The following is a 272,151-nucleotide window of genomic DNA, read 5'->3' as shown; positions in this document are numbered from 1 at the left end:
AATTCATCGCTATCTATTTAGTGTAGGTGGTTTTTGATATTATAATCTATACATCCATCTGTACCGCTTATGCTACACAGGGTCAAGGGGGAGCCTGGAGCCTATCCCAGGGGACTTGGGGCACAAGGCGGGGGACACCCTGGACAAGGTGCCAGCTCATCGCAGGGCACAATCACACACTACAGACAATTTAGAGATGCTAATCAGCCTACAACACATGTCTTTTGGACTGGGGGAAGATACTAGAGTACCTGGAGGGAACCCCCAAAGCACGGGGAGGACATGCAAAGTCCACACACAAGGCGGAGGTGGGAGTCAAAGCCCCAACCACAGAGGTGCGAGGCAAACGTGCTAACCACTAAGCAAACATGACTTTCATATTATAATCTATATGTGTGATATATTTGATAGAGCTGGGCAGTTTGACAATATAATATAAATATTGTGACAGATTGTATCACAGTACACTTTTCTGAAATATCGTAATTAATGTAATAGCTTTTTCTATTTAAAAAAGCGATTTGATGTTCTAATTTTGTTCCATTTTGAATCTTTTAAATTATAAAAATAAAAGTCATAAAATACATTAATAAATAGATGATTATGATGATGATGATGATGATAAAAAATAATAATAATAAAATAATAATAATAATAATAATTCAGTATTAGAATGTATTCATTTTTCAATTTTTATCCATTTATTTTTGTAGATATTAAATTAAAGTATTGCCAAACTATTTTAATTTTCTTATACTACAACTTTTTAGCAAACCTATTTTTGTGATACATACTGTGTATCTTAGAAATGTCTTTAAATATCGTGATATAACATTTTTGTCATATCACTCACCCCACTCACTGTGTGTGTGTGTGTGTGTGTGTGTGTGTGTGTGTGTGTGTGTGTGTGTGTGTGTGTGTGTGTGTTTATGTATGGGTCACACACTCCTGCAGCAATATTCTGGCCTCTGTGTGGCTACAGGTGCTTCACATTACCACTCCTAAAACTCCCGGAGAGGAAAAAATTACTGGTACAATTTGTTTGGGGCCAAAAGGAGGAAAAGAGACAGGAGTAGTGGAGTTGTGCTGAATACAGCCAGACTTGACATTTTAATTCATGGCCTCTGATGTCTGTTGAATTCTTCAGCAAGGCATCCCAACCAAGTGCCAGAAAAGAGCATATTGTTTTTGAATTGAAGTTATGTGCAATTTTGAATGGGTGATTGGTTTTTCATGTGTGCCTGTTTGTGTGTGTGCATATATGTATGTGCGTGTGTGTCTCTGTGTCTTCTATGCCCTGTGTGGTGTGTATATTGTGTGCATGTCCATTATCTCTGCCAGGCCTCTCTGCTGGAGCACTGCCACATTCAGAGCAAAGGTCATAAGGCCAGAGGGTCGTAGAGAGGTAAGAGCAGCAAGAGAGGAAGCAGGCTTAATCGGAGTGAGCCTGGTAGTTTCCTGTATGCAGGCAGGGCACAGAGAGCTTTCTGTCCTGAATGTGGGCCTGGCTCTTCACCCGCTTCCCTCTCTAATTCAATCACAGCTCCTCACCAACCCCTGGCTGCTGTGTGTCATGCTAAACTAAGCCTGGCTCTCCGACTCACACCTTCGTTGAAACAACTCCTCAGTACTCACTCTGGGGATGGGCTATGTGCTTATATTTACTGCACATTGCTGTTTAATATCAGTTTCATCATTTTTGAAGAGAGCATCATTTTAAACCTTTAAAAAAATAATAGACAATAATAAACTGGTTAATATTTTTCCTAATGAGAAACAAACTACTAACATGGCCTAGGAAATTCTCTATATTATTACCCTAATGAAAAAGCTAAGCTCTATAAATTTATATGATTATGCATTTATATGGAAATACCCCCAACATGTTTCTGCCTTCAATAAATAGCTAGATAGAAATGATTGGGAGTTTAGTATCTGATTCTTGATTTATTTAACAGTGGGGATGTGGGGATTTGTTTATTTAACAGGGATTTAGTATATAAACTTAACCCAACTCTAACCCTAACCATTTTTTCATCACTCATAATAATTACTTAGTATAACAAAACACAGTTTTTGCAGCTAAAATCTTCTGGGTACCATGTCATCCATTAATTATTGTATAACTAATTATTGTAACTAATTTGTTACAATCTTCATACAGTGAAGTGCAAAAATTTGCATCCCCCCTGATTTCTGGGTGGGGAAAAAAGGAAAATGTACTCTATTATTCACACATAAGTAAGTAAATGAATAAACAAACAAACAAACAAACAAATAAATAAATAGCCTACTCAAACTGCTTTTCAAATATGATTTTAATATTAATGGATTAATTTGCATTTTATATATAAAACATTTTTGACGTCAAATAATATTTGTTGTTTAATTTGTAAACCTTATTTTACTTGTTGTGTATATAACTTTATATATAATATACTTTTGCTATTTCAAAAATACATCCTGAATTATGACCGTTATTTCTCAGCAGTTCAATCACCAAAATGACTGAAGATCTGTGAATCGACTCCCTGCGTTTACCTCAAAGAGCCAATTAAAAGAGCCGATTCGATCATGAGCCGATTCGTTCATGAGTCGATTCGTTCGCGAACGACAATTTCGTTCTCTTTTTTATTTTATTTTTATTATATTTGTAACAAGTATAGCTTAGACTGGTGTATTTCTTTAAAAAAAAAAAAAAAAAAAACACACACACACACACATTAAGCACACAATGAGTCAAAGTATATTAATAAGAAAAAAGTGCAGAACAATTCACGAACCACAAATGACACACGACACATCACTAATCCTTCCCTTGAGAGAATCGATTCTTTTAGGGATTGATTCGGAGTAGGGAAAATAAAACAGCTACGAAAGTTTTATCTCTGTTTCGTTGTTTCTGAAAGAAATATAATGTTTATTATTTATATTTAGACAGAACAAACTATTGGGCTATATATAAATAGATAGCACGTTTTGGATAAAACATATTGTATCGCTGACTAATTAAATTAGCGCACAAGCTTAGTGCAACAAAAACTAAGAAGCTAGAAAGCTAACAAAGACGTGCAGTATTTTAAGCTGTACATGAGCATTTTGTTGCTGGCATTAAATCAGTGGTTGATTTTTTTTTTTGCTCGTTTGTTTTTTACGGAAGCCCTAAGCGGCCATGCATTGTTATTTAAAAAAAAATTTCTGTTTCCACGTGATCTTGACATAACCCAAAGGTGTTTTGTAGGCCAACCCGGAAGTTAGCATCACCCTGTATCCCTCCACAAAAAGTCAGTAGGATTTTTCCTTTGGCTTTTGGATTCTTGCAGAAAATAAGCTCTGTGACCAACAAAAGTTTATAATTCTTACATGTTTCGTTCAATAAGATAACATTTTGAAGCTTATACACTCGCCAGAAGTAAAAAGCTAATGTTAGGCTATAAACGAACTACATGACGGTGTATTAACCACAGACCTTATTTTAGGCATTTAACCAAAAACCACAGACTTTGGGAGGATGGATGTCGAGACCACGAGAAAACAACTTTTGTTATGTCGACATCACGAGAAAACTACATTTTAAAAAACATGTCATATTGTAAGCTTAGAGTGAGCTGTGTAATTAGCCACCAATGAAAACTGCAGTGGAGTGATTAAAGTGTACTGTAGTTTACACGTCAACTTAAAGTTTGTGTTGTCAGCAAAAAATCAGTAAAGTCATGCAAACACACCCATCATCAGTCTAAAACAAGTAACACCAATGTTCCATACACTTCACATTTTGCCACTAACAAAAGAGTAAAATAATAAATTACATTATATGGACAAAAGTTTGTGGAAATCTGACCACTGACATCGGTCTGGGGTTCAGTTGGTGTTTCAGTTCATCCCAAAGGTGTTCAGTGGGGTTGAGGTCAGGGCTCTGTGCAGGTCACTCGAGTTCTTCCACTCCAACCTTGACAAACCATCTCTTCTTGGACCTCGCTTTGTCTTCAGGAGAATTGTCATGCTGGAACATGTTTGGATCTCGTAAATTTAATTCTACAGCATACAGGAGCATCATACACAACTGTGTGCTTCCTACTTTGAGGCAACATTTTGGGGAAAGAACCACATATGGGTGTGATGGGCAGGCGTCAACAAACTTTTTGGTTCCATAAAGAGATGCACTGTTCACAATACTGACACCACATACTGATTAGGTAGGACAGGGTTTGTTTGTTGGTTTTTTTTTTTTCCATTTTCTGTTTACACAGCCCAAACAGTTGTTATAGCTGGTATTTCATTGTGTTTCCATAATATCCGTTGTGAGAGACAAGAATTGCAAAAAAAAAAAATCGTACAGAATATTGTTCTCCTGCATTAATTGCTGCCTAATAGCACGCTTCCTGTTGAGCCCTGTGTCATATTCGCCCTTTGTATCTTCCGTAGTTTGAATTATTTTGCCAGTGCTTTTAAATGTGTAGCATTCATATAAAGTCAAGCAGTAGTGTACATTTCATGAGTACTGATTTTTCAAAATGGCTTTTTCTTTGACAGGTTATTAAAAAGTATATTGTACTTGTCTTTACATTTGAGTTTGGCACAAAGATGGCAGACTGAAAGTGTTTTGTTCATGTTTATATATATATATATATATATATATATATATATATATATATATATATATATATATATATATATATATATAGATATATATATATATATATATATATATATATATATATATATATATATATATATATAGATATATAGATAGATAGATAGATAGATATAGATATAGAATATCTCAGTATGACTATTGGGTACTTTAAACAGCACAGGCAGTACCAGCATGAATGTCGATATCCCCCCAAAGGCTAATATTGTGTCTGTCAGTGGCTTTTATGCGGCCACCACAGCTGCTTTTTGGCTTTACTACCATACAGCCTCTGCAAATGATTACTGCACTGACATAAAAGTCTACCAAATGTGCAAATCAGTGCCCCTATCATTATGCAATTTGCATGGATTAGTGTTTTACTCACATCACATAAAAGCCTAGTAGACTGATGTTCAGCTTCAGCTTGGTGCCTACATGAAACCATGGTGTGCTGTGTGGCAATTTACTGACTGAGTAAGAAAAAGTAGGATGAAACTCACAGCATGGTCAAAGACGGCCTCGTGTACACTCAAGATGTTTAATTATTGTGATGTAAGACACTGGCTGTGTCGTTGCTTTGGCTAAATCTGTTGGCTCGGTGATTAACAGACTAGTTTTCACGTGCACAAATGGGAATGTTCAATGGATGTGAACTTTATTTTACAGTGTATTTAGTTTCTGAATTGCATGTTTATTTGTGCGAGTAATATGTGACTTCTGTAAGGGGTTTACACAGTGGTGCAGCAGGTAACGGTGCCGCCTCACAGTTCCACTATCCCCAGTTTGACCATGAGCTCGCATTACTGTGTGTGGAGAATCACGTGTTCTTCCTGTGACCACGTGGGTTTCTTCTAGTTTCCTCTCACTCTACTCTTTCTTTATAATTGCCACGCACATTCATGTATGCAGATGTGTTTGTGGTGTCCTGCGATTTACTGGTGCCCCATCCAGAGTGTATTTCTAGTGTTCCAGGGATGAGCTATGAATTCAGCACAACATTGACCAGGATAAAGTGGTTAGTGAAAATGAATGAATGATGAGCTTTATAGGTGTAGACAGGGGCATTATGAGAACTCTTTCAAAATGCCTGGGTCCAGGGGATAGATTGGAAATTAATTGGTGGGTACTAACAGGAGTGGTGAAGGTACTTGTTATTATATGTTGAGTTCCCAACAAAAGTAGCATGGTGTTTCAGCAGGTAGCATTGCCACCTCACAGCTCCAGGGTTCAAGCCAGTTCTCTCTGGGTTTCCTCCAGTTTCCTCCAACCTCACAAAAACATGCCAGTAGGTGGTCAGGCTAAGATAAATTGCCCCTTAGCATGCATGAGTATATAAATATGTGCGAGCATGGTGTCATGGCACCCCATCAAAGCATGTGGGTGAAACGGAGCAGTGTGACACTGAACTCAATAATCTGCTCTATGCAAGTGCGCTCTGCTCAATCACTCACGTCCCAAGCAAACACTCCACTCGTACTGCTCACGCTCACCGATAAAACAAAGTTCGCTCAAATCCTGCTCTGACATAAAATTTCTCTGTAATATACTTGTTTCTATTTTCTTGAATAAATGCCTCAATTACATTAGTAGAGATAATCATTTTTGTGTGTGACATTCTGTGCCTTTTATTCATTTCTATTAATTTTTAATTCCTATTTAAATGGTAAATGGCACACTTATATAGCACTTTTATCCAAAGCACTTTACACTGTGTCTCATTCACCCATTCACACACACACCCCAGTGGTAGCAGGAGTTGCCATGCTAGCTTACCATCGGGAGCAATTTGGGGTACAGTGTCTTGCCCAAGGACACTTCGACATGTGGAGTCACCCGGGCCAGGAATCGAACCGCCAACCCTATTAGCAGGCAACCCGCTCTACCAACTGAGCCACAGCCGCCTATTTCTCAGTTTTCGGAATCTTAAGAAAGGTGGAATTATCAGTGCTCCGCTATCTGCTCCACTCTGCTCACATGCTCTGCATCCCATCCAGGGTGTATTCCCGCCATCTTGCACCCAGTGTTCCTGGGATAGACTCTGGATCCACCGTAACCCTGACCAGGATAAAGTGGTTCATGAAAGTGAGTGAGTTCTCAACATTACAAATAAAAAAAGTTATTTTTTTATTCTGTAATATGGATAAATCTATTAAATTGATTCAAATTTGATTCACATTTAATTTATGAAGTAAGCTCAGTGATGAGTCTAGTAGAGCTATGCTGTATAGCTATGCTGCTAATTAAGAGATCGAATGCTTTGTAATGACTTTGTATAATTGTGTAAACACACAACACTCACGTAGCACTTTATTAGTAACACTATACTAATACTAATCGGCAGGGCCTCACTTTTATCTCAAAACAGCCTCAATTCCTCATGGCATGGATTCCACAAGATGTTGGAAACATTCCTTTGAGATGTTGGTCCATGTTAACTTGATTGCATCACGCAGTTCCTGCAGATTTGCAGGTGTACTTTCACACTGTGAATCTACCACATCCCAAAGGTGTTCTATTGGATTCATATCTGGTGACTGGGAAGGCCAGTGAAGAACTCTGATCTCATTGTCATGTTCATGAAACCAGTTTGAGACGACTTTTGCTTTGTGACATATGGTGCATTATCATGCTGGAAGTAGCCATTAGAAGATGGGTAAATTGTGGCCACGAAGGGATGCACATGGTCAGCAACAATATTCAAATAGTCTGTGGCATTCAAGCGATGATTGATTTGTGTTAACAGGCCTAAAGTGTGCCAAGAAAACATTCCCCACACCATTACACCACTTCCACCAGCCTGGACTGTTGACACAAGGCAGGTTAGGTCCATGGATTCATGTTGTTGGTGCCAAATTATGACCCTACCAACTGTGTGCCTCAGCAGTAATTAAGATTCATCAGATCAAGCTTTTTCCAGTCTTCAACTAACGTGATCTTCTACTGTTGTAGCCCATCTGCCTCAAGGTCCGACTTGTTGTGAATACTGCAATGCTTTTCTGCGCATCACAATTATACGGAATGGTTATCTTAGTTACTGTAGCCTGAGTGTTCCATCAGGTCAAACCAGTCTGGCCATTCTCCATTCATCTCTCTCATGAACAAGGTGTTACCATTCACACTGAATGAGTAGGTGTACAGGTGTTCCTAATAAAGTGCTCAGTGAGTGTATATAGTGTATATAAGAATTCACTTATATTTCCATCAAACTGTAGTACAAAATCTCAGCTCCACTTGTTGTTACCATAAACTAAAGGAGTTATAACCTCTGCCTGCATTATTCTGTGCAGTACTTAGACCAGAGCCCTGATGAATAGATTAAGCAGGTGGCAGACTTGTTAGATTACATATGGTTTATTGATTTAATGCATAGGCTTTTTTTGGTTTTTTTTGCTACTTCTCTTTCACATTTAGAGATAGGTGATGCCTCCCTCCCTGGATACCTACATTCTCTGATCACAGGTCTGTGAAGTGGAGTGACAGTGTGGAGCAGTGGCAGTGATCAGGAGTGGAGTTCTTCCTGCAGGGCTATTTGGACAGGAGGAGCCTCCGCTGGCCTTCAGAGCTGGAAAGTATGTGTACTGTGGCCACTGGCCCACCTCCCAGCCTGGGAACGGAAGCCGGGAGTCGCCAGGGAAAACAACTAGACAATCAGGTAGGAGAGAGAGAGGGAGAGGGAAAGAACAGCACAAGAGAGAGAACATACGCAGGGAAAGTTAAGAGCTTTCTCAAGTGTAGTTGTGGTTTTGAAACAATTTTCACTGGCTATTTTGGTTCTTACTGTATAGTAATCAGGAGTGTGTAAGTGTGCATGTGTGTGTAAATGTATGTATTGTTTTCCTGACCTGGTTCACTGTGTGTTGAAAGCTGATCCTGTAACAGAGCGTTTGTACAGCGTGTGTGTGAGGGGTGTTGTTTTGGGGAGCAAGTAGGTATTATTGTCTTTGTGCCTTTGTGAAGTTTTTACATCGATTATAATATAATAATATAAAAGGAAATTGTTTGTGCTTTTTAGTTTTTCAAATAAAAGTAACATTTCTGGTGTATAAAACTATTTATAACTGTGTGTGGGTGTGGGTGTATGTGTGTCTGTGTGTGTGTAAATAGTGACAGTAGCCAGCAAGGGACACAGTGGGTTCAGGCCAGGTGAATAGGAGCAGCCTGTTTCCAACAGAGGGTCCTGCTGTCCTGCACGTACATCATGTTTGAGTGGGGGTCTCTCTCACTATCTCTCACTCTCACTCACGTTTTACTCTCTCAATTTCTTTCTGAGCTGAAGGATGAATGCCTCAGAACTGAATGGAAATGATGAATGATGAATGGTGGAATAAGGTAGTAGTGAATGAAAGGATTGTGGGAATGTAGGGAATGAATGAAAGCCTGGAAATAATAAATGGTTTTAAAGGCAAAATTGGGCTGCATTCAAACTCTGCAAAAAATAACTGAATGGTTTGAACACATGAGTGTCTGAGTGCAAGAAATAATTACGAGCAGTATATTATTAGCTTGGGAACATGGTGTTGCACAGCGCATTAAACATAAAGTATGATTATACTGTACATGTGATCATACATGTAATTTATTAATTCTGGTGCTTGCACTTGTTAGTTCAATTCACCCTATAGTGCACTATTTGGGTGTCGTATATTTGTAGTGTTGTATATGTATTTTCACTGGACGAACGTTTTTTTTTACAAATAATTAACTATATTATTCTCTTTAAAGCAAGGAATAAGTATGACAAGGGAAAGCGATTTCTTTTAGCTTGGCATGGTTGCTGGAGCAGCTAACAATAATATAAATATATTATTGTTATTTAACCACCGATGAAGCCAACATGTACTGTACATGTTCTGTTTTTCTGGTTTCAGTTCGCAAACTAGGCCTACTTTCATTCTAATAACATACTGAATAACATTCACTCCCAAGTAAGTGTACTCCAAATTTAGTCCAGTGTCTCCCTATTGCTGCCCTATACACAGCTGCTACAGTGAAAGAGTGAGTGAGAGAATGATTTCAAACAAACATTGCAATAAGAGATGGCATAAATCAGTTAATAAAAAAATAAGATAATAGAATCTACCTAGTTTTCAAATCTCATTTGTCATTAAAAACACTCCATTTGCAAATATATTAAAATGTGTAATTACAGGAAATACTTTTCATTAAGTGCACTGATTAATTGCTATGGAATAAGTGATGGTGGTGTTTGTTGACGATGAGTAAAGAGGATGTTCTGGCAGATAGAGCGAACGTTGCGGCGGTTTTGGCTAGGCAGTGTAGAAGAGAGAGTGAAAAAGAGGGGTGTAGAGATAAATGTCGCTATTGTATGAATATATGCACTCTCGTGCAACAGAAATGATCAAGCACAGCACATATTAAAAAACACTCCACAGTTCAGAATTGAGAAGGGTTCAAAAAATTGTTTTGCCAAAATAAGCTTGTCATTTATTTGCAGTGTTCAGTATATTACAAGAGCATAGCACGTTTTCATCACATTTGTGTCTTTTTCTTTTTTCTTTTTTTTTTGCTATGCTGTGCTGTAGGATCATTTGTACTTCCAAATGGCCAGTGATCATGGAGCAAGCACAAGATAAAGCATAAGATGATAGCATTATACAGGGTGTCCCAACAGTCTCCGTACATAGGGGAAATTGACACTTTTTAGCAAAATGTCTTCCAAAACTTTTCATACTTAGTTCATATATATATATATGTATATATATATATATATATATATATATATATATATATATATATATATATATAAAGTATATACATATTTATATTTATTTATATATATATATATATATATATATATATATATATATATATATATATATATATATATATATATATATAAAATATGTATATACTTTTTTTGCAGATAACCTTTAAGAATGCCTTTGACAAAAGAAGAACGTATTGAAATCATTCTCATGGTTGGATCAGGAAGCTGTCGCAAGGTTGCGATGGACTTTAACAGGAACCCTGGTAAGCACATCACACACAACACTGTTGCCAAACCTATTAACAAATTCAAAAAGACTAGAAGTGTTGCAGACCGACCTAGAAGTGAACTTTCACGAACATCCACTGACCTTCGTGGTGTACAAGCAGCGTGGTATATGGAGACTTTGGACACCCTGTATTTACTTGGTATTAGAAGCATTGGAAGCATTCTTAGTATTACAGTATCATGCGGTAACCTGATACAGAGCAGTGTAATTATTAGTAAGGACAGGGTTAGAAATATATAATCATGGTGTGATTGGGAACTCAATCTGCTTCTTGAGCTGTTCCAAAAAAAACCAAAAAAACACACACACACCTGTGTAACTCATGACATTTTCATAATGCCATACAATTGGATTTTATTATACATTTTGCATTAATATTTTTGTATTTTGTACACTGGCTTGTAGCAAATGTGTTTCCTATCATCTTGTGTGCATCTGTGGGTGTTGACTCATGTGTTAGCACTCTAGATCATTTTTAGGATGTTTTTATATTAGCTCATTCTTTGTCTCTATGTTGCCAGTAAATTTGGTGAGTCTGGTATTTAATTAGTTTTCTTAGACATTTTATTGATCATATTAATTATATGAAGTTCATTGTCAGTTTAGATGTCTCATTTATGTTTAATAGCTAAAACTGAGTTGTTTCAGTCAGTTTATTTTGGAGTAGGATGACATAAAAAGTCTGCAGTTACATCTCCTAAAACAGGTTGTAAGTAACGTAACAGGACATTTTATATTCTGTCCTGAGATGGCATTGCATTTGCGCTAAGTGTTGAATTTGGCAGGCGGTAACGGAAACGCAATTTTGGACCAGCAAAATACACTTTCGCCTGCATAACAATTGAGGCCACGATACCAATGGTAATTCGAGAAACTGCATTTCGAGTCGAAAAAATGCTCATCTAACCCATTCAGATAGTTGATTATTACAAAACTAAATACATCAGTCCCTTAGCTCCCGTCTGCAGCATCTACAACCCCCCAGTTTAAAGTCCAGGTGTGTTTCATGTCCATCTGTAGCCCATAAATAATCTACAAATCAGCTGTATGCTTTTCAGTGAGAGGCTTACTCATGGGCCTCCATCTGTCTTTCTGAGGAAATTCTATCCTTACAGCTATGTTAAAATTCTTAAGTTCTCTCACCTCTCAAGCAAATGTGTAGCAGGAGAACACGATTGTGGGGCAGGCTACAGGACTGTCCCACGCAGCTGTAGGGAATTCACTGCCACTCAGCTCTAATGAGCAGAGAAAATGTGTCAGCTCCAATAAAGCGAGAGACAGAGAGGGGTGTGTGAGAGAGAGAGAGAGAGAGGGAGAGAGAGAGATTTCATTTCTTGCCGTGTAGCATTTAGACCTTCCTTTTCAACAAGGTGCTTTATTTACACTTGTCTTTCATACCAGTAGAATCAAGAGGCTGTTCTCAAAGCAGTACTAGAGTAACATAGTGTCCTTGCATAATGTGTCCTACAGGAACCATGACCTATAAGACCACAGAGACGGTATTGTGTTTTTTGTACTAAATGAACTATGGTACGCTGAATAAACTAGCATCTGATTTGTGTCTTCAAACAACTGTAAAAATTAAAAACTTTAATGTTTCTCTGGCTCTTAATGTCTGATCCATTCAGAGAGTCTGCATTTTTCATTATCATTTTTTAAAATGACATGCTGGTGGTGGAGATTATTATTACTACCAGTTTTTACTATTGTTATTATTTAGTTATTAATGTCATAAGTCCAGTTGAATGGGTTTAAAATTATGTCAGTCACACAAACATGTTTCTTAAAGGAAGTACTTAATTTCCTCTGTGACTTAAATAAATAACGTCAACTTGAACTGTAATTTTCATAGAACTAGGAAAAGTGATCAAATGATCCAAGTGGTTTGGGTTTCTGTTTGTGGAAATTCAGGAATTAAAATTGTCTAATGGCTCTAATAAATAAATTTGATGGTATGCGTTTGTCTAATGTGCCTAATATTTAAACATTTGGATTATGTTAATACATTAAATCTGTGCTCGTAACAGGTTCCATGGAAATGCTTTTACGCTGGAAGGGACTTTCTTTATCACATTCTTTATTACTAAAGGCATTTGAAATTATATGTGGGTTTTTTTGTGCCAGCTAGTATATGAGGTGCTCATGAGGAGGGTAGGCAAGTGGGGCTAATGAGGCTACTTTGTGCATGTGTGTGTGTGTGTGTGTGTGTGTGTGTGTGTGTGTGTGTGTGTTTCCCTGTGTTTGTGGTACGTGCCTCAGTGACTGTCCATAGTCTCAGAGGGATTGAACTGATTAAAGCAGGGATGAAAGTGGGGGACAGTAGGAAAGAAGGGGAGCAGGCTGAGACAGTTTCTAAGGGACGTTCGAGTGGACGTGACATCCCCAGCTGGGCTGTGACATCACTGCTCTGCTGACAGGAAGTGAGGGAGGTATTAGGGAAAGGGGGCTGTTGTGGTGGTGAACGGAGGGGTGGTGACATCAGAATACTGTCTGGTACACACAGCTGGGTAAACCAGGGAACTCAGACCATACTCTCTGAGAGTGTGTGTGGATGTGATTGTGTTGTTAGAATTCCTTTTGTGTTCGAATTTTAATTACATTAACAAACCTTGAATGCATTCACAAGCCTATACTTATATACTGCTGCAGAAATTTTATTAGAAATGTAAAATAAATGTTTCAGATTAATTTTTATTTTATTTATCACAGTAATGCTTTTTGTTTATGATATTTAGAGTTTTCATTTCCTAGGCTTCTTGGGATTTATTGACAAGTTGAGGATGAAAAGTGTGAAGTTTCCACAGTCAGTGATGATTTGGGGGGCCATGTCATCTGCTGGTGCTGGTCCACTGTGTTTTCTCGAGTCGAGAGTCAATGCAGCATCTACCAGGAGATTTTAGAGCACTTCATACTCCCATCTGCTGACAAAAATTTTGGAGATGCTGATTTCCTTTTCCAGCAGGACTTGGCACCTGCCCACAGTGACACAACTACTAGTAACTGGTTTGCTGAGCATGGTATTACTGTGCTTAATTGGCCAGCCAACTCTCCTGACCTGAACCCCATAGAGAATCTATGAGAGACACCAGACCCAACAATACAGATGAGCTGAAGGCCGCTATCAAAGCAACCTGGGTTTCCATAACACCTCAGCAGTGCCACAGGCTGATTGCCTCCATGCCACGCCACACTGATGCAGTAATTCATGCAAAAGGATTAAAGCCCCAACCAAGTATTGCGTGCATATATTTACATACCTTTCACAAGGTTTACATTTCTGTATTATAAATTCTTTACTCTAATATTTTGAGAAACTGGATTTTTTATTTCCATGAGGTGTAATCATCAAGATTAAAACAAAAAAAGGCTTGAAATATTTCACTTTATATGTAATGAATCTAGAATATATGAACGTTCCACATTTTTTATTAAATTACAGGGGGAAAAATGACCTTTTCCACAAAATTCTAATTGTTTGAGATGCACCTGTAGTATATTATTATATAGCCTAATAGAGCATAATTTGATATAGAGACAAAAAAAAGACCTACAATAAGTAGCTGTTAATTCTCACCTATTTACACGTAATATCACATTGCAAATTTAAAATATGTAACTAATAATATGATAATATGGGGGAATATTGGGAAAAGTAGTAAATAAATGATATGCATTTATTCAGCTCTCTTTTCCAATATCAAGTAACATCTAGGTAAGGGTTTAGGAAATGCATGTTTCAGCAGACTTCTATTAGGCAACTTAAAGTGTAGTATGCGATCAGGGAAATTTGTTCTGACAGCCATATTTGAAATATAGACTCAGCTCTGCTGTCTGTATCCAAACCACTTAGCCTCTGTCTGCCACTGTCTTAGGCTCAAACACATACACACACACACACACACACAGTTTGCACGAAAAGGCATTCTTAATGGAGAATTGCAGTAGTGTAATATTTGCTTTCCTGACTTTATGAGCAAATTTGTTTCCTTGTTTAGGGTATAGCTTACACACACTCTTACGCTCACTCATTTCTCAATATGCTTGCCTCAGACCGTATCAACATTACACACATGTATGCATGTAATCAATTGGTCATGCAGGAAACCCTTCTCTCCCTCAGCAGTACTCTGATACACATATAAATGCATAATGTCATTGCCACAAAGCACAAACACATACACACATTCATATGTGCTGTCATTTTAATATCACCTACAACATTACCACTCTTTCACTGCTGCCTCATACGCATGTGTGAAATGTACTGTGAGAAAGAATGTGTATTCTGCTAGAGTTAACAATGTAAATAAAGACTGCTCAAAAAAAATTCAGACTGAATCAGATCGAATCAGACTAGTAACCTGATGTAACCGTGATGGCCTTGATGTCATCAGACAACATCCTTTTGAGACCTTAATGGAATACTCCAGTACTTGTTGACCTTAATCTCCATCGACTGCATCTAGCATATGTGCAGTTTCTTGATGTTAGCACGTTTGCCTCACACCTCTGGGGTTGGGTGTTCAAATCCCACCTCCGGTCTGTGTGCGCAGAGTTTGCGTATTCTCCCCATGCTTTGGGGGTTTCTTCTGGGTACTCCAGTTTCCTCCTCCAGTCCAAGGACATGTGTTGTAGGCTGATTGGCATTTCCAAAATTGTCCATAGTGTGTTGGACAATTTGTGCGATTGTGCCCCAAGTTCCATGGCGTAGGTGCCCCGCGACCCTCTGTAGGATCAGCGGTATAGAAAATTGATGGATGGATGGTTTACGCAAAACCTTTAATGGAATTCCCAGGATAATTACATCAAGAGATAATTACAATACACTATTATATCATGCAAAATTCAAAATAATGGTTACACTCTATGAGCAAAGGTCTTACGATGAAACACACATGAGACAAGTCTTATGTAGTCCTATGAAAGTCTTATGTAGTTTTAGCCATCCATCCAACTCTAGACCAATACAGTAAACAGTAATTGCAGTTACACTTTCTTGAAGGTTTTGTTGGGGTTTTTTGAAGCCCATCAGGTAACTGACTGAATTATGCATTATGCTGATTTAGAGCTTACTTTTCAAACAAATTTGAGTGAAGAATAAATAAAACTGTTCTACAAGTATAGATTACCCCAGGGGCCTGGGACAAGTGGATTTTCTGCATATGTGATTTGTTGTTTTGTTTTAATCACAGTTGTGCTGTAGATTCAACAACCAGAGAAAGAAAATAAACTGCAACAGAAAATGCTTCTGGTTTGCATGCTTTAAAAATTTAACACCAAATGGGGCCATGGTGGCTCAGTGGTTAAAGGCTCTGGGAGTTCAAGCCCCAGCACTGCCATGCTACCACTGTTGGGCCCTTGGGCAAGGCCCTTAACCCTCAATTGCTGAGATGTATAAATGAGATAAATGTAAGTCGCTCTGGATAAGAGCGTCTGCCAAATGCCATAAAAGGTCAAAGGTAACATGTAAAATGTTTAATTACAGGGGGCATGGTGGCTTAGTGGTTAGCAGGTTTGCCTCACCCGTGAGGTTGGGGTTTGGATTCCCCCTCCACCCTGGGTGCATGGAGTTTGCATGTTTCCCGTGTACTCTGAGGGTTTCCTCCGGGTATTCGTGTTTCCTCCCCCAGTCCAAAGACATGCGTTGTAGGCTGATTGGCACTTCTAAATTGTCCGTATTGTGTGAATGTTTGTGCGACTGTGCCCTGTGATGGGCTGGCACCCTGTCCATGGTGTCCCCTGCCTCGTGCCCCGAGTCCCCTGGTATATTCTACAGGCTCCCCCATGACCCTGTGTAGGATAAAAGTGGTACAGAAAAACTTATGGATAGATGAATGGTTATTTAATTAATTACAAATGATATTATCAGCAACAACCAGTGAACAGTAAAATTGTTATAGAATATTTACCTGAATTTGAACATTTACTGGTATGTCTAGCGTTTGCTTTAATGATAGTTTGCACACTAGCTGGCATAGGCATCACAAGTTTGTATAAAGCATGATGATTCACGTCAAAACAATGGGAGTGTCGTCTGAACGTGTTCTTCAGTACGAGGGATAAAGCTCACGGAATATCTGAGTTACATACGTCAAAATGTTGAATATTTAAGCTATTGAACATTTCCTTTACTTTGTTTTAATTATTTCCTTCAAACTTTCTGTTTATTTCCAGTTACAAATGAAAAAACAACAGAATTTCAAGTTTGTGCTTGATTTTGCTGTGGTTTTTCTCTCTCCAAAATTTGTGATGCAAATTGCTTGCAAGTTTGTTTGTGCATTTCTTTGCAGAAAACTATTGAATTTACGAAATTGCAATTGCACATAGTGGTTTTGCATGGCCTTTCGCAGTGATGTTTGTTGCTAAACGAGACCTTTTAACTGTATTCATGTTCGAAGCATGTGAATGGAATAGGGCTTTGGCTGAACGCATGTTGTGATGATGTCACACGACATCACCCAAACCTGTGGAAAATCTTCAGTAATTTTGAAAAATGGCTAGCTCCTCCGAATATTGTGGCGTTTACTTGATATTGTGTTCATTTCTGCGATCACAAAATCTTGGAAGGACTAACTAATGCCATTAGACTTTTATTATAGGTAAGTTTTGAGTAAATACACGTTTTACAGATGAGATAATATGTAGATTCATTTGAAATACATATGGGCCCATATTACAGAAACATCCTCACTGAAATTCTGTCTTATCTGTTTAGTAACCATGGTGATTACAGTTAGGCTCTCTAAAAGGACAATACAATCCCCATATAACGTATTGTGATTCTGGATGAGTCCAAATGAAAAAATCTGTTTACTGTTATTATTGGACATTCTGATTAAATGTCCCTTAGTACTTCCTACAGTTATTTTTTTATTATTTTCTTGTGCCAAAGCATCAAGCTTTGGGAAAAAGCCTGGCTGTTTTGGTTTTTGTTTTGTTGTCCTGGGACAGTGAATTTGTGATCATTTCATCCTCACAGTGAGACCATCATTTATGAACTCAAGAAAGGAGCTGTGTGTGTGTGTGTGTGTGTGTGTGTGTGTGTGTGTGTGTGTGTGTGTGTGTGTGTGTGTGTGTGTGTGTGTGTGTGTGTGTGTGTGTGTGTGTGCAGATGGATGGCCAGCTATGGTGAGCCCAGGAGTACAGTGAGTTAAGGGGTGGCTAGAGGTTTCCACATGGCCTGTTTGAATGTGAAACACATGTTAATGTGTGGGTGGAAGAGGGAAGAGAATGTGAGAGGGTATCCATGTCTCACTGTGTGAGAACGCCCTACTTCTCCATCTGCGGGACCTGTTGATAATATACTTGTGTGTGTGTGTGTTTCTTGACTTTTTCTTGACGATCGCACCATCTTCTCCCACACCCCTTTATTTCCCCATCTGGCAACTCACAATGATGCAAATCAAATTCAGCACCTCATCTATAGGAGGCTCTGCCACATCTGGCCTCCAAAGTGATGGGTTCGTGTGTTTGGCAGTCGTGCTGTGTATGTGATATATTTCATTTGCGTCTGTCCATGAGTTTGTTGTAAAATAAGAACAACTACAGTGTTTAGCATGGACATGTATAAGTTTAGTAGGGACTTTTTTCCTCTCTCTGTTCTGGTGCATGTCTTCTTCGTATTAGGGTGTGTGTGTGTGTGTGTGTGTGTGTGTGTGTGTGTGTGTGATTCTGCTGTCTGGCAGCGAGGAGCACTGTTGCAGATGGCAGAAGGGTGGGAGAAGTGTGTGGCTGCATTAATATGGCCTGCAGTTCTCGTTAGCTCTAATCAGGGGCTTCCTGTACCGAGAAGAGCCAGGGTTCACCTTCCCGAGAGTGAACACTGCAACTCGCTCTCCCGCTCTCCTCCTTATGTCCCCCCTCATCCCTGATTCGCTCTCTCTCTTTCTTTCTCTCTCTCACTTCCTCCTGAGTGCGCACTGTAACCTTCTCCTCCTCCCAGAGCATTCAGTACTGTCCCTTTCCCCTCAGTTCTGAGTCCTTTCCCTGGCTCTCCCACTGGCTCCAGCTGCCATGAAATGAGTTGGAAAATGTAAACCTGGGAGAGGAATCTTTTCCATATTCATTCAGGCTGCTGAGAGGCTACAGATAGGCAGCATGCAGCGGCCAGAGCAACTAGAGCGCACATACTGTCCTGGTGTGAACTCCAGCAGGGGTCGCGAACCGCAGCCAGAACTGAAAGAGTAAAGGACGTACAGCTCTGGTTGAAACAAAAGGGCCTCTTTGTGGTCCTGCTGGCACTATACAGAGGTAGGATACAAAGTCAGAAAAGTGGACATCCTGTATACGGTCCAGCACAATGAGACGCACCCACATCTTACTGCCAGTCCCACTGCCGAGACGTTTGCTCTGCCACCTTTGTGCAAAACACAGTGCCAGTACAGCAATGTTTCATAACTGCGCAGGGAAATGTGGACCAAAACTGAGCAACTGTTTGAGGAACTAAAACAAAGAGTAGATTGAATTTTGGCAAATTGGGACGCATGTTGTTCCAACCTACTCTTCCCCTTGTCTGTATTTTTCTTTCCCATTCTCTTTCTCGGCTGGCTTTTAGCGAGCCCTTGGGTTAGATTGATTAATGCATTTAAGATGTGGAAATAGGATATTGGAATTGTTGCCTTTACCACTCTCTCCTGCTTCCCCTGTTTCTCCTGCTCTCCCTCTCTCACACACTCTCTCTCTCCTCTCTCTCACAGTCTTGTGCCTTAATGCACCTTAATAGACACTTTGATAGATAGACTGAGAGAGACTGGAGAGATTCGGTTTAACTTTCTGTGCTCTTTTGGCTGCACACTGTTTTGCGTATGTCAAATACTTTTTTTTTACTCTAGAGTTCGCCCCCTTTTTTACAGTGCCCTGGGCTTTGCAACGGATAGCTTCCCCCACCCTCATGCTCCGAGCGGCCACCCCCACCCCCAGCGCTGAACCCCGGCCAGCCCCAGCTGCCTGGCCAGATGTGGGAGAGAGGGAGAGGCAGCGTCCTACAGGGGCCAAAGGCCTGAAAACAGAGACAGGCTGCAGAGAAAGGGAAGGTGAGAGAATGAGAGAGAATAGGATGAAGTTGGAGAGGAAGGTTGCGATGGACAATTGAAAAAATATCCGAGCCAGCACGCTGCATTTATCTGTAAAGTAGACAAGCAGGGAAATTCAAGTGCTTCTCTGTATACTCCACTTGCTTTCTCACTAGGAGAATATAATTTGTTCTGTAAGTGGCATTAGTATTGTGCGCTGATGGACAAGCGAGCACTGAATGAACCGTACACTTATCACCATACGTACACTTAGCATGCGTCTTGAATAGGTCCTCCCAAGGTTAAAAGATTTATGGGCAGTGTGTGAGCCTTCTTACACCATACTCCAGGGAGTTCCCTGATTAGAGATGGTGGAGTGAGCAAACACACGCTCATACACGCTCTTGTACGCTCTCACACACTCTTGCACGCTCTCATGCATGTGGTTCTAATTATACACACGGGGAGTCAAGGGCCCAGTGTCATCTAAAACATGGAGGCAGATTTACACTTGTCCTCTGGTGTTCTGCGCTCAGGTTGGTCCTAGCCAGATAATTGTTACACATTACCCAGGCCTATTTATCATGTCAGAGCAAAATCTCAGCTGCGGAGGTTAATAAGTGTGTAGGTCGTGTCCAAATGGGTGGCAACGTGAAGTTCATTTAACGTATGGGATTTTATTATAATGAGAAAACAGGTGGACTGAAAAAGTTTAAGCCAAACCTTTTGGAAAAAGAGGTGCTTGTGGAAGTATCATGTCTCTGAAAGTCCATGCTGTTTTCCCAAAGCGAGGCTCCATTTTGCAGCCTGAAGCTCTTTTATAGTGACACTTAGCTGCGTTTGGCTGTTAAAATTTAAGTGTGGCATTTGGACGTGAGTTCAGTTAGTAAAGTGTGCTCCAAGTGTGTGAACTCTACACCTCCTCGAGTTTAAGACCAGTGTTAATATGTGAAGCCTGTAAACGCAGGAGTGAAATCAGAGGCTGCGGTGTAGTAGCTGACTCTCAACAAGGCCCTTACTCTACACTTTTTTTGCATTTCATATAGTAGGGAGAGACAGAACAGAAAATGTGGTGAGAGAATGAGCAAGAGGAGGAGAAAGACTGACAGTTACAGAGAGAACATGCTCTTTGCAGTAGACAGTGTTCCCCAGCTTATTGTAAGATGTGCTGTTTTCCTTCAGACGGACCTGGTCCCCTTACCCAAGTTCTCAGATAAAGTGCACATGTATCGATGTCCACCAGATTCCGCTTTAGAGCTGGAACCAGTTTTGAATTATTAAAACGCGCAGCAAAGGTACGTTCCCGGCACGTGCACATACACACACACGTTAGCTAAAAAGAAAGGACAAAAGCATCGAAGGTGTGGTTATGCTTTTCCTCAAGTACAGGGCAAAAACAAATTCAGTTGTCATGAGACAAAATATTAAGAGTAAATTCAGAGCAAATACACAAATGCTCTGCTCACAGCTCTCCTTATCCTACCTTGTCTACTGAAGGTATATCAGTATTACTAATACAAAAAGCTCATTTCACTAGGCTAATAATAAATTATGACAAATAGGCTAATGTAGGAAGGGTTATTGGTTAGTCAAATGGTTTTACATATTTTAAGTTTAAAAAAAAAATACACATTTTACGGATCAGCCATTCATGTATCTTGTCAGGCTTGTCAGAAGAATTAGCTGTTTTGAAACTCAAAATCCAAACAAATGGACCCATCCTGTTGTGTTCCCTTCAAAAAAAAAAAGAAAGAAAGAAATAAAAAGAAAAGTACTTAAATGCAATTTTTAAAATGCCTTTTTTTGATGAGTGATTTCCCAACAGGAATCTATCTACTCATCAAGTACAAGTGCAAGAAGGGGAGCTTTTGAGTTGCCAGACAAGTAAGATAAGATAAAAGATAAGATTACTCTTTATTCATCCCAGAAGGCAAATTTAAGATATGGGGCTGAGTAAATCCTCCTCCTTGTCCTGATTTGGTGAAAGTTTATGGTCCACATCATTTGTTTGTTTTCTCCTGATTACAGCATGTTGGGTGCCACAGATAGGGTTACTTCTTAGTTCTCAGCATTTATTCACTGATATACACTCACTGAGCACTTTATTAGGAACACCTGTACACCTACTCATTCATACCATTATCTAATCAGCCAATCGTGTGGCAGCAGTGCAATGCATAAAATCATGCAGATATGAGTAAAGTTCACATCAACCATCAGAATGTGATCTCAGTTGACCGTGGCATGATTGTTGGTGCCAGAAGGGCTGGTTTGACTATTTCTATAATTGCTGATTTCTTGGCATTTTCACACGCAACAGTCTTTAAGTTTACTCAGAATGGTGCAATAAAGAAAACCAGTTCTGCAGACGGAAACACCTTGTTGATGAGAAAGGTCAAGACTGGTTCAAGCTGACAGAAAGGCTACAGTAACTCAGATAACCACTCTGTGGTGAGAACAAAGGCATCTCAGAATGGTGTGGGGAATGTTTTCTTGGCACACTTTGGGCCAGTTAATACCAGTCAATCATCGCTTGAATGCCACAGACTATTTGAGCATTGTTGCTGACCATGTGCAACCCTTCTTAGCCACAATTTACCCATCTTCTAATGGCTAATCCCAGCATGATAATGTATCATGTCACAAAGCAAAAGTCATCGCAAACCTATTTCATGAACATGACAGTGAGTTCAGAGTTCTTCAGTGGCCTTCCCAGTCACCGGATCTGAATCCAGTAGAACACCTTTGGGATGTGGTAGAACAGGAGATTCACAGCATGAAAGTGCACCTGAAAACTCTGCAGTAACTGTGTGGTGCAATCATGTCAACATGCACCAACATCTCAAAGGAATGTTTCCAACATCTTGTAGAATTAATGCCATGAAGAATTGAAGCTGTTTTGAGAACTAAGGAGGCCCTGCCCAGTATTAGTACAGTGTTCCTAATAAAGTGGTCTGTGGGTGTATTATGAACATCTAGTGGAATGTGAGCAGAACTACACCAAGTACACTGACTTGAATCACTTTTGAATTGAAAAATCCCACCATTTAACTGTCAGTGCAGTAATATGACGTCTCTATTAGTAATATTTTATTATAATTTTATGTTCTTTTAATTTTGTAATGACATTGATTTGTAATTTGATCATTTGTTATACTGATTTCACTGAGCACCAAATAGGCTTGTGTGATAAAACGATTTTATTATCCCTGATTACGGGACCTGTCAACCTTTACACATTTTGTGTAGGGGCCCCGCAAGCTAACAGTGGAGTACACAAGTACAGGTTAATACTCAAAAATATCCCTTAAAAGCAGTCTTTTTCTGTACAATATAAATGGGAGCCAATCAGCATGTGAATCTGGAAAGATTTGCGCAGGTGTTTTGAACTCTCCAGTATTAACTCACAATGCCTGGAAGCCACGCCCCCTTCTCCCAGGCTCACATGCTCTCAACTGAAATAGCGCAGGCGCCCTCGCATTCTGTCGAGGTAAATGGCTTAACTACTATCGACTTTAACCTCTAACTTTAGGTAGGCCTACAATGCAGTGTCAAATCTAACACTCTCCAAATAATGGTAATGGTGATGTTCATTACAAAGTGATTAAAAACATAGTTGTTTTTTTTTTTTTACCAACACAGCTGCAGATGTAAGCAGTGAAAATTTCAACGATGTGGACATTAGAGAATCGATTTGTAAAAGGACTGTTTAAAAAATGTTCTGTTATGTTTTTGGGTTTGTTTGTTTGTTGCTCTTTACTGCGCATTACTGCAGAATCACTTAAATTCACAGCTGATAATATTATTATACCCTCTTTATCTCTGAAATGCTAGAAATGTTCATTTTATCAGCTATTGGTTCTGACTGATTAAATTGTTTATTGCGAGTTTTAAAATTATGAGCAGGAAAAAAATCTATATTGCACAAGCCTAGTACCTAATGCTAAGCAATACTTGATAGCAGTATCAGTATCCTATTAATATCCAACCCTAGTAACATGACATCCAGCTTCTATTTAGGGTGTTGCAGGCGTGATGACCCCATAGAGCCTGACATCACAACTCAGCTATGTGTCGATGTACAACCTGCATCACACAAAAGGTGCAACGCCTAGACACGTACCACATGCTGTGCCGCCGGGAAACACAGCAACACAGCACCATGGGTCTGATGGACAAACCAGACATGCAACAACAGCACACGACTACAGAGGAAAATTAGACTAGGCAGTTCAGAGCAGCAGAATGGCCGGTTTCACCTTTATTGTTGTGGCTGACTGTGGCCTGGCTTCCTGACACCTTCCGCTCAGGCTTAGACACAGATGGCCACGGCTGGAACAAGTGCGCCCGCTGAGAATGCATCCAAACACTGTAGAAGGAAGGTTGGAGTGTGTATATGTGTGTGTGTGTGTGTGTGTGTGTGTAGCAGGTTCAGGCAGACTAGGATGGGACAGCAGGTTTGGGTGACCCTTGACCTGCTATGAGCTGCGCAATGTGTGTGTGTGTGTGTGTGTGTGTGTGTGTGTGTGTGTGTGTGTGTGTGTTTGAGTGTGTGTGATGAGCATGTGCATACCAGCACCTGTAGCAGTCAAGTGGCTAGACAGGGCTTTCTGCAGAAGAGTTGGCTTTGATGGAGTCAAGAAAGGATGCTTCTGGAGACATTGTGTTTGTTTGTGCGTGTATGTGTGTGTGTGATGAACTGTGGGGGTGTTGCTGTCTGACAGGAAGTGTGGGTCAGCTGTATACGTGTGTGTGGCCGGGCCTGGGCCAGAAGGTCAGGGCTGGGCAGCCCGCAGGAAATGGCCAAGACATTCCGGCCTTGCGCAGGCGGACTTAACCCCTTCACTGCGAGCATAAACATGCAGTACACATACACACATGCAGACTGTGTCCGGAACTGGAAACCTGACGAAAGACCATGCATACACAGCTCATTGCTAAAAATAGATCATGACTTGATAGGGATCTGTTTATTTGGTTTTTGGATGCTTAATTATTCCAATTATTATTCTAGTCCACATGTTCAATTTACCATTACAGCACTGATAACCACAGAGCACATAAAATTGTTTGGCGTTCAGTTCTAAATATAACCCCACCGCCTGCCCTTGACCTTGACCGCCTTCCCCGAAGACACACATACCAACCCCACAAACAGATTTACCTCCCACACTGGAAACAATGGTGAGCAGCACCCTTGTTGTGTAACACACACCCCTCCAACCCACCCACAAATGGTTTGTCCTGCCTGCTACAGCTGAAAGGCCGACTCTCTGGAGTGCACTAAGTAGAGGGGAGTGCGGCTCCTCTGTGGCCACAGGGACACTCTGGGGAGCACAGAGACAGGAAGTGACTCTTGGAGATGAAGAATTCTCCAGCAGTGGGAGACATTTCGGAGAAGTGTGATGCCATAACGGAGCTCTGAAGGCTCATGCTGGGATCGACAGGCAGGAAGTGGAGGTCTGTGGCAGGGCACGTTTACATTCCTGCGCTCCAGTGCTCTTGCATTAATGGCCTTTTATAAATAGGTGAGGGATGAGTCACAAGCTGGCCGCTAGCCCCGAGACCCTGCACCTTAGGAGTGGCCCTGCGGGGCAGGCAGCCCTTTCGGCTTCCTGGTGCCATATGCAGGCAGGGCTTCGGTCCACAGTCACTCCCAGATAGCAAGCAGAACGCGCGCAGGGGTCTTCCTGTTTTGGGATGCTGCCCTAACCTTGAGCAGTTTCATTTTCCTGCATCAACCTGCAAAACAGACAGCAGTTATCTTTCTGCTCTCTATTTGCATCCTGAAGCATTATGTTTTCCCGTACCCATGTCATGCTTTCAGCTCCAGCTCTTTTCTCTTGTCTTGCAGAATTAGGTGGGGTTAGTAAAAACTCCAAACACTTTACAGTATGTGGTGAGGTTCTCACCACATTCTACCAGGTTCTGTAAATGCAGTTAAAATCAAATGCAGACATCCCTGCTTGCTTGTCAATCATGCTGCCCGTTCATATCACTCCCACTCCCTGCACTCTGATTTCGGCTTTTTCGGAGTAGGAATATGTTTTTGGGGCGTGAGTTAAGACAATGTTCAGGTAGCTTAAGCTGACCTCCACCAAAATCGACTATTGACTGTACCATTGACTATTCCTTTAATGAAGATACATATATCTAACTGGGAGTTGCAGTTGAACACTGGAGTGTCATGATCTGTGTGTTTGACTGAGTGTATTTATATCTTGGTGGGGACTGTATGTCCTCACAAGGATGGGAATATCTGACAGATTGGACACATTGGTCCCCACAAGGAAACCTTTTTTTTTTTTTCTTTTTTTTTTTTCCTTTTTTTTTTTTTTTTTTTTTTTTTTACAAAAGATTATTATTATTTAGAAATCTAAGTGCCTATTGGTTACTGAGGTTAAGGTGTTAGGGTTCATTTTAGGTTTAGGCATAGCATTAACTAGCTGCATTAATAGTTAGACAAATGAGTGTGTGCGTGTGTGTGTCTTGTGTAAGATGAGTATGTCCATCGTGGTAATGGCACTGTTCCAGGTCAAGAGCAGAGCCAGTGAGGGGTCTGTGTGTTTCACATCCCTCTTCAGCCAAACACAAACACACATGTCCGGCCAATCTAATCCACACTGTCTCTCAGCTTGCTTGTGCCAGACGCGCACACACACACGCACGCACGCACCCACACACACACTTCATTCCTTCTCCTCTCCAGCTCTTTCTGCATTCTTCTAGTGATCTTCCCCCATTCTCTGCTTATGCTTCCTTATCCTCATCCTCATCCTCCTCTCTCCTCCAGAGTAGTGGCAGTTCGCACCTCACTGGCCTCACTCGCATCATCTTTTTCCACTTCCTGTGTCTTGATCCCCATGCCCCTTACGCCCACTTCTCTTTCCTCCCCCTATTTCTCACAGCTTCTCTCACTGTCTATGTCCCTCTCTCTCTCTCTCTCTCTCTCTCTCTCTCTCTCTCTCTCTCTCTCTCTCTCTCTCTCTCTCTTCGGGACGTGACTCTAAGCACAGACATTGGGGCGTCTGCCAGCATATTGGGGCAGAATGTCTAAACAGTGTCCATACACATACACACACTTGCATGTATGGGTACACACCCCCAGAAGCTTGTCAGTGATATTGACGCCAGTTACTAGAACTGCAAGTAAATATCCTCGTTACTCATAGTATTCTTACACATCATATGATTACCAGATATACTTCTGTTAAAGTTAACGGTACAGTTTCCTAACAACATACTCTCACTGCATTTATTTAACACTTAGGGAGGGAAATAAAGAGATCACACTTTCAGCCATCCTCAACGAGCCATACATCTCACTTCAGTTCTCCTCCCTAGCATGTCTCTCTCACACTTTAAATATTTCATTTTTACACTTTTTTCCCAGCCTCCTTGCCTTTCTCTTCTATCAAAGTGACATATGACAAATATGTCACTTTTTTCACATCACACAGGAGAGAGGAAGACAGTGCAAAGTCCTGTCCCGTGACTGAATTCTGCTATGCTCAACTAAAATGTTTTAGTTGTGTGGTAATTTTTCCAGAGTTGGATAAATCAACCATGGGATATGTGATCCTGGGAACAAAAGGAAGGCTGAAAGTGGGTCAAAGTGCCTTGTTAGAAGTGGCAAGAAAGAAAGAGAAAGAGTGAGGTGCAAGCTGTGGCCTGCGCATGAAGCAAAGGAGGTTGGTGCGGTGCAGGAGAGGGCACAGGCAAGCCACACATTAGAGAGAACGAGAGAGAGATGTTCTTATCTGAGCAGCAGTCTGAGCTCGCACACACACACACACACTGTGCTATCAGTGGCAAGTTTGAATCTATAGTGGAACTCATAGAGGACTATAGCTATCACAATGTTTACTCCTCAGCTAAACACTGGCCAGTTAGGCTTACTAATGGGAGCACTAATCTCCTTCACCATGACATACACTTATTCTTCCTTACAAACATTTACACACACACATATGCAGGTTCTCGTCCACTCTCATCCTTCATCTCATATGCATATACACATGCACCACATAATCACTGTACAGCTTTTGAAAATTCTCACACAAACACATAGAATATGTCTGGCAATATGCTGTGCATATATTAATTGCTCTTACTTTTCATAGTGACACCAATCTTTAACGTAAATCCTTATTAGCAGCAGTGGCTCACGATCATGTATTTTGGTGGGAAAGGACAACATTAATAACAACATAGCCTTGAACAAAATTCAGTTGAGAGGTTATCACACTAGGCCGCTGTCTAGTGTATTTGTAGTGCAACTCCTTAATATATGTAGCTGAGAGTCACATGGTCATCCAGCACAGAGTCCAGCAGATCATTTTCAGAGGTTTTAGATGTACAAATGTGTTTTGTTCAGCTGTGTTCAAGGTAATATTGTTAATTAGGGTTGACAGATTCCAGCAGAATTTCTAGTCCGAGTACATCTCAAAAACCACACAAAAGACCTGAAACTAGCCCAAAAAATTTTGCCATTGGAAAAGGGAGATATTTTTCTTCTTTTTCTCAGCCTTTGCATGGAAAACAAGTACTTCACACATATTTCTGATGTACAGGTATTTATCCACTCCATAAATCCCCTTTCCCTATCCTCATCGTTGCAATATATCTTACAATAGAAATGGTTCTGTACATCACAGACACACACTGTCTGCACTTACACTTTGCCTTTGTTTGCAGAAATGTATTATTGTTCATTGTGAAGATTTGCTATTATATTTGTGACCATTGAATATTTTTACACTATCCCACCCTGGCAACCATATTAACTGCCCTGACCCCCAAGCATTAGGCAGTGTGATTCCTTCCCCAGATGGGCCGTTTTAGTTCTCGCTGCAGTTCTTAGTTTTGAGCATTAATTGCGAAAATAACTCTGTGAAAGCTAAGTGTGGAAGTTAGCACACTGCTTCGTGATCTAGAAAGGCAAGTAAATCAGTGGTAACATCTTCTATCTGTAAAATAGTGACTTTTTTTTTTTTAAACGTTGGTCACTCAGAGGTAATCAAATGAACATTTGTTGAATCTCTTATTTAAATTGCAGGGCTCTGCTTCACCTACCTCTGTGGATGATTACATTATGTTTCACCCCTCTTGCCTCACCCCCCAGTTGTAATCAATTAAAGCATGAACTGTTTTCCTTAGAAATGAATCACATTATAAAACAAAACTGTGCTATGAGTTCTGTTTTTAAAGCTGCTGTAAGCATTCATTCCCACATTAGTCCTTCATTCTTCAATTTATGCAAAGTTTTCTTAAAACATTGCTTGCAACCACTTTAAGGTTGTGCTGGATTTGAAGATGTGCGGCCCAAGGAAGTAACTGCCATCTTCACACATGCATAGTCAGTTTCGCCACATATACATATTCAGAGGGTTGGTGGAGATAGTGATACTGATAAGTCTTGTGCTGCTATGCATCTTTCAAAGAATTAATAGAGCGCGCGTAATGGTCTCACACAGACCGGGGCAGTGGCTGCTTCACTGACCACGAGGGAGCAAAGTCTGGAAAGATCTCTGTACACCCAGCCAAACCTGTACAGACCAGGCCTGCTTGAATCTCAAATCCACAGCAACAGAGTAAGAGTCAGCATCAAAGAGCCAGCATAGCCTCAAACCGATAGAGTCACACCTTACACACACACACTCACACACAGTATCAAGTTCTGTAGAGTATGTGTGTGCGAAAGAGAGCGTATGGATACAATTCTCTCACCCTGCCAGGTCTTTGCTTAGCTGAGTCTGGGCTTGCTCCCACTGCTCTCTGCTGTTTCTCCTCCCTTGTCTTCCCTGCATATCACTATTCCCTCTCTGCAGCTCGTCCAGCATCCCACATCACTAATTCATCACCTTTGTGTGCATGTGTGTGTGTGTGTTAGAGAGAGAGAGACTCATTTGTATTCACTGTATGGTGAAGGGCTATACAATCACAGCTTACATGGTAAAGAAAATTATTTTCTCAATGGAGATATCAGGGGCGCACGTTGGCTTAGTGGTTAGCACGTTCACCTCACACCTCCAGGGTCCGGGGTGCGTGGGTTTCTTCCCATGGGGGTTTACCCGGTTTCCTCCGGGTACTCTGGTTTCCTCCCCCAGTCCAAAGACATGCATGGTAGGGTGATTGGCTTGTCTGTAGTGTATAAATGGGTGTGTGAATGTGTATGTGAGTGTGCCCTGTAATGGATTGGCACCCTGTCCAGGGTGTACCCCGCCCGATGCTCCCTCGGATAGGCTCCAGGTTCCCCGTGACCCTGAAATGGAGTAAGCGAGAAGATGGATGGATGGATGGATGGATGGATGCAGATATCAGGACTATGTTTCACAACTATTCAACAATGGAAACATTGGAGCAAAATAGTTTTGTTGTACTGATTATACATCATACAAAAACAAAAAAATACATTGCTTTAAACTTCTAGAATCTAAATTAGACTCACCATAACTGAATAAATCCTTTAAATGTTCATTAAATATGCTACAAAATTATGTGTGTGTGTGCATGCCACTATAGCATGCGACCGAACAGACATTTATATTTGTTTATAAATAGGATGTCTACATGCATTGTAAATGATATACACTATATTCATTATTGATCACAATGAAAATGTTCCATTTTGCACCCTAGTACCTTTAATTTAAAAAGAACTTCCAGTAAGACAACAGTATATGATTGCGAAGGTGTGTATGTGTGAGTTTGTGCCTTCGTTCTTGTTTTAACACCTCTGGTGTAAACAGTGGGTGGTTCTACGCAAGTAGATACCCACAGCCATGTGGCAGGAAATGGAATGGTTAGATTTCTACTCTTGCCCTCCTCACGCCCACAACAACACCACACTTTTTCTGACTTATATTTTTGCTGCTGTGAAAATGAATTAGAGACGGGTTTACTTTTAGTTCAAAACAGTTTGAAATGACTGTTATTTCTTTTGTTGCCACTGACGAACTGCCATTGGGTTCAGTGGCATCTGCATTTTATTTATGTATTTATTTAATCTTTATTTTTAACCAAGAAGTTCCTTGAGATTAAATCTCTTTTTTAAGAGAGACCTGGGCAAAAAGGCACACCATTACAGAGTGATTGAATGTAGCTAAAAAATAAATAAATAAATAAATAAAATTTAAAAAAAATTCCACATGCATAATAATACGGCTGCAAAAGAGAAGTGTTAATCTGCTTATGTATGCCAAATGGTGGGAGTGAATATAAATGTAGGTTAGAGCCATAGGCAGGCTTTGCTTACAGCAGTTTGTGTAAGGAAATAGTGACACATCAGCACACGCAAGTAGCTTCTTTCAGTTTCCCTCATCCAAATAACTTTTGTTATCCTCAGAGTAATAGCTGATTGCCTGATCTCCATCCACTGTTGCTCATAGCCTCTCTCTCTCTCTCTCTCTCTCTCTCTCTCTCTCTCTCTCTCTCTTTTTCTTTTTGCTGCATGACTTTGGCTACACTGCTCTGTGCCAGATGTCCTGGCAAGACTGAACTGGCAGTGGAGAAGACTTCAGGAGTACGACATATTCATCTAAAGTAATGCACAAAAACAAGGGGATCAACTTCATCTAGCTCAAGAACAGTACCTTCATGCAGACAGAGAAGGAAAAATATGGAAAAGGGCAAAGGTGAATCAGACATTTGCAAGCACTGAAAGTGCAGAATGTTAATTTATCCAATTATTTATGGTCACTGAAATTGGGACACCTGTTGTAAAAGGGTATGATACATCTACTGTAAATACGAATACCTTTGACTGTAATAGTCTACTTCAATCTCATAGTCGCTTCAATTAAAATTCTGTGGGCTGGACACTCTAATCATGTTCCTTTAAAAGAAATCTGTGGCTACACTCAGCACTATGAGGTTCAGATTAAATAAAAGGACACATTCAATTGAGAGTATGAAACCTAAAGCTAAACCCATAGTGCTGTAGTTGAGATTTTTCACATATCCTCGCTCTGAATGTCACTGAGCTGTAGCCATGCAGTGTGTGCTGTGTTGGCAGAGTGTGTGTACCCTTTCGCTCTGCTTGGATGGAGTCATAGCCCCTTGCTGTGATTGTTATGGCCCCGTCAGCACAATATGCACTGTTGCCCTTCTCCACTACACCATTCCCCTCGCATGTCAGCGACGACTCACCTCTTTAGAATCCAGTTGCGCACGCACTGTCAAATCCATAAAAGCTTACTTATAGATATATTTTTTAAAATGCTGTAATATTTGTGTGTGTGTGTGTGTGTGTGTGTGTGTGTGTGTGTGTGTCTGTCTGTGAGTGTTTCATGCCCACATGATTCGCTTGGTAAAGTTCAAATGTAACATGCTTGTTGACAACTCAAAGTGGCATGAGAGCATCATGGGCATCCACTATCAGTCCGCACCCTTTGACATTAGCAAGCCTGAAGTGGGTAGTGGTACCGCTTGCTGCCCGACACCAGACACCTCTGACCCCTGGCATTTCATGTAGAATGACCCACTGGCACAATTCCTTTGGATAGGAAGAGCCAGGCTGGGCATTGAGCACTTGCCTGACACCGAGCCTCTCTTGTTCATAATGAAAAGCAATCATGTTAAACTTCTTACCACCTTTGTAACTTTTCATTTAGTCATTTTAATCATTGCTAATTCAGAGTCTTTTAGTCATATATGTTTTGCAAAGAAAACACAGGTTATATAGTCTACCTAAAATACAGGGTGTCCCCAAAGTTTCCAAACATATGGGACTATGATTTCCAGCACCTCATCGGTTGTGTCTTCGTCAGTGGATGTTCGTGGACGGCCACTTCTCTGTTGGTCTGCAACACTTCCAGTCTTTATGATTTTGTTAATAACTTTGGCAATAGTGTTGTGGGTGATGTGCTTGCCATGTTTCTTGTTAAAGTCCATCACAACCTTGTGACATCTTCCTGATCCAGCCATGAGAATGATTTCAATACGTTGTTTTCTTGTCAAAGGCATTCTTAAAGGCTATGCAAAAAAAGGTCAAATATATAAATATATATGAAATATGAACTAAGTATAAAAAATTTTGGAAGACAAAAGTGAGTGGTTAGCCAGCTAAAATGTGATCTTCTAAGTTAACATTTGTAAGGAAAGAAATTGTTGGTACTACATTAAGTATTATTTTATTGAGGTATAGAAAGACAAATGGACAAATGGCATTATGGATCATTTCCAAGTAGCCAGGATCCATACAGGCAGCCCTGAGACCAGATAATTTACTGTATTTAAGAGTTCCTACTTAAAAAGTTCATGATTTAAAAGTTCATGATAATGATAAATGTTATATATTAAATGTGATATCTATTAATATAATGATAAATGAAAAATAAATTTAGATATATCTACACACTGTAGACAGTGTGTCTAATCAGAGATACAGACCAGGCAAACTAAAACATTTGTTCATGATGTAAAGAACACAACACAGTAAATGTTTAATTTTTTTTTATAATTAGTCTATAAAATAAATTTGGGTTGGACGTGAACCAGCTCTAATAATATAGGCAAGGTTTCATTCTCACTTGCAATTACACTGAGCGCAATTGAATCATTTACTGTTCTGTGAACAGAAGGTGAGCGTATGCAGTGAAAAATGTATTTTTGGTCTGGGTTACTAAGTACTATATCAGGTATCTGAATCAGGTACTATAATAAGATATAATAAATATGAAATGAATAAACTGAACGCTAATCATTTTTAGGTAAAGTTCAGAACATTTTCCAATTGAAAAATGTGCAGCATCCTTAAAACCTGTTCTAATCTGCACGAATTGGCTTAAATTCTCAAAGCTCTGTATCTTTGGCTGTAGCTCTGAAACAGACACAATCTTCAGGCTTTAAGTGCTGTCGTTTTGTAACATTAATTCTGGTGAAGCTCCTGGAATTTCTCCCCCAAGTCTGCCCCTGCTTGTTTTTATAAACTTTTTATGACTTCATTATAGCTCTTGACATTGGACTGAGTCTTTTTCTCTCTCTCTCTCTCTTTTTTTTTTTTTTTTTTTTTTTTAACTTAGCGCAATACTCTACACGTGGCAGAGTCCTGGATATGATTATGTTTCTGATGGTTTCATGAAATATACTTTTGCCATTCATCTTGGTGTGTGCAGGACTGTATTTAGCTCTTTGTGGGGACCAAATGTCCATATGATGACAGGAAGATATGACAATTTTGACAATGTGGGGATGTGGGATGGTCTCCATGAAGAAGATTGCTTTAGTAGCTTATATTTTTAAAATGATAAGATGGCGGTTCGATTTTAAAAACTGTAAGAGAAAAAAAAAAGGTTATTTTGTGCTAGGCTAGGTTTAGGTGCATCAATTTTTTTTTAAAATAGTTTTTTCTCCTTCTGTCTTAGAATAGTTTTTGAGTTACTCTTGCATAGGCCTTGTCAGGAGAATAATCAATTGTGTTAGTGCTTCATGTTGAACTTTTTGTCATTTATGAGTTTCATTAAAAATTAAGTCTCTCCATTACGAATCTCCTACACTACTGTTCTGAACTCTGACCTAGAGAAGGTTCCAGTAGTAACCTACACACACACACACACACACACACACACACACACACACACACACACACACACACACACACACACACACACACACACACACACACACACACACACACACACACACACACACACACACATCCTGCCTCACTAGGAATTTTATCTGTCTGCATTTTGTGATGTAATAATATATACCTAATTTAGAAAACTAACATTGTTATACATATAATGTAGACAAAGCTTTGCATTTGTGAAACCATTATGCAACTCATTTTATTGCCAAAATGATTTAGAGTACAGATGCAAAAAAAAAAAAAGAAAAGAAAAAAAAAAAATTCACAATGGCTTTTAAAACAAATAAAAGCCTAATCAAAAATAACATAATATCCCACAATTGAATTTTGTATTTTTACACAAAAAAAAACTATAAAACATTTGACATGCAATAAATACATTCATTTCACTAAAAGCAATTTGTAAAAAATGAAAACAATATTGACAATGTAATGCAAAAATAAAAAAAAAATACTGTTCGGTTTTAATTGTATTGCTTTTTTTCTTGGTTGTGAAGTCACATCAATCTAGCAAGAAAGCACTTGAAAGTTGTGTTACATTTGTGTTATATTTGAAATAAGTTCAGAACAAGAAGTGATGTTGACCCTTGAAATCAAAGCAGACATGCTGGTGTGTTAGTTGGCTGGAAAGCAATGGGAACATCCACAGTAAGGCTTTTTCCCCCATTTCTCTCTATTACAGTAACTGAGTCAGGTCATTGTTACATGTCTGCTTTCTACACTGGCTTGCTTTTCTTCCTCTCATGCCACTTCTTTCCCTTCTTTTGGTTATATAACTATGGCTTTTTGAACCATTATTGAATGTGTGTGTGTGTGTGTGTGTGTGTGTGTGTGTGTGTGTGTGTGTGTGTGTGTGTGTGCGTATGCGAGTGTATGTGTGGCCACATATATGAACTTGTAAATAGGTGTGTGTGCAGAGTGTCCAGATGTCTCAGCAATGTTCTGGCTGGTCTGATTTCTGCTTCACCCCATCAGTAACACAGCCTGCGTTTTAGTAATGGTTTTTTAAACTCAAAGTGACACTCCAAAAGGAGCTGGGTAACCTAATTAAATCTGACCTAATCTGGAACACAGAGCAGTGACAGGCTGTCTGCCATCCAGCTGTGTGTGTGTGTGTGTGTGTGTGTGTGTGTGTGTGTGTGTGTGTGTGTGTGTGTGTGTGTGTGTGTGTGTGTGTGTGTGTGTGTGTGTGTGTGTTTGGGGTGGGGGGGTGGGGTCATGCATGACTATCAACAATGCGATAAAATCAGGCACTCTGCTCTGCCATTCTCCTCGTGTTAAACTTTTCCTTTGTTTACATGTTTGAATTGAATTGCCCAGTTGGCTGAATTGAAGCTGCATTCAAATCCAATCAATGTAAGGGCACTGTACACAGCTCTGTGTAACCAGTCCATATTTATGTAGCTTTTTTATGGACTCTATCTAATCTACTAATCAGGACTCTCCTCTATCCATTTCAGAGCTGCAGAATGTTCAGCAGAGTGAGCGCACCAAACCAAACACACTAAAGGAGCCATTGACGGACTCGCTGTAAGCCTGTAGAGAACCAGTTCATGTTGTGGGAAGATGGAGCAATAATTTGAGGCCAGGTAACATGATACCGACTCTCAGAGAACAAACTTTGAAATGGAAATGCAAACCCAATTCACTATGCAGTCATTCAATGTTACTCCGTAAACATGAACCTACACCACCTGAAAGAACTATGCCCTTTAAAAAAAAATACTGACAGCCAAATTAAAGAGTCCAAACCTGTCCCACAGTATGGCAAGTTACCCAAGGTGAAACAGAAAAGCGCATTAATCTTGTCTCCATATAAACTCCAGAACTCTGACATGTTCTCTCGTTTTATCTCCAGGATCGGTTCCTACATCTACGCACTAGAGAGAATAGTGCACAACTTACTGCGTTCTGCTTGTTAGCATTGAATGTATGTTCCCTCACGTGTCCTTTTATATCATCCTGGAGTTTTCTTCAGTCACAAAGCTCCCTCTTTTATCTCCAGTTATGACACATTTTTATAGTAACTAAGTCTGAGATGATAGCATCGTCAGCTGTTTATTTAGCTGATCTAGCCCCACAGAGTATCTTAACACATGCCTTCATGTTTATCATGGAACTTGATAAGGGCGTGAAGAAAAAGAAACTAGTTTTTCACATAAACATTTAGACAACTGTCTTCTATAGCAAGAAGAGCAGCTGGACGCCACTTGATCAGAAGGTGCGGCCGTGGGCTTGTGGTCAGAACTCTGGGTCAGCCGGTGGGAGGGAGTGCGTATGGATCCAAGGTGCTTCCAGAGAAGTAGAAGAAAGCACTGAGCTTGTCTGGGAGAAGCTGGGATGGCGTGGGTAGAAAGAGAGGGAGTGGTGCGAGCAGCCACGGAGCAGGAACAATTATGAGCCGATGATTTCTCCAGAAATGTGCCCTTTTTATGAGTCAATGTGAAACAGCTGAGTGCAATCAAATTTGTCAAGGATCACTCACTTTTTTAGCACATTGCTGAAAGGCAAGGCAAATGGACAAGTGCATTATGGGTCATTTCCCAATCAGTCAAAGCTCCAGACAGACAGAAAAGAGACAGCACACTGCCAGAGGATTGAGTTTGAAAAGTTCTCATTCAGTCAAGAGTCAGCATCCATAACCATAGATGGATAACAACACAGACTGTAACTACTGTTACACAGAAGTGTGGGGGTTTGCTGCATATTATGAATAAGACATTTCTAAGAACCTCTGTGTGTATGGGCTAGATAAGATTATCTCAACATCATGCATGTGGCCATCTTTTGAATCTGATATTTTAGACCACGGGTTTGAGCTAGAATTAAGCCTTTAGTGGGACCACAATGGCCATGTTTTAAACACCCGCAGTAACACAGTAATACGCTTTTGATTTGGATGTTTATACTACTCTTCTGCAGAGTAGATTCTGTCCATATAAACTTTAAGGCTGGCTTCAGTAAGCTTTGGTTTCTGCTCTGACTGAGGGAGCTTCCTCAGACTGAGAGGAATATTTCCTTTGGACCAGTTTATGAAGTATGGTTAGTAGAGTGTATTGTTCCACATATTTCTCTTCATCTCCCAAGCTTTGCTTTTCTTCACTTGGCCCACTCTTTGGATGAGAAGAGTGACCAGAGAGTTAACAGCTCTTTGTAAACTGTCAAACACTGCCTCTGTCCAGAGTAAAAAAGGCATGAAGAAGCAAAAGGAAACGTAAAGCAGGCCAGACATCGCATTCCTTTTCTGAATGGAAAGGAGTCATAGATTACTCTTTTATAATCAGGACAAGACTTGGAATCCCCAACCTCTGCTAACCTCTCTTTTCCTCTCTCTCACTCTCTCCTGCTCTGTACTAGCATTATCTGGCTTTGAGAAGAACCACACTATGCATCCTGCTCACTGCTACTACCAAGATGAAAGTGCACTTCTGCTCAAGTTCGCGACATTGACTGAAGCACACACATGCTTTCCAATCACTCAATGAGCTCACCTAGACTAAGACACAAGTAATCATGTCACCTTTTCAATGTGTGCATGTGCACAGATTCCCAACTGTGTTAGAAGTTACTGTAATACATCTAGAACAGTACAGAAAATAAATAGTAGAAAATAGTATCTGGAATGGGTGTGGATAAAAAAAAATATTGCTACTTTTCTTTCTTGTTTTGCCTGTAGGAAATAGCAAGAAAGATAGTCCCAGAGGTGCTTAATGAATGGCAGAGAAGGGGAGTGTGAGATTTATATCCCCAGGACTAAAATCCACATTTTCTATGTGTATTAATATGTCTGCGGTCACAGATTTCACTGTTATAGTAGTAGTAATATTGTAGTAATATTGTTCGTAGGCTTGAGACAGTAGATTTGTAACTTGTTTACACTGTGTGTATGTGTGTGTGTGCGTGTGCGCGTGTGTGTGTGCGTGTACGTGTGTCTAGATCCCTGCTATCCACTTAAAATGTATTGGGAAATCACAGCATTTCTCTGAGGCCCAAACACGCTGGTTTCTTGTGTGGTTTGATAGTCAGAATATACAAAGTCTAAGTGGGAACCCAGTCCTATTTTATTGCCAAGGTTTCAGCTGATGCTCCTTCAGTCACACCCTGAACATGGGTCAGTCAACTTTAGAAACTATGCTTCTTCTTTAACAAGTCAACCCAAGTGTTTATCATTGCAGCGGATTATTGATAAACACACAGCATTTTATATACAGCACAGCATTTAACACTAAGGATTGATATTGCTCTGGGGAAGAGGGTGTGTTCAGAGTTGTGCTACACACACAGGAATATTTACAGGTGCTCATGCAGAAATAGACGATAGTTGAGTAAACTACTCAGAAACATTGTTAATAATTATATAATCTTTTTAGAAATCGACAACATGAACACATTTTCATATTCATGAAATAACCACAGGTTTGAATAGGACAACTCTGCCATGAGAGTGTGTGTGTGTGTGTGTGTGTGTGTGTGTGTGTGTGTGTGTGTGTGTGTGTGTGTGTGTGTGTGTGTGTGTGTGTGTGTGTGTGTGTGTGTGTGTGTGTGTGTGTGCCAGCGCACTTGTATGTGCATGCTTAGCTATTTCCTAACTTTGTGTCCCCATACTGAGATGGGTCAGGTCCTGAGGTAAGCACCAGTTTCACTTCTCTTTGGTTTAAGAGTCAATCGTCAAATGTGACCCACAGAAACATCAACATGATGACATGCTACAGACAAGTCTCTAGAAGGCAGTGTACTGAAGTTTCCTACAACAATCGTAACATGTTCAGTATTCTCAAAAAGGCTGGGAGGGTTATTAGTCTTATCACAGTGCATTTATGGCTTAAGTAAGTCTTCACATTTACCTATTGAGGTTGTAAATGTCAATAGTGGTCAACAAACTCCCCTCTTTTACAAAATAAAAAATAAAGGAAAATTCCCAGTATCATTGGTATATAAGGATAAGGTACAGGTGCATAAATAATATTGATATGTGACATAATAAGACGTAATATGTCTTTCAAGACTTTGCGAAATTGGGTGCGCTGTTTGTTTGTTAGGTGGCAGGTGGTGGTCGGGAGTGCGGTTGGGGTGATCCACGAAGTGTGTACATCACAAGACTGCTTAGCAGCCATGAAATCTGGGATCATGCTGACAGACAGCACGAACAGTCTGAGAGAATTGGGGATTTCACAGGGCTTATCCTGAGTGGAGCAGCTGCTGTGAGCGTGCTGAGATTTATCCATGCTATCAGTGTCAGGGAGAGTGCCCTATGTCTAATCTTCGTGGCTGTCACATTAACAGCTTCACATATTAACCTGAAAGCAACAACACCATGAGTGGGCCTATGCAGCTCTCTGTGACATATACTCTGATTATGGAAGTTTACTTTAAATGCTATTAGATTCATTATTTATCAAATAATGTGGGTTACTTGGATAGAGTTTATATACACTGGATCTGGAAAAGAAATGCTTTTGTTTCGATCGCTATTTGTTTGGTTTTGAGTGTTGTTGAGGCTTGACAGCTTTCTAATGGGTTCACTGTGTTCTCCTGAAGAATGTTTGGGCTGCATTGCTGAATTGTAAATATTACCCGATTTTAAAGGCAACACCCATGCTTAGTCTATCTCACCAGATGGACATGTATTCACCACCATGGATTACTGGCATGATTGGAATATGCACAATAATATGTCAGTGGTGCACTCAAATGGATTTTCTCATTGCTCTTTAAACAACCAGTATGAAGGCACTTGAAAGGGGGTGGGGTATAATATGCAAAAATAGTTCAAACTATATATGACACTCTGGATATTTTCTCTACAAAATGGGACTTACTATATCAATGCATAGATAAGCTTAAGTCACTTTACCAAAGTGCTGGAACAATTACTGGCTTCAAGTAGTTGCTCCCATTTGTATGGGAATGCTGGGCCACTCAGCAAAGCAGGAAACTGATTTATAGGAGATATCCGGTATTCCAAAAAAAAAAAAAAAAAAGTCCTCCAATTATGATAAAGTTCCAAAGATGCGGCTTTCTCTTTTGCCCAGAATCCCTTTTCCATCTTGGTCAGAAGCCCTGAAAATTGTTCATATGTGCTTTGTTACTTATTCTATATACACTAGTCACACTTATTACACATGTTAAGGGTATGATTGCAACACTCTTTTGAAACCTATTTTCTTTGGGTTTTACTTACATACAAAAACAAATAAAATAAATAAAAATGTCTTTTTTTGGTTTTAAATTGACTGGTTGGCTCGGAGGTTGAATAAAAAGGATCTTATTTGTGTGTATGTGTATATATATATATATATATATATATATATATATATATATATATATATATATATATATATATACTGCACTGTTATGTGAGTGTGTCCACGGGTGGAGCAAATTATAAATAACAGTTCTCCTTTTTTTTTTTAAATGGCTATACTGCAAAATGTGTAGAGAAAGGCACTTTTAACAGTCAATGCATCCTGTGTGCATTTTTCTGGGTGAAGGTCTCTTTCCTCCTGTGTCTGAGGTGCAGGTTCATTGAAATTGAGGTGAGAGTTAAAATACTGTGGGCAGCATACAAGCATTTAGTTATGTGTCATAGCTGGGCAATTGACCTCTGCTGATGGAAGACAGAGTTGGTGGTCTCCTCTCTAGCTGGGGGAGTAACGGTCAATGGTGCGTGCCTCTGCAGAGAGCTGTTGAGAGGCAGGTGGCAGTGGCAGGACATCCATCTTATCATGGGTGAGGCCTAGGTGCTCTGCAGTTAGTTTGGACAGTGGATAAAGGCTCTCCATGGCCTTGGCATCTGCCAGCAACTGCTGAGAGGCCTGTGCGAGAAGCTCCGAGGCCTTCTCTTGTTTCAGGCCTAGATGTTCAGCTGCATACTTGCTTAGGGGAAAGATGCCCTCAGAGAAGTCCATCTTCAGCTTGCCATCAGATATGAATCCCCCACCGTTCCCTCCACTGCTGTGCATCTTCATGTGACTAATGAGGTTCCGCTGCTGGGCAAATTTGCCACCACACACCTGGCACTCATACGGCTTTTCACCAGAGTGAATGCGCATATGCTCAGTGAGCCTGTACTGCCTAGTGAAGCGCATGCCACAGGCGTCGCAGGCAAAAGGCTTCAAGCCCAGGTGGCTACGCATGTGGCGGGTCATGGTGCCACGCTGGGTGAATTTCTTCCCACAGATGCTGCAGGGGTAAGGGCGGGTCAGCCAGTGGGTCTTCTCGTGCTGCCTTAGCGTGGCCGGATCTTTGTAGGTTTTGTCACAGGAGGCACAGCGATATGGCCGAATCATTTCCCCAATGCCCCCTGGATGTAGGTTCTGCCCTGATTTACTGTCTAGGTAGGTGCTGTGGAGGCTGCCGGTGCTGTTCAGGTTTGTGGGTCCATTGGTGCTGGCGGGTTTGTCAGTGCCATTGCTGTTTGGGTTTTCTAGCTCTCCCACATGGTTGAGATCCTCTTCAGCATGGGTTTCCACATGGGCATTGAGCTGCTCAGAGCTGGGGAACCCTTTGCCACATGGGATGCACACATATAAGTTATCTCCAAAGCTCTCTGGCTCATAAGGCATATGATACCTCCCGCGGGGACCAGGGGGAGATGGCCTGCCTTCGCTGCTGCCTGTTTCCTCACTGCCTGTCCCATTCTCATCCTCTCCATCACAGGTTCCTGGCCTGTCATAGCCTCCCTCACTCAGGTTCAATTTCTCCTCACTGTTTTTGTGGTGATTCATATGTTGGTGGTGTGTGTCTTTATCCTGCTCACCCATGCCCCCACTATCATCCTCTTCATCATCCTCATCTTCATCCTCCACGCTGTAGGTCATGGGCTCATTCTTCACCCAGCGGTAAATGTTGGAACCATCCCTGCTGCGGTCCCCTGGTTCTTCTGAGGGCTCAGGGCTTGGGGGGCAGGGGTAACCCTCTTGGCCCTGGGAACCTGAACGCTGAAAACGAGGGAGTTGGGGCAGTGGGTTAAGGAGGGGAAAAGACCGTGGAGTAAGAGAGCCAGTGTGGTGTACAGACTCCATTTTCCCTGAGCCATTGGTAGGGTTAAGCAGCGGGCTTGTGCGGTGATTCAGTTCCCCCTCTGGCTCCTCATTAGGGTGACTCAGATGAGGATGGGTAGAATGATGCTGGGAGCTGGGGCTCTTTTTGGACAGGTCTAGGCCGTATATGGGTGAGCAGTTCCTGTCAGCAGAAGGCAAACGTAAACCTGGCTGTGGAGGCAGGGTTACTTGAGTATGAGGGTAGGGCTGCTGGCCCTGTGTAGGTACTGGAGCATAAAGCTCTCCAACATGGGGGGCCAAGGAGTGGGGTGGTAGATCCTCCAATGATTGGCCTCGTGGTGTGCTCATCACCCCCCCAGGGAAGCAGGGCTGTATTACTGGAGTGGACACTCGCAGCCGTCCCCCCAGCACTCCACTGGGGCTCATTTTATTGTAAGGCAGAAACCCAGACGTGGGTCGTAAGTGGTATTTCCCATTCCTTTTTAGCTTTTTTTTGCACAGGGCCACCAAGTCCAACAGCTGCAAATAACTAGCAGCTGCTAGCACTGCACCTATGTTGGGCTCTGTTGGAGAGGTGGGGTCACCTTCACTTAAGCGTCCTGTGTATATATAGTCAAGGATGACTCGGAAAACACCTGGACTCACCATCTCATGGTCCAGGTTGATGAGGTTGTCGTGGACAACAAGGGATTTAAGGTAGAGGCTGCTGGCAGCCAGAATGTTCTTATGAGCACGAAATAGAGCATTTTGCACCACTATGATGACATCACACAAGAAGCCTTTGGTACGTTGCGTGTTCAGTTGCAAGAGGAGGTGCCTAGCATGACTTGGGACTTCCATGGCATCCAGCATTGTCTTCCGTCCACCACCTGAAACAGTAAGAAAAGAAGTTCAGACCTTATCCAATAACCTCTCTATGAACCCTAGTACACTGTTGGGTTTTTAAAATGCTGCCAAAGCTCAAAGTACAGCTGGAAGGCAGCATAGTAAACTGACACTTCAGTTCAGGATGTCATTCTTATGCCAAATTGTCTTGTTTAATAAGTATTGATTGAAAAGACAACTGAAGACCTTGAGAAGAGTACCTGAGAGAAGGTCTACGTATATTATTGGTTTGCAGAGAAAAAATACACTGCATTTACAGCCCAAAAGAGGTCCCTGCGGTTCACCGCACAAAACTAATGTCAAAATATTTCCGATCCATGGTCCATAAAAAGTCCAAATAGATATTTACAATTCAGCTCCTAATAAACAAGAATATACACAATGGTAAGCACATAAGTATGTGTTCAAAACCCACAGCAAAAAGCAAAAAAAAAAAAAAAAAAAAAAAAAAAAAAGCATAGGTGGAAAATAGCAGTATAAATGTGTTTTCCTATTGCTGTCTTCTTGATAAAGAATTCCAGAGGTGGTGTGTGAAGTTTTAAACAAAGTCTTACTGAAGGTTTTGCAAGTGTGATGAACAGCAGGTATAAACCAGTGGGACAAAAATGTGTCCAATAAATGATAGGACAGTCGTCTCCCTTTCAGCTCGGTCAAATAAGGAACTACGGACACGCTTACTGTAAATCTTATCAGAATTACAGGGCACAGGGCTGGGGTGCAAACTAATATTTTTCAACATTATATTTTTAAATGATCATTATTACCAGGGACGTTTAACAAAAATAACATCTCTGCTCTGTATTAGATCCTGTATTACAAATTCCTATTACATAACCTATACACATTTTACAGGATGTGTTGTTTAAACACTGCTACAGGGTAAGTGTACTTTATATACAAGATAAAACAGATTTCTGGGGTCCCTTAGGGCTTGACTTCAGTGATGGGAAACCAGCAGCTAAATAAATAAGGTCAGCCATAGTCATCCCGACTTTAGCTCATCCTCTCTTTGTTTATGTCCTTGCACGTTCGCTTCTTTTAAGAGGAATAAGGAAGTCTGTATTTATAAGCTTAACTTTTATTTTTCCCTTAATGTTTTAGTGCATGTTTACCGTTCTGATAGATGATACTGTAAACGTTTCATTAATGTGCAGAAGAAAACATAACGTAGTCAGTACTATGTTAGGGAGCATGCACGACCCGGGGCATCAGTATGGTTTTAAAACACATTCTGTTTCGGGTTGTTTTTTTGTTTTTTGTTTGTTTGTTGTTGTTGTTTTTTATCACTCTACAAAATCAGGGTGATCCGTGTAAACGTGTCAAAATGGCATGAGGGTAAATATACAAGTGATCAGATGCACGGATCTCTCCCTCACACTTCCCTACAGACGGAGTTGCAGTCCGGGCGATGTGCTTCACTGCGCGCGCAGCTGATCAAGTGCGCCTGCACACAAACGCAGTGACACGCTCCTAAAACTGTTCTCACAGCTATCCGTGTACTGACGGCAAAATACTCAGTAACTTTGTGAGTAGACTATAAGTTAACAATCTGGCACAAAACAAACAACTTGCAAAAATAAAAAATATATAGATCATCTGTAACACTCAGCACGACAAAATAAAAATAAAAACTAATAATAATAATTATTATTATTATTATTATTATTATTATTATCATGTTGTTGTTATTATTATTATTATAAAAGGCCGTAGATAGCAACATAACAAATCATGAATCTTTAGGTCTATAGTACACCTGTAGCACCTGTGCTCCGTTTGCTGCCTGCTTTAAGCATTAGGTTACAGTTCATTTTAAGCATTTCTGTTTTTGACATGAAGGAATAGTATTTGCAATAGGCTAATAATAATAATAATAATAATAATAATAATAATAATAATAATAATAATCTCAACATCCGCTACAAATATTTACGTCTTAGAAAACATGTTTAAACGTATATAACTACATCCTTTATGAGCCTACACCTTTACTTATTACCGAAACTGTCATGCAGATTAATGTAATGCGATGGTCATCGACACTAGTGACCTTACACTGAGATGATATTCTTCCTAGATCCCTCCTTGTGAAAGTCCCCCACAGTTTGGGGTTTGCCCCAGTAATTTTCCTTAGCAATTCCTTAGCAAGCTTGGCTGATCATTTCGTCATTTTCAGGTGTAATATAAATCGAAAGGAGAAAGGGTCATAGCTAAGAATGACAGTGTTTGGAGGGAAACCCCCCAAAAAACAAAAATTCATGACTTATTGTCATGCTTTTTTTTTCTTCTCTGGGTGTGTGTGTTGGTTTTGTCACTGCTTGCAGAAATAATACAATATACCAAAACAACAGCATCTAAAAGAGCTGCGTTAAATGTGCCTGTTTCTAAATATGACCAATAACATCACATTTTTATGTCGATTGAGGCATGAAACATCCCCTGTTTTCTGTCAGGCGCTCACAGCGTCGCGCGAAAAGGGAAGTGGTAGCACAAGTAAATCATGTTTAAAAAGCTTTGTTTGAACTCCACCGTAAACACTTATATCCTCCTGTACATGTCCCTTGTGCTTCTTACAAACCGTGATTAGACAAATGTGTCTCCTCTGAAGACTTTTGCAGCCTAAAATAAACCCCCAATAACTGAATGTCAAATACCTTACATACCAGTTACATTACAAGTCCCAAAAATGAATGATAATTATCAAAATACACGGACCTAATCTTAATCCCAATAATCCCTTTTCAGATCAGCAGTGTTTGCTTTACTGAAGCCCGTTCAATAAAACACTTTACCTATAAAAGTAAACAGGTGCAAACACAGAAGTTAGATGTAAGGAAAAGTCTTACTAAGAATAAACCTAAAGACGCTGTATATTTAAAAAAAAATTAAAGTGCCTTCAGGATGTGGTAAGGTAACGCTTATTCACAATGGCAATCGCCGTATTCCCATTATATAGTCTGGGTGTGATGGACTAATTTGCTATATTTGGTATGATCCATGCTCTTGCTTTAAGGCGGCCCGTGGGTCCTATTTTGGACGGTTTGGTATTCATTAGGCCCTGTGTTTTGTCTGTGTTGTCACTTGGCTGGTTTTGGGTTGAGGCAGGGGTCTAAAAGTGAGGGAATTAAAGTCTGCCTGTACCTACATCCCTCTGACCCCCCCCCCCCCCAATTTTCTTTATCTCTCTCTGTTTCTCTCTCTCTCTCTCTCTCTCTCTCTCTCTCTCTCTCTGTTCATCTGTCTCTCTCTGTTTCTCTCTCTCTCTCTCTCTCTGTTTCTCTGTCTCTCTGTTTCTCTCTCTCTCTGTTTCTCTCTCTCTCTCTCTCTGTTTCTCTCTCTCTCTCTGTTTCTCTCTCTTTCTCTCTCTGTTTCTCTGTCTCTCTCTCGCCCTGTCTCTCTCTGTGTTTCTCTCTCTGTCTCTTTCCACCCTCAGTCTGTCTATCAGCTCTTGACCACAACTCCATCCTCCCATTGAGATTTATTTTGTCCTCAGTCTAGTGCATTATATGTTCAACAAGTCATGTCTTATCCATATTTTCTGTTAGGTTATTGAGCACTTATATATATATAAGTGTTTACAGGTCGTTTAATAGTAGTTATATACGTCGTAATTGTACAGTTAAGCCTCGAAAACTTATAGGCTATAACAGCTGATTAAAAGGCTCTGTTGGGAATAGAATAGAAAACCATTATTAAAGAATATGTGCAGTAAAAAAAAATGTGCTTGGATTTGTTTTCTTAGCTACGTATATAACCCCAGAAAAAAATCATAGTGTTAACAAATAATAGCCTATTAATAACACGTTTGTCATGAAACAAATATTCGTATACGAGTACCGAGATGTTACCTAATAATCCGTTTAATATAGCTACTGAAATAATCTAATCTGATGTCAAATAAATTATGACCAAAAAAAACTTTCAGTTATCATTTATTCTAAACGGTTAGGATGATCAAATGTTTTACTTAAATCAGCCCAGCTTTTGAATCAGGATTTCTAGCCCTGGTGAGTCCTGTTAACGAGCACGATGAGTGATTTAAAGGCGCATGTTTAGTCATTGCTTAAACTATATTTTTTATACAGGCTTATTGTCGTGCACACATTTGAGCCGCTCGGAGAAGAAAGTGCAGAACTTCGGCAGCAGCGCTCTCACTGTCTCTCTGTCCCTCAGCACACACACACACACGCGCGCGCGCACGCACACACACGGACTCGAAGTTCATTCACAAATCCATTTAACACTGCAACAGCCGTTTTTAACACACACCAGCTCAACTTTCAGTCACATTTTTAAACGTTTTCCTTCAGGCAAAGAAAGGCACTTACTTCAATCTAACAGTCTAACTGAAAGAAACACACTCTGTTATCCGCTTAAAAAATATTGCTCTGCTCTTTCTCCACAGCTCCTACAGGCATCTTGTCATTTTGCGCCACTGTGAGCATTTACAGTTTGGTCATCTACTTTTTGAAGAATTGCTTAAAACTATTTCAATCCCCCACCCCCACCCCCTTTTTTGCATGTATATAAACGATAACAGACAATAAATCAATTAGTTGAGGAATATGATCTTTGAATAACTAATAACTCTTTTTAATTCTAGTCTTTATTTTAAAAAATAAAATAAACTAAAAAACATTTTCGGGACCCCCCCCCCAAACTTCACTTCACCACTTCTACAGGCACTAAGTTAAAGTGGCACTAGTTTCAGTGATATTCATCATCTTATTCATGCTCACGATGCCCTTACATTTCACACCCTGACAGCAGTTTAAATAACTGAAATGATCTTCACGTGCTTTTGCTTTGCTTTGTGAAAACAAACAACAGTCACACATCAGCATCCATGCCTTGACCAATCGTACAATCTCATTAAACTCTCAAACACCAGGCACTCTTAGGAAAACTCTACTGTCTGTCTTGTCACTTGGCAAATGTGCTGAAATGAACCAAATTAGACCAATAAATACATGTTGTGTTTGCCCAACAGCCTTATAGTCTAATGACACTCTCGGAGCTGAAGCCTGTAACGCAATAATTTAAGGACAAATGTATTAGACCACGAGGAATTATTCTGTTCACGTGCAAAAGCGCTACAAGACAACTTGTAAAATAAAACAAATTGTTTAGTTTTTATTATTTGTAATGCCACTAATGCAGATACACACTATTTAAGTTTATATCGTAGCACATACATACACACACACACACACACACACACACACAACGAAAAACAAGAATTAATCTAAGAGTAATAGCCTATGTCCGTATATCGAAGCAGCGGGGATTTTTCATTAAAAAAAAAAAACCTTTGTAAAATACATTTATAAGCGTTTTAATAAGTGAGCGAATACATACGGAGGAAATATATACATATACATATATACATATATATATACATATATATATATATATATATATATAAGGAGTTACCTGGATACCCGAGATCTTCTACCATCCGCTCTGAGTCTCCGGTAATGATCATCTCAGCTCTCTAATGCACGCATTTCTGACGTCTCAACTCTGAACTGCCAGCCTCCAAAAACCATGCCAGTTTTCCGCACACGACTGCCAACTCTTTTTTTTTTTTTTTAAAGATTATTAATTGCTATGAATCTTGTTCGCCCTCCTCTCTCTCTCTCTCTCTCTCTCTCTCTCACTCTCTCTCTCACTCTCCACCTCTTTCCCTCCTCCTATAAAATATGTGCCCTCGCTACAGCATGGCTTTTTTATTGTAGTAATTTCCTTTAATTTGTGTGTGTGTGTGAGAGAGAGAGAGAGTGTGTGTGAGTGTATGTAAAAAGGCGAACGGAGCTGATGATGCAGTGTGCTTTAGCTCTGTGTGTGTGATGTCAGTCTACAATAAAACTCAAAAGGTAAAAGCAAGGGCAGGAACTAACAGTGACCCCAACTTGAACTTCACAACACTCCGCTGCCTCGCCTTAAAGAGACAGGCGTTTTATTGTATAGTTCTATAGAAAAACACACAGGCAGGTGATAATCCCACACAACAACAAGGTATCTTCTTCGTCATGTGTACGCTGAGGTGGGGAAAAGGTTCGTGATTCTTTGTGCTTTAAGAGCGAGTCTTATGCTGCCTGATGTTAGTTTCAAATCAATCCACGCTTTAACAAGTCAGAATGAACTAATTCACGATAATGCATGGGGTTTTAATCTGAATACAACAGGAGAAATATATTCTAACAGTGGGGGAGGACTTTGTAGAATGATATTGAATGGGACATCAAATTTACAGAGGTCTAAAATAAGCTTGCAATAAAGTTTTTTGTTTTGTTTTTTTTTTGTTTATTTGTTTGTTTGTTTTTGTTTTTTTCATTTGTTAAAAGTTTAGCAGAGATATAATTCATTACGTATACACAACCTGGGTGCATTTGTGTTCTTTGTGTTTAAAAAAAAATTGCTTCACTGTTCTTAAAAAAAGTGAAGCAATTTATTCAGTGGTTTGTTTATCGTTATAAGGGATTATAAGTCGTTATAGGTTAGATATCCAAACTCAGGGTGTTCCTCATTTGATGAATGGTATAGCTTATATTGTGTACATGTTTTCAGATGGACACAGTGACTATTGTCTGTTTGAGTGCGTACATGTAAAGTGAACATACACAGGTTAAGAACTAGGCTATAAAACCAGTGAACATGCAAACTACTTACTTTTTTTCCTATCATCTATCTTATATCTACTTGACTTTTTATTGTTTATAGTGAATTATATTGCATTTAGTTAAAAGATCCAATTAATCACACGTGAGGTATATAGATTTGTTGCTGTGTAAAATGAATAAGAGATTCAGTGAAGAATCATTTTTGTCTGGTCAGCCTGTAGTGCTTTAGCAAACTTCCCTCCAGCATGGGTAAAAAAAAAGTAGGCCCACCTTTGGCCTGAAACAGTGTCAGCCATGGTGTGAACCTCATTCTTCTGAATTTAACTCCTATGACTAACTTCACACAGGAAATTCTCAGCGCAATAGGCGTTTTATTAGTCCTAATTTAGATTTTTACATTCGATGCTGTCAGTGGTATCCAGCACATTGTTAGATGGGCTAGATTGTGCTATTTTATTTTACTTTTTATTTAATTTTTTAATGTGTGATTTTTTGCGTCAAAAGTTTTAAACGCACTATACATAAAAGTATAATAATAATAATAATAATAATAATAATAATAATAATAATAAAGTAATGTCATCAATGTTCAGACGCAGCGGCTGCGTGTCCTGCGTCTCCATGGTAACGGCGCACTGGTCTCGCGCTCACTCAGCTCACCTAAACATGGCCGCCGCAGGTAGGCTACTCTTTGGCTCCGTTCCAATAACCGCTCACCATTGCACTGTAATGTCTGTCCAAAAACAGCAAATTATTTTGACATACCATTTAGTGTGCGGATTAGCACGCGGCCACAGTCGCACCCCAGAGCACACTCTCTCCGTCTTTTTTTTTAAACCCACCTCGGAGTCATGTCTGATGGACCGCTCGGCTGAGTTCTCTCTCTCTCTCTCTCTCTCTGTCTCTCTCTGTCTCTCTCTCTCTGCAGGATTTCCTCATCCACAGATATCCAAAAAAAAGTCCTCTGCTGATCGCTACCTTGAGTTGTGGTGGTCTAGCTCTTCTTCGCTTCTTCTTCTTCTTCTTCTTCTTCTCCCTCTCTGTGTGTCTCGCTCTCTTTTGACTCCGCACGTGCCGCGGTTTGTATCGGACGTTCCGGTTGGAGTTGCTCTAGGTGCTGAGTGTAGCGACCTGCTGACCGCGCGCGCAGCGACACCTACTGGTTAACGCATGCGCTGTGAGCACCGGAGAGCGCCAGCGGCCAGCAAACTCTGAACCTTCAATATCTTTCACAACGTTCGCAAAATGTATACATGCAGTACGTATATCTGGTCTTTTAACACCTAACACCTGTGATATAGATGCACTTTGTATTGGTACAGCTACTCTTTACAGTCCATCTGCTGCTCTATAGCTACTTACAGTCTATCAGATCTCTTTTTACATAACCTGTCAATGGAAGTTTTTTGTATTAGGGATAAATTGTGTACAGTTTCATTCTTTTCCATCTCAGTCTGTTATATTAATAGTTGTGGGCAAATTTGTGATTTTTTTTTTAAACCAGAAATAATATGAAGATATTTATGGGAAAACCCCTGAATGCTATTAAAGCCACCTTGTAATTTTTAAAGGGAATACATTCACAGCAACTTCATAATGCACGATTCAAGAGAGGACAACAGGTTTTTTTTTTCTTCTTAATATTTTTCAGTCAATGCCAGTATATATTATGACTTTACAGTTTTAGTTTGCTGGCTACAGGTTTGTTGTTTTGAGGAGAGTTAAAGTGGCAGTTTGCAAACAGGGACCCTTTCCTGTAGACTAATAATAATAATAATAATAATAATAATAATAATAATAATAATAATAATAATATCACATCTTATATCAATTTAATGAAGATAATCCAACATTAGGAAGATATATACCATCATATTTATTTATTTCAGGCTTGAGAGCTATCAGTTGCTGAAAATTCCACAGGTGTGTTATAATTTAGACTTTCTTTCTGATTTAAAAATTGCAGTCAGATTCAAGCTAAATTACTTATACACTCTTAGAAACATTCAGGTTCTTGTTCCTCTGAGGAAACAATAAAAAGTTTCATGGAGAAACGTACAAGTGTTTCCCTTTCAGAAAGGTTTCCAGGTAGAACCTAAGTATCCAGCATTATCAGATGAAACTGTATAGAACCATTGAAAAAAAATTGATTAGGTAATTAGGTTTATGTGAACTGTAAGAACCTCAGCAGTGGCTGATCATGACCCTTACCACAGGAACGTCATTTAAAAAATGCAGACTCCTGCCAATACTTCACCTATACCTCTGAGAGATCTCAGACCCCATTTTGAGAACTATGATAACATGCTGTAGTGGTAATTAAAAAGGTAACTATTTAATTATTAATTATTGAATCATTTGAACTAAGCATAGCCAAACACTTTTAAAAAAAAAAAAAAAAAAAAAAAAAAAAAAAGGTACAAAAATATTCAGATGTTTCATGGTTGTATATCTCATTTCTGTGACATTGTTATTTTTAAATGGGTTAGACATGTCATTAAAACCAGTTGCAGAGGTTGTGACTGTGCGCTGTGCAGAACTGAGCCTTCTTCCTTCCTGAGTAATCAGAATGACTAGTGATACATCACTGATCCCTGATCAATTCTAGCATTGTTATTAATTATACAAATAACTTCACACACTTCAAACTGGCTTCAACAAATTCACTCGTGTTGTCGTTCAATACAGTTGTCATATTGCCATGTTCATTATTCTTCAGTTTTAGCGGCATACAGGTTGTGGTTCAGTGCAGCGATAATAGTGATGATTGAGAGAGACACTCACCTGAGAGTAGTCTGTTTGTCACTGCCCCTGAGCTTTGAATCACTTTAACAGATGACTGATGTCCGTTCCAGCGCCTTTCCTTTCAAATTACCCAAGATCAAGATGCTGCTCTTTCACTAGAGTGGTCAAAGTCACAGGAGTCCAGCTTAAAAGAAGAGGAGCTATTGTCTCTCACTTCCAGTTTCCCTTGATGAACTGCTGATAACCTCAGTGAAACAGATAGGCAACGCTAGACAAAGGACAGATGTGAGCCCTCCAGCACCTGGCTGTTTTTCAGTTCACTTTTAACGCCAAAGTGTGGAATATAATTCATAAGCCATAAGTATTGGTGGCAGAAACAGTGGTTAAAGATAGCAAACAATAGCTTGGGAGAAAGCTGCAAGGTGCAATATGATGTTTTACTGCTTGACCTTCTGGACTTGGATTCCTAAAATAATTGTGGGTCATGATGGAGGTCTAAATATGCAGCGATCTTTGAGCATATTTTATTTTTTGCGTTTCAGGTTGCGATAGCTGACGTTAAACTGTAATTGGAAGAAAGGAGAAAGAAATTCTACTGTTTGCAGTAACTGATGTTAGCCACAACGAATTGAAGAAAAACGAATAGAAACATCTATTCATTAATATTCAATAACTGTTTTATTCTGCAGGGTCATGATGAATCCGGAGTCTATCCTGGGAACACTGGGCATGAGGTGGGAATACATCAAGGATACGCTACCAGTCCAGTACAGGTCACACAACATGAACACACAATAACGTAAAATAACAGCAAAATGCTGCAGCAAATGCTCAGATACACTGTTCTTTATCATATCCTCTTTATCGAGGCCTCTGCCAAACTTTAAATCCAACTCGTCCAAACACTATTTAAAGAAATCTCCGTTAAGACCAGTGTTGAACGATGAACTGTCAGCACTTATACACCTCCAGATCGATTATGTAAGCAGTGATTTCATTTGAATTAACAGAGAATACACAAAGCAGCTTCCTTATAACCTGCTGGAAAACCCCAGGTGGACACAGAGTGACATTTAACAATGATGAAGATATTACTTCAGCAAGTTGCCAATATATTTTTATATATATTTAAATAAATAATCAAGGAATTGAGAAAACAGATCACTTGAGAGGAAACGTAACGCAAAAATGCCAATTGGTATAAAAATAGTAGCCAAAAAGGATTTGCAAAGGGCATTTTTTCTCAATTCCTTGTATTTTGTTTGCGATAGCTAATTATTTTTGCACCTTGCTGAAGTTAAATCTATGCAATATTCACTTTTTTGTGACTATTAAAGTCCACGATTTGACTCCATAGCCACACAGCTTCTCACAGCTTCAGGGTTTGATCCTGAGCTCAGGTTTCTCTCTGAATTGAGTTTTGCATGTTCTCTGCGTTTCCTCCGGGTTCTACAGTTTTTTTCTCACTTCTCAGAAACATGCTAGTCTAAGTTGCGCTAGGTGTGTGTGTGTGTGTGTGTGTGAGTGTGTGTGTGTGTGTGTGCGTGCATGGTATCCAGGGTGTATTCCTGCCTCACACACAGTGGTTCTGGGATAGGCTGTAGATCCACCATTATCCATTATCCTTGATCAGGATGAAGCAGTTACTGAAGATGAAAGAACAAATGAAGAATTAAATGGTGCAGGGAATCTGCCAGACACAACAACAAGAACAACTATTTGTATGTTTTCTGTTAGTTTTCCCTGAGGTCCACAGGGTCCACAGTATTTCATTTCAATGCACACTGGGAATGACTAATAACATTCCAATTAAGTTATTCTTACTCCATAAGGACCTGGCAGATGGCCTGAAGTCGATGCAGAGGAGTTTGGGAACTGGGGTGAAGAGGGTAAGATTTAACCAGAGCATCCCCTTTATGGCAGAATGATGAGCACTCTCTCTATTTGTGGTCTGCTCACATGCACGAACATTGACCCATTGCTTCCAGACTCACTCCGTTTGAATCAGTATCACACCAAGAATTTTGCAGTAGGACTGACATTTACATCCACCCTGTCCTAATTCACTCTAATGAGATGTACTGAGACAGCTTTAATGCACGGGCATGCACCAGGAGGATGATTTGCATCCTCTTATTCTTTTCTGAGAGAACCCTGGCCGACATGCGGCTCCATCCTGCGCTGGAAGTGTGTGCCGCTTAGTGGAGATGAAAGCTAAATTGAAGGACTTTCGTGATTGATAGTGATGATATGAGTGCGGGCTTTAATTGGGCACGTTGGGATTGGCGAAAAGGCACGTGCACCACTCTCTGGCCAACTGCTTCTCTGTGGAACCCAATGGCCCAGTGGTGCGACTCGTTCAAAATACCTTCACAGGCATGTGTCTATTGTTACCAGATGTCACTCTGAAACGTGGCCTTTTTTTGTTTCAGAGTGTTTAAGAGTGTGTTGTGTACCACGTCTCCATGCCTCCTGTGTGTGTCCTATGTTCTCGGCTGGTTCCCTTCTTTCCCAATGCCAGGTGCTGCAGCAGCAGAGCTAGTGGTTATGGGCTCTGTCTGTGTGTGCATGGCGGACTCGCCAGATGATAATCTGCAGGGCACATGGCTGTACACTGAGCAATCTCCACCGCCTTCCCTCTCCTCATTAGCCCTACACAGACCAGCCATACGCTCCACTTAAAATACACACACACACGCACACCGCAAAAGGGAAGAGTGGCCTTTGTTTTCTGTGTCCTACATACAACCCTTGTTGAACCTCCTCCTTTTCTCTCCTCTCCACCATGTAAATCTCTTTTCTGGCTTAATTCTCGCTGAAAACCATATGGTGTGTGACATCATGAGGCCAGGAAGTAGAGAGCGAGAAAGACAGACCAAATGAGAGCAAGGGAAAGAGAACGATTGCACCACCAGGTCTCTGTTCAGTGATGTCAGCAGAGAGGCATGCTCAGAGGCCTGTTGGGGGGTGAGGGGAGCAGGTTGGAAGTGTTTTCACTTTTCTAGATTTCACCCCCACCTGTATAATCAGAGTACAGCAGGAAAAGTAGCAGGGGTGCTTGTGGACTCAGTGAGAACCGCTTTGCATTCTGGGGTTGTCCCTCTACTGGCATGAGGAATGTTTGTGCTCACTCATCATACACACGTATTCTCGCTTTCACGCCATATCCTGTTGGCTCTCTTGGCAGTGAAGTTAAGTTTGGCATATGGATTGCATGGATTTTTTTTTTTTTGCCACATTATGGAAAAGTAAACATTAACATCACTGAAAACAGAACTTTCTGAGAGTTTTGAATGCTACCGATGAAAGCCTACATGTACATCATGAATGCATATAGGATAGATTCGACCCTATTTGAGCTCTTGATGAGTGCAATGCGTGCAGTATAGTAATGCATGGAGACCTGGAAGAGAAGCAGACTTGACATCTGGGATATACGTTAAAGGCTCACAATGCGAAAAACCGTTTGCACCGAGTTGCCTTAATGAGACAAAAGTGCACATTCTACATCTGTTTGTATTGAACCATGAGATTTTCCATGTTTATACGCTATGATAGACAGAATCTAGGATTTCTCCTCCTACTCCTCAGTGGACTTCACGTCTGTTTCCGCTGCCCTCTCTTTCTCCCCCACTCCCCACTCTGTCTTGCTCCATCTCAGCTCCATCCAACTGCTCTGCTCTGTTTATCTCTATCTCTCTCATCCTCTTAGTCTCTCTCACTGACGAGTCGCAATCTGCGCACCAGGCCTTTTTGTCTGACAGCCTCCCTCCCCTCCTGCATTCGCTCGCTGGGTGAACTCTTCAGCTTTGTTGGGAGGTCCTGGTCTCCATACCACCACCACCACTATCCCCCTTCCTGCCAGCTCTCTATCAGCACGTACACACACACACATACACACACACACACACACACACTACCCCTCTCCTCTCCTCTGATTAATGGCAGAGCTGGGGAGTATGCCAGGCCAGTTCCTTGCTTAGTGAAGTGAAGGGAGAGGAAGGGAAGGCAAGGCGAGGCAGGGTTGCTGCAGCTGTGGTTTTGGAGTCTGTCTCTCGGCCCCTGCTCTGCCCCCTTTCTCTCTCCATCTCCTCTCTGGCTCCTCCAGGGACACACGCTTTGGCCAGGCCCCAGGAACCAAGAACCAGGGAGTCAGGACTAGGGGGACAAAAAAAGGGGAAACAAGAAAGCAAGGCTGTGATGTATAGCGGGGGCGACTGCACGGACGAACTGAGGGTGAATTTAAGGAAAACGGCAGGATGTTCGAGTTTTTTTGGCAGGAATTAAAGATACCTCCAAAAAGTTCCGGGGACAGCAGGAATGCCAGGAAAGTCTGAAAGAATCCTAGGTTACACTTACATTGACATGATATGTGATGAGCTGATGATAGCAGATGGCACATTCTTCATCAGTTATTTATAGAGTATATCCTAATCCCTTAAATTTGGAGGAAATAACTTATGAGGTCAGAGGAAACCCTCGAGGAGTATTGTGTCCTTATTCGGGATATAAATGTAAGTACACTCAAATCTGCTTTAGATACAGTATATGGAGGTGTTATACCATGTGGATTTCAGTGTTCGGTGCAGTTTTGATGTACTCTCTCTCTTTTAATGTTTTATGAGCTGTAGGGCTGCGGTGTGCTGACCTCGCTCTCACCCCAGTGCCACCCAGCCAGTGCGGGACTCAGGCGCGATTGGCCCCTGCCAAAACTCCACAGCGGCACATCTGCTATCCATAAACGCCAGCCACTCACTTCATCTCCTTCGCCCACCCCCTACCTCCTCCACTTCTCCTGTTGGTTTATTTCTGCTTTGCCATCTGAGCAGGCCATGTACTGTTCTCCTGCCATCTTGGGTTTTTTTTCTTCCTCTTTTTTCGACTCTGCCCAAGCAAGCAGTGGTTGTTCTCTTATTCCTGTCCTTCGCAACCCCATGCTCCATCTCTCCCTCTTTATCTTGTTCCAACGGAAAAATTTCTCACCCATTATATCCTAAACTGGAAGCCAGCTGAGTGTGGTGGCTGTGAATTAGGAGCCGCAGGACGATCCAGCTCCAAGCCACCAGCCTTAACCCTTTCTGCTCTTCCCACGGCACAGTACTATCACTGTCTGCATGAGATATCCTAATTATATCGCTCCAGTTTGGCTTTGTTGTGAGACATGCATTACTTTCACTCAACACGCAGTAAACCGAACATTTCCTTCTGCAAAAGGCAGGGATGTTTTTGGGTGATCTGTGTGGTTCTAGAGGAAAGCTCCCTATCCACATTCCATTCATGTGTTGCTTAAAGTTAAGGACAATCTCCAGTGTGGGAGGATTAGATTTCCTCTCTAGATCATAAGCATTTGGCCAGGCGCACCACACCCATTAGCTTTAAAAAAAAAAAAAAAAAAGATGTGTTTAACACGTCCTCACTGAATACCCTGTGTGCACTACGGCCTAAAAAATGAACAAAGAAAATAAATTGAGTGCCTCGACTTAACCGTCCAGAGCTTCAAGTGCACCCCTAGGTAATAAAGAAGTATTACCCTTCTGCAATTGTTTTATCATTATTTTGACGTTTTTTCCACTGTAATCAAATTCACAGTGTGCAAAAAAAAATATCGCATACTGAACTTTTGCTCCTTTATATCCTGGATCACTCTGTCCTTTCCAAGCCCAAGTATTCACCTTTTCTTTTCCCAGACATATTGGCATGAATCTATGGTGGGGTCCCAGCAGAACCCTGGGATGAATCATGTAGCTGTAAGCATGCAAGAACACTGTCTTATGATAAATTTTACAAACCATAAATCATTGTTTCTTAGAAAAAAAAAAGGGGGGGGGGGGTCTGAGCAAGGGAGAGAAAGTGTGTGCAGAAAAACATTTGGGAATCCTGAGAGAAAACAAAAGCAGGGTAACATTTAGTTGTGTGTGTGTGTGTGTGTGAATGGTGGTGAAAATGAGGCTTCAGGTCAGAGGGACCACTGGGGAGTGGGAGTGGTGGAGGAGGCAGAGGAATAGAGGATTGTGGAAACACAGCCAGTGCCTTCGGACTGAAGCCATGTTCTTACACCAGAAAGTCCAATAGAAGTCTGCTGAGCTTTGTGTATACATACACACCACTGTCTCCTCTAATTTATCTAAGCGTCAGTGGTCAAGTGAGGATAAGGACCATTAATTTTGGTTCGAATTGAAGATGAGGTCATGATGGCATCATTTAAAACTTGTCCATGGATGTTATGGTCAACTCAGAAGACATTATTAGTTGAGATTTCAGCAGGAATTCTGCTCAAGATCCAGAGTATTCCTTGTTAAACTGGCAATAAATGCTCTGCAAATTAAAACTGTTGGACACAATGGCACATCAGGTAACGTTGCTGCCTCAGTTCCAGGTGCTCTGGTTCAATCCTGAAATTGGGTTATTGTCTGTGTGGAGTTTCATATGTTCTCCGCATGTGTTTCCTCTCGGTTCTACAGATTATATAAAATGGTGTAGTGATTTCAGAATACTATTAGACCTCAGGAAGAAATAAGTTCTCAAACGTCAATCCATCAAACACTCTGACAGCCAAGCGCCTTCATTTTAATACACACATGCCATCTAGTGGCCATAGCAAGCAATGCTTAAATACAGATTTGTCATAAAGACAAATGTAATATATTTCATTCATTTGTTTATGCTGTTAGAACTGTATACAGTGTGATAGAAGCCAATCGTGGGAAAGTCATGTCCACTGCTTCTGCCAGTCCATAATCATCTTTCCTCTCTCTACTCCATGTCAACATCATGGAGATCCTCCGGCTCCTCTTTCTTCACCCAGGGCACAGGATGAGGCACATAGGGGTCATATGTCCAGCGAGGATACACTCTCTTATACAGGTTCATCAACACTGTGTCCTGAGAACGCAGCTGACTGTCAAACACACATTTCATGTGACCATGTGTACCTGCGTAAAAAGAGGAACAGAGAAAAATACACTTTAGTTTCAATCTCTAACCACAAACATCAAGCCGTTTTCGTGCGAGATGTAACTCCACGTGACTCAATTGATGGCTGACTGAAACTCAAGTTTAGTACAACGATGAAGAATTGTGCTTTTCTCTTTTCTTCTCACCCAAAGCCTCCTTGATGTGTCCTCTCCGTCCCCACTTCGTACGCAACTCCACTGGCTTAAACCACAAAATATCATCTGCAAGGAAAGTCACAAATGAGATAAAGTTTAGTTTTGGTAACACAAAACTGCCCCCTACTGCTTATGAACTGTTCCTGAGCTGCTTGTATAATTTCACATAAGCAGTGATCCTCCTCCTCACCCCTGTTGAAGAACATGTAGCGGACAACGGCAGAACGGCGGTTAATCTTGAAGGGGTGTCCACTCAGCACAATCCTCTTCAGCACTACACGCTGAGGGTCACAGCTCAGAAGGCTGCCTGTGGCCACCAGATCCTGCATTCCTGAAGCAAGAAGAATCACAGTGAACAATCAGCTCATTACAAACACACTTAACAGTAAAGCATGACCAGGAGGTGTGTCTTACCATTGGCCCTCTGTTTGAAGAGCAGGACTCCGGCAGTCGGGAAGGTGATTGGAGCGTAAATGGACACAACCGTAGGAGAATCAGCACGTAGAAAACGCTCCATCTTATGCTTGTCCCCTAAAAATAATTAAATATCCCTCAACTTACAGTGGACTATTGGTAAATCCTCATTTGTAATGTTGCAAGTTCCCCAGTACATGTAACTTTGAACCATTATAAATAATCCATTATAAATAGAAGAATAACTTAAAATAATATGTTTTGTTAATGACCAGGAAACTACTAAATGGTGGAACATTTCTATACATTTATCATTATTAATATGCTCAGATGTATGAATGTGCAATCTGCCCCTAAAGCCTCCTGCCATCACACACAACTATCTGGTTAGTTACTTGCTCATGAGCTAGCTTGCATTTGTCACAGATTTTATTTGACTCTCAAAGATCCTGGGGAATTTATTTAAATTGTCAAAATATACCCCAATCAATAACATAAGCTAAGCTGGCACGCACATTGTGTGGCTAAAAGTTGTGGATACCACATCATCGTCTAATAATTTGCATAATAGACACGACTGGTTCAAACTAAGCTGAGCTTGTTTTGTCACATCACAAACTGAGCTGAATCCTGTATCATTTTTTAAAGAAATCTGAGAATGCAAAATAGAAATAAAACTGACCCAAATATCAATCTACAGTGCTTTGAAAACATATTTGCCCCTATCCTGATTTCTTCCATTTTTGTGTCTCTCTCATATTAAATATTTTTAGATCTTCAAATGAAATACAACATAAAACAAAAGGCAACCTGAGTAAACACATAATACAGTTTTTATTTATTTATTTATTTATTTTATTGAAGCACAAAAAAAAAAAAAAAAGGGTGAAAAACTAATTTCCCCTTAACCTTCTGGTTGTGCCACCTTTAGCAGCAATTACTGCAACTAAACGCTTCCAATAACTGGAGATCAATCTTTCACTTAATTCTAGGACTAGGACTTACTCCTATACTTTGGATCATAGTCTTGCTGCATAATCCAGTTGCGCTTCAGGTTCAACTTGTGGACGTAAGACCAGACATTCTCCTTCAGGATTTTCTGGTAGAGCATAGAATTAATTTGCATTTAGGTTTCCTTCAATTATTGCAAGTTACCCAGGCCCGGAAGCAGCAAAGCATCCCCACACCATCACACTTCCACCACCATGCTTGACCGTAGGTATAATCATCTTTTTGTGGGACCCCTGTCTTCCAAACAGTTTCACTTTCGACTCAGCAATCCACAGAACATTCCCCCAAAAGGTTTGAGGATCATCAAGGTGAGTTTTGGCAAAATTCAGATGAACTTTAATGTTCTTCTATGTTAGCAGTGGTTTTTGCCTCATCACTCTTCCATGGCATTTTTGCTGAGTGTCTTTCTGATAGTGGAGTCATGAACAGTGACCATTATTGATGCAAGAGAGGCCTTTAGGTCCTCTAACATTGTCCTTGGCTCTTTCGTGACTTCCTGGATGAGTCATTGCGGTGCTCTTGGAGGAATTTTGGAAGGTCAGTCACTTCTGGGAAGGTTCACTACTGTGCTGAGTTTTTCCATTTGGATATAATGGCTCTCACTGTGGTTCTTTGGAGTCCTGGAGCCTTTGAAATAGCTTTGTAATCCTTCCCAGACTGATGTATTTCAATCAACTTCTTCCTCATCATTTCTGGATTTTCATTCAATTTTGCATAATGTGTTACTAGGTAAGACCTTTTCATGCTGTTTAAAAAGTTCTATTTAAGAGTTGATTTGATTGAACAAGGTTTGCAGTAAGCAGGCCTGGTTGCGTTTAGTTCAGCTGAACCCTGTTATGAATGCAGTTTCATAGATTTGGGGGATTAGTAACTACGGGGCAAATACATTTTCACGCAGGCCCAGTTGGTACTGGATAACTTTTTTGCTTCAATAAATAACATTATCATTTAAAAACTGTATTTTGTGTTTACTCAGGTTGCCCGATATACACAAAAACAGAAGAAATCAGGCAAATACTTTTTCCCAGGACTGTTTTTAATTAGAATCAACTGTCCAAGAGGTGTGTGCAGGACTGTTTTGTCTTTTTAATTCCATTTGCACCCACTCCCAAAGGAATTCTGAACAATCCTGCCTGCTTCCGCAGTTATTTTTGTCCCTGACAGTGATAAAGTATTTCTTGAAAATGAATGAATGAACACAGTAAATTAGACAGTCGAGCAACCTGTCCAAAACACACGTTTACCAACGGGTATGGGTATCACATATAGAAGTTAATAAGGGCCATACCAGTGGTGTGCTGAGAGAAGATGGGAGAAGCTCGGAAGCGTCTGAAGCCACACTGGAACACCAGCTCCTCTTTAGATGCAATGGGCTCGATGAAACCCGGATGCCGTCGTACCAGCACATGCATCACTGACATCTACACAGAGACCAAAAAACGGGTGCTTCTTATTATTTGATTAGTATATTTTTTATTAAAATAAAGCAAACGCACATTATAGTCAACATCCTGTTATTCTGATCAACTGATCAGATCAAGGGAAACTCAGTCAAGGTGGATAGAATGCCTCTAGTTTTAACCAGTACGATCACATTTTGGAAAAGCAATCAAACTGACCAAGTTGACCAATGACGTTCTATTCTATTCAGGCTGTACAACTGACAGATGGATGAATGAATGAATAAATGGATGTTTTCGATACCTTCTGTTCATGTGGGAGCAGGGAGACCAGCACCAGGGGTTTGCCTGCCTGAAAGCTCTCCATCACTGAGACAGGCACGTCCTCAATGTGCAGCGTCACGTACCAGCCAATCTGCATGATCACGTGACATCACACATTATCAACATCTGAGCAGAACAAGAACATACACCTTGTTTTTTGCATTAATGAGACGTATAACACACTCTCGCTCTCTCTCTCTCTCTCTCGCTCGCTCACCATGGCCCCTTCCTCCTCAGTGGCTGCCTCGGCCAGGACGCGGCGACGCGTGCGCTCAAAGTTCTGGAACTGGAAGATGCGTGAGTAGTTGAGAGGCAGGTTCTCCATGGGGTCCCATGGAGAGGAGCGGAAACTCTTCAGACCTCTGTACCTCTGAAATCTGAGACACATCCCCAACCAAACAAAGCTGTGAGTCTGACCTTCACACTTTACAAAAGGATCTGTGTAGGTGTTAAATTTCAAAGTGTGTCAGACCCCCAGCGTGGAAAGAAAGATTATTCATATGCATGATGCAGAGGCTGTAGCAACTGGATGTGGAGAAGCCACTGATTTATCAAAACCGGATACTAACAAATTTCTTTGTAAACAGTTCACAAGAGTATTTACATAAGCAACGTGATCATGAAAATCCAGATAGTTATAAAATCTTCTGGATCGTGCGAGATCTCCTGAGTTTGTGTAAATGTACGTACAAGGAGCCTTAATCTGAAGCCTCAACTAGGTTTCAGATCATATGATTGACATGAGTTACTCCGATTTTATTTCGATTGACATGTTTATAAAGCTTATTTATTTCAAGTGCGGACATAAATTTAGTGAAAAAGTTCATCTGTGCCTACAGTTTGAGATTCTGCAGTGCTGGAGCTGTATTTAAGGCTCTTTCACCGTTTAGTCGTGTTTTTGCTGCTTTTGGCTTTCTATGAGGTGTTCTGTAGTTTTTGTGGGCGTCACTAACTAAGAAAATACATGAGTACAAAGAAAATGTTGTATAAATAATAAACTATCGTAAATCTGTCTTGGCATTTTTAGTATGGTTTGACCTACGAAAACATTTACACGCAACTTCGCTGAAAGATTAATAAATGTGGTCCTTCGTGTTTAAACACAGAGCAGTTGAAACATTTTGTCCTTCACCTTGTCCTAGCAGAAACATCTAACGGTGTGTCCACTTCATCAGGGAACATTTCATGTGAGCGAGCTTCACGATAGCGCTTCAGCCCGATTTCCTCCTCGGCCTCATCCATGGCTTCGTCGTACTTCTGCTCGGCTCCAACACGGCCTGCAGAGCTTATTTCCTCCTCTTCCTCATCCTCATCATCCTTTCCAGCATCATGACAAGCCTCACCGTCCTTAATTAAGGAAGAGTAAGCACGTAGGAGTGGACGATGACCAAAATATCCTAACACAATATTTGCCTTCACAATACGCTACAGACATGGGAATAGATTTATTTAGGATGTGGGTGGAATTGGATTCCACACACAACACATTAGCACTATATGACTAATGATTTTATCATATAAAAATATTATAAAAGGAACTGAGAAAAAGCTAACTAGATCATAATATTTCAGAAAGGTGTATCGTGGACAGATTTATCAAGATGATAATATCCTCTTGCTATAGAACTATAAGCAACCGAAAATTTTTGAAAACCCAAAATCAGCAGCTAAGAGAAAGATTCAGATTTTGTTGCCAATTGTAATTCTCCTTTGAAAATCTTTTTCGGTTATATACACGGTTTAAACTGGGTCCAGAAATTTATTTTCTTCTTTGATATCCATCACTAAACATAGACAGCCTTTGTCAGGCGCGAGCATGTGGCCACTGAGATGAGAAAGGGGCAAGACATACTGCTGGGGTGAATCCACACCCTGGAGGGGTCAAGCTGCAGAACAATCACAGGTGCGCTAATAAAAATAATCACCCTGAATCATCTGTGGTACCACTTCCCTCCTTGTTAACATCTTGCATTGTGAAGCCCTCTTTGGTGCTCAACCAGACATCAAACACATGCTAATTGGGATTAAAGGAAAATAAAGCTTCCAAACATGGGGAGCTTCCCCCCTGCTCCTTTCAAGCCTAGCTGGTATAAATAAATGGCCGCCTGCTCCGTAAACCCCAACAGGAAGCCCTGTCCAAAGTGGAGGAAGTCAGAAGGCTTCTCTCGGGACAGGCCTGCCGCTCCAAACACTATTGTTGCTCTGCGCAGCCTGGCACTAAGACTGAGAGGCAGACACTGAGAAAACAAACAATGCCTCTCCACCATGCAGTGCACAAAGAACCAGTCACGTATGCACTGTTCCGCCAGCGGTGTGCCTGCCCTCCTGCCCGCGCTTAGCCAATCAGCCGTGCCTTCTGCCTTTACGTACACACGTGCTGTGCACTGTCAGCCTGCGCAGTATGTATGAAGTAGCTTTGTTCTCATTTCTCACTGCCTTCCTTTGCTATCAGCTTAGACAACACCATGGTAACGCAAAAAATACCGACATATACCAACGGCTTTCTAGGCAGTAAGAGTCACATATAAAAATTTGTATAGCTCTGTTCATGAGCTTTGGAGCCGAAATTCCCAAGCTCGCTTTAATGAAAAAGTTATACGATATTTACAATATTACCTGGAAAAACAATTCCAGGAAGCAGGAAACCTGGAAGAAGGGTTAGGCCTGCTCAACCTTGTGTGTCTAGTGTAGGTGCCTGGGTACCTGAGACTCATTTTCAGCATCCTCTCCATCTTCCATCATCTCATCAGCATCATCATCACAGCTGTCCAGATCATCCTCTTCATCGTTTTCATTCTCTTCATCGTCATCATCCACAATCCACGTGGCCTGATAGTCCGAAGTGCCCTTTGGCACCTTCATGACCCTTCGGCTCTTCCTGGCTTCTGAACATCCAGGATCACACAGAATCTCAGTTCGCACACTATATTACTCAGTCCTGACTGCGCAATTAACCATAATGTTAATGTTAATCCTACAATGGATACACAATCTCTCTTGATTTTATAGCTATACAAGTGGAAAATTTATTAAAACACCCAATCTCAACAGTTAGCAATATCAGTAATATTCATTAATAGTCTGGCAAAACTGGCATCCAAACAGGCTTTTAAAAGGTTCCAAAGGCACTTCAGATGTAGAAGAACGCACTGTATCGTTTTATGTTTCTTTAGTAAATTCAATGCTTTCCCATGTTACTCAGTCATGTAACTTAATTCGCCTTATTCACTTAATTCACGTCAGTTGATATGAACATTATCTCTGTTAAATAAATATGGCATTTTTATGTTCATTAATCTTTTTATGTACTATTGCCTTTTAAGTAAAAAACTTAAACTGGTCATTTAAAATTTCCCAAAAGCATCACAGTGCAAAGATCATTGTCAAAGTGAGTATCACACTCTATACCAGATTAGACTTTATCATGATTTTAGGAAACTGGGCCCTGAAGGCACGTATTACATATGATTCATGTTTCCACTCTAATATACTGGTAGACAGCTGAAATAACCATAACTTTGTTGGTGTCCAAATATTTATGGCCCTGACTGTGTGCAAGAAAATGCTCGATACTGCGAAGAATTGCTAATAACCACTATAATGAAAATAAGACACCGACTATCCTTATGCGGTTGTTTGAAATAAGGTTCCTACAATGTACAGGTGAGCATTGTTGTGGGACAACTTCATCACACCTGGCATAACTTGGGCTTTATTCGTTCATTCATTCAACCGACTTATCTTATGTTTAAACTACTTATTTTGGGACACACAACCAACTAAGGGATTGGCCAAGAGTGTCAGCAGAAATGGCAAAAATGCACATCTCTAAATTAACGTCAGTTCACGTGTTATTTTGTGTAAAGGATAGATTTCGGCATTTGTTATACCTTCAGCCTCCTGAAGCTCAGACTCAGTAGGCCAAGTCTGTTCTCCATCCATGGGATCAACCTCAGCTTCTGGCTGCACGCTTTCTCTCTGAGAAGGGTCAGACTTCATTAACACACGCACCTCTTCTCCAGCTCCAATCACTCCATCTCCTACACCCCTGTCCTGTGTGGCGCACATCAGACACACAAGTGCAATCAGCATGGCTAACTATGATTACTAACAAAAGAGCAAAACCAGTATCATTCAACATACCCTCCATTTGTGATTTAAATATTTTTAGTTTGCATACCCGAACCCATTTTGAATAACAAAATATAGCATGAAATAACTGAATGTGCCATTATTTAAGAAGGCAGAAGTCTCCTGCAAAAGACATATCGACAAATCTTATCAGTTTGAGCAGTTCCAGTCATTTGCTCAGATTTTTTACAATGCATATTTTATTCTGATTCTGGGTGTGTCAAAAAAATTACTGCTGAAGATGGACTGCCTCAGTCCAAATTGCACTCACCATCTCCACATCTTGTCCCTTGGTTGGTTTTAAAGGCCGTTGTGTACCTGTGACAATGGGCAGAGGGTCTGTGGGTGCATCGATCTGACTGAGCTGAAAGTCCCCATGGCCTGCAATATGTACCAGCCTGTTCACCTGCAGGGGCCTGCCTCGGACGTACCCCGACACCCGCAGAGTGCCCAGTCCTGTAGGCCCTCCTGTGCCTTCTTGCCTACTGCTGGGGTTGTAAGAAGCGCTTTGAACTAGCATGTGTGAGCGTCTTGAGCGGAAGGCCAGTCGCCTCTGTTTCTGTGCCCCCAGGTGGCGGAGCAGCTGCACTGCATCCTGCTCTGTGTCCAGGGGGAAGAGACGTGCCTCTGGGAAACGAGCCTCGGCCACGCGTGACAGTGCACGTCGAGATTCAGTCCGCTTCTTCACCGCCATGTCAGCAATGCCCTGACACACCAAAGCTGAGCAGCACAGACAGAGGTAATAGAATGGAGAAAGCAAACAGTCATGAATGTGAGAATAAAAGGTGTTCAGAGGTACAGAAGGTATACATTAAAACTGTTCAATGTCTGAGGAAGCCTTTGATTTCCTCTCCAGCTTCATCTCTTACCATGACTTGGTAATCCTTGTGCAAAGAGACAGGAAAGACAGTAATCTCCATAACTGTCCCAACCCTCCATGGACTCAAGCACAAACAACAAACTGTCTGCCACCATGGCCACGTCTAGGAGCGAGTGTAGGTCAGCTGGAAACAAAAAGGACAGGGATCAATCAAGGACAGGGATAAAATTGGGATCAATTTCAATGTTTGTTTCAGTGAATAACCAGAGGGCTATTCACAAAAGATCTTAAAGTATCTCCTAAATAAGGATTAGCATGTTAATCCTAATATAATCATAATATCCTACTCTGTCTAAGAGTAATTCATAAACTGTGAAAACCAGAGCGCTCCAGATCATTTCTTACACTCTGGACTTCAATTCATATTTAAATGAAAAAGGACATACTTTTACTGCAGTCACACAAGCATGTAAGTGCTATTCAATGAGCCAGTCAGTGGCGATCAATTTGCATCAATATTCGTGTCCATCAAATAGGACATGATTGGGGAAACGGTTCTCAGACCTTTTTTGCCCACAGCCAACTTCCCAGAGTATGGTTATTACACCATATTACTCTCACAGTTTTAGAAATTTGACCTTAAAGGGGAAAAAGCATTTCAACTAAGTGGTTCAGATTGCATCTCAAATGATAATTACCATAATCTGCTTCTTGTTTGCATGTATTGGGCTTATAACCACACCACTGATATGCACACCCATACAGCTGAGGACAAAAGTTTACATTCCCCTAGGCTAAAGACAGTTACACTTCATTTTTCACAAGCCCCATGTTACCATACATTTCCTGTGTTAAATCAGTTAGGGTATTTGTTATTTATTGGTTTATTTCCACAATAGGTAAATCCAAATTAATCACATTAATCTTAAATCAATTAAGAGATTTATTTCAGCTTTTATTTACTAGATCAGATTTTTTTTTTTGTGGGGCAAAAGCTTACATACATTTTGTTAGTATTTGGCCTTTTAATTGCTTAATTTAAATCAAATGCTTGGGGCACCCTTCCATAAGCTACACACAATACTTTGCCAGGATTTTTGCCCATACCTCGTGATAGAAGTGGTGTAACTCAGTCAGGTTTGTGGGCCGCCTTGCTCAGACATGCTTTTCCATTTCAGTCCTCAACTTTTCTATGGGATTCAGGTCAGGGCTTTGTTGTCTTTAAGCCATTTTTTTTTTACCACTTTGGAGGTATGCTTAGGATTATTGTCCTGCTGGAATACACAATTGTTTTAACTTTGAGTGATATCTTGAGTTTTGCTTCAGTATTTCTAGATAACCTTCCTTCCTTCCTTGTGATGCTATGTATTTTTATAAAGTGCACCAGTCCATTTTATAGCAAAACACCTCCACAACAAGATGCTGCCACCAACATGCGTCACAGTTGGGATGGTGTTCTTTAGATAAAAAAAATATTAATAATAAATCACAGTTTTTCCTCCAATAGATATTAGTGATCCAAAAGACTGGTGATCACCCGCAGTCTTCAGTCTGTTTTTTTTTATGCTGGTCTTGGAGTAGGGGCTTCTTCTTTGTATGACAGCCTTTCAGGCCATAGCAATGTAAGACTCTTTAATTGTGGATGTACATAGTGTGGCACCTGATGCTTCCTTCCTTCACCAACTCCATAACTTTGCTGATGTCTTGGGGTTCAGATGAACCTTTTGGACAACTGTTTGTTCATCTCCGAGTTAATCTGCCTGTGTGGTCACAAGATTTTTATTGCATACAGTTGTTTGTACAGATGCTTGTGGTGCACAGGTGAAAATTGCTCCTAAGGAGGAACCAGACTTGTTGAGGTCCCAATTTTCTGAGTTTTTTGGATATTGCCCTGGTATAAAGGGCAAAAAGGCCACTCAGAATCTTCTCCAAGTTATTACATACATTTCTGGAATCTTCCAGACCAGAGCAATATTGAGATACATATGTAGAACTACATACATTTTTCTATTGATAGATATTTTCTTATATTTTCTATACAGCCAATGTTTTAAAAGCTACTTTTTGGCAGCCGATTTACATCACTAAGATCATAGCTACTAGTGGTGTGTTGTAACAAAAACAAGCATGGAGGAGAGGGACACAGAGCGAAACTCCCCACAACGCTTCAACACAGAACAGGCATCGATCCAAGTAAAAGATGAGGAACTTGTAACTGAAAAGGGAGGCATGTCTGTTGTTTGGACGTGATTTGAGTGTAAGAAATCAGACACTCTCCAGAAAAAGATCATTTGTAAGGTATGCCACAGACCAATCCTGAATGCATGCAATTATTTTCTACAGATAACTTTTTCATCAGTTTTACAGAAAATGTAACATATATTGTGATCTATATTGTTTCAAGACATGAAATTATCCAGATCACGATATCTTGGCGTATGTAAACTTGGACCCACTGGAATTCTGATGAATGATTTAAAGCTGCAATAAATCTGTCTCTCGTCGATTTTTATAATTACCTCTGATGGGAACAAAGTAATTGACTTGCCAAAAGAAATGTATGGCAACGTGAAATGTGTGAGTCTGTGACAAACAGATTAAATATATTTCGTCTAGGATTTAGTCTAAGGGCATCAGATATTGCCTACAAATCCGATTCTCAACCAGGGTGCAGGTGTGTCAAACAATCTCTGAGCATCTTTCCCAGAATCAAAATGGCATTTTCAGACCAATGTCTGTGGCCAGCTAAGCAGTAGTAGAGTAGGATCAACTCTGCAATAAATGATGAATTAAAGAGAACATTACAGTAAATGATTTGCATCCTAATGTGTAGCAATTCTTACTGCAAAACCTTTCCAATTGACAGCACAGTAAATACATTACAATAATGACTGCTCCAAATAAAGCTGTGTAACCTGTGTCAGCCCTGTAGAAATTGAATCTCTGTTTAAAGCGTGGAAGGACAAGGCCAAAGCTGTCCCGTTCCACTGTGATTCCCTGGTGTTCATGCAGCACTCCTCCAATCCCATCTGCTCTCAAAAGCTGGGTGACTGCAGCAGCATCGACCTGTGCATGCAGTCCAATCACAGCCACCAAATGAGGCGGCCCATCTCTGCTGCCCAGCCGGCGCTTTTCTGACAGCACCTGACACACCAAAAACACAACAAAGCTCATTTGCTAATTCTCCTCTACATCAATTTTAGATGTTGTGGACCTTACGTTAATTCCTTACCGAGTCCTTCTTGTTGCGACGGAGCTGATTGGCTTTGTGACGCTTGTCCATCTTGCTCAGTTCTCGCTGTTGTTTTTTGGTAAGAGCAACCACAGCAACTCTGCCTAAAGGACACAATGAACTTTAGATCGGTCTATGGTTAAGATCTGTCCAGTGTTAATGTCATAGTTTAGAAAGTCACTTTTCCAATCAGCCCATTTCACATCCTGTATTATAGGGATTAAGATGGCAAGAATAGGACAATGTCTTTAAAAAATAACATAAAAGATCATGTAAAGAGATGGAATAAATGCGATTTCAGATCATATCTTCATATCACCAAGCCCTAATATCCATACCTGTTAGCCAAAAAGATTACCTGAGCTGTGCATATACCGCATGAAGGTTTTTCATTAAAGAACTTAACAGTACATTATTGTCTGGCTTACCACTGTCACTCTTGATATATGATCTAGTGCCATTCTTGGCTCGGAAAAGTGAGTGCACTTTAAACACGTGTTTAGGCTTGACAGTCCCGGCTCAAATAATGGCGGAAAGAAATATAAAAAGGAAGATAAACACGATTTAAAAAATTACCCTTGTTCTCCCGCCCGATCTCTCCCTTCGTTCGATGCTTTCCATGCTTGTGTTCCTTATTTTTCTGTTTGTAAACGCCAGACCGATGAGCTTGCTGCTGCTCTTTACCGGCAGCCATTTTCCCTCACGCCGCGCATGTAAACTTTAAATGACGTCATATTCCTGCGCCGACTAATTTGCGAGAATTGGAGAAGCCTGCCATCTGCTGATCAGTATCATCATTGTTGCGGTTTAAGGGTTTAGTAGGCAGAAAAATTGTCCGCAATGATTTTCAGTATATTATATTATAGATAAATAAACTCTCCAGCTATAGGAAAATGTTTTTTTTAACAACTCAGTATCACTTTATCTTCATAAAATGCGCCTTTTATACCAGCCGAAAAAAGAAGGTTGTACTTGTGTATCTGACCTTATCTGGCAAAGTCAGGGAATTGAACATTGCACATTTCAAGAGGATTGCAACAGCAATCCTTTCTGGCTTTTAGCTGACATAATCTCATCTGTGGTGGGTCTTGCAGTGACAGGTTTCCTTCTTAATTTGGGGTTTTGCTCAGGAAATGCCAGCAGGCAGAGATATGCCACAGAGGAACTGTACAGGATACAGGCATTATGTTTTCAGCAGCCTAAATGTCGTCACTTTCTTTCTCAAACCTTAAAATGTCTTGAGTACTTCTCATATCTATCTCACAAGAGAATCCAATGTCCTGCTCTTGGATTTGGCAGGAATACTGAGAGTTTTAGTGTGTTGTTTATAATGTGTATGGTTAAAATGAGTTCACCAAACATTCACAGCACAATACTATTTCAGCACAATACTATTTCAGCAACTCTATTTAAAATATTATATAAATGTTTTCCATATTGCCAATATTCAAAGGCAACATATACCATAAACTGGCTTGTAGTAGTAGGTGATGTTGCTGTCCTGAATGGTTTTATATGTTGTTGGTGGCTCTATAACGAAAACAAGGTTTGTAGTATGGATCTTCAAATTCATTTTGGTAAGTGTGGCTTTCTTGCATTAAAGTATTACTTCTATGTCAAATGTAGACTTGGATTTTTAACAACACCATAGCTCTACCACTGTGCATCTGTAGCAGGTGAGTTGATCTTATTCTTATACATTGCTCTTTCCAATGGAGACATTTGTCATGAACTTACTAGTAATAGGTAAATGAGTTGACATGTTTTGCTAAATGCCTTTAGTCTGTCACATTACACCGCAGTGGCTCTACAATGAAAACAAAAGGATGGAGTATGGCTCTTTAAATGCCATTCAGAAAACACAGGCTGAAGAGCTTCAAAGCCCTGCTGTTCGCCTGGATACAGAGAGCAGAAATCCTGCATTCCCATTGGCTGGGAGAGCCGGCTGCTCGGGGACCAATCCGCAGCTTCCGCTCGGTGCTCTGTTTACCTATTGGCTGTTTAGCAAACCGAGGACAGCACGATGATGCTGTTTACTTCTAACCTCTTGGTGATGTATACCTCATAATGCAAAGCCACATTGTCCTATGGCTTACCCCTGAAAGGTTTGTTAAAAAATTTCCTCACTCGTTTAATGTCTAGATGTAGCTGACTGTACTGATAAACATTTTTAGATATTTACATTGATCTTTTATAATAGTACAATTTGGAGTACACTGCCAGTCAGATCGAACTACTAAAAACACATTCTCCATGTTTTTAATTTAACCTTTTAATTTGAATTGGTTGGGTTTGTTTGTTGTTGTTTTTTTTAACTTGAATTGTTTAGACTGCTAAATCGTATTACACCCATCAACATTAGTTCTTTCAGCCTGCCCATTCTGAAGTATTTTAATGGTCTTTTCATATAATATTTGCATGTGTATATTGAGCTGAGTATTGGATCCGGCTGTTTCTTTTATGAACCGTTTGTATTTAGATATTTAAGAAAACATTTACACATATGCAAATCTCACGTTCTCAAGAAAGACATTAGAATTCTGGGCGTGACTGATGTTGTCATTTTATTATTGTCATTGAAAAGACTGCTGTAATGAATAAGAAAACATGAATGAAGAACTTGTTCTCAGTTGAGTTCTTCCTGGCTGCTGGTTTCTTGGTGTTTCACACAGAAAACTACAGATGGGTTAAGTTATTGTTTTGTATTATGTATTGAGCACAGTCAGCATTAGTGAATGATGAACAGGTTTATTTTAGTCATGCAGGCTGTGTGCGTTGTCCCAGGGCTGAGTGGGTGTTTCCCGCAGCGTTAGGGCGGTACCAGCCGGCCTTCCAGGAACAAGCAGCAGGCGCAGAGGGAAGAAAAGCACCACAACATGCTCTCACTGTGAACGCGTCTCTATGCGCGCTGTAGCGATTTCCAAATCGCTCTCTGCCTTTAGGTTTTCGGCCTGTTAGGGTGTGGTCGTCTTTTCAGTGATCTTTCCTGCATGTTGGCGCGTTTTTTATGCCCGTCAAACTTGTCAGAGGCCACTTGGAGCTGTCGGACGCCATCTTTAGGACTGCTCAGGGAAGAGGCGAGTGGCTGGGCCACCGTTAGCCCGGGCTGGAATTTCGCTCTCCTGGATTATCTGCTTCATGCGCGTCCATAAATCAGCAACGGCAGCGCGGTTTGGAGATCAATCCAGTGTTTATTCAGTAAAGCTCTAGAAAACTGACAGTGAGTCGAGAAAACTGCTGTCGTGCTCGAGTAATACTTTGTGGACTATTTCTTGAGTTGAAACTTAAACGAGGTTACGCTAGCTGACTTTAACCCCCCAGCCTGGCTGTCGGAACGGTAAGTCGCGATGTGCTAGTCAGTTAGCCTGCTAGCTAACTTCGCTGACGCTAGCTAAAGGGTTAGCTAATGTTATTGACACAAAATAGCTGCTCTGTACGTTAATATTAGCTACCCCTTTATGAATGGGAGCGGACTGACTTTTAATAGTATTTCCGTATAACACTAAGCACAGCTATAGCTTAGACATCTTTGATATTTAACCTTAGTTAGTTTTTTACTTAGCGTATCCCCCCCCCTAATACCAGCCTTGAAGCTTTCCGTTTTTAAGCTCACAAGCTAAGCTAGTGGCAGTCTCTTTGTAAATTTAAAACAAAAAAAAAAAACATTAACGTGAGCTTACAAGTATTGTGTAGAAAGCTTTCATTTCGTATAGTTTTGTGTATTAGTATGTCGTGTATGTTTTTGTGTTGTTTGTGGAGGTGAGGCGTCCATTCTGCAGCCTGTGCTATGTAATAAGATAACCTACTGTACATATCAGTGTAAATCTTACATTATGGTTTCGCAGACGTTTTGGACTCTCTCAGGACAGATTTATTTCACGAACATCATTTAGATGTTCTCTAGGCGCCATGTAAGTTTCTATTCCTGATTTTTTTTTTCTCCAATGACTACACACAAGGTTCAAGTTGACATTCCTTACAGACTGCTTGTTTTTGAGTCATTGAGGTTTGGATGTCTGGTCAAATTAAGAACTTAATAGGAAATATAACGATTTCCACAACTGTAACTAAATAAAAATAAATCAATAAATAAATCACAAATCCCCTGGCTGTGTGTCACACACCCTTGGGGTTCTCCAGACCCCATATTGAGAAGCTCTGCAGTACAGTGGGTTATCCCTTGCTCTAACGCTTTTATATGAACCTGAGATGGGTTTGTTGATTTAGTTTGTGATTTTAAGAGTTGGTGTGTTTGAGCTGAAACACCAATACCGTCAGCAAGTAACCCTGAACCAGCTTATTCCTGTCTGTAACAATGGCTCTTTCTGCTTTTCTTGATGCAAACTGACCAGAGTACCAAGGTGTGGTTTTCCACCTCGAGCTGCCTGTAAAAGAAGGCATTCACACTGTGTGATCTCACACAGTCCTCTTCTTATAATCATCTACACTTCTCAGCCGGTCAGTGTTTCCGTGCAGCAGCACGCACGTGCGCATGTGCTTGCTTACGCTCCCTTTCAAACCTCTGATTAAACCGTGGCCTTGCTGTTGGATTAAAATAACGTGGTGTGAATTTGGTGGGATGAACTCGATGCACCTCGTGCCTCTGTAGATGTTTTCATCCTTAGAAGAAACAGACAGCGCCGTATCTCCCCCCCCCCCAACAGGAAGTCTGATCCCATTTCATTGGAATCTAGATGTTAGATTAGAGCCCGTTTTTGTGTAAATAAGTATTGCTTGTGGTGGAGTTTTGTGACTTCTGTTTCATTTATGGTGTGTGTATATATACACATACACTTAAAGTCACAAACTCCACCGCTGTGTGTGTCTGGCAAGCGAGTTGACGTGATTCCTATCACACTGATTGTAAAGGAGCAAGAATGCAGTAATTATAATTTAATAAGCATGTGCTTTAGTGGCCTGCTGGATTTGTTTATGGGTTTGTTTCGCAGACGTATGCAAATCCAGGGTGTGTCAAACTGACTGAATGGTGCATCTGTTAATGGGAGACACTGTCCCCTTTCTCTCTCTTTTTCCTGATCTTGTTGCTGCCACTTAAAGCCAAGCCTCTGTCTTTCTTCCCAGCATCACTTGGAGCTCCATGCGGTCTCTCCACTCCAACATACAGATTGTATTTGCCTTCTGATTTGCGCTGATGTCTTTAAGTGCTTAGAGAACGTTTTGTCTCCGACTTCAGCTCATCAATTTTGACTTGTTACTGTCATATTAGGCGAGTGTGTACTCTAGAACAACACTCTACCAGAACTGATAGTTTCCTAGGGTGGTAAGATTGATCTTTCAGATCTCACCAGTGATTGTTCATTACAGATTCTTTTTTTTTTTTTAATCATATGAATAGAATCATTGTATGATATTTTGTCTGGCACTGTTTTATTCACATTAGCTTCACTTCCACTAAACCTGATGTGGAAGTGGTAGCTCAGCGGTTAAGACTATTATTAGAAAGGTTATTGGATTTCTGCTCGGTGGGTTGTGAGTTTAAATCCCAGCCCTGCTGAGCTGCCACTGTTGGGCCCTTGAGTAAGGCCCTTAACCCTCAACTGCTCAGTTGGATAAAAATGAGATAATTGTAAGTCGCTCTGGATAAGGGCGTCTGCCAAATGCTGTAATGTACCAGAACTGAAAGCTGTATTTTTATTTATTTATTTATTTATTTATTTATTTTATTTTATTTTATTTTATTTTATTTTTTTATTTTTATTTTTTTTTTACAACTGTACAAATCCACTTGGTGCTGTTTATTCTAGAGGAGCAAATTTACTACATATAAAGGTATACTGAACGCAATATAATTTTTAATGGAGTTGGACAGCTTGTTTTGCTGCATGTGAGGTAGGGATGGGCGATATGGATATAAATATAGTACTGTGCACCACAGTTTTTGGCTACAGTTGACCGCTGCATGCAGTTTTGAGAGCCTCAGAAACACGATCGTTGATCTAAAACTGATTTTCTGTAAGCAAACCAGTTCCAGATTGTAGAGGTAGCTCCTCGTTTAGCAATAAACTCCTCCTCAGCTTCACGCCCGCCTTCCGCCGTACTTGTTGTCGCTCTGCACGTGAGCTGCGAACGGGTCTCAGACCATCGCACACAAATACATCATCAACTACTGTAGGCTTTATCATTATTATCGTGGGAAGACTAATTCTTATTGTGGGGAGAATTTCTACCGGTATATCACACACAGTGAAATATCGCCCAGCCTCCTAATATGAGGTGAATGTAGAGAGGCTGAATTGTTTATAGTGGATATTTAAGGAATTGTGTACAACCTTGTTTAACCCCACGTCATAATAGTTTTTTTTTTTCCTTCTATTTGTAATTCTTATTTTCTTTTCACTTTTATTAATTTTTTTTTTAAAAACTTAAGGTATAAACTGGGGCATGATTCCTTTCAAGGCCTCTAAATTAAAAGATGTCAAAATGTCCCTCATTTATTCACTAAGGTTGAATATATATAATTGGACTATTTGCAAATGAAATGATCAGCACAGGTGGAGCAGCTTGCTGTCCTGTGACTCACAAGGTTCCTGTCAGGCCATTCGTAAGTACACCATAATCGTCTCTGGGCATGACCTCTACAACTCGAACAGCATTGTGGACAGACGTGCCTTACATTCAGGTCGCACCATTTTGAAAAGGGTGGTGAAAGCAGCTTTCTATTGTGAGTGTGTTTTCCTTCAGCGCTGGAGTTAACAGGGTAGTTTAAATACCTCGGATGATTGGGAAGTTACACAATCTTTAAGTGCTGATTAGGTGTCCAGCTTTTGATGAGGGAGTTACTGAAGCGTGAGACACAAACGCATGCACGAGGAATTCCTGCCCTCCTTCTTTATTGTCCTGTCTTGCTGCATTCCTTGTGAGTGTGTTGGGTGACGTGCTGTGGCTTTATTCAGTGTCTTGCCTCTACAGTCTGCTTTGACCAATCCCTTTTGTCATCAGTAGAATGTAGTGTAATGAGAAGCCATGCAACATATCGGCACGGTGAGAATGCACAGTCTGTCATTGCTGTGTGTTTGTAAATGTCAAGTGTTCTGTTTGCCGTTGGTACACGAGATTGTGTATCGTCTCCTTGTGTGTTGAAGAATCATGTTGACTATATTAATAGCTTAATTAATGAAGTGTTTGGTGGAAAATGATTAGCCGTGCACATATAGATGTTAGTCTGTTTTTCTGTTGTGTTGGGTTATTGTGGGCAGCGTATAAGGTCAGTGAGCCACGTGAGGCTGTTCAGTGCAATTTGTACTGTGGTGTGTGTGTGTGTGTGTGTGTTGGCATTAAGAGAGTGGAGCTCAGTGCCAGGGTGCGAGGCAGCTGGTGAGTTGGTGGGAGGCAGGAGCGCAGGCCGGTCTTGTGACCAACGCATCAGATCATTTCTCAGCATTGTCTGTGCAGCTGATCATCTGAGCAGCGTTCAGTAGGTTGGGGGTGATACCGAGCCAAGCAAAAGCAACAAACAAGGCACTATTTTAGAACAGTTAATTCCCATACAGGTTGACCTCATTCATAGACCAGTTTGTGCTTGAGCCCATTATGGCAGTGCAGTCAAATGAAAGTAATTGATGAGTTTAATGGCATCGATCTTGGAGCCGTACTCCATATGACCCATCTGCATAGTCACGTCTCGTCTTACTTTCACAGAAAGAGTCGATTTGACTAACATGGAGGATGAACAACCACAGACCTTTTCCCATTGTTTGATGGTAAAAATGATTCTTTTTTTAATCACCACTAATATAAAAAAATTCCACTCTAAAGCTCTGTTCAGACCGGCGACGATTTTCGCAGCACGAAAAACGGTCCGTTTAACATCCCAGTGGCTGTCAATGGAGGTGTTCACACCCAGGCGTAAAACACATGGCTTCAAAGCGGCAAAAAAATTTTAACGTCAAGGAGTTGGATCTTTTTTTGCCACGCAGCGTCAAAAACTGTCTGACCAATGAGATTTGCGCTTTTGTTCACATGCCTGGAGATTTACAGAACTTGACCAGTTATGGCTGACTGTACGAAATCAGATGTTCACGATATCTACTGAAATATCAACACTTCATCTACCCAGATAGCAACTTCGAGGAATAGGCTACCACTAAATGATCCTCGCCACTTTTCAAAACGAATCTGTATGCACCCATCTGCATTTGTTGTTATTGTCTGTTAAAAGCAGCACAACTCCATTAGCATACTGTGATTGGGAATGTATACAAGCGCTTACCAGAAATACACGAGGGGGGAATTTAAAGGTCAAGGAAAAGGTGGCTACACAGAGCTGTTTCAGTGGAACAGAGCAAGTGGGGACCGTTGAAGTTGACCAGCTGTTATTAGCACACAGTTCACTTGTTGTCATAAGGCACAGCCACCGAGTGGCATATTTGTGAATTCTAATTCTCTGTGACTGCAGGCTACACCATCATTAAATTGTCCAAAATTGTGATTTTTACATATTGGTCACGTTTAAAAAGTAGGGTTAGTTGATTATGAATGCATTTCTGTAGATTTTTGCACTTTATTCACACATGCGGTGTGAATAAAATCCGGCAGTTTGAGGTCACATTTTAATGGATATCTGTTAAAACATGTAGATTGAAATGTTGCTTAAAATAGAAGGGAATGTGTTTTGGTGAAATGGAAATGTTTGCCTTGTGATCAATCATGGGACAAAATTGTCTACAACAGAGGTTCTTAACCTTTTGCAACTAACCCCCCCAAGCCTTCCCTATCATGTGGCACCCCCCATATTGGGGGAGACCAGGGGTAATGATTATCTATTCTATATCAAATCTATCTATCTATCTAATCTATTTCTGATATTTATTTTTTTGCATTTGTGTTTTTGTGCTTTAATTACTTTTCATAACTTATAAAAAAAAAACCTTTTATAAAACTATATAACTTATATAATAAGATATTATTGGGACAAGTAAACACTTGATCCTCTGTGAAACAGTGCCTATTAATAAAGTTCATGCATTCCATCAAGACACACAAAATTAACATTTTGTAGTAATGTTCACAATTTAAATTAATAAACAGGTCAGTCACATGGAAAAAAAGTAAGTATACCCCTTCATTTATCACACCTTCAAATCCATAAAATTAGAATCAGGTGTTGAAGATCGGGTGCCAGTGATTAGAACCTGCTTAGGGAGTGCAGGTGGAACCTCTTATTTATACCCCTCTCATATCTAGTGCCTGGTGTTCCCTTTGTTATTGAGGTGTATGGTGTCATCATGTCAAAATCTAAAGAGTTATATAAGGCCTTCCAAAAAAAAGTTTGCCTATGGATGAATTGGAGTCTGGCAACGGATTTTAAAAGATCTCCAAATGATTTGAAATGCATCATTCCACTGTAAGGAAAATCATCTACAAGTGGCACAGAACGACTGCCAACTTGTCCAGGACTGGCCGTCCCAGCAAATTCAGCCCAAGAGCAGACCGTCTGATGCAAAAAGAAGTCTCCAAGAACCTGAAAATTTCATCACAGGATCTGCTGGTAAGTCTTGCAACTGTTGGTGTCAAAGTGCAGGCTTCTACAATCAGAAAAAGATTGCACAAATTTGATCTGTATGGGAGGTGTGCCAGGAAGAAGTTTGATTCATCTACAAGACTACAGTTCATTCATCTACAAGACTACAGACTACTGCAAGACTACAGTTTGCCAATGAGCATATACCAGGGCTTTTGGAATAATGCGCTCTGGACAGATGAATCAAAGATAGAGTTGTTTGGCCACAGTAACAGCACAGATGTTTGGCGCAGACCAAAGACAACTTTTCAGGAGAAACACCTCATACCTACTGTGAAGCACAGTGGTGTGAATGTTATAGTTTGGGGTTGCTTTGCTGCCTCAGGGACTGGATAACTTGCATTCATTCAAGGGTGTACTTATTTTTTCCATGGAAGAATCGCATCTATTGGTATTTCTGTTGAATAAATGATTGAAAAAATCTTATTTTCCTTGTTTTTTTTCCCCCTCAAATATATCAACTTTATTAATAGGCACTGTTTCAAAGAGTATCAAATGTTTGCTTGTCCAAATATGTAAAAAAAAAAAAAAAAATGCCAACAACTTCCATGGGGTGTACCTATTTTTTTCGCATGACTGTATCTATTGTATGATATTCAAAACACGAAAACTATTTTGTCATGTGACCCTTTCAGCTCCAAACAAACAAGATGGCGGACGATGTTCTGCAGTTGTTGTACCTGCTATCCTGTTTGATAGCGTTGTTAAAGATTACGCGTATGTCGTGTTGTACAACCTTCAGATTGCATTTTTAAATGATGCAGGCCAAAGCTTACACATGCACAGTATAGGGATGAGTGTTTCAGTGAGGATGAGCAATTTTTGGAAAACATTTGAAAACACCAGTATAGATTGACAGCGTTTTAAAACGAGAATGCAGTTTTCAGATCTATCTGGATTAATGTGGACGTAGCCTAAAACGAACTGTACTTTACTGTACGTGTTTAAAAGAATCTTTGCACTTTCTTAGTCCTCTTGAGACATCAGATTCCCTGTTTTGTAAGAATGGTTTAACTTTTTTGAAAGGGTTTATTAAAGAAAAAGTGATGAGGTTATTATATTTATAGTGAATTGTTAGCTTGTAACAATATTTTAAACATTTTTCTACCTATATCAGATCCAGCATTTTCGGTTGAATATCAGGATCAGTGCCATCTCTAGTATTAGAACATCATCATGAAGACCTGACCAAATGCTTGGTATGCCGGGAATGCTTTACTCAGAGAATAGGCTGATCGATCTTATCTCTCTCGTTTTCTGTCTCTCTGTTTGTGCGTATCAGACGGTCTCTCAGCACGCACAGAACTAACACATGCTGTGTCAGAGCCTGGCACAGAGCAGAGTTTGGTGGCTCTTTGCCCACTGGCTCGTGGATGCAGTTGCCATGGAAACTGGGGTGTGTGTTCAGTAAGGCTAGAGCAGAGGGTTCTCTCTCATAACTGCGCTGTCCAGCATTACGTGGTAGGACCTTAGGGGACAAGTGTGAGTTGCCTTATTAGTTTCCACTGAGAATTAAAAACCTTTTTAAGGGATCAGTTTAGTGTTGCACATCATACATTTATCATTCTATGAACATTGGCCTTTGCAACACTAGTAATATGCAGTATGTAAATGAGGTGTTTAATACTTTTTTTTTTTTTTCTCCCCATATCTTTGTGAGCGCCATGAGCATTCATATTAACCTCGAATACTCCAGATGAATGTTTCTGTCGGTGCTTTTATCAACCACAATTTTTCACAAATAATTTTAGTCACAGTAAGGCAGGCCAACCTGGGGAAAAAAAGATACTAATCATGATTAGGGATGTCACGGTACCAAAAATCTAGTAGTCGGTACCGATACCACCAAAAGTACAAGATACTTGATACCAAAGTCGATACCACGGTGTAGTTTAAAAATAAAATTAAATTAAAAGCTCTCCTGGAGGACATCCTCCTCTGGCTGATACTGGCAAAAAAAGAGGGGGGGGGGGGGATTTTAGTTATCAAACACTGATAGTGATTGGTGGTGCACTCCTAAACGCACACAAACCTTATACTCTGAATGCAAGGCAGGCCAAAAAGATTTATTAAAAGCATGAACATTTGATTAATTATTATAGGACACGGGCTGAATGGCGATGCATGGTGGCCCATTAGGAGGTAGTTCATAACACTGCAATGTGTATGCAATGCGTTAGTGTCGTTAACAAATAACTGGCTATCGCAAACATTACATGGAGCATAACATTAGCAGGTTTCACGGCAACAATGCCAGTTGCCTCAAACAAACATAATATAGGACCGTCTTTCAGGTGCTTCGCCAAATTCCAGGTGTTTCCTCGCTTTGTTTGAAATGAACGATAGCATTGGTTACACACCAGCTTCACAGCATCAATTATATGTTTGTTGTCATCCGCCTCGAATGTGAAGTATTTCCATTTTCCATACCACATTTCCTCTCAACGAGTTGCGGCGGAGCCAAACTTCTGTAGTTTTTCCTGTGTGTGTGGTGGTGGGGTGGTTGTTCTTCACCATTTGTGGACCAACCAAAACACTTGCGTGTATTTGCTGCCCCTTTCAGGTCTTTAAGAATTGCAACCTCGGCACCTCCATTAGAACCGGTACCAACGCTGCTCCAGAAAAACAATTACCGTCACATTTTAAGCATCTTGGAACCGAAGTATCGGTTCTCGTGACATCCCTAAATGTAGAGTTACATAATTTACTGCCTATCGAAGGGTAATGTTAGAAATTTGACAAGGCTTTCTTAGGGGGCTTTCACACTGGCAGTTTCAACTGAACCGGAGCATGGTTCGCATGAAAAATCAGTAAGGTGAAAGCTGTTGTGTGCACCAGGAAGCGCAATATATAGTGAGTCACATTGTGTTCTCTGTGCGTGTTTGTTATGACGTAAGATGAACACAAATGTACCGGTGTTCAAAAGGATCAAGTGAGTGTGAACCCAATGCTGCAGAGGGCGCCGGGAACAATCGCCCTTGGATTCGGACTGCAGCAAACGTGCCCAATGTGAAAATCACCCTCAGCATCCGTAAGTTCTTTGATGAGCTGAAATATGTAAACCTTTCCCAGAGTGCGCTTGTGTGTGCGTGTGCGCACGCGCGTTATCCCTCCCACCTTGAGAACATGACCAGCCACAAACGGCTGTAACGTTGTCAGGATTCGGTCGACCGCTTTTCTATTGCACCACTCTTGAGCCTGCAATTGATATTTTTTTTTATATAAATAAATGTTTCCACAATACATTTTGCACCACTGCATATACTTAAGCAGGTGTTCATACATATAGGGTGTGTCCGGAACCGCATACTTGCCTACTGTATAGTAGCTGAAATACTTGTATTTTCTCTCTCTCTCTCTCTCTCTCTCTATATATATATATATACGCAGCCGTGGTGTTAAAAAAAAAATATATATAATTCAGGTGATTTTCTGTGGAATGACTGTTCATCTGTTTCGAGCGGTGAAGCGAGTGCTGGTGTATTGGTGCTGTGAGACAGCAGGAGAGTGGTCTGGGTTGATGACGCATGCTTTTGATAATGAAATGGTAATTGCAGTTCTTTTTAGTGATTATAAAGGTGGTTTGCTGAAATGATTCATGCACTCCAGTAGTCGTAGTGCGCTCCACAGAGGCCTGACTGAGAGTGAGAGCTGATGAGTGCTCAGGTCTGGTGAGAATGACCGCACTCTGAGTGTCTGCTGCACATTTCTCTCTCTCTCTGTCAGCAGAAGAACACATTGTTCTGCAGTCAGCTCAGCATTTAGTCATTTGTCGCCAATTTTGTTGCACAGTGTACCACTTGTACTGCTGAGGTTGACCACACTGCTCTGTGGTTTGAAAAAGCTGGTATCATTTCTCTGATGAAAGGATCAACAAAAATCAACACCAAGTGGGTTTTTAAAGTCCCCATGAGTTCGAAATTGAAAGTTTTGTGGCTTTCACTGTGAATGTTAGCCTTAAGGTTATCTAAGCTAGTGTAACATTGGCATTTAGAATATATGTGCATTCCATGTTAAATTTTTGTCAAGTACAGCTTAGCCAGGACTGTGAGGTAAGCTGATCGCTATTGACTATTTAAAAAGGAGTCACTTGATCTGTCTGGCCGTGACTTCCTGTTTCAATGGAAATTACGTCCAAACGTCAAATAATGCTGTGCGTTTCAAGGCACTTAACGGGGACTGTAATTGTCCTTCCTCTATATATACACTGGAACAAAATGGCATTTCTCCAGGACCATGGCTCAACACATAACAGTACAGTAGTGCAGTGCACAAGATTACATAAAGTGCAAATACACAACAACACGAGACTTGTGAAGCCCAAAGTATACTTCACTTTTTACTCGTACGCTAGGAACAGCACCACCAGATTTGTCTAAATGCGCCTACTTTGTACACACATTTAATTCTTTTGCACTATTTAGTTGTTCCACAAGGTGGCACCAGTGACCCAGGGCCGTTGATTCTCAAGGTAATCAAAGAAAAAACGGAGGAAACAAGTGCAAGTTCGAACAGGAATGGATGTCTATGTGGATAAGAGATTGTGCAAGGATTTCTTTTTCTTCTAGGAACAAGTGAAGCAACATGTCTTTCTCCTCATTGTTCTTCATGTTGTGATTCTTCTTCTTTGTCATCTTTCACACCAGAAGACCACCTTTACTGGTCTGTACTGACTCTTGTAGGTCAGGAGGGGCAGTGCAAGTCATGCGCGTGTGTCGACTGCCTGTGTATGCATACATGTCAAATGAAGTATACTTTTGAAGGGCTATGACAACAGAACAGCATTGTGAGAGAATTGCAACAATACGCTTTAAACTACCGAGTCTTGTGGCAGCAATATTGTTCAATTTAAGCCTTATGTTCCGTTGGGCTCAAAATAATCAACTTTTACTAAAAGTGGAATCATTAATATTAATGCCCCCCCAATTAAATGAACGCTAAAAATCATATTTTATGCTCAGGTTAGGTTAATAATTGTTTAAAAATAGCTAGTCTTTGCTATCTCTGTCTGTCTTCAGTCTTACTTTACTCCTGCTTTTGAACACACGCATTCCAAGTATGATAAGGGCTGGTGTGTGTCTATAAATACTGTCCATGTTGAAGAATGTAGATAGGTTGGCTATTTTAAAATAGTTTGAAATGTGTTTGGACATCCATTGCTAGTTCTGGAAACAGAATGAGGCATAAACAGATACCAGAGCTGTTTATTTTCTTAGAGGAGAATGCCATAATGGTCAGGAGTCTACAGTGTGTTTGATTTTGACTAGAATTTTGCCTTTTTTTTTCTTTTCTTTTTTCCTCTTCTTTTTTTTTTTTTCTTTTTTTTTTTTTTTTTCTTTTTTTTTTTTTTGCCAGACCAGGTTTTGGCCCATGTCGCCTACAACTCTAACTAAACAATAATTTTCTATGTGTTCAGACTTAAATATCATTTATTTGTGAAACAAAACTCTATATTTATTAAAGTCTTTTCACACAGCAGATGGTTCTTTCTGTCTTTCTGCTTCATGGATGAAAGATGAGAACATCTGTGCACAGCGTTTCATTCAGCAGGTTAAAAGAACTCATGCTATCTGCGGTCATGTTCATAATGGCAGTGGCATAAAGATCTTTTTTTGTTTGTTTGTTTGTTTGTTTTTTAAAAAGGTTCCCTGTTAGCTCATCACACACATCATGCATTTATTTTTGCTCATATAGCAACCAAATTTGTTAGCCAAAGGTGGTAAATAGTAGAAATGTTGGCCAAAGCTGATGCAATAACCATCCACCATTTTTGTTGCAGAATTCTAGTTACATTTATTCATTTAGCAGACGCTTTTATCCAAAGCGACTTGCAAATGAAGAAATGCAAGCAAAGCGATCTATCAAGCGGAGAACAATACAAGTAGTTCTACTATACAAGATCTTTAAATTGAGTTCTAGAGAAGCAAAGTGCGCAGGGTCAAGGTGTAAGAGCCAGAGTAGGTGTTTTTTATTGTTTTGTTTTTTTAAGGATAATGTGGGGTTGGCATTTTAGGGTTCAGGTGTCCACGGAAGAGGTGGGTCTTTTAGCTGTTTTTTGAATATGGTGACAGATTCTGCAATCAGGATTGAGGTTGGAAGTTCATTCCACCACTGAGGAACAGTTAGTGTGAAGGTTCTGGAAAGGGACCAGATTTTAGAGTTGGACAGATTTTGCATTATTGAATGCGCCAGAACTGTTTGTAACATTTAATGAACAAATTTTGTGCTTGTAGATTTTCATATGAGCTCCTGTTCTCCTCAAATCTTGCTCCTCTGCCAAAAGCCAATGTACCCTAATGGTTTAGGAAAAAACATAAAGATATAAAAATAATATCTCTCAAATTAGTCTAATGTTTCTATGTTTTGTGTGTGTGTTTAGGTATCTGTATGAGGCCATTGTCCTGCAGATGAGCCATATCCGGGGGCTGTTGCGTCGCAGACCCAGATAATTCCTGGTGGCTGCGGCCCAGGCCCCGCCCCTACCCATTATGCCCAACGCTGTTCGAGCGGGGAGCCTGAAGGACCCCGAGATCTCTGAGCTCTTCTTCAAGGAGGATCCTGAAAAACTCTTCACTGATCTCCGAGAGATCGGCCATGGCAGCTTTGGCGCAGTTTACTTTGTAAGCGTTAACCCTATAAGCCAAAAAGGAACATCGTCTACGTGTTTTCAGCTGTGTTTTAATCGACACGGTCATTTTAAAAACGCCAAGAAAAGTGTGCTTTCTCAATACAATTTGTGCTTTGCTCACAGGCACGAGATGTGCGCACCTCAGAGGTGGTGGCTATCAAGAAAATGTCCTACAGTGGAAAGCAAACGAACGAGGTTGGTGTTTGAATTTCATTTCGATTTTTATGATTAATCATGATTCTTACTGAGCCCTGAATCTTATTCTGTTGATGTCTGTCTTCCATTTGTAAATTGACAGTCCTGCTCTCTACTGTTCATTAGCCAGCATGCCAGCATTTTTTATTTTTTTCCCCCCCCGCATGATTTTCCCTCCACCAAATAATGTCTTTTTAACCACCTGGCTTGTTTTAAGTAAGGGAAAGTTGGATGTAGAGTAGGTTGAGATTTCCTGCTTAAATTTCAATCAAAATAAAAACTCCCTGAACTGTTTGTCCTGTATAAGATCTTATGTCACTTCTAGTAGTATTTTTCCTCTGCCATTCATAGGCCATGTTTACACTAGTGCGTTTTACTTTTAAAATGGCGTTTTAAAATGAAAACGATCCTCGCCCACACTGGCGTTTCCGCTGTGTTTCAGAAACGATCTCCATCTACACTACATGACAGAAAATGCATGTCACATGACCATCCATGCACACTGGGCATGCGTATACAATTGTAATCAGGACGTTGGTTGCTAGTCACCGGCAGGCACAACAAACCAGCGTTCCATGTAGGGTTTATGCCACTTGAAATGAGATTTGTTGTCGATTGCTCTAATCATAGCTCACCTCTTGCACATGTAGGCAGCTGCAGTATTATAAAATACGGAATTAACTGCACAGTGGCTGCTAAAATTGACAACAAAGCCAGCAAAGCTTGCGGTTCAGTCTCCGTGTTGTGTATACATTTAAGGTAGCGTAATGGTCATATGGTAGTTCTTGACGAATCAGGGAAGGATAAACAATGATACAGAAGACCCAATTTGGGGCAAGTGTGGGCGGAGCCACACCTTTGTTTTCAAAAGTCTTCGTTTTAGTCTGTTTACACTGAAACGCGAGCCCGGAGTTTTCAAACTAAAACGGTGTCTTCTGCGTTTCCAAAAGTCTCCTCTGGAGTAGCGTAGACGACAGGCGTAACCATTGTAAAAGTTATGTGTTTTAAAACAAAAACGCACTAGTGTGAACAGGGCCATGGTCTAGGCATAATTAGATAAATAGGTATAAAAACATAAATAACATAATAAAGATGGGTCTCAGCAACTTTGTCATCCGCTGCTACCTTTACAGCTGTTGCTGCTATCAAATTCATGATACAAAGTGCTATAAAGCCAAAGATATCTCCAATATGTATTCATGGGGAAAGATAATGATTAATAATGTTGGCTTACACTGAACACTATGTGGTTACAATAAACTAACCCGAAGGTTACTGCAGCCGAGCTCATTAGCTTGGATAATCAACACTATTTCAACAATATTTTCCAGTCAGTCATGAGAACTACTGAATTCAATATTCACAAAAAAACAAGTATAGTCTACACAATAGTCTGTATTTCTATAAACACTAAGGTTAGTTTTCCTGAGATGCAGACGGAAGTGATGGCATCAGCCAGCGTGTTGTGAACGGCCTCACGCTTTAGTCTTTTGCACTGAACACGAGTTAGGACAGTGCCATGTCTGAACCAATTTGTTTGCTCCTGCCATGTGGAGAAAACGTGTTATCCATTCGTTCACATCTTTTTTTTTTCTTTTTTTTTTTTTTTTAATTTGTACTCTTTCTCTTAGAAATGGCAAGACATAATCAAGGAGGTGAAATTTCTCCAGAATATAAAGCACCCCAACAGCATTGAGTATAAAGGCTGCTACCTGAGAGAGCACACAGCATGGGTCAGTGTTACACCTGTCTCGTACACCCGGGAGAATTCAAGACTGCTAATTCACATGTACTTTTATATGCTTGATGCATTTACTATGCAATACATAATAATTTTCTGATCTGATCACTTGGAGTAAATCTGTGACCTGTAGATGTGAAATGTTGGCTGTTTGATTATATTAATGTTTTATGTCTCCTGTGTGTCTAGCTGGTAATGGAGTATTGTCTGGGATCTGCTTCAGATATCCTAGAGGGTAAGCTGTGATATGCTTGTGTAATGTTCTCTCACTGCAGAGATATGGAGAATGAAAACACAGCTCCTAATTAACACGCAGATGAACTGACTGTGTTTATTAGGCTGATGTGTTCAAATGTGTCAACAGCTTCCATCTTCTTGGAGCCCTTCACAAGGTCTGATTTTATTTTATTTTATTTTTTTTATATTTTGCAGTACACAAAAAGCCCTTACAAGAAGTGGAGATAGCAGCAATTACCCATGGTGCTCTACAGGGGCTGGCATACCTTCACTCCCACAACATGATACACAGGTGAGTGTGAACCCCTTAAGCAGGTATTATTTTTCTCTCCTGCATACTGATGTGAACGTTCTGCGTATGGCTGACGAACAATATTCTTAGGCCTTTAAATTTCTTTAAATGTTCTCTTGTAACAGTCTCTGTATGTGTTGGGTTGGGGTTCCCCCATCAAGTTGTAAGCTTGTGTAAGACTAGTTTTTGAGCCTACTGAAGATCCAGTTTTGTCCTAGATTTGTGTGAAGTTGTGTCCCAAATGCAATATTGTCAGACAGTTTGTCTGCCTGTATCAGCAGAACATAAATATAAACAGTATACATCATCCAGTCTGTTCTCAGGCTTTTTAAAGTGTTTTATGAACTGAAATGTGTCCATCTTGTACAATATAACAGAGACATCAAAGCTGGGAATATTCTGCTGACTAAACCTGGCCAAGTTAAACTGGCTGACTTTGGCTCTGCTTCGATTGCTTCTCCTGCTAACTCCTTTGTGGGAACTCCATATTGGTGAGTGCTGTTAGCTCTGTGTTCCTTCCCATGCATCTTCTGCCAAACCCACAGCTCTGTATTCATTTCAGTGCAACACTGTCTGGTCCCAAACAGGTGGGCTGTTTTGATGAATTAATGTGACAGTTGACTAATTTGTGAATTTGGTAACTATGAACCATGTTCTTGTGAGCCAATAGAAAATGCATTAAGATGGGTCTGTGGTCTCTTCATCCAGTAAAAATAATTGAGGAGCCACTAAATATTAAGTAGGAGTCTCACTGTTTTTATTTATTTACCCCCCCGCCACTCTGACTGTTATTTGGCATACATCTGTGGGCAATGGTAGCGCCGTGGTTAATATGTTGGACTAGTGATCAGAAGGTCCTGAGTTTAAATCCCACTGACCTTAATCCTCAACTTCTCAAATGAGATGAGTCCAAGTTGATCTGGATAAGGACATCTGCCAAATGCCATAAATGTAAATCTATGGGGGGTGGGATTTAAAAAATAAATTAGCTTGCTAGGACATTGAGCTGATATATGGTCATGGTCCAGACTGGACATATGCATATGTTAATTTTTTAATAATTGTATAAAGTAATTTTATATACTCAGCTAGTGGCTTATAACTCCAAACATTTCTTAATTGCTCTTAAATATCAGTTCAACCCATACATGTAATTGGCTTGCGTTAGGTGGTAAAATAGTGTTGTTTTTCTCCCTCTACCTCCTAGTATTTTCTTAGCATTCTTTGCACCTTTGGGTTATGTATAATTCAAGCCTCTCATGTTTAAATAAGTTAAAAGTCCAGCTTCTGATGAGAGGTTTTCTACAGAGTTTTGGTGTGACTAAAGCTCTAGACAGACTGGATTAGTTTTACATGGGAAGGTGAGATAATGCATTTATTGCCAGTGTGGTGTTGGAATTTTAATCACGTTTTTCATTTTTGATCAAGCGTTACTTGCACTGAACAAAGTATGCCTAGAGCTTTAGGAATGACAACCATGAAGACACTCCCATCACTAACGGGAGTAGATCAGAAAGTGCCTATCCCATACGAAACTATCATAATATCTAGACATCCCCCAGCAGCATTACTTAATGCACATATGTCTGGAAACTGTATCCGGTCCGAATATTACCTAAGCTGATCTTGGACAGTTACGTTGAGTACATGAGGATCCAGGGCAAATAGCATTAAAGCCATTTGTATAAAAAGTCCTTAATGTTATTTTGTGATTTAGTAACAAAATTGAAAATCATGTTTCTGTCTTAGGATGGCCCCAGAGGTGATCTTGGCAATGGATGAGGGTCAGTATGATGGCAAAGTGGATGTCTGGTCCTTGGGTATAACTTGTATTGAATTAGGTAAGTTTGCACCTGTTACAGGAAATGTATTCTGGATTTGTAGTACATTTATAGTCCATATGCTCTTGTTGTTGTTGTGTTTTTTGGGATTTTTTTTTTTCTTTTTTGTATATATTTTAAAGTACAACCCCAATTCCAAAAAAGGTGTGATGCTGTGTAAAATGTAAATAAAAACAGAGTGCAATGATTTGCAAATCTCATAAACCCATGTTATTCACAATAGAACATAGAAAACATATCAAAAGTTTCACCTGAGGAAATGTACCATTTTAAGAAAAAATAAGTTAATTTTGAATCTGATGGCTGCAACACGTCTCAAAGTTGGGACAGGGCAACAAAAGGCTGGAAAAGTGTTTCTTTTTAGTAACAGCTGGAGGTTAATAGGCAACAGGTCAGTAACATGATTGGGTAAAAAATAGTATCAGAAACGCTGCCTTCTTCTCTGGGTCAAAGCTCATTTAAAATGGACTGAGACAAAGTGGAAAACTGTTCTGTGGTCAGATGAATCGAAATTTTAAATCTTTTTGGAAACCATGGACACCGCATCCTCTAATCTAAAAAGGAATAAAGAAGGACCATCGGCTTTTTATCAGCGCTCAGTTCACAAGCTAAAAAACATGCTTCCATCCCATGTTTACTTCTGAGAGACTCTGCCTCTCTAAGATGCTCTTTTTATACCCAGTCATGTTACTGTTTTGCCAATTAACCTCCAGCTGTTTCTATTTAGTAACAAAAACAGCCTTTTGTTGCCCTTGTCCCCAAGTTACCTTATTTTTTTCTGAATATGGTATATTTATTCATTTGATGTTTTCTATGTTCTATTGTGAATAACATGGGTTTGAGATTTGCTAATCTGTTTTTATTTACGTTTTACACAGCGGCCCAACTTTTTTTGAATTTGGGTGGTCTATTGATTGCTCTAGAATTTTTTAATTTTTTTATTTTACATTTAGTCAATTTTATTTCTTTGCAGCGGAGAGAAAACCTCCACTTTTCAACATGAATGCAATGAGTGCCTTATACCATATAGCGCAGAATGAGAGCCCAGTACTGCAGTCAAGTGAATGGTGAGTGTACGGCATATTGATTTTCTCTGGTTCAAACGAAGTGTCTGTGCACCTCTCCATGCATTATTTAATTAGGCCTTCAGCACTGTTAATGTGACGTGAGTTGTGTAAAAATCAGCCTCTCCACTCTGTCCTCAGGACTGAATTCTTTAGAAACTTTGTGGACTCCTGCCTCCAGAAACTGCCTCATGACAGGCCCACTTCTGAGGAGCTTTTGCAGGTACATCAACAAATGTTAAACTACACAATAACTTTAAGACCATCTGGAGTGTGTTTTGCTGTGACTGATATAATTTATCACTTGTTCAAAACACAGAGAAGGTGATTATAAACATAACACCTGTTATGCTCTGACAGGACTCGCAAGCTTCTTGCTGTTATGGAAACTTTGTCACTAAATGCCAGTGCTCAACTGTGCATATAACCTGCTCAGAGTACTGAGCTTAGGGCACATCATTTAATCACAACACTGGTGTTCTGCAGTTTTCCCTTCGTTCCAGTCATTTATATTGTCGAATATTTGAGAGTAAACATAGACATCTATGAATGTATTAAATTTGCTGTCTTTTATATCATACTTATTCATTAATTCATTCATTTGTTCTCATGGCGGTTCCTCCTGCTCTACCACAGCACGCCTTTGTGTTACGTGAGCGACCCGAGTCTGTGCTGACCGACCTGATCCAGCGCACCAAAGATGCTGTGAGAGAGCTGGACAACCTACAGTACCGCAGGATGAAGAAAATCATCTTCCCTGATCCACAAAATGGACCAGTGGCAGAGGCCCAGGACGAGGAGGAGGTTAGCTCTCTGACTTGGAGTTTATTTATTTTGCACATTTACAGTATCTCACAAAAGTGAGTACACCCCTCACATTTTTGTAAATACTTGAGTGTACAGCTTGTGTAACAGTATAAATTTGCTGTCCCCTCAAAATTACTCAACACACAGCCATTAATGTCTAAACAGCTGGCAACAAATGTGAGTACACCCCTAAGTGAAAACGTCCAGGTGTGAATGGGGAGCAGGTGTGTTAAATTTGGTGTACTCACTCTCACACTCCCTCATACTGGTCACTGGAAGTTCAACATGGCACCTCATGGCAAAGAACTCTCTGAGGATCTGAAAAAAAGAATTGTTGCTCTACATAAAGATGGCCTAGGGTATAAGAAGATTGCCAAGACCCTGACACTGAACTGCAGCACGATGGCCAAGACCAAACAGCGGTTTAACAGGACAGGTTCCACTCAGAACAGGCCTTGCCATGGTCGACCAAAGAAGTTGAGTACACGTGCTCAGCGTCATATCCAGAGGTTGTCTTTGGGAAATAGATGTATGAGTGCTGCCAGCATTGCTGCAGAGGTTGAAGGGGTGGGGGGTCAGCCTGTCAGTGCTCAGACCATACGCCGCACACTGCATCAAACTGGTCTGCATGGCTGTCGTCCCCGAAGGAAGCCTATTCTAAAGATGATGCACAAGAACGCCCACAAACAGTTTGCTGAAGACAAGCAGACTAAGGACAGGGATTACTGGAACCATGTCCTGTGGTCTGATGAGACCAAGATAAACTTATTTGGTTCAGATGGTGTCAAGCGTGTGTGGCGGCAACCAGGTGAGGAGTACAAAGACAAGTGTGTCTTGCCTACAGTCAAGCATGGTGGTGGGAGTGTCATGGTCTGGGGCTGCATGAGTGCTGCCGGCACTGGGGAGCTACAGTTCATTGAAGGAACCATGAATGCCATCCTGTACTGTGACATACTGAAGCAGAGCATGATCCCCTTCCATTCGGAGACCGGGCCGCAGGGCAGTATTCCAGCATGATAACGACCCCAAACACACCTCCAAGACGACCACTGCCTTGCTGAAGAAGGTGAAGGTGATGGACTGGCCAGGCATGTCTCCAGACCTAAACCCTATTCAGCATCTGTGTGGCATCCTCAAACGGAAGGTGGAGGAGCACAAGGTCTCGAACATCCACCAGCTCCGTGATGTCGTCATGGAGGAGGGGAAGAGAACTCCAGTGACAACCTGTGAAGCTCTGGTGAACTCCATGCCCAAGAGGGTTAAGGCAGTGCTGGAAAATAATGGTGGCCACACAAAATATTGACACTTTGGGCCCAATTTGGACATTTTCACTTAGGGGTGTAATCACTTTTGTTGCCAGCGGTTTAGACATTGATGGCTGTGTGTTGAGTTATTTTGAGGGCATAGCAAATGTACACTGTTATACAAGCTGTACACTCACTACTTTACATTGTAGCAAAGTGTCATTTCTTCAGTGTTGCCACATTAAAAGATATAATCAAATATTTACAAAAATGTGAGGGGTGTATTCACTTTTGTGAGATACTGTATAACCATCATTGTTGCTTTTAGGTTTCTGATTCGTCGATAGTCATGATCTCTAAGCCATATTTTGTGCCTAATTGTAATAGTTTGCTGAGAAACCACAGATAGCTGCAGTGAAGGTATTTGTTCACTTCTGTAGGAGCCGGAGCAGATTACAGGACATACAGGCACAGTGAACAGTGTGGGTAGCAGCCAGTCCATACCTAGCATGTCCATCAGCGCCAGCTCTCAGAGCAGCTCTGTCAATAGCTTGCCTGATGCTACTGAGGACAACAAGAGTGAGCTGGACCTGCTGGAGGGGGACCACACAGTCATGTCCAACAGCTCCGTCATACACCTTAAACCGGTCAGTGCACTAACTTGATGATTTGAGTCATTACAAAACTCAGGGCTGTACATTATCTTAAATATGTTACTGTGGAGGGTAAAAAGCTGCAAAGGTCCTACGCACAATTTAAAATATTTTGCATTAAAATGACAAGTGCGGAATATACTCCTAAATGTAGTTCATTGTGTCATTTAACTAAAAAAAATTGAGCTAAATATTTCTAATTGAATTTGTATTTGAATTATACAGATAATTTAAAGTAAAAAAAATGAATGTATGGATTGTTGCTAAATACTTTTTCACCTGCCTCAGCACCGTAGACAAAACATTTTTAATAAATCGCTCAGGGTTAATTGTTGTTCATTTGAGGATTACTATCTGAAGGTACTGACTCAAACATTAATGTTAGTATTACATTATGGACTTTTTATTTGATTACTGAGGCTAATTGTTTGCTTGTTTGACTCATTTTCCAGTTTTTGCGATTTATTCCCGGCTGTTCTTCTCCCTCAAAAAATCATGGTTCAACTGTGTTACAATACACAGTGACTAGTGACTGCAAAATCATAATCGATTTCCAGTTTAGCCTTTTTGACATGCAATGTGATTATAGGCACATGGGGAATGTTTGACATTGCACACACGATGACCATGAGCATTAGTACTTCAAAACTAGAGTATAGAAGCAATTTCTCCTAGAATAAGCAATTGTATTGTCAGACTATAGCAATACTTAAGAGAGGAACTGAGTTTTCTCCATGGTGTCATTTGGTTGTCTTGTTGCAGGAAGAGGAGGACAGTCAACAGGAGACCCCAGAGGTTCCTAGCGAGCCAACTGAAGAGCAGTCTCCTTCTGCACAGACTCCTCGTCGTCACCACCGCAACAGAGAGCATTTTGCCACCATCCGCACAGCCTCACTGGTGTGACAGCGTTTCACTATGCCATTCATTGCTATGAATCATGTTTTAGTCATTAATTCTCCGGCCTAAAATGCATTTAGGCACTAATAATAATAAAAATTTAGTTAACTGCACCAGCTTGATGGTAAGTCCCTGAATATGTGCGTACTCAGTAATGTTTGTGTGTCTTCTCCAGGTGACACGTCAAATCCAGGAGCATGAGCAGAATTCAGAGCTGCGGGAGCAGATATCTGGGTACAAGCGAATGCGGCGGCAGCATCAGAAGCAGCTGTTGGCTCTGGAGAACAAGCTAAGGGCAGACCTAGATGAGCACAGGCTCAAATTAGACAAGGAGCTAGAGAGCCAGAGGAACAGCTTCTCTGCCGAGATGGACAAACTTGTCAAGAAGCACCAGACATCCTTGGAGAAAGATGTACTTGACAGCCCTATCATTCAATTCCAAAGCATTATCTTTTTTGCAGTCGTTTGAATATCATAGTCTGTATTATAGGTCTTTTGTTTACAATTGTTAAAAGAACCCCCCCCCCCACTTTAGGCCAAGAACTTTGCCAATGATGAGAAGAAGTTCCAGCAGCACATCCAGAGCCAGCAGAAGAAAGAGCTCAACAGCTTCCTGGAGTCCCAGAAACGCGAGTACAAGCTGCGCAAGGAGCAACTCAAAGAGGTTTAAAAACTCCTCTTGACTAACCTGGAATACTTTTTTTTTTTTTTTCTTTCTATCGTATAAACAGCTACTAATCTGGGAGGGTGAAGGTTAAGCTAGCCACTGTAGACTATTTGTTGCTTATTCTGTTTAATGTAATGTCAATGCATAAGGATAAACTGTAGATGTATGGAAGTCTGTTTTACTTAATCATAATATCCATCAGGTATTTGTCAACACTACATGAGCTTCCAGTGATGTCATTTTTTAAAAAATGCTTTAAATAATAAGCCTTCATGCCACAGCCATTCATGGTTGGGAGCCAAGGGAACAAACCAGCCATGCTCTCTGTGTGGGAGAGATGGCGTACCCGCTCTCCTGTCAATCACAGTCACACTAGCAGATTGTGTGCGTCTATGACCTCATGCATGTGGAAGAGGGGAGATCTCTCCAACTGTGGTTGGCTGGTTTTGCACATCTCCTGAGGAAGCACATGTTAGCCTTTGCTAGCTTTTTTATGATTGGGGAGAGCTGGCTTGTGGGTGTAAATCTTGGGAAGTCAAATGTGAGCAAACTGGGGAAAAAAATGGAGGTGGGCAGGATAAAAATAAGTAAATCTTCAGTATAATTAGGAGAAATAATAAGCTAAGAGGATGCAATGCTCAATCATTTGTACTGATTTTGTCCAAATGTCCTTAAAACTTTTTTCCTATAAAGTTCTTTAAATTTGGAGCTCTCCCTCTACATATCATGCCCTCCTGGTATCCTTATGTAATTCTGTATTATGTATTTTATATTCTAAAGTAGCTGTAATTCGTGCTAATGCAATTCATGTAGATGTGGGTTTATACAACCAATCACCCAATAATATCTCTTCTACACATCCCTTTTTTCAGGAACTAAGTGAGAATCAATCCACACCAAAGAAAGAAAAACAAGAGTGGCTGTCAAAGCAGAAAGAGAACTTGCAGCACTTCCAGGCTGAAGAGGAGGCAAACCTTCAGCGCAGGCAGCGTCAGTACCTGGAGCTCGAGTGCCGCAGGTTCAAACGGCGTATTCTCGTTGTTCGGCACAATGTGGAGCAGGACCTGGCAAGAGAGGTGAGCAGAGCCAACATCAGCTGAAGTACACCATTTAATAGGTAGTTCCAGCTAGAAGAACATGAAGTGTCCTTATTGGTCATCCCTTGTTCAGATGTTTTCCTCAGCAAAGACATTTGGAAATTGAGACGAGAACTCTGGTTGGCTATCAATTGTCTGATCAACTGTTGAGTGATAAAATTTTCTCGTTAATGCCAGAAGTAAAGCACTGTTGTTCTCCACACTGAGACTGGTGGTTTTCTTGTCTTTGTGTTTGTATTGAAGGAGTTAAACAAGCGACAGACACAAAAGGACCTGGAGCATGCCATGCTACTTCGACACCATGAGTCCATGCAGGAGCTGGAGTTCAGGCACCTGAGCACCATCCAAAAGATGCGGGCTGAGCTCATTCGCTTACAGCACCACACTGAACTCACCAACCAGATTGAGTACAATAAACGCAGAGAGAGAGAGCTTCGACGCAAGCACGTCATGGAGGTCCGGCAGCAGCCCAAGAGTCTGAAGGTAACACACCAACTGTTAGCATAACGTTTAGTGTGAATGTGAAACATGTTTACATTGTAGGTACTGTCCTGAACTACAGATAACATGATTGTCTTTGTCAGTCTGTATATGCATCTTGTATATAGAGTACATATTGGAGACCTAATGAAGCCACTACTCCAGAAGCACATTCATTTTCTTTTATGTTTAAATATGTTGTTGTTGTTGTTGTTGTTTTTAATAGCATTTTATAGCATATTTCATAGCATCTTAATATACAGTATAGTTAGTGTGTGTGTATGTGTGTGTATATATGTGTATATATATATATATAATATATGTATGTGTGTGTATATATGTATATATATATGTATATATATATGTATATATAATATATATATTTTATATATATATATATATATATATATATATATATATATATATATATATATATATATATATATATATACACACACACACATACTACCCGTCAAAAGTTTAGATACACTCATTCTTTATTTTATTTTTTTTTTAAATTTTCCACATTTTAAAATAATAAAGTCATCAAAACTCAGGAATAACACACATGGAACTGTGGGAATTATGTTGTGATTAAAAAATCCTAAATAGATCAAAATAATTTAATAATGCATCTTCAAATTAGACGCCCTTTTTGCCTAGAATTTTCAGAAATTTATTCTTGGCATTTTCTCAACCTGTTTCTTGAGGAATCCCCCAAGATACTTTTTAAACAGTGTTGAGCATAGGTGGGAACTCCTTTGACACTTATTGGCTGCTTTTTGGAAAGTTTCACTCCAAGTCATCAGTTTAAAAAAATATTTACATTACATTTATTCATTTATTCACTTAGCAGACACTTTTATCCAAAGCGACTTACAAATGAGAGAGATTTCTCATTACAAAATATTCTTTTGTAAATAAAGTGTTATTAATTTCTTTCATTAGAAAACTATGTTGGCACAATTATATTTTTGTCTACAACACCGATTTCAAACATTTAATCATACACCTTCAGATCAGAAGATTTTTAAGATCAGGAGAAACATTTCAGTCGAGTGTCTCCAAACTTTTGACCGGTAGTATATTATTTACCTATAAACATATATTAATATAATTCATTTTCTGTTGAAGAGAAGGAGAAAAAAAAACACAGCCTTGTGTACTAAACTGTTTTCAGGCCAAGTGTTATTGAGGCAGTTTTTGTGCAGTTCTTTAAAACCGCTTCAGCAGCATTGTGTGGTACAGTGGGTTTAGCACTGCTGCCCCCAGTGGCTTCACTATGGTATTACATTGTACCAGGGAGAAGAGACCTGTGCTATCTTAGCTTTCTGTTACTGGTTAAGTAAATGACTTGTCAAAAAATTCGTCTTGATGATTTTTCATAGTCCATATTATTGATTACTCAGTCTAATTGCTGCAGTCGTAATCCCAGTCCACTCTCACTGTTTGTCCATCAGCCAAAAGAGGTTCAGATCAAGAAGCAGTTTCAAGAAACATGTAAAATCCAGACACGGCAATACAAAGCCCTGAAGAACCAACTGCTGGAGAGCACACCCAAGTCAGAACACAAAACCATGCTCAAGAGGCTGAAGGAGGAGCAGACACGCAAGCTGGCCATCCTCGCTGAGCAGTACGACCATTCAATCAATGACATGCTCTCTACACAGGCTGTGAGTCATGCGCATACCAGTCATTTAGTGAAATTCTGGGCAAGGAGGTGATTTTCGATGCAAATTTATTTAAATGGACAATTTTTCTGTCTGTCACAGTTACGGCTGGATGAGGCCCAGGAGTCTGAGTGTCAGGCATTGCGGATGCAGCTGCAGCAGGAGCTGGAGCTGCTGAATGCGTATCAAAGTAAGATTAAGATGCAGACTGAGTCACAGCAGGATCGAGAGAGGAAGGAGCTGGAGCAGAGAGTATCTTTGCGCAGGGCTCTGCTGGAGCAGAAGGTTTGGTGCATTCCACTCATAAACAAATCACTCATCAGTTAATAGAGAATGGAGAATACAGGCTGCTTTTGACTTGCAGCTAGTGTTGGGTCCGAGTCCACCTTTGTCCATTCCGAGTCGAGACAAAGTCCTTAACCAATCGAGTCCGAGTCCAAAAAGGGCAGAGTTGAACTTAAGTCCGAGTCCTCAATGGCCGAGTCCAGAACGTAATTAAATTGAAAAAAGATTTGAAATTGCAATTGTAAACTCCACACTGAGCTGTTAAATGTTAACCTTCACAAACCAATGGCAACATAAATTTAATATATACCACTGTTACATCCTGCCATTGCCATTTAATATTTTTATTTATTGTCATCAGCACCTCAACTAGTTTCATATCAAAAAATGGTTTCAAAGAAAATAAGGGATATAGAGGTATATGTAGAACTTTTATTATATTACAAGTGTATGGAAATACAAATTAAGTTGTTTTGTTATTGTATCACACTATATTGTGACCTTCAGTTTGAGTTGACATTTCAGTGATTTGTTGCGTCTCCGCCACAGTTATATAGACTGAGCGAGAGAGTACAGAGTAGAGTTAGATTTAGCAGCAGGTCATAAAAACAAGCTTCATGCTTTATATTACTGTTTTTAATCTGTATGTAAATGACAACAAACTCATTTCTGAACACAGCTCTGTTCTCGTAACTTTTTTATTTTAATTTCTAAAATGGACAAAAATCCCTGTCAGCAGGGTTTGATATTTACTACATTAAGAAGTACATTTCATATTTTACATGAAATACAAGATTGAAATCACCAAATGCTAATGTTTAGGAGTGGGCGATATGATTGCAATCTTATTTCACGATAACAATGTGTTTTCTCAGGTAGGTCTATCAGTACTCAAGTAATAAATACTACAAAAATTGAATAAAGCAATTTAAAAAATAATAAAATAGACTTCACTATACGATATATACAGTGATTCACATTAAATTTACTGAAGTTATACAGTCAAAGGAGTGAGTGAGTGATTTTCTCTTTCTTTTGTTGTTTGATTAACATTATTGACGCAGCAGGGTTATATTTTACCCTTCGGTCACTTTAAGACCTAATGCACAGATCTAATATATCTAATACAGTCTCCAAAAGTATTGGAATAGTAAGGCCAGTTCTTTGGTTTTTGCTGTACAGTACACTGGAGACATTTGGGTTTGAGATCAAATGATGAATGAGACAGAAGATCAAAATTTAGCTTTTTTTCCCCACAATATTCTAAAAAAAAAAAAAAATTATTATTATTTTTTTTTTATTTTTATTTTTTAAGCTGCACCTGTATATACTTCTTGTATGTGTTAGGACATATACTTAGTGCTGTCTGTTTTACATTGTTGATGACCACAATGGTCTCTGTTGTGTGGCCCACAGATCGAGGATGAGATGCAGTCACTGCAGAACGATCGCTCTGAGCGTATTCGCAGCCTGCTGGAACGTCAAGCTCGAGAGATCGAGGCCTTCGACTCGGAAAGCATGCGCCTCGGCTTCAGCAACATGGTGCTGGCCAACATCTCCCCAGAGTCGCTGAGCAACAGCTTTCCTGGGGCACCAGCCAGCTGGGCCCACTCATCCACTACCCAGAATTCCCAGTGGAGCTGTTGTTCAGGCTCTGGTTATCAGTACCACGCAAATCAGGGAGGAGCGCCTGGCCAGCAGGTCTGGGGAGCACCTGTCTCAGGAGCAGCACCTCCACCTTGGAGCCACTCACCAGGGGGCCTCCTGGGGGCCGTGCCAAAGAGCAGCGGGAGTATGGCCATGAGAAACAGCCCCCAGGCCCTCAGGAGGACCACATCAGGGGGGCACAGTGAGCAGAACATGAGCAGGAGCACCAGCATCACATCTCAGATATCCAACGGCTCCCACCTATCCTACACATAGACCCCAGAGTACCAGTGCCAGGCCCCACACACACACATACTCACTCATACAGGTTAAGGGACTGCCAAATTGCAGACAGACACCTAGGATCAGCTAAATGGCACTCAAACTTGCTTGTCCCTACCCGTTTTGTCTCTCTGTCTCCTGATTTTTCTCACATGCAGTGGGTGAGGAACAGATCAACATTGCTCAGGTCAATAGCTATTCTATCTGTGCATGACCGTTAATTGGCCCACATGCAGAGCTAGAATTTTTTTTAAACACTGCAACTTACATGATGCTCTGTTGATTTCTGTGAATCCTTTTAACTGTCTTTGCAATCCCCACTAACTATTTAAAAAGCATGTACATTATGTATGATGGATACAGAGAACATTTTAAACATTTTGGCCATTTGTTGAACTCCATACCATTGAACTGATGGATTTAAATAGTATAGGGACATCGAACAGACAGCTACACAAGTGTAATAATAATCCTAGACAAAATGCCAAAATGAAGCCAACTTAGAGATGCTTAAGTTCCCATCCTGCCACATTGCCAGCCTGCTGTTATGCCCCAGGTGAATCAGGTGAATGTTCCTCTTCAGCTAGAATGTTGAATTGTAGTTCGTCTTGAAGAAAGTTATTTGTATTCGCCACAGTTTGAGTGCAGAGTGTTGTGTAATATGGTGTTGAGAGTAGAGTAAGTAGTCAGTAGTCTTCAGTGTAGGTGTGCAATCATGCACTCTCTCATATTGCCAGACATGTGGATTTTGTGCTTTAAAGCGTTTGTTTTATTGGTTGGGACTTTAAGTTAGGATTTTTTTGGGCTCTTGTACTTTTACTCTCAGTAATAGCAAAATAGTTGGGTATTTTTTTTGTTCTTGGTTTGTTTTTTTTTTAAAGTCCAGATTAAACTGTTAGTTGTATGGAGTCTGAGAAAATGCCAACAGGACGATTTGTCAGCATTGTCGCCATCATGTTTTTTAGAAAGTATTTGGATATCCATAAAATGTTTTGCTCTTCCTCAGGCCAAAGGAACCTTCTCTACAAACCTGCAGAAAGTCTAAAGCATCATTCAAACTGAAGGTTAGATGTTCTCAAGCACCTTGAAAATGTAAAGGAAAAATTACACGTCATGTCCTTTACATTTTACTACTAGATTTATTTGTGAATCTGGTTTGTTTTTAATGCTTTGCCATCTCATCTAGCAGCATATTTAGCCAAAGATATCAGGTATATTTTCTAAATTTGAGCTCAGTGAGTGCCTTTTAATTCAGGATTATATTCAGTGGACAGTACGTACATGCAGGGGTTTGATTATTTTTTCATGTCTACGTTAAATAAATAAATAAACCTATCGTGCTGATTACTGATGCGTGCTGTGGTCTGGGAAAATCCTTTTGTGTAGTGCCATTTTCTAAGTTTTGACATTTTTCTACTGTATATAGTTCTGAAAACTACAGACTTTCCTCTTTTACATTTAAATCGGCCACAAGTAATATTCTATAATTTTGTGTTCCCAAAAGTGAAAATGGAGTTAAACATTGAAAACTTTCCCACTTTTTGTTCAGAAAAAAATTATTTATGGGTTCTTAAAGTTAATGTGTCAAATCACTGAAATTTCAACTTAATGTGTTTAAAATGACGAAGAAGGAAAAAAAAAAAAAAAAAAGACCAAAACTTGGTATTTTGGGGGTTTCTTTTGTTGTTTGTCAGAATTCAGCTACAGTAAGAGATTTTCCCAGACCACCACACACAAGACATACCTTATTTGACTACAGGGGAGTGAATTGGTCAACAGTATGTGAGGGTTTTATGGCTGAATCTGTCTGCCATGCTGGAAACCACTTGGAATGAAATGGATGGAGAGTGTATGCCTACCTGAATATATGATTTTCCATGTTAAATGATTCTCCGCTATATTCTATAGACAGTGGTTTTTGTGGTGCCTTCTTGAAAAGATGCCAAACAGGAGCACTTTATGTGAATTAAAATTTTTATTATTAAGCAAAATGCTTTGACCACAAATTTAAATTTTTACTGTTTGACTAAAAGACAAGCCAGGATCCAATGTCTCACAAACACCAAATACAGGCACAGGACTTCCACGTGCTGGCTTTGAGAGTAAGATTTACTGTAGTAGCCATGTATTACAGATACAGTTTGTTGAAACCTTTCTGAACAAAGGACATGAGGTTTATTGGCGGTCAGTCGTTATTACTGTATCATGATCTCTAAACACAAAGTGGGAGAATGAAAACAGAATGAATGTATTTCTTAGCAGTAGCCTCATCAGGGCAGAGTGGGGGTTTGTTTGAGACTGAAGGACTGCATGTAGGGAAGAGGATTGCACATTGTGTTGATCATTAAGGTCATGACAGCAGGCTTATCAGTGCAAATGGGCAGATCTGTATGGGAGCAGGTGCTCACTCAGGATCAAGTCAAATAGCTAAATAGTTTTATTTCATGTGAATATGACAAACAGTTGCCAGACAAAGCTTTAGATGTGACCAAACACACAGGGAATATAGGTTTATCATTTTCATCCTCGCTCTCGCTTGGTCTTGTGCTCTGTGGAGTAGGTAGTGCTGCCTGGAGCTCTGGGTACATGAGTAGTGTTGCTAATGCCCCTGTTAGCCCTTTCTCTCGGACCTCTTCCTCCTCCTCCTCATGTGCTCATCACACTAAGCCAAGCTCTACCTGGATCAGGTGTTTCAGCTGACGGATGAGTGAATGCACTTTGAAATAAAAAATAGTTTGCTCTCCAAATCAGTTTTGTTTACACTCTGAAAACGGTGACTGATTGGATCCATAGTGATTGAATTGTTATTTTTTTAACATTTTAAATGGATTCTGATGCACGCTTTTTCTTCCTTGTATGTTTTTTTGTTTTGCTGTTGTGCACTTGCGAGTAAAGTAGATTGTTCTCTCTCACTCTCAAGGCAAGACAAATGATATGAGGCACTGGTGTTTTGTTCTTTTGTTTTAGTTTTGTTTAGTATTGGTTTTTAATTCAAATCTTCTGATTTTTATAACCCAAAATCCTTACTTACCAAAAGGCATCATGCTTCAAAGACAAAGTTTATTGATATAGTTTATTTAATTAACAATCAATATACTTAAATCCACATGGGTGTGTGTGGAATGTTCATATTGTATATTAAGATAGATTAAAAACATAGTCTAAAACTAGTCATCTATGTGAAACCTCTTGTCAAGAAAGATACTGAGATATATGAACTGTTTGATTAGGTTGTGCAAGTGGAGAATTACTCTGGAGAGGTCTCCAGGTTGAATTTCAGGGATTTGTGTGTGTTTTTACACTGCACACTTTTTGTTCTCCCAGTTCCATGAAAGAGTTCAGACATCAGCTCACGGCAGTGAGTTGCATCTGTCGTACTCGTCGTGATTCATTGTTTTTCTCCGTTGCGTTTATGATAGACCTACTCAAGTGAAAGCCTCAGAATATAATGCTTCCATTGTATAAGAAAACTGGTGAACGTTATCGCTCATATCTCCTCCTATAAACAAAGGCTACAGTCCTGATAGAACAGTAGCACAATCTTTGTGTAAAAGTTAGGATGTAGACTTAGTTTTGGCCGAATCAGTTTTCTAGTTTTAAATGTTTATCTTTGTGGTTAAATACATTAACACTTTGCTTTTTATTTCTTCTATTTTTTTTTTTTCTCCATAGTTATTGTTTACTTCCATCGTCTGGATAAAGCATTGATTCTTTTTATATTTAATTTTTTCGTTAATTTTAAACTTTTGTCCTACTGACTAAATTTAGGGGATGTGTAATACTGATGTAAGAAATACTGGTATCAATTGTATACATTTATTCGTCTTACATTTTCTAGGTGTTGGAGGTTAAACCTCCATTAAAACACTGTGCCATCTCACAGCAGCCAAGCTCACTCACTACTGCAGTGTCTCCTCTCCAGTGAAATCAGCAGTGGTTATTTTACAGAGTATTGCACTCTATTGCCAACGTGTAAGAAATAAAAATGGATAAAGGAGCTCATACAAGAAGAAATGGTACATTTCTGTAAAGATTAATGTCAGTATTCATTGTTCTCTGGTTGAGCATCACCACTACAATTCATATGTAATCTGTATCAAAATGTATAGATTGTGAAACATGTTACTGAATGTCTAAAAGATTATGGCTTGAGATTATATTAAAGTATTCATAAATCAGAGAGAGAAAAAAACATCTAGGGTTTAATAAACAATTTTGCTTGTACTGTATTGTCTTGATTGAGGAATAATGGAGAGGATTGGCTGTAATAAAATCATTTTAGTACAAAGGTTTGTCTGGCTTTTTATTTGGGTGGACTGGTTATCAGTTGTTTTATAATGTGTGCCTCTTTGTTATAATTAAATTGTTATAATTGTTACTATTTAGTGAAGGCAAATTTAGTATATGAGTAATGCATGTTTTTTCTTTCCCTTATCAATAAGCGCAAGTTAATCTAATGAAAATGCATGAACAGTTTTTTTTTTTTTTTTTTTTTTTTTTTTTTTTTTTTTTTTTTTTTTTTTTTTAATTGTGTACACTGTATATGTATTCAGACAAGTTCTAGGCCATCAGAAGCCACCAGAACAGCGCCAATGTGCCTTGGCCTCAATTTGAAATCTCTGGTGGGATGAACACCATTGTTCCAAAACATGTTGCCTCAATTTGTTTTTGATGGTTATGGAAAACACTGTCGAACACATCGCTCCAAAATCTCCCATAGGTGTTTAATCAGATTGGGATCTGGAATCTAAAATTAAGATAATTCATTTTAAGCATTAATAACAATAAAAAATAAATAAATCTCTACAGCACTTAGAAAACAGCAATTTAGCCTGTTGCAATTCATGAATACTTCACTTTAACATTAAAGTTGATCATTAAAATAATTATTTTCCATTAATGTGTAAATCCATTATACATGTACTTGTTGAACATCCTCATTCCAGGTCTATTCCCCTTTGCTGTTATAAATAACGTCCACTCTTCTGGGAAGGCTTTCCACTAGATTTTGGAGCATGGCTGTGGGGATTTGCCCATTCAACCACCAGAGCCTTAGTGAGATCGGTTACAGATATCAGCTGAGGACGACTGGGGTGCAGTCAGCATTCCTGTTCATCCCAAAGGTGTTCATTGGGGTTGAAGTCCGAGCTCTGTGCAGGACACTCAAGTACTTCCACTACAACCTCAACAAACCATATCGTTTTTGTGGATTTCGCTTTGTGCACAAGGGCATGGTCATGCTGGAACAGGTTTGGGCCCATTGGTGCCAGTGAAAGGAAATTGTAATGCTACAGCATATAAAGACATCCTATACAATTGTGGCACCAGTTTGGTGAAAGGCCCATATATGGGTGTGATGGTCAGCTGTCCACATACTTTTGGCCATATACTGTAGCTTATGGGAAAAAATAAAACTGAATACATTACCTGTACACAATATTTGGGATATTTCACGTCACATTACGTCACACACACATCCTGGAGATTATGAAAAAAAAATTCTAGAAAAGAAAAAATATATATTTTTCTTTATTTCAAATGATGGTGACATTGACAGAGAAGGTCACTTTGAACATACAACCATATTACCAAAATTATAGACAGAGTAATTTGTTAATTTAAAAAATGTTAAGTAAGTCAGGGTGCACAGGGGCTTACTGGTTAGTACGTTCACCACACTCCTCCAGGGTTGGGGGTTCGATTCCCACCGCTGCCCTGTGTGTGCGGAGCTTGCATGCTTTCCCTGTGCTGCGGGGGCTTCTTCGGGGTACTCCAGTTTCCTCCCCATTCCAAAAACATGCATGGTAGGCTGACTTGTTCATAGTCTGTGAATGTGTATGTGATTGTACCCTGTGATGAACTGGTACCCTGTCCAGGGTGTACCCCAATGCTCCCTCAGATAGGCTCCAGGTTCCCCACGACCCTGAAGGATAAGCGGTATAGAAAATGGATGGATGGACAGATAAGTAAGTCTTTAGAATGTCCTTAATGTCCCTGTTGTGCCATTGTGACTCAACTACTGTGTATTTGTTAATTATATGCTTTAAAAAAAATTATATGCTTTAAAATCTCAAAATTTATGAGCTAAATGCAGCCATCATCAGCAAAAAAGTAAAGATTCAATATTGTTGTTGCCAGAGATGGCTTAACACATTTCCAAATGGTTAAAAATGTTTTCGTAAATTCAACGTTTTGAAAAAAGGTTTATATACTTTTCTTTTAAAGAAAAGTAAACTTTTAAGTCTCTTTCGTTATTTTACAAATCCTCTGTTCCTGATTAGTTAAGCCAGTGGGGGAAAGTCTGCCTGTGTCCACAGTGTGTCTCCACTCCCTACAAACTAAAAACATGCCTTATGGGTGTTCTGCTTTCTTTAGCTCATGTCGTTAGTCCACTAACCTGCTGCACTGCGTTGTGGGATTTGTGGACTGCACAGAATATTCAACATTGTGGGTCATAAAATGGGGATGGGGGTTAAACCCCTAACAAATGAGCTACATAGTGAATACAGCGTGGTTTTGAATCTAGCACTGGAGTGAAGGAAGTCTGGTATGAGCCATTTGGGCCACCGTAGTGAAAATGTAGTCGTGGTTAGTCCGGGGGGCGTGGTTTATTTACCAGTGACGTAAAAGCTGTGTGTCGGACATATTGCAGTTCTCCAGATTTATGAGACTCTTCATTAGAGATGGTTACAGGTGATGATCGGACATCAGCGTTGTACTGGTGATGTTTTTAACTTCGTTTTAAGCCGGGTAACTTATTTACCGCAATACGATGGCCTTAGTGTGGACAGAATGCACACTTTTCTAGACTTCACTGCTGAACACTGGCGGCGGTGAAGTGAAAGAAGCGGGACCTGAGAGAGAGCTTCTCCTCTCCGCGTCAGTGTTTTGGGATGACGGAATGGATTTCCACTTGTGTTTACACGGAAACCTGCGCGGTGAACAAAGAGTACAGAGGGAGAACGCAGAGCTTAGTGGACTACAGAGCAGTGGAGCAGGTTTTATAAAAAAGCTGTGTTGTGTTTAAGTGACTGTGGAGACTGCAGTGTGTTATAGTTATGAGGCTCAGAGCTGAGGCGTTGATGTGGGGACTTGTGTGGCTCTCTGTGTTAACAACATGCCACTCAGGACTCACTCAGCACTGCGACAACGGCAAGGTAACGTTAATAAGCGCAAATATCGTCAGTTTAAAGCCTTTAGGTGGCAGTAAGTGGTTGTTTACTCTCTAATGGAGTTCTTGCTTGTTCTCAATTTGTTTATTTCTTATTCTCAAATGTAACCCAAAGGCAAAGCTGGAGACAGACCTCCCTCCTCCCGATGAGTTTCTGTGTCTGAAGCAGAGAGCAGTAACATCAGCCCCGGTAACTCTGATCATAATCACACTGAGGAACACACTCTGAAAATTTTACTCTGTGATAAACTAATCTGAAATACATCACGGTTTCATCGTATCACGATAATTACAACTATGGGATTAGATTTGTGCTGAAAGAATTGAACGTAACTTTTCAAGAAGCGACTATAAATATACAATAAGAAAGGAAAAAAACACTTTGAAAATGAAAACAGTGAACTCCGTGAGAACAATTTAACATGGTCTTCAAATAAACAGCATATTCAATATTACAGTTTTCTATGAATGTGCTGCAAGAGTTATTGTTTATGCTCCACAAGTTTACATTTGCCATTCTGGTACAAATCTCACACGTGGGCAGGGCTTAACAGTGATTTACTCTCATTGGCTAGTTAGATTTACATTGACACTGCCCTGACCAGGAAATAGAGACTTCACTGTTGTGAATTTTGGAGAGAGAGTTCTGGATGTGGTTCTCTGTATAGTTATAGTGTTTGTACTTTGTAGTAGAAATTACTTACTTACTTAGTATATTAGTTCGTAATTAATATTTGAGGTTTCGGTAGTCTCATATGACAATTTTTTCGAGATGAGTCCTGAGGAGTCATCATCACCGTCATCATTGACACTCAATTTGTCGATCCAAATTTCACTAGCCAATGAGAGTAAATCGCTGTTAAGCCCCGCCCACACGTGAGATTTGTGTCAGAATGGCGAAAGTAAGCTTGCAGAGCGGAAATGAAAAGTTTGAAAGCGTAAACAAAAACTCTGGCAGCGCATTCATAAACCATGATTAGCGAAAACGAAGCTTAGAAAACTAATAACCACCAACGCTGTTTATTTGATGACCATGTTTCATTTTTACTACTGTGTTCTCTGTTTTCAGTTGCTGTGTTTTTATTCTTTCTCATTGATTTTGTTTGTTTCTTGAAAAGTTGTGTTAAATACTTTTGGCACAAATCTAATCCCATAAAAAACCCAAGCCAGTGTTGAACATTAAGGGAAACCTTTATGATGAAATTTCTGTCCATAATTTTTTTTCTTTGCCGTGTACAAGACTACATGGTGTCCCAAAAGGCTCTTTATATAGGGGGAAATGAACACTTTCTTGCAAAATGTCTCCAAAAAGCTTTCATACTTAGTTTATTTTAGTTTTTTTTTTTTTTCTTTCAGATATCCTTTAAGAATGCCTTTGACAAGAATAGCGTATTGGTCTACCAGGAAATGATACAGCCCTGCTTAAAAAAACAATAGAAACCACACATAAATTTGAAAGTTTCCAAATACATTTGCATTACAAATACCATTAAATACTATCAGCTAACCATTAACATTACTGTTATTGGCCCTTAACAAATTACCAGTAGAGACCCACAGGGACCATTACACTTTCCATTAAAACCAATACAATTCCCATTATAACCATTAAAACCATTTTAAAAAATTCTGTGAGGGGTTTATAGTGTTTTTTTCAGCAGGGAGCACAAAGATCATTTAAAGGAACCCATCTGAAGTGCAGTTACATACATAACACCAGGTGCGTTAAAAAGAGTTGATCAGGAGTGGGAGAGATGACTGTGTGTGTGTTTACAAAGAATTTGCAATCATGTAAAGGTGTTTTGTAAATAAAGTTACATTTTGCTAAAAAGTGTTAATTTCTGATATGTATGGAGACTTTTGGGACACCCTTTATATTTCGGATTCATGGTATCACAGTATTATGATGAAATATTTGTACATAATTCACTTTGCACATCCTTGCACAAGATTACACAACAAGTAAAAGTAAACATAAATAACAAAATGGTGTTATTGTTTTCTTTGTTTGCTGTTTTTTTAGAAAAATATTTAGAGAATATCTTTTTCCCATAAAATCTCATACATTGGGCATACATTTATAATTCTCTAAGTAAACTTTTGTGTAAATGAAATGATTACACAAATGACCATTTGTGTAAATTATCCATGCTATAAAATGCACAGTTGAATCATACTGCAAAAATGTCCAATCTGATCTGCTACCAAGTCATCACTTCAGACCAGTATCTGATTGGTGCATCACTAATCACACAATATTCATGTACAGGAACAAAGCATCATGTGAACCTAAGTTATGTACCTATCTAGTACATGTAGAGCGAAATCTCAGTACAAGTGTGAACATGTCTGGCCTGATGAACCTTGTCCTGAATTGGGAATTTGACCTAATTTGTTATCTTCCTCCCCCTTGTGTTGCAGCAGCTCCTTGATATTTCCACCAATTATTCTCTACAGGTAAAACATTCACCATGTTTAATTAACTTCCTTACTGTACGAGTGTTTTTACACTTACACACTGAGAGATATTAGTAAATCAAATTGTTAAACATCGTTAAACATGTCAAGTCAAGGGTCCCAGCTTGAAATGGGAAACACACTCACCTAAGTTCCCTGTTGGTAGATATGGACAAATACACAGACCATCATATGCATGTGAGCTAGAAAGGTGCTAGTAATTAGCAAAACTAATGACAAATGCATATTGAGCAAAATTGTAAACTTATCAAAACCCAGACCTACAAGTTATAGTGTACAAGATGTGGCAAAAAGAAAATACAATACTGTATGTGGAACAATAAATATACAGTTTCAATCAAAGTTATTCAACCCCATTGCAAATCAGGTTTATTGTCAAAATGTATAGACTTTCAACGGTTTTCAATGAACAAATCAAACAAAAGCAATTGAAATAGTTCAACACAATAAATTCTTCAAGTGATTTCCCCAAATTCAACTGAAAATGCAACTATAATGACCTTTCCAGTTTCAAAATTATTCAACCCATTCATGCCAAGCATCTTTAGTACTTAGTAGAGCTGTTATGCTGTTTTTGCCTTTTGCTGTTATGAGCTGCTGCAAACGAGATGCATAGCCAGACACCAGCTTCTGGCAGCGTTCCTGAGGAATCTTAGCCCATTCCTCATGAGCAATGGCCTCCAGTTCAGAAATATTCTTGGGTTTGCGTGCTGCAACCGCCTTCTTCAAATCCCACCTGAGATTTTCTATGGGGTTCAAGTCAGGTGACCGTGATGGCCCTGTAGAATCTTCCAGGACTACTTCTGCAACCAAGCCTTGGTTGAATTTTAGGTATGCTTGGGATCATTGTCCTGTTGGAAGGTCCAGTGATGCCCAAGTTTCAGTTTCCTCATAGACAGCATGTTTTCTCCTAGGATTTTCTGATACTCTAGTGAATCCATCTTGCCTTCCACACGCTTCAGGTTTTCAGTGCCAGAGGATGCGAAGCAGCCCCAGAGCATCACCGAGCCACCATATATGATTTATATGAGTTTGGGCCGACTTTTCTTGTGCTTTGGGTCAATAATGGTGTACATCTTGGAGTTCTGGCATGGAAACTTTCCGCGTTTAGTACGCACCATACTGTACTCACTCAAACCTCAGTGCCTGTTGTCACCAAGTCTTGCTGCAGGTCTTTTGCAGGGTTTTTCACAACCTGCCTTCTCAGAAATCTGGTTGCTGCTGTTGATCGCTTCCTTTTTCTGCCACGTCCAGGTATTTCATATATTTTCTGACCCTAGCTACTGCAAGTATTTCATGTGTTCCAGCTCAACTAATGAAGCCCTTGATCAGGTGTGCCTGAGACAGCACCTGTTTTGCATATTTGTGCTGTTGTGAGGGATTCTATTCAGGGGGTTGAATAATTTTGAAACTGGAGATGTCATTATAAGTTGCATTTTCAGTTGAATTTGGGGAAAGCACTTGAAGCATTTGTTGTGTTGAACTATTTAAATTGCTTTCTTTTGATTTGTTCATTGTAAACAGCTGACAGTCTGTAAATTTTGACAATAAACCTGATTTGCAACGGGGGTTGAATAATTTTGATTGCAACTGTAAGTAGATTGCTTTTAATCCTGTCTTCAACTTTGCCAGAAGCGTCAGTGCATGCCAAGGCAAATAGATAATCTACATGATCAACTTTTCATGGCCTTTATCTTTTCAGCCAGCTGAGCATGTCTGCATGGATCTGCCCATAACATACAATCACACAATCCCCAACAGGTAGGTTCAATTCAGTACAGTTTTATTTGTATAACGCGGTTAACAATGGACATTGTCAATTTGCATATTCACTGTGCAAGTTCTATGAACACACACACACACATTGTGCAGCTGTACTCTCGGGTTGTTTGTGGGTTTTTGACTAAAAGGGTTCTGCATGGAGCCCTTTCTAATGGGGAGACACTTTTTTGTATTCTAGGGTTCAACATAGAAAAAGTCACACATTACGAAGTCCTAAAAAAATTTTTTGTCTGTAGAGAGGTCCTGTATGTGGAGTATTTTATTCCGTATATGTTGGTTTGTCTCCAGTGGAGCTCACAGGCCTGTAGGAGCTCAGAGTGGACAGTACCTGTACTGCCCTCCTCAGCGCTGGATAAACAACCTGAAGGTAAACTCAAGTCTCACCTAATCCAGCACATAGCTCTAGCTCTTCACTGGGGAAGAACTCTTTTTAAGCACAGGATCAAGACATTCTCCCAAGTGACACTGTCATTTTAAAAGAAGATTATCCGGATTGAGCATGTGGCATGCACAGGCTGTGAAGTCTGCCACTGATGCTGTGGGGATGTTCATGAGTGTGTCCACCACAGTTAGCTACAGTGGATGTGAGTGTTTTGTTAGTGGATGGATGGGGTTTATGATCATTGGGTTGGTATCAGCAGTGAAAACTGGGTGAGAGGTGTTAAATCTTATGAAAAACAAGTTAAACTCGGTTGCCATTGTATTGGCTGCTCCCTTAACTGGTATGCTGATATCTTCCCCATTCTTCCCCAGACCTGTCTCTCTTTCTCAGTTGTTGTACTCTGCTGTTGGGTTTAATTTTTCCTTCTCTTGTCTTCACTTATCTTCACTTCTTTGTGGACACAAAGGCCCAGTTTTCTTATTGACTATAATCTTAATCTCTTGAGGTATCAGTGGCTTGTTGCTGAGGAAAGACCTCACTTTCTTTGTCTTTGAAATTGTATGTAGACTGGCACACAATTGGTAAGGCTATCAGGGTGTGCTCTATAGTCCTCAAAGAAACGTGCCAGAGCCATCACAGAATCCTTTATCAGACTTTAAAAGGCACACTGGTCGCAGCATAGGTTTGTAAAATATAGTAAGATGGAGGTGCCCAGAATTACACAAGGAGGAAGGGTAGTGAAGCTGTTAACATAGATTAACATAGACAAGGTCTAGTATTTTATTTCCTCATGTTAACATTGGGTTACATATTGCGTGAACTTTGACAGCATGAAGGATGGGAGTGCATGACCAAACCCAAGCCTGTATTTAACAAACCATGGATCAGTAAACAGGAAGAAAAACACCACCGACCTCCAGCCAATCAGGAGAAGAAGGCATTTCAACATGCTTATCAGTCATATTGGCTTCTGTCACCTTCTGAACCTGCCTGATTTATCCTGATGCTCTACTTCTGCTTGAAGATTTTTGCACTTATCTTAACTCTTCTTGCTGTCGATGGTTCCACATGGATACTCTAAAGAACTGCACTTCCCAAGAACCGTTTTGGCCCAGGACTTAACTGTGCCTCAGTGGATAAACTTTCCTTGATACTGTGTCAGTGTTCTCATTAGCATTCAGGTATTTTGGCATGGATTTGTCTTTTAAGGGCTGTGATTTTGAATGGAAAACTGAAAAGGACAAATTTCAATTGCTTGAATTTTGCGTTTCAAAACTGTTAGCTACAGATAACGCCCACAATAATTGCTATACCTTTAAAGGAAAAAAGCTGCCTTATGCAAAAAATCATGATAATGATGTTCCAGTTATATTAGCTCATGTATCTTGTCAGTGTTGTTCGTTTTCCTCCGTATGGAATTATTTTACTGTATTTAGGACTTCAGTGTTATATTCACAGAGTCTTCAGAGACTCTCGGCAATAGGCCAGTAAACATAGATGTGCTTGTATTTTAATACAGATTAAAATAGAAGTGAGCTAGAAATGTTTTTACACTAGTACGTTTTCATTTTAAAATGGCGTTTTTAAAATGAAAACGATCCCCGTCCACATTGGCATATACGCAGTGTTTCAGAAACGATCTCCTAAGTCCAAAGACATGCCGGGACTTGTTCGTAGTGTGTGAATGTGTATGTAATTGTGCCCTGTGATGGACTGGCACCCTATCCAGGGTGTCTTCTGCCTTGTGCCTCGATTTCCCTGGGATAGGCTTCAGGCTCCCCATTCAGCCTTGTGTGGGATAAGTGGTACAGAAAATGGATGGATGCAACACTTGGAGTGAAGCTGTAATAATTTTCTCATCTCCACAGGATGGCGCCACAGTGCTCCTGTTTCACCCCTGTTCTTTTAAAGACGCTCACAGGAGTCTGGCAGCGGTGGCTCACTCCTGCCTGCCTCACTTCATCCTCACAGCTCATCCTCAACTCAGCCAGCGCAGAGTGAGTCAATACTTCACACCACCACCCATCGGATACAGCTTAAAGACTGTTTCAGGAACGAGGACACTTGCTGACTCAGTGTGTTTCACACTAATGAATGTGTCTTGAATGAAGGATAACATCCTATATAGTGTATACATGCAGTTAGAAGCAGTAAGGTTTGACTGTGCCAAGTGTCCACACAACAGAAATTAAATAGCCTGCAAAGACCATAAAATATTCAACAACAATGGTTTGACATAAAAATAAGGTGTATTTTACTGTGAGTAACTATTAAGTGGTAGATCTGTCATCAGTACTCATGATACCTTTGAGTATTTTGACTTACAGTATTTAAGCATAATGTACATGTCATAGTATAACCCACTTTATTGAATGCTGTTGGTTTGAAATGTTGACATGCAGGAAGCAGAATAATTCAAATGCAATAGCAAAGTTTTCTTTAAGATTTAAACCGAATAAGATGAGAGAGAAGCCAAAACAAATGGTAAGGAGTTTTTGTAACAGTGTGTATAATACCCTTTACTCTGATATTATGCAGCATTACACAATTGAGGACTATGCTTAGAAGGCTGTTTACAGTTACTTTCCTGTTTTATTTCCTATAAGCCGTTTGCCTTGGTCTCCTGGGGTCACACGCTAGAGATGTCCCACATCACCACAACAAGAGTGTGTGAGTGGCTGCTCATGTTTTCATCCAACGATAACCAAACAACAGCAAGCCAAAGCCAAAATTACAACCTGTATTTGACAAAATCTGCCCCAGTGGACCGTGCACTGGACACCTCTGTGAAGGTCAGTGATCCTGAGCTGCTCCAAATACGGTTAAGGAAAGGCACAAAGCAAACAGGATATGCGATTATTTCAATGTATTGTTAATTATTTGTGTAATATTTTGCCAGTCTCTGAAAGCATGTTGTGAGGAGGCTCTGTCTGTATACGAGGCTACAACTCGAGCGAGGATGATCCGATCCATTCTGCAGCATGCAAAAAGAGAAATGGAAAAAGATGACGAGAAACACTCTGAAAATCCTACGCCGATCAGCTCTGAGTCGGACACGCTAAATCCTACACTCACACAGCCACTGAACAACAGTGAGGTTAAAGGTTCATTATCTATAGGGCCTCATGGTCATGTTACACCCCCTCTACACACTGCCGTGCACTCAGAGGAGGATGGTGGTGGTGTTGTGGAGACGGACGAAAAGACAACAGCCACACAGATGAAGAGGGTGAAAGAGCCACATGGGAACACCAGGGGTGAGGAAACAGTGGTTAAGTTGCATGATTCACAGACTGATGTGAAGTCTCACAAGATGAGCAGCACCATGGCTGCAGGGAAGCAGCGCGTTAAGACTGATGTAGCTGAACTGAGTGCAGGAGGACGCTGCACAGTTCCAGGTCACTGCAGACCTCCTGATGTGGCCACTGCAGTGTTAGGAGGACCACCGAGGGGACGCAAGATGACCTTCCAGCGCACCGATGAGGCTGTATGGGCAGCAGCAGCTCTGGGTTTTCTCCTGGTGCTACTCACGCTTTCAGTGCTCCATACACGTCTGTACCGTAACTGCCGTACACCATCCAGCCTGTACTGGCGCGAGAGCCAGCAGGACTACGAGAGTGTAGCAGGTATGAGCTTACGAATCAAATTCACCAGCACCTTTAGCATTTACAACATATTTAATGGGTGACTAGCTTTTTAATCAAGGTACTCTTAGTCTTCATATCACATAATTATTGCATAATGTTTTCATAAAGCAATTTGTTGGATTTATATTGGGCATATGTCAAAACATTACAGAAAAGATTAGAGAAGAAACCTCAATTATTTTTTATTATTATTATTATTATAATAAACATGACTGTTTGAGACTAATCTATAATTTTTCAGATAAAGCAGCGGTCAGACCAAACATGAATAAATTCCCCTAACAGGAACGGGAAATCGTTGATGGGGAAAGACTAAAAATCACATGTTTACTTTTGGTAGTGATTAATTTCACTTCATGTGACTTTGACCTGTGAATTCTTAAACCTCCATCCTGTGAGCCAGTAGAAACCACATGGGAGCTTGGACTTTTTCTTTGGTTAAAAAATAATGATCTGTTTTTACTCATTAATGTTGTTTGGAGCGTATCGGAAAACAATCTCATTCCATTGACCTTGGCAGTTTGGTTAATGTGGTAAAATTCTTCTGTTTTCTCTTTACCTGCTAGAATTGTTAGCCATGTTGGCACCTCTGCCAATGTATGAGTCAAATGAATAGAAATTTACAATTACATTTATGGTATTTGGCAGACGCCCTTATCCAGAGCAACTTACATTTATCTCATCTATACAACTGAGCAGTTGAGGGTTAAGGGCCTTGCTCAATGGCCCAACAGTGACAACTTGGTGGTGCTGGGAATTTGAACTCCCGAGCTTCCAATTAGTGGACCAATGTCTTAACCCCTGACCTACCACTGCCGGAAATGGACTGGATATTTTTATAGAAGTTTACTCAAAGCCTCCAGAGTCTCATGAGAAGTTTACTCAAATCTCATCATTTAGCCTTGCTTTTTATTTAAAGATTTAAGGTCATAAAAAGCTTAAGCCCCTTTAAATAAAATGCTGTCAATGAAGGTATTTTCAGTTGATGTTTTAAGCAGTATTTAAGTGATTTAAATGCCTCGCACCTCCATGTTTGGGGATTTGTTTCCCATCTCTGCCTCATGTGAGTGGAATTTCTCTCCGTGCTTCTGTGGTTTCCTCGGGGTACTCCGGTTTCCTCCCCCAGTCCAAGGACATGTGTTGAAGTCTGATTGGCATTTCCACACTGTCTGTAGTGTGTGCACTTGTACCCTATGAATGGTTTGGCACCCCATCCAGGGTGTCCCCCACCTTGATAGGCTCCCAGGCAACCCTGTTTGCAACTAATTATTCTTAGTAATGATATTGCAAATTGATTATGGTAGGTTTGTTTAGCAGTAGTAGTCAGCCGCTGTAGAAAGCTATAACAGGTGGTATTTGTGTTGCAGACATCATTCGCAGGAGGCTGAGGATGGTGGGCAGGAGGAAGAGGAGAGCGAGCCAGAGCAGGCGGCAAGAGTGTCCTTTGCTCTCTGACTCAAGCACTGATAACGACTGACTCACTGTATGGGATTGTGTGAGAGGAGTCTGGTCTCTCTCATTGACTAAAACAGAGTCTGTGTTTTTTTAGCAATACAGTTCCTTGTGGAAAAGTAAATGCAGGATTCAGGAATTCAGGACCTTAAGCAGGGGCTTTTTTACACCAATGAAGTCCTTAAATATATACTCTGACATGTTATTTAAGCCTTTTAATTGTGTTTTTGAAGGTACGGTGCCTTGACAAAGTATTCACTCCCCAGTGATCATTTCTCTTTTTGCTGTATTTCAACATCAAATTTAAGCATATAGAGTGGGACTTTTTTTGCTCCTTTTGAAGTGATCTTATCCTCAAAGGTCTGGTGTGGGTGCAGGTTTTCATTCCAACCAAGCAGGAGCCACACCTGAATCCACCTGTTTAACCAGGTGATTTTGGCTTTCAATAGACTCGGGTGTGGCTTCTGCTTGGTTGGAATGAAAACCTGCATCCATACCGGCCCTTTCCAGATAAGATGGGACACCCCTGCTCTACAGAAATAAAATTAATGTAATTTGATGTCCTCAGAATTACTTGGGGGGGGGGGTGTCTAAAAATTGCTCAATTTATAAATATGCACTCCCTCAGTGTGAGTTGTGCTTTTGTAGCTATTACAGATTGGAGTTGCCTCAGATTTGTCTCTATGAACATTGCGCATTTTGATTTAGCCATTTTCTTCCATTCCGCAATGCAAATTTTCTCTAACTTTGTCACATTAGATGCTGAATGTTGGTGGATTTTAAATATGTGCTTTGACTGCCATATCAGAACATAAACCTTGTCCTGTTGGAATATATATGAACCCTAACTGCAGATGTCATGACAGCAGACCTAATCTGATCTGCCATTTTAGCTGTTGGAGATATTTATTATGCAAAACAACAAGCCGTTTTTAGGCTTTTTATTATTTATTTTTTTAAATAATTTGGAGGATGTCTAAATACTTAATTTAATTGTATTCATATAGAGAGTCACTTCAAAATGAGCAGGAAAAAAAATCTAATTGTAATATATTAATATACTTGTATCTAATGTACTTAAATTTGATGTTGAAATATAGCAAAGATGAGTAATCACTGGGGGCAGGGGGACACTATATATAGTTTGTAAGCAATGCAAAACATATTTGCACACAGTATAATGCAAAAGATGAAGGAGAAAGCAGAAGTATTATTGCTGAGATGCATATCCTATATTCAGTATCTTAAAATATGAAAACTGAACCAGTACAATGTTGTGGTTTGTTGTTTTTTTGTTTGTTTGTTTTTAAAGTGTTTTATGTTTATTGTACATTTAAAGGGTTTCTAGACTGGTAGTAATCAAAGAATTTAAAAAAAAACATTTTAATAGATCAGTCTTCTGTTTACATTCTCCCAGAAATCAGCTCTTCCTTCAACTAGGACTCAACTGCGGAGTTCATTGAAAGTCAGTTTGAGGCATGTGTAGAGTAGATTTAGAGAGGAACACTGGGGATTGGACAGATTTATCAGTGTTTGCAATTAGGAGTCATCTTGAAGGCAGCAGTTTGCTCTAACAATGACTAAATTGACACCCCTAAAGAATATTGCAAATAAATTCAAACAAAATAATTGTTGAAAAATTCCTGTTTGTTTCCACAAACTGTGATGTTGCTTTGGCATTACAAATCTCATTAATCACAATCAGTGCCATAATAAAAAAAAAATTCTTTCAGAACTTTCAGTGGAAAATGTAATAAAGGAGAATGGATGAGCAGCAGAACATTTTAGCCCATTACCTCTCCCAGGAGGTTTAGACTTGGCTGTAGATGGATCCTTAAACAATATGACTCGAAACAGACATTAAAAAAAAAAAATCAACACAGAAATCGGTGTACTGCACAAAATCAGTGTCTTGCAGTGGTCATCTCATTTTCTGTAGCTGAGCCCTACTGAAAAGCTGTGTTTTTCAGCTTTACGCAAACCTACGGAGAATTTAAAGGAACTGCAATGGCTTCCATGGAGTAGGGTCCAAGGTCTTTCTACAAGTGTTCTCCATTTATTAACCATTATGGGATGATGCTTGGTGCGGTTATTTTCTCCAGGAGAAATACCACCAAATAGTTTCTTAATCATATGGGTACAGATAATATTGTCGTGCTGTTTTACTCTGTGCATTAAAGGGTTCCAGATGTTGAAACTGCAGACTTGTGGCTGATTTCTGCTGGTGATGTTGTGTATTATGATAATCTCACACTAGTCTCAGGGTGGTGAAAGCGAAGGACTAGGCATTTTTTCCCTTGAGGACTGATGGACCAATACATCTTGTTGGTACATCATGTCCTAGATTTATGAAATATAATGCTGTTTAATATCAGATTAGGGGTTAGTAAATATGTGCTAATGGTCCTCTGCAATCTGAGCTTGATGCTCAACACCATGATTATTATTAGAGGTGTTAGAGTTCCACCTACCAGCCCTTCGAAACAAACAAGCCTTTGAAACTTAGTGGTAATCTGTACATTCTTATGCAAGTGTGAGTGTATGTGTGTTCTAGTTACTGTTTGTGATTCTCACAGCATTGTGCAACTGAAGCAAAATAATAAATTCAGTGCAACGTGTGGCTCATTCCCCTTAGGCTTCACATTGTGAAATTGTTGTAGTAAATAAGAGACACTGAAATAATATGACAAGCTATTAGGCTTGCACTCCAGCAACCGCTATTATGCAATTTGCCATGTATTACATTCTGAGTGTAGACAGACCGCTGATTCTAAAAGGAAAATGAATGCCTTGGCTCAAATGCAGAATTGATGATATACGGATAAAATATCACTTTACTCAGAGCAACTCTCCATCCACGTCAAAATATTTGACAAAGCTTGATGAATCAGACAAATGGTATGTTCATGGCATATCTATGTAAGCCTGTCATGTCTTTAATACCCTGCCACCCATACGTTTCCATTTCCAATGGCCACTTTCACAAGATTTTATAGAAAACAGCCTACATTCCAATAATTCCCATGGGGTTTGTTTTTTTCTAATTTTCTCATACAAAATATCCGCTTTCTATAGATGTCGCAATGCCAAGGAGTAATAAGAGTTGAAATGTTTGAGTTTTTTTATTTCCCAGATCTGAGAGGGAGACTGAGGCTGGCAGAAACTGGATGTGAAATAAAATGTTAGTACAGCAGTATCCTGTTAGATTTACATCTATGTGGAAAATTATTAGCTCTCTGAATATGTTCTTTCTAGCAGATCAAACTGCTTACTGAAGTTTTCCAACTCCTCTGTTTCATTTAATATGACATGGACAGTCTCTAAACTAAAGTTGTACAGATAACATAAATATCTGGGTAGAATATGTATTGTATTGTAATGATCTGCAGGACATGTAGCAAAAACAAATGGGTAAAGTGATGTAATTATTGTGGTCTTGGTTTAAGAATGGATTAATTAATGATTAATTAATTAATGAACACATTAATGATTCAGCTCTGTAGCTGATAATGATGATTATCATTATTATTATTATTATTATTATTATTATTATTATTATTATTATTATTTCATCTATACATTTCCACAAATGGCTTGTTTTTTTACGTCTTGTGTCCTTACTGAACTCCTCCCAGTGTGTGAGGTTTTTCAGCCTCAGCACTTGATTGAGTCATAGGTACGTGTTAAAAAGCCTTTCCAGCAACCTTGATCATCCAGTCCAGCTCTTCTCCAGCTGGCCACTTTCAACACCTCTGTGATTCAGAGCTGGACGATGGGGATCTTTTTTGGTTTAGTTTGTGCCTTTGCTGTTTTTGCTCCTCCGTGTCTTGGTGCTCCTCTTCTGCAGGTCGAGCGAGGAGATGTAACATTACATCAGGGTGAAAAACTCCAGGATGATGTGGTACTGGCAGCTGTAAGTTTTGTTGTATTATTGTTGTATTTAACACTACTCAAGAATTGTTCATTTGTTCTTTGTTGATGAATGTGTTTTTGTCTCTTTACACTGGTGCAGTCTTTTAATTGCAGCGATGCTTCTTTTATTAATGCTACATATTGGCTAGGTAAATAGATATGTAAAATATAAAGAAGGCCACAAATAGCATAATCAGTGGTGAAGACATGACTGATGGCTTCTGATGAAGAAATATGCATACAATGGATCTAAAAAGTCTGCACACCCCTGTTAAAATTCGCAAGTTTTTGTGGAAAAAAAATTATACCAAGATGAATAATGTCAGAACCTTTTCTACCTTTATTGTGAAACTGCAAAGTATATAAGCAAAGTGAAAAACAATAAGATTTTTTTTTTTATGAGGGAGGGATAAAAACATAAGTGTGCTCACCCCTAAACTAATACTTTGTTGAAGCAACTTTTGATTTTATACACCACTCTGTTTATTGTGGTAAGAATCTGTCAGTGTGGCACGTCTTGACTTTTTCTCACTCTTTCTTGCAAAAATTTTCTAGATCCATCCAGATCACCCCACATCCATGTCACTTCAAGTCACCTCACAGAGTTTTAGTTGGATTCAGGTCTGGACTCTAGCTAGATCATTCAAAAAAACTAGATCGTCTTTTGGTTAAGCCATTCCTTTGTTGATTTAGATGTATGTATTGGGTCACTGTCCTGCTGAAAGGTGAAAATCCTTTTTGTATTCAGCTTGCTAGCAGACACATGAATGTTTTGTGCTAAAATTGACTGGTATTTGTCAATTCATGTTTCCCTCCACCTTGATAAAAGCCCCAGTTCTGGATGAAGAAAAGCAGCCCTAAAGCATGATGCTGCTGCCACCACCATGCTTCACAGTGAGTTTGGTGATATTGAATTAACAAATACCAGTCAATTTTAGCACAAAATAATCATGTGTCTGCTAGCAAGCTGAATACGAAAAGGAATGTCAGCATGACAGTGACCCAAAACATACATCAAAATCCCCCCCCTCTCCTGATCGATACCTTTTGACAGTGAGATCCTGTACATGCTTTGTAAGCTCTTTGCAGACCATGGCTTCAGCAGTCAGATGAAACCAAGAACATGTCAAGAAAATCCTACAGAAACAGCTGGTCTTTATTTTGGGCTAATCAGAACAATTTCATCTATGACAGCTGTATGATAATTACTTTTGAACATGAGATTGAATGTGATTAGTTCATTCTGAACACTAAACTTTTTATTTTTCCCTAAAATGTTTAATATTTTTCATAACAAAAACTTGCTATTTTAACAGAATATATATCTCCACTGTAACTACTGTAATTATCTTTTTATTAAGTATTTATCTACACCATAAATCATTCTGATTGAGATGAAGAGGAAACAGGAAAACTATTCAAACTTCCATTGCAGTCATTTCTTCTTCCTCTCTCTCAGAAATACATCGAACGCTTCTACAGTTTTCAGACAGGTCCCCCTGGTCATAGGAAGAGAAGTCATCCCTCTTTTTCCTCTAAACTGAAGGACATGCAGAGCTTTTTTGGACTTAATCAGACAGGCAGCTTGGACACTGAGACACTAGCTGTAATAAAGATGCCCAGGTGTGGTGTTCCTGATATCGAGGAATATGTTTACAACCGAGGCAACAGATGGAAGAAAAACGTGATCTCTTACAGGTAATAAACTTCAGCGGTATAAGTGTTCAGAACTGGTGATCAGGTGTACAGTTGAGGTCGATAGTTTACATACACCATGACTAAAGACATTCAAACTCCACACATTTCACGTTACCATACATTACATTTCCGGTCTTAAGTCAATTAGGGTATCTGCTTTATTTCCATTAGAGGACATTTACACCATTTAGCAGACTTTATTTTTCTTCAGGCGTTTATGGCCTTACCTAGAGCAATATTTTTCTTATTTATACAACTGAGCAGTTGAGTTTGTGCAGTGGCAGCTTGGCAGTCCTGGGATTTGACCTCACAACCTTCCGATCAGTAGTCCAGCATCTTAACCACTGAACTACCACTGTTTATTTCAAAATAATAGTTGAGAGCCAGATTTGTACTATTTCAGATTTTTAGTGGGTCCGATGTTTACATGCACTTTGTAAGTATTTGGTGGAATTGCCTTTTAATTGCTTAACTTGAATCACGTTTTAAATCTCTTCTCGATGTCGTGAGGTATTGCATTAGTTGCATTAGTACATAATCCTCCTTCCTCATGATGCACCAGTCCCTTCTTCAGCAAAACACCCACGCAACAGGATGCTGCCACCTCCATGCTTCATAGTTGCGATTCTGTTCTCCAAATTAAAACCTCACTCTTTTTGTCCTCCACAAATAGCACTGAATATTACAGCTAAACAGTTACATTTTTATTTCATCTGACCAGAAAACATTCCTCTGAAAGACTAGGTCTTCATTCTGGTGATCACCTGCAAACTTCAGTCTGGTCTTGGAGTAGGGGCTTCTTCCTTGCTCAGCAGCCTTTCAGGCTTGGCGATGTAGGATATTCATAATGGTGAATGTACATATTCCTTCACTATTTCATTTGTTGTTGTCTTGGGGATTAGTTGAACCTTTTCAACCAAGATTCATTTATCCCTGTGAGTTCATTTCTGCCTCTTTCCTGAGCAATGTAGTGTCTAAGTGGTCCCAATATTTTTTTTATATTTTAGTACAGCTGTTTGTGCAGACTGTTGTGCACTTGTGCATGGTAGCTGCTGTTGTTTGGAAATTGCTCCTAAGGAGGATCTGGTCTTTTGGAAGTTGACTGACACTGACCCAATTCTAATATAGCAAAGACAAGCTGAAATAAATCCGTCACTATCTATTTGATTGTTTTTAAATGACCTCTGATGTAAACAAGGTAGATGTCTTAATTTAAAAAACTGAGATTTTATATATTTAGCCCTGGTGTATTTAAACTTTTGGCCTCAACTGTATTTGGCTTTCTCTCAGTTTTAAATTAAGCTTACATTTCTCTCGATATTACAGCATTGGGAGGTACACCACTGACCTACCTACGAAAACAGTAGACTCCTTGATTGGAGCAGCTCTGGACGTGTGGGCTAAAGCCAGCCCTTTACGTTTCTTCAGGTCTTCCTCTCAGCAAGCTGACATTATGGTGGAGTTTGGCTCCAAATGTAAGGGCCCATGGGGTGATTTCAGCCCTTCAATAATGTACATGAAGTTTCCATAGAATGATTTTGGACTGCAAAGAAAAAAAGTTCAGCAGAAATGTTTAGTTCAGTGGAAATGTTTAGTTCAGTGGAAATGTTCAATAAAAATGAAACTGGAGAAAATGATTTTGGACTGGATGGACATGAACGATCTGTCAGCCTTCAGATTTTAATGAGACTGACCACTCCTGTTACATATGTCTAATCATGACTATTCATTTTTTTTGTGTGTGTCTTTATACAAAACAATCCAAGACCATGGCGACAACTACCCCTTTGATGGACCTAAAGGCACACTGGCTCATGCTTTTGACCCTGGAGAGGGCATCGGAGGAGATGTTCACTTTGATGAAGATGAACTTTGGACCGCAGATTCCAGAGGTACTTTTTCAGCTTGCCAGATTAAATATATACCATATCAAAGACTATACTAGTGGCACATTTAACTAAATACATGTCTTCAATTTAGGGAAAAAAAATGATTTGCATGTATAATTTATATCCTAATACACAGTTACGTCTCCCCTCTCCTAATAAAAGCACCAGTGCTGTCAGGTAATATTACACCAAGTGTCAAGATAGTTCATGTCAATGTTTAGTTATTTTAGTGTGCAAATCAGCTTGTTCTTGTTGTCTGTTTGGACATTTCACCTTCTCTTCCAAACAATCCCACAAGTTTTCTATGGGATTAAGGCCTGGTGACTTTGCAGGACAGTCAAAATGAAACCAGTCACACACGGATTTGGTCCCAAGCACCCTACAGTTGTCATCCTTGAACATATGCATGTCAATGTTGTCCTCTGCCTGGACATGAAGCACTAAAGGCAGCCTCAAACTCTGGCCAACATCCAACAATTTGGTTTTATGCTCAATTACATTTACACAGGTGTGCAACCTATTGGCATTGTAAAATACAGTGCTGTATTAATTTATTTTTTAGTCTGAGGAATTTGTCATACCTTGTAGTACGATGAGAAAATGTAAAAGTATTTGTTTTTCTTAGTAGTGTATTTGACAATGACTGTGGTTTCATGTCTCCCACTCCAGGATTTAACCTGTATTTGGTTGCAGCACACGAGTTTGGACACGCCTTGGGTTTGAAACATTCTCAAAACCCACAGTCCCTCATGTATCCCACGTACAGAAACCGTCAACCACAAAACATGCTTTCCAGTGAAGATATTATGAACATCAACGCACTGTATGGTATAAATTCACTTACTTTCTGTACCCATGTTGTCCACAGAGATGTATTGAATTTCCCCTCATATAAAGTCTAACTTGCTTTTCACAATTAAACATAAAATCATAAATGATATTCCACAGGGCCGAGCGTTACAGCACCTTATTACCCAAGGCTGAATTGGAACTATCCCTTCAACTCTTGGTACACTGGCTTTTACTATCCAAGGGCAGTAAAGGACAAATGTGATCCTGGCCTGTCTTTTGACTCTGTTACTAATATAGGGACAGACATGTTCTTTTTCAAAGACCGGTGAGTCATAAAAAAAAAACCTATATACAGATAGATAAACCTATATACCTATATACTTTAATTTGGTGCCAAATTAAAGGAAATCTGGTGGTTCTTTTATGTTATGAGAGACATTTTGTTCTGGCATGTTTGGGCCCACTTGTCCACTTAGACGGAAGTCACTACAAACTAAATTTATCCTGATTTGAATGATGGGAGTGTCCACATCCACTGAATGTGATGAGTATGAAACTGATGTAAATAATATGCTAGGGCCTTCACAGTTGTCAGGTCTCAACCCAGTTAAACAGCTTTGGGAGATTTTGGACTGATGTGTAAAACTCTCTACCACCATCATCAGAACACCAACTGAAGCAATATCTTTTGTAAGAATGATGTTCATCCCTTTAGTACATTTCCAGAACTGTGTAGAACATCTTTGTTATAGATGTGCACCGAAGTTGTTTTGGCAGCTCATGGTGGCCCAATGCTTCACAAAGACACTCTACGTAGTTTTTCCTTTAATTTGTCACCTGCCTGTACATTTTACTTTTAGATTCATTTAGCATCTGTTGCAAATGACTAAGATACAATTATGATTGTGCATGTAGAATTAATCAATGCATATTATTGTACCAGATGAAACTTAAGTCACTCTATTTACTTTTCTTCCCATAATTGTTGTTTTTCTTTATCTATAAAAGGTATTTATGGATCAAGAATGCTACAAATGGCATAAAGGAGGGTCCCATCAACAGTTTCATTTCAAAAATCAATTCAAGAATTGATGCTGCCTACTGGCATCCACAACACTCTACTACCTTCCTTTTTAGTGGTACTGACCATCACTGAAGCTGTTCAGTACAAATTATGTACCAGACACCATCTTAATATTCTCCATTCAATCCATTTCCATACAGGTTCCAGCTTCTGGACAGTGAAGGGCTCTCCGATGAAATGCCAGCGTAAAAAAATCACCAGCTTCGGTTTCCCAGCCTCAGTGGACCACATAGATGCTGCAGTCCACGTTCCCAACACTGGCCACACCTTATTCTTTACTCGGGATCAATACTGGAGGTATGTTATAGATGTACAAGAGTCATACATTATTGTATGTACATCATATTTATTCAGAGTTTTTATTCCCTTAGATACAATGAGAATGATAACACCTTGGAAAAATCTAACCCACACGTCATCTCAGATGTTTTCCCAGGCATTAAGACGCCCATCAGTGCAGCTGTTTATAAGCATGGTGGGTAAACAGACAAGTCTGCGTCCTATTTTATCTCAAATAGTTCAGTGACTTGAATACTAAAATATTAAATGTTGCTTTAATATTCATATTGTTTAATATATGTATATTTTTCCAGGTTTCCTTCATTTCTTTGTTGGAGCTGAGGTGTACAAATATGATGTAATGGAGAGGAGAGTTATTACAATTAAAAAAGCAAGTTCTTGGCTTGGATGTTAACAAAGAGTTAAAAAAAAAATAATTATAGGCTTACACAATGTAATTATATGAACGTAGGCTGTATTCTATGCCTATAATTGTACAGAATGCAGAAAATCAGACTGCATATAATGTGTTAATGTGCATCTACTGGTTTGAAAATCAATTTCTTATTCTTCTATCTTCTTTAAAACTACATGAAAAACAGGTGTCTGTGTGTGTTGGGGGGAGGGGGAGATCTTGACCGTCTTCATAGGAATTAAGGACTATTTGCTATAAGCACTTATTATGCTATGTTTCTTTTCAGCACTTGTGTGAACACTAAATACACTGAAAAAATACCTAGGCTGCTAATTAGGCAGTATGTTATTTGTTAGGTTTCTATACAATTATTATACAATTATACTGGATCAGGGAGCACCTGCTTGAACAGGCTTAGATTTCTGATTAGTGCCGTATTACTGGCCACCATTAATTTAACAATTAAATGAACTGTTTTATTTTACACACTAGCTGGTCAAATAACTCCGTATGAATATTAGTTTCAGAAAGTGATACTGTAGACGTTGTACAGAGAGAATATTTAAAAGAAAAAATAAATAACTTTTTAATACCCACGTAAAACATTCAAATATACAGGCCAAATGTGTAATGATAAATAATGTTGATGTAACTGATTCATGACATGGCAAACTCTTTCAAATGTAATGTATTATTATTGTGGGGATCAAATTAAATAATGATATTCAGGTTTGGTTTTATAAATAACTGGATCCAATGTATTTTTTTTATTTTTTATCATTTTATTTTTTTGGGGGGGGTCTGAGTAATATTAATTATGTTTCATTATGGTTGACCAAAGCCTGCATAGTGTTTAAAATCCTACTAGAAATGTACCAAAAAGATAGATAAACATTATCTCAATTTTAAAAAATAACAATAAAAAAGATTGATGTTAGCATTTGTGTGGCCTCCCATAAAAATCACAGCTCAATTATTTTTTTTGGTATATTATTCCTTTTCATACAGGATTTGGTAACTTTTTTTTTTGGCTTAAAAAAAAAAAAAAAGCAGCTTATGTTGAGTTGGAGGTCAGAGATGGCCGACTTCCAAACTTGAATTTTTGAACTTAAAAATTGGTTCCATACGACTTTCTGTAAATGGTTATTGCATACGAGTTATATTTCATGTACTGTGAGCTCTTCTGCTTTGCCTTTATGCCAAAAGCAAAAATGGTGAAAAACAAATTTCATACTAAACTTTCTCACAAGATGCATTCAAAAGCAATGTAAATTGTTGACCCTGTAAAAGCCCAAAGCGATGATCAGTCTCTAAACCTCAAACTGTTTAGTAAAAGAAACTACACGACACATGAGACTGTGTTATGTAGTGAAGGTAACCATTAACTCACTTAAGTTAAGGAGGCATGTGATTTTGCTGTCCTGAAGTGTCAGACAGGCAGGTTTTGCGTATTTCAGAAACTGCTGATCCCCTTTCCCTCAATCATTTACACATAATGGGGCAAAAAGCAAAAAAAAAAAAGAGTGCGCCCATTGGGAGTTCTGTAGGCAGAAACACCTTCTTGATGAGAGCGGTCAGAGGAGAATGACCAGACTAGTTACAAATGATAGGAATGCTACGGTAACATAAATAAGCACTCTTTACAACGGAGGTGTACTGTATCTGAGAGATTAATAATTCCGCCCTCTCTCTCTTTCTCATGAAAATGTCTCCTGAGCATCAAAGGAACACATTACAATGCTATTTTGGTTATAAGTTTCAATATATCTGGAGTAACATACCATTCCTTGTTAATTTGTTTTTTTAATATGTGAACTGTGTTCCTTTGATACGGTGTTCCTCCACAGATTTGTTCAGTGATTTTTGTGTTGTACTGGGGATGTTTTATCAGTGTGTATTATCAAGATATATGCTTGTATCTTTCATAATGCTAAATGTCATCGTATTAAACTGCAGAATTGTCCCACAGATTTCAAGCGGAACGAGGTCAAAAGCTATTTGCATGTGGTATTTTCAGCTGTGTAGACATGCCATTTCCCTGAAGCTGCTCAAAGTAAACTGCTTCAATGCCTTTACTATAACGTACCTTCCTGATACAGTACAAATCATTCCACTTTATGTATTCGTTTCTTTTTACTACTAGAGCAGCCAAATGTCGTAGATCATCTATTATACTTATAACACTTCTAACACAATAATATATTTACCAGCAACTTTATCAGGAACACTATACTAATACTGGTGACTGGGACCCTAAGACTATCCTCTCAGAGCAGCCTCACTTCTTTCTGGCACAGATTCTGGTCCATGTTGATGTGACTGCATCACATAACCACTGCAAATCCCCCATATTACCATATCCCAAAGGTGCTCTACTGGGTTCAGATCGGGTGACTGGGGAGGCCACTGAAATACACATCTCAAGATTTTTGCATGGACCAGTTTCAGACAACTTGTGATTTGTGACATGGCACATTATCATGGTGGACGTAGCCATAATAAAATTGGTCAATTCTGGCTATAATCTGTCAAGAAAACATCCCCCAGACTGTTATACTACCACCACCCTGATCTCTTAATGCCAGATTTTGGCCATACACATGTCACAAGAGAAATCGAGATTCATTATGGCCAAAATGATAATCTTGATTATTTATCACGATTATTCATTGATTTTACGGACAACATATTTTTATTGCACTTTCACATTTAAATAAACAGACTGCTGCTTTCACCTCCATGTTGTGCTACATTCCTGCTAATGTACAAATCTTTGCATCAAATTACTCTGATCCTTAAAGTGCATCATCTCGTAGAAGAAAATATAAATTAAATTGTGCCCAAAATATAGGATAAGTAAAAGTAAAAATGCCATCAACCAAATGAAAACAATTCAGGCCTATGCAGAAAAAGCAATAACAGTGTTTACAGGAGGAGAGACACAAGGCAATTTCTTTTAGGAGCACTTGTGCACCTAACTACAAAAATTAGTAGGACAGTTGAAGTTGAGGGTTTATTTATTTAGTATTTATTTTCTGAGATGGTAACATTAATGTGCCACAATATAACACACAAGTAGCATGAGAAAACTTGAGCTGGTCAATTATGACAGAAATTAGGAACATAGTGTGAGCTATGACACATTAATTTACCTTCTGATAAACTAAATTTAATATTTTCAGTTCATTTTACACACTGTATGCAAAAAAAACAAACAAAAAAAAAAAAACACTGTTACCCTGTCCACCTTGTAAAGAAATACAATAAACCTCAATGTTCAGTCTTTGAAGTCTGTTCCTTTTAAATATATTTAAAGCTACACTATTCGACATTTCCCGCTGTCATGGTTCTGGGTTGGAGTCAGTTCTTGAACCGCTCTGTGTATATCGTATATATATATCTGAATAATCTCATATAGGATGTGATTGGTTGAGTTCATTTACCTGTCAGATGCAAAGCGCTTTAGTTTAATGGTGTTCATTAGGGATGCACCGATCAGGATTTTTTCGACCAAAACAGATCCAGATACCAATCTTTTTTAATTGAAGCTTTAATCAGGAGGTCATAAACAGTTAAATGTAAACTCTCTGCTCATGGTCACTGTTAACTGAGTTAAAATAATAGCGATAAGATATAAGATAAGATATAACTTTATTAATCCCCCATAGGGGAAATTTAGCAATGAGAAATACTGTTGGTTAATTGATAAACAAACAAGCATAAAATATTTATTTTTAACTATCTTAGACAATAAAGAGTTCTAATTAAAAGTAGATTAACACAAACATGATCCATATTAGGAAAAATCCTTCTAAGCAAACAGTGAACTAAGCTTTGTCAAATTGATATTAAATTTAACCCATAGTAATTAAACATTATTTCATGTCTCATTTTATTTATATTTTATAGTTATTATAATATCTATTTTTTTTATATTAAATGATTTATTTATAACTAAGCACATTTTGTCTTTACATTTTATTAGTTTTCTGTTTGTTTGTTTATCAGTTGTTCCTTTTAGATGGGTTCCCCCCAGTAGTGTTGCCATGTCTGCTGTTAATATTGTTTTGGGGATTTACATCAAAACATGGAAACTGGAGCTGACTTTTCTAGTGATATCTGGCAATTCTGAGTTTAAATGAAGTGAATACGCTATGTATTTGAGTTACTGAAGAGCGTGAAGGAGAGCAGTAGTGTACTCCTTCTGAACAGTTGCTAATCTTGATTATGATTGGTGAGGAATTATTTAATAAAGAAGTTTGAATTAAACCCACCTTGTAGCGTTGGCATTATTATTAATTTACTCCGCCCGACGCCGCTGTGTCTACACAAGCAGGTGAAAGTTCAGGTCATTTTGCGGGATCAATAAAAGATGGCGGTTGTGAGCTTGGGAAGTTGAGAGAAGCAGATGATGTTCAGTGTTACTATTGTCATCATGATGGCTTCTCTGCAGTATTTCCACACTTGTTCGGTTGACTGAGGAGATGAAAAACGGTGTGAAAGTAACTGTTGCGCGGTGTAGATGCATTTTGGACTTCCTGTAGTTTTTATCCCGATTGTATTATACAACTCCGAACAGGTCACCCGCACCGGTGTGAATAAATATTTATTCACAGTCACAGATGCGAGTGTCACACTGTAGAGCCCTGAGTTTATCTGCAAAGTTTTTTTCTGTTCGTCGTGATGATGTTAAATGTCCCCGACAACCTCTGTAGTGCCATTTAACGTCATGTTAATGTCATGCTTTTCCCTCGCAGTGAAACTGGCAGCTCGAGCGCTAAAATTGTAACTCCATTTCCGTGTTTTGGATTAGAAAATGACGTCACCCCTGCGCCGCGCTATGTGATTGGCTGTAAGTGTAGAAAGCGCTTGATTTGATCTGCAGCGGAGTTTTCTATTAGCGGTGGACGGACTTTAAACGTTAATATCGCAGTCGATCATGTTCATTTAATCGTGGGCAGTCAAAATCGTAATCGCGATCGATATCCGATTAATTGTGCAGCCCTACAGACCAGTTCTCCAAACTCCAATGTCCAGAGCCTGTACCCACTCTAACCATCTGCCTCCACTTTCTGTTCTTGGCTGAATGGAGTGTAACCCATCCACATTAAGATTTGACATTTGCATACAGAGATGCTTTTCTGCTCACCCCAGTTGTACAGAGACTTCATTTCATCTTGAAGCAGCTTGGCCATTCTCCTTTGAATCTCCTTTTTCTCATCTACAAGGTGCTTCTACCCACAGAATGTATGCTCAACGGACAGTTTTTTGTTCTTCCACATCATTCTGTGTAAACTCTAGAGACTGTTGTGTCAAAATCCCAGTAGAGCAACAGTTTGTTTAAAAACTCAAACCAGTCCTTCTGGCAACAATACTACTGCCGTAATCGGAGATAACGAGGTCACATTTTTCCACATTCTGCTGTTTGTTAAGAACATTAACTGAAGCTCAGAACCTATCGGCATGTTTTATGCATGGTGCTGCTGCCAGATGATTTAAAAAAATGAGATTTCCCTTATTTAGAAGTTCTATTTAGTTTAGAAATCTTCAAGAGAACTTTAAAAAAAAAAAAAAAAAGAGGTTTGTAGAATTTACATTTAACAAAAGTATCATGTGCATTTGAACTACTGTACAATGTTTCAGAACTGCCAGTATAATGTAGTACTGAATATAAATAATACATCTTAAATGTACTATAGTAATGTAGACTTCAAAATTATGGACAGCAGTGTGTGTGTGTGGCTATACAACAACTAATCTTTTTTATAATAATTTTCCCTGCAACAGTAAGTATTACACACATACAACTATACATATCAATATGAAGCATGAGAAAGAGGAGTATTTCGTTGTTGTGTTCTCGCTTGGTGTTCTCTTTCGCTGCCTCATCAGCATTTATTCTGGAATTTTTGCCCGTTTCCTCATTCATCATAATGCAGGGATGAGAGGAACTTGTCGACATCTAGGTCATGTGGGAAGGAATCGAGAAGCTTCTTCTGCTTCTACAAGATAAAAGGAAATGACAGACATTTTCTGAACAATGTTCCTTCATAACAGATTATTCTGATATCATACACAAAAGGACAGGAAGTGTCTTTTCATCGCTGCACCACGGGTCACGTTCTTCTGCAATGAACAATTAACTCCACTTACCTTAGCTTTCTTCTTACTGCCTGATGAACTTGTGAGGTGCGGTTCTTTCTTCCCTTTAGGGCTCGGTTCAATGTGCTTGCGCTTCTTTCCTTTGGAAGCGCTCGATTTGGCCACCCCAGCCTCCTCCTGGCGCAAGCTGTCTTTTAAAGGTGCTCCTGTCCTGGCTGCACGAGACAGGATCATAAGTGTATGGGCAGCCATGTTGATGCTGTTCTCGCTCCCTGCCTCGCTGGCTGGGCTGCAGGTAGGAAGGTCAGGTGTAGCAGGAGGAGCCAGGTGTTTAGGTGTGGCCTCTACTTCACGCCCATGCCTTTGCCTTGGGGGTGTTCTCAAACCATCCACCACGTCCTCCTGGAGACGACCTGGTACAGGTGTTTTTGGAAGCGGTAGGTCTGAGGAGCCTCTCTTCCTGGGTGGCGTGGAGATGGGACTCTGGCTCTGGATGTCCTGTAGCATCTCCACTGCTTGCTTGGTAAGTGGGCTTGTTTTGCATGTTGGTTTCCCCGAACCGCCCTGAGACACAGGTGTAGGAGATCTCACTGTAGACAATATTGGGGCACCTGCTAGACGCGGCTCTTGCAGACCACCTTCTACTTCGTTCTCCTTGTTTGCAGTGACATTGGGCGAGTCCTGTGTGACGTTGCTCTTAGAGAGCACCTCGGGTGTTTTCACAGGTCTCTGTTCATGTGTTTCCTCTTTGTCTTTTGTGGTGCTGGTAGACTTGGGCCTGAGGCTCTGAGAGGAAGACTTCAAACTGTGCCCAGGGTTAGATAGTACTGCTGAATCACCTCCCGTATTTGATGTGGGCTGTATTCTCTTTTTGGAATCCAATCCAACAGACGGATTTTGCTGTACAGCACTGTTTAAGAGTGTGATGGAATTAACAGTTAGCTCAGTCCCTGTTTCTGTCCGTGTGTTTGTTGTAGCCTCTTTTTGCTGCTGAAGTGTAGAAGTCTTTTCAGATTCCTTTGTTCCTGTACTCTGACTAGGCTCTGATAATCTTATGGTCTCGACCCTTCTCTTGGCATCAGTCTTGCCTAAAATGCAAGGGTGGGTTTGCTTTGTCCTTATGGACTCCTTCACAGCAGGAGAAGCAGCAGCCACATTTGTACTTGTCTGGCTGGTTTTCTCATCAAAGCAAAGTATTCTTCGGGTACTAGGGCTTGCTCCAGTAGAGCTGTTGAGCTGCTGTGAGCCCTGAGAGCTGTCTGAGATTTGGTTGGACCCACTAACAGGTATTACAGTTTTGCCTGGAAAATAGAAATACCTTCTTTAGATTACAAAAATAATGAGAGAAAGAGGTACATAAAGAATTACTATCAGTCTTCTGTTAAGCTTCTTCCTTACTGAAACCTTACCCAATTCCACATTGTCCTTAGGCACTGATTTAGGTTTTGGCACAACCTTTGCTGATTGCTTCATCAAATTCGGACCAGGCAAAGCCAACATCTGGAAAGCAAATTCAATTATACTTTAATTAAACCACCATTTTCCAAAACATTAAACTCAAAGTTCAATTTCCACCAAAAACTGAGGTCTATCAGCATAACATACCTGACTGGGTACCACACTGAATTGTCCTGTACTGTTCTGTCCTAAGACAGACAGTGGAACTGCCATATTCTGTATCATGGGCTGAACTGGTGAGGAAATTATGATGGCTGATGCTAGAAGTATAAGAATGATTTCAATGAACAATAAAGAAAAAAAAGAAAAAAAAGAATATTGATCAAAACACCAAAATCCTGGCAATGCTGAATGTGAAGATCTAATTAAAGACAGCTACGCTTTACAAATTCAAAATGAACTCAATCCGATTACACAAAGTAGCACTTTAGTTTATCACTATCCAACGCAGCAGTCTATAGGTCTCTGACTTACCAGGTGAGAAGGGTCGAGCTACATTTGGTGCAATGGAAACCACAGCCCGAGATCGAGGTGGTGTTGCCACAACATGTGCCGTAGAACATACTGCTCCTTCTCCTGCACCACCAGGAAGTAGCATCATACTCGAATGCTGGTCAACTCCTGAACTTGCATCCGTCACAACAAAATAGCTGCTCGGTCCTCCGAATGTTGGGTTAGTGGGTAACAGCTGGATGAAACCAGTCTCTGGTGCCATGGGCCGTGCCTGTGCAGGTTGCAAATTGTTCTGCACACTTATGCCTGGGTCTCCAGCAGAATCGGTTCCCTGCAAGCTGTTCACTGCCTGTGCGGTCTCCTCTGGGGTGATGGAGGAGCCAGGGGTAGAGGGCAGTACCTTAGTCAGAGATTTGGCTGGGGGGGACAGGAAGATTGTGGGAATACTGTCACCACTGATGCTGGAGACAGCTTGGTTTAGAGCAGAGTCACTGCCCTGCTGCTCCTGCTCATCACTGATAATGATCTTAAGAGCTACTATCTTATTAGGGTCAGACTCAATGGTTTGCGACTGTGAAGGATTGATAACTGTGGAGGAGGAGGTGGCAATAGACCCAGATACAACCGAAACTAATGGCTCAAAGGAAATAGGTCCTGGACTACTGGTCTTGCTCATATTGGAGCTTGACTCCTCCTGCTGCATTACTGTGTTGAGTAAAGGAACCTTATGTGTTCCTGGCTGCGGACTTGATGCTTGCTTAGATGTGGAAGTATCATTTGCTCTGTGGATCAAAAGCTCACTCTGTCCTGAAGCTTCAGGAGCTCTTGCAAGTAGCTGTGTTCTTCCTGCATTCTCAGCTCCAAATTTATTCCCTAATGTGTCTGCTCCCGCTTTGGGAGTGTTTTCTGCTTGCTTCATGGAAACTGGAGCTTGTTTACTGCTTGTTGAAATTTGAGAGAACTCCTGAAACTGTCGTTGTGGCGTCCCTTCAGTACTGCAGTTCAAAGACATTTCAGACGTTGGAGCATCCACCTCCATGCTTGCTCCCTCTTCAGATAGAGAGGAGCTTGATACATTTGGCTCAGATGATGATTTAGACTGTTGTTCAACTTTGTTGTTCAGCTGCCCTTTCAAGTTAGAGCTCGTGCCTCTGGCCTGCTTTTTGCTGACCAGGACTATTCTGCCTTTTTTGTTTTGAGCAGTTCTTTTTGGAGTTGCTGTTTTTTTAGTAACTGCACATGACTGAGAGGGTTCTGGAACTGGCTTTCCTGTGCTGAGAGGAATGGCTGTCTTCCTTTTACTTTTTGCCTCTTTTACATTCCTACTCCTTAGTATTCTTGTAGTGGTTTCTCCACCTGATGTGGAATCTTCCTGTCCGGTCCCTTTGTGTGTGTGTGTGTGTGTGTGTGTGTGTGTGTGTGTGTGTGTGTGTGTGTGTGTGAGACAGAGAGAGAGAGAGAGAGAGAGAGAGAGAGAGAGAGAGAGAGAGAGAGAGAAGGTATTATCTTTTGTCTAGTGCTAACTGATTTTGTGGTCTATATAACAGAGTTTCAGTTGTATGAGTACCACATGAAATACTACATAGTATTCCACAGAAATATTAATTGACAATGTAAAAGCATGGTCAGTCATACTTCTGAAGCTTACATAATGTTTACCTGTATCTGTAACACCGTCCATATGAACAGGCTCATCACTCTCCTGAGCACTGTTACTTCTATCAGCATTCTCACTACCTTCAGCCGTTTTATTTTTTCCTGAAAAGAATTAAATGGTTGATACATTAACGAGCAGTGTGTACAAGACAGGGATGCACAATACATTGATTATTACATTTCAACTGCAATATGTACCCGAGTACTCAAAACAAAAGGTTTTTGTAACCATCCAGACAAACGCAGTGGGTTCATTCCAAAATGACGCATTATAAATATAACGTAAATGTATGTATATAAAAATGTGTTATTATATTTCTATACATATGCTGGCTGCATATTCAAACAAACGGTGAAGAAATTGTTGGCTTTTTTGACGTATTTGCACAAGCAAAATTGATCATTTGATATACTTAAACAACACTACAAGGAAAATTAGCTTTTTCAATCATTTATTCAACAGAAATATCAACAGATGTGCTATTCTTCTGTGGAAAAAGGAAGTACACCCTTGGCCTCAGATGTTAGTATTGTCCCCTTTAGCAGAAATAACTTCTTGTAGGTGTTGTTGCATAACTGTCCACCAGTCTCTGACATCGGCCTGCTGGTATTTACGATCACTCTTCCATGCAATATTCTCAAACATCTTGCAGCTGAAACGATTTTCTTGCATGTACTGCCCATTTCGCATCCCCCACAACATTTCAGTGGAATTCAAATCCAGGCTTTGACTGGGCCATTCCAAACCCTTCATTTCTTCTTTTTGAGCCATTCCTTGGTGGATTTGCTAGTGTGCTTAGGATCATTGTCCTGTTGAAATGTCCACTTTCAGTTCACCTCACCTTTTGGACAGATGGCCTCACATTATCTTCAAGCACTCTTTGATATGATGCAGAATTCATAGTTAAATCAATGAATGTAAGCTGTCCAGTCCTTAAGCAACCCCAAACCGTAACATTTCCACCACTGTGCTTCACAGTAGGTATGAGGTGTTTCTCCTGAAAAGTTGTCTTTGGTCTGCGCCAAACATCTGTGCTGTTACTGTGGCCAAACAACTCTATCTTTGATTCATCTGTCCAGAGCGCATTATATATGATCATGGTATATGATCATTGGCAAACTGTAGTCTTGCAAAGTCTTCTTCCTGGCACACCTCCCATACAGATCAAATTTGTGCAATCTCTTTCTGATTATAGAAGCCTGCACTTTGACACCAACAGTTGCAAGACTTACTAGCAGATCCTGTGATGAAATTTTCAGGTTCTTGGAGACTTCTTTTTGAATCAGAAGGTCCGCAATTGGGCAGAATTTGCTGGGATGACAAGTCCTGGACTAACTGGCACTTGTTTGAGATCTGTGCCACTTGTAGATGATTTTCCTTACAGTGGAATGATGCATTTCAAATTATTTGGAGATTTTTTTCAATCCCTTGCCAGACTCCTAGGCATCCACAACCTTTTTTGTGAAGGTCTTACAAAACTCTTTAGATCTTGACATGATGACACCATACACACAATAACAAAGCGAACACCAGGCACTAGATATGAGAGGGGTATAAATAAGAGGTTCCACCTGCACTCCCTAAGCAGGTTCTAGTCACTGGTACCCAATCTTCAACACCTGATTCTAATTTTATGGATTTGAAGGTGTGATAGATCAGTCACATGGAAAAAGTAAGTACACCCCTACATTTGTTTTTTGTTCATTTAAAATGTGAAAAGACTACAAAATGTCAGCTGACAGAGTATATAACATTTATTAACAGGCACTGTTTCAAAGAGGACCAAATGTTTGCTTGTCCAAAATTGTCAAGAAAACCAACAATTTCCATGGTGTGTGTGTATACATACATACATACATACATACATACATATACACACACACACACACACAATGCCCTCTACTAATATTGGCACCCTTGGTACAAATGAGCAAAGAAGGCTGTGAAAAATTGTCTTTATTGTTTAACCTTTGGATCTCTTGTTAAAAAAATTCACAAAAATACTCTGCTCTCATGTATATCAAACAATTGCAAACCACAGGTTTATTAAAAAAATATTTGCTTTTACCAAGGGTGCCAATATTAGGGGAGCGCTGTAAATGTGTGTGTTTGTGTATGCATATAATAATCATGTCATGCTCATACAGGTTAAGAGCTTTAGTTTAGTTCACATCAAGTATCAGAATGGGGAAAAAGTGTGATCTCTGCAACTTTATCTGTCGTGTGGATGTTGGTACCACATGGTCATATCATGGCAGACTCACCAAATCTGGGCAGTTGAAGATTTAAACAAACAAATAAATAAATCACCTGGTCTTTTTCGTGTGTTCAGCTGTTCAGTTTCAGTTGTGCCCATGATAGTCTCAGATTCAAGGAGTGGAACCTGATGTGGTCTTCTTCTATTGTAGTTCATGCACCCCAATGCAAGTGTTGTGCATTCTGAGATGCTTTTTTGCTCATCACGGTTGTAAAGAGTGCTTCTTTGAGTTACTGTAAACTTCCTGTTAGCTCAGGCCAGTCTGGTGATTTTCCTCTGATCTCTCTCATCAACAAGGTGTTTCAGCCCACAGAACTGTCGCTCATTCAGTGTTTGTTTTGCACCATTCTGTATAAACTCTAGAGGAAATCCCAGGAGATCAGCAATTTCTGAAAATACTCAACCCAGCCCATCTATCACCAACAACCGTGCAACGGTTAAATTCACAGAGATCACACGTTTTCTTCATTCTGATGTTTGTTGTGACCAACTGAAGCTCTTGACCTGTATCTGCATGATTTATTTTATTTTTATTTTTTTTGCATTGCACTGCTGCCACATGATTGGCTGGTTAGATAAATGCATGAATTTGCAGGAGTACCTAATAAAGAGGTATATATGGAATGTCTGCTTAAATCAGCACGATAAATCTTACCATAATCAAAAAGGTCAAAGAGAGCCTGAAAGGCAGGATCTGACTCTGTCTGCTCAAGGATATCCTGGATGGCATCATCAGTCATATGAATTTCTCCCTAAACATAACCCAACAAAAACATTAGCCCCAAATTCTACTTCTACAGTGTTTTCATGAACAAATGAGAGGTTTATTTCTCACTGTTTCAAGACAAAAACAAACTACATTCACATGATATGAATACAAAAACCACACACAAGTGAGTAAATTGCGCTCTCTTATCAAATCCCAATTTGCACTACATTCCCTTCAAAGCCTCTAGTACAGCTCACCTCACCATCCCTCAAGATACAAGAGAAACATGCATCTCGTCACTTCTCTGTGCTGCGATGGAACGAACTTCCCGTGGCTGTCTTCAAATGGAAACTGAAGTCCTACTTCTTCACCAAGTAATTAAATAAGCACTAATTTAAAATTCCTTTTCCTAGCTGTATTATTAGATCCTGATCTATTTATACTAGCATGATGTTATTGCTGGAGACCGTGAAGCACTTCTGTAAGTCAGTCTGGATAAGGGCATCTGCTAAATGCTGTAAAAGTCAGTTTAAATAAGTAAAGGACTGATTTAGTCTTTCACCTGTAAGCCCAGTATTTCATCTATGGACTGTTCTTGCTCCACTGTACTGCACGCTGCCTTAGATGTCTGCGGGCTGTTATCGCTGTCAATATACATTAACATCAGTGACGTGATGTGACAGTAAAATAGCCAGAAAAAGAACATATCAACTATAACCGTGACAATGTTTCATGTCTGTAAAGTTCATTACCTGGCCAGGATTTTGTTGATATTTTCTGCAAGTTTTTCTTGTAAAGATCGGTCATTCAGAATCTTTTCTCGGGCATTCTCAATCACCATTTGCTGCAAAGAAAACAAGTATACCACTAAAAATAAAAAGTCTCAGACTGTGATCTGTACTGTTTTGTCTGCAATACTTCCTAATATTAGAAAGTAAACCGTTAAAGGAATAACGTGCGCAGGGAGGAAATAGTTTTGTCTGGGCTTACAGATAAATTCTCCGTCACAGCCTCCTGGCTCTGCGATTCCACAGTGAGCATGCTGGTCACTGTAACGCCTCTGCTAATCCCAAACTGACCTCCTCTTCGCCTTGGAGAGTCGCTGAAATAACACAGAAGAGTCCTTCATGTCAAGACAGATGCTTTATTTCCTAGCTGACCGAGATAATCGATAGTGGCTTCGATATTTTTAATGGATAAATGAGAGTAAATGACATCCACAGCTATTGTCTTACCATTTCCTGCGAGCTGGAGATAATGGTCCTGGGGTAAATCTATGGTCAGGCACTATTATTTGCAAAGGTGCTTCTGCTGTACAGAAAGAATGAAATATACACACCAGCATTACAGAACCATAACCCTTTCTTTTTCTCTCTTTATTATTATTATTAATTAACTGGTCTAATATTTAGGTCTCACCTGGCTGAGAAAAGGTGATTGTTGAAGGTCTGGTCTGCTGGGAGGTGTAGCACACAGGCGTGGAGTGTCCCAGGATGCCCTGGGGAGCTGGGACAGGTCTGGGGACACAGTTCCCTGGAGTGGACACTGATAGGCACCCGGTGGCAGGAGACTGAGGTGAGGACAGGGCTCTCTGGTGCCGCATATTCTGAATGCTGTTCTGGGTGCGGACTGTTCACAACACAAGAACCATTGAACTAAAAATGTAAATTATTGCCATAAAAATAGCAGTGTAACATTACCGCTTAGCAACAGAACATGTTTCCTGTCCTCGTTGCTATTCACAGCTGCACATTTGAGTGAAACTCCACCTTCAGTTAAAAGAAAAATCCAACCTGCACAACGTGTATATTACACCACAACGTGGTGTTGAAGGTGTTCAGTGGTGTCGACATGTTGGTCTATTTCCCACATTACCCACAATGCTGTTCAACTTCCAGCTTATAATGGAGGCAGTGGGATTTAGCCTCTACCTAAAGAGAGGCTAACATGAGTCTGTCCAGCTCTCTCACCACCTCATCTGTACTATCTGCTTACACAGATAAGGTTCCAATCCTTTAACCTTCATGTTAATACTGCCATCAACACCACTGTGCTTGTCATCTCAGAGATCGCGAACTACCTTTACCAAGTCTAACTTTAGTCCAGAGTCGGCAGTCTTCACTTTGAACACATACTTTTGAAAAAAAGGTGGTCATGCTTTTTGGTTTTTAGGGCCAAAGGCGAAACATGACCTGTTATCTCTCATGTTTGAGATCAACGTCTCCTTGTGCCATGAGAGCAGCAGGCAACCCTAACTACTTACAGATATAACAAAAATGCAGCACCAACCACCAAATCAGCAGAATTACTAAGCACATTACAAATATTTCAATATAAACATAATTGAATGTGTTTCACGTTGGACATTTAGTTCAAAGATTCAACAAACATTTGTGTTTCATATTTGTAAAAAATAGGTTTATTTATAGATGCATGTGCTTATTTGGGGTTCAATGCAAGAGAGAATTTTAAAATGTGAGACTTGTTTTTAGTCTGCCTCAACAAAGTAGCCTATATAAGATGTGTATGTTTGCTATGTTAATAATGCTAGACAGTGTGTCCACTGGGGACACAATATTATGTTGATTGATCAGACGTCTTTAAAAACTAAATAAATAAATAGCCATGCATGATAACAGTATCAAAACATACTTCATACTGAGTGAGAAATTTATCTGGTTTGTATTTACAAACAAATAATATTCTGGGGATAATCGTCAGTATTAGGTGACTTGTACTTGTAGTGCAGTGGTTCTCAAATGGGGGTCCATGAAGCATTGCCACAGGGTCCGCAAATTTATTTACTTTTATTTGCTACAGTGGCGTAAATCATAACCCACATTATCAAAGTTATTATATTTAGGGGTTCAAGCACCAACTCATACCTAAGGTGTTCAGGATTAGAAAGCTCTATGGCTCCAGAAAATGTGTTAAAAATGTTAAATAATGTTCATGAAATACACCTATAGTGAGGGGGTTCATGAAATACACCCATAGTGAGGGGGTTCATGAAATACACCCATACTGAGGGGGTTCATGAAATACACCCATACTGAGGGGGTTCATGAAATACACCCATACTGAGGGGGTTCATGAAATACACCCATACTGAGGGGGTTCATGAAATACACCCATACTGAGGGGGTTCATGAAATACACCCATACTGAGGGGGTTCATGAAATACACCCATACTGAGGGGGTTCATGAAATACACCCATACTGAGGGGGTTCATGAAATACACCCATACTGAGGGGGTTCATGAAATACACCCATACTGAGGGGGTTCATGAAATACACCCATACTGAGGGGGTTCATGAAATACACCCATACTGAGGGGGTTCATGAAATACACCCATACTGAGGGGGTTCATGAAATACACCCATACTGAGGGGGTTCATGAAATACACCCATACTGAGGGGGTTCATGAAATACACCCATACTGAGGGGGTTCATGAAATACACCCATACTGAGGGGGTTCATGAAATACATCCATACTGAGGGGGTTCATGAAATACATCCATACTGAGGGGGTTCATGGAATTTATTTTGCAGTTAAAGGGGTACTGGACTACAAAAACCATTTGAAAACCCCTGCTCTGGTGTACTGTTTTTCACATACAGAAAACAAACCATCTGGCTATAATCAGTTCATTGCGTAGACAGAGGTTCAACTTACGCCGCTGGATTTGTTGAACAGTAGGAGAGTTCTGCATAGATCTGTGAACATAAAGCATAAATGAAACAAGGAAGACTGTTCTGCTGAAGAACTTACCCCAAATTCCAGTTCACAGACGATTTCTCTATGGAAGAGTTTTTTTTGTGATTGTTGCGACCAAAAAGCAGTTTTTCGTTCTCTTTTTTTTTTGCAGAAAACTACTTGAATTGGCATTTGCTGGTTTTTGGAAAACGAGATGTGAATCACAGAGGGCTTTGGCTGAACACACGTCCTAATGACGTCACATCATGCATATTAGCCCAAATCTGCCGAGAATTTGAAAAAAAATTGCAAGCTCCTCCGAATCTTTCAGAGGTTGCTCGATTTTGGGTTCATTTCCGCGATTGCGGACTGAAATGCGCCTGTTAATAATAAACACACAAAAGCCATCAACTCACTTGATTTGGTTGAGAGTGAAGTCCAGCTTTTTCCACAACGAGGTCATTACAACTGGTATTTGATTCTCTTGACATGTTTCTGTAAAAGAAATGCACGTCAGCTAAGGACACAACAAGCGATAAAATCCACGAGACGTCATCTTATGTCTGCTACCTTTCGCTTTTACAGCAACGTATTCGTTGAGAATTGTGTTCAGGTTTTTTCCAAAAAGAGACTGAAAGAACAAGAACGATCATATTAGACGCTCATCCCTTTGATCGTTCTATAGCTGCAAAATATAGGATTATTACTATGAACAAATGAATCAAATGATTTTTCTTTCCATTAAAGCATCAACATATGATAGTTAAGATATAATAAAATGCCTTACAAACACACAGGCAGGAATAACTCCATCGTCAGAGCTGTGTTCAGCATACTCCCTCAGGTTAGGACTCTCCAGGATAAATGCTCGACTTGTAGCACTCAGTCCTTCCTGCTGCAGGTATCCTACACAAAACAACATCTGTGTTCTCACAAGCAAAAGAGCTGAAAATAAACACTCTCTGGCTGTCCAGCAAGGCGGGGAGGAGGGTTGAAAGGTTTCTATCATTTGAGCAGCTCCTGTGTTTGTTTGCTAGTCCTCCTGCTGTAACGTTAACAATGTAGTGTAGACGTATCTGAACTTACCCAGCACAAGTCTCGCTACATCCGACGGCAGCAGCATGTTCAGGCGTTATTTTATCCTCAGAGTGGACTTAAACTTGATATGTATGTTTTGTAAATGCCATTTTACATACAAAACAACATTACACTGATAAGATTACCGCTGTCGGTTTGGGTCAAATATTCCATGAAGCGAAAAGGCGCGGAGAAGCTTGTGTTACCCGGATGTGCTTCTTGACATGACAGAGAGCTGGGAATTGTAGTTTTCCGGTGTTGCCCAAGAGTGTCTGGAAATTTCAGTTAATCACTGGATTAAAGTTGGTTTGATGTTGGACGTTCGATATTCGCGGATATGAGGAAATTAAGGGACCACCTCTAAAGTTACATACGATATTGTTAAACACGTTTCTAACTTCAATAGCATTTGAAGGGAATGATTTACAGTCATATAACCAACTGTAAAGTGTTCGACTAGGTGTCAGGTCTGACGCACACCTTTTAGATTTTTGATATTTATTAAAATAAACTATTAAATCACATTTAAATTAGACATGAATTTCACTACCGAATAGGCCCATACACAAAATATACCATAATTTAAAGCTCAATAACATTTGAAGGGAATGACTACAGTCACACAAGCAACTGTAATGTTCATCTAGGTGTCAGGTATCAAACACTTAACAGTTGGTTGTGTGACTGTAAGTCATTTCCTTCAAATGCTATTGAGCTTTAAATAATGGTATATTTTGTGTATGAGCCCATGCAGTAATAAAATACATGGCAATATTTATATATGATTTAATAGCTTATTTTAATAAATATCAAAAATCTAAAAGGTGTGCATTATAGCTGACATCTAGACACCTAGATGAACACTTTACACTTGGTTATATGACTGTACATCATTCCCTTCAAATGCTATTGAAGTTAGAATTGTGTTTAACAATGTCGTATGTAACTTTAGAGACGGTCCCTTAATTTCCGCATATCCGCGAATATCGAACGTCCAACATCAAACCAACTTTATTCTAGTCTTTTAATCAGTTTGTTTTATTAGGTTTTCGCCCGGAGTGAACTTTTTTTGTGCTAAGCATTAGTAACCGCTCTTGTCTGTTTTCAAAATTATATCTTAACAAAAATTCTTGCATCTGTGTCTGAATCCATTTGACATTTCATGTTCAAACATCCATTATGTTATGTTATGAAAAATGCACGTTTCAGTGCCCGCACAAAATTCATTCACACAGCCCTGTTGCCTGAACACTTTCACCCCTATGAAATGTTTGAAATATTCCATATGTCACATGTTCAACAGGACATTGCATCATATTAATTTTCTGAGGATCATGGGAAGATGAAAATGAGGTTTTCTCGTTAAATTTTCAACGATATTGCGATATTAACTGATGAGGTCACTTCGCCTTATTTGGGTAACCACATTACTCCAATTATAGCTTGAAAGTAAATCATTTGTAAATAACATTTTTTTTTAATAAAATCATTAGAATGCCATTCATGTCCCCATGCCATTAACATGGATGCTAGTTGATCACAGTGTCTTTACTAATTCTACCCTTTTTACTTTCAACCGTGTTAATCACTTATGAGTGAAATGCAGCCATTTATGTTTTTAACAAAAAATAAAAATAAAAAGAGGAAGATTGTTGCCTAAGATGGTTAAACACATTTTTGAATGGTTAAATGCATGGAGTTTTTTTTTTGTTTGTTTGTTTGTTTGTTTGTTTTTTAGATTCAGTGTTGGAGAGTTTTCAGTAAAGTAACATTTTTAAGAGTTAGAAGGGTTAAGCTGAATGGCCCCCGCAATCATGGATTCTCTCTTCTACTTTTGGCTTTAAAAAGGGTTTCACAGTCATACCATACTAAATCTATTTATGAAATGGAAATAATTGTGGATACTTCCAGTATAGAAATGCTGGTATAAGATATTTTATGTTGGCCCTTTTTGTCAGGCTCTGAGACAAAATTATATAAACAAGTTCACAGGACAGCTCCATCACAGGACTGACATTAGAAACATTAGAAACAATCACAGAGAAGAGGCTGGTTGCAAAACTGGAGATCGCATGAAGAGTCCTGCCCATCCTCTCCATGTTGCTCTTTCCAGGAGCACATGTGGCTCTTGGCTTATACCACCACAGCATTCAGGACAGTGCATGCATGGATTGTTGTGAATGTCAATGCTGCTGCTATTGTAGTTTTGCACCTATTTCTGTCTATTTTTGTTATTCTGATGCTGTCCTTCTGTACCATGGATTTTTGCACCTTATTACATGACATGGTATTTTTATACATAACTACTGATGTCTCTTTGCACTGTGTTAACTGTTATTACATGCTGAAGGTAATACCTGAACGTTATGTCCTTTGCTGCTGTAGCACTCAAATATCTCGAGGATCAATCAAATACATCCATCCATCTATTTATCCATCCAGCTATCCAGCTATCTATCTACAGTTGTGCCCAAAAGTTTGCACACCCCATTCAAAATCTGCTAAATCTTAATACTGTTAACCAAATAAGAGGGATCATAAAAATCCCATAAGCTATTTCATGTAACATATGTTTACATATAGTCCACATGCAAGATAATAGCTGAATGTCTAAAATTACCCCATTCAAAAGTTTACACACCCTTGATTCTTAATACCGTTATCTGGATGATCCATGACTGTTTTTTTTTTATTTTGTGATAGTTGTTCATGAGTCCTTTGTTTGTCCTGGGTAGTTAAACTGTCTACTGTTCATTAGAAAAATCCTCCAGGTCCTGCACATTCTTTGCTTTTCTGGCATCTCCTGCATATTTGACCCCTTTCAAACAGTGGCTATATGATGTTCACATCAATCTTTTCACACTGAGGACAACTGAGGGATTCATACACAACTATTACATAAGGTGCAAACATTCACTGATATTCAAGAAGGTAATGCGATACATTAAAAGCCAGGGGGATGTAAACTTTTGAACAGGATGATCTGTGTAAATTGTTAGTATTTTGTCTTCTGGAAGACTATCTTATTTAGCGTCTGAAGGACTGAATAATATATATATATATATATATATATATATATATATATATATATATATATATATATATATATATATATATATATATATAAAGACCTTTATATATATATTAAATATATTTTAAAAAAAAAGACCTTTAAACAAAATAATAACAATTTACACTGATCATCCTGTATCAACAGCTGTATCTATTAGAACATACATGCTTTTGCAATAGTGTCCAACTATTATGTTTTACTAACAGCGGAAGTGCTTTGTCCTGTCCACTTCGTAGCATTTATATTTATAGCACAGTAATATGTTGTAATATTCATGAACATACAAACACACAAGTGACTTTTATTGTAGTGTAGTACCGCCTCCTGCACAGACCGAGATAAACAACCTCACACACACACACAGAGACAGAGTAAGCAAGCAAGCAAGCAGTTGCTTCTTCTTCTGGCGGATTGATCTGCGCTAAAGGAATATTATTTACATTGAAGTTTGTGCCTCGTAACTTGCATTATGACGACTACTGAGGTGAAAAGGTCGGTATTTTAACTGTTTCTCATGCTCCATTGTTATATGAAATATGTGCATTTGTAATTATATAGACAGAAAATGCGCCTGAACTGAAGCACTGCTGGCAAAACAGAGCTAACTGGAGCTAACAGGCTAACTGGAGCTAACAGGCTAACACACACACACACACACGGAGTGAAATGTGTGTGTGATGAGGTCTAGCAGCGTGCTCGGGTCAGGAGACGAAGTCTAGACTACAGACTTGGATTTAATTAGCATAAATAACGTTTTTAATATGAAAAAAAAACGTGAACGATATTAATGCAAGGAATAGAAGTGTATCAAAATAAATGGCTCTGCAGCATAAACTGGAAAACAAAGCCACAACACTGGGCCATGTTCAGGATCAGACAGCCATATGTTATTAGGTGTGATTTACAGCAGTGTTGAAAGGCGTGTGTGTGTGTGTGTGTGTGTGTGTGTGTGTGTGTGTGTGTTTATTTATTTATTTATTTATTTATTTATTGAAACAGTCATCCTACTAACCCATTCAGAAAATTTCCCAAAATGTGTGTGTATATATTGTCATTACATTTTTAATTCGAAAGCTGTTAACAAAGGGCTACTGAGGAACGTATAAACACAGGTGTTGGATATATAAAGCCTTAGCTGTCTTTGTAAGTATATGGTTTGTGTGTTGATAAACAGTGGGTTAGCTGTGTACCCTATTATCTCATATCTGAACAGGAGAGTACATTGTGTCTCTTTCATACGCACCGCCTCTCCTCAGCTTTGTTTATGAACACTCCCCCAAATGCGAACTTTCTTGAACTCTGCACACATGATGAATGTCCAGGAAGGTGCCTTTTACTCTGTATTTTGAGCAAATCAGATCCAGAAAGTAATGGTTTGTGTTTGTTTTGGCACATGGCAGGTTGACTGGATTAAAATGTTTGGGCCATATAATAATATGTCTGCTCCACAGAGAAGTGAAGGGGAGAGTTGCGTGCGAAGGTTTGGGACTTGGGTGTCAGCTGAGAACTTTGTGTTCCAAAAATATGGCGGAAGCTTGTCATAGCTCTGCTTGTGCACGCACACTCACATGCACACTCACATGCACTCATGCAAAACAACCAGCCTTATGAATTGGAGCACAGTTCTTCAACTTTTTCTTACTTGGAACCCAGATGTGATCTCTCCACAGCTATTTAATGGCCATGACCCAGCTATTCAAATACAACTTGCATAAGGTTTATTTTTATTTTTTAAATTGGAGCTATGAGCCTCTTTGCCCATGATCTTTCCACCCACAAGACACCGGTTACTCTGGTTTATAATGTAGATTCAAAACATTTTATGTTGTATTACCAACATTTTCTTTATTAAAATGAAATTTTATTAAAATTACTAGATTCAAACTGGTATTAATTTAGTGTGACCAGTCACTTAGGCTTATAACTAGGAGAATTAAATAATAAATCTAGCAACTACCACTGTAAAAAATAAATCACTGTTCATGGCCTTCTTGCAGGTCCCTGAATACCAATTTAAAAACCTTGGAATTAGAGGAAATGTGAACTTTTGTTTATTTTACAACTCTCTCAAAATATATTTGATAATCGGTTTTACTCACTCCAGCTGCCAAGATTAAAAAATTCAGCCCATCCAACTGTTAGTGTAATAAAATAAAGATGTTCTTTGCAATTTTGGGGCTATAACTTCATGGACTGCTTTTTGCTTTTTTAAAAAAGTTACTTTTTTATTATATATATATATATATATATATATATATATATATATATATATATATATATATATATATATATATATATATATATATATATATATATATATATATATAGTTATTTCGATCAGTGTTTTATATACAGAGATATCCCTTAGTTAAGAGTTAACAGTAAGATTGTAACTCTGAAGCCCTTGTTGTTGTGACTCTAACTCACATGGACACTAATAGCTTCAGAAGTTTATGAAATATCTTTTCTCCTGCACCCTCCCCCAATGGCAGTTTGATTTGGTTTGGTCTTTTGTAGGCCTGGTGCAAAGTGGCTTGACCTACGTGACCTATAGCATTGTGCATCTCCGTGAAGAGTTTTGGACAATACTGAGCTACTCAAGTATATAGAGAATATCACAATCAGCCAAGTCATTTAGCCTCTGCACCATTGTTATTATTGACATATCACAAACTGTTTATTGCTTTGTGAGGTTCCTGACTAAAGACGCCCCTGATGAAGCACTCTCAGTACTGATTATTATGAAATAATAAAGTATTTATTTTTCTAAATTACCTATATTAGTGTTACAAAAAAGTATTAATAGTAATATGTTATAAATAGGGTTACAAATACATGACCCACATTATTACAGTGCCACAATGTAACCTAGCCTGTATAAAATAGTATTATGCAGCTCTAATTTCATATTGGCTTTCATCCTGCATTCATATAAACACCGCATGCCCACTCTACACATGACATGAGACCATGAACTTGTGTCCTAGTCAGGTTAGGTACAGCACGTCATACATTTCACAAGTGTGTTTTGTTCTATAAGAGCAAAAATATTTGAACATCACAAACTCCACAGGGGTTTAGAAAGTTGGCCATGCTGAACTGATGAAGTCAGTCATGTTCCTGCCTGCAGCCACATCTTTTCTTCATTACATTGTACTGTTTTGCCTCATTCATGTGAGGTTTGGTATATGGTCTTAATCTGATTAGTTGTTTCTCCAGGTGGGATAATGGTGTGTGTATTGTGGCAGGCAACGGTGTGTTTGCTTTGGATTTTGGTTTCCTTTAAGGAGTATTAAACTTCCATCGTGGGTTTAAATTTCCACTGTTGGTTATTAAACAAAAGTCCGGGCATGCTGTTTCTGCATATCATGTTTGAGAAAAACTTCTGAAAGAGAAGTAAAACACAGACATGGTTCATGTTTTTGAAATCGTTGCTAATTCTGTTTTTAGCTCCTTTCACAAAATGAGCTGATTAAGTGGAAGTTGGTGGTGTATAGAATAGAAGATTTCGAAATGCACAAAATCGGGTCTCCACATAATCCAAGAACACAGTTTCTAGTAAGCAAACTCCAAAAGTTTATCACAGAGTTATGTTGTGATTATGAATCCAGGATATTATGACTACAGCCTACAAGAATGTTCTTATGTTTCCGGGCTACGCTTAAGACAATTTACTGGTTTAAAAGATGGTAGATAAATGGCTGCTAATTTTGCTCATTTCTGTTATGTGGTGAAATGTTATCATATTTTTTTCTGCTTGTCTTGTCAGACCTCCTACATTTGCTAAGGTTTCACCACAAACAACGGGTAAAAGTCTTCATAAAAGTAGTTCATGCCTCATAAATGCCTTTTTGTCTTTGTTCTTATAGAAATTCAAATACAGAATATTATTTCCATCGATGCCTTCCTTTGGTTTTAACTGTAACTTTCAGTGTTTTTTTTTTTTTAAACTAAGTTATGTAAACCTGCAGGACGCTGAGTTACACGACCAGAGGGTAAATTCTCAGGGCTGTATTCTCTCAGGAAAAAGGGCATGTCTTTTAAATCAACTTCTTGTCACAATACTTGAATTTCTAGGGAAGAGTGATGGTTCCCTTGTAAGTGTGATGAATGTGTAGAGACTTTGAGTAGAGCTGCTTGTCCGGACTTCAATTCCGCAGGACCCAGTCAAAAAGTCGCGTGAGAGGAGGCTGGATTTTACTTTCATGTGGGCCAGAGCAGGAGGTCAGGTATGAAGCTCGTTGGATAAACAGCGTCCATGCTTATTAATAATGGAACCTTTTCAGGTGCGTGTGTGCTGTTGAGCAACACATTTACCACATTAATTCAGTCAGAATTCTTTTGGGTGTGGTGGGAGTGGAATTTAAGAACCTTCTGGCACAACCCTATTTAAGGACATATTTAGGATTCAGCTCATATCTCATGACATAGTGCTGGGGTTAGGGTTGACAGAAGGGGGCCTGGAGGATGGGCTCTGATGCAGACACGGAGCTTTTCTGTGGGGGAAGGGGTAGAGAGAGTTAGACCGAGTTAAATGGGGGTTGTTTTTCCTCAAGGAAAGTTTCTCAAAACAAAACCAGTGAGCAGCAGAACGCTAGCATTATTACTCAGGCAAGTTTGTGCAGAAACGTATGAGGAAAAATGTGAGTGGATTAGTCCTGGGTGTTTTTTTTTTTTTTTTTGGGGGGGGGGGGGGCAGTATTTAACGTCTTACTCGTTTTCTTCTGTTTGAATTTTTGCTAGAGCTGAAAGTGTTTGCCTTAGGGTTGAATGTGAAATTTATTGTGCCTTAAACTTAGCCCTTTTTATTATTAACTTTAACTTCAATATCATGAAAGCTGTTCATAAACCCAGAAGCAGACACTGCATTTAAGTCAGGGTTGTGTTTGTGATTTGGCACACCCGTTCATTTGCCACTTTCCCCAGGAACTAGGGACTTTTGTGTTTATACCGCAGGGACCAGGGTCTAAATTAAGTTCTGGGTAAAATATTTAGCCCTCGCAAAGTCCCTACTCGGGAGGTGGTACTTTTTTTCAAAAGCCAGGAACTTTGGGGAGTGGGACTTGGGCGCTGAAAATGCTGATTGGTTGTGTGCGCACACCTTTTTTTTTTTTTTCCCTTCAACCACCATTTTCATTAAAATCAGCTTACTTTGTGTCAATAATCAGTTTTATTGTAGCATACTTCAAGGCTTCATATCCTCACCAAGGGCTTGTCATGCATACATCACAAGACTAATTTGCCTAATCTTCACTGTACTTTAGACCGCAATGGAAACGCAGACAACAAAGGTCTGGAGGAACCAAATGGTCCCTTGAAAAAAGTTCCCGGGATTAACTGTTCCGGGTAATTTCGGTGGAAAAGTGGCTATTGTCTCAGAGTTTCAGGACCCACTTATTTATTTAATTTTTTTTACATCACTCTCTCCTCAGGCCGAGCTCAGAGCAGAGGAAGGTGCGTCTACGTGATGCAGCTCGCTGTAGGCGGAGTCAGGAGACGGAGGTGTTCTACGAACTTGCCCACTCGTTGCCCCTGTCACGCCGCATCACCTCCCACTTGGACAAAGCTGGGATCATGAGGGTGACCCTCAGCTACCTGCGTATGCGCCACCTTCTCCACTCATGTAAGTTGAGTTGATGATCACTCCAGTCCTGCAAAATACCATGCTGGGCAAGAAATGATGTCATATTCAGTGTTTTATAATAATAGCTTTCAATCCATTTTTTTCTCTCAATTTTGTTCGAAATTGCACTTGTGGTCTTTTTACTAATACATTATTTTGCTATCGGTGACTTTCTGCAGCATGGACTAAGGCAGCGGAGGAGGAAGAGGAGGATCCCACTGATGCGTTCTATCAGCAGGCGCTCGCTGGCTTTATCCTGGTGTTGAATGAAGACGGGGACATGGTCTTCCTCTCTGACAATGTCAACAAGTTCATCGGCATCACTCAGGTTAGTGCAGCCCTTAAAGTGGAAACTCTTCTTTGGAGAATTGGTTGTATTGATACAACTTGCCTGGATGTATTGATGCAACTTTCAGAGTATGTTTCACTGTGGATCTCTCACTTAAATAAATATACCAGCATTTTAACCCAAACTCTGATCTACTGCATCTGAAGTGTATTTGCTTGTCTTCTCCCCTCAGTACAGGGAAACATTCAGATTATTGTTCATGGTAATTGCCCATGTGTTACAGATACAGTAAATACAGATTATGTTGAAAATGCTGGAGTGTTCCTTTAAGTGCTGGTTGATATGGTATAAAACCTTTATAATGTTGATTACATCGAACCTAGATCTAATCTGAGGTAATATGAAATCTAACGCTAAATGGATTGTGTCTGTGGTAGTGTGAATTATTTGCATGATGGTTGTACCATGAATTTATATTGGTTACTTAACAAAAAACATCTTGCATTTCTGATCATTATTTGTGCAATGTTGTCTAGCTGGAGTTGCTTGGCCAAAGTGTGTACGAGTATGTCCATCCATGTGATCAAGAGGAGCTGAGAGACCTTCTTACCACCAAACCTGGTAAAATAATCTTTGGGTACTAAATTAAAGGAGATTGTTGCTCATTTCAATCAAATAATATTGTCTTAAATAGGTTAATTGTATTGTCCTTTTTTCTAATATAGGACTCTTTAAGAAGAAGTGTGACAGTTGTACAGAGTGCAACTTCTTCCTGAGACTGAAAAGCACACTTACAAGCCGTGGCAAGACCGTGAACATCAAGTCTGCCACCTGGAAGGTAGTCCTACCCTGCTACTGCAATAATAACTAAGTGGTGTGTGAGAGCATGTTTGTTCCAGAGCAATTGATGTCTCAGTTGCAACACTGTTATGTGAATTTAAAGGAGAAGAGATGGCATATTAATCTCCCCCTGATATAATCTAAACCATAATGCTGTACATGTCTTTGCTTGTATCTTTTATATGATAGATAGACTGTTTTTATTTAGTTTCATTCATTGTTCTAATCTCGAGTCCTGAGGAACTGTACGGTTTGTGGTTTTCCCTGCTCCCAGTATATCTGATACAGCTCATTAAGGGAGAAACTGATTGAAACACAAGCAGTGCACTGATTTAATTTAACTGCATGTTTAATTGTATTGACATTCATTTTTAAAAAGGAAGTCACCATGAAGTCAATCAGGAAGGAGGTTTAGGTTACATCCACGTTAATCCATACTTTCTTCAACGGACAGACAAAGATGTGAAGTTGTTGCTATAATGACTATAATATTGTGTGATAAATGACTATAATGTTGAATGGGTCATATGTTCCGCATCACACGACTAAAAACGCGTCATTGTTTTTGAATATCGTTTTCGAAAAGCTCCTTTTTCGCTGGACAAAAAACGGTGTCTCCATGCGGACAGAACGACAAAAACGAGGAAAAGGTGCATTTTCAAATTTATCCAGATTAATGTAGACATAGCCTTAGTGTACATGCAAGCCAAAATTGAAATCCAAGAAATGATGCAGCAATTGATTGAAACTAATACAGTTCCTGGAGAATCACTGGGGGGTCTCAAGTGTGAACAGATGACTGTTCTGGCTGGAATTATGCAGGCAGAGATCTGATTTTTCTGTTCCCGTATGCAGGTGGTTCACTGCACAGGCCGCATGAAGACGCTAAATCAGGAAGGGGATGGCTCATCCCCTGTTGGGAGCTACATGACTCTGCTGTGTGAACCCATCCCCCACCCGAGCTGTGTGGAGTTCCCTCTGGACAGCAGCACCTTCCTCACACGCCACAACATGGACCTGCACTTCATCCAGTGTGATGGCCGGTAAACACATAGCACCACTCATGCCTTGCTTAAAGAGTGCAAGCCATTTTTTAAAGTACACACTCCTACTCATATTCATTTGGTAGGTCAGCAGAGTTTGTATGTGTGTGTCTTCATGTATGCACTCTACATATGCTTCGCACTAAGAATAACTGTGGTGAGCCTACGTGCAGAAACCATGTTTAAAACTTCTGCACCTGAGTAGGAATCGTTTACCACTATTAGCATGAAACTGAGAATGTAGATGGTTTTATTTAGTTTACTCGGCTGCTATTTTTTTGAATGCTATGAAATGGGAGAGGTTGAAAAAACCTTTGGTATGCTGAACATGCAAAGTACCCAATGTTTTTGGTACTCTGCACCAACCATGACAAAATGGAAATGTATTGACTTCAATTCCTTATCAATTCAATTCCAGCCTTTGTAACCAGCAGATTTGATCCAGACAGGGTCAAAGTTATAGCAAGGTCAAATGTCTGACATTTTTCTCCGATAGTTTCCTTCCTGTTTGAAATCTATTTTAATGGTAACAAGAAAGACTAGACTTGTTGGTGATGGATTCGTCCTTGTTGACGTTGTTTTCCTCGATTGTAGGAGTACAGTGCTCTGTATGCTTTAGTACCATATACTCATAAGCTTTTCCTGTTAAAATAGTCAATTGCACTTGCTAATCATTTATTAACTGGTATTTACAATCCAGAGTTAGTTAGTTATTCCTTTTGCCATGAAAACATTTTTTGGTGGGACCACATGCTGATATTCAAATCTTAAAATCTCAGTAGATACTGTAGAAGTGTTAATATCTGTGATTGCTTGGTAGTAGGTGGTAGCTTCTGAAAGGAATGAGCTGTTGTTTATTCAGGGTCAGGCGAAATAATAACCACGAGGGGGCGTTGCCGAGCAGAGACTGAACACATTTGTCATCCATTTTACTATGCCAAGGTCAATGAGATCTCTATCAAAGCAATATTTAACTAAGGAAATGTGTGTTCACAGGGTGACTGAACTTGTTGGATACCATCCCAATGATCTGATTGGCCGGTCTGCCTATGATTTTTTCCATGCACTTGATTTTGATCATCTGACAAGGAGCTTGCATGTTTGTAAGTATCAAAATTTTTTGTTTGTATTATTAATTTTATTTATTTTTTTTATTAATTTTTTTTTTAATTTATAATGTTAGAATGATAGATTTGTGTACAGTACAAATGCTGAATTCTGGACATACATTCTGGTAACATTGGTACTGCTTTGCCGCAGTGCTCTCAAAAGGTCAGGTGTGCACTAACCATTACCGCTTCCTGGCTAAGAATGGAGGATTTGTTTGGACTGAGACCCAGGCAACAGTGCTCTACAACAGCAAGACCTCGCAGCCTGAAGCTGTGGTGTGCCTCAACTTCATCCTCAGGTGCTTAAATAATGTCCATGACATTTCTTTTACCCATTGCAAGAACCTTAAACACTAAGTGCTGTCCCTGATTATCTTATAGTGCGGTGGAGGAGGCAGACACTGTGTTCTCCGTTGAGCAGACACGCAGTGAGGTGAATCAGGACGAACCGAACGTGATTGAGGTGGAGGACTCTGAGGATGACATGAGTAGCAGCAGCAGCAGTAGTGAGCTTTTCCACAGATTTAAGAACGATCCTGAGGATCTGCTGCAGCTGGCACCAGCCCCAGGAGATACCATCATACCACTGACAGGTGAAGCATGAACACATCTCATGTTATAGGATCCTATTTAAAAGACTCTTAGTATGCACTTGGCATTTCACACTTATGATATGCTATGATATATGGAAAACTTCTCTGGTTACTTTTTTGACACTAAGCCAAGCTGGACACTGTCTTTTATAGCTCCTGGCATGCACTCTCTTAAATGATTGGTTATTGAAAAGCTCTTGAATTTATATCTTGGCAAAAATTTCTGACACATTTCGTTATAACACAATAACGTTAATACATTTTTTCACTGGGTGTGACCGCAGAAATCAAGTGTGAATTTGCACCTGTTCATGGTTTAATAGCCACATTTGTGTTACACAAAACTTTCACCACCTCATTGCCACAGTATGTTTTTTTTTTTTTTTCTCTATTCTGCAGTGAATACCGAGTTGTTCTTTTGCCCACCATCCAGCCCCACCACAGTGCCCAAATGTCCAAAGGAGCTGTGTACCCCCAAACTCCGCCAGCTCCTCTCACCCATATTCGACAGCAGCTGCCCCTCCTCCCCTGATCTGGTGAGTCGTACACTCTATCTTAAAGCTCTCGAGCTTTCTCTCTATATTGTGGAATATGATTGTCATTTTTGTTGTGGCCCTTAGAGCTCGGCCGATGAGGTTCCCATGGACACTGGTGAGGTGGAGAAGTTCTTTGCCAATAAGCCAGAAGAGACTCAGAAAGAGCCAGTGCAGGTAGATGGTTCACTAACGTCACAGAAATGATCAGTATCTTATTTTCATAAGGAACTTGAACAAGAAACAGAAATGCTTATCCTGATGCTGCTGTCTTTCAGGAGCTGGATGACATGGATCTGGATATGTTGGCACCGTACATCTCCATGGATGAAGACTTCCAGCTGACCTTCCTGCCCCAGTTACCTGAGGCAGAGACACAGGCTGCTGAAGCACCAAGCACAGCTTCTAAGAAAAGGTAGTGTTATAGAATAATAAAGTATGGCTGCACATTCACCTAGATGAGAAGTAAAATTCACATGACTTTGCTAATCCGACAGGCTTACATAGTCTATATGTTGAAATCGAAGTCTGTTTCTTGTGTTCAGTAACAGGGATAAGGGTTGAAATATAAACCCTGGGTGTGTATTGAGAATAGACGTGTGTGTGTGTGTGTGTGTGTGTGTGTGTGTGTGTGTGTGTGTGTGTGTGTGTGTGTGTGTGTAAACTGCAAAATAGAAATGTATTTGTTTCTATTTTGGAGAATCAGAACCGCTGAGTTCATTAGAGAACTTTGGTGTAGATTTTGTGATGCTATACGAAAGTGTGCACTCTCACACAAAGCTCTTTTCTGATACTAAACAGAGGCCTGGAGGAAAAGGATGACATGCCATCTCTAACCTCCAAATGGGAGAAGAGACTGAAGAACTGCCCCATAGAGGAGGAGTTTCTGCTCACACCCTCCTCGCTGGTAAGGAGACAATTGCTAGTGTAAAGGATATTTGGCAGTATAAGCAGGAGTGTAGTGTCTCTAAAATAAAAATCGTTTGAATTGTGTGTTTTGGATTAGATGGACTTGCAGGTTTCAGGTGATTTAGAAGAGCTGGATCCTGAGCGTTGGAAACAGAGTCAGCTACTGACAGACCGAGACCCTGTGCTGGGAGGAACACAAGCACTGTGTGATACAGCAGGTACACACTATAGGGCACTGTTTATTGCATTCAAGTTCATTCACTGCATCCTTAAACACATGAACACATTTTGATATGCTGTACATCTTTATGATTTGAACTCTAACGCGTTAGTTAGTTCAGCATTAATTTACACTCCAGTTAGTCCATTTGTTATTATACTGGGAAAGTAAATAAATAGTGCAGACCTTCAGCTTTAATTTAGTGTAACATAGGTTTATTTAAGATATTTACATCTAAATCGGGTGAACGGAGTAAGAATTACAGGAATTATCCCACCTGCCTCCTTTATTTGTTTATTTATTTGTGTGTGTGTGTGTATATATATATATATATATATATATATATATATATATATATATATATATATATATATATATATATATATATATATATATATATATATATATATATATATATACAACCACAGACTTCACTTCAGCCTTATGTCTGGAATCCATAAACATTGCCAGATGCTGGGTTTCTTCTTTGCTGGTGATGCTCTCCATGCCTTTACTGTAGCTGTCTTCAGTTCCTGCTTGTTCTTGGGGTGGTTTTGCTTTCTATTTTGCATTGAGCAAGTGAACTGCATGCTCTATAGGATTCAGGTCAGGTGATTGACCTGGCCATTGCAGAACATTCCATTAATTTGCCTTAAAGTCTTGCAGAGCTTTTGAAGTATGCTTTAGGTCACTGTCCATATGCAGTGCAAAGCTCCATCCAAGTTTTGAAGCTGAATCTGAACAGAAAATAGCCCTATCCACTTCAGAATTCATCCTGCTGCTTTTGTCAATAAATACAAGGAACCAGTTCCATTGATTGCCATACGAGCCCATGCTATGAAATGAGGTGGTGTTCTTTTGGATCATGCGCAGTCCCTTCCCTTGTCTATATTTTTCTATTCCTATCCGTAAAGACCAAGATGAAGGTTGTTTCATTTGTCCATAGTATGTTGTTCCAGAAAAGTACAGGCTTGTGTGTGTGTGTGTGTGTGTGTGTGTATATAATGTGTGTTTTAGGTAAAATCCTAATGTGGTTTTCCTGTTTTTCAATCTTACCAGTGATTTTCATTGTGGTAAACACTCTGTATTTAGTCTGGTGAAGTGTTTTCTTCATTGTTGACTTTGACACGCATACCCCTACCTCCTGGAGGAAGTTCTTGATCTGCTCAACTGTTGTGTGGGATTTTTCTTTACCAGAGAAAATTTTTTCTGTCCTCTACCACAGTTGATTTTCAGTGTCGTTTTGAGCCTTTTGGTGTTCCTGAGCTCACCAGGGTGTTATTTGTTTTTAAAGGGGTCATGGCATGGTTTTTAATTTTTATTTTATTATCTTCCCTGAGGTGTTAAAATTCCAGCCACAACCAAATGAACCATTTTTGGAGCTTGGTTAAATAAATGCTTTTTTTTTTTTTTCGTATGGAGTGACCTCATATATGTCAAAAGATCAAGGGAAATTTGATTTCTCATGTCATGACCCCTTTAAAATTTGTCTGGATTTTTTTAGCCTAACGATGGTTTGCTTCACTGCAGCGACGGCTCTTTAGAGGTCATAATGAGATTTAAGAGCAATAGATTCTAATTGTAAATGCCAACATTGAAATCAACTCCATGAGATCAACTTTTTCTCTGGTTACCTGTAAGTGAAATCATAAACACACCTGGTCATGGAACTCCTGAGCCTCTTTTGGTCCCACAAGGAGAGGACCACATATTAAAAAGTGCTGTAATTCCTACAACATTCACCTAATTTGGATGTGTATGAAGGGTCTAATTGCAGTGAACCATAGCAGTTCATTTTAGCGATAGTAAAAGTTCACTGTACAAAACGGTTTCAGAGAAACAGGATGTCTTTTGTTTTAAGCAGGATGTTTTGGGTTTTTTTTTGTTGCTCCGAGTGCTTCAGAGATGTATGCCTTTGGCCCCCTAACCTTTTTGTTCCTTTCTTGCTTGTTTCCAACAGCTTTGATGCACGATTCTTTCTCATCACAACCACCTGATTTAATGGCTCGTCTAACAGGGACTATATCACTAGTTTGAGGAGAGAAATGTAACCGGAATCATGAAGCTACAGCGAAGGTGCTTTGTCTTTATTATGAATTCATAATAAAAATGTGTAATGGTCACAACACAGTTCAAGAAATTCTGGTGATCCATCACCTGTGTATTAAAACCACTTATGAAAGAACAGATTCTTTGCTGGTTTCTCTGAAGCTGAGAAGTAGCAGAACGGGTTGCGAGAACCGAGTTCACTTTTAGTTGAGCAGAATTAGTCATGGTGTCGATATCAGCCACACCATGCACCTCAAACTCGAGCAGAGCTACCTGATGCTGTGAAACAACGACCGTGCAGATACCAACACTTACACAAAACAAAACAGAACTCTGTGTCCGATGACAAGTTTGGAAAATGTCGTGCAATTTCAGACATGGGCAAGCAGTTTATTCAGATCTTTTGCCTTTACTTTTTCTGCTGCATGAATGAACACGGTCAAAGAATTTGTTAAGCAAAAGATCAGTTTAGTTTTTCATGTTGCTGTGGCTAAGTAAAACAACCACAATATTGCATTGTGTAACCCCATCTCCGAACTTGCGGTTGCGAATGAAAAGAATTTCATTTGTTTTTCTACCTGAAATGAGCGACTTTTCGGTTCATTTTGAGCCTCACTTTTAAATCGAGGAATATACGTTTGATCAACGCACACAAGTCCTCACTTCTTCTTCTTCTTCTTTTTTTTTTTTGGTAACATCTTTTTATTAAGCATTTTATGTACCTTTGCATATGTAACATGTAATTAAAAATACAGATTGATTTGTTTTGCTTCTCTTTGTATCTTTGTGAATTTATAGTAATCATTGATGCTTGTCTGCTCATCTTGTGTCCAGAAGCTTGTTGTGTGTAAGGTTTAGCAGATTGGGGACAGTAGCCAGAAAGTTTTTAAACTGTCTTTAGCATTTAATCACTGAATGTTTTGGATTTTGATCATGTAGTTTATCGATTATATGAGCTAGCTTAATCTGTAACGATACAGTATTCGATCTCATATGAAAACTTTCTTCATGGATTTGTTCTCAGTAACTTTTTTGTTTTGCTTTGTTTTGTTTTGAGCGGACGGGGGAATATTTTCCGCTATTTTTAAAGATCCAGGTTGAGAAACCTTACAAGCTATGTTGATGGACAATTAGAAATGCCTTGCTTGTACATTTCCTTATTATTTTGCTGTCTGAAATCCCTGTATGTCCTGTTTCATTTTGAAGTTTTTAATCCTCAATTTTAACCATGAATTAACTTTTTCTAAACAGAAATACAATAAAACTGAGTGTATGATGATGTAGCCAAGTAAACCATTCAGTTTATTTTCTTTAAGAACAAGACAGCAGAAACGGACCCAATCGAATGGCATTAAAATATTATAACCCAGTTCTGTGTGAATGACTGTATATCCCCGTTGGTGGATTGGCGTAACATATAGGAAGTCTGGACTGTCCCTTCCTCGCTGACCTTAAATTCCAGTATCTATATTATTACAAACATGCTGTAACATTACTTAAGCCTTTACATAATTATGCAGCTAAATGACATTTTTCTTTGGCCCATTTATTAAATCAGTTAGCTTACGATTTTAACCATGAGTAAAGTGAAAGAGCCCTTCACAACGTGTTACTTTAGATTTGTAATGTAGAAGTAAACTAAGGGCACATTTTGTAGTGAAGTTGACCAACAGTGCTAAGCCCTTACTTTACTTCTACATTATAAGGCTGATGTTTAAATAAGCCATATAATTTTGCTGAAGGCTGTGAAAAAGACAACACCTGAAACAACACCTACTTTCTGAAACTCTCACTCACACTCTCTCTCTCTCTCTCTCTCTCTCTCTCTCACACTTCTGTTCCCTGTGATGGTTTTCTCACCCACTACCTCCATTCCTCCCTGTTCCCTCACCATCCTACACCCATGGCTCTGTTGTGTTTTTTGTTTTTAAAGTGGGCTCAGACTTCCCTTCTCTTTTCCAATTTCATAATGTTTCCTCACACTGCTGTTCTTTGAAGACATGGCCTGTGTTTCAGTGGAGTTGAATTTTAACAATAGTGGCTACTGTATGCTCTTATAAAGAGTAAAGATAGAGAGAGTAAAAAGCTGCTTGTACTTTCTATGCTTCACTGATACAAATGTTCTGTAATAAATGATTTTTTTTTTTTAATTCAGAGGAATGCCATCTTACACTAAGATGGGAAACAGCAATAGATGTACCATATTCATGAAACTAGCAGGAACCATGAATCTGATTTAGTCCCACAATTTTATCAGAAGTCAATCAATAACACCTCAAAGAGAAGCACATGGGTCTTTCTGAAAACTAGTTTTAATCATGTTCCATTCAAAAAGATTTAGCAATTTTATAATCCATTTATATATGTTCTGTGTGCATGTGTATATAATATATACACTCTGTTATATCTAAAAGCTATATATACAAATGTGTAAAAAAAAAAAAAAAAAAAAAGTTATAACAATAGTTCACTGCAAATGTGCACATGCTCTCACACACACCCTCTTCTATTAACCCGCATCAGAGAACAGATGTTTTTATATATAACCTGTAACTGACTTTATTTTACACATTAGTTAATGTGAACAAGCCATAAACTTCAGCCTTAATATACTATGCTACGTTAATAATGTAGCTAACACTTGTATTAAGTGATGTTTAAATAAGCCATATAATTTACTATTAATGAGTCAGATTAAATCCACAATAAGCATTATGAACTAGCACCTTAATTAACATTTGTGGTTGTTAACTGAACATTCAGAACTGAGGTTGAAAAGCAAGTCACAGAGTTCCATAAGTTCTCAACATTTAGGAAAATGCTGTAAACTAATTTGTCAGTTTATGTTGATGTATTTTTTTAAATTCTGGACTAAATCATTTGGCAGTGGGGTGTATTTCATTCAAATTTAAACAAACAATTAGTACATGTGTTAACTTTATTAAATTGTTAACATTACTAATGTTGAAGTTCATAGCTTGTTAATGTTTACTAATGCAGTAAATAATAAGCAAGTAATAAGTAAGTAAGGGAACCTCAGTGCAAAGCATCATATATCTCCTACACTCCACCTGTTAAATAAGAGCACTCAGCAGCAGTCCCAATTAATGGACAAGGCAGACATGAAACAATAAACAGAATGAGGGCTCCAAGATGAGATCCATGGGAAAATACTTCCCTCAGGCCAGAAATGAGTCATTAGTCCCAGCTCAGCACCTAGGCAAGCCCTTTTAGTCTACGTGGAGGAGACACCACCAATCCTCCAGTTCTGCTGGAGTCACCTTCATTCATTCAGGACCAACTAATTGCAGTCATCCAGCAGAAAGTCACAGTCCACTACAATAATGTCTGTTATTACAGTCCATGAGACCACTGTGGTCTATTCCCCTCACTGAGGGCAACGATAAACATGTCTCCAGCACCACTGAAAACATCGACACAATCAATATCACTGTGCACATCTCACACGGTCATTCGTTTGCTAAATATCTACCCCCTCTCATCTGCATGGTTTCATTCAAATAAAATAAGTGCCAAAAACATTGTTTAACTAAAAAACCTTTGAAGCCGACTGAACTACACCGATAGGTATGAAGCATGGCAAGAGAACTAACAATCAGTAAGCTGAAGGTGAGTGAGCTCACACACCCAAAAGTTAGTTGTCCTTTTCAATAGAAAGTGCGATGTGCGAGGCCCGCGCTTCTCCTTCATTTCCTCCAGCTACAGAACGTGGGGGTGTGTCCTCATAAGGTGGCGGCGCCTCTGTGCTCTGATTCGAAGTGTCTGTGCAGTTACTGGAAGCTGACTGGATGAGAGATGATAATGGGCTGTCCTCTGACGAGGCCAGCAGGAGCTGAGTGGGTCCGCGCAAGGGCGGGATGCGCTGACCCCAGCTTCCGTACACCGCCTCTTCATAGGTGGGAAGAGACACAGGCAAGCCATCCACCATCAAGTCCAACTGATCAGACGATCGCCTGCTGAAAGAGCATCAACCATAACTGTGTGAACTAACAGCTAACAGAGTCGTTATTAGGTTGCTGAAAGCTTATTGAAAAACACTTTTTAATTATGAGACTGATTACTGAATGAGATATAGCAGCAGCTTATCTAATCTCATCTTTTTCAGGATCACATCAAACATGGATGGATGGATAGATAGAGAGACAGACTGCTGATGTATGGATGGATAGATGGATGGATAGATAGAGATAGACAGGTGGATGAATGCATGGATAGATAGACTACTGGATGTATGGATGGACGAGTGGATGGAACTATAGATAGATAGACGGGTGGATGGATGGATAGATAGACAGGTTTATGGATGGATGGATAGATAGATAGATAGATGGGTGGATGGATGGAAGGATAGACAGACAGGCAGGTGGATGAATAGATAGGTAGCTAGGCAGGTGGATGAATAGATAGATAAATAAGCAGGCGGATAAATAGATAGACAGACGAGTGGATGGACGGATAGATAGATAGATAAGCAGGTGGATGAATAGATAGATAGATCGATAGACAGATGGATAGATAGACAGATAGATGGGTGGATGGAAGGGTAGATTTATACTGATGTAAAATTAAAAACTGCAATAAATTCTAACAAACATTAAAATTATGCAGCTCCCCCAACTGTGGAGTAATGTGCCCAAAGCATCGTACCTTCGAGATTGGCAAGGGTAGAGCCGGGACTTGATGACCATGCAGGCCGTGGTGGTGAGAAGAAAGATGGAAACGCCCACAGCAGTAGTAGCCACACTCGGGATAGAATTGGTCACTCTGTCTTCATATTTAGCATGTCCAGCTGTGAGAACATACACAGCACATGTACAGCATTTATTTTAAGTGCTCAGCTACCAGAAATGTTCTTACGGATGTAGTATAATTGTAATGGAGACAGGAAATTATGCCAACATTAGGAAATTGTCTCTTTAAGTGGTTTATCAAAATCTTTGAAACTGATGACGCAGGACATTTCTGAGGCTTTAAACGCATCACAGAAAAAGAATATTGGTTAGTATGGTGACTGTGCCTCTTCCTGTTCACACTATTGGTTTCCTGCCTCTGTGTGGCTTAGCTCAAAAGAGGAAGCAAACAGATGCTGCGAGCAAAAATTCAATCTTCTGGTTTTCACTTCCCTTACACTTGGACACAACATAGAGCTTTAGTAGGTCATTCGCTAAATAATTCCTACCTATAAACACAGGTTCCCAGCACTGGTCCTAGAATCCTACACATGTTAGTGTTTTACCTGCTCTAACACACCTGATCCAATTAGTCTGCCTGAGTGAAAGTGGGTGTGTTCGAGCCATTAAAGCACTCAAACGGTCAGGACAAGTCACACTACAGGTCCAGGGTTGGAAACTCCTGCTGTTTCTTTATCCAAAATGTTGGGAAAAATTGTGTGTTTATAGTAATTATTTCTATTAATATATTTACATCCTTATTTACCTATGCACATACACTACAGCCAAATGTTTGTGGACACATGATCATCACACCTATAGCCGCTTCCATATGTACTCTCCCTTTGCTGTTATAAAAGCTTCCACTCTTATGGGAAGGCTTTCCGCTATATTTTGGAGTGTGGTTTTGCCCATTCAACCATCAGAGCATTAGTGAGGTTTGGTACTGGTGTCGAGCGAGGAGGCCTGGGGTGCAGTCGCATTCCAATTCATCCCAAAGGTATTCAGTGGGGTTGAGGTCAGGGCTCTGTACAGACCACTCAGTTCTTCCACAACAAACTTGGCACACCATGTCTTCATGAACCTTGCTTTGTCTACAGGGGCATTGTCATGTTGGATCAGGTTTGGGCCTCTTAGTTCCATCGAAGGAATATGTAATGCTACAGCATACAAAAACAGTTTGGAGAAAACCTACATATGGGTGTGATGGTCAGGTGTCCAGATACATTTGACCATATAAATGTACCAGGCAGCAAATGCACATGATAAGTTCACAATGCAAAAAAATTAAAAATAAATTATATATATAATCCACTACAAAACGTATAAAATAATAGATGCAGCCACTCTGTCTTACCTGTGTTAGGTACGCATGTGGGGATACTGGGCTCCCATCGGCCTTTGCGGCAGTTGGAGTGGTGGACGGCTTTCGGCAGGACATATCCCGACTCACAGAAATAGTAGATACGACTCCTTGACGGGAAGCCCCTACATGGAGAAGGCTTACAGTAAAAGCCACCATGCTCAGGGATAATCGGGTGAGAACAGTTCTGACCTGAAAATTCCAGGACACACAAGACAAATATCTAGATGAACTGATTTAGAGTTGGCATTTCTTTCAATAACAAAACAGATTCACACAAGAAAAGGAAGAGAGCACTGTTCAAAAGGAGTGTCAGTGTTGAATGACAGTTGAACAAACAATCAAGTCTCAATCAGTTGTGGCCTTATCACTCCTCTGTATGTTGGTGGTTTTGGTGTTTTGGTTTGAAAAAACTAAAAGGAAGCATACCTGTGCTGAGTTCTGGCAGGAAAGTCAGTATGAAGACAACATAGCCCATTAGAGCGTGTAAACATGGCCACAGAGGGAGTCGGTGTGTAGACATCAAAAATACTCGTCCTGGTGGAACAGCAGACACATCAAGAAATGAAAAATTTTGATTCTGAATTAAACACAACAGTTATTTTTAAAGTACGTTCAGGATAGAGAGAGACGATTTTGAGAGATGGATTGTCTTTACTGAAACAGGTGGGGCCCGTGCACAGCTGCACACGCATCAGCTAATTAACAAACACCACACCCTTATCCTGACCATAGGAGAAGTGAGCCTAAGCAAGACCTGCAAATGCAAACGAGGTCACTAAAACGCACGGTGTGAAAATGTGCATAGTGCGCAAGACTGGTGTTGAAATGACTAGCTACTGTGCCACAACTTCCTGCACAGTCTTCTGAAAGTAATTTAGAGAGGTGAACAAAAATATAAACACTGCGCACTGGCAAGCCTTTATAAATGCCAAGATAAACCAACAAGGTGGGGTGAGTGGGAAGCTGCCTCCTGTACTCTGTACCTTTTGCACAGTGATAAAGTGCACATCAGACCACAGTGTAAGTGGCTGGTACCTATGGAATGATAAAGAGTATCGGAATGAACAAGCATGGTATGCATCAAAGGGTTTTAAGGGACTGAACAACACCTTGCTGGTTTATCTACAAAATCTGAAACAAAAGTAAGCTAAAGCAGTCTTAAAGGGATTGTAAGTCAAGGAAACCCAACAGCATGGTCAATAGTAGTAGTAGTAGTAATAAATAAATAAATAAATAAAATTAAATAAAATAAAAAAGTATTAATAATAATGGTGACGATGATAATAATAATAATATTAATCATCATATAATAATAAGAGTATTATTATTATAAACATCTGTAATATATAATTATAATAATATGGTGATGGTTATTATTAACAACATTTATAATAATAATAATAATAATAATAATAATAATAATAATAATAATAAACTAGGTTTCATCAAATATTGTTTAGATATTTAAAGGTTCTTAACATCCCTACAGGGAGTTCTGCTCAGAACCCATTTCTGATTAACTTAAAAAAGTAAAGCTGGGGAAAAAAAGAAAAGAAAATAAAACCCACTTTTTTTCCCTTAACAATGATAAAAATTCACAAATCATATAGGAAATCGACAGGTGTCTGTAAAAAGTCATATTCCTGCATGACTACAGAATCTGATTCACCTGTTAGAAGTCAGGTAATAACTGTAAACATGTCATGGCTCACCACACAGTGACAAACCGAGGGTTAGAGGTTTTACATTAAACAGTTAATATATAGGAGTGATTATATTAGTCTGTTGAATAAAAACTCAGTAAAACTGGAAGTGTTAAAGTACAAAAACACTGCTGTGAAAGCAGTTCGTTATTAACAGAGTGAGACAATGAACAAGTTAGTAATAGTTTAAACACGTCTGACAGACACAAATGCTCGAAAAGCACATTTCTAGAGTTTTCTCCGGGGATTTTCTCCTTCTGGAAAAGGCTTTTGATGAGGCCACACACAGCCATCCATCCATACACCCACACACACACACACACACACGACTTCTTTTCAATGACGCTGCGCACAGAGCCGAACCAAAATAGACGGGAGTAGAGTATAACGCTTATATAAATATAGATATATATATATATTATATAACGTTTACCTGGCAACGGCCGATGAAACGTAGATTAATTGGATGTCAGGAGATTCACTCAAAGAGCCTTAGTGCATGTTTCTTCCCCCTGAATGCGCTCTTTTCCCAGAGCCAGAGAGTCTAAATGCACAGGCGCGACTCAACAAGTCTATTTCAGCGGCGCCGCCAGATGACTCATCCCTCAACAGAGTTGCCAAAGTGACGAGAATCCTGATTGGCTGCTACAGCCGCGCTGTCACGAAAAGGAAGGCTCCTGATTGGCTGTTTGAGCTGAAGGCTCGCCTCGGTTCCACCGGAGGCTGTCGGAGAGAGAAGCCTCCCACACACACACACACACACATTCTGGAAATGGGCACCAGTTCCGGGGAGCGTTTAGATTGACTGTTTTAAGCAGTGATTATACCCACACTGGCATTTTACACTCAATACACTTGGTTAAAAACACGACTCTACACTTCCTCCGAGAACTGACGACAAATAACATTAATACTGGGCAAGTGTAAGTACTAATGAGCAAGGATGTGGGTAAAGGTCTCAGGGACACACTGTGCTGAAAGTGTTGTAATAGCACAGACATTTTGTTCTTACTCAATAGTTCTCATGTAACGTTTACACATGTCCGAGCTTATGTACAGGCAGGATGTTGGCTGTAATTTACCACTCCTAGCATCCTGACTGGTGAGCATCATCATTCTGATGAATTATACCATAATCTAACATGATGTGTTTTAACACGAACACTAAAATGCAATATAGTCTCTAATTTGGCCGTAGTGTCTGGGTAGAAAAAAAATAACCTTACATTATCAGAGCACAAGAAAAAGCACAAAAGCAACTCTATAGATATATGTTGTCAATTTGAAATAGTGTTTAAAATCTGGATGACCAAAAAAAAAAAAAATTCTTAATACTGATTTGATGAATGCAACACTACAAAGATGATCTGAACAAGTGATTTGATGAGACATGTTTTTGAATGTGTACTAAAACAGGGGTTCTCAAACTTTTTTGCAGCCAGGTATACCTTTGCCAATGAACAGTTTGCCAATGAACATCTGAGTGATTCAGAGGACAACTGGGTGAAAGTGTTGTGGTCAGATGAGACCAAAATGGAGCTCTCTGGCATCAACTCGCCGTGTTTGGAGGAGGAGGAATGTTGCCTATGACCCCAAGAACACCATCCCCACCGTCAAACGTGGAGATGGAAACATCATGCTTTGGGGGTGTTTTTCTGCTAAGGGGACAGGACAACTTCACCGCATCAAAGGGACGATGGACGGGGCCATGTACCGTCAAATCTTGGGTGAGAACCTCCTTCCCTCAGCCAGGGCATTGAAAATGGGTTGTGGATGGGTATTCCAGCATGACAATGACCCAAAACACACGGCCAAGGCAACAAAGGAGTGGCTCAAGAAGAAGCACATTAAGGTCCTGGAGTGGCCTAGCCAGTCTCCAGACCTTAATCCCATAGAAAATCTGTGGAGGGAGCTGAAGGTTCGAGTTGCCAAACGTCAGCCTCGAAACCTTAATGACTTGGAGAAGATCTGCAAAGAGGAGTGGGACAAAATCCCTCCTGAGATGTGTGCAAACCTGGTGGCCAACTACAAGAAACGTCTGACCTCTGTGATTGCCAACAAGGGTTTTGCCACCAAGTACTAAGTCATGTTTTGCAGAGGGGTCAAATACTTATTTCCCTCATTAAAATGCAAATCAATTTATCACATTTTTGACATGCCTTTTTCTGGATTTTTTTGTTGTTATTCTGTCTCTCACTGTTCAAATAAATCTACCATTAAAAGTATAGACTGATCATTTCTTTGTCAGTGGGCAAACGTACAAAATCAGCAGGGGATCAAATACTTTTTTCCCTCACTGTACAAGGTAGGTTGTAATTTCACCACTCCTTCAACCTGTGGAACTAAAAGACAGGCATCATTCATGTTGATTTGGGTGTTAAAATGCTTTAAGAAGAAAAATATATATGCTAATCATCAATTTCTAGATTTAAAGGAGCTCAGAGACAAACTTTTGTTTGTAGGAAGTGTATTCCAAAAAAAAAGGGGGGGGGGGGGGGGGGTCCTTTTAACAATAAAAATCCACAAATCATGAAGGGAACTGACATCAGGTGTCTATCAAAGGTAACATTTCAGCATGACTACAGTTAACACAATGAGAGGACTGAACTCACTGATACACAAACATGAACAGGCCAGTCAGTAGTTGTCACAGTCCAAACAGGATTCTGAGCGTGTGTTTGAGGAAATTAGTCTAAAATCATGAGCGTCAGCTAAGAAAGACAGCAAAATTTAAATCAATGTTAACATGCTATTGATAATCAAAGTGTATTATCTCGTTCATTCGTTTCGAAATAATAATTAAAACAAATTGTTTAACGTATAACCTACAAGCTGACACATGGTAGAACTACAGATATTGCTTTAAAACACAAACACTCAAACATAGATGATGGTTTTAGAATGTAGTGATACATTATGAATAAGCTCGGCCCATTAGTGGGACTTGTGGTATGAAAAACAAACGTATGACAGTAAAGAAATTCATAATGCACAATGGTATCAGTACCATATCTGTATCAGCATATGACTGATTTAAATAAACACACCAATAATCAGAAAATCTGGTGCTGATATCACACACATCCGGCACAGTTAGTGAAAGTAAACTGTGAACATGAGGCATTTCTACTGTTACTTAATCTTTAAGGGAACAAGGTCTATGTTCAAGCCAGTTTTTATAGCATGAGCAAATAGAGACATGAAATAATGGCTTTAGTGTAAAAATTCATTAGTGTATCTTAGAAAATGTACCTCATTAGTGAACATTAGCAGAATCATAAAATTTTACAAATTGAGAATGAGATGAGAATGCAAATGGGAGATAGACAGAAAGGTACAATGCATTTCCCAAAACAAGTTTATATATAAATGATCTGTACATTTAGCCATGTCTCTCACAGTACAGTATTTCCCATTTAACAGCAAAGTAAGGCTTGTGTTTTGTGCCCTGATATCATCATTATGAAGATTTTTACAGGTATGTTAAACAAAGATCTCGGGTTGAGACTTTTTTTTTTTTAACCCCGAAAGTCCGTCGTCATCACACCCTGTAGAGCAGATCGATAACTGCATGTGCCACTGAGTAGTGTGGAAGATTTAAACGCATTAAGGCTGCTTGTTATTGAAGGAACAATCATTATTATTTCTGAATCTACATCTGCTCTGTTTTTGTGCCCTTAATACTTAGAAGCAATTCCCATTAAAAAACAAAACAAAAACAAACCATGTCTTATGACTTTACAAATGCTATTTGGTCACTGATGAAGCATCCGTACACAGCCCGAAGTAAATCTACTTTCATGGATATTAAAAAGGTAAGGTACGTTACTCAGATTTGTTTGATTGTCTTTTAGTTCCACCTCCAAAAAACTGGAGCACTCTAATGTGAGATGAAAGCTGCTGGTAAGTATTATTAGTTTAAAAAAAAAAAAAAAAAGTTTTCTAGATCTATACATGGGTTGATTTTTTTTTTTTTTCTAAAAGAAGTTGTGACTACAATGAGAGATGTTAAGGTAAGATTTTTAAAATATCTCACAAATTATGTACATTACAATGCTACTTCTTCAGTCTTCCTATTTTCTACAGAAGATCTTTCAAATAATATTTCATCAGATTAAACCTCCGACACTGTGAAATGACATACACAACCTTCAAAATCTTCTTCCAACAGATCAATTTGCTTTCCAAGGTCTATCAAGTCTAAAATTTGAAGGTTGAACAAGTATAACAGAACAATCAAACGCTATGCGTGATGTAGTGTGAAATTTAGAAATATGTCCAGACTGATCGACACCAGTAGTTTCCCCTCAGTTCTCGCTCTTAGTGTCACATCTTTGGTTGCTGTCTAGGTGCAAGCTAATATGCTCCCAACCTCAGGAGCTCAGGATTAGAAAATAAAGGCACGGTTACAGAGCCCTGCACTGAAATAGAACAATTGTGCTCATACAAGCCCATAGCTACATTGCCATGTGTGTGTCTTGTTACTGTTTAGACGCAGCAGGACACAGGGACAGCAGCTGATGAACAGTCAAATTAAAGGAAGCATCAACTGCTGGAGATCACCTCCCTTGTTAATTAGCCCTAACAAACTTAGCCCTAGTAACACGAGACTATGCCAGTCCTAGAGTGCTACAGGATAGTGTTTGATTTAATGCATCCGATTCAATTAATCTTCTAATTGCCAAAGCCTTCAAGAGCAAAACCTGCTCCGCCTTAATTTGACATCCAGGCCCAAGTTATAGGTTCACATAGTCCTGAATGTACAATTCACATCTTAAAGGAATTCTGCACAAGAATGTACACAGCATGTCGAGATGCAAAGCTACATGGTAAGAGATCCCTTTATATATTTGGTTTCATCCTGTTTGAAAGATGGATTTTTTTTGTGTTGGATTAAAAAAATGAACAGGAGTGCAGCTTCAATGCTAGAACAGTGCTTAAAATATCTTCACTGTCACCCGAAATAAAATAAAATTTAAAAAAAAAAAAAAAAAAAGAAGCATAAAATCTATTAAATGACATGTGACTATGTTTTATCAAACACCCCATGGGTCTGAATAAAAAGCACACATCCAGTGTTTACCTAGTCTAGTGTTGTAACAGGAGCCTAGTGTTTTTTCCTTTTGATAAAGTAAAATATAGCTCTTCAGTAGTTATTTTCCTCTTTAAATTGATTAGAAGTCAGAAAGTGGTTATGGTGCAGAAGGTGAAGTTTGAGTTTAGAAATGGAGCACTGCTTCCACTGTAAAACAGCAGCTCCAAAAAGTTCCAGATATTAGAGTTTAAGTTAGAAATTAATTGCTTCACCCCTAAACACAGCCAGTGAGAGATGGATCAAACTGCAAAATCATACAAAACACCTCCTAAGTAAAAGAGGAACACTGACACTGAATTCTCACTTCACCAAAGATGGCATGTTTCCAGTGACCATGCAACTAGTGTAAAATCAACAGTGTTGTCATTGCAGGGCTTCTTTTGGTTTAGTCCTTTCCAAAGGCCTTAGCTCAAGCTAACAGCAGTGTTTATAATATTTGGAGGCAAGTCTGGTCTTTTCAAACACTTGATCTGAAACTTGAAGTGTGCAGAGCTGCACCTTTCTGGAGGCCTCCTGCCTCAAAGCGTCTGTACTTTGTGATACACAGAGGGTCCTGGTGCGATGGATGTCCCTCTTGCGTTCATCTCATGCGGTTTTGCCTCATGAGGGGCACGATACAAGAGGGAGGGCCAGATTTAGAGAGAAACGGATGCTTGAGCAGCTCCTCGGCCGTGGCCCTCTGGGCAGGGTCCCGAACGAGCATCCTGTCCAAGAAGCCCTTGAGAACTGGTGAGACCTGAGAGAGTAAAGGGAGTGAAGTGAGGAAGCGTACCATATAATAAAACAATGTTTTAAACACACTCGCTTCATAAGGAAATGGAAGATTGTTGAAGGACTTACTTTGTGAAGATTCTTCAGTTTGGGTGGCAAGTTGTCTCGAATCATCTTCATTGCTTTGAGTGGCGGTTCGTTGAAATATGGAGGCTCTCCATCGACCATTTCAATTACCATGATACCAAGAGACCAAATGTCCACCTATGACCAAAAAGATCATTTCGAGATTCCTTAATGCACCATCAGCCATTAACATCACCTGGACATGATGCTTAAAGATAACGTACACATTTATAAGTATAAAGTAGCAAGAAAAACAGGATCTCACCTCTGGTCCATATGGCAGTCTTGAGATGAGCTCAGGTGCCATCCAATATGGAGTTCCAACCAACGACTTTCTTCGCTGGACCTCTTTTGAAACTTGGGCACAGAAGCCAAAGTCAGACAGCTTTATCTGAAGATGTTAAAGAAATAAAAAGAAGATGGTGTTTCTATAATCATTTGATGCCCAAATAAAACACACAATGCTAGATAAATAATGTCCACACACTGAATTGTATTGCACAGGGGGATTTCACGCTTGTTCCACATTTGTACTAAAACCTATCCAAGAACACACACGAGGTCATTTCCAGTCAAGCTTGATGCAATGCCATTCAGTGTTGTTAAGTAGGCAACTACAATCTGAGCCAATACCTTTGTTATATTTCATTATTTTGCTCAGATGCAACAAAAAGTAATTTACCTGTAATGTTTACAGTAACATTATATTATTTATTAAAAGACATGCATTAGTGTACAACCCCAATTCCAAAAAAACTGGGAAGCTGTGTAAAATGTAAAAAAAAAGAGAGAATGTAATGATTTGCAAATCTCAAACCCATGTTATTCACAATAGCACATAGAAAACATTCATGTCCAGCGAAGAAAGTCGTTGGTTGGAACATAGTTCCACAAATTGTAGATGCAGTTTTTCACAGATTGGTAAACCTCTGCCCAGAGACTCTGGCTCTCTAAAACACTCTCTTTATAACCAATCATGTTACTTAACTATTGCCAATTAACCTAATTAGTTGCAAAATGTTCCTCCAGCTGTTTCTTTTTAGTAACACTTACTTTTCCAGCCTTTTGCTGCCCCGTCCCAACTTTTTTTTTTTATTTTTTTTTAGACGTGTTACGGCAATCAAATTCAAAATTACCTTATTTTTTTTCCTTAAAATGGTACATTTCCTCAGTTTAAACATTTGATATGTTTTCTATGTTCTATTATGAATAACATATGGGTTTTAGACCTGCAAATCATTGCATTCTGTTTTTTTTTTTTTTTTACATTTTACGCAGTGTTCCAACTCTTTTGGAATTGGGGTTTATTCGCAGATGCACAGGTGCTCAGCTTTTAGAAGAATTATAATGTGGATGGTGCTTTGTGGGCTATTCTTTTGAATACAGTAACATGTGGGTTATTAAGTACATAGAAATCATTATGTATCTAGTCATATTTTCTGAAAACACTTTACATTGCGTGGCTAGCTGAACAGATGAGGATCTGTGGCCCAAGGATGGTTGGCAGACATGACATGAGGAAATGAAACATTAAAAAAAAATGCAAACACACACAGCCTTGCCGAGAAACAACTGATGATTACTGAGAAAAAACTTCCCCTTCTCTTAGAGCAACCACAACATGAAACCGTGCCTGTGTGTGACACACAAGCATTTAGTTTAGGGGCTCCATGAGTGCCTGGCAGTGATACCACCAAAACCAAACACTCAAGCACCGGTTATGATTTTTGCCCCAGGGCAACATGCATATATCTTTAAGGCTCCAACACAGTAAAGCAGAAAGTGTTGCTAAAACAAGTTTAAACCACAATAGAGAAGGCTTTATGCGGAACAAGCAATATGGAACAGGAAAATTGTGGTAATGGTTTTAACAAGTTTACATAACTTGCTAAACCAAGGGTATTCTTTAACCTGCAGATTCCCAAACCTGGTCTTGTCGTACCCTCCGTACTGCGCATTTTAATGTTTCCCCCATCACTCCCATTTCAAATTGACTGATTAAGTGAATAAAGAGTGTCGTAAACAAAGAAAACAGTCAAATGTGCAAAACAGGGACACTCCAGGACCTGGGTTGGGAACGTGTGCTTTAAGCTACAGGTTCCACAGGAATAAAGAACTGAAAATAGTTCTGAAAATGGTGAGAAAAACTCACTCTGCCATCATGAGTAAGTAGAATAGAGTCGCTTTTGATGTCTCTGTGGATGACACCCTGAGTGTGCAACACTGACAGAGCCTTAAGGACAGACAGGCACACAGTGGCAATCTGCTCTTCATTCATCCTGAAACACACACACACACAATACTGTAGTGAAGGTGCAAAAACAAAACCGGTTTCACGGCACAGTTGTCAAAAAACTATGATAAGATGTATGATAAGTCAATGACTAGAGTACAAACCTGCCACCTAGTGGTGAACATACCACATTATAAAGTTGTAATATACACCCATCAGCCATAACATTAAAACCACTGACAGTTGAAGTGAATAACTGATTGAATGGTTATTATGGCACCTGTCAAGAGGTGGGATATATTAGGCAAGTGAACAGTCATTTCTCAAAGTTGATGTGATGGAAGCAGGAAAAATGGGCAAGTGTAAGAGTAAGGATCCAAGTGACTTTGACAAGGGCCAAATTGTGATGGCTAGATGAGTGGGTCAGAGCATTTCCAAAATGGCAGGTCTTGTGGTTAGTGCCTGTGGTCAGTACCTACCAAATGTGGACCAAAGTGGTGCCGGTGACAGGGTCATGGGCACCCAAGGCTCACTGATGCTTGTGGGGAGCGAAAGCTAGCCTGTCTGGTCCCACAGAAGAGCTACTGTAGCACAGATTGCTGAAAAAGTTAATGCTGGCTATGATAGAGAGGTGTCAGAACACACAGTGCATCACAGCTTGCTGCGTAGCTGCAGATCGGTCAGAGTGCCCGTGCTGACCCCTGTCCACTGCCGAAAGCGCCTACAATGAGCATGTGAGCATGAGAACTGATCATGGAGCAATGGAAGAAGTGGCCTGCTCTGATGAAACATGGTTTCTTTTACATCATGTGGACAGCTGTGTGTGTGTGTTGCTTACATGGGGAAGAGAAGGCACCAGGATGCACTATGGGAAGAAGGCAAGCCAGCAGAAGCAGTGTGATGCTCTGGGCTACGTTCTTCTGGGAAACCTTGGGTCCTAGCATTTATATGGATGTTACTTGGACACCTACCTAAACATTGCTGCAGACCAAGTACACCCATTCATGTCAAAGGTATTCTCTAATGGCAGTGGACGCTTTCAGCAGGAATGGTTTGAGGAACATGACAAAGAATTCAAGGGGTTGACTTGGCCTCCAAATTCCCCAGATCTCAATCCAATCGAGCATCTGTGGGATGTGGTGGACAAATAAGTCCAAGCCAAGTAGTCCCTGCCTCGCAAATTACACAACCTAAAGAATCTGCTGCTAACATCTTGGTGCCAGATACCACAGCACACCTTCAGAGGTCTTGTGGTGTCCAGGCCTCGACGGGTCAGAACTGTTTTGGAAGCACAAGGAGAACCTACACAATATTAGGCAGGTGGTTTTAATGTTATGGCTTTCAATGTTATGGCTGAATCCCTCTACATTATTATGTTGAAAAAATGATTAATGCAGGAAATGTTAAAAATGTATGGTGATCTAATCATTGAAATAATCAGTGTGGGTTAAAGTTACTTTGTGAGTAATATGAAACCACCACAAACACTTACCTCGTATGTGTGACTATGTCAGTGAGTGCGCCACCTTCGAGGAACTCCATGACAACCCAGAGCTCATCACCGACTAAGTAACTGTTGTACATGTCCACAACATTCTCATGGTGATAGTCTCGCATGATCACCACCTTAAAGAATAAAAAAGGTCACTAACTGAAGAGTCACTGGATGAAAAAAAAGAAAAAGAAAAAAAAAAAAAAAAAAAAAACAGGACGACTTTCAGCCAACACAACATTTGCAACTGTGTCTACGCTGGAGGCTAAAAACCAGCATAACATACTGACAAAAGGTCAGCTCACAGTAATGAGTTTTTTTAAAATGAGAAAATTAAGAATAGTTACAACAAAATTTACCTCATTAAAGAGCAGCTCGCGCCGCTGTTGTTTGCGCAGATCCATCTTTTTCACAGCCACCAGTTTACCAGAGCTCTTAACTGTTGCAATACACACAATACCAGTGGAGCCCTCGCCAATTTTGATGTAGTGGTCGAGGTAGGTGCGGGGGTCACCAGGGTCCACCACCATCTGAAGAGCAGCACGGAACTGCTCGTGAGAAACACGCTGGGGTTGCTGGGGTGGTCCAGAGGGCACAGGAGGACGGGATGCTGGTGGTAATGGCTGGCTTTGGGAGGGTTCTGGACCCAAAGCAGGGTGAGATGCATGATGCTGCTGTGAGGAGCCCTTACCCCCACTGTTCCCACTTCGGCTTGACCCACTGGATGGGCCATTCGGGGGAGAGTCCTGAGTCCTGCCTGGCTTCAGGTCCTACAATGGAAAAGGAGATAAGAGAGAAGTAACAGAGTAGAATATTTTTCAGAATCTGTTAAAAATCTCCTGTCAGTTTTCTTGTTTTCTGGTCTGTACTCACCTGACTGCTGGGGTTTCTTGCCGAGTCACTTTCAGAGCGGGGGTAAGTGTTAAACGGCCGGCTTTGTTGTGCTGTCTTCATCACCCCCTCTGTGACAGGTAGGTTGGGAGTTCGAACATTTGGTCCAGAGAGAGGTCTCTTGTCCCGTGGGGACTGTGGGCTTTCGTCTTGACTTGTGTAACTGGATTTCGGTCTTTTGTCATTGGCCACTTCCCTCCAGACCACTGGGTTGTGGTGGTCTCGATCTCTGTGAGGTGGTGGGGGAGGTCCAGTGGGTCGTTCTTGCTCTTTACGTCTGCTTGGCTCTTGGCCATGGGGCTGCATCGGTCTCCCGTCTTCTCGTTGGGCTCGAGCTGGTCTCTGGGAATCGGGACGCGTTTTCTCTCTACTCACACACAAATAAGGAATAAGCATCAGCTGTCTGAAATGAAAGGGCACATTGAAAGGAAACAAAGCACAGTATGAGGCAACACTGACCTGTCTCTGCTCTCGCCTGCATGCTCATGGTGCCGGTAAGGCTGCTCCCCATTCTCCTGCATCCCAGAGGAGCCTGAGTCAGAGCGAGGCTGTGTGGGAGGACTGCCCCGCCGCAGAGAGTTTGAACGGATCACTGACATGGTTTCAAACTCATCCAAGAGCCATGTCAGAGAGCCATCAACCCCAATCTTACTGCCTCGCACTATGGCCTGAAAAAATGGTCATTGCATCAAAAGTAAGGGCAAAGGTCAACAAACCATTCACTATATTAGAATCTTACACAATGATCTGCTGCTTTTTTTTTTTCTTCTTTGCATGGACCAAAGAAATAGGCATGGCATCTGTACCACAGGGATTTGTGTGGACTATGTGGACCATACATATCTTAAACACATCTTAGTTGTTAAGACAACAATGCCATAAATATTTATGTTGGTCTGATTTCAAGGGCTTTTTAATAGCCAAGTTCTGCTCTCTAATGCTGATGCAGTAACTGATCATTAAGAATAAACATTTACTGCATGCCTAAACCACACCACAAGTGTTTCTGGCATATCTCTTAAATCATCCATTTCGATGAACAGATATGGTTCAGTTTAAACCCACATTTCAACTGACGTTAACTAAGAAATGTGGAGAAAATCATAATCTACAACAATGTTATGACTATGTGGTTGCTGCAGAGCAAAATATTCATATGGAAATGCTACTCATTCCACCAACGTGGGCAAACCAGAAGCTTACCTTGCGAGGCTCCACAGTGGTGATGACTGTGGCATCGATGAAGGGCTTGGGCCTCTTGGCCGTGTCTTCGATGAGGCTCTGCCATTGGCGAGGAAGCCCCACAAACTTCTGCTCCTGCTCATCAAAGTCAGTGTGCACACGGTGCTCAAAGTTGGAGGGAGCTGAGATCTGAATGCGCTGCTTTTTCTTCTTGGTGAACATGGCTGCAGCAGAGCATCAGAACTAGAAGAGTGCATGACCATCAGTACTCATGATGCTTCTTCTACACAAGGTAAAATACCACCAAAACTACTACTACGAGGTTTGGGACAATAGATGAAAGTATGAGGAATTGCCAATAAATTCCAACCGTTACGATGGCTATCAAGTCGGAAGCTTTTAATGTCTGTCGGAAAATGTGGTGTCTGCAAACATCAACAAAAAATTTGTGGTATGTCGTAATGTGTTTGCTTTTCGAATATTTTGTATCCCATATGAACCATAATTTAGAGCAGAGCGACAAAACATCTTAAATCAGAGCAACAAAACAGATCATGTCTTTGTTCTCAAAACTTGAACGGAGATTTATATTAAGAAAATGACAGTGTGTGGTTTATCAGGACTCAATATACAAAAATTCAAGTATCTTCGCTGCTGTTCACCACTGAGAGCATGCATGTGTAGCTTAAATAATTTTATTACGAGTTTAGTTACAGCTACTAACTTGCGTTTGTTTACAGTCCCAACTTCAGCTTTGCAAGCATTCCTCTTACTTTGTTAACAGGCACTTAATAATATTAATACAAAAATATACATATTATTATTATTATTATTATTATTATTATCATCATTATTATATAATAAACAACAACAATAGTAACAATTATACAGAATCTTTCGATTTAAAAACATGATAAACAATTCAACAATTATTCCAGGAGAAAGCTTTTTTAAAATGCCCATTAATGTTTTCTGAGTAAAAACATTGTCTAATATCATTATAAAATTCTATTAAAATATCTTTTACACTCAAGAAAATCTTTGCCTTTCAATAAATGAGTCTTGAGTGAAAAATTCGACACCTCATATCTATTTTCAAAATAATAATTCCGTAATATTTGTACACAACACGTGTTTCCCCCCATTCATATATATTCATATATATTCATATATTCATATATTCATATATTCATATATATATATATATATATATATATATATATATATATATATATATATATATATATATATATATATATATATATATATATATATATATATATATATATATATACACACACACACACATATATACACACACACATCAACGATAGTTAGGGGGCACGATAGGATGATCACATTTTGCAAACAATCTCACATGCCTAACTACTACTACCACCACCACCAAGTTAAATTCATTTAAAAACCCATGCCTAGCAAATTATCTCCTCCTTAATTTACACATCAGCATTAAAGGTAGTTTGAATCTCAGTTCTAAAGTTACTTCATTTATCAAGTCTATGGCAATAAACATGCTAAAGGCTTGCACAGCCTGAGAGACTCATTCAAACACAAACATGAAAAATGCAGTTTGAAGTTTGGTTTAATGTCAAATACATGAAAGTAGTTTGGAATTTGTTTGTTTAAGATGTTTCTAATAAACTTTCATCAGCTTCTTCATACAGTAGCACAAACCTCTTTCTGCTGTGCATGTTTCACTAAAAGCACACGCTCTCCCAGAAACACTCAGGTCTTATAGGAGTTTCGTGAAGCCCCCTCCTCCTCACCCTGGTGAGTCAGGCCTGGGAAACACACTGTTTATTGGTTTGTGTCCATACTGAAAAGAACTTTTCAAAAGGGCAGCAGCTTTTGAAGTACAAGCAGATTATTTGTGGAGATGGAGGAAGCACATGAGCTCCGCCTTAAGATCTCAGCGTGAACGTATTACTAGGGTCAAGGTCATGCTCTTTTCAAGTAGTGTATTTCAAAATGCCACAGAAGATGAACTAAAAGGATTACATGAAATATTAGTGCAACAGCTTTGGTATAAAGCTGTTATATTACAAAAAACAACAACATTGAATCTGATTATGTGACTGAATGATGTATTAAACACAATACCTATATGAAACGTGTGGAATAAAAATAACATTTACATTGGGCAACATACTGACTGTAGTCATACAATCTTTTGCTGCACAACTTGACAACCCTGCTACTCTGTTCATCAAAAGAAAAGGGACCTCATTATTTGAGTGGTGAGCCTTTCTAAACACAGTAAAGATGTTAACAGAACAGTCGCATGGTTGTGTTGTGTATGATGTTAGGATTTTTAAACCCTGTGTATTTACTGGACACTTGAGTAGACATCGACACTTGAGCCTCCATTGTTGTTCCAACCTTGTATATGTACAGTTCGAGACTACAGAACAGGCTGTACCAATCATCTCACTCCAGATCACAACGACCGACACGCATTATAGGTTATACAGTTACACAACCACTTTATAACTGTTAAAAAAAAAAGCTTTTCAGTAGCTTTCAAATGACACCCCCCCACCCCCACCCCGAGGCAGTCTAGTGTACCTGAGAAAGAGGCTGCAGGAAATCAGACATTTAGCCGACTTTGGAGAGTATATCGTTACCCATCTATTATAGACTTCCAGCTTCTTTTTTTTTTTTTAACCTGCTAACAGAGAAAACCTTGCCCTGTGAAAACAAAGTGATGTCAAAGCAAAATGCCCTTAACAAAAATCCTCTAAAAAGAGTATCATATCCACATCTCAGAATAGAGTAGGGTGCCTTTTGTAACTACAACTGAGCTGTCCAAACATTTTAATACATAAGGGAAATATTAATCTTATCTGTCAGAGTCTCCTTCCTTCAACAGACCCATCATATCAATATCATGAGCGTACCTGTATAAATGAGAAGTTAAATATGTAACGATTTAATTCATGTTTTACAGTAATGTTTCAATTAACGTATATAGCACTGATAATGATGACAAGTGCAAACACAAATGTTTTTCATACATACTGCCATTAAAGGACACTCAGGAATCTAGTAGAGAGAAAGTAATAACTCGGCTGTCAACACCAGTGTCAAATGTGTTATATGGTTTCATCTTGCTGTAAAAGGAATCCAAAAATAAAACTCTAGCATCACTTTTAGACACGTTTAATTTAAGTGCCGTGTTTCCAATGCTTTGATCACATTTATTCGCGAACTGAAGTGGGTCAAGACAAATACAAGTAAAAGACATCAGATTACATATGCTTTTTCAAACTGAAGCACAGCAACACATTGATCATTTTGTTTCGATATTAAAACTCCGTTCTGGTTAATCTTCCTGTTCCTCTTAGTGTGATGGTTGGATAGCATTGCTGTCTATGGCATGCTGGGTATTTCACCCAGGTACACAGACTTATCTGTTTGCATGTGGGGCTGCGGCTAAAGATGCAAATGTTGACTAAACTTGGACATTATCCAGCAATCATTGGGAAGACTACAGGAATGAAAATATTAACACAGACAGAAGCACTGTGCCACTTGACAGATGAAAGTAAAACACTGTGTACCAACTTGACAACTGTTCGTTTCTTCTAATGCGATGTTCCAACTAGTCCGAAAAAGTGAAAAACATCAACACAGTCCAAGAAGTGTTTATTTCTGATCACTATATATTTGTTCACCACTACCTAACAACAGTAAAGTTTTTTTTCCCCCCTTTAATCTCTACAAGTTGAGACAAATATTCAGCCAAATGTATTTGGCAAAAATCAGCTTATGATATACGCAGTGTATATTTAGTGCTGTATCTTTGGGACACAGTGTGGAAAAAGTCCACTTGTGTTAACCACGGGGCGGAGCGAGAGAAGTGTGGAGATCTGTGTGATTTTTGTTCACAATAAATCCAACAGATTTTCATCTCTTTGAAGTTTGGAAATTCCTGTAAACATCTTGTCATGCCACTGCAATACCAGAAGATCCTCTGTGTTTACGCCTAAACAAAACAACAACAGAAGGAATTCTAACTGCATATACTTAACAAGAACAATCAAAGAAACATCTGAACGTTCTGAAAATCCCCAGTGATTTCAAGGTGAAATCTTTGGCTTTCACCAAAAATGATATTTGAACTCATTTACTGTCAGTGTTTATTGGCTGCACCAGGCTAGCATCAGGGATAATGTGTATACCTGGTCATGTGACCTTTATATTTAACACTAATATAATCCAGTCCCTACAGGAATTCAGCGTTTCTTTGTTTTTGTGATTGTTGCGAACAAAAATGCTTGATTTTCCTGTGGCTTTTTTCAAAATTTGCGATGCAACTTGCAGAGTTCTTGTGGGGGTTTTTTTGCAAAACTACTTGATTTGGCAAAATTACATTTGCAGGAAATTGTTTTAATAATGTTAGAGTCTTTATTGGTCACACATACATTACAGCACAGCAAAATTATTTTTCTTTGCATATCCTGGCTTGCTAGGAAGTTGGGGTCAGAGCGCAGGGTCAGCCATGATATGGCTTTGCGCCTTTGGAGCAGAGAGGATTTAGGGCTATGCTCAAGGGCGTAATAGGGGCAGCTTGAACCTCCGACCTTCTGGTGAGTAGCCCAGAACCTTAATCGCTGAGCCAGCACTGCAATGTTGGTAAATGAGCGCTTTTAGCTGTAGCTAACTAAGTGACATGTACATTGACCATTTTTCATCAGTGTTATTGGTAACATTCTTTTACACCTACATATCCAAACAACCCAGTACCCAACATTTGTCTATTAGTTATGGGCTAAACACTTCATTTGGCCTGCAAGATCTGACAAATGATGGCACGAGCTATGCACACACTACTTTACACTGTCTGGACTGAAAGCCTTGAACTTGGGTATATGCACAATCTCCTCACTGAAACCGTACAATATATGACCAGACCAATGGGGAGTGATGTTGCACTGTTCGCGATGGCCACAGTGCTCAATCCCACTCCACCACACCCATGATAAAAATGTTAAATAAATAAATAAATAAATAAATAAATAAAAGTCGCTGCACTGCACCTTGGCCTGCTGCCAGTCAAGCCCAGATGACCTTCATACTTGGGTATGACCACTTCCCAAACAGTGAATGTTTGACCAGTCTAGAAGCTTTCACTTACAGATAAACCTACTGTGTGTGCAAAAACATGCACATCGGTTTTATTTATTATATCACAGAATATGAAATTTGAGCACCTCAAACCTCAAGTATTCCAAATCTCATCGCCATAAACAATCAGGTTATCACAAAAAAATGAAAAAAAAAACCACCACTGGTAAAACACTTGGACATTACTATGCAAGCATCTTAGGCATCTTTGTAAATTTATTACAAATCTTGTTATAGATGTTTCTTTTATGACTTATGCATTATTAAGTCAGAAAAAAAAAAACATTTTAGTTTTCCAAACATTACTTTTCCAACAAAAAAATTTAAGTGGTAAATAAAAATGTTTGCATGTCAGTAAAGAAAGTAATGTATTAAGAAATAGACCAACAAACATAATGAAGACGGTCAGGTTTTACCTGCAGAAATAAAATCTCATGTGAAGCAACAGTTTCCTAATCAAACTGCACAAATGGTACTGGAGGCTACATTTTAAAAAGCAAAGGTTGTTACAACAAAGACTGACTTTGTTTAGTTTAATCACTGCTTACTGCTCTTGATAGGCTTTTGTACTGTATAAGAGATAGTACAGATTGTACATACATACAAACACGTGTGTAATATTAATATATATATATATATATATATATATATATATATATATATATATATATATATATATATATATATATATATATATATATATATATATATATATATATCTGTCTTAGTTACAGAGCAACTAACAATCTAACCTTAACAACCTATAGCACAACTGAAAAACTGATGTCCCATGTTATTTGGCACACTTTAAATGGTTATTCTGAATCTTTAATCTATTTTTATAGAACACTCCATGGCTACACTTGCAGCTACGAAGTGATTCCTCTAAATGCGATCTTCTTCGAGATGAGAGACGTCAGCATGTTCAGGGCTCACTGAAGACAAACCTGATTTGTTTGTCTGTAGCAACTGTTAAGTAAAAAGGGTTGGCCTCTTTTGACCTCTGTTGCTGTGAAATAAAACACATCAACATGCATTCCTTACGTTTCACTGATTGAAGCTATTGCACAACCTTGTAGCTTATTTAAACATACTACAGTGAAGGTGGAAAAAAGGACTATCAGCCTGAAACCTGCATAGCTTTCGAAGGAGTTAATTTAAAGCAGGATGTACACTATTGTACAAAAACGTCTTAAGCCACTTTTCCACTGCACGGTACGACTCGGTTCACTTTACTTTTCCGAGCTTGCTTTTCCACTGCAGTTTAGTGTCGCCTCAACGTGGGTGCCGTCTTCCACTCACCTTCACACAGGAGTAATGATGTATTATTGAAGCCCAGTACAGATACACGGTTGGGCCGTATTCCAAACGCCTTTCCTGTTCACTGAACACAGACACTATTAAGGATGTAAAATAACGGCGCTCTAGACCCTACTTAGCGTTCGATGTGACTAAATTCAGATGCGACAGGAGTGACTTCGATAAACTCTGGATTGGAAATCATAACAAGTGAGATGTAAAAATCTAAGAAACCTGTGTTGTGATTTTATCTGTAATGAGATAAATACATACTTTTCAATTAATATAGTATTACCGTACGCAGAATATGTATTAAACGACATTTATTCAGGCATAATACAGAACCACTCGTTAAGTAGAATTCCTACTCCCTCAGCGTGCGGCTCACGCTTAGTATCGGCTCGGCTCACTCGGAACCTCAACCGAGGTGGTACTAAAAGAGGTACCAGGTACTATCCACAGTGAAAAACCCCGAGTCGAGCCGTACCATGCAGTGGAAAAGCGCCATAGGCACATGCAAAGAAATGCAGTACAGCAAAGATGCCTTCAAAAAATAATGAAATTAAACATTTCTCCATTTTAAAAAAATACTATAAAGAGCAGTAAACTGCTGTGAATGAAAAAGTCAATACTTGGTGTGACGACCCTAAGCTTTAAAAAATAAATAAATAAATAAAACTGTTGTCTCAATGTGTGCAGTTTTCTAAGGAAATGAGCTGCAAGTTTTATTGAGCATCTTGCAGAATCAGTCATGGTTCTTCTGGAGATTCTGACTGTTGCACTTGTTCTTATTTTTGCAGCAAAACTCAGCAGCTTTCATTGTCTCAAAAGTCCCTCTTATGTAATATGCTGCTATCTTTAATGGCAAAAACTTTTTTCTGCAAAATTTCTGGAAAACTAGTTGGGAAATCTAAAATGTTCTTGTACTGAAAAATTGCAGACTTCATAAAATAAAAATCTATAACAAAGTTTGTCCTTAAAAAAAAAAAAAAAAAAAAAAAAAAAAAGGGGGGGGGGGCCAAGACTTTCACACAGTAGTGTACATCTAAGGAGATGGCACATTCTGCATGAGTGTCTGTTTCTGCACTTGTATGCCAGGAATTTGTGGAGCGCCCAGTACAGATTTCATCCATCTAAACCGTCCAACATGCTGTCTCCCAAAGTTAAGGATGTGAGCTGCCTTAAGTAGAAGGAGAAACTAAATTTGAAATAATATGAACACAGAAAAAAAAGCAAAGTCAAACATGGACTGGTTGCATTTGGAAAAGACTCGAGAAAACCTACACTGCTTTTTAAAAGACTTGAGAAATACCAAATATATTTATCAAAGGAGAAAAGGTATGAGCCTAAAAAAACAAACAAACAAACAAACAAAAAAACTATGGGTCACTATAAGTGGATAATAAACTTATATTAACGATCTTCAGAAGCTAGCAATAATACATACAGACATACGCAGTATACAACAAGAGTTTCAACTTGGCGTGTATCCATATATATTCCAAGTTACAATAATCGCCTAATCGTTTACCCCAGTTTACTATATTATCACAACGCATTAAAATACTGCATGCATTAAAAATACTTTAATTCAAGAGCCTTTTAAACCTAAAAACCTCAACTAGGATGATGAGACGTGCTTCATCAAAAGCGAACGTCGTCCTTTGTAGCATGCTGCTGAGTATATGATTTATTCATAATCGCATAACAGCTTCTTAGTTTAGATCTTAAAAAATGTTTTTTAAATAAAACAAAGTGAGATGTTAAAATGTCCACATTATCTACCGATTAATACACAGGGTGTCTGAAAAGTCAGAAACCAGAGGGCAAGACTGCATACATTTAATTTTGAATTTATTATTTACAACATAATGCTCTACATGTTCACCCTCGCCTTCTACACATCTTCTCAGCCTCTGTATGAGGTTGGGGTTTTTTGCTCAACATATTACAATCTCTTCTTGACACCCTTTTCATCATGTAACTGATTATCAGAACAAACCTAGTGTCCACTGACTGCAGTATATATTCAGGGCAAAAACCAATTCAGCTTAAAGAAATTCTTATTAGCATAAAGTAAAGTGTGGAATGTTTTCCTTTCATTATATAAAGTCAGCTATGTTGAGACAGCAGGCTGGGTTTTACCGGACAAATCAATGCCATCATTTTCTGATGTAACAGCACTGACATATAATTATGGTAATATACGAGTGGCCTCAAAACATTCATTAAACCGTGTCAGATTAGAATGACAAACAAGGATAGATGGTAAAGGATCGAAGCTGTTACTAAACTAAATGTTTCTTTTTGGCAGGAGACCAACGTTACTCAAGATAAGAGACAGGGTTCTCCACCTTTCGGCAGACAAGGAGCACATTCAAACCAAACTACCACACAGGTTTATTCTATGAACATGATCTAACTATTTAAATATTAGGCTCAGTAGACAAATGCACACCAGGGTTATTGTTTTTTTTTTTAAACGTTATTATAGCTTTTCAACATCGAACCTTCCAGCCAAAGAACACAAACCAAGTCAAAACTTAAAATGTGGTGAAAATAATATTTTATAAAAGTTCCTAGTTATGCACAAACTTGTGAAGTTGAAGTGACCAATCAACTGGGCAAATAAGTGTAATAAATTCATTATAACGAGCAACTTTAATAGTAATCACAGCACAGTGCTGTTAAAGTCTACAATCTTATGGTTGATTAATTTTCTATAAATTAAACTGGTTATAATTCAAATTACAGGTGCATATTAATGCGCTCGTTTAAATAAGTTAGAGTAACATTTCTATAGTAACAGCTCATTCACAGCGACTTATACCACAAACACTCATATAAGCCACGTCTTTCACAAAGACAAATGTCTAATCATGGACATGGTGAAGTATTCTACAATGAGATTTTTTTAACATCTCTGTGTCAGCAAGTTGTAATAGTCCAAGTTTTCAGATACGGGTCTTCAGTACAAACGACTTTGCATTTTCTTCATAACAAGTGGATGGAAGCAGTCCGTACAGGATTTCACAGAGTTTTTTGTGCGATTGTTACAGCCAAAAATGCTTGCTTTTGCTGCGGCTTCTTAAAAATTTTTTTGGAGTTTTTTCTGCCTTTTTTGAGGAAAACTACTTGAATTGGTGAAATTGCAATTTCACGAAATAGCCTTGCACTGTCTTTTGCAGTAATGTTTTTTACTATATAAGACCTTTTAGCTGTACTCATATTTGACGCATGTGACTCGTAGAGGGCTTTGGCCGAATGTGCGTCGTGATGATGTCACATGACGCGTCTTGGCCCAAATCTGTGGAAAATGTGTGGTAATTTTGAAATAAATTTGCTTGATTTCACGTTAATTTCTGCATAATTGAATGCAAAATCCTGGAAGGACTGGAAAAGTTACTTTTATCCATCCATCAATTTTCTATACCGCTTAACTCCACACACACCACAGGGCAGCAGCGGGAATCGAACCCCCAACCCTGGAGGTGTGAGGTGAACGTGCGAACCAATAAGCCACAGTTCATCCTGTTACTTTTTCCATCTTATTAAACTTAAAAAGAAGAAGAAGAAGAAGAGAAGAAGAAGAAGAAGAAGAAGAAGAAGAGGACTGGTGAGGGAAGGACTGTAATATCATAAGTGAAAACAGGAACTCATGGATGTTCCACAACACTAAATACAACAGCAAAATTTAATTTAAAAAAAAAATAAATAAAGCATGATGTGTTCTTTAATGAATAAAAAAAAAAATCCTTGGCAACTTTTGATGATACAACAGGAATAAAACACTTCAGGACATGCTGTCAAAGGAAAAATAAATCCACTTTGGTGTAGTAACTGCATCACAACACACCATCACGGCTTATTTTCCCGATAACAGCGCACCTTGTTGTGTTTCATTCCTTACTTGATAATGACCACGGCTATAACCTGATTAAAGTAACAGCAAAGTTGTCGACTACAGATGACACTTGGAGAAAGTGTTTCTAAGAAGTCAATAAGACGCTTCCTGGTAAATCAACTCATCACACAATGGTATGAATACAACTGTACAGTAGATCAACCACACAGAAACCACACACATCTCAGTCATCTCAACATGATCGAAACTGACTTCAAATCATTCAACATATTAAGACAAAACGATACTAATTTACATTGAAAGAGAAAATATGTATATATACACACTATCAGCAACGCGGAGGTTCGATCTAGACCACTGAAAACTCCTCTGAGACAAGCCGAAACTCTCAGTCTGAGGGCCATAAACTTAACATAAACAGCACTGTAATTAACTATATATATTAAGTAACTGAGGTAGTTCAGATGACCGTTTTCTAAAGTTACATATCCTGTGATAACAACAAACTTAACCAGGAGAACAAACTTACACTTCTTACTAAATCAGTTAACCACAAATATATCGCAATAAGGAAAACTCTGGCCTTAAAAGCTCACAGAGTTTATAATCCTGGATATCTTTCTTACGATAACACACCCGTATAAAGGGTTCACACGTAATACTATTCATGAAGTAACTTAGCTAACTAACCAATGTTACACTAAGTAGCTTTGCTAATCAATACGAACACAGCTGACTAGCTAGTAAGGATAGTATAATATAAAAATAAATATAACAAAGCTGACTAAAAGTAATAACGTTAACCTACAAAAATCTACATGCTGATGTAGTAACGTAGCATTTTAAATATATATAAATATAATTGAACACTATTCTTCCATCAAATCTGCTTTTAACGCCCCGACATTCAAAATGGATATGCTAGGCTAACTGACTATGCCATGCATGTAATGCATAGCTAATAGTTAGCTCGCTAGCTGGAGCTGCTACTTTAGCTTAACTATTAGCTTTGAGAGTCGCCGAAACTAGTCTAAAGTTTTGTTCGATAAAGTAAGCGCAAATAAGTTCACACCACTCAGACGTTACCTGGAGTATAATGTAGATTCCGTCAAGCATTCAACTTCATAAACGCCCCAGAGCGCGTTGTTCAACTGGGAGACGATTACAAATTTGAGTGAAAAACTGGCTAAATGCGATTATCATAAGTCAAACCCCTCGGCAACAAGACCTCCCCCGCGCCATGTTGGAAACGGAAACAACATCCGGGCACCATTATGACTCCACAGCGCCCCTAGCTGCAGCACTGAAACAATTCACTGTGTCGTGTTTTCCCGCTTCAGTTGTCCTGTAAAATGTGGTCATTTGTGTATAAATATATACGTTTTAGCATTAGCATTTCTGTCATGGAAGTACCAAAGTGTCAACTATTTCACTCTGCAGTGGCCTCAGATTAGTCGTTTGGCGCTATTTTGTTCTTCAGAGGTTTCAGAGGGGGAATACCTCAGGAGGCTCAAGGTGACCTAGGGTTTGAGTTTTGAAAACTATTTGCAACTAGGGACTCCTTTTAAAGAAAAGCAAATTTAATTTATTTTATGATCAAGCATGTAATTTACTGAGTATAATACAACATTCAAGCATTCACTGATCTTCAGTAACCACTTTATCCTGGTTAGGGCCATGGATACGACCATGTGCTGCAAGTCAGGCACACAGGTCCATTTAATGTAGGTACTTTTGTAGAGATTCACTCATCGCCAGTAACAACTTTATCCTACACACATCTACAGACAAGTCCAAGTAATAAATAAAAACCTGGAGCCGATCTCAGGGAACTCAGGGCACAAGGCGGGGGACACCCTGGGCGGACTACAGATGTCCCCAACCCATCGAAGGGCACAATCGCACATTCACACACTAGAGACAACTTGGAAATACAAATCAGCCCACAACACATGCCTTTTGGACTGGGGGAGGAAACCGGAGTACCACGGAGGAAACTGCTGAACCACGTAGAGAACATGCAAACTCCACACACACAGAGCACAGATTTGAAACCTACCCCCAGACATGCAAGGCAAACATGCTAAACACTAAGCCACTGTGCACCCAAGTAATAATTATAAGGTTACCAGCATATAACATAACAGCAATGCTAAAAGGAAAACAAAATGTAAATAACTACTAACAATATAATGAGTAAAGCAAAAAGAGGAAGCTATCTCTGAGAAATAGTTTGGCTAATGACGATGTATTATTGTACATATTATTTTTGTTAATTATATTTGAATTCTTATAGTAACGATACATACATACATATATATATATATATATATATATATATATATATATATATATATATATATATATATATATAGTGTGTGTGTGTGTGTGTGAGAGTTTTGTTGTTTATGACAGATGAGCTGTACATAGGTTGAACTATCGCCAGTGCCCCATGTTGCCACTGTTGCTCCACTCTACTATCACACTGGCAACAAGAGACTCGGGCTTCTGTGGCTGTGAGACTGCAGAGTGGCTTTACTCTGGGGAGAGTTGTAGTAGCTCCAGCACACATCATTCCCGCTCCAGTGACAAATGCACTGAAGACTGGTACTTGTGGGCTTCTTTATTAATAGATTACAAAAATCTTAAACCAATACAATTACAGTAGTATGGTATTTTAGGTTTGGAAGAACACTAACTATTGAACACTTCTAAAGCTTCTGTAAAATATCATCATTAATTAGCACAGTTTTAACCAGACTTCTGAAACCTGTTAGAAAATTTTAGTTCATTCATATGTCATATATTCTGTTGATTTGTTTCATCACAACATAGATACATCAAACCCACAAGCATATTAAACTTAATTACATTCAAGTTTGGACAGTACTACAAATTTCATATGAGTTCTTTACTACTTAACCTTTAACTTCTACACACAGCTACAGACAAATGTATTTTATAAAGTTATACAAGTCTAATGTTTTTGAAAACAGTTCCTCAAATAATGCATAAAATATCTCTTCATTGTCTGGATTTCCATAACAAAAAATGGGAAAAAGGAGCATCAGTGCTGAAAGGAAAACAAAATGTGAACAACTACTAACAATTCAATGGCTAAAGCAAGAAGATCAAGTTATCTCTGAGAGATAGTTTGGCTATTGCTCAAGTCCAACAAAGACACACATATATATATACATATTTTATATATATATATATATATATATATATATATATATATATATATATATATATATATATATATATATATATATATTGTTCCACAAGCTCACTGCCAGGGCAAAAAAAAGTAGTTTTATAAACTAATAAAGGGATCTTCTGTAGCCAGTAGTGATGCATATGGTCCATCTAAGTGAGCTGCAACCATCCAAGGTCCTCTGATCTGTGAATCCAGAAATTGGGACTTATGACTAAAATTTATGAATTCATAAAAATACATTTGCAAATCTGAATAATTTTTTATGTTTTGTTGAGACCTGAATCATACTCTACATTTACTCTATTATTGTACAAAGCAATTGGGACACGTTATATGAGTCTAATAACAAGAAGGTTGATTTGTTTAATCATACTTTGGGATGAAGCTTATATGCAGAATTCACGTGAAAATTAAAAAAAAAAAAGACAGAAAAAAAAGAAAAGGCAAAACAAAATTCTTTTCTAACTCTGAACTGTACAAACATCCCACCCTTAGGTGTACCTACTTGTTGTAGATGGCAGTGCAAATTGACTAAACAGAATATAATACAAATGGGATGCGTACCTTTTATATACTGGTGTACATAAAATTCACATGAAACAGTGTTTAGGTATGTTTAGCTATCAGGGATAAATTTCTGAATTAGGACACTCACTCAGCTTCTAGCTTTGTAATATTTTCCCCAGTTGCCATTATTTCTGCCACCCTTGAGACAGCAGGGTCAAAGTTCAAGCTGGCTGCTGCAATAACTTCATCACCCCTGTATGGTGACATAAATATTGTGAGGATGAGATTACGACATTATTGAGTTTTATTTTAATAAATAAAGATATGCCTCACAAATTACTTTATATAAAATGCAAGAAACTTCCTCTTGTCAACGCTTCCTTTGAAAACAATGTCTGTATAGCCTTCCCCATAACCTAGATAAATGTGAAAACAGAAAAAAGTGTCATTTTGGTAAAACACAATATGGTTTATGTTCTAAATTTAAAACGCTTTTCTAATAGTCACCTGTATATCGGATACTTTTCCCTAGCAACACAGTCCAGAAGTATGGGACCGAGTGGAGTTTAGTCTGCTTCTTCAGCATGTTTAAAGCTGCAACCCGGCCTAAAATAACAATTAAAAATAGAAAAGAAAATATATTAAAATTATTGAAATCATCCTATTTTTAGTTATTATTCATACTTTTATTTGTCTTTCTGCATTACCATGTGCTTGTGCCAATTGCCAGTGTCCAATATTGACCCTTTTATCTGCTTGGATTGAAAGAGGAAAGGATGCCACATCCCCAGCAGCAAAGACATCTGGATTGTTGGTTCTCATAAACTTAAAAAATAAAGAAAGAAATGAAAGAAAGAAACATACATTGGAATTACATTTAATATTGTAAGGATTCTTGGATAATTAAAAGTAAGTCTGTCAAAATACACCAATGATGCTTTGTTAGATTTATTCAAATAATAAACAAAAGCTAAGATGCATAAGTTATATATATATATAAGTAAATATGAAAATGAATTTAAAAAAGGAAAAAATATATATATATTTAAAAAACAACAATTCAACTTTACTACTTTTGGGGTGTTTCTGAGGCCTATTGTCTCACTTGCTTTCTTTTCCTTTTATCAGCTCAAGCAATGCAAATGGCCTATGTCAAGTTTTCTGGTGACCTTTACGGAGTGAAACCCAGACCGATCTTATCACTGGTTCAGCCAATTGACTCGACAATTATTCTACACCTCAGTCCATATAAACTGGCATTATTAAATCAGATCGTTTTGACATGAATGTTTTCCTTTTTGTTTGTCACAACACCCTTTTATGCCAAAATGGATATTTCACTAAAATGTAGATTCTCCAAATATCATAAGCATTCATCACTCAGAAATAATAATCATATATTCATATATTAGACACATGAATAAAAAAGAGAAATTTGAGACTTAAACATATAACATAATTGCAAAAACCAGTGGTGCATATGTTATATTTGATAAGCAAGTACCTCACCTTATCAACAATGATGGCATTTCGTGAATCAACTTCCACCATGCTCCCCTTCAGGAAATCAGAGTTTGGAATGACGCCTAACAAGAAATAAAGAATCAGATATACAGAAATGTGATCTACTGTGTCATAAAAAGAATTCTTCTGTACTTACCAATTCCCACAATTACAACGTCTGCTGGCAACACCTCACCGTTTTGCAGTATAACTTGCTTGACCTGAAAAAACAAATATGTCATGACAAAAAAACAACAACTTTTGAGCACTTCCACAATTATTTTCTGATCTGTGCGTTCTTACCTTTCTGTTTTCCCCTTGTATCTCAGCCACACCATTATTCATGTAGAATCTCACATATTTCTCCTCCAGCATCTTTTAAAAGAAACACTTCAAAGGATGGATGCCTTCACAGAAAAATGTACAGAAAGTAACCAAAGAAATTCTCTGACCTGCATAGTCATTTTGCCAATATCTGGTCCCAGTGAAAACTGGTACGGCACATCGGATTTGCCCACAACAGCTACACTAGCTGCTTTGTCAGACAGAAAAGCTGCTGCTTCCATTCCTGAATTAATAAAGAGGTTCATCTTTGAGTTTGAAAATGGTTCAAATGTTCAAAAAGTCAATTCTATTTCACACATCCATCCTTACCAGCAGTGCTGGGGAGAATCACCCAGTATGGTGGAATATGTGCAATAAAATATAGCTGTCATACAATCAGAGCTACAGGTATCCTGCTCTTCAAAACTGGGGATAGCCTCCCCTCATTGCCTTCTATCTTAGTTAGTGTATTCTTAAACATTATCATAGAAAAATATGGAGCTCTGGCATTCATTATTTTTCAGAGTCTGAAAAATACATTTCATTATTAGTGATCACTCACTGTTATTGTTACAATAGGAGCTGGAACATCTTTTTATGGTCATTAGTTATAGACATGCTGCTCTGTGAAGTCTGTGCTTCCACTACCTGGGCATCATCATATACAATCTCCAGGTTCTACAAGGTTAACAGCGCCCCTCACATCTCTGAACACCTTTCCAGTTAGTCCAAAGTTGAGTCCTGATCATCATGACATTGTTGGCAAACTTTATGCAGGTAATTCTTATTGCTGGTTAGGAGGGGTAAAATAGAAACCTTCTTACTACTTACTGCTAGTTGATGCTAGTATGTAAGTGTAGTTCTATAAACCCTGGATAGCTGCTAGACTTCCTTCAGAATTGCAAATATAGCGTCATACGTCAATTTGTGACTTTGTTGAGGGTCCAGGCATGTGCAAGAAGGTATCCGTGTAATTCACAATGCCGCTGGTGGTTATCCAGGGTTCATAAAATGAGTACATACATTATAGGCAGTTTATCACAATGCAAAATATACCTATGAACGATGTTCCAATGATCACAACCCGGTTGCCTACACTCATCTGATAAATCTCAGCTGCATCTTTGTAGCACTGCAGGAGTTTCACATTCTCCATTTCAGAACCAGGACACTGCATTCTCCGAGCTCTAGAAAATCAGAACCGTTAGCTATCAGTACCTGGAGAAAAATAGTAAGAACAGAAAATGCACAAAGAAATTAAATGAACTAACCTTGCTCCTGTAGCGATCAAGAGCTGATTATAGTGTTGAGTGGTACCATCGTGAAAACTGACAGTATGTTCTTCTGTATCTATGGACACCACCTGTAAGCAAAACAGTTTAACTTGTGTTCTCTCAATCATATTCGGTTTCTGTCAAAATATATGATACATCCATAGAATTTAAATTTTTAACTAATTGCTACAGTGATACAGGAGCCATACAAGAGCTTTATTGTATAAAGTAGTGGTCAGACCAAATGCTAATTTTTTTTGCGAAGGAGAATGGATGCAATACATAAAAAGCACTGCTGCTGCTTGGCACATGTCTGAAAGTTAAGTTGCTGTCTTATCCACCAACATAGGCTTGTGTTTTATGGTAAAATTCTGGGTTTTCCTTTCTGCCTTCCTGATAGAAATGTTGGCAAGAAAAAAATGTAATACTTTTTTTAAACCAACAAGACATGTATAAGCTTTCATACTGTAAATGTTCCTTCCTTATCACAAGAAACAAATTGACTTAATAATAAATGTTAAGATAAAGAGTGAAATGATCATAATGGTATTCGTGTAAAGTTTTGCATCTCGTTTTTACATATAAAATAAACATTTTCTAATATCTTTTATTGTTACTTGTTGCCCAAATTTTAGCAAAGTGTGGGCAAATCTTTGCCCATTGTTCTTGATATATCTGTTATAACTTTCATATCTGCTAGATATGAAAGAAAGAAGTGGCTTATGATTCAGATGGTTGTCTTTTAGCAGAATATGGTTACATTTCGTTACTATCTTTTTCAAATTCTTTTTAGTAAAAATGTTACACTTAACTATATGCACCTTTTTTGGAACATATGTTATATATACACTATACACTATATATACACTATATGGCCAAAAATTTATGGACACCTGACCATCTCACCCATATGTGGTCCTTCCCCAAATTGTTGCCACAAAGTTGGAAGCACACCATTGCATAGGATGCCTTTGTATGCTGTAGCATTAAGATTTCCCTTCACTGGAACTAAGGGGCCCAAACATGTTCCAGCATGACAATTCCACCATTCACAAAGTGACATTCATGAAGACACAGTTTGCCAAGTTTGGAGTGGAAGAACTGGAATGATCTGCCCAGAACCCTGACCTAAACCCCATTAAACACCAACAGGATGAATATAACTGCACCCCAGGCCAACTCGCACAACATCAGTACCTGATCTCACTAAGGCCCGTTCAATTGAATGGGAAATCCCCACAGCCATGCTCCAAAATCTAGTGGAAAGCCTTCCCAGAAGAGTGGAGGTTATTATAATGGCAAAGGGGGACTATATCTACGAGGGTGTAATGGTCAGGTGTCCACAAACTTATGGACATATAGTGTATATCTTGTAGAAAATTTTGCTTACTTCCTTTTCTGTCCATACTTCAATGCCATGCTGTTTTAGGAAGTCACTTGATCGAAGAAGAATTTTTTCACTCTCTATATTCATGGCCTGTAGGATTAACAGAAAATGAGTTTTTATCACAAATGCCAAACAGACAAGTACAGGTAGATTCATAAACTATTCAAGGCATATATTATCTGGTCTTCATTCTCACTTTACTAAGTTTCGTCTTGTCAAGAGGCAGCTGCTCATCTTTGGTGACCATTATAATTCGCCCCTGATAGTCATTCTGTCGAAGGGTTTCTGCACATTGCAAAGAGGCAGGGCCTGTAAAAGCACACAAACACATGGGTCTCTGACCAAATGTCATCAAGATACATGCAAAAATGAAATTATTATTTACAATATACTGTACATATGTCACCATTAAGGCCACTGATCATTAAATTTCAAGTTTGTAGCAATGGAGTAGATATGATTATAGCTTACATTTCTACAACAGCACAAAATGCTGCTTAATTACAGCTGACTGGAGTGTTCACAGTTGGCAGTTTACACAACCTTTCATTGTTTGTATTAGATTAATCTTCAATATTGGCCAAGTATGACCCACTTTAATAAACATACAATACATACAGTATTGTTGACACACAGGCATAGTGGTCAGAGCAACAAGCTAATCCATTCTTAGGGGTTTATGGATGTTTATGCCGTTTGAAACAGTTATTTCTCACATTTCAGCAGCTTTTTATAATGATATGAACCTATTCAAAGACACAAACAAATTAAAAAGTCCAGTTCTCACCTCCTCCAATTAAAAGTATGGTGTGGCAGACTCCAGGCACTCTACAGCTCATTTCTTTAACACGTTTAGTCAGAGTCTGACATGAAAGAACAACTGGTAAGCTATCACTATGCAAACCAACACACACTGTGATTACACTACATTTTATATTTGCTTTGTTGTGTACCACATGATTGAAATAATATGACAGTGAAGTAAGTCAAGTAAGTATTGCACTAACCTTTTTATTTCTTGTAACATGAACTTTACCATTCTCAACTTTCACCTTAGAAAAATGAAGCAAAATACATACATGTTCAATGGAAAGCATGGAGGGGGCATGTATCTTACAAAATCAATGCCTTCAGATATTACCTTGTATGTGGGCAAAGAATCCAGGCCTGGAAACTCTTCAATATCTCCTGTTTTAGTGTTAAAACAAGCCCCATGCCAAGGACACCTCACTTTGTTTCCCATCAAAACACCTGTTCATGTGGTGGACTTGAAGTAAATGAAACTAATACTGCAGATTGAAGCTAAATTGTAGTACATTAGAATAGCAAGGTGAAAAGACAGGACACATTTGATATGGTTGTCTGAAGTGCCAAATAAATATAGACCAAAAGATTTCATCCAAAGGCATTCTTTTAACTATTACCTATTAACTTTACTATAGATCTATTTGATATTGTTCTGATGTTTCCATAGACTGCAAACAACCTAGACACAAAGCTGCCTTGATGAAAGCTGAATTGTGTGCATTAAAGGACATTTCCAGTCGATCAGATTACCTTTAATAAGCGGAGCTCCATAGTGAGTACACAGAGCGCCCACGGCGCTGAACTGGCCTTCATTATGAACCAACAGCATTTTCTGATGGTCCACCTCAACCTCCTTCATTCTGTAATAAGCGAAAGTCACAAAAGAAACAATGGCACAAAGCATTACATACACACTATGAGTATAAGTTACTATTCTAGGTTTCAGTGGTGGAAAATAATGTGTTATGATCATTAAAGGGGTGAAAATATTACTGTCCATCCTGCAGCTCTGACTCCAAACACACCACCTCGGTAACTTCATCACACTCCGTCTGTGCCATATTTGGTGATTCTGAAAATATGATACACACACATATACATATATATATATATATATATATATATATATATATATATATATATATATATATATATATATATATATATATATACACACACACACCACAGTATCTAGTGAGTACACCCCTCACATTTTTGTAAATATTTGATTATATATTTTCATGTGACAACACTGAATAAATGACACTTGGCTATAATGTAAAGTAGTGAGTGTACAGCTTGTGTAACAGTGTAAATTTGCTGTCCCCTCAAAATAACTCAACACACAGCCATTAATGTCTAATACTTACAGTAGAAAACAAAAATTCTGAGCAGCTGTGTTTTTTTTGCTCTTTCTTTTCTTTTCCTATTTCACCAGGTGATTTCTTTCTCCACAGGAACTGGCTTTCTTCAAGTTCGTTGGTTTCCTCACACGTACAGTGACAATCCGACAGATCCCATACGTGTGTCCTGAGCTGCAGATTTACCAACAATTGAAAGGAAAGACAAAAATGATCTGAAACGGTTGCTGAAACAACATAAACCTAACCTCAGACACCTGGTGTTCAAATATTGCAACTGTATGTGTCAGCAAATGATTATTCTGCTCTGATGTGCAAGCTTGTACCGATCGAAAGACAACTCACAGTCACATGCTAGACCTATATAGTTCCTGATATTCAGTGTTTACTGAGAAACTGAGAAGTATCTACTCACATTGCAGTTTAACAATCGCACCCGTGATGAATAGAGAATAGTGTGAATGAGAAAATGACTCACTCAAACTTCTTGTTTCTTTCTGCGGTGCTGTAGAAATCTGCTCTGAATTGCGCACATACCGCCCTAACTTACATGTTCCGGTATAAAATATCAATGCCTAGCCTTTCTATCCTCTCGTTAAGCATAAGCATTAGTATCAGCATCAGTAACTAACCGCGGCTCTAACAGGTAGTGTTGTTTGTGTTGCCAGTCTGTGGTGGAAATCGCTGACACACGCTGACGCACAGAGGAGGACGGTGCAGCAGTGTTCAGGCTGCCTACCGCCCCTCGTTGTACCATTAATACCATTAATAAAGCATAAGACAACTGCAAAAAATGTGACTTGGTAGTGCTAAAGAATTGATTCATCTTCAGCGACATCTTTATAATGGTCATTGACGGGGAATCTGCAGCACAGGCGCGAGCTCCGTGCGTGCTCTGGAGCTCGAGCAATCCAAACAAGTAAGATAAACAACCATAAATATAGCATGTATGTAACACTCCGAGTTTTTGTAAAGGCGACAACTTTTGGAACAAAAACAATATTTACTCGTTTAAGTGTCAACCTGCTCAAAGCAGGAGCTTTGACCTCCGTCTAGACATTAAATACAGTGCTGTGAAGGGGAATAAAAGTATTTGCCGCCCCCCGACTTCTTTGTGTGTGTGTGTGTGTGTGTGTATATCTTATACTAAATTGTTTCATAAATTAAAACAAAGTCTTATGATACACTCTCAATAACGAAAAAGTTGGGATAGTATGGAAAATGCAAGAAAACAAACATAAAGAGTCATTTGAAAATTCAATTGACCCCGTACTATTTTGGAAACAGATCATTAACACGTTATGTGATGTTATACTTTGTGTAATTTATTTTTTGAAAATATACTCTGTTCAAATCTGTTGACTGCAACACACTCCAAAAAAGTTGGGATTGTCGACTGTTTACCACTGTGTAACAACACCTTTTCTTTTAATAACACTTAGTAAGCGTTTGGGCGGTAAAAAGACACCGATTGTTTAAGTGTATCAAGTGTGATTTTCCCCCATTCATCCATCAGGCATTTCTTCAGCTCCACGACTGTATGGAGCCTTCGTTGCCTTATTTTGCGCTTCATAATGCACCACACACATAATGATGTACAGATGTTTAAGTTACCCATGCCATGGGCACTGACACACCCCCATACCATGACAGATGCTGGCTTTTGGACCTGACGCCGATAACAGCTTGGATGGTCTTTTCCTCTTTGGCCGGAGAACATGATGGCTGTTTTGTCCAAAAACTATTTGAAATTTTGAATTGTCTGACCATAAAACACGATTCCACTGTGCAACTGTCCATCTCAGATGGGCCTGAACCCAGAGAAGTCGGCGTTTCTGGACAGTGTTGATGTATGGCTTCTGCTTTGCACAGTAAAGCCTTAACTTGCATCTGTGGATACATCGGCGAATGGTGTTGAGTGACAAAGGTTTACCAAAGTATTCCCGAGCTCATGTCAGGAAATCCATTAGAGACTCATGACAGTTTTTAAGACAGTGACGTCTGAGGGATCGGAGATCATGCGCATTCAGAAGTGGTCTTCGGCCTTGCCCTTTACGCACCGAGATTTGACAGGATTCCTTAAATCTTTTAATTAAAGTGTTGGATTATTCGCTGATGCATCTGTTGGCAAACCTCGACAAATCCTTGCTCTTGAAGGACTAGGCCTTTTTTGGAGGCTCCTTATATACTATCATTAGATGATTGCCTCACCTGTTTCACATTACCCTCTTATTTCAACTTGTCACATTGCTATTAGTCCTCAGTTGACCCGTCCCAACTTTTTTGGAACGTGTTGCATGCATCAATTTCAAAATAAACATTTATCTTCAAAAAACTATGCAGTTGATTAGGTAAAACATCAAATACCTTGTTTTTATACGGTTTTTGTTTAAATACAAGTCAAAGTGCATTTACAAATCACTCCTCTTTGTATTTATTAGCATTTTCCATACTGTCCTAACTTTTTCAGAATTGGGGTTGTAAAACAAAGGCAACCTGAATAAACAGAAAATACAGTTTTTAAATGATAATGTTATTTATTGAAGCAAAAATGTTATCCAATGCCAATTGGCCCTGTGTGAAAATGTATTTGCCCCCATAGTTACTAATTCCACAAATCGATGAAACTGCATTCATAACAGGGTTCAGCTGAACTAAACGGAACAAGGCCTGATTACTGCAAACCCTGTTCAATCAAATCAAGACTTAAATAGAACTTATTTATCAGCATGAAGTTGGTTAAAAGGTCTTACCCATTAACACACTGCCAAAATTGGAAGAAATTTCAGAAATGATGAGGAAGAAGCTGATTGAAATACATCAGTCTGGGAAGGGTTACAAAGCTATTTCAAAGCCTCCAGGACTTCAAAGAACCACAGTGAGAGCCATTATATCCAAATGGAAAAACTCAGCACAGTAGTGAATCTTCCCAGAAATTCCTCCAAGAGCACAGCAACTACTCATCCAGGAAGTCACAAAACAGCCAAGAACAACATCAAAGGAACTCCAGGCCTCTCTTGCATCAATAAAGGTCACTGTTCATGACTCCACTATCAGAAAGACACTGGGCAAAAATGGCATCCATGGAAGAGTGGCGAAGAGAGTCGAAAATGGAACTGTTTGGAAGACAGGGGCAAATTGCAATAATTGAGGGAAACATGAATTCTGCTCTCTACTGGAAAATCTAAAAGGAGAATGTCCGGTCTACAGTCCATAAATAGTAAATGGCGCTTTACACTGTCTCATTCACCCACTCACACACCAATGGTAGCAGAGCTGCCACGCAAGGCGCCAACTTGCCATTGGGAGCAACTTGGGGTTCAGTGTCTTGCCCAAGGACACTTCCGCATGTGGAGTCACGTGGGTCAGGAATTGAACTGCCAACCTTACAATTAGCGGACAACCTGCTCTACCACCTGAGCCACAGCCGCCCATAAGTTGAAACTCAAGTGCAACTGGATTATGCAGCAAGACAAGGAAGTAAGTGAAAGACTGATCTCCAGTTATTGGAAGCACTTGGTTGCAGTTATTGCTGCTAAAGGTGGCACAAACAGATTTTAAGTTTAAGGGGGCAGTAAGTTTTTCACATGGGTGATAGATGTTGCATAACTTTTTTTTATGCTTCAATAAAAATAAAAATAAATAAAAACTGTATTGTGTTTACTCAGGTTGCCTTTGTTCTATGTTGTATTTTGTTTGACAATCTAAAACTATTTAGTATGAGTTGCACACATAAACAAAGTAAGTCAGCACTGTATGTTTCTATTATAATATATGTGAGATGCTTAGTGATTTTGGTATAATTTGTTGCTTAGTGCCATTATTCCTTTGTAAAGTTAGCAGTTGTCTTCTATGCTGACATCACATGCTAGGTACAATGGCGTTCAGTAAGGGAAAACACATAAGGGATAACTGTTAGGTTTTCACCATTAACACTTAGAAACTACTAAAGTAACATTCAGTGTTATATTAATAAGAAATCCAATGTAGAAGTAGTGGAGACAGCAATGAGACTTGGTTTGGTGACTTGGCGATCTCAAACCCATTCTCAGCAAACATGACACGAGGAGGTCATCTCATCACACTCATTCACATCTACGCTGCAGTCCATTCTAAAGAGATGAACTTCGAAGTGGGATCATGGTTGGCCGCATACAAACTAAAGTGATGAATAGTGTTTACTTTATAGGGCTTTTCAAAATTATTCAAAGGGAACAACCAATAGACACTACACTGGTTTCATGCTGAATTTAGGGTTAAATAAAATGGCCGTAGCAGCAGATGGGCTTAAATGTAGGTCAAATCCAAGTTTAGTAATATTAAATTGTAACTAAAATAAATAAAGCAGTGGAAAGTAATGCTAAGGTTTCATGTTTTTGTCACTGCCTGAGGTAAAAGCCCAGAGGAACAAATGAGTTACCATGGGGTTGTTTTTCCTGCATACTTGGATGTTTATGTCACATGTGGTCATATGTTGTTATGGCCCTTTAATCAGTCTGTGAGACCACGCTATTCTTATTACTGAATTCAGGAAGTGTTTAATATGAATGTGTGCTACACGGCTAAACACAGCAAATAGTAGTGTTCAAAAAGCATTCTTCCCCCAATACAACAGGCAGCATCTGCCTGCAAAATCACAGATGTACTGTATATATCCAGATGAGACTAAAATGCCCAGAGAGGCTCCAAAAACAGCAGGTAATTTTGTCATTAGTTTACTTAGTGGAGGAGGCTGAATAACACAGATATAGCCTGTCAGGATGGAAATAAAATCATAGACTTGTGACTGAAAATGGTGAAAAGGGAAGTGGTACCCCAGTGTTTAAGAGGTTGGATTTCTGATCGGAGGGTTGAGTTCAAATCCCAGCACTGCCAAGCTGCCCCTGTTGGGTTCTTGAGCAAGGCCCCTAACCTACAGCTGCTCAGTTGTATAAATGAGATCATTGTAAGTCTCTCTGGATTAGGGCGTCTGCCAAATGCTGTAATGTAATGAAACTACGTCATTACACCATGTAAATCTAATCCTGTCCAAACAGGGTGTGAAGTGAACAGCAGCTCCTAAATGAAACTGTTTGCAGTTTTTGTTGCTTACTCAAAATTACTACAGAGGCCATGATTTTTTTTTTAAAAATCCATGCATACTATGTACCCAATTGTTTAGGTACCAAATTAGTTTACCTTGCCCACAGGAAAATAACTGAGGTAACAAAATCACAGTTTTCTTTATTCATGCTCTCATTTAGGCTAATTTGGGTTGTCCTCTAAGATTTATTAAGATTTAGTAATTTTGGCATTAAGTATTTGGGTATTTTATTTCCAAAAAATTTGTCTGATTTAGTTAGTGTTAATGTTGACCCGTTAATAAAAAGGTTTTCGAGTGATGTAGACAGGTGGTCTTCTTTAAATTTATCTATGATCGGGAAGGTTAATGTTATTAAAATGAGTTGTATTTCAAAATTCAATTACCTGCTACAATCTCTCCCTATAGTTGTCCCTCTTTCTTATTTCAAACAATTTGAGAGTATAGTGAAGACTTTTATTTGGAATGGTAAGCGTCCCAGGTTAAATTTCAATAAGTTACATAGGCCGATTGACAAGGGTGGGCTAGGCCTACCCAAGATTCTGTTTTATTATTATGCGTTTGGTCTCAGACATTTGGCTCATTGGTCACTTCCACCTGAGAAAGCCCCTCCCTGGTTCTGCATTGAACAAGAAGTTCTTGCCCCTATTTTGCCACTGCAAAGCCTTTCCATTAATCTAACCAGAGAAGTTAAATCACACCCTGTTATTTCACAACTGCACTCAGTGTGGACAAGAGTGTCCAGAGTGTTTGATTCTGATATTTATCTCAATGTTTCCTCGAGCCTATGGCTAAACCCCAAACTACGTACGAATAAGTCCCCTTTTTGTTGGTCAGAGTGGATCACGAGGGGGGTTAATACACTCGGTGATCTTTATGAGAGTGGTGAGATGATATCTTTTGAAAAATTGGTTCAACATTTTGGGATCCCCAGGTCTCAGTTTTTTAGGTATCTTCAACTACACCACTTGCTCTGTACTATTTTTGGGAGTAGCATGCACCCCCCTAAAGCAGCAGATACTCTGGGAGAGGTGATTTCTGCTTTTGGAAGAGGACATAAAGCATCAGTGTATTACTCCTTACTGGTTCAGAGTCTAGGGGACGGAGTCTCGACCACTCTCAAGAGATTATGGGAGAAAGATTTAAATTTGGAATTGGGGGAGGGAGAGTGGGCTAGGATTTAAAAAAATATAAAAACTGCATCTAGAGACACAATGGTGCATCTTATACAATTTAAGATTTTACATCGGTTCTATTGGACACCCTTTAAATTGTATAGGCTCGGTCTTAAAGACACACCCACCTGCTGGTGATGCCATTCAGAAGATGGAGACACTACTCATGTTTTTTGGGGGTGTCGTAAGATCCAAGAATTTTGGTTGAAGTTGCAGAGCTTTGTATGTGAGGTGTTGAACACTCAGATCTCGTTCTGCCCTAGACTCTGTATTTCGGGAGATGGGGAGGTCACAAAATTGGAGGATAGGTACAAAAAATATTGGGTTTTGACCAGTGTGATGATTGGTAGACAGGTTATTTTAAGGGGATGGAAATCAGATGGAGTGCCCTCGTTTCCAGAGTGGTGTATGGAGATGGGGAGGGTGGCTGCCTTTGAAGAGGGGTCGAGCAGAAGGATTGGAGTTGGGAATTCCTTCAGGAAGAAATGGAGCAGTTATTTGGCGTTTTTGGGGGACTCTCGAGGAGGGGTTTAGTCTATGATTATACTTGATTATTGTATTTTCCTTTTTTTTTTAAATTGTGTGTATTTTTATTTTTTTAAACATTTTTTTGGATATGTGAGTTTATATTCTATTGACCACAGGGGTGTTCATGGGGGGACCAGGGTGGGGTGGGAGGTTGGTGGGGGAGGGGTTATAGTGAAGATTTATGTTAAAATAGTTTGATTCATTATATATGTTGTTTGTCTCTTTGTGTTACCTTGTGAAACAATAAAAGTGTTAATTACAAAAAAGATTTAGTAATTTTGCCTTCTCTGGTAGAAGAATGCTCCTGCAACATGCAATTGTTCTTCCAGAAAATGGAACATTTTGTAACATGTGTCGCGCTATGCCCTTCTCCACTTCACTGATTACTCTGATGGAGATGAAAGAGAATTCTGTACACTAAATAGGATGCCTAAATCAGTGGCTCTCAAACCATCCCTCAGGGCCCCCATGAGCTTGTCATTTGTGCTTGACGAGTAGAGCTGCTGTAGCTTGACCCTTCTCTCTTTATCTTGGCAGAGAAGCTTGAAGGTGACACAATTTCCAGATGGTTTGCAGTTAGAGTAAATAATCATACTGCATGGGAAAAAAATCTTTAATGTCTATAAGAATATGGTCAAGGGCCATGGCTGCCCTGCTCAACCAATTAACAATTGCCTGAGGTACTAATATTTTGGTGGTGTGCATATGAGCCCTTCTCATTAGCCATTATACTTATAAACCCCCTGTCTGTGTCGCAATGCAGATGCACATACATGCTTCAAGAAGCATAAACCAGCCTTAACTGTGTTTGTTCTGTTATATCGATATACTTCTTTCAGGTGCAGTCCCAAGCTGGCATTCAAAAGTTTCTCCTCGTTTCAAGCTGAATAGTTTTCAGGTCACTTCTGTTTTTTCTTTATGCTAAGAAAATACTGATGTCATTCTTAAATTCTTTATTTCCTTGTAATAGTTTCACTGTATACAAAATTTCATACAGTTTTGTTAATCCCAAAATGTATTTCACCCATTTACAACTATGATTTACAATCATGTGATGCATCCTGGAATATACTTTCTCTTTCTGGTCCATTTTTGTTTTTATCAAAATTTCATGTTCTTTTTATCAAAACTTTATAGCATAAAAAAACACCACTGAGTGATCAAATGGACCCAAATGTAATTTGTTTGCTTGCTCAAACACTAGCACAAATTATGGAATAATTCTTGATAGGACAACCCCATGATGTTACAAAGAAGATGGCGATTGCAAAATATGAAGTTGTAGTAGCAATCACTATCTGCCTTACAGCTTTTGTATTCATTTTCAACAACTGCTTTATCCTGGTCATGAGATAGAAACTCCTTCCTCTCTATGACTTAAGACTGAATTTACATCATGTAGCCTGCATAAATTCAGCTGCTGCAACTGGGAGCTACTCAGCCTTGTAGCCTGAACACCCTCACTTTACCAGTTTGCTTCCATGACACAGCAGAAGGCTGTCAGCCGATCAGGGTGGGTCGTGACGTCATGTTGTTGTTCATCAAAGCAATAATTGTCCTATCAGGGTGGCTCATAGTTACGTATTTACAAGGTTACAAAACGGGTTACATAAAATAGTCTGATTACAATACCGCTAGGGGTCGCTAAAACCCGGAAGAGGATTTGAAAATGGTTTAGAAGCTGCTCGGTTCGGTTTATGGAGTTTTTGAATGGATTGTTTTTGTATTTTTGGCATTTCAGTAGCTAAAATTCTAAAATGGGAGGCACATCTGTCCACCACTTAGGGATGGATGGATCAAGGAATTATCGATACGGTTTCTTTTTAAAAATCGACGCTAATGTAAGAATGTCAATGTGTTAATTTTTGATCAAACCAAATGTGAAAGAATATATGCGAATATCGGAAGTCCAAGGTCATGCCAAATGTATGCAAGTTTAACTTGGTATTGTGTGGAAATGAGAATCAGTGGTGTCGCCCAGTCCTCTGTGCTGATGGGCGGGGATTCTGCTGTTTGCTTACTGGCGAGGGAAAAAGTTACACAAGCACTTCACAGCGTTTTGTAACACTCGGATGTACTACGACTACACATAGTAACTACTCCCATTCATTTCCAACCCGTTACGCTGAATTTGGCACATACAGCAACCAAGTGCTGCTTCTAGACACTAGACGACGTGGGGTTTAACGCTTTAAAACACACAGCGACAGGACCATTTAGCTTTTATGTGTTGGACGTTGAGATGGTGAGAAAGTAAGAAGAAGCGAGTGTGTACTGTGTCTGACTTCGGGTGAGCGTGAAAATACCAGTTCAAACCAGAGGAGAAACACAAACGGACAGGAAAAAATAACATGGAGTTACATTCAGTCCTGCTGACAACTGGCGCGTCTGTGGGCGTCTTCAATCTGGTCAACCGTGGACTTGGTAAACTCTATGTACCAGAGACAGCTCAGAGGAATATATGGAAATGGAGAAACATCTCCACATCTTTCATTCACAGCCTTATCACTGGAATATGGGCTGTGCTTTGGTAAGTGTTCAGCATTCCCCCACACACACACTAGGGATGTCACCATACCAAAAATCTAGTAGTCAGTACCGATACCACCAAAGGTAAACAATACTCGATACCAAAGTTGATACCACGGTGTGGTTTAAAAAATAATAAATAAATAAATATATTTTTTTAATTCCTGGAGGACATCCTCCTCTGGCTGAAAGAGAGAGAATTTTAGTTATCAAACACTGTCTGACAATGACTGATAGAACAGTACTAATAACGAGTGCTAAGGTGCACTCCTGCGCGCGCGCGCGCACACACACATCTTATATTCTGAATGCATTAATTTAAATTCACTGATATGGTGGCAGGAAAAAAGATTTATTAAAAGCATGAACATTTAAATAATTATTAGTGACATTAGGCTACATTTAGCTGACAGGACACGGGCTGAATGCCGATGCATGCTGGCCCATTAGGAGGTAGTTTATTATATAACATTGCAATGCGTTAGCGTCGTTACCAAATAACTGGATATCGCTAGCATTACATGGAGCATAACGTTAGCTGGTTTCACGGCAACAACGCCAGTTGTCGTTAAACAAAGATAACATAGGACCGTCTTTCAGCAGCTTCGCCAAATTCCAGGTGTCTCCTCGCTTTGTCTGAAATGAGTGACAGCGTCGGCTACACACCGGCAACCGATGCTACCTTCCCTCTCAACGAGTCGGGCGTAACTAATCTTCTGTAGTTTTTCCCCGTGTGTCTTCTTTACCGCTTGTGGACCGACTAAAACAATTACGCGTATTTGCTGCCCCTTCAGTTCCGGAAGAATTGCAACCTCGGTACCTACGCCTAAAAACAAGTACCGTCACCTTTTAAGAATGTTGGTACTGACATGGTACCAAAGTATCGGTTCTCGTGACATCCCTACACACACACACACACACACACACACACACACACACACACACACACACACACACAGGTGCTCACCTGTTGCTTTCATAACTCTGTTCACTCATTCCATTAATAACTCAGGTGACCGCTCTTTCTTCCCTAGTTTTTATATGCATCCCCAGATGGCTGAAGATTTGATAGAAACACACACTGTCTTCTCACATGCTTTGGTGTGTGTATCAATTGGTAAGTGAAGCAGACAGCTGTATCACGTGGTTTATATACTGTACACTATATTCCTTACTTAGACCTGGCTTGTTTAGATACTCAGTCAACTTTGGACTGTCCTATATAAAGGATACTTTGTCACAATGCATGTTCCTTTTGAACGTCTGTCAGTACGCAGTTGATCGTAAGTGCTCTCTGTGTAAAATGTGGCACTCTTTAAAGCTATGCCGCCTTGTCCAAGAGAGCAGAGGCACTTTCTCGCCCAAACAGAGCTGGAGTTGAAACATAATGTCATCCCACAGCCTTCCCTCCCAGTGACAATTAGGCCATGTGCAAGTGGCAAACAAACCTGGGTCTCAGCAATACTCAGGACATACACCCTAGACTGGATTTTACAACAACATGGAAGTGTAGTGGCCAGAAACTCCCGCAGATGGTTTATTTTAAATAGCTCTCAAACAAGTTTTTCGTCCATGGCACACAAGCAAAAGAAAACAATGTTGCAGAAGTGCACTACATGACAACCTTGGAAGCAATATTGACTGTGAATGAAATGTTTTCTTTCAGGAAATAAAATTGTGTGTGTGTATGTGTGTGTATAATTTTCCTGTAAGAAAACATTTAATTGAATGTGAATTGAAGTGAATATTGCTTCCAGTAAGTACTTTGAGAGCTATCGAATAAATCACCTGCGGTAGTTATTGGCCACTACTGTATATGTATACACACACACACACAAACACACAATACATATATATGTATATGTGTGTGTAATTTACATTTATTGCATTTGGCAGGTGCCCTTATCCAGAGAGACTTACATTTATCTAATTTTTTATACAACTGAGCAGTTGATGGTTAAGGGCCTTGCTCATGGGCCCAGCAGTGGCAGCTTGGTGGGCTGTGATTTTAACTCACAACCTTCTGATCATTAGTCCAATGTCCACTGAGCTACCACTGTAATGTCTGCATCAGTATAGTGTACAACTAACTGATTGAGGTTTGTTTATTTTCTCCACATTTTGCATGTAAAAGTTCAGAGTTTTTATTGTGACCCTAGTAATGTACTCCTTATACTTCACATCACAAGCTTCTCAGATGCTCATGAAGACTTGTTAGCCAGGTATAATGCTGTGTTGAGTTGGTTGTTGGGCAAATTAACTTAATATTATAAAACTTTATTAATTTTGTTAATTCCATAGTTTGGCCTGAGGTGTAGATTTAGATGCTGTTAAATAATAACCCATTCCAGCCATATGCAGATATTGTGATTTCCATTGGCATGCACAAACTCCCAAATTCCAGAGATATTTTAGAATCCTAACTGTATCCCACTCTTGGCGTTGGCAGAGGTTAGCTACGGCTGGAGAGTCAATGAGCGGCTTTGTGGATTTATGAACGGTCCCAGGCTCAAGCGCCCAGGCCTTTAGTCACATGACTTTAGCTACATGAATGGGCCATTAGTCTAAATGAACATTTTATTGTGTATTTGTCCACTAATGGCATAGATGAGCATCAGGACCACTAATTTTGTTATGCATCAGCGTAATATGCTGGATTGTGGAGTGAGTCATTTTAATTTGAATCAAAACTTTACTCTTCCCAGCAGTGTGATGAGTTGATCCATCAGTCTTGGATACTCTTCCCATTCAATTTCTTTCACATAACCAACAGATCATTGACCCAGAAGGTTATGTTGTTAGTGTTCAAATTCTGCACATGACAAGTGTGTCACAGAAGGGCACATTTGTAGAGATAAGAATGCTTTCATGAATAACATAGATAAAGGTCTAGTTTATGTATTATTTATTTTATATAAAAGTGATTATCAGATCTTTGGTTAATTTGTAAGTAATAAACACGATGGTGCATGCTGTTATAGGAAAATAATCAGTGATGGTATGATATGTAAGGTGGCGTGACTTCTCAGGAACGTGTTTGGGTTAAATTAATTCCAGGGCAAAAGGTCTAAAGCATGGAAATTCAGTGGAATAAGCATTTAAGTTTTCCATCTAAATAAGAATGAAGCCACAGCATGTCAGCATCAGATAATGGCAAGTTGTATTTTCTGCAATGCAACTAGCCATTATAGTGAAATGCTTATCTTATGCTGTATATACATCAGTCGGCTCTTTTCTAATTTTGTGCACTGTTTGTTCTCTGTTCATTCTCCGGCACTCTAATGGGCTGTCTCCATGGATACCTTCATGGTGGGAGATGTATTATAAATAGTGCTCTGTCTCTGACATCTTGGTTACCATCGTCATGGGAGCTGTGCCCTTAATAAGTACTTAAGATATGTTGCAGGTAGTTTTTTTCATTACTAGATTTTATTGATGCATTAATTTGTGTGTTTTTTTCCCTAGGATACTTCATATATGACTTCTTTGACATGGTTTTTAATCAGAAGATCAGCCATTCATGGGAGCTCCTTTTCCATCACATGGTGGTGAGTATAGACACAGAAATGCTGTTGAAAATGTAAGGCAGGAGATGATTTGACTGTTAAAGTGAAACTTCTTGGTGAAAAGGTTATTGTAGAAACCAGACAGTGCGATTCCTCATATTCCTGCCTGTTTATCTTGTTTCCGCCAACTGTTCAACCTGTCTCACAACCTGTTACCAAGCAAATATGTGAACTCAGGCATGGCCCCGTTTATCTTTTGTGGTTTAGAAATACTCTTGAATAAAAATGAGCATGAAGAATATAAAATGCATTTAGTGTATGCATTACAGTTCTTAGCAAAGCTGATTTACATAAATAAAGTAAATCAATTTTGTTATGAGTGACATGTGTACAAACTTAATCACTGTTCAGTCTTTTTTTTTTTTGTAAGATACATCTCAATAGCTGGAGAAAGAATCTATTGGCCTGGTAGGATGTAATGGCTTTACGAGTGATATTATGTCACTGTTTGGTTCGCCTGTGAAAAGAACCTAGCCAGCTTCAGTCTTGGGTCTGTTGTTGTTCACTCTTTTCCTGGGAGCTCATTCACTGAAATGTCTGCAGAGAAAATGCCACCAGATTCTTAATTGCACTGTGAACACTCGTTCACCACCACATGTCTCTTCCTTCTTGTCTTATCCATATCCTCTGCAAAGTTTAGTCAACAATTATGCAGTTTGCAGTTGCACGTGGCATTAATGAGGAATGCTGTCCATTAGTACAGAGTCACATTCCCATTACCATTGGATCATACTTGTTTGACAGACATTCTGACCACACCAATAGTTTAGTCCCGGAAGTTCTATGGAATGTCTTTGTTTTATTGTTTGTTTGTTTTTTTGTTTTTTTTTGCAGAAATGTTCTAGTAGAGCTAGCAAGGGTGTTCATATGGATCAATGAATTATGAATGCTGGCTGTCTGCCTGCAGAAGAGAGACTTTCCCCCCCTAACTCTTGACCTTCCTGTTCCTCCAGAGAAACTGAAAAGGCCCTGATATGTAGAACAGAAATAGAGAGCGTATGTATTGCTTGACAAATATTCATAAACACATGCAGTACAGTGATTCAGTTCTGGGGAGCATTAGTAATCCTTGGTATAAGTGTAGCTTTGTGTTCCATTAGGGCCATTCTGGAAAGCCTTAACTGTGTTAATGGAATAAATGGAAAAATGAGGAATAATTTATTGTTCTTGTAAAAGTGTTTCGCTTCATACATAGGCAGTACCACTTGCCAGATGTGTCTGGAAATATTGTGGTTTCCCAAGGTGGTGGAGTGGAAAGTGAAAGTTTTGCCCTAAAGAGCAAGCATTTCAAAGTAAACAAGTACATGAAAATGAGTTTCAAGAGTTCCACCAATGTAGCTTTGATCTATTTCAGTTTGCTCAGGTGGTCCGAGCACAAATTGATCTCATCCCTCTGTCGTTTAGCAGAATTGAATCTGCTAAGTGAAATTGAAGAGGCATGAGACCTCAATTATTTTCCTAGGCCTGCCATGTGCTGGTGATCAGATATTAAAAGGACAATTCTACCAAAATAAAAATATCAACAAATTTCCTCTTGGCCTAAATGTCAATATACTTGCTGGCCAAAAATTGTTTTTATTTTTAAACTGAAAGTTACTAAGCATTCATGTGTTTGTTCATTCATTCATTAATCTTCAGCAACCGCATTATCTGGGCGGTGGATCTGGAACCTATCCAAGGAACATAGCATGAGCTGGGGACACACCCTGGATGGGACATTAGTCCACTGCAAGGCACCATGCACACACACACATTCACACTTTCATTTATATCTAGGCTCAATTTATCATATATGTATCTAAAAGAGGTGGGAGGAAACCCATGTGGACATGGGGGAAAAACATGCAAAACTCTGCAGAGACAAAAATCTATGTTCAGAACCTAACCGGGGGATTATGGAGCCTTTGAGGCAGCAAAGCTACCAATGTTATTGGATCATTTTGTGCCGGCAATAAATGTAGCAGATACTTTCCTAGCTAAAATCATTTACACTGAGTCTTTTGCACGGTTACATGGTCTGGGAAGTAAAGCTTTCCATTCTGAACTCCAGCTGTAACTGGAGCTGGAGTTCTAAATAAATTTCTGTTGTTAGGAAATTGTTATAATTTTTTTTAACAAATTTTATTAAAGCAGTGTGCTTCAGCATTATATGATAATTAATTAAGATTTACAGAATTATTTTACTGTGCTAACGTCAGTAAGCTTTTTACTTATCAGGTCACTCTTGGGACAGTATCAACCGTCCTAAAGGTGCAGAGTGCAACACGTGTATTAAGACATTTAGGGCCAGCGTCACACTTCTTTAGACTGCTGGAAAGCGGGAACAATGTGAAAACAATGGCAAATGGAAGGTAGCAGAAGAGCAAGGAAGGAAAGAGTGTGTGTAAATGAGCATGCTGATTTTGTGGAAATTCACTTGTAAAGGTCTCCCTTCCCTTTAGCACTTCATGTTCAGACAGAAGCAGCGACATCTGCCATCCACGTGTGGAAAATGGATCTGGGTCCTAGGAAGGAGACCCCAAGTGAAAACTCGTCTTTATTTTACCCCTCCCCCAATTCCTCTATTGCAATCTCTCACACACTCGTATAGACCCTCCCTTAGATGTGGAGAATCGTTTGTTGTTTGTTCATATTCTCTATGTTCCTTCACTGCACACTCCCCAACGCACTCACTAATCCTCTCAGAACAACACTCAGTCTGTGCCAGATCAGCCCAGATAGTCAGAAGTACTTCAGCAATTCACATTCTCTCCAGGAAAACAACAAGGCCAAGATATTTGTGTGTGTTCATGTTTAAGGCTCGAAGATTCAGTACAAGAGGGTTGAGTCTTTATTTTTGTCACATAAATAATTTTTTCATCTAATACGTAAATGTTAGTGTCCTGACCATGCATTTTAAAATTTGTCTTTTTTTAAATGTTATTTATTTATTTTATTTTTTAAACAAATGATTAGCTCATGAGTTCATAAGCAGTGGTTATATTTGCAGTGGCTTTCAATTAAGACAGAAGACAATCCAACTAGTTGTTCTAGGGACCATCTGTGACTCTCTTCCAGAAGAACTTACAACCTTCTAAATGTAAGCACAGAATCTTAGGCCCTGAGCTCCGATTGCTCCACTTCTGGCCCTCATAATCGTCCGTGTTCTTGTTTAGCGGGAAGAGCGATTCTGTTTCTTATCTGTTGCTAAGCAACTGTCTAATAGATAATCTGTTTGGTGACAGAGCAGTTGAAATATGCATCTGTGCATTTCAGCCATCCTGTTTTTAATGTGTAGTATGGATTATACATATGACACCTTGCGTAACTGAAGAAAATTAGATTTTAATAATGATTAGAAGGTGCACACTATGTAGACATCAGTGTGTGCTTTTGAAATTTGAAAACTAGAGGTAACACATGACTGTGTCCTATATATATATATATATATATATATATATATATATATATATATATATATATATATATATATATATATATATATATATATATATATATATATATATATATATATATAATATATATATACACACACACATATACATATACATATACTGTGGCATCACCTTGGACAACCTTTTGTTTAACTGTGGTTAATATTATAAGCTAAATCTGAAAAACAAAATGACGTGCTCTCAGGTCCTGAGGAAAACCATGTCTTATCCTGGTTCTCACTGACAGCATGAGATCAGCTAAGACTCGAACACAGGCAGCTAGTCATGTGTTATATATATTTTAGTGCTTCTACTATTGCTTCTAGTTTCCCAGGCAACCATGGTTGTGTGTGTTTTGTGGCTGTTTTTTGTATCTTGGTGGGGACCAAATGTTTCCACAAGGATGGAATGTGGGACAGTTTTGGGAACATTTAACTCTCTCTACGTGGAGACCTTTTTTTTTTTTCCCTTTAACAAGGCACGCAGCTCTTGCTTTCTTTCTAAGCCAAAGTCTCTTAACGTACCACGTACAACTTTGGTCCATGTGTGGACTTTGTCCACTATGTGTTTATGCACAAAGCTTCATTTTCACAAGGCCAGGAAGAGGCTCTTACACTTGTAAACACACCCATTATTCTGTTAGCTTCCCATTGCATTTGAACTGCCCACTTACCTTTCTAGGCTGGACTGGAAAAACTTGAAACTCAATTCATTCAGACTGGGTATCAGTCCAGTGTTAGTGGCTTTTTAAAGTCCACACTCGCACCCAATACTTTTTTTTTTTTTGTCCTATATTTTCTTAACACCTGTTTTGGTGCCTGAAATATGAAATAATTTACAGTATGTTACAGTAAGTGAGTTTGCGTTCAAGTATTGTGCAAATGAAAGTCTTTATTATTATGGTTAAAACATATTCAACATTTCATGATTAAAGCCACTTCCTGTTTGGTTAAAAGTTGGGTTTAAGGAGTGTACACTTCAGAATGATTAACTAGATGTGGTATTTCTTGTGGTTGTGAGTGACGAGGTACAAGGAATTTCTTTTGTCAAACAGCTTTTAGGAGCTCTCTAATACTCCAACCCATGACCGAAATAGCGTCGCGCTGACATTTAAGTATGAGTAGCATGTATCAAATACACAGAGTTCCCATTATTGTTTTTGTCACTGGTCTGTTTGGCCGCACCTTAATACCTCACTTTGAGTTTATCTCTATTTCTCATCCACTATTTGCTCTGCCTTGTAACAGCTGATGCTTGTATCTCAGATACTGCTGATTTGGCAGTAGATGTGTTTATGTAGCTGGTATGTTTAGTATGAGAAATCTAAATCTGTGTGTGGGCATTACGGCTGATAAATACCTTTTAACCTCAGCACCTAGGAGCAAGTGATTTTCTGTGTGTTTTGCTGTACTGTTTTCTCACTCATCAGTAGAAGTTGTTCCACTTGTCCTCTCAGCGCTCAGCCGTTTTCAGACTGCCCCGAGGCTAGCAGGCACATTGACTGCATCTGCCATGCATTTGACACTTTAGGCAGGTTGCTTCCTGGATAAGCTTCAGTTTGTTTAAAATGTCTCTCTTATTGTTATTTCTTATTTATGAGAGGGTTCTCTGATAGCTTCATCTGTATTTCAGAGCCTGTAGACTTAGTGTGTGTTGCACACTGAGATGGTTGTTGTTGTTGTTGTTGTTGTTGTTGTTGTTTGGTGTGTTGGTAATTGACTCCACAGGGACTTTTCTTCTAGAAATGAAGCTAATAGATACCTGTTTTTAACTAATCCTCAAGCTCTCTCTGTGTAGAAGAGTATTCCTGGGAGACAAGTAAAACACAACACGACACCTCTATCACCTCAACCATACTAATAAAGTGGAAAAGAAATAGAAGTATTTGAAGATGGCACCACTTTATTGAATTTATTGATAATTATCTATAACTGACACAAAATTGAGAGATGAACTATAGTATTGTCCAATACTGATTTCAGAGCACTCCAGTCCTGTATATATTCAGTCTGGATATATTATTTTCCTCGAATTATTATTTGTGCTCCTCTAATGCAAATAGAAACTGTTTTATACATCCTGAATATTGCACTGTAAATAGAAATGGTCAGGTTTATCAGTGTGGGTTTTTATTTATTTATTGGTAATCCCCCTTCTGAAGTTTCTCTGATTTTCTGTTATTATCCCTACACACTTGCCGAAGCCAGTCTTAATGATGGTCTGCTGGGAAAAACTTGCTAAGGCTGATTTGTTGGTGTCTTCAGGCAGAGGATGAGATTGTTGAATAAGCCTACAGCTCCATGGGGCACTCAGTGGACCAGTGTGTGTCTGGCTACGTGCCATGCTAAATCACTTCCTCAACTGCCACTGTTATGTGCTCAAACTTTAAGTTGTTGAGCTTCTATAAGTACAATCTATCTACAGTACAAGGCAAGTATAACTTAACAAAACATTTTGGTACTTAAAGGTGATTAAAGGTAAATGAAACGTGTTTTACACATCATTTGAGATTGTGCTCTGTTTTCTCGAGACTGGTTAAGGTTCTGTTTGTAGTATTATGATTTATAGTCATTTTAGGAAGGCTAGTAAGGGAATCATTGCTGTAAACCCTGCTATAACCCATATGCTAGACCAAACAGAAATAAATTGGCATGTAAACAGTATTTGTACACATATTTTGTTACGTTTTATGCTGTCCACTTCTTTTGTTTTATGTGTATTTATACACCGATCAGCCATAATATTAAAACCAGTGAAGTGAATAACATTGAGTATATCGTTATTATGGCATCTGTCAAAGGGTGGGATATATAAGGCAGGTGGCCTGGTTTTCTTTTACATCACATGGATGGCCAGGTGTGTGTGCATCGCTTACCTGGAAGAGAAGGCACCAGGATGCACTATGGGAAGAAGGCAAGCCAACAGAGGCAGTGTGATGCTCTGAGCTACGTTCTTCTGGGAAACCTTGGGTCCTGGCATTTATATGGCTGTTACTTTGACATGTACCACCTACTTAAACATTGTTGCAGACCAAGTACACTCATTCATGTCAGCGGTATTCTCTAATGGCAGTGGACGCTTTCAGCAGGATAATGCACCCTGTCGCACAGAAAAAATTGTTCAGGAATGGTTTGAGGAACATGACAAAGAGTTCAAGGTGTTGACTTTGCTTCCAAATTCCCCAGATCTCATTCCGAACAAGCATCTGTAAGATGTGCTGGACAAATGGATCTGTTGCTAACGGCTTGGTGCCAGATACCACAGCACACCGTCAGAGGTCTCGTGGAGTCCATGCCTCGATGGGTCAGAGCTGTTTTGGTGGTACAAGGGGGACCTACACAATATTAGGCAGGTGGTTTTAATGTTATGTATATGTGTATTTTTGTATTGAAAAATTGATTGTATTTTACCAAACACCTTCCCCCTCTGCCAAAAAGTGCACCATGCACATATGAGTTCCTCAAAGTCATTTCTGGAGAAGGATTCCCTAATTCTTGCTGTGTTTTAAGATGGTAAAATAATTATTTTTAGTTATCACGATGTAGATCATTAATAAGGTTGATGAGAGTCTTGGTATCCTTGATCCTTTCTTCCTTTTTAACAAATACAATTCATTCTGTTTTACACTGAAGAATTTGTAGCTCATCCAGTTGTTTACTGACACAGAGAGTCTATGGGACTGTAGTTGCTTAGTGTAATGGTACTTGTGGATGTCTGGGTGTCGTCTGCATAACTGTGGAAAGAAACAGTTTTTGTACGGAATGTGGCCTGTTGGAAGCATATAGACATTAAACATGAAGAGCACAAGAATTGAGCTTTGGGGGGGACTCCACATGTCTGTGGTTTATTCAGGCCAATGTAGCGCCTGCCTACTAAGTATGATTTAAGTCAGCTGAGGTTCAGCATAGTCCTACCCACTTTTCCAGTCTAAGAATATTTTATGATCAGCATTGTCTATTGCAGCACTAAGATCTAGTAATATTAATGCTGACTTTTTTCCAGTCAGTATTCAGGCAAATTGATTGATTGAGGGCAGTCTTCATACTGTGATAGATATGATCAGAAATCAGGCTGAAATTTGTCAAATAGGGTGGCCTTAATTTAAGCAACTGCTAAGCTGAAGAGATCTTTTTCATTAATGTTGCTTATGGAAGATTTGACATAGGGCTATAGTTGTTTGGTATGGAAACACCCAGATTCCATTTTTAGTAGGAGATTAAGAACTACAGGGTTTTTTTTACTTTGGAAAAATAAAGAGTAAGGCATATTTCAGATCCATTTAAACAGACATTAAAGACATTTGAGATAATCTAGTGGTAGAATGTCAAGGCAGCATGTGTTAGTTTTAATTCCAGTGTTTTTGGATGGCATCTTTCACATTCTTAGTTTGTGTGTGTATATATATTATACAGTGTCCTGCACTAATATTGGCACCCTTGGCAATTGCAAGCACAACACAGGTTTATCCGGGAAAAAAATCTCTTTGCTAAATATGTGTGCCACAGTTATTGGTACCCCTATATATTCATATGAGAAAAATGTATTTTAAATATATTACCATTGATACTTTACATTTTTTTTAGTACACCTGGGTGACTATGAACAGGAAATTGTTCAACCATTACTTCCTGTTTCACAATGTTATAAATATGAGGTAACACACAGGCCAAATTCATAGGCCTTAGTCATTCAAAACAATGGGTAAGACCAAGGAATATAGCTGTTATGTGCAGAATTACCACAATCATTTCTACACCTTTCTCAGTGCACTCACTAGAATGGAAAATGCATGCTACGGATATAACTGTAGTTTTGTGAACCCTTGATAGCTGCCATGGGTGATGAGATCCTGGTGAAGGTGCACAGTGATGCCCACGATACAGCAGCAGAGATATCGTGGCGTGGCAAGCCTTTAAGTAATACCCATAAAGAGGAAACACTCCTTGTAGAGTGGCTTGTCATGGTAGTGTCCAGCACACCTATCGGCCATTGTGATGACAGCCACTACATAACGGGCTGGTCTTTGGTCACAAGGGATACAGCTGTTCGGTGTAAACTGTACTGTAGGGCGCACACTGGGCACAACAAAGAATACTCTGGAAGTTGATTGGTTTACAAAATTAAGTGACACAACCCTGGGCAGAAAACCCAGCAATGATTTAGGTTGTAGGCCTTAGTCCTCGCTTAGGTCCAAGGGGCCAAGCCCACAAGAACAAGTAGTTTGATTGGTGGAGGAAGTCACAAGGGTGTTCTGTTCACGTGAGTAACAGTGGAATCCAAGGTTTTGCCGGCCAGCCACAGTTAGGACTCTGGTCTAGTTGCTTAATTCTATTGAATGCGCAAAATCCCATTGTACTTCTTCTCACCTGGCTTCTTCACTGTCTCACGCACTCTCCCTCTCTCTGTCTCTCACACTGATTGGCTTCTGGCTCTTCCGTCACTCTGTAGTCCGACTTCTTTTTTTACCTTAAGGTAGTGCATGATGATGTTTGATATACTGAGTTGGCGTACAATGTCATGTTACATCATGGAATATCATGTTATAGAATATTATTTATAAATATTTGTAAATATTATTACTAAAAAAACTACACTCTGAAGATAAAAAAACAACAACCATGGAGTCTGTCCTGTTCTAATATGCAAACAGTTATCACAGTAGTTTACGAGGGTAAGGGAGTGGGCACATGTAGGGTTGGGCCCTGTGCAACTGGGCTTCTTTCTCATGTCTTGAAATTGGAGACTTTTCCAGACTTTGGCCCCTTGATGCCAGATTTATATTTATAATATAGATAAGGCTTATCTGTACTAAATCCATCCTGCTTTTTCCCAGGTTAGGGAGGAAGTGTTCTTCCTCCTGTGTTCATTATTGCCCCATAAAGGGATCATTCTAAAAGCATTCAATCCCAGCACTTATATGTCCTTTGACGTTTTTTTCACTTGAGGCACACTTTACTGACCTCAGTTTATACAAGCTTTGTTAAAGCTTCTTTGCTTTTATCTTTTGGTGACCACGTGTTATTCAGTTGTTCGTGTAAATTCAAGATTAGGATGGCTGCATTTTCACTTCTCAGAATGAGCTGAAGAAACATAACGAAAGATTACGCTTATAAGGTTATTTTGATAGATCGATGCTTTATTTTGTGAGCCATTGGTTCAGGAAGGGTTATGAACAGTACAGAGTGTGGTAGGCGTTGTGTAAAGAGCATCTGACTAAGGGATGATCGATTGTTTAATAGTTCACTCTGGCCATTAATGCACATAGTCAACTGACCTTGTTTTACAATCAGATGCACATGCAGTCCACTGTGAAACTAGCGAGGAAAAGAGTTTGAGCTCTGAAGGACTGAGAGAGAGATTTCAGTAACCATTACACTTTCCAGTATTTATTTTTCCAGTTTTTGAAGCAAATTCATAAAGTGCATTTTGTGCACATGTTTACAGTGTAAACAGCCTTTCATGTTTTATAGTGTGCTAACTTTACAAGCAAGCTGTTTGTACTTGAAATAAAACCAGACATCACATGCTTGGTTGAAAACGCACAGATGCCACTGGCTGCAGAAAAGAGCCCCATGCCCACAGTGAGGAATGTCTCAGTTTGTGCTGTGTTAGCAGCTACTGTTTTGCCTGTCAGTGTGAATGTTATTGCAGTTGTGACATTGTTGAACGCCAGCCATAGCTGTGTCGTGTGTTGATTTGGACAGGACCGTGTGAGGCGATTCCAGCTTTGTGGACTGGGCTGGGAAGCCTTGGCTCTAATTATCTCTTACTAAAACAATTATGTCAGTTTGTGTGTTATAAGATTAGACATGTCTGCTAGTTGCCTGGATAAAGACTGGCTTATTGACTATAAGCAGTCATTATACAGGTCTGTTCATTTGGCCTTGATGACGCATGTGGCAAAGAATGACTAATGTCTAAAGTTGACAAAAAACAAGCCGAGATTGTGTGTATTTTAAGAAAATGCAAGACATTTTTAGTTTCGGTCACAGTTAAACATGCATGTCATTGTTAAGTCAGAGAATTGTCAGACAAATGTAAAGTCTTACTTTCATAATAAAGGACTCAGAACACCACCTAGTGGAGGGTTTTTGTAGATTACTGAAAATATTGCACACTGATACATGGGCCAAGTGCAGAATTATCATGCAGAATGATTGGCCAATCACAATAAAAGTACTAATTAATTGTTGTGGCATATATATATTTTAGCATTCAAGTTTTTAGTGTTATTTTCAGACATTGGTACTGCAAGATGTATGATGCACAGTATAACAGACTCAGTCAGCCAGATGACAAATCCTTAAAATTACTGTTCCTGGTTTGTAAAAAAAAAAAGAAATATCTAATATAATTTGCAGGAAACTGGCTCTATTACTGGATTTAGGAGACACTATGAAAGATATACAGACCATATATACCAGATGTATAGAAGTGTGGGGCCAAGTTCATATTGGTAAATGCACTGTTTATCAAAAGTTAACATAAAAAAAAAAATCTCTAAAGAGAGCTACAGTATATACATCATTTAGTCTTGCTGGGGCATATTTTAAGAATATTATAATATTTTAATATTTATTGTTTTTTTGTAGTAGTAGTTGTAGTAATAAGAAGAACAGGATGACGTTTGCTCTTTAAAAACATCTTTCATCTTTGCGAATATATGATTAATGTATTTAAATGCCAGAGTAAATATGTTGTGTGCCAACATGTGTTACAACAAGGAAATATTTGTTCTTATAATGTTTATAGACACAGTTTTAATACAAGAATTAGTAATGAAATTTACTATTACATTTCATATGTATAAATCCTGAGAGGGTTGTTCAAAGCTTCTTAGCTTTGCTTTCTAAAGATTTTTGCTAGGAACCCTTTCTGATAGGGAAACACTCAGAACCCATTAGGTGTGCTATATATATATATATATATATATATATATATATATATATATATATATATATATATATATATATATATATATATATATATATATATATATATAAAAAGATTTTTCTTTAGAGTTAAGGGAAGAAATCTGTAACTTTTTATGTACATATGATTTGGTTAAAGGATTTGATTTGACCAGTCCCTGTATCAAAAGCAGCTTTATGATACACAGACAATCACAGACAGTTAAATCCTGATTAGGATTAGTGCCATTCGCTGCGATCACAGTAGGACATCTCTCTGCTGATGACAGGTCAATTGTGCCTTTGTGCTCATAACCTCAGCTGATGATGAGAGAACACTGCATGCAAAGGGCTGATTCTTTCCAGCTCTCATCTAGCAGACACTGCTGGAGGAAAAAAAAAATCAATTGCAATTGCACAGAGCAACATGATGTAGAGTTGAGCCTCGTGTTTGGATCTAATTTTAAACTGAATGATGTGTCAGCTTTAAAAAAAAAAAAAAAAAAAGTGATTTATAAGCCTTGTGGCCAACTTTTACATCACATGGGCGTATGACGCTATAACTTCTATTTGGTTAACATGCATTCAAACTTATCTTTTTTTTATGTTTTTCATTTTTAATATAGGACAATTAACGTCAAGAACTTGCAGGGTAACATCTCACAGGAAAAGAATAAGTACAGTTGCATTTTTAACATGTTTAAGTACATACAGCAACAGGCACTGCACATATTAATTCAATTCAATTTCAATTCAATTTTATTTGTATAGCGCTTTTTACAATAGACATTGTCTCAATATAATATCTGTATACCGTGTTGATATTAAGCAGGTTTATTCTTGGCCCTCTAACTATCTCTATCTATCTTTTAAGTTATGTTTTTTCACATTTAACTTTGATTATCTGCTTTCATGTTGTACATTCATACAAAACATACACTATACATACATTAATTCAGTGGTTTTCAAAGTGGAGGCCGCCAGGGGGAGCCCAGGGGGCCTCAACAATTTGGTGTGAAAAATAAATAAGTACATGATTTTCTCTTTCTCACTCTCAGACAACCACACACACACACACACACACACAATCAATTCCTAATCTAATGTAATGTAAAGATGCAAGATGTAATTATTAATAAAAATAAAAAAAAGGGGGCATGTATTCAGAAGTCTGTATTTTTAATGTGTTTTAAAGACATCTTGCAAAAGGGGGGCCTCAGTCAAATATTAATACCATCTGGGGGACCTTGCCCTGGAAAAGTTTTGGAACCCCTGCATTAATTCATACAAATACATACACTAATGGGTCAATCGGCAGCATCCCAGTACCACTCTTTGCACCTAAATGATCACACAGACGCATACGTGCCCTTCCACAGAATTTTACCTCCACAGAAAATGACCTCATCTCTCTGTCATATAGACTCACTCCCATTACCACCCAGTCAGTGCACAGATACTTTATTGATACCTTACAGGGGATTGTTAATTGTTAATTTTCGCATATCCCAGCTTGTTAGGGAGTTGGGGTCAGAGCGCAGGGTCAGCCGTGATACATGATATGCGGCTTGAACACTGACCACCTGATCAGTGACCCAGAGCGCTGAGCCACCATTCATAGTATTATTATTACTGTCACTGTCGCTAATGATGTTGTTATACTTTGGTGTTTTGATGTACTACATTGTGAAATGTCAGCTTGTAATATGCCTTTCAATATATTAAAGCAAACGGATTTTTTTTTTAATCACCCAAGAATTTATCAATAAGATTTCAATTCAGTAAGAAAAAAATTCTGCAATATCGGTATTTTAAAAACCAGTATTTTTATACAATTTACCAATTAATTAATGTGCAGCTCTAACTATAACCATGTTTAATCATGTGTTTTATAGGTGATCACCTGCTTTGGGCTGTCAGTACTGACGAGTCGCTATGTGGGCTTTGCGGTTGTAGCCCTGCTTGTGGAGATCAACTCCATCTTCCTGCACCTGAGGCAGATGATGCGGATGGCCAGTATTGCCAAGAGCACCGTGTACCGTATAAACAGCATGATTAACCTGGGCACATATGTGGTGTTCCGCATAAACACGCTGGCATGGATGACACGCTGGTTGGTGCTGAACCGCGATCACATTCCCCTTTTCAGCTACACGGTGGGCAGTGTAGGATTGGCCATCATGACTCTCATGAACATTGTTCTGTTCTACCGGCTGCTCCGTACCGACTTCCTCAAGTCCAGCCGCGAGAAAGAGGTCAGGAAAGACAAAGACATGTAATAGGAGCAGGAAAGCACTCTTGTCTATGTCTGAATGAAACTAACTTCACCCAGAGCCTCATATTCCACACCTTGCAGATGCCGGCATCTGATGACAGGTCGTTCTGTTTTATATCAGCCTTCTGATGAACTTCTGCCTTTTGAAGTGTAATTAATTACACTGAAAGCTTGTCACAAGCTTGTGATAAAAAAAAAAAAAATCTAGTAAAGTGATCCATCAATGGAATTAATGGTGTCTGTTTGTAGGCTGGCAGGAGTGCCGTATGTTCTGTCCCTAAACAATGCTGTAATTAAAGCTGAATTAAACTATACCATTGCAACTTCAAAGTATAATTACATTAATACACACAGTACTGTGTAAATGTTTTAGGCACCCTATTTCTTTTGTACAAACTTTGTTATACATTTTTGTTTTATGACTTCTACATTATCAAGTCAGTACAAAAACATTTTAGATTTCCAAACATTAGTTTAAGAGAACACTTTTCAGACAAAAGACATAATGAAGGCTGCTGGGTTTTGCAGCAAAAATAAAAACAAGTGCGACCGTCAAAGTCTCCAGAAGAACCGTGGCTGGTTCTGCAAGATGCTCAATAAAACTTATAGCTCATTTCCTTAGAAAACTGCACACATTGAACCTTGGCCCGTCACACCAGATATTGACTTTGTTTCATTTACTACTGTTTACTGCTCTTTGTAGTATTTTTTAAAAATGTAGAAACATTTCATTTCATACTTTTTGAAGGCATCTTTGCTCTACAGCATTTCTTTGCATGTGCCTAAGATTTTTAAACAGTACTGTACACAAACTAACAATACATGTTAGTTTATACATATATGAATATACATATACCTTGCACAGACCTCATGAAGGTTTGTTTAGCCTTGTTAACCCTACCTCTGCTATCTCATAATCATGTAGCAGTTAGATTGTTAGTCTTCTCTTAGCTTCATCTGTGTGTTCAGGACCTGTTAGTTCTTCTAGCAGAGTGACACGGTTTTGCTTGTTTTCCTACATAATACTGACCAGAGGGGAAAAAAACAGCTGACTAATGTTGGTTGTATAAATGCTTTAGATCAGGCTTGTGTGTTTTGACATTCTCACAGTAGTCCTGCAATCATAGTTTGTCTCAGTTGATGCAGGATCTCCTCAATGTTGGACTTAAATCCTCTCGTTCTCTTCCAAACAGCACTAACGTGCTGCAATAAGTCTGATGATGTCAGATAAGTTTCACAGTTAATTAGACTGTTGGCCATCACTGTGACCTCATGGTAGCTGAATCTGAAAGTGCTCAGTGTACTTACAGGAAACTGTTCAAACTGTAATGGCTTTTTGTATGTATGTTTTTGTCATTTATTTTTACTCAAATATCATTTAAATGTCATACTAAAATGGATTTGCTGAAAAATGGTTACCGGAGAAAAGAGTGGATAGTTTTTTTTTTTTTTTTGAAATGTTGTGAAATTCACAGCGGTCTACAGTGAAAAGTCCAGTTCTATTTTTGTTATCCCCATTTTGATGTTTTATAGTGTGGTGTTTAATGGTTCAGAGTAAAGACTCTAATCAGATGTTAATAGGTAATGTGTAGTGTTCATGCTGGCTTTGTCAGGGTTTTGAAAAACTACAGTTTAATAACATTAAAAACAGTAATCGTGCAGATTTGCCTCCTGGCCAAGATCAGCTCCAACTGCAAAACAACTAGTTGGGGTGGAAGCCGTTTAAAGTTAAAAACAAAATTTTGTAGAAATTAATCTCAATAATAATAATAATACTTATGAGTGTATAATTATCATTTATTATAAATTAATGAACTCAATTAAAGGAAGCTTAAGATGCCACATTAAATTTGTGTTGTTACCTTGAGGTTTAGGGTGTAACCATGTTTTGAGATTCGAGCTGTAGATTGTGCTCTTGTGAGAGATCAGATTCTTTTTGCAGGTAACACTTCATGAACATAGTAAGGTAGTAATGTTTTTTTTTTTGTTTGTTTGTTTTTTAATTGAATTCTATGAAGTGCAGTTCTATATTATGCAGTGAAAATGTACTGTGGTTATATTATGAAGGAATTTTAAGTAGTGCATCATCAGAGTTTCCAAAGCCATAGATGGTATCCAAGTGGTTTACTTGTGTAAGTGATTAGAAAACTATAATGCTTTAATTAGCATATCACCATTCAGCACTACTGTCTTACAATTACTATGATTGTGTTTAAATTGTACATAACACAATGTTTTTGTTTGTATAAATGGATGTCTTGTAATTTAATAAATTTGCCATTTATATATTTTGTATGATACTTTTACGTGAAAATAAAGAAGTAACCCTTGTCGTTTCAGCTGGTCATTATGTATTGTGAAAGCACATAAAAATCCACATACAGACACTCAGTACGTTTGTCTTCGTTATGGTACCATATACAGTTTTGTATGTTTCATTTTTAATTTTACGAAAGCTTCAAGTGAAGTTAATTATTTATCATGCTTTACGTGCTAATAAACGACTGCTTGAAGCTGTGGGCTGCGTCCCAAACCGCATTCTTACCTACACGTATTTCGCCTACTCTATAGCAGGTAAGTACGCGGTTTCAGACGCAGCCGTGCTCTCGTTTGCCATGTGTACACGTGTCCTGTCGCAAAATGCGGTAAAAACTCCCACACAATGTTAATAGTGTCATTAAGGTGTGTATATCAGTACGTTTACACGGACAATAATCCGATATTAAGACGATACACTGATTAATAAAATACCATGTAAACAGCGATTATTGATTACCTTAATCCGACTAAAGTCATACTCGAAGTAAGCAAATCAAATTGAGACGTGGAGTATTCCTGTTTTAGTCACATTACCGAAGTGTATTACAGACATGTACACACCTTAATTACACTATTAACGTCGTGTGGGAGTTTTCATTTTGCGACAGGACACGTACACACACAGCAGTGCGCATATATATAGCATGACAAATAATTAACTGCACTTGAAGCGTTCGTAAAATTAAAAATGGAACGCCCAAAACTGTATACGGGACCATAACGAAGACGTACTGTATGTTGATGCGTGAAATTCTGGAGGGGGACGGCGTGCGCGTGACGTAATGACGTGTCGTTAATTGATCTATGTTCTATAACATGTAAAACAAGAACATGAAAGGATTATTCTAAAAGCGACTCATGTAAACACCTCAATCACAATATTGTCTTATTCAGAATAAGGTCATTAATTTGATTACCGCTGTCCATGTGAGAATGCTATACAATACTAAAATGACAAGTTTCCTGATTTGATTGAACAGGTTTTGCAATAATCAGGCCTGGTTGTGTCTCGTCCAGCTCAACCCCAGTATGAATGCAGCTTCATAGATTTATGGAATTAGTAACTATGAGGGCAAATACATTCCCACATAGAGCCACCTGGTATTGGAACACTTTTTTATTTCAATAAATAACATTATCATTTAAAAACTCGACTTTTGTGTTTACTCAGGTTGCCTTTGTTTGATCTTTGTTGCTATCATGTGTCTTAAATCCCCGACCTGCTGTTGATGGATTCATGCAGATGTACACACGGTACTTGGATTTGTTGTGGCCGTGTGCGCGTGCTGCGCGCTCTCCTCGTCCAATCAGATTGAGCGCAGGTTCTGCGCGCGCCGCTCTTCGTCGCCCTGCTGGCGTGCGGAGGAGGAAACGGCACGCGCCCGTCGTGCAGAAGAGAAGGTAGGCCCATGCGCAGGAAATAGCTGGCTATATCTACTGTAAATTACTGTCATTGTCGTTTGCCGTAACCAACGCATAGGCTAAAGTGATGCACATCGTGTGTTTTGATATTCGTTCGCATTACATCGCATTCGTGTAACCTTGGTGGCCTTCAGTGAGGTAGTGATGTCTTAATGCTTCACTGGACATCGATCTGCTTCCTCGGAGGATGTCGTGCAGTATTCATAATGCATTGTGTGAACGGAGCGGATTTCACCTCGGACTTTATATAAACCTGGATCTCCATTTCGTGCACCGGTTACGCTGTTTGTAAAGCTTTCTTTTTCTCGTTTGGGTGTCAGTGCAACCTGCACTAATGGAGAGTCCGGTAGGTGTCACGCAGGCAATTTAAACCTCTAATTATCACGCAACATATTTTTCTTATTAAGCCCTTTTCTTACACATGTTGGAAATACATCGCTCATAAAATAGCATTATAATGTCTAATCTAGTGTTGGTATGCCATGTTGGTAACCATATATTAAGCATGCATCTGTTAATGATGGGAGTGGGGGTGGGGATTAACTGTGCTGGAACATCTCCAGTGAAAATGCGGTGAAATAACAGAGAGTTTTGTGTAGGTTAAGAGGTTGGGTGGGATTTTATGGGGGTCAGATGGAACAGGTTTAACTTCCTGTCATATCACAAAAAAAACTCAGTTTTAATCCCAGATAAATAAATCATCTTCATAACCCCCTTATTGGCAGGTAACATGCTGAACATTCAGGCTAAATCTGGGCTTGAACCTGCTTCTGGAAGGTTATACCAGAATCACTGCAGCTGATCATTTAAACACTATTTGTCTGCATGTTCATTCATTTGTTCAACTTCAGAACCTGCATAATCCTGGTCAGGGTCACGGTGGATCCGGGAATACACCCTGGATGGTACGTCGGTCCATCTCAGGGCACCACGCACGTGTTCACACCTAGGGCCAATTAAGGTTAGGTTAAGTTAGGTTAAGTTCAACTTTATTGCTTTATTGTTATTGAGTACAGAGACAATGAAATGCAGTTAGCGTCCAACCAGTAGTGCAAATAGCAAAAAAGTTAAATGATGTAAATATGGTTATGGTGCAGTAAGTTAAGATAACTGCATACAGGTAAAGGTAACCAGTATGATGCATACCAGTAATGCAAATGACAATTATGTTACATGAAACAAATAAGAATTATGGGCAATAAGTTGAGATAAACAGTATACAGGTAGAGGTAAACAGCATGATGCATGCAGTATGATACAGTGGATTACAGAAAATGCAAATGTGCAAATATCAGTAATGTGCAGTCTGATATAAATAACTGTAGTGATGACAGATTATTGCAGTAAAGTGCAAGAACTTCTAAATAATTGCATATAAACACAATAATGTACAGTACGGTATAGTATGATGTCTATTGCTAATGCTTAGTTATTACGTGGAAGCTGGAAGTTAACGCTTAGAAGCTGGGTTCAGCATTAGTACAGCTGAAGAGAAGGGAAAAAGGTGTTCATGAGTCTTTTTGTGCAACAACGTAGACTTCTGTAGAGTTCTCCTGATGGAGACGTACAAACAGTCCATGGTGGGGATGAGAGGTGTCCTTGATAATACCTCTGACTCTGACGCATGCAACGCTTTTGTTAAATCTCCGTAATGTTGGGGAAATGCATTCCAGTAATGTTTTGGGCAGTTTTCACTACCCGTTGTAGTGCCTTCTGGTCACAGACTGTGCAGATGTACTGTACACTGATGCAATCCACAGTATGGTACAACAACCAGTATGTTTGTGTAAGATAGGGGTAAACTTATTTAGATTAAAGCCGTACAAAAATTGGTAGAAGATGCACAGAAACTCCAAACAGAAAGTAATCCGAACTCAGGATCAAACCAGAAAACGCTACGCCATGTCGCCCCTGTATGTTCATTTAGAAAAGAGCTGGCGAATTGTTTTTCCATAACACTTTTACTTTTTTTTTCTTTTTTCGCCGTGAAGCGGCCGCAGCTGGTGATGGACAGGAGCACACTGGCGAGGCAGGTGGAGAGTGTGGAGAGAAGCATCATATTCCTGCGGCAGGAGCAGCTGACACTGCTGCATGGCTTACACCTGGAGATCCTGTCCCTGCAGAAACGCTGCACAGGTGAGGCTAAAAGATTACATATGCGCATGCACATATACATTCACTGAACATAACATCTGTGCAAAAATGCTGAGCAGGTGCACATAGTTAGGGCTAGTAAATGGGACAGCTACAGGAAGTGCCGAAACACACAAAAACACAGGTGTTTATCACGAGGACAGCTGAATTCACACAAGTGCTGAAACAGTACACTGGCAAATCAATCCATACATACAGCCACTTTTGTCAAGTAGATATTTTTGCTAACCTGTCTTGTTATAAATAAGGCTGTGCAGAGTGGGAATCTAGTGACAGGAACGGCTGACACGGTTTGATACAGTAAATTACTACAGAAATAGACAAATCATGTTTTTCCAGTTTTTCATATTTATATATATATATATATATATATATATATATATATATATATATATATATATATATATATATATATATATATATATATATGAAAGCTCTGAGTATTATTCAATTCCAATCCTTTACTGAACAAAACCAAGGTGACTCTGTAAGATTTTTGTATTTAACTTATCTGAAACATTACAGGTGTGATGGCATAAAATACATCAGTTAATTGTTTCAGAAATATGGCACGTACGATTCGATGCCAAGCCAGTGTGTGCCTATATTTCATACACTTCATTATGTGTTCTGAGAGTAAGCCAGTGTTCATAATGATAATTGATAAGGATAATTGGTCTCGTCAAGACCTTCAATGAAGGATGATATTGTAAGATCTTTATCATACCTCTTACAGTAAAAAAGAACATACAAAGGAAAGCTTATGTCTCTCATAAAGGATATGTGAAAGTGCTACATGTTAAAGATACTCATGTACGCAAACTGTATGCTGCCACGCCCGAAGAATGCACGTTAGCGCAAGTGCACGCGATAGCCGGACTACACCACTCATCTTCCTGCATGAGGAAGGGATGCAGCTCTGTTTCTCCCCCTCTCCATCTCTCTGTGGGATGGTGTAGACTCTTCCGAGAGCACTGCAGGTCAATAGCTTCCTGGCAGCATGGCTTTGTGTAATACAGTATGAGGTCCACCTGATCCTGTCTGTGGATATGCTGAGACAGCTCGAGGAGGAAAAAAAGGGAAGCACTTCTGCTTGTTCATGGCTTTGTCTCCCTCTGATTGCTGAATGAGACGTATGCTATCATGAAATGCCCTGATCAGATTGGGCTTCCGTGTCTCCAGGGTATGAATGATAATATCAGCAGTGGTAAAACTGGGTAAGATTATTCAGTTACACAGAACATCACCAGTTTCAGCCCAAACGTGAATTTCTTGTCACTAATAATTGCCTGTCGCTTATGTTACAGAACTGACCCATGAGCTGAATTTAAAGCCTCCTGGCAAAAGTGAAGCAGGTGAGTGCCCAAACATTCACATAGATACAGAGACATACAGAACAGCCCAAGATTGCTTTAACCTTGATAGCCTTCATCCCTTCGTCCACTATCCAGCATGGCGATACGAGTCCACGGTCAAACAAAACTAGGCTTTTGTGTTATTTCTAGTTATGTTTTATAAACTCTCAATCAGGAAGTGCCAAAACAGCACTACAATCTTCTACAGCAAAGAATTTCTATTCGAGGATACAAAATCAAGAGCCTGAAAAATTGTAAAAAGTGCGAAATGTGAATTTTTATACAGTGTGCTATATTAAAAGGTATGACAGAAAGAAAAACATTGTCTACTCAAGCTAAATAAATAAATAAATAAAAGGAAAAAGAGAAACAGGCTCCCAAGTGGCGCAACAGAAAAGTGCTTACCCTATTGTCTAGAGATTACATGTTCAAATCCTGATAATGGCACCCGAGGCTGGGAACCATGAGAGCAAATTTGGTCATGTGCTTTGAGTGGGAGGGACAGCACACTGTCTTTCCCCTGTTAGTCACAGCAATACTAGTTAATCATGGAAGTATGTGAAGTCATTATTGCGCAAGTGCCACATAGCAATAAGAAATAATGTTATTAGGATTTTTTGACCAATCTTGACAAAATAATTTGAATGTTATCCATCATTTAACATTTAGTCATTAGCAGACAAGCCCAAAGTCAATGAGGAATATTAATAACAAATCTCATCAAGGTAGTATTAAATGGATACATATTTGATATAAATGTATATATATATATATATATATATATATATATATATATATATATATATATATATATATATATATTAAACTAGCAGTAATTTAGCCTACATTTCTCACTCCGTAGTTATCCAAGTAGAATTGAAAATACACTACATGGCCAAAAGTTTGTGGACACCTGACCATCACATCCATATGTGGTTCTTTCGCCAAACTGTTGCCACAAAGTAGGAAGCACACAATTGTGTAGGATGTCATTGTATGCTGTAGAATTACAATTTCCCTTCACTGGAACTGAGAGGCCCGAACCTGTTCCATCATGACACTGCCCCTGTGTACAATGTGAGCTCCAGAAAGAAATTATTTGCCAAGATTGGAGCAGAAGAACTCGATTGGCCTCAACAGAGCCCTGACCTCAACCCCACTGAACACCTTTGGGATGAACTGGAACATCGACGGCACCCCAGGCCTCCTCACCCAACATCGGTGCTCGGCCTCATTAATATTTTGTGGATAAATGCACACAAATCCCCACAGCCGTGCTCCAAAATCTAGTGGTAAGCCTTCCCAGAAGAGTGGAGGTTATTATGATAGTAAAATGGGGACTACATTTGGAGTGGGATGTTCAACAAGTACGGTCAGGTGTCCACATAGTTTTGGCCATATAGTGTAACTTGCAGTAATAGTTTGTCATGGAAGCTAGCAAAAGTAACAAAATGTACAATTTCTTCAGAAATAACAAAGTAATTAAAAGAAAGACAGCTAGAGATAGCAATGTGAGGTAAATAACACAAGTTAACACAATAAGGCACTTAAGAATCATACACCGTTGCTAGCCTTAAGAATCATACACCGTTGCTAGCCTTAAGAATCATACACTGTTGCTAGCCTTAAGAATCATACACCGTTGCTAGCCTTAAGAATCATACACCGTTGCTAGCCTTAAGAATCATACACCGTTGCTAGCCTTAAGAATCATACACCTTTGCTAGCCTTAAGAATCATACACCGTTGCTAGCCTTAAGAATCATACACCGTTGCTAGCCTTAAGAATCATACACCGTTGCTAGCCTTAAGAATCATACATAGCATCATGCAGTTAGCATCAGCCCACATCGTCCTCTCAGATGAAGCAATCCTATGCAGTGCTCCTTTCCACCTTACACTTTGTTATTTTAATCTCCCCTGTCAGAACAAGAGAAAACTCTGAAATAGTATGTACACCTCAGAATGTTCCTCACAACTTTAATAATACATCAGCCAAGTCAAATCTCAAATATTAGAAATTTTGTTTTTTGGTTAATGATTAAATGGTTCCTGACTGAAGACTTTTTAATGATTTTATTTCATTTTTTTTTAAACTTCTTTCCACAATGCAAATTTACATAAGTATATTTCTCTATCTCAATAAATAAAGGGTTAAAAGAAAGTTATACTATTTAAGTGCTGATGCCAGAATTTCTCAATCCTACTTTCTCATCATCAGGCCAACTCTCTCCTGATCTCTCCCCCACAATCGTTCTCCTCCTCTGTGATAAACTGATCCCTCCCTTCCCCTCCCTTCTCTCCCCTTCAGTACAGTCCCAGCAGGAATATCCAGTTACAACTTGTTCCACTCCCCCCCACCCACACACACTCTGAGACTGTATCAGGGAGACAGAGAGGATGAGGGCAGCAGCCGTGTAGTGACAATAACTGAAAAATTGGGCAGAGACATTGAATGGTTCAACATGAATCTGAATTTGGGTAAACAGAATTCTTAATCAAAGTAATACTTAAGAATCCAATCACATGTGCTTCAACATTTGGCTTCTTGCAATACAAATCATTTGAAATCCTAATTTCCTCTAATATGATGTCAGATTTGCCAAGCTGGATCAGTGAAGGTTTTAGAACGGAGAAGGGAGGGAGTCTAAACAATAGGGTGGGTATTAATGAGGATCAGATAACACTGCATTTTCTATATTCACTGCATGAGCTCATCTGGGTCTGACCTGCTGATGGACTGGATGTGATTGGGGATGGAAATGCAGAGGCCGCATGAGAGCAGTAAAAAAAGATGGAATATAAAATATGATTACACCCAGTAATTTATACATTTCCTAAGGCGGTGTGGTGTCATTTAAAATATTTTTCCTCATAGGGGCCACTGCTTGGTTCAATGTTCAACTGAGAACATTAAACAAAATTAGTTCTAATTTCTATCTATGTAATTTTAGCTCTACTGCTCTATTCTCTATCCCTTTTTTAGAGTTCTAATTTCTATCTCATTTTAGCACTGTAATTTCTCTCTATTCATTTTAGGCATTCTTATTTATGTCTGTCTCATTTTAGCTTTATAATATCTATCTATTGATATTTACAGTTCTAATATCTATCTATTGATATTTACAGTTCTAATATCTATCTATTGATATTTACAGTTCTAATATATCTATTGGTTTTTACAGTTCTATTTTCTATATATTGTTGTTTTTATTTTACAATTCTAATATCTATTAATTGATTTTTACAGTTCTATTTTCTATCTATTGATATTTACAGTTCTAATATCTATCTATTGTTTTTTACAGTTCTAATTTCTATCTATCTCATTTTGGCGTTATAATTTGTGTGTATCTCACTTTACCATTCTAATTTCTATCTGTTGATTTTGAGTTTTAATGTCTCTCATTTTATAGTTCTAATTTCTAGCTATCACTTTTCAGAGCTCAAAGTTCTTTTCAAAATCTTTCTCATTTTAGTGTTCTAATTTCTGTATTGCTTGTTAGAGTTCTCATTTTAGCATGGTAATTTCTCTCTATTTATTTTAGGCTAGAAATTAGAACCCTAAAATCAATAGATAGCAATTAAAACTCTTAAAATGAGAAAGATAGAAATGACAACACTTAAAATTAAATAGATAGAAATTAGAAGTCTTAAAGTCAATAGATATGAATTAGAACTCTAAAACTGGATAGCTCTAATTTCTATCTATTGATTTTTTAGCCTATTTTTTTTATATATAGTACTAACACTAGAACTATAATTATCTCTTCATAGATAGTTATCTCTTGTCTGTATTATTTCTAGTTGTCTCTCTTTAGAGTACTACTTTGAGTTGACCTTATTGGTCTTACTGAAATAATTTACTAAAATTATTTGCACAATTTGGAAAATTTTCCTGTCATTCCATATGTAGTTGATCAGCCATGACATGTTTGATGTATGATATTTGCTTATTTAGTTTTGCACTGCAAAAAGGCTAATTTAGCAAGTAAGGGAAGCTTATAGCTAGTTTAACATAAATTCAGGTGGCAGGTTTAAATTATCACATCAGCGTTGTTCCATAATCTGAAATAAATGACTTGTGTGGTTTCTGATACTGCATGACACATTGTTGTCTGTAAACATGAAGTACAAATATGATTTTTGGGTGATAACACAGCTCCAATTTGATTTCTATATTTACTTATTTATAATATTATGGTGGGTGGTGTATGGTTTTCGGTTGGCACATTTGCCTTGCACCTCTGGGGTTGGGGGTTTGATCCCCTCCTCTGCCCTGCATGCGCGGAGTCTGCATGCTCTCCCCATGCATTCCCTGCCTTGTTCCCTGGGATTGCTCCAGGCTCTCTGCAAACCTGTGCAGGATAAGCGGTAGAGAAAATGGATGGATGGATAGTGTAATGGCCTTTATCTATTACATTATGAAATGATTCATGTACAAATGTTATTACTTATGCACGTCAGCTATTTAGACAAATGTGAAGATTTAGACATTCATTTTTGTACAAAACCTAGCTGGTAACCTTCCTTCATTTAGGCTTTAATATTATATTCTTTACTGTCCTCAGAGGAGAGATTTTTCACAGTCTATACAAAAAAATATCCATTCTTAAAAACACAAACATAAATGCGTAAAAGCTTCAGTACAAAGATAATGTAGCTAACTTTAACATAAAAAAGTCAGGGGAAAATTGTGTAACTTTCATTTTTCTTTAATGCCTGATGCTAAATATCCTACATCTCTGGACTGCTAGCTAGAACACACACATTTATTTGCATTAATTTCAGGGATTTTAAATAATGTAATTGCGACCATGCCTAATACATAGTGCTCCAGAGCAGTTGGATAATTCAGACTGTACCTTGTGTTTAGACTGATTCTGATTATGCTTTGATAGATTTTGAGCACCTTAACATTTGAAATGAAAAACTTTGAATGTGTTTAACTGGACATGTTGACCCTGGTTTTGTAAAGGGCTTGAATTTGTGATGAGCTTGTTTTATTGCTAAGAGTTAATGATATTCTGCTGCTGGTTTTCTTTTAAAATAAATAAAGAAGAAAATATATACCTAGTGCTTTTTTAATCTTTATAGAACATTTGAAAATAAAAATATTCAATAGCTGTCATTTATAGAAATGACAGAAGGATAAACACTTCCTGTTAGTCCCCTATGGACCAGGTGCAGAGGTCTCAATGTTCTCAGTGTAATTAGTTTTGACTGTATTTACCCTGTGATTTATGCCTGATATATTATATTATTGTTTATATATTATATTATATTATTATGTGCATAAAACGTCCCAGGGTCTAGGTATTTGATTAGGTTAAAATGAACGTCCTTGCATAATTAGCCATCTGTCTCCCAGCGCTGCACTCTTATCTAATGTTCCACTCCTATCAAATATTTTTGGTGGACAGCTTGCACTTTATCTGACTGACTGCAGGATAACATTCTAAATAAAGGATAACATTTTCCTTTTAGTGAAAAATACACAGAAAGGTAATTTTAATAGACACTTTATAACTCCAGGATAACAGAAGCTTTTTGTATGGTGTGTAATAACCCTGAACAGATGGCACACCCTGATATTGGTCTGGTCACAGCTGATTGGTGGGTTAGGATTTGCTCAATAATTCTCAAATCCTTGGCTATAGTCTCTTTGCCCTTTGCCTTTGTCTGGCTTTTCCTTTTAAACCCCATCAATTATTTAGCTTAGTTGTTAATATGCTTACAGAGCCATTAAAAGATTGTTCATATCCAGAATGCCATTTCATGACATATAAATGATTTCTGTTATTTTAAGCTCACTTGGGAGAGAAGCATGGGCTGTGGAGTTGAGCATATGATAGATACCAAGTAATGGCATGAAAAGCACTGCTTAAATAGCTTTCCTTTTCTGTGTGTGTGTACATTGCTAGAGGTACTTGAGGAAGAGGAACTGCTGGAGGCGCGTTGTCAGGCCGTAGAGAGTAGACTACAGGAGCAGGAGCACTCTCAGGAAGAACTACGTGAGGAGCTGAGCCACAAGGGGGTGCTGGTGGGAGCTCTGAGGGCAAGCCTGAAGGAGAAAGAGCGGCGCTTCCTGGAGGAGCTCAAGCAGCGCAGCCACAGGAGCACTGGGCTGAACGGCGAGCTACAGAAGCAGACCAAGACTGCCGCGTACCTGTCATTTCAGCTGCACGCTGCCAGGCAAAAGCTGCAGCTACAACAGCAACAGCAGCAGCAGCAGCAGCAGCATCGCAGGAGACGGGAAGTGGTTGGGACAGAGACTCTGTCTTCCCTCAGCCCGTCTCAGAACGATAACTTCACTACACCTACGGTCAAACCAAAAAGGCGCAGTGGTATCAGGGCGTGCTCACACCTCCGTGCCGAGCGGGCCAGGGAGTGTGTTCCTCGTGAGAGGGTGATTGGTCCTGAGGAGCCCATGGCCATGCCTGACCCTGCACTCTTCCTCCACCCACGCAGACCGGCAGCGACTCGACCGTTTCAGCATCACACACAAACACTTCGGGGGGCAGAGGGTGGAGAGGAGCCAGACGAAACAGATCAGGGAGACTCAGCCAGCAGGCTGGTTGCCACAGTCCCCGTAAAAACAGCAGCTACTGCTGAAGGCAAAGCGAAGTGACCGTACTGTCCTGCAAAAACTGGCCTGCTTTTTTCTTTACCTCTTATCACTGTCTACAATGGCACTGGTAGACATGTTTTTATTATATTCGCTTTATAATTTTCTTGTTTGTTTTCTTAGCCGTAAATTCAAAGAAAGACAATAACGGCCAGCAGTTTGGCCGCAGTGCACAGCACCGCTGTGTGGTTTTGCCTTGCCTTAGGAAGGACAGCCATAGGGCAGCTCATAGTTGTCCACATGGTGGGGTGCCTCTGTGTCTTGGCTGTTTGTTACTAACGTGCTCTTGCTCTTGAGTGCAGCAGATTGTCAGGTTTTGTTGTATTTAGGCAGGTTTTCTTGTTATACAGTATGATCTTGGTTATTCTACATAATATTTCCACACTTCTTTCAAGCAAGTGCACTGCAGTAAGTGCACATATGAAAACACCTGCTTTTTCATGACCATATTTTGGTCTTCCGACAAAAACAAGAACCAGCTGTTTTATCAGTACAGCTGTGTATAATAGTAGAGATTTGGGAGCTGTTTGCTGTAGATTAAGGCTCAGGGGTTACTTAGTGTAGAGAGTTTGAGGGTCTGTGTGTTTGTAGATAGTATAAGCTTTAGGAGAATCAAGTAAGGAATCGTATTTTAATCGTGTTAGGAATCACTGGTTTGCTTCGAATCTGTTTAAAAACCCTGATGTTAACGCTAGTGTTTTAGGAATATTTCACATTTGGTGACAGGAGGTCTTGGATTGATGACTCAGCAGTTTTGTGCATCTGTTAGTGACAAACAACCTCAGACCCATCTTAAATGACCACAAACAAACCGTTCTCAGACCAAACTTTTGTTTGTAGTCAGTTAATTTACGCATTGTAAAAAAAAACAAAAAAAAAACAACCCAGTGGTCCCAGTCTGCTTCATATTTTGCATTATGGTTTAGAACTTAAAGACTTGCCATACATATGAAGAGACGGGCGACAAATTAATGGAAAAAAAACATCAGGTGTTGTCTCACCTGACTCGTTTGGAGTGTTTATTTTGGAACCTGGTGCGTTTTCTCCCTTGGTTTAGTTTGTTAAGACATATATGAACACGGCAATCGATTCGCTTGTGGTGAGAAAGCAATCCGACCCTACGGACCAACGAACCAACCTGTATAGCAATGCATAATGGGAATGGCTCAAAGACAAGGTAAAATGCCTCATTGAAATTTGGTCTGACGAACATATTCCTGAGCAACTTTCAAAACGCATAAAAACACTGTGGTTTACAAGGTGTTGAGCGAGCGTCTCAAGGACTTTAATCGTTCTGTGGAAATTAATTAGATAATTTATATTAACTACAGCTAAAAGGATAGCCACAGTAAGCTTGCGGAGTTGCTGTCTATCCATCTCGATGGATGAACGTTATGAACAGAGCCCCGGGACATAAACAGGTTTACGCTCACCAATGAGAGGACAGTTTACTCAAATGTGACTTGCATAAACACATTTTGCTATGCTTTGAAATGTTGCCCCGTGAAAGCGACCAAGCCGAGGAGAAAATGCACCACTGTAACAATTTAAGTCCCTGTTTCGGAACAAAGCACATATCTACAGGTCTGAAAACACCGTCAGTAATGCGTTGGGTCACCACGAACCAGAACCAGCTTCAGTCAGTCTTGTCATAGATTCTATACCGTCTCTGGAACTGTACTGGAGGGATGAACCCCATTCTTCCAAAAGATATTCATCCAGTTAGTGTTTTGCTGATTATGGGTGTGGAGAGCACCATCAAACATGTCAAACCAAAATCTCCAGACTGTTCAGTTGGGTTGAGGTCTGGTCATTGTAGGGGCCATCGTGCAGGATTTGCATCATTTTCATGCTCATCAAACCATTCAGCGAGCCCTTGTGCCCTGTGAACGGAGACGAGGTCATCCTGGAAGAGACCACTCTCATCAGGATAGAAATGTTTCATCATAGGATCACGCCGATTACTCAGAAGTACTTTGTATCGATTTGCATTGACTTCCATCTAAGGGGATAACTAGACCCCTACATATGGCAGCAAAATGATACCTACAGCATAACAAAACCACTAGTTTTTCCTTTAATTTGTCACCTGTCTATAGCTACTACAACATACAGATCAGATACAGAACACCCAAACTTGAAAAAAAAACTAACTAGAAAAATGTTTGCCAGTGGATTGTGTGGTGTTGAGTAGAGTCCACAGCACTGGTCAATATTTGGAAGGAGTATGGTCACCCTCGACTGCCAGAAAAATATATAGTATAAAGTTATGTAAGACAAATAATTGCAGAACAAATACAAAATAAATGTGCTGTCCTGCAGTATCTAATCAAAATACACGTTAAAAAGTATATACACTCACCATCCACTTTAACAGGAACACCTGTACACCTGCTAATTTGCGCAGTTATCCAATCAGCCCATCATGTGGCGGCAGCACATAGCATAAAATCATGCAGATACTGGTCAACAGTTTCAGTTAATGATCAGTTCAAACATCAGAATGCAGAAAAAGTGTGATCTCTGTGACTTTAACTGTGGCATGGTTGTTGGTGCCAGACTGGGCTGGTTTGAGTATTTCAGAAACTGCTGATCTCCTGAGATTTTCATTCACAACAATCTCTAGAGTTTATACAGAATTGTGCAAAAAAAAAAAAAAAAAACCCTGTGAGCAGAGGGTCCGCAGGCTGAAACAGCTTGTTGATTAGAGACAATGACCAGACTAGTTTGATCTGATAGGAAGTCTCTAATAACTCAAATAAACACTCTTTACAACCGTGGTGAGCAGAAAAGCATCTCATTTTTTCCCCTGCACCATTCTGTATAAACTCTAGAGACTGTTGTGTGAAAATCCCAGGAGATCAGCAGTTTCTGAAAATACTCAACCCAGCCCTTCTCGTACCAACATCCATGCCATAGTTAATGTCACAGAGATCACACTTTTTCCGCATTCTGATGTTTGATGTAAACATTAACTGAAGCTCTCGACCTGTATCTGCATGATTTTATGCTTTGTGCTGCTGCCACATGAAACAGGTGTTTTTATTAAAGTGGACAGTGAATGTATGTATCATGTATGAAACTGACAAAAATGTGTGACAAGTGCCAATTTGCGGTATATATCGGTTTGAGATCTTAATACTAAAATGAAGTGAAAGAGAATATAACCTCTTTTAAACTCCTCATGCACTGTTAACACAAAAGAGCAAGAGTTATTTGCAGTTTTTCAGTTTCAAGTTAAGAGAGCGGAGTTGGATTATTCATATTTAAAAGCTTTATGTAGAAAAACACTCATATTCACGAATGTCACATTCTAGACCGCTCCTTCTATTAAAAGTAAAGCTTACTTGTAGCAGAATATCGTGTCAGTTACAGAAAAAAGTTCCGAGTTTAGATTTTGAGGGTTTTTTTTTTTTTGCTTATATCTCAACCACTGGATGGCTCTAGTGTATGTCTTATGCTACAGTGTGGTGTGCGATCGAATGGGGTATGACGCACTTATTGTGCACGCCTAGAAATATTTAAGAATGGCTTATGAGACAGCTTTGAAGCTGAGATGTTGACGGTGTTTGAAAGTTAGCCTTCCTGAGACAGGTTAAGCCTAGTCCTAAGGAGAATCCTGCAAATACACACTGCAATGACTGCACATAAAGTGTCTGTCTGTGTTAATCTGTTCTGACAGTGTGGACCTTCAGAGTACAGAAAATGTTCTTGCATTCAGCTGAAGGATCACTAAACCTTAATCCAGTGCTTGTTGTTTTAGGACAGGGGTGTAAAAGATACGGCTCTAACCCGGCCCAACAACTGAATTTAGAATCAGTGTTATCGTGTTGTGCACTAGAAATGAAATATTAAAAAGAGGTAGTCTCTGTTATTTCACTAATGTGCACATATAGCGCAATAAACTCAGGGCCATAACTCATGTGCTAATGATGTAATTCTTCGTTAGCAAGCTAAAAATAAATGTACAATGTCATCATGTCTCTTTCCAAAAGAAATAAATTAGAGGTTTCACAGCAATGGGGGTAAATACTTATGCAATCACAACATTCTTATTTTAAGTTATTTTGCAAACTATACAGACTCCCCCTTCCCATTCCAGTAATGTATGCTTCAAATAAATGCTGATTTAGGGCCTTCGGTTCCGATTTCTTGTGTGCTGTACGTCTGTGTATCAAATGATGTACGAAAGTCTTAGGCAACCTGAATTGTGATATTTTTTGTCTTCATGGTTACTCTCAGTATGAAAGAGCAAATTTTATATTTGCAGATATTTCACTTCCAAACAATTAAATATAACAGAGATTGTTCTTTGTATGTCCATAAAAAAAGTAAAAAAATCCCATTTTAGATAAAAACATCATTGAGGCTGTGTGGGATTTTTACCCAGAGTACAGAGTGAGCGCTGAAGTCTGCAGGACTTGATAAGTTCTCCGAGGCACTTGGAACATCCTGCAGCTGATTTCCTGATACAGCTGCACAACGATGTACATGAGAGTTGATGCAAATTTAAAGTCAAATTGTGTTCACCCCAAACGTTGCGTTGAATATGATTCTTACTGTTTACTGCTCTTTATAGTGTTTAGGAATGTTAATGCTCTCATTATTTTTGAAACCATCTTCACTTTACTTTGTGCTTCATTTATTTACATATCCCGAAAGTACTTTTCAGAGGGGTTATAGATTTCTGGTTATATGTCTGTCACGTAATATTGGTGGAGTACATCTGTAGAAACATTTGCATACTACTCATATTAATGCAGACAGATTGTTTTGACCTTTTTATAACCGCATGCTTTGGGGTTTGTTGCTGCGCTTGATCATTAGTAGGTCACATGACCATAACGTGGGGGACATGGTGGTTTAGAGTTTAGCACGTTTGCATCGCACCTCCAGGGTCGGGGGTTCAAATCCTGCCTCCGCCCTGTGTGGTCGGAGTTTGCATGTTCTCCCCGTGCTTTGGAGTTTTCCTCCAGGTACTCCGGTTTCCTCCCCCAGTCCAAAGACATGCATTGTAGGCTGATTGGCATTTCCAAATTGTCCGTAGTGTGTGCATGTGATTGTGCCCTGCGATGGGCTGGCCCCCCGTCCAGGGTGTCCCCTGCCTCATACCCGAGTTCCCTGGGATAGGCTCCAGGTTCCCCGCAACCCTGTAATCATAATGTGTCTGTAGGCAGTATCTGTGCTAGGAACATAATTACCTATTACCCTTGGAAGTGTCACTTCTCTGGCAAGTCCTTTTAAATGTCATCTATACATTTATTGATTTGTGTTGTAAACTCAGCCAGTGCTTTGTTTTTAGTTAGTTTTTCTGGGACACAGTAGAAAACAGCACTTACTGTAGTGTCTCCATACTAAACAAAAAGTGGAGGATATCTTTTCCAAAATGATGTCAGTGATGTTCTTTACCAGCAGGTCAATTTGGACAGTGTTTATTTTACCTGGGGTTATTTTAAGAGGTCCTTTTTTATAGCATAATCTTTCCAGGCGTGGGAAAATTACTGACATGTTGGCATCCCAGAGATACTCCAGTCATTATTACATGTAAAAATATTCCGAATTGGGCTTAAGGCTTTTGCACACTGCTGTATGTTATCATAATGCTGACCATTAGGATTGTAGTTGTAAGGTTTACTTCAGTGACATTTTGTATAATGCATACCACAATACATTTTGTTTTATACATTTATTGCTTTATCACTGTTATTACTGTGATTAGACTTCCAGGGTTGGTCGTGAAATGCCATTCAGTACATACAGTATATAATCATCTGTTTAACATACACCATTTCACCCATTTAAACAATTTTCCTAATGCTTTATTTTGTATTTAATCGATATTGATAGTTTAGGGGTTTCATTACCTCTAAGAGGTTAACATTTTAGACTGAGAAACTGTCTTCCCTACTCAGAGTGAGAAAACTGTTTGACTGTTACACAATATGTAGAGTTTTTGTTATTATGCAGTGGGGGCTTAGTGCTGAATTTATATCCAAATTTTGTTTGCTTCAAACCTTTTAACTGTTTAGTCTCTATATGAAATGAGACCTTGTGCACCAAAATCTTGCAATAATACACTGTATTCTCTGCCACAATATTAAAAAGGTTGTATCCTTTATTGTCTTGCGAGGCTTCTCTGTGAAATAGTGACGGTTTTTAGGCACCGTGTCATCAGGCTTTTATTCGAGATACATGAGGACTGATAAATAAAGTAATCTAGACTTTTATAGTTAAATTATGTTTAAAGACTCAAATGGGGCAGGCACAACTGAGATTACCAAAAACTCCAATCCATTCTGACCTTCATGTGCATTGTGTAATGGAGGTATAATGCAAGAATTTGGCAAAGTTCCTTAGCAATAATACAAAAGATGTTTTCATCCTTGTAAGCCTACTGGAATGGGCTTCATTGCATGATGAACAATAAAATTCCTTGCTGAAATGAATCAAATCGATTTCTGCCAAACCTGTATTTACAAATAGAATGTGGGGAAAATTTCATTTTTGTCCCAGAGTAATTAAAAGAACTTTTTTCTACCCTGAACTGGCAGCTTCATGCAAGCAAGTGAGGTAATTTTTTTGTGAGATAAACAGTGCATCTTAGAATCACACTGCTTATGATGCATAGTTTTAAATTTCTTGATCTATCCAGTTAAATTAAGGCTGTGCTTAACTAATGAGGTACACATAGCTTATAATGTAATTTATTTAGACTGGTTTAAATATTTCAGAAACAACTGATCTCCTAGGATTTTCACTCACATCAAATGCTTGAGTTTTCACAGAATGGTGTGAAAAACAAAACAAAAAAACACAGCCACGAATGGGCTACAACAGCATAAGACCACATCGACTTGCGCTGTCAGCCAAGAAGAGGAGTCTCAGGCTACAGTGGGCACGGATTTACCGAACCTGAATAGCTGAACATTGGAAAAACTTTGCTTGGCGTTCAAATCCAATCTTCAACTGCCCAGTTTCGATGAGCCTGTGCCCAGTGTCACCTCAGACGGCTGTTCTTGGCTGACAGGAGTAGAATCCAATGTGAATCCAATCTTCTGCTCTTGTAGTAAATCCGCTTTATGATTGGTACGTCGTGCATTCTGAGATGCTTTTCTGTTAAGCATAGTTGTAAAGATTATTTGATTGTTTGAGTTACCATAGCCTTCCTGTCAACTCAAACATGTTTGGCCATTCTCCTCTCACCTCTCTCATCAACAAGGTGGTTCCACCCAAAATACAGCCACTCACTTACCACTCTATAAACTGAAAATCCCAGGAGATCAGCAGTTTCTGAAATACTCAAACCAGCCCATCTGGCACCAACAACCATGCCACGGTCAAAGTCACTGAGATCACATCTTATTCCCATTCTAATGTTTGAATTAGAAATGTTTAGTTCACCTCTCGAGTCTTCCGGTTTGAGTCATTTTTTCATCCTGTAACCGCCCATAGGCTGAATGCAATGAGGCTGTGACGTGATGAACGGACAGCTCGAACCCGGAGACTCGAGAGGTGAACTAATCATTTCTGTTTCCAGTACAGAACCTATGGGGAGGTTGCAGCGCATGCGCAATCAAAAATGAAGTCATTAAAGTGACACATCACTACAGCCAAACTAACGGCAACGAATTTACCTCTGCTTGTTAACGATGCCCACATTAAACTACTAATTCAATTAACTTTCCTGATGTGCATTTTGCCGTTAATGCCGTTGTTTTAATCTGTTGGTCCCTTTAAGATTTTTATGTTTATGATGATGTCGACGGTCACATGATAATACCAACATGAAGTGTGTCAGGGATTGTATTCATACTACACAAACATCCTGATCAGTATGTACTCTCACAGTACGCGATTTCTGACGCAGCCCAAATGTATAATTGTGCAGAATAGCAGTGATTTTATTTGGTACATTTTCTCAACATTAATTCCTCCTGTTCAAATCAAAGAAAACACATGCAAATGTGTTAGACAACACTATGTAAAAAAAAATCTGTTTTATTTATTATGTCATTTATATATAATTCAAATATATGAAAGCTAACAAAAGAATTTTGATAGCTTTGCTAAGCTAGTAGAGCCTACATTTATAGTGAAGGCAGACCAAGTTGATGGTTGTGGATAGGGATGAAACGGTTACCGGTTTAACGATAAAATTCCCAGATGGTTAGTATTACCGTGTCACATTTAATTATCATTAAAACCGTGTGCGATTATCGTGATTTGTAAAACTCGCAGTAAATGCTGTCCCCACACATCCAGCATGACAATTAGGGTTGTGCTCATTAAAACCAACACTGGGGAAACTTTTCCTCTCATGGCTACATGGTGACAACTTTAAAGCACACCTATTATGGTTTTGAAACGTGCCTATTTTTTGTTTTAAAGGTCTCATACAATAGATTTACATGCATCCAAGGTCAAAACACACTTTAATGTGCTCATAATTTAAATTGTAGCATTACCTTTTTTCCCCAGTGTCACAGCCTCGTTAAATTATCTGTTCTAACGGATTCAATCTAAACTCCTCCTTTCAGGGAGCATACTCTGCTCTGATTGGTCACATGTGCCAGTCTGTTGTGATTGGTCTACCGCTGTCAGTGTGTTTCAAAAGGAAACACCAACTACCATAACGAGTTTCAGCTCCATCTGTTCGCGAGCAGCGGCTGAAGATCTGAGGCGGGACTTTTTGTTTCAAACCTACGTAGGTGAGTACAGGAAGTAAAGTCTGGAATCACTTACGACTCGTTTCAGCTGTCCACAATCAGTTCCTTCTTTTGGGAGTCAATAACTCAGTTTGTCCTGCGCTTTGATTTTTGAAACTTTGCAGACTTTTTACATTCACAAACAGCTCTGTAATGCTCTACATGAAAGGTAATATTTGAAAAACCATAACAGGTGCACTTTAATGTGAATGTTATTATACAATTAATTATTTTTATTGTTTGTTGATTTTCAAATATGAAACCTGTTTAAATTATTTTGTGTATCAGTCATTTTTGTACATTTTCAGAAAATTTGAAAAATGCCGTGATAATACTGACAACCGTGATAGTTTTGTCACGATAATCGTGATATGAAATGTTCATACCGCTACATCTCTAGTAGTGGAGCACTGGTGTGTGTAGTGTAGTATATTGTCCCGCTGCGCTTTCCGTAGCCGCGCTGTGAAAGAGGTCGGACAAACACAAAGGCACAGAGGTCAAGGGGAGGAGAAAGCACGTGGGGAGGCTTGTGTCCGGAGATCTGTCCTTCTTCCTTCTGATGTGAACTTGTTTTTTGTGCTGTTGATGTGTCTGCATGTAGCTAGCTCACCTCGCTGACCGGACAACGCCATTCAACTCTACACATTTGACGTCCTATAATTTTTTTTTAAAATAAATACAAGCAACGGATTTCTGTTGCTCGGTCTGAAAGCCTCTTGTTAGTGGAAATTACATCATGGTGAGCAAAACGGATGAGATTCCTGCAGCATCATCATCAGTGTCGACCTGCGCTTCAGTGGAGCTCGCTCAAGAAGGGGACACACCGAACCAGAAGAACCTGAAGGAGGGCTGTCCATGCGGTATGTAAGCCCCAGAGCCTGTTTCTCCTTCTGGTGGAGGGAGAAAAGCTGGCTAGATTCAGCTGTTGTCAGACATGTAGCTAAGTAATCAGGTTGCAGAAAATCTTGAGAAATCTGCTGCTCGTGTTATCATGTTGGAATCGAGACAGATCAGACATGTGAATCCCTCAAAGCACAAGTTACATGTGTGCTCTCTTCAGTCACCTTAGCAAGGCTAGCTGGCTAACTAACAGTCAGTGATTGAAAGGACGTGTAACGTGGATTGACAGGAATGATTTCAGACAGTGTGTGTTTGTGAAAATAAATGTCAGTCTCATCATGTTACAATGACAGATGTCCTTTCTCAGTGTTAAGCTCAGTGTGTCTGTGCGAGGTGAAGAGCCGGTTTGTGGCAGATCACTGGTCACTGCGGATTCAGGAAGCTAGCAGCTCTCCAATCGCATCATTACTAGCGTTAGACTTCTCTCGGTTAAGCCTAATGTCTTCATCTGCTTCGTTTATACTCGAAATACACTCGCATCTCCGAATAAACCTGTGCGAAGCTAATAACAGCAGGAGCTAGTGATATTTCAGTGGAGCGGTAGGAAGCCTGGCCGCACATGTTCTCTCCCAGCAGCATACAGCGGCGAATGAACTGAAGGTCACCTTCATCGGAACGGACCAACTCGAGACACATAAATAGGGGTGTTTGTACTGACGCTTAACTCTGGACTGACTATTCACTGAGCTCTAAACGGTTTAATAGTATTTTGATATCAAATAAAGTATTACTGACACAACTTCAGCGTAGTTACTCGGTCAGGCACGTCGAGTTTACTATGCAGACTTCCGCCCCCCCTCGTCTCCTCTCCCTGTAATTCTAGCTGCATGTGCCCTGACCGGGAAGCGGAAGTTGCTGCACATGGAAAGTCGTGGTGCTTGTATGCCGATAGAAGGTTATTACTACCTGTTCAGTATAGAGCGATCCTTTCGGTAAGTGGTAGTTTCTTTCATCGATTACTTTACCAAGGTTAATGCAGGCAGGATTTTTAAAACTTTCACATCGCGAGTCACGCATTCATTTTAGTTCCGCCTTCATTTTAGGCGAATAGCCGGGCAAGTTGTATAACTTAGCCCGCACAGAGTTGGCTAGCAAACGCGTTCAGTGTCATTTCCCAAGGACCTTGGAGTAGCTCTGCTGGCTTTATAGCTCGGATGGAGTTAATCAGTGAGATGTGAGCTCTCTGTTTCAGGCTCAGGACTTGATCAGGTGATTACATCAGCGTAGTTAATGTAAAGGTTGGAGATAAAGAACAGTATTATCTCTTTGAACGTATTGCAGCTTTGAGCTTTCACTGCAGCTCACATTCTGACCTTTTACTAGTGCCAGAGTTTTGCAGGATGGATCAATCTACACCTGTGCGATTGCATTTGCTTGTTACATTCAGAATGGTGTGTGTGTGTGTGAGAGAGAGAGGGAGTTTGCTGTTTTGACAGGAGATTAGGACAGTCAGCAGGGGGTCTGTCTGACTCCAGACTCCAGGGTAAACACAGCTCTTCTTCCATGCCATGGCTTCTTCTTAAGCACTCTTTCATCCTTGGGGAATCTGGCTGATCCACTCGCAGACAAAATGCTGTTATTTTGATACCTGGCCATCCGGATTTATGCTGTCGTTAGATTACAGGTGGACTGTTGGGAGACGAGTCTGAACGTTTTTCTACTCTTTTAAACTGACTTGTGTTCAGGAGGCTTTTGTCCAGAGCGTAACTCTGACATTATGGCCAGAGTTTTATGGCGGTAGGGTTCTGATGGGGTTAAAGATTTCTTGCCAAACTCTAGAAGTTGACGTGACGTTGTATTGAGTGAGAATGAACTTTTGGAGAAATTCTGGAGCAGAGAGTTGCATTAAGAAAAAGAAATGTTTCTTTTGTTCTGCCACTCTAGGTTTACGGCCTTTGTTTTTTTTTTTAAATTATTATTATTTATTTAATTTTTTACAAATTTGTTTTACATTGTCTTACACTGTCAAAGTCTTCTCTATTTTTGACTTGAGAGAATATGAAAGTGAATAAGGCACCCAGGGACCATGCACTGTGGTCAGTCTTTGAATGATTGACCAACAATGACTGACCTGCTTGTGTCATGATGACACTGAATAGTCTACTTAAGATTCTCCTCAGCAGTGGTTTTGAGAACCTGATGTGAAGAGAATTTCAATTATTTGTCCAAAAGAGATGGATTGTGTACACAAATGCTGAGGATCACATCTGCACACCAGGAAATGCTTTTTTTTTTTTTAAAACAAAAAATTTTTTTTTACATTTTTTTTAAACCTCTCATTGTCTGTTCCTTCTGGTTGTATTTTCGTACTAATGTGAAACTAAGTGTTACTGGTCAGGCGTGAAGAGGGTGCGGGGCAGATGGACTTCACTCAGGCCGCTGGGAGGGGACAGAAGGCCACAGGGATTGCCTTTAGAGTTGTGCAATATGGAGGTGAACTTACCCCATGCACACTTTGCTCTGTTTTAAAAGCCAAATGGGCCTCTTTTACAATTTGTAGGATTGGGCTACTGGTATTGTTGGAGGCTCTGTAAAAACCTCAAAGTAATTTAGTGATACTAGCTTTTGTCTGAAAGGAAATGTGTTTAGTATTTTGTAATTGGTCTTCTTGGAAGATTTTGACAGTTTTATGCTGTTTGTCTTGAAGTTTGTAATGTTGAAATCAGTAGTGATAGTTTCTTCATTTCAGGCTTCTGTTTGTTTTTTATGGCTCGAAATTAGCTCCACCCCATCAGATGCACAGCTGCTTAGATGGCGTCTAATGAGTTGTGTGTAGTTTAAAAGCGGGGAGAGCTTGTCAGTATTTTATTGTAATTGCATTTTTTACCTCACTGGTAGGAGAGAGCTCTGAAAACAAACTGTTCATTTAAGTTTAAGCGCTAAAGTGACAGATTGATGTGATTTTTATTTTTATAAAAGCTAAATACAGACACTTAAATGAGTGTTCTGTGTGCATGTGTGTGACCTTTTCTTTATCCAGCGATATTTGTTTGATTTACACCCTGTGTCTAAGGAGATGCCTAATGTTTGTTGCTAGAGCCCTGACACCTGGTTACCTTGAAGGGAGTCAAGGACACAATGCACTGTCTGAAAACAAACAGTGGGCCTTCTCTGGCCCTGGCTATGTTCTAGAAAAAGCAGCTGTGGTGTAACATTGCGTTTAATAAAGTGTGATTTATCCTCCAGCTTTGAAGCAGCAGTCTAGTCTGTGTATGATGAACATGCAGGTTCTGGGTGAGATGAATTCGAACAGATTCGGAGCGCTGGGAATGGAGTGAGGTATTCCAGTACTGGCATGGATGCAGTCAGCTGTGGAGTTTGGCTGGAATATTCACATTCTCAAGATGAGCAGCTGCTGCTGGTTTTAAAGAAATCTCTTCGAACAGCGTTGTTGAGCTCTGTAGGGGCTGAACTGTGGACAAAATAAAGTGTGTGACACTGCAACTGATGTGTGATTTTTTGTTGGGTTTTTTTTTTTTTGGTAACTGACTGGCTTAGAGCAGGATGTAGAGATCACACGCTTACTAGTGAGGTGGTCATGTTGGGATTACGTTAATTCCAAGCTCCTCACTTGACTTGAATTCCTCAAAAGCTCTCATTTGGTGGAGAGTGCGGCAATGTAACATTGGGTTGTTCTTTTATCCCAACTGCTGGGTTACACACACAGGGTAGTTTAATTGAGTTATTTCTTTACTTATTGGGTTTAGCTAGTCCAGTCTCATAAGGGTCCAGATTTTAACAGACATTACTTGCTGAACTGATATCCAGCCTACTTTCTTAAAAATCAACTTAGTGATATCTCCCATGTTGTTGGCTGTGTTCAGGTAAATCATTCTCATAACCTCAATATTTAACTTTACATGCGTCTTCGAACATCCTCTATCATTTTCTAGTGTTGACTACATAATTAATGGTAGAGGTCAACCGATAATGGATTTTACCGCTAACTAAGTTGGGCGGTACCTGCCGATAACCTATTAATCAACCGATGGTTTTAACGAAAATGTAACACTCAGAGTAAAATGTTGCTGAACTTTATTACAAACATAAAAAGCACTGACTGTACTGTGAAAAGTTTAAACAAAAATAAATGTATAAATATTAATATGTTAGCTAACTAATAAATATTAAAGTAAATCAAAGATGTACATCCAAACTGAACCCAAAAGTAACGCTCCAAATAAAAAATGGAGATATCCATAATGAATCAAAAACAGTTCAAATAGCATGACAAAATTTGTCCGCGTTAGTTTTCATTTCACCTCTAGAGGCCACTCTTGTACCGTATAATGACAGCTGACGTTTCTCAGCCGGTAACGTGACAAAAAGCGAGGGGGGAAATTATGTGTGTGGATTTTTGCAGATTAATTGGCAAAACCGATCAATCGGTCAACCTCTAATTAATAGTATAGTGTAGCTTTTGCATACTGGCTACATACCAGTGAATGACATCATGGTGCTGAGTACATTTCCATAAAAACTATTTTCTGAGTCTGAGAACATGGTCACAGCGAGTGAGTCCATCACCTCATAATGACTGTAATTCAACATGAAGTAAACGCATGGTTTTTTTGTGACACTAAATAACTTTTGTGATACTTTTGCAAAATTTTTAGTAATCAAGACCTGTTTTTCTTCAGAAGTATACTTCATATAGATCCTTGTTGAATCTAAACGTGATCGTTCTATACGATTGGCCCAAATGTAATTTGTTTTATTTCTGTCATAACCTGACCGCTACTTTTCTCCACAGTGCACAGTGCAGCTACAGCAGTAATGAATGGCGATGGAGGACATGACCAGAACGAGGAGACAGAGTCCAAGCAGGACGGTAGCTCTGACCCTGATGCCGGTGACGATTCCAATGAACAGGAAGTGATCGTCATTCAGGACACTGGCTTCACTGTGAAGATTCAGGCTCCAGGCATCGAGCCCTTTGACCTGCAGGTACGTCAGCTCTTGTCCTGCTTTTGAGTATAGGGAAATGAGAAGAGGAGTTTCTTTCTTTTAAAAAATACTCCCTCTTTCCTATTCAGGTGTCCCCACAGGAAATGGTACAGGAGATCCATCAGGTGCTTATGGACCGTGAAGACACCTGCCATCGCACATGTTTTTCACTGCAGCTCGACGGCAACGTGCTGGACAACTTTGCCGAGCTAAAGTCCATCGAGGGTCTTCAAGAGGGATCCCTGCTCAAAGTGGTGGAAGGTATGTTTTATAGAGCAGAGCTGTTTTTACTCAAATGATTGATTTTTTTTTTCTTTTCTTTCTAGAGGTTCTTATGTATCTGTCCTTTACTTTCACTCTTCAGAGCCTTACACAGTGCGCGAAGCTCGCATTCATGTGCGTCATATAAGAGACCTGTTAAAGAGTCTGGATCCCTCTGATGCTTACAACGGAGTAGACTGCAACTCTCTGTCCTTCCTCGGTGTTTTCACGGATGGAGATCTTGGAGGTGTGTGTAACAGTTCATTCACTTGCCAATAGAAACAGCTGCAGCCTGATCTGCTTTGATTTGATGCCCATTACGTTCTTACTCCTACAGATAGTGGCAAACGTAAAAAGAAGGGCAGTGAGCTTGAACAGATTGACTGTACTCCTCCTGAGCACATCCTTCCCGGCAGCAAAGAACGCCCCCTAGTCCCCCTCCAGCCACAGAACAAAGACTGGAAGGTAAGCATCATCCTGCTTTCACAGTGGCAAACGACAAGCTGACCATACATTTTCTACGTACGTGCACGACACAGAGCCACAATTTCAGTGACGAGCAACGTCAATTCTGTCCGAATTTGGTTATGATGCCATAAAGGACAAATCCAAACAATTGCCTTAAACAATTTCTTGGAGCCATCCTGTGGGCATGTGGTCCAACTTTTCTTCAGTTCTCCCCTTTAACCCCAACCTGTAGTTGGAAGTAGGATGATACGAAAGCCTGTATTTCTTCCATGTCATATTCGACTTCTCATTAAATGTGTATAGACGTTGTGAAGAAAAATAAGGAAGGACGTTGGAAAGAAGCAGCAGAGGTTGTTGGGCCCCGAGTACATAATGTACATGTAGTCCGATGCTAAAATTTGCTAAATTGCCCGTGAAGCAAGTATGAAACTAAAACATATGTGGTAATCACATGATATTCACACTGATTACTGCATTTATGTTTAGTTAGCTTTAGAAGCTACATACATTATATGGCCAAAAGTTTGACCTCACCATCACACTGTGGACTTGTTGAACATCCTATTCCAGATTTAATCACTGTTTTACTGTTATAATCATCTCCACTCTTCTGGGAAGGCTTTTACACTAGATTCTGGAGCGTAGCTGTGGGGATTTGTGCTCAATCAGCCACAATAGCATTAGTGAGGTCAGGCACTGATGTCCGGTGCAGTCGGTGTTCCAGTTCATCCCAAAGGTGTTTAGTGGGGATGAAGTAGCGCTTTGTGCAGGCCACTCGAGTTCTTCCACTCCAACCTTGGCAAACCATATCTTTATGGTTCTCGCTTTGTGCACAGGAGCACTGGCATGTTGGAACAGGTTTGCGCCTCTTAATTCCAGTGAAGGGGAATTTTAATTATACATCATATGAAGGCATTCTATGCATTTGTGTGCTTCTAACTAAGCGGCAACAGGAAGACCCACCAACTTTTGGCTATATAGTGTATAGTTCGTTGCTTATCGGGAAAAATAGGACTGCGCAAACCTTCAAGCAACAACAATGGCGGTCGCTTCACACCCACAAGTGACAAACTACAAGCAACATGAGCGACTTGTCGCTTCCAAGTGTGAAAGTAGGGCCAAGAAGCAAAATAAGCATGATACTCTCATAAAAGTGTACTGTGATGAAAAATATTTCATTATTGAGATCATATTGATGTATTGGCCAGTAACATTTCCTGTTATTGTCTGACATGAACATTCCTGTTTGTTTGTAATATACTCTATCTACAGCCGCTTCAGTGCCTCAAGGTCCTCACGATGAGTGGCTGGAACCCTCCGCCGGGCAACAGGAAGATGCACGGAGACCTCATGTACCTGTACATTGTGACCGTAGAAGAGCGGCACGTCAGCATTACTGCCTCCACACGCGGATTCTACCTCAACCAGTGAATACAATTACAGTTATATAATTAGTATCATCCTTCTTTCTGTGTCTTTTTCTGCATTGTTTATGTAATATTTTATCCTACCCTTCTTCTATATTTATTTACACCACCTATGGCTGTTTGATATGGTGTATGATTATAACGTTGCTTGCTTAGGTCCACCACCTACAATTTCAACCCTAAGCCTGCCAACCCCAGCTTTCTGAGCCACTCTCTGGTGGAACTGCTGAGTCAGATCAGCCCAGCCTTTAAGAAGAACTTCACTGCCCTGCAGAAGAAAAGGTGAGGGATTCGTTTAATTAAGCATGTTTCCACCCAGTTTCAAGAACCCTGAAGGAAATTAAACGTTCCTCAACTACTCTGAATTCAAACTACATTTTTCCTGAATGATTTTGTTTTCCTGCAGTGCAGGAAAGCAGTTTCACACATGCCTGTTTTTGCAGCAAGCCACTTGCAGTGGTTAAGGATTAAATAGTCTGCACTTATATAGTGCTTTTATCCAAAGTGCTTTACACTGTGTCTCATTCACCCATTCACACACACACTCCCACACCAAAGGTAGCAGAGCTGCCATGCAAGGCACTAACTTGCCATCGAGAGCAACTTGGGGTTCAGTGTCTTGAACAAGGACACTTTGGCATGTGGATTTACGTGGGCCGGGAATCGAACCACCAACCCTACGATTAGTGGACAGCCCGCTCTACCACCTGAGCCACAGTCGCCCTGATTACTGATTACTGATCAGAATTACTGATCAGAATGTCGTGAGTTCAAATTCCAACTGCCACTGCTGTGCCCTTGAGTAAGGCCCTTATCCCTCAACTCCTCAATTGTATGAATGTATGAGTTGGATGTAAGTCTGGATAAGTGCGTCTGCCAAATACCGTAAATGTAAATAAACAGTATTCTCCTGTAACATGTTTGACATACAATATATGTAAAAATAAAAGCACAGTGGAAAAAGTCTGCTTTGCTGGTGGTGCTGTGCTGCTTCTGATTATAAAAGGTAAAGGAAGTAATAAATTGTTGGCGAAATACAGTTTATGTAAGAGGGACAGTCACTAGGCCTTGCACCTTCGGCGTTCGATTCCTTGCTTGTTCTCCTTGTGCCTTGGGGGTTTTCTCTAGGTACTCCAGTTTCCTCCACCAGTCCAAGGATATGCGTTGTAGGCTGATTGGCATTTCCAAATTGTCCGTAGAGTGTGAATGGGGGTAGGGGTGTGTGTGTTTGTGCGATTGTCCTCTTGGATGGGCTGGCACCCCGTCCAGGGTGTCCCCGCCTGGTGCCTCGAGTCCCCTGGAATAGGCTCCAGGCTCCACCCAAACCCTGTGTAAGATAAGCGGTACAGAAAATGGATGGCTGAATGGTTGGTCAGTTATTAGGTGAAGCTTATTTGGCCTTTGACTAATTAGTGCTGTTTGGTATGACCAGTAGCCTGTAGTTCCTGGTATACTGAGGAGCACATACTTGGGGGGGGTTCTTATGGCTCAGGCACTGAAATTGGCTCTGCATCCTCCAGTGGAAACACACCTGAAGATCTTTTGAAAGAGTTCCTCCAACCACATATACTATATAATTTATAATTTGTTAATTGATAAACTATTTTTTCATTTAACATCCTTTTCACCCCGTCTCAATCAGTGCCCACCTTCCTCAATGTAAACAAATGAAATATCTTGAAATGGTTGTGCTGCAGAGTCCAAAGACATCCGTTTGAGAGAATAGCCACACCGTTCCAGGTGTACAACTGGACTGCTCCTCAGATTGATCATGCCATGGACTGCGTGAGGGCCGAGGATGCCTACACCTCCCGTTTGGGATATGAGGAACACATACCTGGCCAGGTAGGCTATACATGTTCTTGTTAATTTGCATTATTACTTGATGTCAGTACCCTTTAGAGAGTAGCCATTTTTATTAAACCTCCTCTGCCTCTCTGTAGACTAGAGACTGGAATGAAGAGCTGCAAACAACAAGAGAGCTCTCGCGTAAGAACCTGCCAGAGCGTTTGCTGAGAGAGAGAGCCATTTTCAAGGTAAGCGTACAAACGGAAAAAAAGATGAGGTTTATGGTAGAACCCAGAGTAGCTTCTGTTTGTCTCATACCCAAACGTCTTTCAGGTTCATAGCGACTTTGCTGCGGCAGCTACGCGCGGCGCCATGGCTGTAATCGACGGAAACGTGATGGCCATCAATCCCGGTGAGGAGACGCGTATGCAGATGTTCATCTGGAACAACATCTTCTTCAGCTTAGGCTTTGATGTCCGCGATCACTACAAAGAGCTGGGAGGAGACGCCGCAGCACACACCGCCCCCACCAATGATCTGAATGGAGTGAGAGCGTATGGGGCAGTCGATGTGGAGGGGCTTTACACGCTGGGCACCGTGGTTGTGGACTACAGGTAGATTTGCACCAATATTTGATAATAATTAGTGGGGTAGTGCTTAACACATTTTTAACACACATGCACCTCCGGGATTGGGAGTTTGAATCCTGTGTGTGTGTGTGTGTGTGTGTGTGTGTGTGTGTGTGTGTGTGTGTGTGGAGTTTGCATGTTCTCCCTGTGCTTCAGGGGTTTCCTCCAGGTACTCCGGTAAAAAGACATGCGTTGTAGACTGATTGGCATCTCTAAATTGTCCATAGTGTGTGAATTGGTGTGTTTGTGTTTGTACCCTGTGATGGGCTGGCCCCCTGTCCAGGGTATCACCCCACCTTGTGCCCCAAGTTCCCTGGGATAGGAAGGCGACCCTGTGTATGGAATATGGATGGATATTTTTATGGTTCACATTACATGTTTACTTTGATCCCTCTTACTGGGTAGCATTTTACCTGAAAAGCAATCTTAACATTGTCTATTACTAATTATTGGTGCTTGCTTAACCGCAGGGGTTACCGTGTCACCGCCCAATCCATCATCCCTGGCATCCTGGAGCGCGAACAAGAGCAGAGTGTCATCTATGGCTCCATTGATTTTGGAAAGACTGTGGTGTCCCACCCCAAGTACTTAGAGCTGCTTGAGAAGACGAGCCGGCCTCTGAAAGTGCAGCGTCATGCCGTTCTCAACGAGAAGGAAACGCCCGTGGAGCTCTGCTCGTCTGTTGAGTGCAAGGGGATCATCGGCAACGACGGACGCCACTACATCCTAGACCTGCTACGCACTTTTCCTCCTGACCTCAACTTCCTGTCTGTGGAAGGAGAGCAGCTAAACCCAGAGAGCAAGAAGCAGGGCTTCCCTCGACAGCATCGCCACCGTCTAGCCTGTCTGCGCCAGGAACTCATCGAGGCCTTTGTAGAGCACAGGTATGCTCAGACCAGCTCTGCTTTTTGAAGTATTGTTTGACAGACGAGTATTAATGTTGCGCATCAATAGTTAAGCAGGCAAACTGGTTTGAGTGTATTATTATGCAAATCATAACGGTTGAACAGGTACATGTTGTTTTCCTTTGTGTAAGCATTTTCTAACCTTTCTGAATTTAGCTTATTACTAATTAAAAAATAATAATTAAGCTGCTACATATTATACAAATTAAGGCGCGTTAATCGGAATTGTTGACTGTATTAATTTTACTCAACTATTCGTATAAATCTGTTAATTTAAGTAACTTCGTGGACCAGAGCAGTGACCAGTAGTTATATTAGATCGGAGAGCTAAAAGCTAATGTGTCAGTAACTCGACAATGAAATTATTAGGGTTGACCGATACATTACTTCACAATGTCTCACAGATAGCATAGAAAGAATGATGCGGGGCAAACTGTTATACACACTTGCACACACTGCATTCGTTTTTGTTTTGTTTTTAAGTCTATAACGGTCTATGGGGTTCATGCTGTGTTTCCTCCTGTTACCAAACACAGATACCGAAAAGTTACTCTTTTGTTTAATCAAAAACCCCCCGAAAGTTAGTTCTAACTGTAACTGAAAGATATCAGCCCCATAATTGCTTCTTCATACCATTGTACTTATTATTCTTATTGTTCTTATTCTCAAAGCTCCGAAATAATCTACCTTAAGACATTTAATAGCAAACATCCATCTGATATGGGTGCCATAAATGAAACATTAACGATGGTCGTTTTACCTTTGAAAGAAAAAGGGACTATCACGTTCATCCCGTTTAAACCAGCTGTCCCTGGCTTGGGGAAAAGTGCAGTTTGAGAAGATTACTGATTTACTTTCTGTGCTTTGTAAAGATTACTGCTTTACAAAGTGCAGGCAGCGCTGTGACTCGACAGCTTTAACCGTGTTCATTTTCTGTGGGCCGAAGGTATCTACTTTTCATGAAGATGGCAGCACTCCAGCTGATGCAGCACAAAGCAAATAAAGACAGCAAGCCTGCAGCCTTGCCTGAGAACGCGCCCGCTGAAGCTGAGAGTAAGCCAGCGTTGGCTCCAGAGGCCTCTGAGAACGCCACTGAAACTGCAGCACCAACCCCTGCCTTGCCAACTTCCTCCGAATCCACGCAGACACCCGAGGTAGCCGAGAACCAACAGGCCTCATCTACAGAAAACTCTGCAGTAAACGCTAATGGTACCGTCTCATTGGGTGCCGGTGAACCCGCAGAGAGCCACAATGGAGGCTGTGACAGTCCTCTGGAGGGTAAGGAGGCCCTTGAAACTATTCCAGGATTAGCTCAGGCTAAAGAACTGGCTGAATCTTTAACAGCAGAAGATGGATCTGGGATTGGTACGTCATACGAACAGCTAAACATGAGCAATGAGAAATAGGAGCACACACCTAACAGAGATGCATGGATCTTTCTTTGTGCTGCGTATGCTTACTTTTAGTCTTCTTTGTCTGTTCCTGCACTATCAGATGCAATTCCTATTGTGTGTTTTTTTTTTTTTTTTTTTTTATTTATTTTTTTTTTTAAAGTGCATTACAAGCTTTGCTGACACTTTCTGTTTTAAATCAGCATCTCTGTTAGTGTGTGTGTGTGCTCCTGTTCCTGTTTAAGGCTCGTTTATGGAAATTCTCCTTTAATTTCTAATCACACACTCTCACTGACTTTCCAACATGGTTTAATTAATGATTAAATCAAATATGTGAAGACTTGTGGTGCAAATAAGTGATGGTGATGGTGGGACCACAGAGTTTTAACTCCTACTAACCCGTCTGCCAAGTGTGTGCTAATCTTCCATTTAATACACAATTTGATCCTCTTGCTACTTCTGCACTCTATCTTATTATCTAACTGGTGTGGGTTTGATTATAATTATAGCACTGCAGTGTGTTTATAGTTTTAGTGAATTGTTTATAACTTTGCGTACTGTGTCTGGACTGGAAACAGACCCCAAAAGCAGAGAGGTCGTCCTGAACGCCTGCAAAGCGGTGGGTTCCATCAGCAACACTTCCTTCGACATTCGCTTCAACCCAGACATCTTCTCCCCAGGTATGAAAGATAAGAACGTTTTTCTGAATCCCTTTTTTCTTTTTTCTTTTTTTAATTGATATGAGCAGCTGTGGTGATTTCTCTTCTTATGTTGTAGGAGTGCGTTTCCCAGAAGACAGTGCTGAAGACATCCAGAAGCAGAAGCAGCTTCTCAAAGATGCAGCAGCCTTCCTGGTGTCTTGTCAGATCCCATCTTTGGTGAGTGATGTTCACATGGAGGTAAAGTGTGAAATAGGGGGAGACACAGTCTCACAGCTCCAGTGTCCAGGGTGTCCTTTAAGTACAAAAACGCATCAATATGTAGATTGCATACTCTAAATTGTCCCTTATGTCCAGTGTTTCCTGAATATACTCAATTTTCTCTGTGAAGATGTGACCAGGATAAAGCCGGGACGAAATGAATGTAAACTATTGATGTGTTTTTCAATTTGTTGACAACGGTGTTTCTTCTCCTGCAGATAAAAGACTGTTTAGACCACACTGCTCTGCCGATGGATGGAGCCACGTTGACCGAGGCCCTCCATCAGCGTGGTATCAACATGCGCTACCTTGGCAGTGTGCTGGAGTTTGTGGACAAGATGCCTGCAAAACCACAGCTTGATCATTTCTATGTAAGGCTCTTAATTCTCATATATAGTCTCTTTTGCTTCTTGGCATTATGCCGGTGTTGTACTTGATCCATTTTTCCTCATTACAGAGAATAGCAATCACTGAGCTGATCACAAGATGCACGAAACATATCTTCAAGACCTACCTCCAGGTGAGCTCTCAGTTTTCATGAGCTATGACCTCTCTCTCTCTCTCTCTCTCTCTCTCTCTCTCTCTATTTATTTATTTATTTATTTATTTCTTTATTTTAAATGCACTTTGTTTTTTATGCAAGTCTTCCTATTTGTGTGTGTGCAAATTGTAGGGTGTCGAGCTTTCAGCCCTGTCTGCTGCAGTGAGCCACTTCCTGAACTGCTTCCTGAGCTCTTTCCCAGACGCCGTGGCCCACCTGCCCGCAGACGAGCTGGTCTCGCGCAAGAAAAACAAGAGGAGACGAAACAGAGTGCCTGGAGGAGGAGACAACACTGCCTGGGCCAGCCTGACCCCCAGTGAACTGTGGAAGAATATCGGCACAGAGGCTCGCACTTATTACCACTTCGCTCTACAGTGGTGAGGAACTTTTACATTTGATTATTTCTATGTTGTTGTAGTAGTAATGCGAACCATTTTCTACCTTACAGTAGAATTTGGTTTTGATTCAGTTTCCTTATGCATCTTGTCACACTAAAACATGCATGTATTAGTGTGACATTTGCTGAAAGAAAGAAAAAAAGACAAAGTGTTTCATATTGATCATTTTTCATCAAATGCATGTTATTATGTATTGACAGTTGAGATAAATAAAAAATTAAAAAAACATGCATAATCCAGATTGCAGTTAAATATCATATAACCCAAGCAAAATTAAAAAGAAAAGCGCTCTGTGTTTCTTTTGGCAGTGAGAGTGTGGACCAGGCCGTAGAGAAATATGGCCTGCACAAAATCACCCTCCTGAGGGAAATCTCCATCAAAACTGGCATCCAGGTAATGCCTTTATCGATCTGCCCGTTTTGCCCGTTTGTTTATTTATTTTGTTTATTTATCTTATTTATTTATCTGTGTATTATCTGTTTATTCTTCTTGTGTATTGAATGTATATGTTTGCACGGAACAAAAAGGAGTGGCCCTTAATTTCATTGTACATATGTATAGTGACAATAAAAGGCATTCATTCATTCATTAGTGAACATCCCTATGTGGTAGATGGACACTCGGGTCTCATTGCTTTGCGCTGTCTCTGCAGATCCTTATAAAGGAGTACAACTTCGACAGCCGCCACAAGCCGGCTTTCACCGAAGAGGACATCCTGAACATCTTCCCTGTCGTAAAGCACGTCAACCCTAAAGCCTCCGATGCCTTTCATTTCTTCCAGAGCGGGCAAGCCAAAGTCCAGCAAGGTAATGTATCTGTAGCTTCAAAACAACAACGGAACGATAATTTGATTTTGAATGCAGGAGATTATGGAAATCTATTGATAGTGTAGTGTATATAAGGCTGGAGTATCCTACAGGCTTACTTCTGAAGGACTCTACTTTTTTTTTTTTAAGACTATGAAGGGTTTTGTGACCAAGGATGGTATACAATGTGGGTGTTGTACAATGTGTTCTTTCATATTCACTTTATACAACTAAAGTTTTTAACAGTAGCAGCTTTACAGAAATCCGGATGTAAACAACAAATTGGAAATCCCTAAATATTTAGAGTATCTGTGTGGGACTATCCACAGCATCTCAAGTGCACAAAGCTGTAATACAGATGCAGAACATCTTGTTTGCGTGATGCGTCTCTAACGTATGTGGTCTTTAGGTTTCCTTAAGGAAGGATGTGAGTTAATCAACGAGGCCTTGAACCTGTTCAACAACGTGTATGGAGCCATGCACGTGGAGATTTGTGCCTGTCTGCGCCTCCTGGCTCGCCTCAATTACATCATGGGAGATCACCCTGAGGTCCATTTATACACATGTATTTATCACTCTGTTCCACACATCGCTTTTGAATTTCTCCTCACACTGAATATCTTCCTATACAGGCCCTCAGTAACCAGCAGAAAGCTGTTCTGATGAGTGAGAGAGTGCTGGGTATTGAGCATCCTAACACCATTCAAGAATATGTGAGTGTCTGGACAAAAAATACAAACTACTTGCACACTTCTGATAAAGTAATCATCATTGCATTATTAATGAATTAAGATTTGAGTGACATTTTAACCGTTGCATTTTCTACAGATGCACTTGGCTCTGTACTGCTTTGCTAATGGCCAGCTGTCCACTGCACTGAAGCTCCTGTACCGTGCCCGCTATCTCATGCTGTTAGTGTGTGGAGAGGACCATCCTGAGATGGCTCTGTTAGATGTGAGTTATAAGGGATTATTATTATTATTATTATTATTATTATTATTATGTGGATAATACCGTGATAATTTTTTTAGTATTAGTACTTCATTTTCACACTTCATATACAAAAAGAATAGATTGATCATTATTTTCTATACAAGTCATTAGAAATGCTTCAGCACATTTATTCTAAATTTAAGAAACAAAATGTCACCTTGGAATGTTCAGGTAACAGAATTTATAATTGTTTCTTTAAAACATTAGACAATTTGAACCTTTAAACAAACTTTCGTCTTGTGTAATGTGAATGGTGTGTTTTTCACTCATTCTGGGGTGGCATTGTGTTCTCTGTGTGTTTGTGTGTTTCGTCTGGGTTCTCCAGGTTTCTTCTTGTTTCATAGGAGTTTAAATTTCTAGTGTTCAGTGTATAATGCTGAACTAAAGCCCCAGTTCGTTTTCTCTCTCTTTTACAGAGCAATATTGGTCTGGTGCTACACGGAGTGATGGAGTATGACCTCTCGCTACGCTTTTTAGAAAATGCCTTGGCCATCAACTCCAAATACCATGGACCCCGATCCCTTAAAGTCGCCCTCAGGTATGGGGTTTGTTAGTTTTCAGAGTTAAACTCCACTAAACTGGAATGTGATTTTTGGTCCTCTCTGATCTCCTCTGTGCATGCATTTCTATGCAGTCACCACCTTGTGGCCCGGGTGTATGAGAGCAAGGCTGAATTCCGTTCAGCTCTGCAGCATGAGAAAGAGGGCTACACCATTTACAAGAACCAGGTACATTCTTGTGTGCACGCACACACACAGCCAGAGTTAGGGGTGTTGATTATGTACCTTTGAGTAGAATAGAGGTCAACCGATTGATCGGTTTTACCGATTAATCCACACCAATTAAACAGTTTTTCCCGGTTGCGTCCATCTCGTTAGCAGCTGAGAAGGGTCCGCTGTCATTATACAGTACGAGAGCGGCCTCTAGAGGTGAAATAAAAACCGTCACTGACAAATTTTGCAGTGTTTTTTGATTCATTTTGGATGTCAATATTTTTATTTGTTTATATTTGTCTATATATATAACAGTACATTTTTATGTACAGTCAGTACTGTTCATTTTTGTAACAAAGTTCAGCAATATTGTACTTTGTTACATTTTCATTCCGAATCACTTTAAAAAAAAAAAAAAAAAATTAATTGGATAATTGAGCCGTTATAGGCAGGTACCACCCAATTTAGTCAACGGCATCGGTAAAATCCATTGGTTGGCCTCTAGAGTAGAACCTTGCATCGCTCACAATGTCTATATACTTTTCTAAGTATATTACACAGTATGACCAACTGTGCACAAGAGCACTAAAAAGTTAATCTAGTTAGCATATTTGGTGAACTAGTATGAGAAATGTAGCACATATCATCTTGACAGGTTGGTGAAGCTCATGAAAAGACCAAGGAGAGTTCAGAGTACCTGAAGTACCTCACCCAGCAGGCTGTGGCCCTACAGAGAACCATGAATGAGATCTACAAGAATGGCTCCAATGCCAGCATTATGCCTCTCAAAGTAAGTTAATCATTTCCTCATTATTCATACATTCTTATTGTTTTCGGTAGATGGCTGTGAGTTGATATTCGATTCTGTTTGTTTTCTGTGCAGTTCACAGCTCCAAGCATGGCCAGTGTCCTGGAACAGCTCAATATTATCAATGGTATCATCTTTATTCCTCTCAGGTAGGTTAGACATTACTAGATATTATCAATTACTTTATATTTTAAATGTATTTCAGGCTGTACCAGGCATGAACCTGAACTTGGTTAGATCATGTGCTACAGTGTTAAGTATGAAGTGTTCCACAAATGTCTGAAAGACAGAACGGTTGCTGCACCTACCCTGCATTGGAAATGTATTAACAAATGCAAGATCATTGTAAATTCTTATGGATAGATCAATTAGCGAATTTAAGGGTGAACACTTTCAAAATGTTTGTGGTAGTTAACGTAAGACATGCAATAAATACACCTTCATTTTAATCCACACTGATTTCAGCCTACACTGATTGTGCTGGATTTAGTGCGTGTAAAACGTGAGTTTGTGTGTCCCACTGTGCTTCTTTTACATGCCATCTTTATGGATTTAATGCTTCACTTAGGCTTACAAACGGAAAAAAATAGAGCAATTCACATCCCACTGTGTGCAAAGATGTTGTGATTGTGCAGCCTGTAGCAGCATAGCGAAGGGTTTGTATGGTAGTGTTACTCCTAGATCACCAGAAGAATGATGCACGCACTGTATGTTTCTACTCCGGCTGTCGACATGTTATAATTACAGCTGGTCAGACTTTAGCTTCACCCTTTACTCCATGGCTGCGTTTTAATCAGCTCCCTAGTTCAGTAGTCAGGGCACTGATAAGGGAGTCAGCCATTTTAAAGGCTGTCTCAATCGCAGAATCCTTCCAGTGCACTGAAGCCTCTCAGCTCAAAAAAATGTCTACAAATGTAAGTAGCTTGTTATTGTTTACCGATTTTTAACATTTATTTGCTGTTCTGTATATGGTTTGTTTGAGCCTAACGACTTGCGTAAAAAAAATTTTTTTTAAATGAATGAATGAGTTCATTCATTTTTGACACATGATGTCAGAAAGATATTGGTCCTGCCAGTGGTTCTCAATGCAAGTATGTAGTCGTGTCACCTGAAATTGAGTCATCAGTGTCCCAATGTGTTGTGAGCCAGGGTCGTTACTGGTGCCCGAACTCGATGGTGCCCGATTATATTGGTTCACGACCTAGGGAGCTAGGGGGCTGCTGGAGCCCCATGTTTCATTAACACTGTTGTACATTAGGACATTTGTTTTCTTGATAAAGATGGCGTGCGCTTTTGCATATGCTGTTGTATGTATTTAGGGTTAACTCTTTTTTTTTTTTTTTTTTTCTTTTTTTTTTTTTCTTCTTCTTCATTTTCAAAACTTGCAAGCAAAACAAAAGTTGCTATACATCTTCCAGTAGAAGTGATGAAGTGTGAAATGTGTCCTGAATACGTGTTTTGGTAAAAATGCAGTAATAGTATCTTGCCTGATTTATATCTCTAGCTTTAATCAAGGAGTAACTGTAACAAATACCTGATGCCTTGCAGCCAAAAGGACTTGGAGACCCTGAAGGCAGAAGTCCAGCGCCGGCAGCAGCTACAAGACTCTGGGAAGAGTGAGGAACATCAGGAGAATGGTCAGCTGGCACTGGACGACAAACTTCCCGTCGATGATTAATCCCACACGCGTATACCCTGTAGCAGGGACGGACATGATGCAAAAGTCATCTGCTTGAACCTGTAGAACTGAGAACTAATTTAAATGAGTATATTTGAGCTTAAAGTGGAGGCAACAGGCAGGGAAATGTACAGCAAGCGGTACAGTGTAAAGCACGGAACCAGTGTTTAATGCGGGCAGGCAGAGGGGCCAGACTGAGGCTCTCTTCTTGTTACTGTTTTCCTGCCAGTTTGTCTGAAGCTGTTGACCAAGAATGACCATGACGTTGTATGCTAGAGCCTTATCCATCCATCCGTCCGTCCATCCTTTTTCACATCCCACTATCTGTCGTGCCAAGCCCCCACGATCTCGTCTCCTTCTCTTCTTTTAGGAGTTTAGGCGTACAGGCCCTAAATTCAGTGTGAGCTTCATTG

At 39.5% G+C, this 272,151-nt stretch overlaps 13 protein-coding genes and 4 long non-coding RNA genes across 31 annotated transcripts in view; 10 read left to right on the top strand and 7 right to left on the bottom strand.

Moving 5' to 3' along the window:
• Nucleotides 1-4,889: 4,889 nt before the first annotated feature.
• LOC108277458 (uncharacterized) lies at nucleotides 4,890-12,738 on the bottom strand. The gene is made up of 3 exons (XR_001815123.3): nucleotides 11,797-12,738; nucleotides 8,081-8,276; nucleotides 4,890-6,691 (listed from the first exon to the last, which is right to left on the bottom strand). It is a non-coding gene; the product is annotated as an uncharacterized LOC108277458 (long non-coding RNA).
• Nucleotides 6,631-10,866, top strand: LOC124629107 (uncharacterized). Its single transcript, XR_006983993.2, has 3 exons — nucleotides 6,631-6,718; nucleotides 8,048-8,288; nucleotides 10,521-10,866. It is a non-coding gene; the product is annotated as an uncharacterized LOC124629107 (long non-coding RNA).
• Nucleotides 12,739-35,050: 22,312 nt separating the features above from the next.
• On the bottom strand, nucleotides 35,051-50,883 carry hic1 (hypermethylated in cancer 1). Of its 5 annotated transcripts, XM_053687490.1 has the most exons (3): nucleotides 50,611-50,824; nucleotides 50,429-50,501; nucleotides 35,051-43,129 (listed from the first exon to the last, which is right to left on the bottom strand). In XM_053687490.1, exon 3 carries the CDS (start codon nucleotides 43,110-43,112, stop codon nucleotides 40,896-40,898), a length of 2,217 nt encoding a protein of 738 aa, XP_053543465.1. In that variant the 5' UTR covers nucleotides 43,113-43,129; nucleotides 50,429-50,501; nucleotides 50,611-50,824; the 3' UTR covers nucleotides 35,051-40,895. The 5 variants fall into 5 exon arrangements, with proteins under 5 accessions (XP_053543465.1, XP_017346466.1, XP_017346465.1 ...); XM_017490977.3 differs by lacking the exon at nucleotides 50,429-50,501 and having other exon boundaries at nucleotides 50,747-50,883; XM_017490976.3 differs by lacking the exon at nucleotides 50,429-50,501.
• LOC108277921 (uncharacterized) lies at nucleotides 50,866-59,910 on the top strand. Its single transcript, XR_008398254.1, has 2 exons — nucleotides 50,866-51,026; nucleotides 53,203-59,910. It is a non-coding gene; the product is annotated as an uncharacterized LOC108277921 (long non-coding RNA).
• tsr1 (TSR1 ribosome maturation factor) lies at nucleotides 59,046-71,685 on the bottom strand. Its single transcript, XM_017490974.2, has 15 exons — nucleotides 71,531-71,685; nucleotides 70,955-71,058; nucleotides 70,638-70,866; nucleotides 67,772-67,906; nucleotides 67,174-67,622; nucleotides 66,662-66,824; nucleotides 65,475-65,656; nucleotides 63,904-64,118; nucleotides 62,989-63,148; nucleotides 62,752-62,862; nucleotides 62,336-62,468; nucleotides 60,037-60,153; nucleotides 59,813-59,953; nucleotides 59,614-59,688; nucleotides 59,046-59,445 (listed from the first exon to the last, which is right to left on the bottom strand). The coding sequence occupies exons 1-15, from the start codon at nucleotides 71,646-71,648 to the stop codon at nucleotides 59,267-59,269; spliced, it is 2,511 nt and encodes an 836-aa protein (XP_017346463.1). The 5' UTR covers nucleotides 71,649-71,685; the 3' UTR covers nucleotides 59,046-59,266.
• A 2,089-nt stretch (nucleotides 71,686-73,774) lies between these two features.
• On the top strand, nucleotides 73,775-106,510 carry taok1a (TAO kinase 1a). Its single transcript, XM_017490961.3, has 20 exons — nucleotides 73,775-74,291; nucleotides 86,875-87,115; nucleotides 87,247-87,318; nucleotides 88,950-89,051; nucleotides 89,249-89,294; nucleotides 89,492-89,588; nucleotides 89,966-90,079; nucleotides 91,338-91,429; nucleotides 92,403-92,496; nucleotides 92,635-92,716; nucleotides 93,130-93,297; nucleotides 94,985-95,191; nucleotides 95,960-96,094; nucleotides 96,270-96,506; nucleotides 96,630-96,758; nucleotides 97,634-97,837; nucleotides 98,102-98,341; nucleotides 99,799-100,011; nucleotides 100,111-100,293; nucleotides 101,710-106,510. The coding sequence occupies exons 2-20, from the start codon at nucleotides 86,984-86,986 to the stop codon at nucleotides 102,214-102,216; spliced, it is 3,054 nt and encodes a 1,017-aa protein (XP_017346450.1). The 5' UTR covers nucleotides 73,775-74,291; nucleotides 86,875-86,983; the 3' UTR covers nucleotides 102,217-106,510.
• Nucleotides 106,511-108,833: 2,323 nt separating this feature from the next.
• tp53i13 (tumor protein p53 inducible protein 13) lies at nucleotides 108,834-121,331 on the top strand. 2 transcript variants are annotated; one of them, XM_017491443.3, is made up of 9 exons: nucleotides 108,834-109,379; nucleotides 109,509-109,583; nucleotides 111,818-111,850; nucleotides 113,574-113,632; nucleotides 113,942-114,020; nucleotides 115,904-116,032; nucleotides 116,642-116,827; nucleotides 116,935-117,661; nucleotides 119,050-121,331. In XM_017491443.3, exons 1-9 carry the CDS (start codon nucleotides 109,281-109,283, stop codon nucleotides 119,157-119,159), a joined length of 1,497 nt encoding a protein of 498 aa, XP_017346932.1. In that variant the 5' UTR covers nucleotides 108,834-109,280; the 3' UTR covers nucleotides 119,160-121,331. The 2 variants fall into 2 exon arrangements, with proteins under 2 accessions (XP_017346932.1, XP_017346931.1); XM_017491442.3 differs by having other exon boundaries at nucleotides 108,835-109,379; nucleotides 111,815-111,850.
• A 145-nt stretch (nucleotides 121,332-121,476) lies between these two features.
• Nucleotides 121,477-130,140, top strand: LOC108277439 (matrilysin). The gene is made up of 10 exons (XM_017490197.3): nucleotides 121,477-123,047; nucleotides 124,506-124,744; nucleotides 126,071-126,219; nucleotides 126,511-126,636; nucleotides 127,303-127,461; nucleotides 127,582-127,750; nucleotides 128,434-128,564; nucleotides 128,650-128,806; nucleotides 128,881-128,984; nucleotides 129,103-130,140. Exons 1-10 carry the CDS (start codon nucleotides 122,907-122,909, stop codon nucleotides 129,201-129,203), a joined length of 1,476 nt encoding a protein of 491 aa, XP_017345686.1. The 5' UTR covers nucleotides 121,477-122,906; the 3' UTR covers nucleotides 129,204-130,140.
• A 4,518-nt stretch (nucleotides 130,141-134,658) lies between these two features.
• Nucleotides 134,659-146,975, bottom strand: npat (nuclear protein, ataxia-telangiectasia locus). Of its 3 annotated transcripts, none has more exons than XM_017491608.3 (17): nucleotides 146,629-146,975; nucleotides 146,330-146,448; nucleotides 146,113-146,173; nucleotides 145,959-146,037; nucleotides 145,522-145,562; nucleotides 143,259-143,468; nucleotides 143,075-143,150; nucleotides 142,830-142,941; nucleotides 142,592-142,683; nucleotides 142,402-142,483; nucleotides 141,786-141,882; nucleotides 138,876-138,974; nucleotides 137,238-138,599; nucleotides 136,911-137,023; nucleotides 136,715-136,805; nucleotides 135,357-136,606; nucleotides 134,659-135,205 (listed from the first exon to the last, which is right to left on the bottom strand). In XM_017491608.3, the coding sequence occupies exons 1-17, from the start codon at nucleotides 146,663-146,665 to the stop codon at nucleotides 135,125-135,127; spliced, it is 4,002 nt and encodes a 1,333-aa protein (XP_017347097.1). In that variant the 5' UTR covers nucleotides 146,666-146,975; the 3' UTR covers nucleotides 134,659-135,124. The 3 variants fall into 3 exon arrangements, with proteins under 3 accessions (XP_017347097.1, XP_017347098.1, XP_047017331.1); XM_017491609.3 differs by having other exon boundaries at nucleotides 143,075-143,147; XM_047161375.2 differs by lacking the exon at nucleotides 146,629-146,975 and having other exon boundaries at nucleotides 146,113-146,227; nucleotides 146,330-146,449.
• Nucleotides 146,976-150,069: 3,094 nt separating this feature from the next.
• hif1al (hypoxia inducible factor 1 subunit alpha, like) lies at nucleotides 150,070-162,981 on the top strand. Its single transcript, NM_001200212.1, is given in 17 exon segments — nucleotides 150,070-150,184; nucleotides 155,125-155,315; nucleotides 155,495-155,643; nucleotides 156,141-156,225; nucleotides 156,330-156,442; nucleotides 157,300-157,487; nucleotides 158,484-158,590; nucleotides 158,748-158,788; nucleotides 158,790-158,794; nucleotides 158,797-158,895; nucleotides 158,978-159,189; nucleotides 159,589-159,725; nucleotides 159,810-159,899; nucleotides 160,001-160,137; nucleotides 160,524-160,629; nucleotides 160,729-160,849; nucleotides 162,812-162,981. Coding segments are annotated over 17 exon segments (1,881 nt in total). The 5' UTR covers nucleotides 150,070-150,161; the 3' UTR covers nucleotides 162,889-162,981.
• A 1,157-nt stretch (nucleotides 162,982-164,138) lies between these two features.
• Nucleotides 164,139-171,228, bottom strand: zgc:152863 (CCP domain-containing protein). Of its 2 annotated transcripts, none has more exons than XM_017490791.3 (5): nucleotides 171,094-171,228; nucleotides 169,384-169,491; nucleotides 168,949-169,146; nucleotides 167,569-167,710; nucleotides 164,139-166,874 (listed from the first exon to the last, which is right to left on the bottom strand). In XM_017490791.3, the coding sequence occupies exons 2-5, from the start codon at nucleotides 169,475-169,477 to the stop codon at nucleotides 166,556-166,558; spliced, it is 753 nt and encodes a 250-aa protein (XP_017346280.1). In that variant the 5' UTR covers nucleotides 169,478-169,491; nucleotides 171,094-171,228; the 3' UTR covers nucleotides 164,139-166,555. The 2 variants fall into 2 exon arrangements, with proteins under 2 accessions (XP_017346280.1, XP_017346281.1); XM_017490792.3 differs by having other exon boundaries at nucleotides 164,139-166,877; nucleotides 171,094-171,201.
• A 170-nt stretch (nucleotides 171,229-171,398) lies between these two features.
• On the top strand, nucleotides 171,399-172,681 carry LOC128635309 (uncharacterized). Its single transcript, XR_008398256.1, has 2 exons — nucleotides 171,399-171,583; nucleotides 172,099-172,681. It is a non-coding gene; the product is annotated as an uncharacterized LOC128635309 (long non-coding RNA).
• A 1,138-nt stretch (nucleotides 172,682-173,819) lies between these two features.
• On the bottom strand, nucleotides 173,820-193,956 carry pak4 (p21 protein (Cdc42/Rac)-activated kinase 4). The gene is made up of 10 exons (XM_017491362.3): nucleotides 193,789-193,956; nucleotides 182,412-182,633; nucleotides 181,668-181,876; nucleotides 181,191-181,575; nucleotides 180,677-181,087; nucleotides 180,318-180,451; nucleotides 178,745-178,871; nucleotides 176,858-176,983; nucleotides 176,596-176,730; nucleotides 173,820-176,491 (listed from the first exon to the last, which is right to left on the bottom strand). The coding sequence occupies exons 2-10, from the start codon at nucleotides 182,610-182,612 to the stop codon at nucleotides 176,336-176,338; spliced, it is 1,884 nt and encodes a 627-aa protein (XP_017346851.1). The 5' UTR covers nucleotides 182,613-182,633; nucleotides 193,789-193,956; the 3' UTR covers nucleotides 173,820-176,335.
• Nucleotides 193,957-195,972: 2,016 nt separating this feature from the next.
• aifm4 (apoptosis inducing factor mitochondria associated 4) lies at nucleotides 195,973-203,775 on the bottom strand. 2 transcript variants are annotated; one of them, XM_017490180.3, is made up of 20 exons: nucleotides 203,501-203,775; nucleotides 203,095-203,259; nucleotides 202,718-202,796; nucleotides 202,475-202,584; nucleotides 202,059-202,168; nucleotides 201,925-201,969; nucleotides 201,705-201,780; nucleotides 201,114-201,226; nucleotides 200,921-201,007; nucleotides 199,528-199,619; nucleotides 199,313-199,443; nucleotides 198,385-198,500; nucleotides 198,236-198,307; nucleotides 198,090-198,153; nucleotides 197,939-198,015; nucleotides 197,137-197,254; nucleotides 196,937-197,035; nucleotides 196,770-196,845; nucleotides 196,578-196,682; nucleotides 195,973-196,105 (listed from the first exon to the last, which is right to left on the bottom strand). In XM_017490180.3, exons 3-20 carry the CDS (start codon nucleotides 202,783-202,785, stop codon nucleotides 196,072-196,074), a joined length of 1,593 nt encoding a protein of 530 aa, XP_017345669.1. In that variant the 5' UTR covers nucleotides 202,786-202,796; nucleotides 203,095-203,259; nucleotides 203,501-203,775; the 3' UTR covers nucleotides 195,973-196,071. The 2 variants fall into 2 exon arrangements, with proteins under 2 accessions (XP_017345669.1, XP_017345668.1); XM_017490179.3 differs by having other exon boundaries at nucleotides 203,564-203,775.
• Nucleotides 203,776-211,935: 8,160 nt separating this feature from the next.
• On the top strand, nucleotides 211,936-229,785 carry tlcd2 (TLC domain containing 2). The gene is given in 4 exon segments (NM_001200817.1): nucleotides 211,936-212,398; nucleotides 213,432-213,514; nucleotides 215,863-215,945; nucleotides 229,203-229,785. Coding segments are annotated over 4 exon segments (729 nt in total). The 5' UTR covers nucleotides 211,936-212,219; the 3' UTR covers nucleotides 229,587-229,785.
• Nucleotides 229,786-233,249: 3,464 nt separating this feature from the next.
• On the top strand, nucleotides 233,250-245,946 carry ccdc92ba (coiled-coil domain containing 92Ba). 2 transcript variants are annotated; one of them, XM_017490480.3, is made up of 4 exons: nucleotides 233,250-233,302; nucleotides 235,315-235,459; nucleotides 236,785-236,832; nucleotides 242,757-245,946. In XM_017490480.3, exons 2-4 carry the CDS (start codon nucleotides 235,330-235,332, stop codon nucleotides 243,461-243,463), a joined length of 885 nt encoding a protein of 294 aa, XP_017345969.1. In that variant the 5' UTR covers nucleotides 233,250-233,302; nucleotides 235,315-235,329; the 3' UTR covers nucleotides 243,464-245,946. The 2 variants fall into 2 exon arrangements, with proteins under 2 accessions (XP_017345969.1, XP_017345968.1); XM_017490479.3 differs by having other exon boundaries at nucleotides 233,274-233,669.
• A 6,138-nt stretch (nucleotides 245,947-252,084) lies between these two features.
• The window catches only part of cluha (clustered mitochondria (cluA/CLU1) homolog a), a 22,542-nt gene continuing 2,475 nt past the window's right edge, over nucleotides 252,085-272,151 (top strand). The window contains exons 1-27 of one of the 5 annotated variants that reach the window (XM_053687508.1): nucleotides 252,085-252,168; nucleotides 257,819-258,012; nucleotides 258,102-258,273; nucleotides 258,377-258,520; nucleotides 258,611-258,738; nucleotides 260,014-260,168; nucleotides 260,325-260,450; nucleotides 261,866-262,013; nucleotides 262,112-262,204; nucleotides 262,290-262,570; nucleotides 263,056-263,469; nucleotides 264,437-264,855; nucleotides 265,460-265,561; nucleotides 265,659-265,759; nucleotides 266,020-266,172; nucleotides 266,259-266,321; nucleotides 266,475-266,719; nucleotides 267,049-267,133; nucleotides 267,393-267,546; nucleotides 267,956-268,095; nucleotides 268,179-268,259; nucleotides 268,375-268,500; nucleotides 268,956-269,077; nucleotides 269,174-269,267; nucleotides 269,908-270,042; nucleotides 270,136-270,209; nucleotides 271,609-272,151. The exon at nucleotides 271,609-272,151 is cut by the window's right edge and continues 2,475 nt beyond it. In XM_053687508.1, the coding sequence (XP_053543483.1) occupies nucleotides 257,842-258,012; nucleotides 258,102-258,273; nucleotides 258,377-258,520; nucleotides 258,611-258,738; nucleotides 260,014-260,168; nucleotides 260,325-260,450; nucleotides 261,866-262,013; nucleotides 262,112-262,204; nucleotides 262,290-262,570; nucleotides 263,056-263,469; nucleotides 264,437-264,855; nucleotides 265,460-265,561; nucleotides 265,659-265,759; nucleotides 266,020-266,172; nucleotides 266,259-266,321; nucleotides 266,475-266,719; nucleotides 267,049-267,133; nucleotides 267,393-267,546; nucleotides 267,956-268,095; nucleotides 268,179-268,259; nucleotides 268,375-268,500; nucleotides 268,956-269,077; nucleotides 269,174-269,267; nucleotides 269,908-270,042; nucleotides 270,136-270,209; nucleotides 271,609-271,738 (4,056 nt within the window). In that variant the 5' untranslated portion in view covers nucleotides 252,085-252,168; nucleotides 257,819-257,841 and the 3' untranslated portion in view covers nucleotides 271,739-272,151. Of the gene's footprint in view, nucleotides 252,169-252,648; nucleotides 253,026-253,864; nucleotides 253,998-254,249; nucleotides 254,275-257,818; nucleotides 258,013-258,101; nucleotides 258,274-258,376; nucleotides 258,521-258,610; nucleotides 258,739-260,013; nucleotides 260,169-260,324; nucleotides 260,451-261,865; nucleotides 262,014-262,111; nucleotides 262,205-262,289; nucleotides 262,571-263,055; nucleotides 263,470-264,436; nucleotides 264,856-265,459; nucleotides 265,562-265,658; nucleotides 265,760-266,019; nucleotides 266,173-266,258; nucleotides 266,322-266,474; nucleotides 266,720-267,048; nucleotides 267,134-267,392; nucleotides 267,547-267,955; nucleotides 268,096-268,178; nucleotides 268,260-268,374; nucleotides 268,501-268,955; nucleotides 269,078-269,173; nucleotides 269,268-269,907; nucleotides 270,043-270,135; nucleotides 270,210-271,608 lie in introns of those variants that run through there. The other 4 variants (XM_053687505.1, XM_053687504.1, XM_053687506.1 and 1 more) reach the window with 4 other exon arrangements.

The sequence above is a fragment of the Ictalurus punctatus genome, chromosome 17 (assembly GCF_001660625.3).
Source record: "Ictalurus punctatus breed USDA103 chromosome 17, Coco_2.0, whole genome shotgun sequence".
Lineage (NCBI taxonomy): Eukaryota > Metazoa > Chordata > Actinopteri > Siluriformes > Ictaluridae > Ictalurus > Ictalurus punctatus.
This window is presented reverse-complemented; position numbering and strand designations above follow the sequence as displayed.

What these genes read in the sequence shown, in the direction of transcription:
- tp53i13 (XM_017491442.3), top strand. Translation starts at nt 109,281, where the DNA reads ATGAGGCTCAGAGCTGAGGCGTTGATGTGGGGACTTGTGTGGCTCTCT. An exon ending in CCACCAATTATTCTCTACAG is followed by an intron (nt 111,851 to 113,573) that starts GTAAAACATTCA and finishes TTATCTTTTCAG; the next exon opens with CCAGCTGAGCATGTCTGCAT. An exon ending in GGACTACGAGAGTGTAGCAG is followed by an intron (nt 117,662 to 119,049) that starts GTATGAGCTTAC and finishes TTTGTGTTGCAG; the next exon opens with ACATCATTCGCAGGAGGCTG.
- aifm4 (XM_017490180.3), bottom strand. Translation starts at nt 202,785, where the DNA reads ATGGCACAGACGGAGTGTGATGAAGTTACCGAGGTGGTGTGTTTGGAG. An exon ending in TGGAGCTCCGCTTATTAAAG is followed by an intron (nt 202,169 to 202,474) that starts GTAATCTGATCG and finishes CCACATGAACAG; the next exon opens with GTGTTTTGATGGGAAACAAA. An exon ending in GCAATTGGCACAAGCACATG is followed by an intron (nt 197,036 to 197,136) that starts GTAATGCAGAAA and finishes TTGTTATTTTAG; the next exon opens with GCCGGGTTGCAGCTTTAAAC.
- hic1 (XM_017490975.3), bottom strand. Translation starts at nt 48,630, where the DNA reads ATGATCATTACCGGAGACTCAGAGCGGATGGTAGAAGATCTCGGGTAT. An exon ending in AGAAGATCTCGGGTATCCAG is followed by an intron (nt 43,130 to 48,578) that starts GTAACTCCTTAT and finishes TTACTGTTTCAG; the next exon opens with GTGGTGGACGGAAGACAATG.
- LOC108277439 (XM_017490197.3), top strand. Translation starts at nt 122,907, where the DNA reads ATGGGGATCTTTTTTGGTTTAGTTTGTGCCTTTGCTGTTTTTGCTCCT. An exon ending in GAACATCAACGCACTGTATG is followed by an intron (nt 127,462 to 127,581) that starts GTATAAATTCAC and finishes GATATTCCACAG; the next exon opens with GGCCGAGCGTTACAGCACCT. An exon ending in TGCAGCTGTTTATAAGCATG is followed by an intron (nt 128,985 to 129,102) that starts GTGGGTAAACAG and finishes ATATTTTTCCAG; the next exon opens with GTTTCCTTCATTTCTTTGTT.
- zgc:152863 (XM_017490792.3), bottom strand. Translation starts at nt 169,477, where the DNA reads ATGTCTACACACCGACTCCCTCTGTGGCCATGTTTACACGCTCTAATG. An exon ending in CACATGCGTACCTAACACAG is followed by an intron (nt 167,711 to 168,948) that starts GTAAGACAGAGT and finishes ATGTTCTCACAG; the next exon opens with CTGGACATGCTAAATATGAA. An exon ending in TACCCTTGCCAATCTCGAAG is followed by an intron (nt 166,878 to 167,568) that starts GTACGATGCTTT and finishes ATGCTCTTTCAG; the next exon opens with CAGGCGATCGTCTGATCAGT.
- tsr1 (XM_017490974.2), bottom strand. Translation starts at nt 71,648, where the DNA reads ATGGCTGCCGGTAAAGAGCAGCAGCAAGCTCATCGGTCTGGCGTTTAC. An exon ending in GATGTTTCTGCTAGGACAAG is followed by an intron (nt 63,149 to 63,903) that starts GTGAAGGACAAA and finishes GATGTGTCTCAG; the next exon opens with ATTTCAGAGGTACAGAGGTC. An exon ending in CTTCAAACAGAGGGCCAATG is followed by an intron (nt 59,954 to 60,036) that starts GTAAGACACACC and finishes TTCTTGCTTCAG; the next exon opens with GAATGCAGGATCTGGTGGCC.
- pak4 (XM_017491362.3), bottom strand. Translation starts at nt 182,612, where the DNA reads ATGTTCACCAAGAAGAAAAAGCAGCGCATTCAGATCTCAGCTCCCTCC. An exon ending in CAAGAAACCCCAGCAGTCAG is followed by an intron (nt 181,088 to 181,190) that starts GTGAGTACAGAC and finishes TTTCCATTGTAG; the next exon opens with GACCTGAAGCCAGGCAGGAC. An exon ending in TACTTACTCATGATGGCAGA is followed by an intron (nt 176,984 to 178,744) that starts GTGAGTTTTTCT and finishes TAACATCTTCAG; the next exon opens with ATAAAGCTGTCTGACTTTGG.
- taok1a (XM_017490961.3), top strand. Translation starts at nt 86,984, where the DNA reads ATGCCCAACGCTGTTCGAGCGGGGAGCCTGAAGGACCCCGAGATCTCT. An exon ending in TCCCACAACATGATACACAG is followed by an intron (nt 89,589 to 89,965) that starts GTGAGTGTGAAC and finishes ACAATATAACAG; the next exon opens with AGACATCAAAGCTGGGAATA. An exon ending in AGACATCCTTGGAGAAAGAT is followed by an intron (nt 96,507 to 96,629) that starts GTACTTGACAGC and finishes CCCCCACTTTAG; the next exon opens with GCCAAGAACTTTGCCAATGA.
- npat (XM_017491608.3), bottom strand. Translation starts at nt 146,665, where the DNA reads ATGCTGCTGCCGTCGGATGTAGCGAGACTTGTGCTGG. An exon ending in ATGAAATACTGGGCTTACAG is followed by an intron (nt 141,883 to 142,401) that starts GTGAAAGACTAA and finishes GGTTATGTTTAG; the next exon opens with GGAGAAATTCATATGACTGA. An exon ending in TCAGTGTGGTACCCAGTCAG is followed by an intron (nt 136,806 to 136,910) that starts GTATGTTATGCT and finishes TTTGCTTTCCAG; the next exon opens with ATGTTGGCTTTGCCTGGTCC.
- ccdc92ba (XM_017490479.3), top strand. An exon ending in CCTGCAGAAACGCTGCACAG is followed by an intron (nt 235,460 to 236,784) that starts GTGAGGCTAAAA and finishes CTTATGTTACAG; the next exon opens with AACTGACCCATGAGCTGAAT. An exon ending in TCCTGGCAAAAGTGAAGCAG is followed by an intron (nt 236,833 to 242,756) that starts GTGAGTGCCCAA and finishes GTACATTGCTAG; the next exon opens with AGGTACTTGAGGAAGAGGAA.